At 46.3% G+C, this 261,663-nt stretch overlaps 7 protein-coding genes across 17 annotated transcripts in view; 5 read left to right on the forward strand and 2 right to left on the reverse strand.

Annotated features, from left to right (window-relative positions):
* Positions 1-4,559: 4,559 nt before the first annotated feature.
* LOC116990707 (CCN family member 1-like) lies at positions 4,560-11,679 on the forward strand. Its single transcript, XM_033048634.1, has 5 exons — positions 4,560-4,985; positions 7,383-7,596; positions 7,791-8,156; positions 9,735-9,928; positions 10,403-11,679. Exons 1-5 carry the CDS (start codon positions 4,938-4,940, stop codon positions 10,703-10,705), a joined length of 1,125 nt encoding a protein of 374 aa, XP_032904525.1. The 5' UTR covers positions 4,560-4,937; the 3' UTR covers positions 10,706-11,679.
* Positions 11,680-46,397: 34,718 nt separating this feature from the next.
* On the reverse strand, positions 46,398-64,862 carry LOC116991063. Its single transcript, XM_033049399.1, has 7 exons — positions 64,795-64,862; positions 55,811-56,258; positions 55,069-55,118; positions 53,943-54,028; positions 49,291-49,390; positions 47,666-47,782; positions 46,398-46,578 (listed from the first exon to the last, which is right to left on the reverse strand). Exons 2-7 carry the CDS (start codon positions 56,239-56,241, stop codon positions 46,448-46,450), a joined length of 915 nt encoding a protein of 304 aa, XP_032905290.1. The 5' UTR covers positions 56,242-56,258; positions 64,795-64,862; the 3' UTR covers positions 46,398-46,447.
* On the forward strand, positions 60,928-82,056 carry zmynd19 (zinc finger MYND-type containing 19). 2 transcript variants are annotated; one of them, XM_033049456.1, is made up of 6 exons: positions 60,928-61,000; positions 70,358-70,417; positions 71,604-71,710; positions 75,735-75,875; positions 78,196-78,376; positions 78,833-82,056. In XM_033049456.1, the coding sequence occupies exons 1-6, from the start codon at positions 60,950-60,952 to the stop codon at positions 78,974-78,976; spliced, it is 684 nt and encodes a 227-aa protein (XP_032905347.1). In that variant the 5' UTR covers positions 60,928-60,949; the 3' UTR covers positions 78,977-82,056. The 2 variants fall into 2 exon arrangements, with proteins under 2 accessions (XP_032905347.1, XP_032905348.1); XM_033049457.1 differs by lacking the exon at positions 60,928-61,000 and adding an exon at positions 63,314-63,341.
* A 2,777-nt stretch (positions 82,057-84,833) lies between these two features.
* dph7 (diphthamide biosynthesis 7) lies at positions 84,834-100,806 on the forward strand. 5 transcript variants are annotated; one of them, XM_033049309.1, is made up of 10 exons: positions 84,834-84,889; positions 88,534-88,727; positions 89,170-89,309; positions 92,540-92,627; positions 94,060-94,154; positions 94,950-95,113; positions 95,720-95,792; positions 96,740-96,805; positions 97,201-97,373; positions 98,602-100,806. In XM_033049309.1, the coding sequence occupies exons 2-10, from the start codon at positions 88,587-88,589 to the stop codon at positions 99,072-99,074; spliced, it is 1,413 nt and encodes a 470-aa protein (XP_032905200.1). In that variant the 5' UTR covers positions 84,834-84,889; positions 88,534-88,586; the 3' UTR covers positions 99,075-100,806. The 5 variants fall into 5 exon arrangements, with proteins under 5 accessions (XP_032905200.1, XP_032905203.1, XP_032905204.1 ...); XM_033049312.1 differs by having other exon boundaries at positions 94,063-94,154; XM_033049313.1 differs by lacking the exon at positions 84,834-84,889 and adding an exon at positions 84,903-85,101 and having other exon boundaries at positions 94,063-94,154.
* A 4,538-nt stretch (positions 100,807-105,344) lies between these two features.
* mrpl41 (mitochondrial ribosomal protein L41) lies at positions 105,345-110,505 on the reverse strand. 4 transcript variants are annotated; one of them, XM_033049314.1, is made up of 2 exons: positions 110,401-110,505; positions 105,345-105,994 (listed from the first exon to the last, which is right to left on the reverse strand). In XM_033049314.1, the coding sequence occupies exon 2, from the start codon at positions 105,980-105,982 to the stop codon at positions 105,575-105,577; it is 408 nt and encodes a 135-aa protein (XP_032905205.1). In that variant the 5' UTR covers positions 105,983-105,994; positions 110,401-110,505; the 3' UTR covers positions 105,345-105,574. The 4 variants fall into 4 exon arrangements, with proteins under 4 accessions (XP_032905205.1, XP_032905207.1, XP_032905206.1 ...); XM_033049316.1 differs by having other exon boundaries at positions 105,345-105,984; positions 110,405-110,503; XM_033049315.1 differs by having other exon boundaries at positions 110,362-110,460.
* A 373-nt stretch (positions 110,506-110,878) lies between these two features.
* pnpla7 (patatin like phospholipase domain containing 7) lies at positions 110,879-233,706 on the forward strand. 2 transcript variants are annotated; one of them, XM_033049375.1, is made up of 36 exons: positions 110,879-111,075; positions 121,973-122,067; positions 124,321-124,395; positions 126,839-126,926; positions 132,287-132,369; positions 136,456-136,544; positions 139,870-140,010; positions 142,624-142,783; positions 144,069-144,149; positions 147,590-147,718; positions 147,799-147,879; positions 150,087-150,243; positions 153,121-153,227; positions 154,972-155,124; positions 160,235-160,312; positions 161,881-162,086; positions 163,446-163,577; positions 166,103-166,226; positions 174,904-175,017; positions 178,560-178,635; positions 181,454-181,606; positions 184,461-184,524; positions 188,559-188,727; positions 189,701-189,883; positions 192,710-192,828; positions 207,518-207,674; positions 215,658-215,774; positions 216,439-216,508; positions 220,850-220,966; positions 221,959-222,107; positions 225,260-225,412; positions 225,957-226,073; positions 229,005-229,086; positions 230,274-230,380; positions 232,943-233,223; positions 233,255-233,706. In XM_033049375.1, exons 1-35 carry the CDS (start codon positions 111,033-111,035, stop codon positions 233,003-233,005), a joined length of 4,032 nt encoding a protein of 1,343 aa, XP_032905266.1. In that variant the 5' UTR covers positions 110,879-111,032; the 3' UTR covers positions 233,006-233,223; positions 233,255-233,706. The 2 variants fall into 2 exon arrangements, with proteins under 2 accessions (XP_032905266.1, XP_032905267.1); XM_033049376.1 differs by having other exon boundaries at positions 121,973-122,010.
* A 21,427-nt stretch (positions 233,707-255,133) lies between these two features.
* nsmf (NMDA receptor synaptonuclear signaling and neuronal migration factor) overlaps positions 255,134-261,663 on the forward strand; it is a 41,449-nt gene continuing 34,919 nt past the window's right edge. Inside the window, exons 1-2 of one of the 2 annotated variants that reach the window (XM_033048615.1) lie at positions 255,134-255,330; positions 258,294-258,361. In XM_033048615.1, coding sequence (XP_032904506.1) covers positions 255,260-255,330; positions 258,294-258,361 — 139 coding nt within the window. In that variant the 5' untranslated portion in view covers positions 255,134-255,259. The remainder of the gene's footprint in view (positions 255,331-258,293; positions 258,362-261,663) is intronic. The other variant, XM_033048616.1, reaches the window with a different exon arrangement.

The raw sequence follows: 261,663 nt of genomic DNA on the forward strand, positions 1-261,663 counted from the left end.
AAGATGTGTTCTGACCCGAAACGTCACCTATTCCTTTTCTCCAGAGATGCTGCCTGACCTGCTGAGTTACTCCAGCTTTTAGTTTCCTTTTGTGTATTGACCAGCACCTGCAGTGCGGTAACTGCAGTTGTAAACACAAATTGGAGGAACAGCATCTCATATTGTGCTTGGCCAGCTTAAAGCCCAGTGGTATGAATATCGATTTCTCTAACTTCAAATAACCCAGGCATTCCCTCTCTCTACATCCCTCCCCCACCCAAGTCACACCGGCTTCTCGTTTTCACCCAACAGCTAACTGTGGCCTGTTTCCTTTATCATCGTTACTTTTTCGCATGTCTTTCATTCATTGTTCTATATTTCTCTCCATCATTGTCTATATTTCTTGTTTCCCTCATCCCTAACCAGACTGAAGAAGGGTCTCGACACGAAACGTCACCCATTCCTTCCTTCCAGAGATGCTGCCAGACCCGCTGAGTTACTCCAGCACTCTGTGAAACGTCACCTATCCATGTTCTCCACAGATGCTGACTGACCCGCTGAGTTATGGTGCAGCAGCATCTATGGAGCTAAGGAAATAGGCAACGTTTTGGGCCGAAACCCTTCTGGAAATAGGCAACGTTTCGGGTCGAAACCCGTTAGGGTTTCGGCCCGAAACGTTGCCTATTTCCTTAGCTCCATAGATGCTGCTGTACCTGCTGAGTTACTCCAGCACTCTGTGAAACGTCACCTATCCATGTTCTCCACAGATGCTGCCTGACCCGCTGAGTTACTCCAGCACTCTGTGAAACGTCACCTATCCATGTTCTCCACAGATGCTGCCTGACCCGCTGAGTTACTCCAGCACTCTGTGAAACGTCACCTATCCATGTTCTCCACAGATGCTGCCTGACCCGCTGAGTTACTCCAGCACTCTGTGTCCTGAATCAAACAAATCGTGTAAGTCCCTCAAAAATTAATGAAACAGAATGATTAAATATATCTCAGTGAACCATGGCAGCACGGTGGTGCAGCGGTAGAGTTGCTGCCTCACAGCACCAGAGACCCGGGTTCCATCCTGACTACGGGTGCTGTCTGTACGGAGTTTGCACGTTCTCCCCGTGACCTGCGTGGATTTTCTCTGAGATCTTCGGTTTCTTCCCACATTCCAAAGACGTGCAGGTTTATAGGTTAATTGGCTTGGTAGGAATGTAAATTGTCCCTAATGTGTGTAGGATAGTGTTAGTGTGTACTGTTAACTTGTGCTGGATGGCACAGACTCGGTGGGCCGAAGGGCCTGTTTCTGCGCTGTATCTCTAAACTAAACCGGACTAAAAACCTAAACCAAGTCTCTCACAAGTCATAAGGCAGTGATCCACTGATTGATTTCCGTTTAGTTTAGAGATACAGCGCGGAAACAGGCCATTCGGCCCACGGAGCCTGCGACAACCAGCGATCCCCGCACACTAACACTACCCTACACACACTAGGGATAATTTACACCAAGCCAATTAGCCTACAAACCTGTACGTCTTTGGAGTGCGGGAGGAAACCGAAGATCTCGGGGAAAACCCACGCAAGTCACGTGGAGAACGTGCAAACTCCGTACAGACAGCATCCGTAGTCAGGATCGAACCCGGGTCTCCGGCGCCGTGAGGCAGCAACTCTACCGCTGTGCCACCATGCCGACCTTTCTATTCTATAACTGAACAAGATGGGGTGGAAGATTGCAACCTTCACGTGGTCCGCCCTGTTTCGACTAATGCAATCAACTCGACGTGCACAAACGGAAGATCAAATAGGACAAGTTGTCCAACAACTTTAGGCTGTGCACGCCACATGAAAGAAGAAGAAGACTGAACAAGATTGTGAGTTTAATTGTAATCTAAGTGAGTCAGACAGAATGTGTATGTGTGATGTAACCATCTAATAACGTAAGTGGGTGGGTTGATCCAGGAATACAGTGGGACTGGGATTACTACTGCCCTGCACTGTGGCAGAGATTGTGTTGTAACCTCTATACATGACGGAGGCAGTCAGCTTCTTCTTGACATGCTTGACCTGCAGTGAACCGCTTCAGCCGGTAGATCAGTTGGGATGATGTCAGTGTTGGGTCTGTTGAGGGCAGCTTTTCGTTGCTTGACAGTGTACACATGGTGTGATCACTAGACTGTGACTGGATAACCAGCGAGGAATGTTCATGAGGTGTTGAACACTTTCCCCCGCAGCTTGTGGGGTGAGCAGCACAGAAGGTGCCGGAACCTGGACACCACTGGACGAACTCAGCAGCTCATAGAAACATAGAAAATAGGTGCAGGTGTAGGCCATTTGGCCCTTTGAGCCAGCACCGCTACACAATATGATCATGGCTGATCATCCAAAATCAGTACCTCGTTCCTGCTTTCTCCCCATATCCCTTGATTTTGTTAGCCCTAAGAGCTAAATCTACTCCAGGACTTTGTGTCAATTTCCATTATTTCCTTGATGTACTCTCTTAAATACATCAAGGCCGCCCAGCATCTGTGGAGGGAAATGGATGGGAGAGGTTTCAGTTCGGACCCTTCCTCAGAGTGTGTAGGGTAGCAACTCTACCGCTGCGCCACTGTGCTGCCGACTTTCTCCAGAGATGCTGCCTGACCGCTGAGTTACTCCAGCATTAAGTCTGTTTTTTCTGTAAACCAGCATCTACAGGTAAACATAGAAACACAGAAACATTGAAAATAGGTGCAGCAGTAGGCCATTCGGCCCTTTGACCCAGCACCGCCATTCAATTTGATTGTGGCTGATCACAGGACCCTGTTCCTGCTTTCTCCCCATATCTCTTGATTCCATCAGCCCTAATGGCTATATCTAACTCTCTTGAATACCAATTGCAAAAACAAGATGGGAGAATGTTTGCACTATTTAACCCAGACTATGGTAAGAAGGACCAGAGGACACAAGGTTTAAGGTGAAGGGGGAAAGGTTTAATAGGAATCTGAGGGGTAACCTTTTTACACAGTGAGTGTATGGAACGAGCTGCCAGAGGAGGTGGTTGAGGCAGGGACTATCACAACGTTTAAGAAACATTTGGACAGTTACATGGATAGCACAGGTTTAGAGGGATATGGGCCAAACTCAGGCAGGTGGGACAAGTATAGATGGTGTATGTGAGTCGGCGTGGGCAAGTTGGGCCGAAGGTTACTCCAGCTTTTTGTTTACCTTCGATTTTTCCAGCATTTGAAGTTATTTCTTAAGAATAAGGGCTAGGCCATTTAGGACTGAAATGAGGAAAAACGTTTTCACCCAGAGTTGTGGAGTTCTCTGCCACAGAAGGCAGTGGAGGCCAATTCACTGGATGTGTTCAAGAGAGAGTTATAGCTCTTAAACTAACAGAATCAAGGGATATGGGGAAAAAGCAGGAAGGGGGTACTGATTTTAGATGATCAGCCATGATCATATTGAATGGCGGTGCTGGCTCGAAGGGCCGAATGGCCTACGCCTAATTTTGCTATGCTTCTATGCAAAGGGACAGATCAAAGCAAGGTAGACAAAAAAGGTAGCATCTCTGGAGAAGGGTCTCGACCCGAAACGTCGCCTATTCCTAAGGAATAGTTTCGGGTCGAGACCCTTCTTCAGACTGAGCAAAGCAAAGGGTTGCGTTGTGGCGACGGAGATCCATCCCTCGCCTGCCCTGCTCAACTGGGTTGGACCTGGGTCTGGAGAGGTGTGCGGACAGCGGCGCCCGGCGCCGAGAGGTATAACAGCAACATACATGCCTGCCTCCCACTTTGCTCGTTGCTGCGCCGCCGGCCACTCCACTCCAGCTGGAATGCCAGGAATTCGTGTTATCTGCAAAACACTCTCAGTTGCTTCGGAGACCAGCAATTAGAGCAGTGTAAATAACTAGCGGCAGCTTCTGGATTTTATTCTAAATACATTTGCTGTTTTATAATTAATTTATCTCCGATTCTAAATGTTCCGCCACCAGCTTTTTAAGTACAAATTGTATCAACTTTAGCCATTCCTCCCCCTGGCATCTGATGCCCGCTGAAATAAAAGCAAGTCCTTCTTTACTTTGCGAAACAAAACATCCACCTGGTTTTTAAAGATGTTTATTTATCCCTCGGAAATATTAGTGTGTAATAATTTCACCAAAAATATCACCTTTACAAAAGAAAGACCAAATTCACAAAAGACCTCAATGAGATTGTTAAAGAGAGGCTGGAGTAGCTCGGTGGGACAGGCAGCATCTGTGGAGAGAAGGAATGGGTGGCGTTTCGGGTCGAGACCCTTCTGCAGACTTGTTTTTGTGTGCGGGGAATGAAGGTTCACCAACATTTAATTTAAAAATACATTTTAATGAGCAGGTTTTACAAGATTTGGTTGTGTAACTTAAATAAACGCGAGGGCAGCTTCGTTAAAGCTTCTGTTTTCTCGCTCCTGGATGAGGGGGGGGGGGTTATTTTTTTCCCCCTTCTCTCTAATGCCCTTTTCTTGGCTGCGTTTGCAGTGCGGAAGGTGTTTGGGTCTGGCGCCGGGGATCTGTGATCGGGGTGCGGGCCAGGCGGTGACGCGGGGAGGGGAGGGGACACTGCTTATAAAACCAGCCTGGACCACAGCGGCGTTATGAATCGCAGACGCGCGGTGTTACAAGCCTGACACTGCCTAGACACACACACACCAGGACCTCGGCTACAGCGGCTCTCTGGAGCGGGACACGCCGGCAACATCTCGACTGGTGCCGACTTTAGTCACCTACAACCAACCAACTGAGTGAGCTGCTTTGCTGCCCGGAACATTTCTCGCACCAAAGTGGAACAACTCCTCGCTATTGAAAATAACTCGACAATCTTGTGACACCTTTCTACCTATCGTTTGCACAAGAATACTTTAAAGAATTTAATTTAAGTTAAAAAAAAAAAGTAATTAGCAGTTAGGGAAGGACTTTTTTGTTGTTATTGTGTTTTTCGCAGTAGGACATGGAAGCGTTGGTGTACTTGGTCTCTGCGCTGTGGGTAGCGGCTGGGGTAAGTGTGTTATTTACCGTGACTTCAACAGCTGTGTGTGTGTGTGAGAGAGAGAGAGAGAGATCCATATCCAGCTCCAGCTCCAGCTCCAGCCAACGTCTCGTGTAGCAAGGAACTGCATTTGCCAGTTTACACCGAATATAGACACAAGAAGCTGGAGTAAGGGTCTGAAGAAGGGTCTCGACCCGAAACATCACCCATCCCTTCTCTCCACAGATGCTGCCTGTCCCGCTGAGTTACTCCAGCATTTTGAGTCTGTCTTCGGTTTAAACCAGCATCTGCAGTCCCTTCCCACACAATCTGTGTGTGAGTGTGTAGCTGGGATCGCGGGGTGAGAGATCTTTCATCTCATCCGCTGCCTGTCAGTAAACATTTCCGAGTTAGTCGACTCCTGTATCAGTCTTCAGTCGTGTTGGTTGCAACGTGTTGTAGGAAGGAACGGCAGATGCTGGTTTACACCGAAGATAGACACGAAAAGCTGGAGTAACTCAGCGGGACAGGCAGCATCTCTGGAGAGAAGGTAATGGGTGGATACAACCTTCTCTCCACAGATGCTGCCTGACCCGCTGAGTTACTCCAGCACTCTGTGTCCATTTCCCCCATTGTAACCACCAAGTTGACTGCTTTCCAATTGAATTGAAATCGCTTAGGAAGTTAAAGATTGACAACTATTGCTGAAAGCCTGCTTAGCTGAAAATTAAATCGTGTTTTTCTTTCTTGATGGGCAGATAGGCGCTCATTTGGGTTCCAACACAATAATATCCATCTAGAACTTTTCCCTCCAGCCTTTAAGTAACTTGATTTACTGCCAAAGTTAAACGCGGATGTTTTTTCTCTTACGGCCAATGTTCTCACCAGTCAACAGACAAGAGTGTTTTATTGTCATATGTACCGAAACACAACAGTGGAATTCAGTGTGAAGCAGGGTCTGGACGCCGCCAGGCCCAGCTTGTGTCTGTGTGCAATGTGCACCACACATCTCTTGCCCAGAGTAGGGGAGTTGAAGACCAGACGACATAGGTTTAAGGTGAAGGGAAAAAGATTTAATAGGAATCTGAGGGGTAACATTTTCACACAGAGGGTGGTGGGTGTATGGAACAAGCTGCCAGAGGAGGTAGTTGAGGCCGGGACTATCACAATGTTTAAGAAACAGTTAGACAGGTACAGGGATAGGACAGGTTTGGAGGGATATGGACCAAACGCGGGCAGGTGGGACTAGTGTAGCTGGGACATGGTGGGCAAGTTGGGCCGAAGGGCCTGTTTCCATGCTGTATCACTCTATGACTCGCGGGGGTGGGTGTCTGTCATTCAGCCGCCAACAACCATGTACCTGAGCGTCTTCAGCATCTGTCCAAACCTCTGGAGAGGCCAACCTCGCTCCCTGGAGGGCGGCCGCTTCACACACTGGATCTGAAGAACAGTGGCGCAGCGGTAGAGTTGCTGCCTCACAGCGCCAGAGACCCGGGTTCGATCCTGACTACGGGTGCTGTCTGTACGGAGTCTGCACGTTCTCCCCGTGACCTGCGTGGGTTTTCCCCGGGATCTCCGGTTTCCTCCCACACTCCATAGCCACACAGGTTGGCAGGTTAATTGGCTTGGTGTAAATGTAAATTGTCCCTAGTGTGTGTAGGATAGTGTTAGTGTGCGGGGATCGCTGGTCGGCGCGGACTCAGTGGGCCGAAGGGCCTGTTTCCTCGCTGTATCTCTAAACTAAACTAAACTAAACTTCTGGTGACGAGGAGGCTGCAGCTGGAATGGATATGTTTATTTTCACACGTTTAATTCCTCTGTCTGTATAATTGGTTCATTCACAAATGGCATCCCAAAGAATTTCAAATATGTCACTGAGTTTCACTAACTGAGCCTTCAATATACAAACAGCGACTCTTTGCAAGGCTGGGTTGGTATTTAAATACATCTTTGCACATGTCTGCACACTCACACACACACACACATATACTTGGCTGCACCTAGTATAGTGGTAAATCGACAAGTTTAATCCCGACTGCGGGTGCTGTCTGTGCGGAGTTTGCACGTTCTCCCCGTGACTCCGAGATCTTCGGTTTCCTCCCTCACTCCAAACACTGCAGGTTTGTAGGTTGACAAAAACGCTGGAGAAACTCGGCGGGTGGAGGCAGCATTTATGGAGAGAAGGAATAAGTCTCAACCCGAAACGTCACCTATTCCTTCGCTCCATAGATGCTGCCTCACCCGCTGAGTTTCTCCAGCATTTTTATCTACCTTCGATTTTTCCAGCATCTGCAGTTCCTTAAACAACGTTAAGCAACATGAGCCTTGGGACACCTGCTTGGGTCTGGGTTAGACTGAGCTACTGAGAGGTCTGGGCAGGATAGCATTGCTACAGTGACTGACTGATGTTGATCCTGTTCACCCCAGGTGCAAGGCAAGTGTGGGCCGGAGTGCCACTGCCCCGACGCTGCTGTGAGCTGTCCCCCGGGTATCAGCCTGATGTTGGACGATTGCAACTGCTGCAAGGTGTGTGCCCGGCAGTTCAACCAGGACTGCAGCACCATGGAACCCTGCGACCACGTCAAGGGCCTGGAATGTAGCTATGGACCGAGCGACGGTGCTGCCAGGGGCATTTGCCGAGGTAAGCCAGCCTTGCAACCCTGCATGCCAATCTTGCAACTATGCAAGCCTTTTGCCTTTTGAAAGTAGTCCTGCCTGTTTGCTCAGTTAATGCGCAATTGGAAGAAATAATCTTGTAACGTTTGCAAAAGTTGGTGCTGAAGATTTTTAAGCCTTGTTTTGTTTGTGAAAGATTGCATTTTTTTAAATTCACAGCAAAATCGGAAGGAAGGCCGTGTGAGTTTGCGGGGAATATCTACCAGAACGGGGAGAACTTTAAACCCAACTGCAAGCACCAGTGTACTTGCATTGATGGCGTGGTGGGCTGTATGCCATTGTGTCCTCAAGAATTCTCCCTGCCAACCTTGGACTGTCCCAAGCCTCGACTGGTGAAGGTGCCAGGCCAGTGCTGTGAGGAGTGGGCCTGTGATACCAACCACATCGGCGAAGACTCTGCAGACAGCACGGAAGAAAACAAAGACTCCATGAGCTACGAGGAGATCGGAGACCAGCCTGACGCAGAGCCACTCTCGAGCAAGGAACTGACCGAGCTCGTTAGAGCTGGCTTGCAGATCGAACCAGGTAAGACGGCTCGCATCTTCTCCCTTTGGTCGCTTACTTGCAAGAAGTTTGTAGAAGTGTTGTCAAACACTCGTCATATGTCGACCCACTGATGCCTAGGGTCATTCACATGTGTAACTGGCAGAACTGCCCACTGTGTGTTGTAGATGTCCGACACATCTTCTGTAAAGTTTACAATCGCTCATCTGTAGACCTTCTTGCATGTGGCGTGCACAGCCTAAACTTGGACGTCAACTTCAAGAGTTCAAGAGTTTTATTGTCATGTGTCCCTGATAGGACAATGAAATTCTTGCTTTGCTTTAGCACACCAGAACATAGTAGACATGAATACTGAACAGATCAGTGTGTCCATATACCACTGTATAAATATATACACACATGAATTTGTTCTATTTGATCTGTTTGTTTGTGCATGTGGGGGTGGTTGCATTAATCGAAACAGGGCGGACCATGTGAAGGTTGCAATCTCCCACCCCATAATAGACAATAGATGCAGGAGTAGGCCATTCGGCCCTTTGAGCTGTAATCTGCAGTAAGAAGTCTGCTTGTGTTGTTGGGGAGTTTGGGCATTAAATACCAAGGAAGCCCTCGATTCAGGCATTGTGTCTGTGCTGACAAGGCTCTGTGTTGATCCTGCCATCATCCTCACCGATCACGTTCATATTCTCGGAGCAGAATTAGACCATTCGGCCCATCAAGTCTACTCTGCCATTCAATCATGGCTGATCTATCTTTCCCTCTCAACCCCATTCTCCTGCCCTCTCCCCATAACCCCTGACGCCCGTACTAATCAACAATCTGTCAATCGCCGTCTTAAAAATATCCATTGACTTGGCCTCCACAGCCATCTGTGGCAATGAATTCCACAGATTCACCAACCTCCTCTCCTTCTTAAAGGAGCCCCGATTTAATTCTGAGGCTGTGACCTCTGGTCATAGAGTGATGGTGAATCAGGGTGGTGAATCTCTGGAGAGCATGGATAGATATTGTTTCAGGTCACCTACCCATGTTCTCCAGAGATGCTGCCTGACATGAAGAGTTACTCCAGCACTCTGTGTCGTTTTGCTGGGTATTAGTATCTTGTTATGGCCGTCTCATGTTAACCAGAGGCCAAAGGAGGGTGTGTTTTTGACAAGTTTACAGGACATTTTGACAGGTACATGGATAGGAAATGTTTGGAGGGATATGGGCCAAACGTGGGTAAATGAGACGGCCATTGGGCCACCTTGGTCAGTTTAGATGGGCTGAATGGCCAATTTCCATGCTGTGTGACCATGTGACTCTATCTGTGGTGGTTATGAGTAGTGTGTAGGAAAGATCTACAGACGTTGGTTTAAATCAAAGGTCGACACAAAATGCTGGAGTAACTCAGCAGGACAGACTTCTTCAGTCTGAAGAAGGGTCTCGACCCGAAACATCACCCATTCCTTCTCTCCAGAGCTGCTGGCTGTCCCGCTGAGTTACTCCAGCATTTTGTGTCTGCCTTTGTGGTAAAGGGTAGCCCGTGGCACCTTGTTATTGTCCGTCTCATGGCCAAAGGTGAGTGTGTTTTTGACGTGGGCTTGTCTATCTCTGCAGCGTGGAGAGTCGGGAGCCGTGATGTGAAGTCCAAGTGCCTGGTCCAGACCACCGAGTGGTCGCAGTGCTCCAAGACTTGCAACATTGGCATCTCCACCAGAGTGACCAGTGACAACCCCCAGTGCAGGCTGATGAAGGAGACCCGCCTGTGCCAACTGCGCCCATGCAACTTGCCACTCAACACCAACCTCAAGGTAAGGGCACCAAGCTGGCCGCTCCTCCAATCCTCTTTGCTCCCGACAACTCACCTCTTTGGCTGAGATTTTGGTATCTGCCTTAACATCACCCTGTTTGGTTCACACCAGATAAAAGAGCAGGACAAATGTGAGTCGTTTTAGTTTAGTTTTGAGATCCAGCACGGAAACAGACCCTTCGGCCCACCGAGTCCATGCCAGCCAGCGATCCCAGCGCACTAACACCAACCTACACACACTAGGGACTATTTATAATTTTACCAAAGGCAATTAACCTATAAAATTATAAATAGTCCCTAGTGTGTGTAGGTTGGTGTTATTGTACGGGGATCGCTGGTCGGCGTGGACATGGTGGATCTAAGGAACCGTTTCCGCGCTGTATCTCTAAATTAAAACTAAAGTCCCTGTGTTGTGAAGCGGGCGGTAACGAGGGAGAGAGTTTGTATTGAACCTTTCCCCGTTGGTGTTTTACAGAAGGGCAAGAGATGCTTCAGGATGAAGAAGGCCCGGGAGGCTCTGCGTTTCACCTACGCCGGCTGCACCAGTGTGCGTCGGTACAAACCGCGCTGGTGTGGATCGTGCACGGACGGGCGCTGCTGCACGCCCTCGCTGACCCGCACCGTCCACGTGCGCTTCCGCTGCGACGACGGAGAGATCTTCTCCAAGAGCATGATGTGGACAGACAAGTGCCAGTGCCACTACAACTGCGCCTACCAGAACGAGATCTCCTACCCCTACTATATGCTGCACAACGACATCCACAAGTTCTCAGAGTAAGCTCCTGGTCAACACTGGCACCAACATGCAGTGCCCCCTCACCCACTTTGCTGCCGAGCCACTGGAAATCCCACCAGTGCCAAACATTTACCGATATAAGCAAACCCCAGACACTAGACTGATGGCAATCTACAACATTGCTGCCCTGGCACCTTCAACCATCAATGACTATTTCACCTGTCTGTCGACCTTCAGCTCCAGTGGTCTACGTCCACCACACCTGTAGCTCTTCAATCCTCATCCACACCTGGCCTTTTGCTGCATTACAGACTTGCAAACCAGCTGGCCATTTAAAAACTGGACAATTGTATTAACCAGAAAGGATGTGGGGGGGACAAACACAAGGTCGTCCAATTGATACAAAGAACAGACTGGGTGTTAAGGTTTGCACCTCCTGAAAATTATTTTTGTTGAGAAGAATAACGAAAAACCCAGACAGACTGGGTGTAGCCAGGAAGCAAACATCTTCAAGCTGCCATTGAATAGGTTAGTTGGTGACGTGAGTCTCTTCTAAGCCGGTTTTCAGGCTTGGTTTAGAAAAGATCAAATTAACTGTAACAAAAAATAATTTTGTATTGAGATTCTCTCCCTGCCTAATTTAACCAGAGTTAACGTTGATGTAAATAAAGTTACAGATGGATTTAAAAAAAAGTATTATTTAAGGTCATTGGACATATTTTCTCTTTGAAGTTGAGAAGAAGTATTGACGCATGTATCCAGTGGGTATCTGCGTGTGATGCAGATGATGCTAGTGAGTTGTTGCTGGTTTCTGTGCTTCCAGCAGTACAGTGTAGGAATGTTCCAGAACACACTGAGGGGCTGGTCATCTCCAATCTCCAGCACATGCATCTGTTCTATCAACTATGGCACGGTGGTGCAGCGGTAGAGTTACTGCCTCACAGCGCCAGAGACCCGGGTTTGATCCTGACTACTGGTGCTGTCTGTACGGAGTTTGTTCCTGGATTTTCTCCGGGATCTCCGCTTTCCTCCCACACTCCAAAGATTTGTCGGTTAATTGGCTTGGTCTAATTGTAAATTGTCCCTAGTGCATGTAGGATAGTGTGAATGTGGGGGGGCTCGCTGGTCGGTGCCGACTCAGTGGGCCGCAGGGCCTGTTTCTGCTCTGTATCTGAACTAAAACTAACCCCCACCACCATCCCCTCATCAGTCTGAAGAAGGGTCTCGAACAGAAACGTCACCCATTCCTTCGCTCCATAGATGCTGCCTGTCCCGCTGAGTTTCTCCAGCATTTCTGTCTACCTACAATAGTTGAATGTAGGTGTCGATGGGGAGGTTGGAGGTGGCTGCCCCTCAGGTTGACTGCAGGGCCTAAGTTAAGGCTTTGCTTTAGAGACGTCATTGAGACATCAACTTCTTCTGAAAATATGTCCAACAGCACCAACAATGTGGGGTTAGATTCCAGAACGTTCTGCCGTATTGACTTGTGAATGAGTTAATGCATGAAATGCATAGTGTGGACATGCCTGTTTTCCGCTAGAGTGGTACAGCACTGTAATCTGTGATTGGCATGAGTTAATGAAAGGGACTGCGGGTGAGCTATGGGGTGACAAAGCCCAGTGCTCCAATCTCCATGAGATCTTCCATTCCCTACTCTTGAGTTCTCTTATTTGCCCCACCATACCCACAATACAACAAACATTGGGCAGCAACCTACTGATGTCAACTTTCTAAATCCATCTCCCAATTTTAACTATCTTTGTCCGTGGGAAAAGAGTGGTGTCAGATGGAGTTGTCTATGTTAATGCCCATTGGAAGCCAATGGAGTTGAACATGGCCCACTCCACTGTGTTAGTGTGGTTGGAGATGGGGCATCTGGTTTATCCTCTCAGCTTCACTCTGCCAGTTCCAGGTCCCACCAGATGGTGCTTGATCACGAGTTCTACTAAATATTCAGTCCCCTGACTGACTCTTTGTGCCTTGACAGCCGCATTCTTGGGACGTCTCTGCCTCTGAGATACTTTGGGAGAGTTGTCCTGATCCATCCTGTAACAATGTGGCTGCCTGTAGATTGACAACTAGTCCGGGGTAGCAGTGTGGCACAGCGGTAGAGTTGCTGCCTCACAGCGCCAGACACCCACGTTCGATCCTGACCTCTGGTGCTGTCTGTGTGGAGTTTGTACGTTCTCCCTGTGAACTGCGTGGGTTTTCTCCGGGTGCTCCGGTTTCATCCCACACTCCAAAGACGTGCAGGTTTGTAGGTTAATTGGCTTCTATAAATTGTAAATTATCCCTAGTGTGTAAGATAGCGCTAGTGTACAGTGTGAGCGCTAGTTGGTGTGGACTCGATGGGCCGAAGGGCCCGTTCCCGCTCTGTATCTCTAAACTGTTCCTCCCTCTGGTTCTCCACAATTGGAAGTGCGTTACATGAAGACTATTACAAGTCTTCAATTGGTCAAATATTGAGAGGCTCTTTCAGTGGTTAAGAACAAGGGGAAGTTAGACAGAATGATGGCTGAGGTCCACAAGCAGTCACACCAGTATGAAAGCCTCTCTCCCAAAAGCCCATGGATGTTGGCCAATTAGACTGTCATAATGCTGTTTGACAAATAAGGGTGTTGAGTATTATGGATAAATGACTGGCAAATGTACAGATCATCCAACTGACCGATAGGACAGACTAGATGGGCGGAAGGGCCTCATCCTGATGCTCAGGCCATTGTGTTGTTTGACCAGATGGGAGAACTGGCAAATGTTTAGTTGCGATATTTAATATTATTGTGGGGTGGGGGGGGGGGGGGTAATGTTGCACAAGACTGTTACATTGCTAAACAGATGGAGAAAGGATTTGCCAAACGCTTGGACTATGAAGGTCATGCAAAAACAATAAAAACAATATATATTATTTATAGTGTTTGGGGGGGGGGGGGGGGGGGGGGCTGCCCATTTTTTCTTGATACCTAAAATGCTGCCTGATTGTGGGAGATGGAATTGGAAGCTTAACGAGAGGCGATATCATTGTGGAGAGGGTTTTTAAGTTGGGCCAATTAAATCCAGCACAGACGAACTAGACATCCCATGAGAAAGCTGAGCCCTGTCTTACATAGAGACTGCGTACAGACCAGTGGTTTGGAGTTATCGCCACCCACACGCTAGATCTGTTAAGGCACGGTGGCACAGCGGTAGAGTTGCTGCCTCACAGCGCCAGAGACCCGTGTTCGATCCTGGCTACGGGTGCTGCCTGTACGGAGTTTGCACGTTCTCCCCCTGGCCCATGTGGGCTTTCTCCGGGTGCTCCGGTTTCCTCCCAAACTCCCAAAGACGTACAGGTTTATAGGTTAATTGGCTTCGGTAAAGATTGTAAAATTGTCCCTCGTGTGTGTGTGTGTGTGTAGGATAGTGTTAGTGTGCGGGGATCGCTGGTCGGCACGGACTCGGTGGGCCGAAGGGCCTGTTTCTGCGCTGTATCTCTAAAACTAAACTAATTAGGGATAAAACTGTTGAATGTGCACTGTGCAACATGATGTGAATATTTGAGTTTCGGGCAGCTATTGCGTGTGCACTGAGGAGAACCTTGCTACAGAAAACTCTATTTAATTTGTATTCCTGTTATTTCCCTCAAACAAACTTCACTGTTGTGGAGTGATCCGATCGAACATGCTTCATTGTTGAAGTGCGATGAGAAAACTGTAGAGGGTCATGTGTAGTAAATATTCTGTGTGCGTGTGTATATTTAAAGACTTTTTTTTTGTTCTGTAAGTGTTTTAATATATTTCTCGGTGTCTGCCAGTATTACTGTGATGTGGAGATGTGGCTGTAACGTTAACCAACCTATGTTAGAATAGATGTGTGTACGAACCAGCACTCGTGTGTGTGTGTGTGTGTGTGTGGTTACTAAGTTCTTAAGTGAAATGAGCAGAATTAGGCTATTTGGCCCATCAAGTCCACTCTGCCATTCAATGATAGCTGATCTATCTCTCCCTCCTAACACCATTCTCCTGCCTTCTCCCCATAACCCCCGACACCCGTACTAATCAAGAATCTATCTATCTCTACTGTAAAAATATCCACTGACTTGGCCTCCACAGCCTTCCGTGGCAATGAATTCCACAGATTCACCACCCTCTGACTAAAGAAATTCCTTCTCATCTTCCTAAAGGGATGTCCTTTAATTCTGAGGCTGTGACCTCTAGTCCTAGACTCTCTCACTAGTCTCTGTAAACGTGGAGGAGGACAACGGTAACGGCTAGAACGTGACCTTGGTGTGTTGTGTTGGTCTGTGGGCCACAATTGTCCAACCTATCCCAAACATTGGCCAGATTGGGAGCAGTCCCTGTGTGTGGCACACCTGCCTTCACTTCATGTCCAAGGCTAATCATGGTTTGAAGGTTTCTGGTTAGACATGGGAGGGTGGAAACGTTGGATGTACTTTTCCCAAACATACTGTACCTCTGGTGGTTCTGTGCAAAGTGCCTGAGACAAGTGGTTCTCTTTGTAGCCATTCTACTAGAAATGACAGCACAGCACACACGCGAGTGTCTAAATTCCTATCCTAGCTTTATAATTACTAGTTACTAAGGTTAGCACGGGCATGTCGGGCCGAAGGGCCTGAATGACTCTATATTGTTAAATGCAGCCACATTTTGTCTCCCTGGGTCAGGCCTGCAATCTTTTACAGCTCTCTTGTTAAATATCTTATATCATTGTGTTTGCAGATGAATAATGTATATACTGATGTTTTGCACATATTGTAATTAGAATAATGCCTTTATGGAAACTTAAATACTTAATTTCTTAATAAATATTTTAAACGTTTTCTAATAAACGATGGATCTTGTGTGTTTTTAAACCTTTCCCCGCTAGGGTTTGTTATTCTGCAGAGTTTGCATAGCCCCGACCCACGGCAAACATGCTCGCTGCACAAACGCCACCATCTGTGTTTCTGTGCCGATATTTCACATTGTAGACAGCGACCTCAGACTTTTCCTGTTGCGTTTACTGCGCCGACAGTCAAAGTTTAGACGGAGGTTGCTGGTCGACCTGCTCTTGTCAGATTGAAACCTTCAACTCGGAACTCGGATCCCATTCTCAGTGCAAGGCCCACCGAGGCACACATACATACGGGGAGGCTGGGGGTAGAAATGGGGGAATGGGCACAGAGTTTGCGTTCCGAATGGCGGCGCCGAGGTAGAGTTGCTGCCTTACAACATCCACGGCCTGTATGGAATTTGTGCCTTCTCCCCGTGACCTGCGTGGGTTTTCTCCGGGTGCTCCGGTTTCCTCCCACACTACTAAGACGTGCAGGTTTGTAGGTTAATTGGCTTCTGTAAATTGACCCTACATTGACCCTGCATCGGATCGAACTAGTCTATGGGTTTCATGACCTGTTTCCACCCTGTTTGGAGATACAGCACAGAAACAGGCCCTTTGGCCCATCGAGTCACTGCCGACCAGCGAATGCTAACATTGTCCTATACATGAGGGACAATTTGCAATATTTACCAAAGCCAATTAGCCTACAAAGCTGTACCACTTTGGAGTGTGGGAGGAAACCGGAGCACCTGAAGAATCCCATGCAGGTCACGGGGAGAACGTGCAAACTCTGTACGGACAGCACCCGTAGTCAGAATTGAACCCGGGTGTTGGATGCTGTAAGGCAGCAACTCTACTGCTGCCATCGTCTAAACTAAACTACAAGAAGGATGAGTCAAGAGTGTTTCCTTCGCTCCATAGATGCTGCTGCACCCGCTGAGTTTCCCCAGCAATTTTGTGTACCTTCGATATTCCAGCATCTGCAGTTCCCTTTTGAACACAAGAGTGTTTATTTGTTCTGTTCACCGTGACAGGAACAATTAAGTCCTTACTCGCTGCAGCTTTGCATCCACGTTAAATACTATCCCCATTGGTCATGTATCTGTGGACAGCCCGCTGACTGGTTAGCACGCAACAAAAAGCTTTTCACTGTACTGTGGTACCCGTGACAATAAACTCAACTAATGAAGCCCAACAACACAAGATAAATACATATAAATACAGGCTGGGACTCCCTCATTCAGCTCCAGTTACTACACCAGTCACAAATAAGTCCCGAGACATGTGTTTACGTACTACATTCTGGAGGGTGCATGTAGTCATGAGAACATGGTGTCAGGTAACGAGGAGGTGACCAGATTCTGATCTTGACTTCGATCTCTGTGGAAAGATTGCCGCATTATTCTTAGCCATGACCATGTAGCCAATGCTCCAGTCTTCTTTATGTCAACAAGCAACAAACAAACAGTTAGCATAGAAACTTCCACAGCCTAGACTTGGAAACATAGACAAGTGCAGGAGTAGGCCACTCGGCCCTTCGAGCCAGCACCACCATTCAATATGAGCTTGGCTGGTCATCCAAAATCAGTTCACTGTTCCTGCTTTCTCCCGATCTCCCTTGATGCCATTAGCCCTGAGCTAAATCTAACTTTCTCTTGAAAACATCCAGTGAATTGGCCTCCACTGCCTTCTGTGGCAGAGAATTCCACAGATTCACAACTCTCTGGGTGAAAAAGTTTTTCCTCATCTCAGTCCTAAATGGCTTACCCCTTATTCTTAAACTGTGTGACCCCTGGTTCAGGATTCCCCCAACATCGGGAACATTTATTCGTGCATCCGGCCTGTCCAATCCCTTAAGAATTTTATCATTTATTAGCATCATTGCCCGCTGCACAGCAGTTGCTAGGATGGAACTGCAGATGCTGGTTTACCCTGAAGATAGACACCAAATGCTGGAGCAACTCAGTGGGACAATTCTGCATCTCTGGAGAGAAGGAATGGGAGATGTTTTGAGTCGAGACCCTTCGTCAGACTGAAAGTCAGTAAAATTAATCAGGAGGCCAGTGAAACTAGTTGAAGAACTAGGGTGGGGATGGATGGAGAGAGAGGGAAAGAAGGGTTACTTGAAGTTAGAGATATCAATATTCATACCACTGGGTTGTAAGTTGACCAAACAAAAAGGGTGGTGAATCTGTGGAATTCATTGCTACAGACGGCTGTGGAGGCCAAGTCAGTGGATATTTCTAAGGCAGAGATAGACAGATTCTTGATTAGTGCGGGTGTCAGATGATATGGGGAGAAGGCATGGGGTTGGGAGGGAGAGATAGATCAGCCATTATTGAATGGTGGAGTAGACTTGATGGGCCGAATGGCCTAATTCTACTCCTATGCCTTATGACCTTAGGACGTTAGAAACTAAACCAGCATTGAAGATATTTAACACAAGATGCAAGTTTGCTCGCAATCACGCTGAACAAACACAATTCAAACAAAACTTTTTCTTCAGAAAGTTGATTCGGCACAGATTCGGCAGGAATAAGGATAACCAGGGATAAGGATTTCCCTGCAAGTGAACCTTGTCCTGGTTGTAGTGTAGAACTCAGTTCAGTTTAGTTTATTGTCACGTGTACCGAGGTAGATATATTCTTGATTAGTACGGGTGTCAGGGGTTATGGGGAGAAGGCAGGAGAATAGGGTTAGGAGGGGAAAATAGATCAGCCACGATTGAATGGCGGAGTAGACATTATGGGCCGAATGGCCTAAATCTACTAACCCTTATAAAATATGAAGTAATATTTTGCTTGGGCAGCTTACAACCCAGCGGTATAAATATCGACTAGTTTCACTGTCCTCCACCCCCTCAAGCAAGAATGAACCAATCCTTCAACATCGTCTGCTTTGATCCGTCATGTTCACACCTTGCCCGTCCATTTCTCTAGACTCCCTCTCCCCTGAGTCTCAGTCTGAAGAAGAATCTCGACCCGAAACGTCACCCATTCCTTCTCTCCAGAGATGCTGCCTGTCCCGCTGAGTTACTCCAGATTTTTGCGTCTGTCTTCGATGCAAAGTAGTTGGGGCTGGAATTGGAGAGGTGCAAAAGTGAATGTGGCCAAACTAATGAAAGATAATCCGAGCGTCTCCGATGAGGTAGACCGTTGTCGTGAACTAGCGTCGACCTTATTGGACGCCCTTGCACTATCTTATACTAAACGCTATTCACATTATTCCCTTTAAAATGTGTATTTACTTTAGTTTCTTGTCACGTGTAGAATGAAAAGCTTGTGTTGCGTGCTAACCAGTCAGTGGAAAGACAATACATGATTACAATCGAGCCATTCACAGTGTACAGATACACGATAAGGGAATACTGTTTTGGGTCCTCAATTCCCCCGCTCTGGGCAAGAGACTCTGTGCATCTACTCGATCTATTCCTCTCATGATTTTATACACCTCTGGAACATTACCCTTCATCCTCCTGCGCTCCAAGGAATAGTGTCCCCGCCTACTCAACCTCTCCCTAAAGCTCACACCCTCTAGTCCTGGCAACATCCTCGTAAATCCTCTCTGCGCCTTTCCAGCTTGACAACATCTTTCGTGTAACACGGTGCCCAGAATGAACACACTTACTCTAAATGCGGCCTCACCAGCATCTAATACAATTCCAAAATGTTCCCGATGTTGGGGGAGTCCAGAACCAGGGGTCACAGTTCAAGAATAAGGGGTAGGCCATTTAGGATTGAGATGAGGAAAAACATTTTCACCCAGAGAGTTGTGAATCTGTGGAATTCCCTGCCACAGAAGGCAGTGGAGGCCAATTCACTGGATGTTTTCAAGAGAGAGTTAGATTTAGCTCTTGGGGCTAACGGAATCAAGGGATATGGGGAGAAAGCAGGAACGGGGTACTGAGTTTAGATGATCGGCCATGATCGTATTGAATGGCGGTGCAGGCTCGAAGGGCTGAATGGCCTACTCCTGTACCTATTTTCTATGTTTCTAACATGACCTCCTAACTTCTGCACTCAATACTGTGGCTGATGAAGGCTAGTGTTGCAAAGATGCCCTTGTCATTGAGAAGGTGGTGCGTTTGTGGGATGAGCTGCACCAAGTGGATGAGGGACATTTGGACAGGTTCATGGAGATGAAAGGTTTGAAGGGACGTGGGTCAAACGCAGGTGAATGGGACGCGAGGGATCTGTTTCCACACTGTATCACTCCATGACCCTGAAGTATGGGATTGAGGATAAAGACTAACTGTTGGTAATAAATGTATTGCCTTTCACAGGAGGGTCAGCCTTGGTCAGTTTCAGGCGGGGGGGTCAAGGAACCAGCGCTGTTTCCACCACCACGCACAAGATGCGACAAGACATTCACGTTGTACGCAGATGCCGAGCTCTGGTGAACAACTTCTAATCTTGTATGTGGACTCGATAAGAAGGTTTCAGGTGGACATCTAGGATTTTGCCGGCACCGTTCACAAAAGCTGACGTTCTAGGGGATATCCCAATGTCATGTACGACAGCTCTATCTTGACTATGCTTCTATTTATAACAAGGGCAGTTCCGTTCAGAAGATACCCCAGAAACATTCTGTCCCTTCACCCACCCCCTGGGCTTCAGCCACAGGATGACGCAGCATGAAGATGATCCAATCACAAGCCTGTTGACTCTCCCAGAGACTCCACACATCGTCCAACATTGAACAATATGATCCACCCACAAGTGGCCTCACATTCTGACCCTGGAACACTTGCTCAATGCCCAATGTTCATTGCTTCAAGAGGCACCGCAGTAGAATGAGGCCGTTCTGACTGTAACGGGTGCAACAATCTGGCAACTTGTATCCGGGAATAGTTCATATGTTCATTAGTGATAGGACCAGAATTAGACCATTCGGCCCATCAAGTCCACTCCACCATTCAATCATGGCTGATCTATCTCTCCCTCCTAACCCCATTCTCCTGCCTTCTCCCCATAACCCCTGACACCCGCACTAAATAAGACTCTGTCAATCTCCACCATAAAAAATAACCATTGACTTGGCCTCCACAACCTTCTGTGGCAAAGAATTCCACAGATTCACCACCCTCTGGATAAAGAAATTCCTCCTCGTCTCCTTTCTAAGGGTACGTCCTTTTATTCTGAAGCTATAACCTCTGGCCCGAGACTCTCCCACTAGTGGAAACATCCTCTCCACATCCTCTCTAGTTAAAGTTTTAAATTTGGGCAAGAGAATCTGGTTTTAGACCTCACCAAAACCTTGTACAACTTGTAAAATTCCATCTTCTTCACTCAGTTCCCTGCTGATGAAGGCCAGCATGGCAAAAGTCTTCTTCACACCCTATCTCACTGCAACGGCACATTCAAGGAACTCCACATGTACTCCTAGATCCCTCTGTTCCACAACACTCCCCACATTGGGCCCAATCATTCACAGTTCACCCTGTTCCAAAGTGCAACACCTCCTACTTCTCAATGTCTATTGAGGGAGCCCAGCGTAGGTTCACCAGGTTATTTCCCGAGATGGCGGGACTGTCATATGTTGATAGAATGGAGCGGCTGGACTTGTGTACTCTGGAATTTAGAAGATTGAGAGGGGATCTCATTGAAACATATAAGATTATTAACGATTTGGACACGCTGGAGGCAGGAAACATGTTCCTGATATTGGGGGAGTCCAGAACCAGGGGCCACTGTTTAAGAATAAGGGGTAAGCTATTTAGAACGGAGACGAGGAAATACATTCCCACATGGTCCACTAGTTGCAAGCTTCCAGTCTGATAAACAATCTTCCACGGCTATTCTCCACTCCTACATCTGTGTTAATTTGATGCCTCTCATTCGATCTAACCTTCAGGAGCAGTGCACCATGCAGAATCTTGTCAAGTGAATTGCAGAAGTCCATTATAGACATTGTGTATAGGAAGGAACTGCAGATGCTGCTTTACACTGAAGATAGACATAAAATGCGGGTCCAGGCAGCATCTGTGAAGAGTTGGAATAGGTGACGCTTCGGGTCGCGACCCTTCTTCATGACATCCAGGGTCCTGCCCTCGCCAAACATCTTGGTTCCTCCTTCAGAAAACACAATCAAATTGGTGAGACATGACCGGTCACACGCAAAACCAAGCTGACAATCCCTAATCAACCTCTGACTTTATAAATACATGTACATCATTTATTTATTAGTTATTTATTTCGGACATCCCTCAGAATCCTCTCCAGTAACTTTCCCACCATGGATGTTAGACTCATTGGTCAACAGTTCCCAGTCTGAAGAAGGGTCTTGACCCGAAACGTCACCAATTCCTTCTCTCCAGAGATGCTGCCTGGCCCACTGAGTTACTCCAGCAATTTGTGTCTGTCGCCAGCATTCTCTTTGTGGCTCTTCTTAACATTAGTTCAAGTTCAAGTTCAAGTGAGTTTATTGTCATGTGTCCCTGATAGGACAATGAAATTCTTGCTTTGCTTAAGCACACAGAACAGGGTGTCCATGTACTGTAATATAAATATATACACACATGAATAAATAAACTGATCAAGTGCAAATAACAGATAATGGGTTATTAATAATCAGAGTTTTGTCCGAGCCAGGTTTAATAGCCTGATGGCTGTGGGGAAGTAGCTATTCCTGAACCTGGTTGTTGCAGTCTTCAGGCTCCTGTACCTTCTGTGGTGTATCTGGACTTCCAGAAGGCTTTCGACAAGGTCCCACATAAGAGATTAGTTTACAAACTTAAAGCACATGGCATTGGGGGTTCAGTATTGATGTGGATAGAGAACTGGCTGGCAAACAGGAAGCAAAGAGTAGGAGTAAACGGGTCCTTTTCACAATGGCAGGCAGTGACTAGTGGGGTACCGCAAGGCTCAGTGCTGGGACCCCAGCTATTTACAATATATATTAATGATCTGGATGAGGGAATTGAAGGCAATATCTCCAGGTTTGCGGATGACACTAAGCTGGGAGGCAGTGTTAGCTGTGAGGAGGATGCTAGGAGACTGCAAGGTGACTTGGATAGGCTGGGTGAGTGGGCAAATGTTTGGCAGATGCAGTATAATGTGGATAAATGTGAGGTTATCCATTTTGGTGGCAAAAACAGGAAAGCAGACTATTATCTAAATGGTGGCCGACTAGGAAAAGGGGAGATGCAGCGAGACCTGGGTGTCATGGTACACCAGTCATTGAAAGTGGGCATGCAGGTGCAGCAGGCAGTGAAGAAAGCGAATGGTATGTTAGCTTTCATAGCAAAAGGATTTGAGTATAGGAGCAGGGAGGTTCTACTGCAGTTGTACAGGGTCTTGGTGAGACCACACCTGGAGTATTGCGTACAGTTTTGGTCTCCAAATCTGAGGAAGGACATTATTGCCATAGAGGGAGTGCAGAGAAGGTTCACCAGACTGATTCCTGGGATGTCAGGACTGTCTTATGAAGAAAGACTGGATAGACTTGGTTTATACTCTCTAGAATTTAGGAGATTGAGAGGGGATCTTATAGAAACTTACAAAATTCTTAAGGGGTCGGACAGGCTAGATGCAGGAAGATTGCTCCCGATGTTGGGGAAGTCCAGGACAAGGGGTCACAGCTTAAGGATAAGGGGGAAATCCTTTAAAACCGAGATGAGAAGAACTTTTTTCACACAGAGAGTGGTGAATCTGTGGAATTCTCTGCCACAGAGGGTAGTCGAGGCCAGTTCATTGGCTATATTTAAGAGGGAGTTAGATGTGGCCCTTGTGGCTAAGGGGATCAGAGGGTATGGAGAGAAGGCAGGTACGGGATACTGAGTTGGATGATCAGCCATGATCATATTGAATGGCGGTGCAGGCTCGAAGGGCCGAATGGCCTACTCCTGCACCTAATTTCTATGTTTCTATGTTTTCTACCTGAAGGTACATTAGTCACTCTCCAGACTTCCAGTACCTCTCTGGTGTCTGAATAATATATCTCGTACAGGACTCCTGTAATTTATTCTCTAGCTTCCCACAATGTACATGGATATATCACATCAGTCCCTATCGTCATTTATCTATCTTCATACATCTTAGGCCATCCAGCATCTGCTTGTTGCAATATGGATTATGCTCAAGACATTGCCATTAACATTCCCAACTTGCCTAGTCACCATATCTTTCTCAGCGGTAAGAACAAAGGAGAAATATTTTTAGTTTTTAGTTTAGTTTAGAGATACAGTGCGGAAACAGGCCCTTCGGCCCAGCGAGTCCGTGCCGACCAGCGATCTCCGCGCACTAACACTATCCTACACACTCAGGATAATTCTACATTTATACACTTACACCAAGCCAATTAACCTACAAAACCTGTATGTCTTTGGAGTGTGGGGGGAGGGGAAACCGAAAATCTCGACGTTAAAGTATTTTGGCATATAGAGTTTTCTTATTGTGTATTAAATGAGCCTAGTAACAGCCATAATGTTATTGGCTATTATGAGCTGGGAACATCACTAGAGGAATCTCCTTGGCCACTGTTGTGGACAGCGTTTAACAACACCAGCCTGTCCAAGAATGCACACAGGGTTCAGGTTGCAGATATTCATAGTTTAAAATTCTTATGTCTACACAGCACGACCTTTAATACCATTGCTAAATCAGTCCAGGCAAGTTTACTTTAGGAAGGAACTGCAGATGCTGGTTTAAACCGAAGATAGACACAAAATGCTGGAGTAACTCAACGGGTCAGGCAGCATCTCTGGAGAGAAGGAACGGGTGACGTCAGAATAAGGGTCGCTACCCGAAACGTTACCCATTCCTTCTCTTCAGAGATGCTGCCTGTCCTGCTGAGTTACTCCAGAATTTTGTGTATATCTTAATTTTAGTTTAGTTCAGTTTAGTTTAGAGATACAGCGTGGAAACAGGCCCTTTGGCCCACCGAGTACAAACTCCGTACAGACAGCACCAGTAGTCAGGATGGAACCCGGGTCTCTGGCGCTGTGAGGCAGTAGCACTATGCTGCACCACACTAGTTATTCTTGGTATCAACAGGGATGAATCAAATTGCCAAATGATTAACTTCTGTGACGGTGGAATCTATGAATCTACAACAGTAGTAGTTATGTTAATGTCGGCAACAGGACAGGTTGTATTTACCTGCCTGGTTACCCTGCATCTTAATCTACAAAGCTGTGTACACAGTTTTACGCCCTGTATCTCATCACTAAACTAAAATAACAAGGGTTTTACTCGCCCACGAGGCTCAACATCCAAAAGAGACCAAAGCCAGAGACAGGTGTGAGCGCTGACATAGAGAGCTCCACGGGGTAACACAAGTTATAAAGACACAGGTGCAAGGTACACAAAAATGCTGGAGAAACTCAGCGGGTGAGGCAGCATCTATGGAGCGAAGGAAATAGGCAACGTTTTGGGCCGAAGGGTCACCTATTTCCCTCACTCCATAGATGCTGCTGCAACCACTGAGTTTCTCCAGCATTTTTGCCTACCTTTGATTTTCCAGCATCTGCAGTTCCTTCTTAAACAAGACACAGGTGGACATGCTTAGATATAATTGAACACAGGAGGACACAGTCTCTGCCACCCCCGGTGGTCAGCAGTGGATCAGCAGGCACCGTGACAGACTGGGGTTCCACAAGTTCACGAGTTACAGGAGCAGAATTAGGCCATTCGGCCCATCGAGTCCACTCCGCCATGCAATCATGGCAGTTCCCTGCCTCCTAATCACATTTTCCTGCCTTCTCCCCATAACTCTTGACATCCGTTCTAATCACAAATCTGTCTATCTCTGTCTTCAAAACATCCACTGACTTGTGGCCTCCACAGCCCTCTGTGGCAATGAGTTCCACAGATTAACTACCCTCTGACTAAAGAAGTTCCTTTTCACCACCTTTCTAAAAGAGCGCCCTTTGATTGTGAGGATGTGACCTGTGGTCCTGGACTCTACCACTGTGTGCTTGTCCCAGCCCGTGTGGTCTCCTCACAGACACACTTTCACTCAGAGCTCAGTTCAGATCAGTTTAGTTTATTGTCACGTGTACCGAGGTACAGTGAACAACTTTTGTTGTGTGCTAACCAGTCAGCGAGCCATCCGCAGTGTACAGATACATGGTAAAGGGAATAACGTTTAGTGCAAGGTAAAGCCAGTACTGTCCGATCGAGGATAGTCCGAAGGTCACCAAAGAGGTGGATAGTAGCTCAGGACCGCTCTCTAGCTGTGCCTCATTGGAACTGGGGCAGATTGAGCAAGACCAGCTGATCCTAAATTAGAGAGTTTGCAAGGGCAGGCATCCACTGACACAAACATGCAGATACAGGGATACAGATTTAGCTGTGCCTGGGAATATAATGCCGGTTAAATTCAGAAACTCCCAATCCGGTGATGCTTTTTTCAAAGCATCGGATTCCTGTGTCGGTGTTGAATGGAAAGTTTTCCAACTGCCCTGAGTGATAGACTCCTCATTAAACCTCGATTGAAATACATTGTCTGAGCCCCCGCGATTAACTGTTCAACATAGAGGCGTGACGCTTTGTCAGTTTAGCTCAGTGTAGGACATCACCACTAACCTACAGTTTATGGAGCAAACTCTGAATGGTGGCACCAACAACATACGTGTAACAAGATCTGTCACCCTGATCCCCTCTCCCTACGCACCTGCTCACAATGGATATAGACTGAAGCCTGAGCACAGCCAGGGATGTTGGTTTCCATGGATGGTCAGCTCAGCTTTCACACTTGTTTAATTTAGTTTAGTTTAGTTTAAAGATTAATTTAAGGTTAGTTTCAGTTTAATTTAGTTTAGTTTATTGTCACAAGTAACTCCTGCATCCCCTCTCTCCCCACCCCCCCCCCACCCTGGTCATCCTGCTAGTTCTACTGTTCACATCCATTGTTCACCTTCATTATCACCTCTTCCACAGCCAACAATGGACCATTGTGGGCTCCACATTTCCTTGGTCGTCGGTGCCGGCTCTGATTTGCTCTCAACCTATTCATACCTCTAGTTTTCCTCTCCCCCGACTCTCAGTCTGAAGAAGGGGCTCGACCCGTAACGTCACCCATTCCTTCTCTCCAGAGATGCTGCCTGTCCTGCTGAGTTACTCCAGCACTTTGTGTCTATCTTCGGTGTAAACCAGCACCTGCAGTTCCTTCCCACAATAACGTGCTCCATATCCAGGGGGGGGATATAGACACCGCATCCAGCCTGTAAAACATTTGAAAGTTTCATCGACATCTTCGCTCATCCTTCTGGAGATTGTGATTATAGACCAACATTCACACGGCAGGAAGAATGGTCTCCCGCAACTCAAGAATCTTCATGCAGGCTCTTGCCACAGTGGTCCTCAATGCAACACGTGAAGACTCATCTAACCTATTAGAGTCATAGAGTCACACAGTGTGGAGACAGGCTCTTCAGCCCAACTTGCCCACACCGGCCAACATGTCCAATCTACACTAGTCATAGAGTGATACAGTATGGAAACAGGCCCTTCAGCCCAACTTGCCCACACCGGCCAACATGTCCCATCTACACTAGTCCCACCTGCCTGCGTTTGGTCCAGATCCCTCCAAACCTGTCCTATCCATGTACCTGTCTAACTGTTTCTTAAACGTTGCGATAATCCCTTCCACAACGACCTCCTCTGGCAGTTTGTTCCATACACCCACTATTCCTTTCATATAGAGATGCACACCTTCCCCTTCAACCCCCTCTCCCCCTCTCCCCTCCCACCCTTTCCCCCTCTCCCATTCTCCCCATCCCCACCCACTCTCCCCCTCTCCCACTCTCCCCCTCTCTCACCCTCTCTCACCCTCCCCCTTTCCCCCATTCATTCAGTCCTGTTCCGGATGGCTTTACACCCGGTCTTTGAATACTTTTTTACTTATTCTTTCATGTTTGACCCTGCTAGAAGTGGTGGCAGTGAATGTACATTTGTGTCCCAACCCCACTGTAGGCAGTGAGTCACAGCCATCGTTACTGGCGGCTGGAATATCTCGTGCTTGTCAGCGAGGTGTTCAGATGTGGGAGTGAGATGGTTTATTTATGCAGCTCCCTCACCTTGATAGAAAACGTGCTCAGGCCCAAGAAAAACAGAGGTCACCAAGATCTCACAAACTTGGCCAAGACACAGTCGGAGTTGACTTCCTTAAGCTATTTAGCTGCAAATACTTCTGGAAAACATTAGCCTCTCTTTCATTTCAATCGGAGGTAGACAATGGTAAAAAAGACCAAAGGCTCAGTTGGTAGCCAATCAGAAAATGGGGTGATAGAGTAGGCTCGATGGGCTGAATGGCCTAATTCTGCCCCGATGACTTATGAAATGGACATTTCCTGCCATCGGGCAAAAGGTACAGGAACCTGAAAACTGGAACCTCCAGGTTCAGGAACGGCTTTTCCACACGACTGCCGTGTGGAGAGGATGTTTCCACTAGTGGGAGAGTCTAGGACCAGAGGTCACAGCCTCAGAATTAAAGGACGTTCCTTTAGGAAGGAGATGAGGAGGAATTTCTTGAGTCAGAGGGTGGTGAATCTGTGGGAGTGCGGATGGGGACAGGGGTGTGGGTGGGGGTGGGGGGGGGGTGGGAAGGGAGAGTGGGGGTGGGAGTGGGGACAGGGGTGGGGGGGGAGTGGGGGTGGGGGGAGGGGTTGGGAGTGGGGAGTGGGGGTGGGGACAGGGGTGGGAGTGGGGACAGGGGTGTGGGTGGGGGTGGGGGGGGGTGGGAGGGGAGAGTGGGGGTGGGAGTGGGGACAGGGGTGGGGGGGGAGTGGGGGGTGGGAGGGGTTGGGGGGGAGTGGGAGTGTGGATGGGGAGTGGGGGTGGGTTGGTGGTGGAGGGGGAGGGGGAGGAGTGGGGGTAGGAGTGGGGGGGAGGGGGGGGGGGGGGGTGGCAAGAACCAAGTGGACCACAAATGCAACACATTGTAACTCTGTCGCTGGCCTTTCCGTGGCAACTCTTTGCATACCTGTGTACGGTTTACAAAACAATGAATGTCACTGTGTTAATAAAGCGTCATTCATTCATGTGGGCTAGCCAACTTTGATGCCATACACCTCCTCACCCCCCCCCCCCCCCCCCTCTCTCCCCCCATTTTCTCAGATTGGAGTCGGTTAGCGAGGAAATTCCTAATATCTGGCCACTTACCCACAATCTCCAATGAATGGGCATGGTGGTGAAGGGGTAGATCCTGACCTCGGGTGCTGTCTGTGTGGAGTTTGCACGTTCTCCCTGTGACTGCGTGGGTTTTCTCAGGTTTAGCTCCCACATCCCAGAGACGTGTGGGTTTGAGGTTTACTTGGTCTGTGTAAGTTGCCTCCAGCGTGTAAGGAGTGGACGAGAAAATGGGATAACATAGAACTAGTGTGATCGCTGGTCGGCGCGGACTCGGTGGGCCGAAGGGCCTGTTTCCACGCTGTATCTCTAAACTAAACCAGTGTGAAGGGGTGATAATTAAACTAAGCTATACTATACTATACTAAACTGTCTTTGGCCTTTAGTCGCATGGTCTGACATCCGATGGGATGTTTAATTTCCCCGGGACATAAATGGAATGTGCAGAATACGAGCAAGTGAAGGAGACCTTGTAAAAAGCCTGTGTGCAAAGGGCACAATTACTGAGCCGTGCAGGATTGCTCAGCCGATCTTTGCAACAACACGCCCTTAAATAAATGTCAGCCTGAAAGTGGAAAACAGTGGAAAGAATGTGATGAATTCACTGCGTTGAGCGTTGCATGTTCTCCATCTGACGTCCCTGTGTTGTAGGTATGTGAGCACATCACCACGTATTTATAGAAACACAGAAAATAGGTGCAGGAGGAGGCCATTCGGCCCTTCGAGCCAGCACCGCCATTCAATGTGATCGTGGCTGATCATCTAAAATCAGTACCCCGTTCCTGCCTTCTCCCCATATCCCTTGATTCCATTAGGCCTAAGAGCTAAATCTAACTCTCTCTGGAAAATATCTTGAATAGAAATAAAGAACTGCAGATGCTGATCAAGAGAACACAAAGTGCTGGAGTAACCAAAGGCGGCATCTCTGGGGAACATGGGTAGGTGATGTTTCGGGTGGGGACCCTGCGCTCCACATGGGCTGTGATGCACTGCTGCCAACAGACCCACCTCTCTCTCGCTCCCACTGTTCCAGGCCACACTCACCACACCTGCATGCACCCCAACCTCACTTCATTCCACTCCAAACCTAGACCTTTAATAATCACTTCCACACCCTGGCTGTGAGTGACCGGCGTAGAGAGAAAACCCACTCAGTCACAGGAGGAGAACGTGCAAACTCCACACCGGCAGCACCCGAGGTTGCAATCGAACCCGGGGTCTCTGGCGCTGTGAGGCAACGGCTCTACCCGCTGCGCCACCATGAGAGACCCAGAGCATGGGTGGGGCAGGGAGGGGTACAGGTGAAGTGGGAGGAAAGGGGAGGGAAGGTGAGGGGAGGGGAGGGGAGGGGAGGGGAGGGGCGGGGAGGGGAGGGAGGAGAGGGAAGGTGAGGTGAGCGGAGGGGCGGGGAGGGGAGGGGAGGGAGGGGAGGGGCGGGGAGGGGAGGGGAGGGGAGGGGAGGTGGGGTGAGGTGAGGTGAGGTGAGGTGAGGTGAGGTGAGGTGAGGTGAGGTGAGGTGAGGTGAGGTGAGGTGAGGTGAGGTGAGGTGAGGGGAGGGGAGGTGAGGGGAGGGGAGGGAGGGGAGGAAAGGGAAGGGAAGGGGAGGGGATGGGAGAACAGGGAAGGTGTGGGGGATGTGAGGGGAGGGGAGGGGAGGGGATGGGAGGACAGGGAAGGTGAGGGGAGGTGAGGGGAGGGGAGGGGAGGGGATGGGAGGACAGGGGAGGGGAGGACAGGGAAGGGGAGGGGATGGGAGGGGAGGGGGCCACCAGTTAGACCACATCCTCAGCTGGCAGTGGCAGGAGTATTGGGCAGCTGGTGGAGAAGCCGGTAATAATGTGTTTTCCCAATATTTCAGCCAAGAATGAGTTCCGGAGGAGAGGATTGGGCGCTGCAGCAGCCAACTTGCTCCAGGAACATCAAACAAGTGTTAATCCCCCCTGCAACCACAAACTTATCGTAATACAAGTCCTAACCCCAGCTGAGGATGTTGTTTTTAAGAGTACCTTGGAGCCAGTCCATTCTTTCTAACTGGGTTTCAGTAATTTAGTTAAAGTGCAGAAGAAATAGTCATTGGGTTTTCTGGGCTCCAGGTCCCCCTGTGAATCGATGCCCAGAGGAGGCAGTGCATGTAAAATTTCCAAAGACTAAACAGAGCATTGAACTATATACAAGCTGCTAACAATGTATTAGTGAATGGGCTGAGCAAGGCAAATGGATTCCAATGCTGGGCTAAACAAGAATCCAGCAGTCTAGAGACACAGAGTGTCGCAGCGGTAGAGTTGCTGCCTCACAGCGCCAGAGACCCGGGTTCGATCCCAACTACGTGTGCTGTCTGTACGGAGTTTGCACGTTCTACCCGTGACCTGCGTGGGTTCATCTTTGGTTTCCCCCTACACTCCAAAGACGTGCAGGTTTGTAGGTTCATTGGCTTGGTACAAATGTATGATTGTCCCTAGTGGGTGTAGGATAGTGTTAGTGTGCGGGGATCGTTGGTCGGCATGGACCCGGTGGGCTGAAGGGCCTGTTTCCGCGCTGCATCTCTAAACTAAACAAAGCATGGACCAGGCACAAAAGCAAGGTTGCTGAATGTGGGATAACTGGGAACATTTCCAAACTAATCTTGGAATCCCAATACAAATCGAGAACGCCAACACCAATAAGTGCCCAGATCTCCTCTTTCACAGTGTTGGGGGATTTCTGACCAAAATGGAACAGGCTTCTGTCCCACCGTGATAAACGTCGAAACCTTTTGCACGATGAACAAGTTTCATCACTTCCACTCATCTTTCAAGAGAATAATCCTGGTGTCAGATCCATTCATCCACTCACCAGTGGAGTTGGCAAACCTAAATGTGTAGGGAGGAACTGCAGAGGCCAAGTCAGTGGGTGTTTTATGGCAGAGATAGACAAATTCTTGATTAGAACGGGTGTCAGAGGTTATGGGGAGAAGGCAGGAAAATGGGATTAGGAGGCAGAGATCGGCCATAATTGAATGACAGAGTGGACCCGATGGGCCGAATGGCTGAATTCTACTCCTAAAACTTGTGAACTTTTGCTGGGGGAGCTGACCCCTTCACTCCAAGGTAAAGCTTTGTGACACATCCAGAGCTCTTGTGCAATCCAACTCTTAAAATAGGTATTTCTATCCCTAAGCATCCAAGAACCAACACATACTGTATGTACATCTAACAATATCTGACCTTTATCAGATCCTAAAACCATCCAGTGTGAATGGAAAACGGGACGTCACGAGCTGTTTGCTTCCAATGAGGAAAACCTGCTTATTAAAGACTGGAGAACATCACTGCTGTTTCCATGGAGTGGCTCCAAACACGAGGGGTGTGGTGTTATGTTGAGAGAGACGAGCATTTGTAAAGGACACAACCCGGGCAAGATGCGAACCAACTCTACCCCCCCCCCTACCTCTCCCACCCTCTCTTATAAATGATAGGAGAAGAATTAGGCCATTCGGCCCATCATGGGCGGGCGGCACGGTGGCGCAGAGGTAGAGTTGCCTCCATACAGCGTCAGGGACCCGGGTTCGATCCTAACTACGGGTGCTGTCTGTACGGAGTTTGCACGTTCTCCCCGTGACCTGCGTGGGTTTGCTCCGGTTTCCTCCCACACTCCAAAGACGTACAGGTTTGTACGTCAATTAGTTTCAGTAAAATTGTAAATTGTCCCTAGTGTGTAGGAAAGAGTTAATGTTTGGGGATCGCTGGTTGGGGCGGACTCGATGGGCCGAAGGGCCTGTTTCTACACTGTATGTCTACTCTGCCATTCAATCATGGCTGACCTATCTCCCTCCTAACCCCATTTCCCAGCCTTCTTCCCATAACCCGACTCCTGGACTAATCAAGAATCTATCAATCTCTGTCTTAAAAATATCCATTGACAAACCAACCTCCCTTCCATTGACTCCATCTACACCTCACGCTGCCTCGGCAAGGCCAGCAGCATCATCAAGGACCAGTCGCACCCTGGCCACTCCCTCTTCTCCCCTCTCCCATCGGGCAAAGGGTACAGAAGTGTGAAAACGCACACCTCCAGATTCAGGGACAGTTTCTTCCCGGCTGTTATCAGGCAACTGAACCATCCTACCACAACTAAGGAGCAGTGCTGAACTACTATCTACTTCATTGGTGACCCTCGGACTATCTTTGATCGGACTTTGCTGGCTTTACCTTGCACTAAACGTTATTCCCTTATCTTGTATCTGTACACTGTAAATGGCTCGATTGTAATCATGTATTGTCTTTTCCATGACTGGTCAGCACGCAACAAATGCTTTTCACTGTACCTCAGTACACGTGACAATAGACTAAACTGAAAAGACCCTATTGTCCACTATTGAATGTTGATATTACATTGAATCCTTTGTACTCAGTGCAGCAGAGTTTCCAATTAAAACAGGCACAGTTACGATGTGATTGATATAACCTTGCGCATTCAATTACTCTTTGTTTATCAAAGGGAACTGTAGTATTAAAATGTCAAACGGTATTTGTCCTAGAGTTCGATCACATGAAAGCGCAGATCAGTCCTGCCCGCATTACAGTAAGGATTAGTCCGAGCCCTGTAACAAAGACATCCATTCAAGCTTCAATCTGCCTTTGGGGATGGTTGGGAAATTGTCCCAGCTAAATATTATTTCCCTCAAGCCCAAATGACGAATGCAATTATCTGGCATAAATCGCTCAAAATAACTGATGTAATCACAAAGCGGTCCGTCCGTATATGTCAAGACCAGCCGCTAAAGTGAAATCATTTTCTTCAAAGGTCAGTCGAGCAGATGAAGGGGCAGTTAGCCATGGACAGTGTTCTGGGCAAGTGGCTAATTATACCCAAGATCAACATCAAGCCAGCAGGACTCCAGTAGCGAGAATCTCAATGGAACAAGAGTGCCTCATGGTAACTTAACCATATAACCATATAACAATTACAGCACAGAAACAGGCCATCTCGGCCCTTCGAGTCCGTGCCAAACACTTATTCTCCCCTAGTCCCATCTACCTGCACTCAGACCATAACCCTCCATTCCTTTCCCATCCATATACCTATCCAATTTATTTTTAAATGATAAAATCGAACCTGCCTCCACCACTTCCACTGGAAGTTCATTCCACACAGCTACCACTCTCTGAGTAAAGAAGTTCCCCCTCATGTTACCCCTAAACTTCTGTCCCTTAATTCTCAAATCATGTCCTCTTGATTGAATCTTCCCTACTCTCAATGGGAAAAGCTTATCCACGTCAACTCTGTCTATCCCTCTCATCATTTAAAATCCAATCCCAGCATGTTCCCTGTGGTAAAGATTCCTGAATTGAGGCATGGTAACTCCTAAGATAGACCCAAAATGCTGGAGTAACTCCGTGGGTCAGGCAGCAGCTCTGGGGAGAAGGGATGGGTGATGTCTCGGGTTGAGACCCTGCTTCTAGTTCTCAGGTACGTGAGGCTGATGCTTCTCTGAAGTAGGGTCTGAAGAAGGGTCACGTTACCCATTCCTTGTCTCCAGAGATGCTGCCTGTCCGGCTGAGTTACTCCAGCACGCTGGGTCTATCTTCAGTGTAAACCAGCATCTGCAGTTCCTTCCTAAACACGGGTAATTCCTTCTGATCCTTTTACACCACCGCTCGTCAGCATCAGGTTTACTGTCCCATGGGGAGAAGGGCAAGGTTGCTTTATTCCCCTGGGCTTCACAATCAGATGTGTGAGAGAGAAGAGAAACATGGAATATGTTGCTGCATATGGTCAGTGCCGGAACTGGGATGTAACTCAGTTTAGTTTATTGTCACGTGTACCGAGGTACAGTGAAAAGCTTCTGTTGCGTGCTAACCAGTCAGCGGAAAGACAATATATGATTACAGTGGATAGATACATGATAAAGGGAATAACGTTTAGTGCAAGATAAAGCTAGCTGAGTCTCATCAAGGATCCAGCAAAGTCTGATGAAGGTTCCACAGGAAGCTCCACATTCTAACACCAGGATTTGGTGAACTTGCACCACTCAACCACTGAGTCTAGTTTAGTTTATCGAGATACAGCGTGGAAACAGGCCCTTCGGCCCACTGAGTCTGCACCGACCAGCGATCCCCGCACACTAGCACTGTCCCACACACACAAGGGACAAGTTTACACTTGACACCAAGCTAATGAACCTAATGAAGCAAGATGCCCCATGTATACCACCAACCTACCTGCTTTTCCCCCATATCCCTCTCAACCTTTCGTATCCTTACACCTGTCCAAATGTCTTTAGCTGTTTCTTTACTTTAGACTTTAGAGATACAGTGTGGAAACAGGACCTTCAGCCCACCGAGTCTGCGCTGACCACCGATTATCCGTACACGAGCACTATCCTACACACACTGGGGACAATTTACAATGTTTTAAAAACCATAACCAATTAACCTACAAACGTACACGTCTTTGCAGGAAACCAGAGCACCCGGAGAATACCATTGCGGTCACAGGGAGAACGTACAAACTCCACACAGACAGCACCAGTGGTCAGAATCGAACCAGGGTCTCTGGGTCAGAGCCAGTCAGGGCGCTGCAAGGCAGCAACTCTACTGCTGCGCCACTGTGCCACCGTCTCTCAGATGTTGTATGGAGTTTGTACATCTCTGCCTCAACTACCTCCTCTGGTAGCTCGTTCCCTACACCTTCCGCCCTCTGTGTGAGTAAGATTTTAATGAGCGGCCAATCTTGAAGCTTTTGTTTCCCCATCCGCGTCACTGACACCAAAGCTGAACGTGGCATCGTTGGGTTAACTTGCCTCCACAGGGGTACAATGCCCCTTGCTACCCAAGTGTAAACCTCAAACAGAATCATTTTAATAGTTGTAGTTTGTCACCTGTGTGTAGCGAGTGTGGCAGAACCTGGAGGGAGTAGATGCGAAGTGGAAAGAATAAAAATTGTGGGCTCCATAAATGCATAGGTTATAGGAGCAGAGTTAGGCCATTCGGCCCATCAACGCCACTAAGTTTCCCTGCTGCCCTGCTCTGGGTTCTGTGGCACGGTGTGAATGTTGGCATGAGGAGACAATCAGGCAATGAATGCAATGATCATGTAGGTGACGCCACTGGGATTAACGTTGAGGGGAGCGATTACTGATTAACAAGTGTACGCCATAAACCAGAACCATGCAGAGAGAGAGAGAGAGAGAGAGACAGCAGTTTCATGGTTCATGGCACCCAGAGTAATAATCAATAAAATACTGCACAGGTAATCATTGGGTGAAAATAAATCCATTTTACGATGGCAATGAAGTTCCAAGCAAGGACCTTGAACATTCACCTCTGCAATTAGGGCACAAGATAGTTCACTTTATCTCTCCTAGACAAAAATGCTGGAGAAACTCAGCGGGTGAGGCAGCATCTATGGAGCGAAGGAATAGGTGACGTTTCGGGTCGAGACCCTTCTTCAGATTCAGTCTACCTTCGATTTCTCCAGCATCTTTCATTAACTTTATCTTTCATTCATTGTTCTTTATCTCTCCACCCCACCGTCTATATTTCTCGTTTCCCTTATCCCTAACCAGTCTGAAGAAGGGTCTCGACCTGAAACGTCACCCATTCCTTCTCTCCGGAGACGCTGCCTGTCCTGTCACGCTGAGTTACTCCAGCATTTTGCGTCTGTCTTCACTTTATTATTTGGCTTCTTTAACAATCCAGTTAAATAGTAGCCGTCCGTTCTCTCCTCCACAAGCGAGTGTTTCAATCCGTCAAACAGAGTTTGCCAGCTGCCCACACTGGTGAATAAAGTGAGGTGGGTGCGCAGAGCAAATGCCAGCCCTGTTGTTTCATTCCTCAGTTCTTTGTTGCTCTCGTATTGATGTGGAAATCTTTCTCGTCCCTTGGCAACTCATCGCCACCGTTTACACTGGAGTTTGCGGTAGACCAGGGCTGGATATACTTTGAGTTATAGACCCAATACTGAGATATTGAGCACCGGCGAGCTCGCTGTCGCTATGGTGACAAGTGTTTGCCGTACATACGTGTCAGCCACGGAAACATAACCAGAATTTACACCCATCCTCAAGTTCATAACCGCTCAACAATCAAGAGGCAGATATTTCAGTCTGCTTGAACCACATTGGAACTCTACTGTTTATCTTCAAAGAACTTCAAATTGTTTATATCTCGTAGTTCCAAACTCCCACTGCAGTCTCACTGTGAGCAACATGGCCCACAGGGTTCAGGGGAACAAGATGTCAAAGCATTCTGTCGGCATGAGGCCTTGCGGTACCACCTTGCGCATCCTTGAGGTTGGCTCCACACACACATGCACACGCACACACACACATGCACGCACACACACACACATGCACGCACACACACACATGCACACACGCACACGCACATGCACGCACACACACACATATGCACACACCCACATATGCACACACACACACGCACACACACACACATATGCACACACACACATATACACACACACACACACACACACACGCACACAGACACACACATGCACAAACACACACACACACACATGCACACACACGCACACACACATATGCACACACACACATGCACACACACACATGCACACACACACACACACGCACACACGTGCATGCACACACACGCACACACATGCATGCGCACACACACAGGCACACTAATGCACACATATGCACACACACACATGCACACACACACATGCACACACATACACACACACACACGCACACACGTGCATGCACACACACGCACACACATGCATGCGCACACACACAGGCACACTAATGCACACACATGCACACGCACAAACACACATGCACACACACACACACGCACACACACAGACACACACACATTCACACACATGCACACACACAGGCACACAAAAATGCACACACACGTGCACACGCACAAACACACATGCACACACGCACACACACACACACAAACATATACTGTGTGTAGGGTTTAGTTTAGTTCAGAGATACAGCATGGAAACAGGCCCTTTGGCCCACCGAGCGTACGTCGCCCAACGAGCCCCGTACACTAACATTATCCTACACACACTAGGGACAATTTATAATCTTTACCGAAGCCAATTAACCTACCAAACTGCACGTCTTTGGAGTGTGGGGGGAAACCGGAGCTCCCGGAGAAAACCCACGCAGGTCACGGGGAGAACGTGCAAACTCCGTACAGACAGCGCCCGTAGTCAGGATTGAACCTGGGTCTCAGCAACTCTACCGCTGCGCCACCGTGCCACCCTACTCTTGGAGGGCTGGAGGTTGAAGAGGGAAGGAGGGACTAGTGCTTCCTCAGACCCTTCTGAAGGATCCCCGCCCAAATCATCACCTGTTCCTTCTCTCCAGAGACGCTGCCTGACCCACTGAGTTACTCCAGCATTTTGTGTGTAACTGCGGTATAAAGCAGCATCTACAGTTCAAGTTCAAGTTCAAGTGAGTTTATGGTCATGTGTCCCTGTATAGGACAATGAAATTCTTGCTTTGCTTAAGCACACAGAAAATAGTAGGCATTTACTACAAAACAGATAAATGTGTCCATATACCATGATATAAATATATACACACATGAATAAATAAACTGGTAGTGCAAATAACAGAAAGTGGTTGCTAATAATCAGAGTTTTGTCCGAGCCAGGTTTAATAGCCTGACGGCTGAGGGGAAGTAGCTATTCCTGAACCTGGTTATTGCAGTCTTCAGGCTCCTGTACCTTCTACCTGAAGGTAGCAGGGAGATGAGTGTGTGGCCAGGATGGTGTGGGTCTTTGATGATACTGCCAGCCTTTTTGAGGCAGCGACTGCGATAAATCCCCTCGATGGAAGGAAGGTCAGAGCCGATGATGGACTGGGCAGTGTTTACTACTTTTTGTAGTCTTTTCCTCTCCAGGGCGCTCAAATTTCCGAACCAAGCCACGATGCAACCGGTCAGCATGCTCTCTACTGTGCACCTGTAGAAGTTAGAGAGAGTCTTCCTTGACAATCCGACTCTCCGTAATCTGCCGACATCCCGTGTAAAGGTTGCGTGGATTTTCAGCATCGGAATGTTATCCGTCGTTGTTCACGGCAACGTGTGCGGCTCTAATTTACATCAGCCTGCCGGGAACTCAGAGACAGTGTTTATCTGTGACAAACTCCAGCTCTGTTCAGCCGAGGGGCCTTGCATTATGAATCCACTGCTAGAGGCTCGATGTTAGGATGTTGAGCTTCTCATGACCATCCTGACTTACACCATGACTTACACGTTGGCGCAGCGGTAGAGTTGCTGCCTCACAGCGCCAGAGGCCCGGGTTCCATCCTGACTACGGGTGCTGTCTGTACGGAGTTTGTACGTTCTCCCCGTGACCTGCGTGGGTTTTCACCGGGTGCTCTGGTTCCTCCCACATTCCAAAGGTGTGCAGGTTTGTAGGTTAATTGGCATTGGTGTATATGTACAATTGTCCACAGTATACTCATACACAAGGCATTCACTGATCTGAGATGTAGAAACAAGGAACTGATGGTTAATACACAAATTGATACAACCAGAAGTAACTCAGCGGGTCAGGCAGCATCTGTGGAGACCATGGATAGGTGACGTTTCACAGAGTGCTGGAGTAACTCAGTGGGTCAGGCAGCATCTGTGGAGAACATGGATAGGTGACGTTTCACACAGAGTGCTGGAGTAACTCAGCGGGTCAGGCATCATCTGTGGAGAACATGGATAGGTGACGTTTCTCAGAGTGCTGGAGTAAATCAGCGGGTCAGGCAGCATCTATGGAGCTAAGGAAATAGGCAACGTTTCGGGTCGAAACCCTTCCGGGTTTCGGCCCGAAACGTTGCCTATTTCCAGAAGGGTTTCAGCTCGAAACGTTGCCTATTTCCTTCACTCCATAGATGCTGCTGCACCATAACTCAGCGGGTCAGGCAGCATCTGTGGAGAACATGGATAGGTGACGTTTTGGGATTCTTCTGATTGGAACTTTGACCTCTCCCTCACCCCCCTATACATTTTTTCAGTTTTGTTCAGTTTTCTTTTTCTTTTCTTTCTCTCTCTCTCAATGGTCTACCTGAACCAATCCCGTTTGCCTGCATTTGGCCCATATCCCTGTAAAGGGATGACAGATGTCGACCTGAAACGTCTCCTATCCTATGTGGGGGGGGTATTCTCCTTGATCGCCATCACTCGGTCAAGCATTGAGATTGCCCAGACCTTCATTGTCCAAACCATTGGTCCACCTCTGTCCCGAGGGCAACTAGGAATGGCCAATGAACACCAGGTTCACCAACTGTCCACACTACAAGAAGATAAATGAAAGGAAGCAGTCATGTCTTAGAAACTTAGTGTAAAAACCAAATCTTCTGAAATCTTTCATAGATTCTTCCCAGCTGTTATCATGCACCAACGAGAACGCAGTCCTTAACTACTATCCACCTCATTGGTGGCCCTCGGCTATCTTTGATCAGAGTTTACTGGTTTTATCTTGCACTAAACGTTATTCCTTTATTACATATCTGTACACTGTGGACGGCTCGATTGTAATCATGTATTGTCTTAATGCTGACTGGTTAGCCTGCAACAAAAGCTTTTCACTGTACCTCGGTACACGTGACAATAAACTAAACTGAACGATGTGGTCTCTTGAAGACCAAGCGTTTGGTTCCGATCGGCATTTGGCGCAGAAGTCAGACAGGCATTCCTGAGTCTGGGCTGCCGTGGCTGAGCTCAGCGTTCTGTCAATATGAAGGAGCTTGCAGATGAGTGCAGGGGAAGCCAGAAGTCCAAGATCCACGAGGGATACAAAGAGCTTGGTTACTGATCCAAGGTAAGTATCTGAATCACGTCAGACACGGGGAGGGGTGAAGCAGACCTGGCCAAGACCCTGCCCAGTGACACTCACGCTCAACACTCTTCATTCATAAGTTCCACAACAAGGCTGCAAGAGTTAGCGCTGTGCTGACGTTAACACAGGCGATGGAAGGGTTCCCGAAATGCATCATCGAACGTCATTCTGCCCGCTGTAGTCGGCTGTCTGAGTGAGGATAATGTCAGTCTCAGGCATTACTTGTGGCATCCTTACACTACAACATCCCGTTGTTAGATCGGGAACAGTCTGCCCTTAACTAATCTTTGCATTTCCCATTTCTCTCTCATTTATCACCAAGATGTTTTATGTTGACAGGTTGAGTTTTGCCACCACCACATAGTTCCAACAAGTCTGATCCTTGCGCCTTTCCCTGTGCGTTAACTATTAAAGGTACTGCATCAGGTTTCAAATATTCTGGATCATCTTGAAAGTAACAATGGCGCAGCGGTAGAGTTGCTGCCTCACAGCGCCGGAGACCCAGGTTCAATCCCAACTACAGGCGCTGTCTGTACGGAGTTGTACGCTCTCCCCGTGACATGCGTGGGTTTTCTCCAGGTGCTCCGGTTTCCTCCCACACTCCAAAGACGTACAAGTTTGTAGGTTAATTAGAAACATAGAAAATAGGTGCAGGAGGAGGCCATTCGGCCCTTCGAGCCAGCACCGCCATTCATTGTGATCATGGCTGATCGTCCCCTATCAATAACCCGTGCCTGCCTTCTCCTCATATCCATTGATTTGTAGGTTAATTGTCCCTCGTGAGTAGGATAGAACCAGTGTACGGGTGATTGAGGGTCGGCACAGACTCGTTGGGCTGAAGGGCCTGTTTCAGCGCTGAATCTCTAAACTACACTGATAGGAGGTTAAGGATCATTGAAAGTTTGTTGCAATCCACAGGAAATCTCCAAGAATCGAGGGTAGACAAATCTGTGTTACAGGAAATACACTTGGCAGGAAATGGTTCTTTACAGGAACATTATTGCTCATTCAACTGGCTGGAAAAAGGCCTGGACATGCCTCAATATTGGGGCTGCCTTGTCGCTTTGAATAGCCTTGAGCAGAGCGTCAATACCCTGACCCTGCTGAGCTTCCATTGGCAGCCGACCATTAGACTTGTTGACATTTCTTGCAGACACATCACCACATTGCAATGTGTCGGAAGGAACTGCAGATGCTAGTTTAAATCAAAGATAGACACAATATGTTGGAGTAACTCAGCGGGACAGGCAGCATCTCTGGAGGGAAGGAATGGGCGACGTTTCGGGTCGAGACCCTTCTTCAGACTGAGAGTCAGGGGAGTGAGAGACTTGGCATTACTCCAGCATTTTGTGTCTATCTTCAGTGTAAACCAGCATCTGCAGTTCCTCCCTGAACATTCCGAGTGTTCCTCCCAGCTCTTCACATTCATGTGGCAGAGCAAACATGGAAGAAATCCATGCCGTTCCCGGGATGACTAAGTATTTGCTGGGACATCCTAGCAGTGTGTGAAAAATGTCAGGCTTACCTCTGGCAGGGCTGTGTGTCAGAACAGCTCCCTGCCACTCTCTAACAAGTGGGGCTTTTTCTTAAGGACAAACTCCAGTCCACTGGTTAAAGAAAAGCACCATCCTTCCCCACCCCAGTCTGTAATGTCCACAGATAGTCTTTTCTGTTGCCGTTCACAGATGTGGAGGACGGGAGAGAGGAGATGAAAAAACGTTGGTTTCATAGAGTCATACAGTGTGGACACAGGCCCTTCGGCCCAATTTGCCCACACTGGCCCACATGTCCCAGCTACACTAGTCCCACCTGCCCGCGTTTGGTCCATATCCCTCCAAACCTGTCCTATCCATGTACCTGTCTAACTGCTTCTGTTACTTTGCAAAGTTGCTCAAATATCTTTAGTACCTAATTCAGGATGGGAGGGAAGACAGCAGCAGGAATGAAGGATCCGTTTAAATAGGTGATTTTCCTAAAAATAGGTGATATGGTTGATGGGGAATTGTTGGGACTAAGGGCCTATTTCCCCGTGGCATCTCCCTACAATTCTATCACAAAATAACACAGTAGTGGCACTGTGGTGCAGCGGTAGAGTTGCTGCCTTACAGCGCCAGAGACCTGGGTTTGATCCCGACTACGGGTGCTGTCTATACAGAGTTTGTATGTTCTCCCTGTAACCACTTGAGTTTTCTCCGAGCGCTCCGGTTTCCTCCCACACTCCAGACGTGCATGTTTGTAGGGTCATTGGCTTCTGTAAATTGCCCCAAGAGTGTAGGGAGTGGATGCAAAACTGGGAAAGCATCAGACCTAGTGTGAACGGGTGATCACTGGTTGGTGTGGACTCAAACTAAACTAAACTAAACTAAACTAAACATGTTTGTGTTTTGGGTGCAAATTCAATGGGGATCAGTAAAGTGAAATATACTGGAACTGAAAGAAAATTATTTATAATCACAATTAAAGTGCATTAAAAAAAAAAGGAAATACAGCTGGCATGGAATGTTCATTTCTTTGAAACAATTCACAGAGGAGAAATAAACGTCTGTTTTGGTGTGTGTGTTGTAGAGACTTCCACTAGCAACAAGCGAGCTGGGGACTGTGATCCGGGTGTGGACATACACACAAAGTAGCTGCAGATGGGGATAGGTAGCAGGCAAAAGAGAAGGAGGCCTTTCAGCCCACCTGGTCAATGTCAGCTCCCGACAGAACATAAGTCCCGAAGATAGACACAGAATGCTGGAGTAACTCAGCGGGTCATGCAGCATCTGTGGAGAGAAGGAATGGGTGACGTTTCGGGTTGAGACCAGCATCTGCAGTTCCTTCCTACACATAATATACATAAGTCCCTGCTTCTCATTCGCTTCCACAAGCCCATTAACGACACTTTAATTCTTTTGCCGCATATATATACAGTTTTTATCATCAAGCCATCAGGCTTCTGAACTCATATACTCATCATATATGTTGATTATTTTATTTATTATTGTCTTTTACCTACCAATGTCACATTTATCTTATCTTTTATTAGCTTAATTTTATCCTTGTAATATCATTGCTGAGGTGACCCGTTGTCTTGTTAAACACATTTCATTGTACCGTTGGCCCTGTGTTAACCTACATTTCTGCAGCATCTCTGGAGAAAAGGAACAGGTGACGTTTCGGGTCGAGACCCTTCTTCACACTGAGAGTCAGGGGAGAGGGAAATGAGAGAAATAGTTAAATAGAACAAATGAATTAAAACTATTCAAAAAGACACAATGACAAAGGAGAGGTGGAGCTGTGGAAAGGCGATAACGAGTGATAGACAGTGAAACTAGTACAACAATTAGGTTGGGGGAAGGGGCAGGGAGAGTAAATGCAAGGGTTACTTGAAGTTAGAGAAGTCAATGTCAAAGTCATCGAGAAGCTGCCCAAGTGAAATATGAGGTGCTGCTCCTCCAATTTACACTGGGCCTCACTCTGACATTGGAGGAGGCCCAGGACAGAAAGATCAGTGTGGGAATGGGAGGGGGAGTTGAAGTGGTCAGCCACCGGGAGATCAGGTAGGTCAAGGCGGACTGAGCGGAGGTGTTCAGCGAAACGATCGGTTGGTCTGTGCTTTAACGAAAGGATCGAAAGACAGTTCGGACAGCCTGAGAATTGCAGCCAGCTCGTTCTGTCAAGTAACTTACTTACAAAATTCTTAAGGGGTTGGACAGGCTAGATGCGGGAAGATTGTTCCCGATGTTGGGGAAGTCCAGAACGAGGGGTCACAGTTTAAGGATAAGGGGGAAATCTTTTAGGACCGAGATGAGGAAAACCTTTTTCACACAGAGAGTGGTGAATCTCTGGAATTCTTTCCCGCAGAAGGTAGTTGAGGCCAGTTCATTGGCTATATTTAAGAGGGAGTTAGATGTGGCCCTTGTGGCTAAAGGGATCAGGGGGTATGGAGAGAAGGCAGGTACAGGACACTGAGTTGGATGATCAGCCATGATCATATTGAATGGCGGTGCAGGCTCGAAGGGCTGAATGGCCTACTCCTGCACCTATTTTCTATGTTTCTATGTTTCTATGAGATGCTGCCTGTCCCGCTGAGTTACTCCAGATTATCGAACTATTGGATTCACAGGGAACCAGACCATGTCTGAGTTCACACTGACCCTCAGTGGCCTGTCCAGGTATTGCCATCAGCATTGCAAAGACAATTGCAGGAGTTCTAGGAGTAGAATTAAGCCATTCGGCCCATCGAGTCTACCCAGCCATTCAATCATGGCTGATCTATCTCTCCCTCTCAACCCTATTCTCCTGCCTTCTCCCCATAACCCCTGACACCTGTGAGGGCAGCAGTAGAGTGGCTGCCTCACAGCGCCAGAGACCTGGGTTTGATCATGACTACGGCTGCTGTTTTCCCCGTGACCTGCGTGGGTTTTCTCCAAAAAAACTCCAGTTTCCTCCCACACTCCAAAGACGTACAGGGTTGTAGTTTGATACACGATGCTGGAGTAACTCAGCGGGACAGGCAGCATCTCTGGAGTGAAGGATGGGTGACGTTTCGGGTCGAGACCCTTCTCTAAGAGTCTGAAGAAGGGTCTCGACCCAAAACGTCACCCGTTCCTTCTCTCCAGAGTTGCTGCCTGTCCCGCTGAGTTACTCCAGCATTTTGTGTCTATCTTCGATTTAAACCAGCATCTGCAGTTCTTTCATACACAGGTTTGTAGGTTAATTGGACAGGTGTATGTGTGTAAATTCTTCTCCGTGGATTGTCACCTTGTCGTGGTGGAGAAGCTTGTGTGGTCCTGAGATCCTGAGAGCGATGCCGTCTGGAGCTATGCTCCTGGTAGGGCCACCCATGGCAGTAAGGTCGAGGGGGAGGTCTCTGACAAAGAGCAATCCAACCAAGACCTCAACGGTGGAACAGGCGGAGGACGATGGCTGACCTTAGTGGAGCGTCACAACGGCTGGGAAGGCGGATGAAGGCTGCAGCAGAAAAGGGTCTCCGGTCGTCTTGGACTCCATGCCACTGGATCCTGACCTAGATCTGTCAAGGACCGTGTGGTGCCTGTCTGTGCACCAGTCTCCCCACGTTAAACAAAGTCACGCACAGGCGTCCTCCATGAGAGGACAGTCATACTGGTTTTGAGTGACCGCCGATGACGATGTCTACATTGTCCCTAGCGTGTGTAGGATAGTGTTATTGTGTGGGGATCGCTGGTCGGCACAGACCCGGTGGGCGGAAGGGCCTGTTTCCACATTGTATCTCTAAACTGCTCCTCAGGGCCTCCGCACTGTGACAATGCCGTCTTCTCAAGACCTGCGATGTGTTTGTGATCTCACACAGTTTCAGTTTTGTTTATTGTCACGTGTACCGAGGTGCAGTGAAAAGCTTTTGTTGCGTGCTAACCAGTCAGCGGAAAGACAATACGTGGTTACAATCGGGCCGTCCACAGTGTACAGATACATGATAAAGAGAACAATGTGAATAACGTTTAGTGCAAGATAAAATCTAGTAACGTCCGAGGGTCACCAATGAGGTAGATAGTAGCTCAGGACTGTCTCTGGTTGCGGTAGGATGGTTCAGTTGCCTGATAACAGCTGGGAAGAAACTGTCCCTGAATCTGGAGGTGTGCGTTTTCACACTTCTGTACCGTTTGCCCGATGAGAGAGGGGAGAAGAGGGAGTGACCAGGGTGGTCTGTTAGGACTATCTGGGCACAGTTGATGACTGAGATGTGTTGCGTGATAGTAATGATATAGCTTGATATGAATATGATAAGTTCACAGAAACATATAGCATGGAAAGAGACCCTTCGGCCCATTGTGTCAGTACTGACCATTAAGTACCCTTTTAAACTAATATACCAAAAATGGTTGATTGGAACTAGTCCATTGATCATTAACTGTAAAAAACATTTACCTTACTATTAAAAAATAATCAAATTTACCAAACAATGAACCTTATTTGGCAAATGATAATAACACACAAGGCACTGTATACTGTCATAATAAAACTTAATTTATGCATGAGCAATGTTAGTGATACTTATTGTTCCTGGATTAAGGTCCTCAGGCATGTCAGTCAGTCAGTGTGCTGGGATTTACAAGAAGGTTGTGGATGTTTCCATGTCTGGTCGATCCTCACTGCTTGGCCCCGTGTTCATGTAGCCAGGACAGCTCATGATGGATGGGGGCCTGTCCATGGGGTAGGCACATGGTCTCAGTGGTGCTCCTGAAACAACAACATGACAAGTCACAGTGGTTCCAGAGCAACACACACTCCAGGCGTCTGCTGTGGTCAACGCTTGCAGTTTCCCCAGCACCTTCCCTGCGTCACTGGCGCAAGTACAGCACGACACAAGTGTAACGTACGCAGACTGGGCGATCGTTTCACTGAATATATATCGGCAAGTCAAGTGCAGACTGGGGCATAACACCTACGCTCGGTCCGCCTTGGCCAACTCCATGTCCCCGTTATACCAAACACTTTAACTTGAATGTCCTTGTACACAGAGATTATGTATGTGATAATAATAATAATAATAATAATAATAATAATAATAATAATAATAATAATAATAATAATAATAATAATAATAATAATAATATCCCCCAACCAACAAACCCACAGATTCAAAACGAACGCAGACAGAAAATACATAGAATACAATGTGGACACTACCTGAGAGCAATAAATACTTAAAAAGACCAATAATTAACAATTAAAAATTAAAAATTGCAAAATGCATCCCCCTACAGCCTAGCGGTCCGAATTATAAAATCTAATGGCTGCAGGGGTGAAGGATCTCCTGAACCGCTCCGTTCTACAGGGCAGGGAGAGGAGCCGGTTGTTGTTCCGAGTGCTCTTTTGACTCTCCAGAATTACATGGAGGTGATGCCCGGGGTTTTTCGGGATGACCTGCACCTTGTACCTCATACGCCTCTCAAGCACATCCATCCCAGAGTCTACTCTCCCCTCCAGCACTGAGCTAGCTCGTTTAACCAGTTTGACCAGCTTCTTGTTGTTTTTTGCACTAATGCTGTTGCCCCAGCAGACAACAGCGTAGAAAATAACACTTGCAACCACAGTGTTGTAAAACATGTGCAGCATATCATTACACACATTGATGTCCATGTATGCAGAGTTCTTATATGCAGAATCCATACATGTAATGTGCATGTACCGAGATCATGTATGTAATGGGCATGTACAGATCATGTATGTAATGGGCATGTACAGAGACCATGTATGTAATGTGCATGTACACGGAGTCTCTGATCGCTGAGACCCACATGACGCGTGATGCTGGCGTGTTTACCTGCTCTGTTCCAGATCCGTGGCAAGCGCTGCCCCATGGTGTGAGGGACAGGAGGCTGCATCGGCAGCTGCTCGATTGGGACCAGGTTGTACATCAGTGGCGCACGAGGATAGTAGGCTGATTTGGAAAACAAACAAAGACCTTGTTGACCCAGAGTGCAGTTTGTGACAGGGGGAACATAAGAGTCACTGTTATAGAGAAGCAGCACGGAATCATTAGGTTTAGGGTTAGTGTATGCTGGCAACCCAGCCATGTGAATATTTGGTTTTCTCCCACACTCCAAAGACGTACAGGTATGTAGGTTAATTGTTCAAGAAGGAACTGCAGATGCTGGAAGATCGAAGGTACACAAAAATGCTGGAGAAACTCAGCGGGTGCAGCAGCATCTATGGAGCGAAGGAAATAGGCGACGTTTCGGGCCGAAACCCGGAAGGGTTTCGGCCCGAAACGTTGCCTATTTCCTTCGCTCCATAGATGCTGCTGCACCCGCTGAGCTTATCCAGCATTTTTGTGTAGGTTAATTGGGTTGGTATCAATATGAAAATTGCCCTATTGTGTGTGTGTGTGTGTGTGGGATAGTGTTAATAGTTGGCAGTCCCAGGTCAGCACGGACCTGGTGGGCCGAAGGGCCTGTTTCCGCGCTGTATCTCTAAACCAAGAAAACAAAAGAGCTCATTGTCGACTTCAGGAGGCACAGCACCGACTTAGCCCCCCTATACATCGACGGCGAGTGTGTGGAGAGGGTCTACACCTTCCGGTTTCTCGGCGTCCTCATCTCCGCTGACATCTCCTGGACAGACAACACGACAGCGGTCATCAAGAAGGCTCAGCAGCGGCTGCACTTCCTGAGGGTCCTCAGGAAGCACAACCTGGACTCCAACCTGCTGCTGACCTTCTACCGCTCGTCCATCGAGAGCCTGCTGACATACTGCATTACAGCATGGTACGGCAGCTGCACCATGGCAGACAGGGAGAGGCTTCAGAGGGTAGTTAGGGCAGCACAGAAGATCATTGGCTGCCCTCTCCCCTCCCTGATGGACATTTACACCTCCCGCTGCCTCAGCAGGGCGAAGAACATCATCAAGGACAGCCCCATCCCTGTTCGACCTGCTGCCCTCAGGGAGGCGCTATAGGTGCATCAGAACAAGGACAAACAGACTCAAGAACAGTTGCTTTCCAAAACCCATAACCTCCCTGAACTCACACATGTACTGACTTCACAGCCTAACCCCCGGACTTCCATCTATCCACCTACTGTAATTTGTACTGTAACTGGAATCTTTTTTTAAATATGTGCAATAACCCATACTGTATATAGGAATCCTATTTATTCACTCTATTCATCCATTGTCTTTTTATAGATATGTATATAGCGCTGCAGAACTGTGCACCTTATCCCCCACCCCCTTTGTTTTGTGTTTTGTTTTTTGCACTAATTACATGTCTGCACTGAGTAGGAGCTGCTTGTAATCTCATTGTACATGTGTATAGTGACAATAAAATGGCATTCTATTCTTTTCTATTCTAAACTAAAGTAGGTCAGTGGAGGAACGTGATGATGTTGTCGTTTGCAGATGCAGTAATATCTCGGGGGCAACATTGTTTTCCCGAGGGTTTCGCCTTACCGTGAATCTGTTGCCCCATGGCGTAGCGTGGGTACAGTGGGCTGGCCAGCTGCTGCGGGATGAGCAGTGGTTGCCGGGGGTAACACGATGCGCTCACCCACTACAGGAGGGAGAAACAAAGCTGCCTTTAGTTACCACAGTACCCCGCAAACACCAATGGCGTGCTCATGGTCAGAAGTTCTATGAGCAGAGGCAGGACAATCAGCCCATCAAGTCTACTCCACCATTCAATCATGACTGATCTATCTCTCCCTCCCACCCCATTCTCCTGCCTTCCCCCCCTAATCCCCAACACCTGCACTAATCAAGAATCTATTTATCTCTGCCTTATAAATATCCATTGACTTGGCCTCCACAGCCGTCTCTGGCAACGAATTCCACAGATTCACCACCGTCTGACTGAAGAAATTCCTCCTCAACTCCTTCCTAAAGGTACAACCTTTTATTCTGAGGCTGTGACCTCTGGTCCTGGACTCACTTACACGATTCAAGATTCAAGAGAGTTTATTGTCATGTGTCCCAGATAGGACAATGAAATTTACTGGTGGAAACATCCTCTCCACATCCACTCTATCCAGGCCTTTCACTATTCGAGTGCTCAGACATAATTTCAAAACCCACCTTGACCATCACACAAACCAATCTCCCTTCCATTGACTCCATCAACACCTCACAATACCTTGGGCAGGCCAGCAGCATAATCAAGGACCAGTCTCACCCTCTTCTCCCATCAGGCAAGAGTCGAGAGTGTTTTATTAATAGACAATAGACAATAGGTGCAGGAGTAGGCCATTCGGCCCTTCGAGCCAGCACCGCCATTCAATGTAATCATGGATGATCATCCCCAATCAGTACCCCGTTCCTGCCTTCTCCCCATATCCCCTGACTCCGCTATTTTTAAGAGCCCTATTTAGCTCTCTCTTGAAAGAGAGAGAATCATATTCCCTGATAAGATAATGAAATTCTTACTTGCTGCAGCACAACAGAATATGTAAACATGGTACATAATGGTGAAAAAGGGTTTGGTGTGTATATATACACATGCACGCATACTCAATAAATAAACAAATAAACAAACAAATAACCAGGTAGAGAAGTATGAAAATGCTTATGTCCAGATTCAGGGACAGTTTCTTCCCAGCTGTTATCAGGCAACTGAACCATCCTCTCACAAACTAGAGAGTGGTCCTGAATTGCTATCTACCTCATTGGAGACCTTTTCAACTATTATTAATCAGACTTTACCTTGTACTGAATGTTGTTCCCTATATCCTTATTCTGTACACTGTGGACGGCTCGATTGTAATCATGTATAGTCTTTCTGCTGACTGGACAGCACGCAACAAAAAAGCTTTTCGCTGGACCTCGGTACACGTGACAATAATAACAAACTAATCTTAACTAAATTAAAATTTCCCAGCAGACAATATTTATCCCAATCAGTATTGTACTGTCAGTATTGGCCAGCAGCATAATCAAGGACCAGTCGCACCCCGGCCACTCCCTCTTCTCCCCTCTCCTATTGGGCAAAAGCTACAGAAGTGTGAAAACGCACACCTCTAGATTCAGGGACAGTTTCTCCCCAGCTGTTATCAGGCAACTGAACCATCCTCCCACAACCAGAGAGCGGTCCTGAACTACTATCTACCTCATTGGAGACCCTTGGACTATCTTTGATTGGACTTTACAGGCTTTACCTTGCACTAAACTTTATTCCCTTATCATGTATCTGTACACTGTGAATGGCTCGATTGTAATCATGTGTTGTCTTTCCGCTGACTGGTTAGCGCGCAACAAAAGCTTTTCACTGTACCTCGGTACACGTGAGAATAAACTAAACTCAACTAAACTGTGGGAATTAGAACCAAAATGAAGCTGCCTCTTCACTGTTATCAGTGCCCGTATAAGTATAACAGGGTGTGCAGGAAAAAACTGCTGATGCTGGTTTAAATCGAAGGTAGACACAAATTGCTGGAGTAACTCAACGGGACAGGCAGAAGAAGGGTCTTGACCCGAAACGTCACCCATTCCTTGTCTCCAGAGATGCTGCCTGTCCTGCTGAGTTACTCCAGTATTTTGTGTCTTCCTAAGTATAACAGGGGTTGGATACAAAGTTAAGTTCACTCCATGCTGCTTCATCAAACAGGCATGTTGCAGGTATAAAGTGTAATTTAGTTTAGATTAGAGATACAGCACAGAACAGACCCTTCGGCCCACCGAGTTCGCGGCGACCAGCGATCCCCGCACACTAACACTATCCTACACACACTAGGGACAATTTACACATACACCAAGCCAATTAACCTACAAACCTGCACGTCTTTGGAGTGTGGGAGGAAACTGAAGATCTCGGAGAAAACTGACGCTGTCACGGGGAGAACGTACAAACTCTGCACAGACAAGACAGCACCTGTAGTCGGGTTGGAACCCGGGTCTCTGGCACTGAAAGTGCTGAAGGGCAGCAACTCTACCGCTGCGCTCATGAGTTAGATTCACAGAGTATAGTTCTCTCAATATTGCCCTCTCCACACTCCCCCTTCAATAGCTCCTTGGCACTTCACAGGTAAATGCCTGTGTAAAGTTCCCTCTAAACCGTCCCATTACAATCTCCCAGGGTTGATAAAGTACAGATCAGATTAGATACAAACCAGACCAAAAGGCCATATGACATAGCATCAGAATTAGGCACAAGAGGTCAGCATTGAACTCAGGTTGGTGGCATTGTGGGGCAGCAGCTCTACCAGTTATGCCACCCTATTATTCAGCTGCCAATGCTCATTTCATAATCTATAGTAAATATCCGTATTACTCAATCACCAAACATGTGGGACCTGGTGTCAGCACTCATTCCTGCTACTGGATCCTCGACTTACTGACCAAACAGACCACAACCAGTGAGGAGAGGGGACTGCAGATGCTGGAAAATCGAACGTAGACAAAAAGTGCTGGAGAAACTCAGCAGGTGCAGCAGCATCTATGGAGCGAAGGAAATAGGCAACGTTTCGGGCCAAAACCCTTCTTCAGACTGAACATCCTCTGTGGCACCACCCGGTGGTTGGACCACTTGCTACACGAACTCTTGGCAGTCGGGGATAGGGTGACGTGACTGGGTAATGGCGGGAAGGAATTGTCACGGGGTATGTAGGTGTGCCTTAGTATTTAACGAACCCCGGGTCAACCTTCCCCCTCTCACTTCCTCTTCTTCTTTCTTCGTGTGAGTGTCAGGAGCTCAGCTTGAGCCCACGAGGCAACATCCTCGCAGCAGCAACGATTACCTTTGTGTTAGAGGAATAAACGTGCATGTATATCTAACCTATAATGCCGGAATAAAGAAAGCGTTTATTCACAATGTTTGGTGTCTCTACACCTCCACGATAATCCTCCACGCGGGAACTCCGCAACGTTGCCTTCTCTGTCCCCTTCTTTACTCATTGTACACCCACCACTCTGCAGCCATGTACTAACCTAATCCAATTTACAAATCCACGCACGACACCACAATTGTGGGCAAGTAAAGCAAATGATGATGGGACGGAGTACAGGAAGGAAATCATGTATCTGTACACTGCCAATGGCTCGATTATAGTCATGTATTGTCTTTCCGCTGACTGGATAGCACACAAACCTTTCCTCAGACACTAGTAACTAATGTATTCAAGAGAGAGTTGCATATAGATCTTAGGGCTAAGGGAATCAAGGGATATGGGGAGAAAGCAGGAACAGGGTACTGATTCTGGATGATCAGCCATGATCATATTGAATGGTTGTAATGGCTCGAAGGGCTGAATGGCCTCCTCCTGCACCTATTTTTCTAGGTTTCTACAACAAAACCTTTTCACTGTACCTCGGTGCTCGTGACAATAAACTAAACTAAACTAAATATGTTGAAGATAGACACAAAAAGCCGGAGTAACTTAGTGGGACAGGCAGCATCTCTGGAGAGAAGGAATGGGTGACATTTCGGGTCGAGGCCCTATTACTTCAGAATGCCTCTCTCCAGAGATGCTGCCAGTCCCGCTGAGTTGCTCCAGCTTTTTGTGTCTATCTTCGGATTAAACCAGCATCTGCAGTTCCTTCCTGAACTAAACATGTTTGTGTTTTGGGTGCAAACTCAATGGGGATCAGTAAAGTGAAATATACTGGAACTGAAAGAAAATTATTTATAATCACAATTAAAGTGCATTAAAAAAAGAAAATACAGCTGGCATGGGATGTTCATTTCATTGAAACAATTCACAGAGGAGGAATAAACGTTTGTTTTGGTGTGTGTGTTGTAGAGACTTCCACTAGCAACAAGGGAGCTGGGGTCTGTAATCCGGGTGTGGACATACACACAAAGTAGCTGCAGATGAAGATAGGTAGCAGATGAAAGAATATAGGCACCAAAAGCTGGAGTAACTCAGCGGGTCAGACAGCATCTCAGGAGAGAGGGAATGGGTGACGATTCAGATCTGGTCAGAAGAAGGGTCTCGACCCGAAATGTCACCCATTCCTTCTCTCCGGAGATGCTGCCTGTCCTGCTGAGTTACTGCAGCTTTTTGTGTCCATCTTTAGTTTAAAGCAACAACTGCAGTTCCTTCTTACACAGGCTAAAGACTATACCGGGTAAAGGTTGTTTTTATTGCAAATGTGATGGGATTTTGGGCACCCACCTTCACAGTGACATTGGGTATCTTCCTCATAAAAGGGTCGCGGGGTTGATGCAGGTCCCACTGCCACGATGCTTGACTCCCAACCCCTGGAATAAATACATTCACATTGTCAGGCCGTCTGCTTCATCTACGTGGAGAATGATGGAAGTTCATCAGTTCTAGGAGCAGAATTAGGCCAATCGGCACCATCGAGTCTACTCCGCCATTCAATCATGGCTGACCTATCTCTCCCTCTCAACCCATTCTCCTGCCTTCTCCCGTAACCCCTGACACCCGTACCAATCAAAAACCTATCTATCTCCACCGTCAAAATTTGACAAAGAGATACCCAGCATGGGAGTGAGGGAGGACGGGGAAAGAAAGATCTGTGGTTGGTGCAGGAAAATGGATTTCAGGTGGGGGGCGGTGGAGGTGGGGGTGAAAGGGGGGGGTGGGGGTGAAAGGGGGGGGGTGGGGTGGTAGTGGGTGTGGGGGGAGGGGGTGAAAGAGGTGGTGGGGGTGGGAGTGTATGTGGGTGAGGGTGAGGGTGAGATGAGCGACTATCGGGACTATATGGAAGAGCGACCATCGGGACGATATTGAATACTGTTTGTAACTTTGTCAGTGCCCTTTATGAAGCAATTATTTGTATACTGTATGCAAAGCAAATAATTTCACTTTACCAAGTACACGTGACAACAATGTAATAAAATAATAAGGTAAAGTAATTGTAATCAATGAATTAATACGGAAAAAGGTGACATTCACATTGGTAAAAAGGTGAAGCTAAATGGTGAAAGATTGGTGGCCGTTCACGTTAAGTTCTATGTTATCCCACATTCTCATCCACTCCACATACAGTAAGGGGCAATTTACAGAGAGCCAGTTAACCTGCAAACCCGCACGTCTTTGGGACGTGGGAGGAAACCGGAAGACCCGGAGGAAACCTACGTGGGGACAGAGAGAGTGTGCAAACTCCACACGGACAGCACCCGAGGTCAGGATTGGACCCGGATCTCTGGCGCCTTGAGGCAGCGGCTCTACCTGCTACACTACTGTGTCGCCACAATAAATACAATTGGACTTTGCAGCCTTCACCGACCCAAGACCACCCACCCATCCCCTGGTCTGCTTCTGGTATACTCACTGACTGGTTTAGACAGGGGGACAGGATTGAGGTTCCCATTCGCTTCTCGCCTAAGACCAAAGAAAAAAAATCAAGTCACTGCTTTAGAATTAGAGAGATTTGTTTTCACAACTTGCATTTAAAAATAGTTCAGTTTTGTTTCTAATATGATTCGCTAAAAGCAGAATGGTGAATAGAAAGACCAAGTTGTGAACTTAAAAATATCTTATGAACTAAGATGTGCATTAATGTCGGCACCTACAATGTCAATAATGTTTTTGGAAACTGGTATGCCCTTTATTTAAACTTTAGGCTATAGAGATACTGGGTGGAATACAGGCCACTAGACCCATCAAGTCCGCACCAACCAATGATCTAACCTACTCACAACTAAGGACAAATTTTTTACAACATTCTGAGATCAATTATCCTACAAATCTGCACGTCTTTGGAATGTGGGAGGTAACCGGAGCACCCGGAGAAAACTCACGTGCTCACAGGGAGAACGTACAAACTACGTGCCGACAGCGCCTGTGGTCAGAATGGAACCCGGGTCTCTGGCGCTGTGAGGCAGCAACTATTCTGCTGCTCCACCGTGCCGCCCCTTTACAGTGGACGGCTTGATTGTGATCATATATAGTCTTTTCGCTGACCGGATAGCACGTGACAGTGAGGTTTTCCACTGCACCTCGGTACACGTGACACTAATAAACTAAACCAAGTCACTCCGACACACTTTGAAGGTCACTCATTGTCATTGTACCTTGATCCCAACTGGAGGCGCTGGACATTGAGAAGTTGGTTCGGATCCGTCGGCTTGTCACAGCCGGCAATGTTTGGCGGTACGTTACGGAGTGGTCCATCCGGGAGATGCCGAGTCTGTGGCTTTGCCAGTTGCTGCACCTTATTGGCTTTGTTCACCTGCTCACAACCAGGGACGATGGTCCTAGGAGGCTCATCTCCTTTCATGGGGTCTACGTCCATGAAAGATACCTTCCGCCGCGGTTTCTTCAGGGTGGGTGGAGCTGCGTCGCCTTTGGCGCCATCTTCATCCAAAGCATGTTCCTCTTTATTTAAGGCCATGTGCAAATACGAGCCCCTACCGCCAACGTGCGGCTTGATGTCCCTGGATCTTCCCTGGGTGAAGTCTTCAAATGAAGACTCAGTTCTGGGAAGATTAATCACCACCTTCATCCTTGAGTTGGCTGTCACTGGAGAGGCAAACAAGCAATGCGAACATTAGCCATTCACAGCACGTGCAATAACATACACCTTCCTTTGCACAGTGTTGTCTATGTATCTATGTCAAGACCTTTCTTCAGACTGAGTCAGATCAAAGCAGACCATGATCAAGAGTATGGAGAATGGTTCCTTGTTAGTTATGGGGGAGGTGACAACGAGGCATACAATCAGTAAAATTAATGAGGAGGACAATGAAACTAGTTGGAGAACTAGGATGGGGGAGGGACGGAGAGAGATGGAAAGCAAGGGTTACCTGAAGTTAGATAAATCAATATTCATACTGTTGGGGTGTAAGCTGTTCAAGAAAAATATGAGGTGCTGTTCCTCCAGTTTGCTCTGGACCTCACTCTGACAGTGAAGGAGGCCCAGGACAGAATGGGAAGGGGAGTTAAAGTGTTGAGCAACTGGGAGATCGCATAGGCTTAGGCGGACTGAGTGGAGGTGTTCAGCAAACCTGCGCTTGGTCTCGCCGCTAGGAGCCCACACCTGGAACAGCGGAGACAGTAGATGAGGTTGGAGGAGGTGCAAATGCAAAGTGGAGAAAAAAAACAGGTTTGATGAAAGTTCACTGAAATGAAACATGAACATTGTTTGGGGCTGGAGTGGCATTAATCTGGCCGGTGCCTTGAAATCATTCACTCACTGTGTAGGTAAACGATCTCCCTGTGATCGCGTGGGCTTTCTCTGGATTTGTTTAGAGATACACTGGCTTACCTGCACTCTCGGCTCTGTCCATAAGTCTCAATCTCTCTCCTGAACAGACGCATTACGGGGAGATAGTGAAAGTACAAACAATTTAAAAATTATTTTGAAAAAGATTAGTCGAAAGAAACATTTTTTTTAAAGCACATTTAACTTTTTTGATTAATTAGAAATAATTATTAAAGTCAATAGTGCTCTTTATTGTCACGTATGTTCATTGTTAACACAGTAAATGGGTTGCTAAACACTTTGACTCCCCCACCCGTTCCCACACTGACCTTTCTGTCCTGGGCCTCCTCCATTGTCAGAATGAGGCCCAGCGCAAATTGGAAGAACAGCATCTCATATTTAGCTCGGGTAGTTTACACCCCAGCAGTATGAACATAGACATCTCTTACTTCAAGTAACCCTTGCTTTCACTCTTTCTCCATCCCTCCCCCATTCAAGTTTTCCAACTAGATTTTCTGTCCTCCTTATTAAATTTTACTGATTGCATGCCTCGTTGTCACCTTTTCTTCAGCTAACAGTGATCTATTCTACTTGATCTACGTCCCCTTTGGTGTATCGTTCTCACACCTTACACTTCCTTATCTCTATGTTTCCTTCTCTCGGGTCTCGATCAGAAACGTCACCCATTCCTTCTCTCCAGAGATGCTGCCTGTCTCACTGAATTACTCCAGCATTTTGTGTCTACCTTCGGTGTAAACTAGCATCTGGAGTTCCTTCCCACACAGTGAAATTATTTTCCTTACAAACAGTCCAGAAGAGTATTACTACACATCAGCAAATGTACAGGAATACTCTACAGAGCCGCATGCAGGAGGTGCCATGTTTTGGCGCCATGTTCAAATTCCTCACTCTCTACCTGTTCCAGGCAATTGCCAGGCGGTTGCCGTCAAACCGTCTAGAGGCTCTTGCCTTGTCCTTCCTTGGACGTCATTGACAATTTAACATTGACCCAAAATGTGAAATGTTTCTTTTTCTATGGGTGCCGTCTGACCTGTTGAGTGTTTCCAGCAAAACACAGCACTGGAGAAGGGTCTCGACCCGAATCGTCACCCAGTCCTTCACATTCCATCCACAGATGCTGCCTGTCCTGCTGAGTTACTCCAGCATTTTGTGTCTATCTTTGCTGGACTAACTCAGCGGGTCGGACAGTGTCTGTGAAGGAAACGGATAAGTGAAGTTTCTGGTCAGGCTGATTGATTGTAGTAGGGAAGAGAAAGCTGGGATGGGACAAAGCCTGGCATATGAGCAGTGCCGCATGTAATGGTGGTGCAGCGACTAGAGTCCCAGGTTCGATCCTGACTACGAGTTCTGTCTGTGTGCAGGTTGCACATTCTCCCTGTGATCGCGTGGGTTTTCTCTGGATTTGTTTAGAGATACAGCATGGAAGCAGGCTCTTCAGCCCACTGATTCTGTGCCGACCATCGATCCCTGTACACTAGCGCTATCCTACACACTAGAAACAATTTACAATCTTTACTGAAGCCAATTAACCTACAAACTTGTACGTCTTCGGAGTGTGGGAGGAAACCGGAGCAAGTCCCAAGCTGCTGAGGGCCTCCAGCCATCTCCTTCCTTGGATGCCACATCCCTCTCCTCATCCATCCATTATTCCCCAGGGGGAACAAGTCAACCAAAGCATCAGTGTCTGCAGTGGTTCCAGATGGCAACTTACCACCACCTTCTCAGGGATAATTAAGAATGGGCAACAAATGCTGGCTCACATTCAATACATACATGTTTAAATAACAAAACTTGTGAAAAGTTTATGTGAACTCAAGTTAAATGCAACCACTATCGATGGCCTAACTCTCAGGTACACAGAACAGTACAGAAGATAGATACAAAAAAGTTGGAGTAATTCAGCGGGTCAGGCAGCATCGACAGAGAAAAGGAATAGGTGACACTTCGAGTCAAGACCCTTCTTCAGTCTGACCCGCAGAGCTACTCCAGCTTTTTGTGTCTATCTTTGGTTTATCTGCAGTTCCTTCCTGCACATAGAACAGTACAGCACAGGAACGGGCCCTTCAGCCCACAATGTTTGTGCCGAACATGATGCCAAGTTAAACTGATCTAAATCTGCCTGTATGGACGTGGTGGGCCGAAGGGCCTGTTTCTGTGCCGTATCTCTCTATAATTCGACAACAAACATGCACATTCATCAATTCTACACACAAACATGTGGAGACTTACGTCATTTGTTGCAGGAAGACAGTTTTAGCAATACACAAAAGTTCAAGTGAAGCTGCGTTGAACCTGTTCACAGATGACAAGCTTGATCAAGGTCATCAGTGAGACAGACCCATGTCACAAAAGGCAGGGGGAGGGGTTTAGTTTAGTTTAATTTAGAAATACAGCATGGAAACAGGCCCTTCGGCCCACCCAGTTCACACTGACCATCGATCGTCCGTTCACATTAGTTCGATGTTATCCCACTTTCGCATCCTCTTCCTGTGCACGAGGAGCAATTTACAGAAGCCAATTAACCTGCACATCTGTGGAATGTGGGAGTAAACCGGAGCAGCATGGTGGCGCAGCTGTAGAGTTGCTGCGTGGGTTTCCTCAGGGAGCTCCGGTTTCCTCCCACACTCCAAAGACGTACAGGTTTGTAGGTTAAATTGGCTTCAGTAAAGATCGTAAATTGTCCCTAGTGTGTAGGATAGTCCTAGTGTACAGGGATCGGTGGTCGGCGTGGAATTAGTGGGCTGAAGGGCCTGTTTCCGTGCTATATCTCTAAACAAATCCAGAGAAAACCCACGCGATCCCTGGGAGAATGGCCAAACTGCACACTGACAGAACTCATAGTCAAGATCGAACCTGGAACACTAGCGCTGTGAGGCAGCAGCTCTACCGTTGCACCACTGTTACATGTGGCCTCCATCACTGAATGTAATGGAGTGAAAGATCTTCATTAAAGTCAAAGATCTTCAATAACCATATCAGCCCTGGAAGGCAGGGAGACAAGGTTTCTTGCAAGCAATTTTCTTCGAAATCTTATTCAATGTTAGAACAGGAATAGATAGACGCAAAGTGCTAGAGTAACTCAACGGGTCAGGCAGCATCGCTAAAGAGAAGGGATTGTTGATGTTTCATGTCGGGACCCTTCTTCAGACTCTTCAAGTGTGTGTATATAAATGTATATATCTATAGAAACATAGAAATTAGGTGCAGGAGTAGGCCATTCGGCCCTTCGAGCCTGCACCGCCATTCAATATGATCATGGCTGATCATCCAACTCAGTATCCCGTACCTGCCTTCTCTCCATACCCTCTGATCCCCTTAGCCACAAGGGCCACATCTAACTCCCTCTTAAATATAGCCAATGAACTGGCCTCGACTACCCTCTGTGGCAGAGAGTTCCAGAGATTCACCACTCTCTGTGTGAAAACATACATACATTTTATTTTTATATCTATTTATATATATATATATATATCACCCGGCGGGGTCGCAACATCGGAGGCTTGGATTGCCTCAGCGCAGAGGGAGAGCAAGGAGGGAAGAGACAATGACTTTGGGACTTTAAACTGTGTTGAGTGTTTGTTATTTATTCTATGTTATGACTGCAGGCTAAACCATTTCGTTGCTCTGAAAAGTGCAATGACAATAAATTGAATCCAATCCAATATATATATAGGACAGTGTGGTGTGGTCTGATGCAGGTGATTCGAAGGCGGACGCCGGCGGGACAACCCGCACCCACCTGGGAAGCTTCCCGCGAAACTGACGTCACCTTGGCAACGGTTGCCCCGCGTGACGGGGCACGATTGGCTTCGGCGGGGCGTGACCTCGCGGGCGCTCCGGAAGGGGTTTGCGGGGCCGGGTGTGGGCGGGGGCGCGCGCGCGCGGGCGGGAGGAGTCCGTGTGTGTGCTCGCTCTCGCGCGCGCGTGTGTCCGTGTGCTCGCTCTCGCGCGCGCGCGTGGGGCTGGGGGGGCGGGGCGGGGAAGCGCCATGTCGGACTTCAAGCTGGGCATCGTGCGGCTCGGCCGGGCGGCCGGCAAGGTGAGCACCGGGGGGGTGGGAGAGGGAGAGAGAGGGGACAACGGCAGCGGCAGCGGCGGCCGGTCTAGGGCTGAGGCGGGGCGGCAGGGTGAGCGGCTGAGGGACGCCGGCCAAGGGGGACTGAAGAGGGAGGGAGGGAGAGGGGCCGGCCGGGCGCTGAGGTAAGAAGGGCGGGAGAGCGGCGCCCTCCGTCCCTCACCCACTCACTGGGCGGCACCTCGGCCCTCGCCATGTGGCCTCCCTCCCCGGTGCCGGCGTCTCTCTCTCTCTCCCTCCCCGGTGGCCATGTTCGTGCTCCCTCCGCCATGTGGCTTCTCCCCACGGGAACAGGCTGGCGGCCGAGCGCTGTGTCTGTCTGTCTTTCCCCTTCCCCAGCCGCCAGGCTGACGCTAACGCTGCCCGGCCACATGCTGCCTCTGCCCGGTGTGAAGGGGCGGCTGCCCGCCATTTCAGGTGGCCGGGTCGAGGTGTGGGTCTGGGAGCACATGTCTTGCCTCTGCCCCGCCCTCCTCCAGCCGCCCGCTGCCCCGGCTTCCACACAACGTGTTCAAAAGGGAACTGCAGATGCTGGAATATCGAAGGTACACAAAATTGCTGGGGGAACTCAGCGGGTGCAGCAGCATCTATGGAGCGAAGGAAATCTGAAGAAGGGTTTCGGCCCGAAACGTCGCCTATTTCCTTCGCTCCATAGATGCTGCTGCACCCGCTGAGTTCCCCCAGCAATTTTGTGTACCTTCCACACAACGTGCTTGTTTGCGTGTGAGCTCTGGCCGCTGCCTGCCCGCTCAAGGGACTGCAGCTTCTGCTCTACTAGACCCAGGGTAGACACAAAAAGCTGGAGTAACTCAGCGGGGCGGCCAACATCTCTGGGGAGAAAGAATGGGTGACGTTTCGGGTCGAGACCCTTCTTCACCCGTCTCACCATTTTGTGTCTATCTTGCCGGTTCTAACTTCATCCACTCTGGAGCTTAGATCGAGGTAATAACAAGGAACTGCAAAGGTACACAAAATTGCTGGGGAAACTCAGCGGGTGCAGCAGCATCTATGGAGCGAAGGAAATAGGCGACGTTTCGGGCCGAAACCCTTCTTCAGACTGATGGGGGGTGGGGAAAGAAAGAAGGAAAAGGGGAGGAGGAGGAGGAGCCCGAGGGCGGGCGGATGGGAGGGTGGGAGGAGACAGCTAGAGGGTTAAGGAAGGGGAGGAGACAGCACGGGCTAGCCAAATTGGGAGAATTCAATGTTAATGCCATAAGGACGCAAGGTCCCCAGACGGAATATGAGGTGCTGTTCCTCCAATTTCCGCTGTTGCTCACTCTGGCAATGGAGGAGACCCAGGACAGAGAGGTCGGATTGGGAATGGGAGGGGGAGTTGAAGTGCTGAGCCACCGGGAGGTCAGGTAGGTTATTGCGGACTGAGCGGAGGTGTTCGGCGAAACGATCGCCCAACCTACGCTTGGTCTCACCGATGTAAATCAGCTGACATCTAGAGCAGCGGATGCAGTAGATGAGGTTGGAGGAGATACAGGTGAACCTTTGTCGCACCTGGAACGACTGCTTGGGACCTTGAATGGAGTCGAGGGGGGTGGTGAAGGGACAGGTGTTGCATTTCTTGCGGTTGCGACGGAAAGTGCCCGGGGAGGGGGTGGTGCGGGTGGGAAGAATTGACGAGGGAGTTGCGGAGGGAGCGGTCTTTGCGGAAGGCAGACATGGGGGGAGATGGGAAGATGTGGCGAGTGGTGGGGTCACGTTGGAGGTGGCGGAAATGGCGGAGGATTATGTGTTGTATTTGCCGGCTGGTGGGGTGAAAGGTGAGGACCAGAGGGACGTCCCTTCACCTCCCCCCTCGACTCCATTCAAGGTCCCAAGCAGTCAAAGGTTCACCTGTATCTCCTCCAACCTCATCTACTGCATCCGCTGCTCTAGATGTCAGCTGATTTACATCGGTGAGACCAAGCGTAGGTTGGGCGATCGTTTCGCCGAACACATTGAATTCTCCCAATTTGGCTAGCCCGTGCTGTCTCCTCCCCTTCCTTAACCCTCTAGCTGTCTCCTCCCACCCTCCCATCCGCCCGCCCTCGGGCTCCTCCTCCTCCTCCCCTTTTCCTTCTTTCTTTCCCCACCCCCCATCAGTCTGAAGAAGGGTTTCGGCCCGAAATGTCGCCTATTTCCTTCGCTCCATAGATGCTGCTGCACCCGCTGAGTTTCCCCAGCAATTTTGTGTACCTTCGATATTGCAGCATCTGCAGTTCCCTTTTGAACACAAGGAACTGCAAATGCTGGTTTACACCAGATAGGCACACAATGCTGTCGTGACTCGGGGTCAGGCAGCATCTCATGAAAAGTAAGTATACAAAAGGAGTTTCAACTCTGGTTTTGCTGCCTCTGCTGTGGTTTCAAGAGAGTTAGATTTAGCTCCTAGGGTTAAGGGGATCGAGGGATATGGGGGAAAAGCAGGAACGGGGTACTGATTTTGGATGATCAGCCATGATATTGAATGGCGGTGCTGGCTCGAGGGGCCGAATGGCCTACTCCTGCATCTGTTTTCTATGTTTGCCGAATGTCTCTAGAACTGCTTGGCACCTGGTCCTGTATTCTGGCTCTGGATGACCATTGCCTTGGTACAGGTCTGAGCATCTTGCATGGGATGAGATTGCCTCTGTAAGCCTAACCAGTTTCTAAATGTTTTATTCTGTTCTTATGATGTTCTTGGTGGTGGTCTTAAAACAGTTTTTATATGTTTAGTGTTCTCCATTCAGTGATTCAGTTAAACTTAGAAATTAGTCAGTCTCGACCCGAAATGTCACTCAATCCTTCTCTCCAGGGATGCGGCATTCCTTCTCTCCAGGGATGCTGCCTGTCCCGCTGAGTTACTCTAGCTTTTTGTGTCTATCTACAGTCACAGGGAGAACGTAGAAACTGTACCTGCAGCACCTGTAGAGTCGAACCGGGGTCTCTGGCACTGTAGAGTAGCAACTCTACCGCTGCACCAATGAGTTGCCCACAGTGCAAACACGGTGCTGTGCAAAATTGCTGCAGATCTTTAATGTGACATCTGATTTCCACAATGAGAACAAAAAGTAAATATTTAAAGCAGTCACCAGGCAGTATCTGTCAGAATTGACACCTTAACATTGACTCGAAATGTGAATAGATTCTCTTTCTGCAGATGCTGTCGGACCTGTTGTGTGTTTCCAGCAAAACACAGCGCTGGACCAACTCAGCAGGTCAGACAGCATCTGTGAAGGAAATGGATAAGTGAAGTTTCAGGTCAGGCTAATTGATTGTAGTAGGGAAGAGAAAGCTGAGGTGGTACAAAGCCTGGCATATGCAACTGTGCCATTTTGAGAACACGTTGTACTTTGAGTGGTCCTTTAGGCAGAAAAATGTTGTAAATAATACGGACAAATGGAAGGATAAGCTGACTTTACAAATGAAGGTTAATCTGCACTTTCTGATGCCTTGAGTAAGCACTTTCTCTTGCACTAGGCATCCATAGTTTAGTTTAGAGATACAGCCTGGAAACAGTCCAAATCGATCACCCATACACTAGTTCTATGTTATCCTACTTTCTCATCGTATACATTAGGGGCAATTAACCTACAAACCTGCATGTCTTTGGAATGTTGGAGGAAATTTGAGCTCCCCGAGAAAATCTACATGCCCCAGGGGGAATACAATTTCAGCATGGGCAGTGGCCGTTGTCAGGATTCCGTATTCAGGAAGCCCAAACTCAGCTCTCGCACTAAGGCAGTAGTCTACCAGTGTGTCCTATCATGCTATACATTGTACAGTACCTCACTGTCCGTGGCCACATCATGTCCTTGGGATCCATCTTGCCAGTGTTGCAGGTGCTATTGGCATGGCAACCTGGAAAAAGATGATTTTGCCCATCAGATTCCCAACACAGCATTCCTATTAATCATATTCTCCCCTTATTTTCCGTTAATACTGTAATTTATTCTCTGTCACGTGGCTGTCAATATCTTTTGATTTTTTTTGACATTTAACAAGATAAGGGGTAATTTACAGTGGCCATTTAATCGCACAGCACAAGAAATCCAGATGCTGGAAAAATCGAAGGTAGACAAAAAAATGCTGGAGAAACTTGAGAGAAGGAATAGGCGACGTTTCGGATCGAAACCCTTCTTCAGACTGGTGGGGGGGTGGGCGTAAAAAAAAAAAAAAGAAGCGGAGACAGTAGGACTAGTAGGAGAGCTGGGGGGGGGGGGGGGGGGAAGAAGACGAGCTATCTAAAATTAGAGAAATCAATGTTGATACCGCTGGGTGTAGACTACCCAAGCGAAATACCCAAGCTTGTCTCCTCACTACATTTACTGCTGGCTCCAGTCGCAAATCCGAGTTTTCCAGTGATCTGTGCAAGGCATTCATTGATGCTGGAATTAGACTGTGGAAATTGGAAAACAAATCTCTCAGAGGTTTTTTAGAGAATTGGGCAGAGGAACATATACCAAGCGAATCATCATTACGGAAAAATTGTGTTGACAGCAACCTCAACATTGCTGTGCAGAAAGTTAGAGATGAAGCTGCAACAAAATATGGATATCAATAGGCGAGACAACTGATGCTGTGGGGAGATATGTGCCAATGTGGTCATCGGTACACTGGAGGCAGGTCAACCATCAAAGGAGTATTTGTTGACAGAAGTATTGGAGAAGTCCATCAGCTCAACTATTGCTCAGTTGTTTACATCTTCACTTGCTGTACTTTGGCGAGAAGGTATAAAACACGAGAATACTCTTCTGTTGGTGACTTAAAGTTTTATTCCCCAAAATGTTGCATTAGCTTACCTCAAGGACTTCATAGAATGGCCAAGCACATACGTACCTTGTTTCCAAATGTCGATCGCCTAGTTTCCAATGTCAAGAATATCCTCAGAGTACCGTCACGTGTGCAGTTGTTCAAGGAAATGGCACCCGAGATTCCGCTACCTCCTCAGACTGTTTTGACTAGGTGGGGTACATGGCTCTCTGTTGTACTCTACTATGCTGCAAATTTTGAAAAGATAAAATAAATCGTCAACTGTTGTGAAGAAGAATCTGCTGCAGTCAGGATCATCAGTGAAATCGTGCAGAAAAAGTCCCTCCACCGCGATCTTGTGTTTATTGCTTCCAATTTTGAAAACTTCCCACAAGCTATCACTTCCCTTGAGAAATGTGGCAAAACTTGCAGGTTTTCACCAAAATGACTGACGATATTCATAAAGTTCCTGGTGATGTAGGTAAAGACATACACGGAAAATGTGAGAGAGTGATTTTAGCTTACAAAGATCTTGAATAAATACAAAACATAGCTAAAGTTCCCAAAGGTAGTTGTAATACACAAGATATCAACATGAATATAAAGTCGGTAGCTTGTTTCGAGCATGCACCAGTGACCTCAGCTGGGGTTAGAAAGAGGTTTTTCACAACTGAAGCATATTCTGTCTGACGGACGGCATAATTTAACACCAAATAATTTGAAAAAAATGCTAGTAATTATGTGCAATCAGGCAACTTGGGTCATTTAATGAAGTATACCTTTATATTATTATTTTTGACCGTATTTAGGTGGTGGAAATAAATGCCTTTTTTGTCATAAATGCCTTTTTCGTGCCTTTTTTGTAATTTTATTATGCCTTTTTGCCTGCCTATTTCAGAGTTTTTTAGTGCCTAAACATCCTGGCTCTACTAATGAGTAGAACAGACACCTTGAGTGCTTAAGTCCTTGGGAGTATTGAAGTCTGAAGACCCTTGAAGGTGGCAGCGTAGGTAGATATTGTGGTTAAGAAGGCAAATGGTATTCTGGCTTTCATTAATTGGGGCAGTGAGTGCAAGAATGGGGAGGTTATGCTTGAAACATGGAAAATAGGTGCAGGAAGAGGCCATTCGGCCCTTCGAGCCAGCACCGCCATTCATTGCGATCATGGCTGATCATCCCCAATCAATAACCCGTGCCTGCCTTCTCCCCATATCCCTTGATTCCACGAGCCCCTAGAGCTCTATCTAACTCTCTCTTAAATCCATCCAGTGATTTTGGCCTCCAATACAATACAATACAATACAATTCAATTTATTGTCATTTGGACCCCTTGAGGTCCAAACGAAATGCCGTTTCTGCAGCCATACATTACAAACAAATAGACCCAAGACACAACATAATTTACATAAACATCCATCACATTGCTGTGATGGAAGGCCAAAAAAACTTATCTCTCCACTGCACTCCCCCCCCATGTCAGAGTCAAAGTCAAAGCCCCCGGCGGGCGATGGCGATTGTCCCGTGGCCATTAAAGCCACGCCGGGTGATGCAAGGTCGCGCACCGGGTCTTGGTGTTAGAGCCCCCGGCGGGCGCTCGCAGTCCCGCGACCATTCCAAGCCGCGCGGGGCGATGGTGTAAGGCCCCGCTCCAGGAGCTCTTCAACCCCGCAACTCGGGCGGGAGAAGTCGCCGTTGCGGAAGCCCCGAAAAGCGGTCTCCCCCCAGGGACCCGCGGGCTCCCGGTGTCACTGTCCGCCAAACCCGCAGTTGCAGCCACCGAGTCTCCGGAGGTCGGGCCGCAGCAGCGTCCACCACAGCTCCACCCGCTCTGGACTCGGCCAGCTCCGCGACGGTGAGGTGAGTAGTCGGCACCACAGCCCCCGGTCTTCCTGTTGGAGGCCGCTCCTCGTTGCAGCCCCAACGACAACGGAGACCCGACAAAGAAAAGGTCGGGTCTCCCGTGCAGGGAGAGATTTAAAAGTTACCCCCTCCCCCCCCCACACCACCCCCACCCCCCCACACACATACCCCAACAAAAAATAACAAAAACTACATAAAAACATAGACATAAAATAATAAAAACGCAGACGGACTGCAGAGGCCGCTACTGACGAAAGTCGCGCCGTCCACTGCCCAGTACTGATTTTGAATGATCAGCCATGATCATATTGAATGGCGGTGCTGGCTCGAATGGCCTACTCTTGCATCTTGTTTCTATGTATTGTTTTTCTGCTGACTGGTTAGCACGCGACAAAAGCTTTTCACTGTACCTCGGTACATGTGACAATAAACTAAACTGACAAGGCCAAAAACTAGTGTATATCTAAGTGACTTAAGAATAGGACAAGACTCAGAAGAGAGTCTAAGAAGAACAAACATAAAATATTAGAACTGCTTTTTGAATTAAAAGGGGTGATAATTATCTTAAAAATAATTAGCAGTAATGATGTAAATGGAATTAGGGAATTGGTGAACACACGGGATACTTAGTTCAGTATTTATATCAAACAAAGTTTACCAATGCTCAGGATGAAATAAATATTTTTACAAGAAAATTGCTGGAATTGAGGCACATGTTTGCCAAATTTAATAAACAGAAGAATAACGATGGTGTTAATGGCACTAAAGAGTGGCATATCCCAGGACCAGATGGTTTAAATCTCTGGATTTTAATGGAAGTAAATGAGAACTTTGGACCCAGAGCATCTACAAAGTTCTCTCAATGTGTGAATCATTCCATTAATAAGGATCACTCTGCTATCTCAGAAAGGTGAAAGGGAAACCAGGGAAATATCAGATCCATTAGTCCAACATCTGTTGCTTGGAAAATTACTACAGATTATATTTAATAATAGGGAGTGAACATCTTGAAATGTTTCAGTTGATCAGCGATACATTTAAAATTGATCAACTGATGAATCTTGTGCTTTTTGAAGAGAGGGAAATGGGCAGTTACTCAACTATGTACCATGTGGGATCCCTCATTCATTGCTTTAATCCGTTTTTTAGCACGGATAATGGAATAGTAAACTGCATCTCAAATTGGAAAATAAAACAAAGATGGATGCCTTTATAAGCCGTGTTGAAGAAAGTATTAAATTAGAGATACTAAGGAATTGGAATAACTGATGCATTTATAGCAAATGTAATGTTATCTATCTTGAACCTGAAAGGGATAGACAAAAGTTTTTAAGATAATGAGTTGAAGAAAGTCCAAAGGTCATGCGAGTCCTCTATAGTTTGGAAAGTAATCCAAATGGCTTTTGGAATGTTGTCGTTTGTTCCTAAACACAGAACGGGAGTGGGAGAAGGGCTCCTGTCCCTCCAAATCTGGGTTTGTTACAGAATATATTACTTTTTCACACAGAGAGTTGTAAATTTGTGGAATTCTCTGCCACAGAACACAGTGGAGGCCGATTCACTTGATGCATTCAAAAGAAAGTTAGATAGAGTTCTTAGGGATATGGTGAGAAGGCAGGAACGGGGCACTGATTGTGGATAATCAGCCATGATCACATTGAATGGCGGTGCTGGCTCGAAGGGCCGAATGGCCTACTCCTGCACCTATTGTCTGAAAGAGGTGGCTTTAGAGATTGTGAAGGCATTAGTAGAGATCTTTCAATAATCATTAGAATCAGGAGTGGTTCCAGAAGACTGGAACATTTGAAATGTTACACTGCTGTTCAAGAAGGGAGAGAGGCAAGAAGAACATAAAGTAACTTGAACACATATTTGATTCAATCTCCAGCTTTTTGTGTCTATCTTCGGTTTATATAAGCATCTGCAATTCCTTCCTACACATCTATTGTAGCTCTACTGCCTAAATTTGGATTGAATTAAATATGTGTTCAAGTTATGAAATCTGAGGTCAGCAAAAATAAATAAAGTTGAGTGGTCCATGGTTTAGGAATGTACAAGTGTGATTTGCTATCTTTTTGCATAGACTGGCTTGGTGAGCCTATCATTCAAAAATGATAGGATAGGGCACATATAAATCAGGAAGGGGTGGTGTTGACAACCCATGGGACTCGAGCTTTAGAGTGGCTTGATTAAACCAAGTATCACGATCAAGCTTGGTCCTGCAATAGGGCACCGAGGACTTCACTGTCAACTTGTGCTGTGGGTGGCAGATACTATTAATCGAATTTAAAATCTGGGAAGATAAAATGAGAATGTGGCGTTTAAAAATCTTCACGTCACTGAAGAGAGACACAAAATACTGGAATAATTCAGTGGGACACCCAGCATCTCTGGAGAGAAGGAAATTATGACGTTTCAGATTGAGAACTTTCTTCAGAAACGTCGCCCATCTTCGTTGTATAACCAGCATCTGCAGTTCCTTTACGTCATCTTCATTATTCCCCAGATAAATTGTGCATGTCTCAGTGTTGGGTTGACTCACGGCATCTCATACCCAGCCCAATTTTCTGTTGGGCAAGGCTTCACTCAGAAATACATGCAAACACTGCTTATCTTCCCCAAAAGTGCTGTTCTATTATGAGATGGTGTGCAGATTTTCTCTATGTGCAACAAACTAATATTTCTAATAGCCGTTCTTAACAAAAAAATTTACCTAACAGTATTGTTTTTCATTTTCAGACTAAATACACACTGATAGATGAGCAAGACATCCCAATGGTGGAGAATTATACCTTTGAGGTAAGCAGGCATGTGAAAACACTGAGAAATGTAACTTGCATTTAAATTACTTTCACTGTTAATACAATAGATAACTATTAATAGAGCAGTGTCAGAATTGCCCTAAAGATCAGCTGCTCCTAAATGTGAATTCCATTCCACTGCTTGGCTCCTTTATTTTGCGATTGCTATTATTTCAACTAGGAAGGGGGCAAAATCTAAACCCACTTTGTAGTTGCACCTGTTTGCAGATCATATGGCCAAACAAATGATTTGATCGAGAAATATAACTTTCCATCAACTGGATGATTCACTGCCCCTTACAAAGCTGACCAATGGGTTTCTGTCTCATTTCACTGGAATCCATGTCTGGTTGTTGGCTATCTTGCTTCGAGTGGGATACCCTGAAAGATGTGCCAACATTTTAGATTGAATTTCTGCTAAGGCTTTCTTTCAGCAGGCAGTTGCCATCGCAGATACTCACCCATTAGCTCATGTTATGGCAGTGAATGTTTCCTCAAAGATAGACACAAAATGCTGGAGTAACTCTGGGTCAGGCAGCATCTCTGGAGAAAGGGAATATGTGATGTTTCGGGTCAAGACCCTTCTTCAAGGTGTTTCGCCAACTTGGGCAAGATCTTTTGTGTTTTTTGAAGTATTAAATGTGGTTACATAATTATTTGTGTTTGGTATTAGATTTTATTATTTCAGAGACACAGCTTGAATTATCTTGCAAGGTTATAAAGTGAACAATGTGTGATGAATTTATCCGTATACACCTGATATTGTCTTCAAATATGCGCAATTGGCTTGAGAGAATTTCTGTGTGAGTCGGGGTTCGTAACTGGTTCACTTCGGCCAAGTAAGCTGGCATTGGAATACCAGAATTTGCATTTGGATGGAAAAAATAACTCCTGGTTTTGTCTTTTGAGAACATGCGTGTTGTCGATGTGACTGAATTCAGTAGTCACTCGTTTTGTAGTCGAACAAGAAATTGTTTGCAGGATGTCACGATTTCTGGTTCGACTAAAATTTTGCCTACATTTAAGGAAGCCATGAACATTTCTGATTGGTCCTAGATCGCCTGGAAAAACCTAGCGATTGAATTATTTGGAACCTATTTGAATAGTGGATGGGTTTCTAGGCAGAAGGTTTTCTCCTGGTTCTATAAAATTATTTGTAAACTTTTATATGCTTTTCCTAACAGGCTCGGATGGAAATTGATGCTGATGGAAATGGTGCAAAAATATTTGCGTATGCGTTTGACATCAGCAAACGAAGAGGCTCTGGGCGACCTTTGCATGAGCTGCTCTGGTGAGTACCACAGTAATTTTATTTAGCGAATGCAAAGTCCTTTAGCCAAGAAGTTGCCTCTTGATCTGCTGTATGAAGGGTGACAAGTCCTCCTTTGAGTCTTTGTTGAGGGCATGCTTCAATGATGCCACAGTAATGATAGTGTTGCTTGATGCTTATCCATATCTTTCCGAAGCCTCTACATCTTCCAATGCACACACAATCCCTCCTTGATTAGTATTGGCCACCAGCTTGGAAATGTGGACACAAGATTGTAGATGCTGGAATCTTGCTTAAATTTGTACATGTGGCTGTTCTCTTGTTTAAGAGTGCTGCACACCAATTTTGCTGGTCCTTCCTAAAATACTAACTATACTTCAATCTTTAGTCCGCATCTTCGGTCATTATTTCATTGCGTCAAAGATACTTCATGTCGTTAGCATTAACCCAAAGGTGATTTGTTTAGTAAGAGGTCAGGATTTGCTGTGAAACTAGAACTAGCACCTCATTACTGGGATGGTATGTGGAGTGTTTAAAACTCTTCTGACAGATCCTAAGCCAGAAAATTGATCCCCTTTCTGTCTGCATATACATAAAACCTACCACAGTCCTGAGAGAGCAAGCATAGAATACCTCCACTCAGTCTGCCTGAACCTACCTGATCCCCCGGTTGCTCAACACTTTAACTGCCCCTCCCATTCCCACACTGACCTTTCCGTCCTGAACCTCCTCCATTGTCAGAGTGAGGCCCAGCGCAAATTGAAGGAACAGCACCTCGTATTTCACTTGGGTAGCTTACACCCCAACGGTATGAACATTGACTTCTTGAACTTCAAGTAGCCCTTGCTTTCTCTCTCTCTCCACTCCCTCCCCCATTCCAGTTCTCCGACCCGTCTAACTGTGTCCGACTACATTTTATCTCTATACAGCCCACTCCCCTGACATCAGTCTGAAGAAGGGTCTCGACCCGAAACGTCACCCACTCCTTCTCTCCAGAGATGCTGCCTGTCCCGCTGAGTTACTCCAGATTTTGTGTCTATCATAGTTGTTGACTGATGGTTTGGAAGTAATTCTGCCAAACTAAATCCCATATGAAGATGCACTTGTCAGCAGAACTAGTGAATAAAGCCTCTTTTATATTTAGTGAATAAAAGCTAGTGCTGTTTATTGGGTAAAGGCCTGTAAAAGTGATTTGCTTATTTTAAAGATAGCAGTAAATAAGATTGCTGTGTATGTTTAGTGCCATTTCTATTAAACTGGGCTGTTAAATGTCCATTATCCTTTAGTGCAATGCGCCTGCTCACCCCACATGAGCCTCCTTTCTATCCCTCATTTTCTGCCTCCCCATCCAATACTTTGATTCACTTTCAAAAACAAGCAATTCCACTTGAAATGTGTTGGGGAAACTCGTTCTGACTTTGTTTTTAGTGTTTCTTCTCATCCCAGTAATTTTCTACATCATTGTAGGAAATTGCAAGAATTTGCTGAATATTGTCTACTTCTGACAGTTCCCTTTCTGGACATCAACCGGCTCTGGCATGTATTTTCTTTACACCTCTCCCACCTGGCTTCCAATTCTGTCTGCATTTTATTTCTGCTTTGATGGCGAGATTCTCCACATCAATGACTTTAAGGTCAAGGATGGTTTATTGTCATAATTTCTAAATCGGAACAATGAAAATCAGCTGCTTGCCTTGACCATTGATTTCCACTATCCAGAGATGACAGGGCTCTCGAGGCGTCGTTCAAATATCCCCTACATTCAGATTCTGTCACTTTCAATAGGATTCCACTGACAGATACAGTTTGCATCTCCCCTTTAAGAATTCTGAAGGCACTTTTCCTTCCATGACTCATTTTTAATGTTAAATTAATGAAGGTCAGTTAACTCGGATTGGAATGGAGGAGATGCAACTTTTTGTGACATGTATCTTCTGCACAATTATTGAAATTTGAAACTATTCACTCTTTGGCGAGCCTGAAGATTGAAATTTCCTCTAATTTCTCTTGCTATTTAATGGGTACTAGTGATTTTAATTGATTGTGCTAGACTAATATCAAAGTGGAGGAATCTGATGACACCGGGATATTTGGTTGCCCATAGTTTTAATGTCATATATAAGTGGTAAGGAGCAGAAATAGGCCTTTCGGCCCATCAAGTCAACTCCGCCATTCAATCATCGCTGATCTATCCCTCCCTCCGAACCCCATTCTCCTGCCTTCTCCCCATAACCCCTGACACATGTACTAATCAAGAATCTATCTGCCTTCAAATTATCCATTGACGTGTTTCACAGTCTTCTGTGGCAAAGAATTCCACAGATTCACCACCCTCTGACCAAAAAAATTCCTCCTCATTTCCTTCCTAAACAACGTCCTTTAATTCTGAGGCTGTGACCTCTAGTTCTAGACTCTCCCACAAGTGAAAACATCCTCTCCACATATATTCTATCCAGACCTTTCACTATTCTGGAAACTATTCAATGAGGTCCCCCCTCATTCTTCTAAACTTCGAGTACAGGCCCAGTGCCGTCAAACGCTCATCATATGTTGTGTGTCCACTGTGTGACCTTTCCTCTTGCCCTGCGTCCCAGGGCGAGTACGCCTTCCCGACTTTGCAACTCTTTGGGGTAAGGGAAATTCGTCCGTACAAAATTCAGAAAAAGTACCTGAACACAATTTTTGTAAACGCATTTTTTTAACATGCGCCGATGACTGGACTTGACATTAAGGGAAATTGCAATATGGGCAGTTTTCCAGAAACTCGACCACACTCACTCATGCCTGGTACACAGGTTGATTGTATAACTTCCCACACCAGCTCAATGGTAACTGTATTCAAAGACATGACCAGTTCAGAGGCATTCCCAATTAAATAACACATGTTGATTGATAGTGTTCCATTATCTGCTCTGTTCTGGTTATCTCTGAAACGTGCAACTGTCTGCCGTTAGCCTGCAGTGCGTTCAAATTATTCACATGCTTAGGCCATAAACCCAACTCTTTCCATTTCTTACTACTGCAACTCTGTTTAAAACAAAAAGAGCATGTTTTACTCCATGAATTAAAAAAAATATCTAGTTCCTCCACACTGTTAATAGGAGTTTGTGGTTCATGTGTTGGATGAAAGGTGACCGGACTTCAAATCTTCAAAATTCTTTAGAATATTCCACGAGTCATACAGAACAGAACCAGGCCCTTTCAGTCCAACTTGCCCTTGCTGATCAAGATGCCCCATCTGGAAAACTGACCACCTGCCGTGTGGCCCGTGTGCTTTTAAACCTTTCGTATCCATGTACCTGTCCAAATGTTTTTTCAATGTTGTTATAGTACCTGCCTTAAACAATATACTCCAATCAACTTGGGCAAGTTCCTGTCTAATACCTTCGAAGTTGGCCTTGCTCCAATTCAGTGTTTAACTTGTGGGCCTGCCCTGGCTTTATCCATAACTATTTTAAAGCTATAGAATTGTGGTTGCTGGTCCCAAAAGGCTCGCCCATGGACACTTAAGTCATGTGCTCTTCCCGATTTCCAAAGAGTGGATCATGCTTTGCCCCTGTAAATATTGCTTGAAGAAAGTTTCCTTAACACGTTTGACAAATTCCACTCTGTCTCAATCCTTGGCACTATGCTATATTGGGGAAGCTTAAATCCTCTATTATGTCAACCTTATTTATCTTGCAGTTGTCTGCAATCTACTGGCATATTTGTTATTCTAATTATTATTGACTGTTTGGAAGCCTGTGGTACACTCCCGTCAAGGCAATCCCCTTTATATTCATCAACTCCACCCATAGAGCCTCAGTTATTAATAACCATCAGTTATTTTCTTCAAAGATAGCCACAATGCTGGAGTAACTCAGTGGGACAGGCAGCATCTCTGGATAGAAGGAATGGGTGACATTTTGGGTCGAGACCCTTTCCTTCTGATTTTCCTGTGTTGATGAAATGGGGAATTTCATGTGTGGCTTTTCCATCTGTTTGTACTTTATGTTCAGATTCTTAGAGGCTTTTAAATAACCATTCTCCATTCCTACTTGTCCAGGGAACGGCACAGGGGAGGGATAGCGCCACGTTTCCAGGTAGTTCACATCAATGCCGTGACAGTGGACAACCGACTGGATAACCTCAAGCTTGTCCCTATAGGCTGGAGGCCAAAGGCAGAAGAGATCTCCAGTAAACAGAGGCAAGTCAGAACTGCATTTGAAGGTGTTGAGTGTTTTCTGTATATTTTGGGTTAGAGGTATAGCAATGTTACAAAATTTTGAGATTTTAAAAATCAAGTCTGTAATTTATCCCATCAGATAAAGCATAAAAATAAGTTTAATTTGACACCTAATTCACTTTCATATCTCAAGTATTTAAAAAGTTATGGCCATTTTCATACTCGAAAATGAGCATCTTGTTCCCTATTGATTTTCTATGGACATAACAAAAAAGTTGTGATCGTGAACAGTCAAAAGCCCATAACTTTCTTAAAAATTAAGAGAACTGAATGAAATTTTCAGTTATCATAGATTGAAGCATTCTGAAACAAATATAAAATAATCTTACTTGGATGACCTGAAATTAAAGCATATAATTAGTTAGTTACCTAATTGTAGCTAATTTCAGACTTCAATTACTAGATCTAAACATCTATCCATTTCTTAATAAATGATTAACATTTTTAAATAGCCTAAATGTCCAAATAATATTCACAAATAATTCACAATAAAACATGATTTTTAAATCTCATTTACATTAATTTATAGGCCAAATGGAAGGAATTCAGTGTTCAATTGCTGTAAATAAATGCCCATTTAAATCAGCTTTCCAGTGGGTCTCTGTGGAACGCGCTGGTTTAGAACGTTCACATTGCGGTAGATTTGTGCCCCCAAATGCCGAGAAAAATACTGCGCGATATAATGGGCCCAAAATGAGCTACTCGCAATATTAAACTTTGTATAAAGGGATCTTTAGAAGCCCTTTTTAATGTAAAAATATACAACCTACCTTCAGCTGTCTGCTTTATGAGACCCTGCGGTTGCTGGCGGTCGCGGGTTTAGAGATTGATTTTTAAACTACTATAACTATTATTCAAGGCCTTTAAACCTAATAATAGCTTTTGCGACGGGGTCTTCCAGCGATTTTTCGTTAATAATTAACTAGGCTGAACATCTTCGATTTGAACAGCCTAGAGAAAATCGCGTTTTAAACCCGCCCCCTCTAAACGGCGCCAAAATCGCGCACACCCGCAGCGGCAGATTTTCAAAGACGCTTCAGGTAGGCTTTGCAACATACCTAAGAGGTATCCACAGATTTACTCACTAATGTAGAAGATGCATGCTTGCCTAGAGAAGTTGAATTGAATTAAAGGTGATGTGTTACAGGTTGTTCAAATAAACTGTGCCTTGGTTTGAGAACTTTTAACGATTGAGTTACTGGTAGCCATCAAGGGCTATCTGCTCTGGTAGCAGCAAATGCTACCTGGAGGTAATCTGAAATGGTGGGTGGTCTGCAACGCTACCCACTCATTACTAGTGCTTTTCACTGTTTCTAGCAGATTTCAGGCAAACAGTCATACAACATGGAAATAAACCCCTATGCTCAACTTGCCCACCATTTATACTAGTTCCACCTGCCCACATTTGACCTGTAACCCTCTAAAGAACTGCACCCGTTCCACTGGGTGGCGCAGCGATGGCAGCCTCGCCAACAGTTATTCTGTCTTTTTTTTGTTATATTTGGTGTGTTTTAAAAGTATGTGTTGATGTTCTCTGGTTTGTTTTATGTGGGGAGGCGGGCGGGGGAAACTTTTTTTCAATCTCTTACCTTGCCGGAGATGCGATTGTTGTCCGGATCCTATCTCCGGTCACTCTGCAGCCAAACATGGAGCTGGCGACCTTACTCGGGACTGACTTTGAGCCCCATCGTGGGATGTGAACTTAGCATCTGAGCCGATCCCTTGCCTGGGATCGACGCTCCAACCGCAGCCTGCAGATTTCACCATCGAGGAGCTCGCAGTCTTGGGTAGAGACCGATGTTGGGAGCTCCAAATGATGCAGAAGGTTTCGACCAGCCCCGACCCAGGGTCAGATTGCTCGGCACGGGGGAGCTGAGATCCCCCCCCCCCCCCCCCCCCCCCTGATGTTGGGGGGGATCTCAGCCAAGGTCGCCTCGTCAAAGGAAGGCTCGAGGCCCCCGACCACGGGGGAACAAAGAAGGGAAGAGATTGAACATTTTTTCGCCTTCCATCATAGTGATGAATGCGGAGGAGTCACTGGTGGATGTTGATGTTAAAATGTATCTTGGTGTGTTTTGTTTTTTTATTGGTATCACTATGGCAAATCAAATTCATCGTATGTTGCAAAACATACTTGGCTAATAAAGTATGATTATGATTAATCCATTGTTATCTATGTACCGATTCAAATGTCTTTTCAATGGTGTAACTTAGTTTGAGTTGCTCTGTTTTACTGTGCGCTTGATAGTGCTGTGCTAACAGTTTTTTCTCTTCCATGCAGAGAACAGAGTCTATATTGGTTGGCTATCCAACAGGTGCCTGCAGATCCCATTGAGGAGCAATTCCCCGAGTTGAATCTCACGCGTTACTACAATGCCAATGGTGACATTGTGGAGGATGAAGAGGATTCTTGCACGTATTATGAGTGCCATTATCCACCATGCACTATGATGGAGAAACAGGTGAGTGTGTATACTATCAAAGGAGCAACAGTTGCTTTGTTTTCTGTCTTAACTGAAGGAGCTTGATTTTATACAGCACTTTAATCTAGTTGTAAAGACATCCAAGGGTGTTTCATGGAAGTCTCATACAGAGTGAGATAGTAGCTGACCTAATAGGAATGCTTTATTGTCACATGTGACTAGGCACAGGAAATTCTTTACTTACATACACGATCTAAACATTACCCCCTGACATCAGTCTGAAGAAGGGTCTCGACCCGAAACGTCGCCCATTCTCTCCAGAGATGCTGCCTGTCCCGCTGAGTTACTCCTGCATTTTGTGTCTACCTTTGATTTAAACCAGCATCTGCAGTTCTTTCCTACACGTATACATTACATTGATCAATAACAATCTTACCGTTGAATTGATCAAATTGCTGTTTTTTCACTGTCTCTCTCCCAATTGATGATTTTCAGCTTCGTGAATTCAACATCTGTGGCCGTTGCCAGGTGGCCCGATACTGTGGCTCCCAGTGTCAGCAGAAAGATTGGCCGGCCCATAAGAAGCATTGTCACGAGAAGAGGCGTCCACTGCAGCAGGAACTCGAGCCGGAGCGATGACCCCTCCTCTGCCCTGCCCCTCCTCACCCTCGCCCCGCATGCTTTCGCCATGGTTCAACAGTGGCGTCAGTTTTGTTTTGCACAATTCAGACTGGACACAAAGTTCCAAAGGCACTGAGGAAGAGAAAAAAATAACCAGAAAGGACTTGAGGAGGTCTCTGTGAGAAGAGGGGGGCTGGGGCTTTTCCTATGATTGATCGTTAAAGAAGACTATGGAAGTTCCCAGTCGGGAGCTTCTGACTATATTTATATGTTGATATGTATTTGAACAAAATCTTATGTACAGTTTTTTATGTTGTAAAATCTGATCTGTTTGAAGTTCGGTGATAACGTGTAGCTGAACAGAGTTACCTAAAAAAACGCAATTTGCTCCGGTAGCATTATGTGACTCTGGGACAGCTTGCTGCTAATGTGATTGTAGAGAAGAAAACAAAGACCCAGCTTACTGTGTGTTCCAGAGATAACACTAACGCCAGGTCTCTGGAACTTGTTTACTTGGCGAGGGGGGGGGGGGGGGATAAACATAACCGGTTGAAAGCATTATTAGTGACAGCTGCTGGAGTGAATGAATTATAAGCATCTTTGTGATATCATTCTCGTACTCCACTTGCAACACACAATGCAGTCTGCCACTTGTCTCTGTGCTGGAGGTTATGTTCAATGTAGCACTGATCAAACTCCAGGTGTGGTGCTGCTCTCAATCAGTATTTTTTCAAGTCGTATCAGACTATTGGGAAACATAATAATTAGAAGTTATTTCTCATTCTTAATTCAAGACCTACTAAAGGCACATCGTTTTTAAGGACACAGCGGGTATGGAATAATGGTACAGGAATCCACTTGGTGGCGTGAATTGCTTTTTAAATGTATCTGGTCCTGCTGAGAAGCCATCTAATTAGTATAGGGCCAAATTGTTCCTTGTCTGGCATTATAGGGAGAAGGCTCATGACTCGTTCATATTTCCTGAATGGGAGGTGGGTTTGAAATTGAAATCCAACTCCGAGATGGAATTTGGTTCAGGTGCACAGTGTGATACCATGTGTTTACAGACGGTGCTTCACTGATTCCTCCCGATGTCCTGTGCCTCAGTGCTGCCATGGCCAAGTTCCTAAGTATTAGGCATATGGAGTCGAAACTTTGGATTTTTACCCCCCCCCCCCCCCTTCCCTAAAAGAATTTACCCCCCCCCCCAAAAAAAAAGAATGTATGGCTTCAGTTCACCTTTGCTGGGACGTGGCGTCTGTGAATGTGATGGGTCCCGTTGGGAATGGACCAAGAAAGGTAGATTACATGGGAGATTACACAGTGCAGTTTGTACTCGTTCTCCTCGTCACTGGGTATTCACTTCTGTTTGCTCCTCTCTTGACTACATGTATCTGAAACCGGCTAGTTTGGAGGTGTCATTTTAATGCAGCACAAATTCCTATTTATCTTTGGACATTTTTACAAGTGTTAAGTATATTTTTTTAAATTAGTAAGTTATTTTCATTGGAGTCAGCAGACAGCTGGTATCCAGTTTAAAAGCTGCTGGTTATCCACTGTGCTTGAGAGCATGATGGTTTTGTGCATGTCTCAGCTGGGTGGGTTTCACATAATAGACGGTGGATGGGTACACCTTGGAGGTCTTGCTCCCCTATAGCCATAATTGTACACTCTGTAAGGACTTTAAAAATAAGATTTGTTCAGTTAGTCCCAAAATGGTTTCCCTCCTGTTAAGGGGCAAAACTTTAATGTGGTCTGGAACTTGAAAACTGGCACAAATCTCCTTGCCATTTTGCAATGATTTTTATTTCTGGGTAGAAGGGAGACTGGTTGAAGTATATCAGGCAAGCAGAGACCCATGAACTAATATGAAAGCTGCTGTATCTGTGTGCATGTTTTAAATGGGTTGCTGTTACTGTATTGTGCTGTTGCTGTGCCAAGCTTTGCTTTTTTCCCCAATTGAAGCAAAGGCTCTTTCAAGATTCAGATACCTGTTTTAAGTACAATGGAATACTGCGGATCTAAGCCAGTGCAACCTCTTGCCACTTAACCCGCCTACTGGAATATTTTGATGGTCCAGTTTCAGATGTTTCAGGTGTGCATTTAATGCAGATAAAGCCAGTGTAATATTCTCCCATTTGATTCACTGCAGCTTCCTTCGCTTTAATAAGTGGGTTTAGCATGGTACTTTCTCCACAAAACATTGATTTGCCACCTTTTATGTATAAGTGCCCCGAGGATGCACTAGTTTATATTTGATGTTGGGTTTGATAACTTTATAATTTGATATAAGGAAAGTGGCAGATAAGACTTGCATTGTATTTCCAATCTCTTCCTCTATGTCAATTCTAGCAATAATTTTCTTACTTTCCCTTATAAACCAAATTGCATTATCAACATACCCAACTAGTTTGTATCTGGATCCCAAGAATAATCTAAACAGTATGGCAGTGTAACCCAGGATGTGTCACTGCAACTATTGGGGCTTGCTATCTGCTTTCTGGTCACTGAGCAGATTTGCCAACTTCCATACAGCTGCATGTGAATAGATGTGCAAAATATACTTTTTTTACACACTTCCTGCAAACTAATGAAACCAATAAGCTCCTGCTTGGGATATTTCACACTAAATGTAACTGCTGTGGTTTATTAAGTTCTGACATTCACAAAGAAATACAATTACGGTAATGTCTCTTGGATTTAACTTCTCAAAATTCTGAAATTAAATTTGGAGTGGTATTGTTCGATAAAACAGCTTCATTTAATTATTCCAAGTCCACTTATTCCATTGAAGCACACTGCTGCACAGATTATTGTGGATCACTGATTTAGTGATACAACTGGCTCCATCAAATGCGAGTTATGCCCAGTACAGTCGGATGAGATGTTCAAATGCAGCCAGACCAATAAAAACTCAGAAATGCGTTGATGCTGTTCCAATTCTAATTACAATGTTGTGTGGTCAGCTGCAACAAATGCAGATCACTAGCCACTTCAGTGTTGATGTGCCCTCAGTTTGTTTCATGCACTGAATACAGTTCCTTGCCTGTATTTAAAATTGTTAAATAAAGCTGAATCAAATGTTTTGACTCTGCAAACCAATCTTAATCATTTTATTTCTGCTTGTGGTCTTTCAACCCTGGCATTTGCATTTAAATCATATCCACAGAAATAGCTGAAAGATTACTGTTCATTTTTCAAATATTGATTGATAGTACCAAGAACCCACAACCTGTATTCAAGGAAAACAACTTTAACTTCTTTAATAGGAGTTATGGAAGAGCAAATGGATTTGGGGGAGGTATGTTTGTGAATCACTAAAGGGTTGGAATTCAAAGAAGGAAGTGATGCTTGTACAAAATCAAGACCAAAGGGATGAAACACTTTTGAGAGCCAAACTTCAAAGACATATGGGCCTTGGGGAGATTATAGTGCAGATTTGTTTGATAAATCTAAGGTTAGAAGTTAAATTGACAAGTTACATGAAAAATTAATGTTCCTGTGTTTTAGAATGTTGAATGATTTTTTTTAATCTGAGGGTTAGTTGGACAAGATACAGAAACGAATTTCCTTGGAATCGGGAATAACACTGGATATGGAGCGGATCCATATAGGAGGTAAATATGCATCTTATATAACGAATTTATTAAAAAAATTGCTCTGCTAAAGATGATAGCTGATGTTCCTTGGTGTTAATGTTACCAATAATCTATTACCAACAAACCTCATTCGTGTGACAGCCAAGAAGGCACACCAACGCCTCCACTTCAGGAAATTCAGCAGGTCCCCAATGACTTACACACTTCTACAGATGAACCACAAAAGTATTCTGCGTACGAAACAACTGCGGATGCTTGTTTAAATCGAAGATACGACACAAAATGCTGGAGTAACTCAGTGGGATGGGCAGCATCTCTGGAGAGAAGGAACGGGTGACGTTTCAGGTCGAGGCTGAACAAGGGTCTCGACCCAAAACATCACCCATTCCTTCTCTCCAGAGATGCTGCCCATCCCACTGAGTTACTCCAGAATTTTGTGTCTACCTCCCCATGTCAATGTTCATTCAAGTCCAGTTTGTCACACGCTCTTTGTCGACTCCAGCACTTCCATTTTCTAGGCTCCCATTCCATCATCTTCACCATGGATGTCCAGTCACTCTACACCTCTATCCCCCACCAGGAGGGTCTCAAAGGTCTCTGTTTCTCCCTCGACCAGAGAAGCAACCAATCCCCGCCTACTGATTGTAGGAAATTGGAGGAACCGCACCTCATATTCCGCTTGGGGAGTCTGCATCCTGGGGGCATGAACATTGAATTCTCCCAATTTTGTTAGTCCTTGTTGCCTCCTCCCCTTCCTCAGCCCTCCTGCTGTCTCCTCCCATCCCCCAGCCTTCGGGCTCCTCCTTTTTCCTTTCTTCTCCCCGCCCCCCCCACGCCTGATCAGTCTGAAGAAGGGTTTCGGCCCGAAACGTTGCCTTTTTCCTTCGCTCCATAGATGCTGCTGCACCCGCTGAGTTTCTGCAGCTTTTTTGTGTACCTTCGCCTACTGATACTCTCCTCCGCCTAGTGGAGCTGGTCCTTACCCTTAAATTTTCGTTTGACTCCTCCCATTTCCTCCAAATACAAGGCTTAGCTATGGCCACGCCCATGGGCCCCAGCCAAAGATCCTCCAGAATCTTTGGCCCCAGCTATGCCTGCCTCTTTGTAGGGTATGTCGAACAATCCTTGTTCGAGACATACCGTGGCCCCATCCCCGAACTCTACCTCCGCTACATCGAAGGGTCCAGGTCAAACTCCATGTCCATCTCCACTTGTACCCAAAGATATAAAGATATTTTGCTTGTACCCTCCATTTTCTCTTGTTCGCCGCCCTGCCACAGACGTGTTCCTTTTTGTCCTCTCTTCTTTAGCACATATTGCCTGTTGATCACTTTGATCCAGACATTCCCTCCATATGCTGCTCGATCTGCGTAACCGAAACCCCAGTACATTCGTTGCAACCGCAAGAAATGCAACACCTGTCCCTTCACCTCCCCCCTCGACTCCATTCAAGGACCCAAGCAGTCGTTCCAGGTGCGACAAAGGTTCACCTGTATCTCCTCCAACCTCATCTACTGCATCCGCTGCTCTAGATGTCAGCTGATTTACATCGGGGAGACTAAGCGGAGGTTGGGCGATCATTTCGTCGAACACCTCCGCTCAGTCCGCAATAACCTACCTGAACTCCCGGTGGCTCAGCACTTCAACTCCCCCTCCCATTCCCAATCCGACCTCTCTGTCCTGGGTCTCCTCCATTGCCAGAGTGAGCAACACTGGAAATTGGAGGAACAGCACCTCATATTCCGCCTGGGGACCTTGCGTCCGGTTGGCATGAACATTGAATTCTCCCAGTTTTGCTAGCCCTTGCTGTCTCCTCCCCTTCCTCAACCCTCGAGCTGTCTCCTCCCATCCCCTTCGCTCCATAGATGCTGCTGCACCCGCTGAGTTTCTCCAGCATTTTTGTGTACCTTCGATCTTCCAGCATCTGCAGTTCCTTCTTGAACACCTCAGTACATTTAGTTGGTATTGGAGAGCACCAGCATGTGTTTTTCTAGCCTGAGCTTTAAACTCCCGCGGCCGCTTCACGCCGACAACCGCTCGACGCACATCGGCCGCGAGGTCACGTGTGTGTGTGTGGGGAGGGGAAGGAAAGCCGAGCGCCACCACGTGACCGCAAAAAAGGCCCGCCTACTCTGTGACGACGCGGCGTGCTCGCTGCTGTGATTGGTGGCCGCCGCCGTCGATCACGCCGCGCCGAGCGGAGGGCGACGGTGGGAATGGTCGTCGCGGCTGCCAATCGCGGCAAGGCCCGCCTCCGATGGGCGGGGGGGGGGGGCGGGGCGAGTCGCGAGCATGCGCGGAGTGAGGGGACTAGCAGGCTGGCGGGAATGGGGTGAGTGACCGTTGGGCGCGCGGGGGAGGGGCAACGGCCGCCCTCGGGGACGCGCGCGGGGTGGGATAGGTGGGGCGCGCTCCCGCCCGCGGGGCCGAACGGCGGGAGAGGGACCGGGCACGGGCAACCATAGATCCGAAACGACGGAGGGCTGAGTGTGTGAGAAGGAATTGCAGATGTTGGTTTAGACCGAAGATAGACACAAAAAGCTGGTGAGTCTGAAGAAGGGTCTCGACCCGTTCCTTGTCTCCATAGATGCTGCCCGTCCCGCTGAGTTACTCCAGCTTATTGTGTCTGTCTGACGGAGGCAGGAAACCTTTAGTGATAGACGTTGTACCAGTCAACAGCCAAACGTCTGTCGCCTCCTTTAGCTCTCAAGTCAAGTCCATTGGGTGTTAGTCTCTGGAATAACTACCATGATGAGCTGAACAAATGTAAGACTCTATTCAAACTAAAAACACTCTTCAGAAACAAAAGATTGAATGGTTATGAGCTGGACCAGTGATTTTCTTTTCTGTTTGGTTATTTCTTGTTTGTGGACTGTTCCAACAGATTTTGGGTCCATTTGTTCCCATTATTTTGTTTTTCCATGAAAATGTATAGAAAATAAGAGGGGGTAGGACCAGAAAGGTTTTCGAACTTCTTCTTACCCCTTTTGAACATGAACGATATTATTTGTATTATTTGAGTTACTTATTTGTTTGTTTTCCTTTGTGTTTTATTTTCTTTTTTTATTGCTTACAAGTTTATTTAATAATAATAATAATGGATGGGATTTATATAGCGCCTTTCTAATACTCAAGGCGCTTTACATCGCATTATTCATTCACTCCTCAGCCACACTCGGTGGTGGTAAGCTACTTCTGTAGCCACAGCTGCCCTGGGGCAGACTGACGGAAGCGTGGCTGCCAATCTGCGCCTACGGCCCCTCCGACCACCACCAATCACTCACACACATTCACACACATATATTTGTGTTTGTATTTTTTAACAATGTTCAATAAAGTATAAAGTATAGTAAGTCAAGTCACATTTATTTATATAGCACATTAAAAAAAACAGCTCTCGTTGGCCAGGGTGTTTTACATTTGTTATAAGAATAGTATAAACAAACAAACTACATACATATATACATATACAGCCCTCGCTCAGTGGACGTCAGGAAAGGCTTGGGAGTATAGATTATAAACTCTGGCATTGTATGTTATTCTTCACATGTTTAAATTTCTTCACATGTTTTATTTTTAATTGTGTGCTGTGTTGTGTATATCGTGTCGTTATCCCTGCGAGCAAAGCACCAGGGCAAATTCCTTGTATGTGTAATGTATTGGCTAATAAAATTCAATTGGAAGGATGAGGGGGATTTTATAGAAACATATAAAATTATAAAAGGACTAGACAAGCTCGATGCAGGAAAAATGTTCCCAATGTTGGGCGAGTCCAGAACCAGGGGCCACAGTCTTAGAATAAAGGGGAGGTCATTTAAGACTGAGGTGAGAAAAAACTTTTTCACCCAGAGAGTTGTGAAATTATGGAATTCCCTGCCATAGAGGGCAGTGGAGGCCAAGTCACTGGATGGATTTAAGAGAGAGTTAGATAGAGCTCTAGGGGCTAGTGGAGTCAAGGGATATGGGGAGAAGGCAGGCACGGGTTATTGATTGGGGACGATCAGCCATGATCACAATGAATGGCGGTGCTGGCTCGAAGGGCCGAATGGCCTCCTCCTGCACCTATTTTCTATGTAATTCAATTCTCGTTTTTCTCTCCAGTGATGCTGCCTGTCCCGCTGAGTTACTCCAGCATATTGTGTGTCTGTCTCCTAGTTTCACTGTCGTCCTGTTTAGTTTCACAGTCTGTATCCACTCGTCATCACCTTCCCCGCAGCCAACAATGGACTATTGTGGGCTCCACCTTTCCTTGATCGCCGTCACTTTTTTGCATATCTTTCATTCATTTCTTCTATTAATCTCTCTATTACACCGTCTACGTTTCTCATTTCCCTCTCCCCTGGCTCTCTGAAGAAGGGTCTCGAGCCGAAACATCACCTATTCCTTTTCTCCAGAGATGCTGTCTGACCCGCTGAGTTATACCAGATTTTTGTGTCTATGCCCCGGCTATAGAGTCGTAGTTACACATCACAGAAATGGGCCCTTCGCCCCAATTTATTTGTGCTGACACGATGCCGGTCCCATTTGCCTGCATTGACCCACATCCCTTTACTGTGTTATGCTGCTGCAAGTAAGGATTTCATGTTTTCTTTCAGTTCATACTCTTAGTTCAGTTTATTATTGTCACGTGTAGCAAGGTACTGTGAAAAGCTTTGGTTTGTGTCCTATCCGGTCAAAGAAACGACCATACATGATCACAATCAAGTGTATATAGGCTCTAACATTTACTGCAAGATAAGGTCTGATTAAATAGAGTTCAAAGGTTTCCAATGATATAGCTGGGAGGTGAGGGCCGCTCTTGAGTTGGTGAGAGGACGGTTCAGTAACATTATGGGTGTAATCGTATAAACTGTAAATTGGTGCTTCATTACTCTGGAGGCTAGAATGTGTGGAAACGCTATTGAATAATCTGTAGTGATTCATTTGATTTGGGGATGCAACGAGACGTGAATGGAACCTTCCAGTGGGATTTGTATTTAAACTAATGTGAAAGGCGGGGAATTAATTGTACGGTATTTGTTCCTTTTCATTTTGTACTGGTTTAGCTAATATCAGGAGAATTATACTGAAAATCAATTTAGTTTACTTGGAACTATGGCCCTAAATGTTCCAGTGACTCACAAAAGATTTCTAGTGCAAAATGCAGGTTTGGAGATCAAATAACAATATTAGGTGGAATATGACTTGCTGTATGAAGGGAGGGGGAGAAGCACATTGTCAGAACAGAATAGTCAGGAGCTCATGTTTTGGTTCAATAGTGCTTTGGTTAACTGACTGCGGTGTTGAAAAGCAAATGTTTCTTTTTCTCTTAACTTTAAATAGAAAAGTGTCTGAAGATAAATTTATATTTACTGAGTGTAGATTCAGTTTCTAGGTTAGTACAACAGGGAAAAAGAAATTCTTTAAATGTGTGTTTGTACCTATGCCAAGAGATTTTAAACTTTTTGCCTTGTGCTACTTGGGTGCACAATGAGAAATTTTGGGGCCATCAGGAAGATTGAAACTTTCTGCATTTACATCAGCTTGTACACAATTCTATCTTTCTTCTGGGATTAGCATTTATTCACCAATAATACTAGAGTATATGAGGCTGCCATTTTCAGGTTGGACAGCCTGCAGTCTATGTGGCGAAGTTTGGACCACTTTGCTTTAACATTCAACTATCTTGTTTAACCCATGTATGAATGTTTGACACGAAGGTAGGAGAAGAAAATAGGTTAGTATTATAGTTTGCATAAAGGATGAGGCTTGTGTGGAGCATGGATCCGGCGAGCTGAACAGCCTTGTTTTATGCTGTAAATACTGCAATATGTCACAACCCAAAGTGTGTGTTTTATCCAGGTTTTTGATGGACATACATAGCCTTTTGTCGTACTTGTTATTCACAAATGGGAGTACTAATAATTATGTATAACTTTTCTATTTTTGTTGTGGACAGTTTTGATAGAAAAATAACTGCAAGTTTTTTCTTTTCAGATGCAGCATTTATTTTTAGACAATTAAATCAGGCCCTGCGATGAGTTATTGACATGGAAGCTCGACGTACAGCTCGAACCCTCCAGGTAGTGGATACAGAGTACAGTGCAGATGCTGTGGAGTGGTGCCCGATTGACAAGTGGCATCATGTACTAACCTGTGGTACTTATCAATTAAAGAATCCTGAAGAGAAGGTACAACGCTGTTTACAGGAAGGGAAATTGTTTTTTGCAATTAAATCTCACTTTAGTTATTATTAAGAATATTTCCTAATTTGAAGACTGTAATTAAGTTTTCTAATGAATCAAACAGGAGTAACATTGATAATAATATTTTTGGAATGTTAGTGATTCAATTGAAGCCTGTGCTAATATTGGCTGGGCAGGAGTGGGGTCACTGCAATTACCCTCGGTATTGGCCTGTGAATACAGTAGAAAAGCATGGTTTCATTGTTGCCCATTGATCTTTGACACAATGAATCTATAGAAATGGAGAGCATGGCCAGATATAACTGATTCATTTCATGGTTCAAAGAATTCCCTCAAAACAGCCTTTCAAAGAGAGATCTCTTAAATTTAGATGTCTAGTAATGACAATATAATTTTTAACTGACTATTTATAACTTTGATTTTCCAGGGGTCAGGAGACTCGGAAATTAATAAGCCTCAACTCCGGCAGGGGCGGCTTTACCTATACTGCTTTCAACAGAAACAGCTTTATTCTCCTTTAACAGAGGTACAGAGGATTGAAATGCCTGCAATATTAGATCTCAAATGGTAAGCGTTAATGAGGTTGGATATAAAGTATCACATAGGGCTTTTATGAACACACAAAATAGGAGCAGGACGTGATTATACCTAAAGGCTAGTCCACCATTGAGTAAGATCATGGCTGATCTGATATTGGCCTTGATTCCACTCTCCCCATCTGTTGCCCATAAACCGTGACTCCCCAGTAGTTCGATAATCAGCTTTGGATATATACAGTCATTCAACTTTCAAAGTAGAGAATTGCAAAGATTCATAACTCTGGGAGAAGAATTCCATCTATTTACTCTAAACTTCAATGTGTATAGGCCCAACCTGGTCAATCTTTCCCTTTACTCCAGGAATCAAGTGAAGCATATGTGAACTACTTCAAATGTAAGTTAATTCCTTAATAGGAGACCAAATGGTACACATATTATTTCACCAATTCCTTCTAGACTTGTAAGATGATTTCACTGCTTATAGATATAAAGGTCATCCATTTTTGCCTTGGTAATTAATTGTACTTTAGTTTCAAGCATTTTAATGTACAAGAAAACATAACTCCTTCCACGTTCAGTCATGAAAATCTACCCTTGTAGAAAAGACTGACATGTTCTATGTATTGTTTTAATGTACTGGCAACTAATTTGCATGTCCAATCCCTAATATTCAGAGCTTGACAAAGTTGACTATTTGACTAACCTGATGAGGTACTTTTTCTGGGAGGGATGTGATGCGGGGGAGGGGGGAGAGGGGGGCTGGCAGCACAGCTAGTTTATGTCATGGAGTCATACAGCATGGAATCAGGGTCTTTAGACAAACTTGTCAATGCCTACCAAGATGCCCCATCACTGTAAGTCCCACATGCTTTTGTTTGGCCCATATCCCTCTAAATCTGTCCTATCCGTGTACCTGTCCAAATGGATTTTAACATTTTTATAATACCTGCCTCAATTACTACCTTTGGCAGCTCATTCCATACACCCACCACCATCTGTGGCAAAAGTTGCCCCTTAGGTTCCTATTAAATCTTTCCTCTCTCACCTTCAACCTAGGTCCTCTGGTTGTTTTTTTTTAATCCTTTATTTGTCATTCAGACCTTTCGGTCTGAACGAAATGCTGTTGCCTGCAGCCATACATGTAATAATAACAACACACAATAAACACAAATTAACATCCACCACAGTGAGTTCACTAAACGCCTCCTCACTGTGATGGAGGCAAAAGTCTTAGAGTTACTGTCTCTTCCCTCCTCTTCTCCCTCTGCGCCGAGGCGATACCCCACCGGGCGATGGTAAGTCAGTCCCGCGGTTCAAGCTCCGCGGCCCGGGGGTGGTCGAAGCTGCCGCACTCCAGTCCAGCGCCCTCCTGTTGTAACGGGTGCTCCGGAAAACAGGCATCAACCTGTGACCCGCGAGCTCCCGACATTGTCATCCACTGGCCCGCGGCCGAGCCCCGGATTCAGGTTGCCGCCACCAGAACGCCGTCTCCGCCCCGCACCGGGCCGCCCACTCTAGGTAAAAGACTCTGCATTAATTCTATCTATTCTCATCATGATTTTATACACCTCAATATGATCATCCCTTAGCTTCCTGCACTCCAAGGAATAAAGTCCTAGCCTGTCCAACCTTTTCCTATAGCTCAGCATACCTGGCAATATTCTCGTATATCTTCTCTGCAATAATTCCAGCTTTCCAACACCCTTCCTATAGCAGGCTGATCAAAACTGAACAATATACTCCAAATGTGGCCTTACTAATGTCATGTACAACGGTAACATCTCATCCCATTGTCTGTAATCAATACCTTGAATAATGAAGGCCAATCTACTGAAAGCTGCCTTAACCACCCGATCTCTCTGCGAAACCACTTTCAGGGTATTGTGTACCTGCATTCCTAGGTCCCTTTGCCCTATAATAGTCCCCAGCACACTGCCATTCACTGTAAAGGTCCTGCCTTGGTTTTACTTCTCAAAATGCACACCTCACAACAATTACGGTAGTCTTTTGATCAATGTTTACACCGAGGCTGTAGTGGGCCTGAAGGTGTATGGTATGGTGAAACCTAGACTGGTAATCAGTGAGCAGAGTTTTGGTGAGTAAGTGCTGCTTGACATCTTGTATCACTTTGCTGATGACAGAATGTTAATTGTGAAGTTTGTAGTTTCCCTGCTTCTCGTGAACACAACACCCCTGGGCAATTTTCCACATAGTTGGGCAGATGCCAGTGTTTTGATTGATCTGGAGCAGCTTGGCTGGAAGCATAGACGGCTCTGGTGTGTGTTGAGATATTGTATGGCCCAATAGCCTTTGCTACCTTTGTGTTCTGAGTCTTTTGCTTCATGTGTTATCAAGAACCAACTTGTCTGGAAGTGACTTCTGTGATGGTGGTTATTTTGGGAGGACTCAAACTTGGATAAATCATTTGGCATTTGGGTGAAAGTGACCACAAGTGTTTCAGCCTTGTCCATAACGGGGCCTTGCTCATTGATTCATGGTTTGATTTCACCGTAACCATGTACCTTCAAGTCTCATTTTACAGGATACTTATGTTCTTAGAACCACCTCCTCCTGTTACCTGCTTAATTGTCCACCGTCATATGACAGAACTGCATGGCTTTTTTATGTATTACACTCAATGTGGCAGAACTACAGAGCTTTGTTCTTTGCAGAGCTGGTATGGGTTGATTGTTTCCCTGTTGGATGCTGCTTCATTTTTACTTGCATATTATTGCAAGTTGAAAGCTTTTTTTGTCATTCTAATTTAATGAAAAATGTGGAACTTGTTTTAGGAACAAGAGCATTCAACTTGAGAAATAATGAGAATTCAACTCATTTAACATGACGCGTTATTTAACCTGTTATTGAATGACTTCTATACAATAATAACAATCTGCCTACAGGGGAGACTGGTGACATTAAACATGATGGATTATCTTGTGTAGATCTGAAATTTGTAAGTTAGTAGCTGTCAGAACAGGAACAGTGAACAAACTAATTAGAACATCTGACACATTAATGGAAACTGTGGTTGCATTTCTACTTTCATCCTAAATGATAGTAATTCACTGCAGACTGGAGATCTAACCTGAAATGACCATAATCGACACATTAGACATGGGAAGTATTCTCATGATTTGATACAGCTTGATTCTTGTCTGTATTTTTGGTTAACTGAAATTTTGCATGACTTCACTATGTAATGAGTTGTTTTCTTCTGAAAATTGGAATAATAATCTAAAGCTATCTTGATTGCAGGTGTCATGTGCCCATGGCTGGGTATCCTGTACTTGGTGTAGCGAATGCTGAAGGAAGCCTGGAACTGTATAATCTAACACAAAATAAGGCATGTGTACTATTTTTAGTGGAGAAAATGCTGAAATCTTTGAAGGAAATGGGAATCAGGAACATGGAAAATAATAGTTAAAAGAGATTTACAAAAGGAAGTAGTGTTTGCCAAATTTCTTGCAAATTTTAATAGAAGCTGTAACTAACTGGTTACGGGTGAACTAGTTAACGTGGTAGTTTGGGATTTTCAAAAGATTTCCGATAAGTTGACACACGAGGTTGTTAAACAAGGTTAGTATACCTATCTTTAAGGTTATTATGCTGGTGTGCTTTGATGATTAGTTAACAGATAGAAAATTTAAAAAAAGGCAATTTTGGGGTTGGAAAGCTGTAATACTTGGAATGTTGTCAGAGTCCAGATATTCATAATCTATGTAACGGAATGGATTAGGGGATAGAGTCAAAGGTAGACACAAAATGCTGGAGTCATCCAGTCATAGAGCTATATAGCACGGAACAGTCCTTTAGGCCTTGTCTATGCTGACCAAGTTGACATACTGTACCAGTCCCATTTGCCTGCATTTGGCCAATTTCCCTCTAAACCTCCCCTATCCACTTACATATCCAAATATATTTTAAAAACTGTAATTATATCTATTCATATGTCTGAGCTGCTGGCCCAATCTCTGCTACTTTGTGAGATGGATATTTATTTGTGGAAATAATGTGGAGAGAATTCTTGACTGGGTTAGAATAGGAACTGGTTCTGATGGCTAACCACAAATAATGTAGTTTGCATTAATTATGTTTTATTAAGCATGAAGGTATGCTTTTGGTTTACGATTCATCATGGAGATGTCTTTGTCTTTCAATGTAATTATTTGTATGGATATTTAGAAATAATTTTCCTATATTTTGAATGTGTGAGTTTGAAGAATGTTTTTTGGGTTAATTAAAATAAAGCACTACAAACTACACAGATCAGTATTGGCTTTGTGTGGCTAGTCTTTCAAAGGAGCCGTTGGTAATTTTATTACTTGCTTTAGGCTAACGTTAAAACTATCTTGGTTTTGTAAAATGAAATCTAAAATATCAAATGTTGTCTTTCATGGGCTGCAGGAATAAAATCAATGCTACTTAAAGATGTTGCTTCATCTTTTATTGGAAATTGCTTCCCTACACCCACTCCTTCCAAAGACTCTGCATCTAAATGTCATTTACCCTCGCTACCATGGATTAGGGTGGGGTAATTGGTCCAGTATTTGTTTTTACTCTCTTTTTAATGCACCTATTAGATGGATGGAGGAAACAAGAATGGACCTGTCAATAAAGCTCCTTGCAAACATAAATCAGTTTCAAGCCTCCTTAAAATTAATATGCGTGAAACTCTGTATACATGTGGAAAGGTAAAAAATGGTGATAAAGACAAATTGAAATGTGGACATTAAAATGGAGAGTTTTCTGTGGCTCAATGAAATCTTTTCTTTCAGCAGAAAAACAGCTGCTCATTGGAGCCCATGTGCAGTGTTAAGTTAGGGCCCGAAAGCCTGGCTCTATCCCTGGACTGGTCAACAGGAAAATGGCAGTAAGTTTTTATTTCTGCTCATTCTCTTTTTTTTTTTTTTTTCAAAGGGAATTTCAAACTATGTTTTCTTGAGTAATTTATTGATTATTTCCTTCATTTTTAAATGTGTAAGCTCTCTGAGTAACTTAATCAATGTTAGTAAAATGTCCTCTTTGTAAAGTTTATGTTCTACTTTTAAAGTCAAATTTATCCTGAAATGTAGAATGTTGTGTGGTTAATCTTACGCAAGTTTGGTGCGTGTACAGATGTGGTGAAGATGTCGCTGTTTAGAGCATATTGCACACCACTCTATACTGCGCACCTGTGGTCGAACTATGGAAAGACAAGCTAAGACTAAAGGTGTCATATAATGATGGCATGCGAACACTGCTAAGGAAACCTAGATGGTGTAGTGCTAGTAACATGTTTGTGGCTGCAGGAGTCAGTGCTTTAGAAGCTATCCTAAGAAACCATTTGTATAAATTCATTTGCAGGATAAATGACTCTAAAAATGTAATTATTGTGGCCTTGTCAAACATAAGGTTTAGCACTACACGCCACCAATCCCAGTTGTGGAGACACTGGTATTGCTGTCCCGTTATAGAACACTGATCATTTTTATTCTGGATTTTAAATAATGTATTTTTTTAATATATAATTTATGATGCTTTTATAAGTGATATACTAAGATTTTATATGTGTTTTATGGTGCTTTTATATGCAATATATTTTAATGTAATGTCCCTTGTCTGGACCTTGAGTCCGAAATAAAGTTTATTATTATTATTATGACCTTTTCCATTTTTGTGTTCACAGTGAACCTGTCAAGATCATTAGCAGTGACTCAAAGGGATGTTTGAACCTGGTATCTTTGGACAGCAGTAGATCAACAATGGCCGTGGTCTCCCAGTGGAAGGCACATGACTTTGAAGCTTGGATTGCAGCTTTCAATTACTGGAATACAGATGTTATTTATTCAGGTAGCTTGGTCATGTTCGGAGCAGTTGAGTGAAAGTCAGCCCCAAACATGCTCATTTTTATCTATGCCTGAACTATTCCTTTACCAACACTAGTAAACTTTATCATTTAAACTAGACTAAGTGGTGGTCGAATTGTAGAATTGATCCTAGGAAGTGCAGTTAATTTTTTCAAATGTTTTTTCCCCGACCATCCATTCCCAAATTCCCCCCACCGCTACCATTTATCTCTTTTCTACAAGGATTGATTCTTGCAGAAATATATTAACTGACTAACAGAGGCTTCATGTGTAATCCACGATAGAAATATTAGCAGTTTATGCACTTTATGAAAAGCATCATAACAGAACACAGTCCTGACCTCACCAGATGTGTACCTGCATGTTCACAACAGTGTAGCAGTCAAATTTTACCTTTTCCCTAGCTTAACACTTGGTTTCTTGGCCCAAAGATGGAGAGGCAAGTATATTTTGAGGGTAATGAGATAAGGAACTCCAGATACTGGTCCACAAAAAGCCCACAAAGAGTTTATATTTCAATGAGAATGTATTTGTGAGCTGCTTAGAAGTGTGCTAGTTTAATTTTATTTCTCTTTCTGTCCTTCTCCAGGAGGTGATGACAGTAAGTTGAAAGGTTGGGACATGCGGACAGGGACTAATAAGCCAGTCTTCATCAGCACCGGGTATGTGCACAATGTTTGAAAGTGCAACTCCTCTAATACAACTCTGTATATAAGGAGCTGAATGGGTGCTTGATTTTAAATTTGTATATCCTTCACTTTGTATATCCTGGTGAAGCTTTAAGCTTTTAGGTGAGTTGTATTTTACCTGGAGAATTGAACACATGTAATTTGTTTTAAATAATTCCAGGTTTCAGGCACAGCTTGAATTTCAGGTTCCTGAGAAAGATCCTCATCCATTAGTCTGACCGTGTCCACAGCTCTTTGCACTAAAACACTTCACCCAAAGACAGGGACAGACAATCTCAAACTCGATTTGCATAACAGCTTAATTACAAAAGCTTTACCCCATCAGTGAGGCAGGATGCCAATAAAGGACCCACAGGTGAAAGGACAATATCAACAGGTACTGTGTCACCTGCTTCTGATTGATAGATTGGAAGTTAGAGCAGTAGGGCTGCCAATCCTCTTGCTTTTCCTGGTCAATCCAGAGCAATTTTAGCAAGTCATTTTTCTACATTTTGTAAATTCTCATTTTTGCTTTTGTCCTGAGAAAGGACGAAAGTCCGTGTTGAAACATTTTGCAGAATAATGTGTAGAGGCTTGAGGGAAAAAGCAATAACTTTTTTTGGTTGCATCACAGCAGTGTTCTGATTTAATTCAGCATTATACATAATCTTGGTGTGTGATCTGTCGCTGTGTGGAGCCTGATATCTGTAATCTACATAGAGACTTTGAACAGAGATTGATGGATACTTTATCTGTTTAGTCCTAGTCTTTTCACTTCAATAATACCACTTCTACCATAATGTTGGATGACATAACTAATGTGTTATGAATCAGCTACTGAACCTGGCAGATTTTGTTGCTCTTCACAGTACTGAAGTTTTAAAGGGAAATTAAAATCTCAGGTTGCCCTTTAATTCTCAAACAAATATTTTTTTTTTCAGGCACTCGATGGGTGTGTGCAGTATCCAAAGCAATCCACATAAACAACACATACTGGCTACTGGAAGGTGCGATTTGTACTTACTAAAACAAGAGGAACTTTGCTTTTTGTTCTTCGGGGAATTTTGTTGATCTGCACATTAATTAACTAAAATTAATGTTTTACTCAAATCTATCCTAATTGGCCTTGACAGTTCTCCATCTTTACTAAAGTTATGCTTCCTGGTGATTTTTTGAGAAAGCTAGTTCAAGTTTCCAGATTCAATTTAATTGTCACATGTACCAATTAAGGTACAGTGAAATTTGAGTTCAATGGCTAAAGGGGAAATTGAGATGAAAAATTGCATTTAATTTTTTTTTTAAGTATTGTGTACTTTACCCATGAATGTAACTAATTCAATATGTGAACGGACTTGTTTCTGTTTATAACGATCAATTTTATTGATTCTATTTTTCTTTTCAGTTATGACGAACATGTTCTTATCTGGGATTCCCGGCAGATGAAGCGGCCGTTGGCAGATACCCACGTCCAGGGAGGTGTATGGAGGGTGAAGTGGCATCCAAGTCAGGAAGGTCTGCTGCTTGCAGCATGCATGCACAATGGATACCACATCCTGGACTGTGAGGGTGCACTCGGTGAGTCTTTAACAGTTGTCAACCTGAAAAGATGCATTATAAATGCTAACGTCTATTTGCTAAAATAGAAATGGTTGTGTTCCATGTTCTTTGGTGCATCGTCAGCCTAGACAGCTTATTTGTAATAAATTAATTGTTTGGTGCTGTGATTAATTGCTTACAGATCAGAAATATCATGAGTTTAATTCTTGGTGAACTATCTGATCTCAGCAGAGACAGAAATTGAAGTGATAAATTTAGCTTCAATGCCCCTGGACAAGATAGAGGAAAATGTCAGCGTTTGGTAAAAATACTGTTATAAAATGCTGATTTCCTTGACATCAGATGTGTGCAGGATCAATTTAGGGGTATGATTTTGGATTATGGTTTACTGGGCATTTAAAGAATTATTAATTTAATACAATAACAGAAAATGTTTTAATTAATTTTGTCAGTCAGGTCTTCTTATTGATCAGAAGTCTAAGTCTACTTGGAAATGATTTGTGAGACTCTCGATTATGTTCTGTTGCCTGCATGCAAACTTCATTAGCAGGGCAGTTTTCTGGAGGGCAGATCCTGAAATGGATGACACCAAAAGAGTTGGAAAATATTTTCTTGTAATTTGGAGAATTTTAACCTCTTTGTTTCTGTAGTTTGAATTTGTGAGGAAGTACTACTTTAAATTTAAAGAGAAGATAGACACAAGAAGCTGGAGTAACTCTGCGGGACAGGCAGCATCTCTGGAGAAGGAATGGATGATGTTTTGGGTCGAGTCCCTTCTTCAGTCTGAAGAAGGGTCTCGACCCGCCACGTCACCTATTCCTTCTCTCTGGCTCGCTGAGCATTTTGTGTCTGTTTTGTCTGAATCACTCGTTGGTCACATAACTAAGTCATTAGTAAGTTGTAAGATTCTTAATAGATAAGGTATTACAGCTGGTGAATATTGTGGCTGAGATTGAATTTAAGAGTAATTGGTATCTGTTTACACAAAATGACAGCTTTTTTACCACGGAACTCAAAATAATAGAATGAAAGGCAGCGTCGTATAAAATTAATATTAAGAGGCCTGGATATGATTGGGTTTAACCGTAAACTGCAAATAATTCGGTAACCATGCGTTTGTTTGTCAAGACCCTTTGAACGGGATTGTATAGCCAATAGCATAGTTGTGTATTAACTGTTTTTCAATGATATGTATTATTTCATAGTACGTGTTTATTTTAATTCAAATAGTTTCTGTTTTCTTCAGCTGCAGGTCAAGAAGGATGCCGGATTCTTTATTCATACATATTACACAATTCACTGGCATATGGGGCAGACTGGTCAAGGTTATCAATCGATGCTCAACCCACCTCAGGGCCTTGGTCTGTACCTTCGTTATTAGCAGAAACTCAGAGGAAAAAGGATCCTGAACAAGGAACAAAGGAAGCAGCAGTCAAGTTCCAGCATCTAAAGATCCAGTATGAATCTCCCACAGGTTTATTTGATATGGTGGTAGAAGATGAGGCAGATGATTATGGCTCTAGGTCTTCAAGCAGTTTGCAGGCCAGTGGTGCCTCTCAATGTCCAAGTACGGACCTTGCCATGAAAGACCAGCAGAACTTCAAGGCCGGGATTGATTGGACTAAAAAGAAAGGTGATTTGTTGGCAACGTGTTCCTTCTATGACCATGTCTTGCATGTTTGGAAGTGGGAAAGAAACAACACTGTATCTTCCACTTAATTTTTCCAAACAGTGTATACTATTATAAAGTACTGGTGAGGCCAGATTGAATGAGGGAAGAGTATAGTTTGATCATTTTAATTTTCAGTATCCTGTAGAAAAGTTGGGCATGAAATTTATAACAGTTCATTATTCTTAAAATAGCGCCAAGATTTTGGTGTTCTCGGCTGCATAAATGCTTCAGGTGAAGGGGAAAGTGGGAGAGAAGTTGGTAGCTTTGTGATGTAATTGATCACACTGTTAAATAATAGTAAAATACTAAAATATGGTTGGAAATAAAGATACAATGAGAAATATAGTATTAATGGTACACGTCCTCCCTGGGTTACAAACATGCGACTGGATGCCCCATACACACAGACAAGTGTGTGGAGACTAGTGGGATGTGCAAGGAAGAATTTGTTGGCTGCAGTATCATGCCAGGTGGGAATAGGGTCATTCCGTTGTTGTCTTTCACTAGCTGCAATAATGGATGCTAGATTGAGGCTAGCGTTGGAGACTTGTTTATTCAGTGAGTCAGCTGTCGCTCTTCCGGATCTCCCGTCACAGATGTTTCTGTATTATCTCTGACTTACAAACAGTTCACATAACAAACAGTTCTCAGGAACAGAATCCTTTTGTACACTGGAGATTTCCTGTAATGCGTGGCTCATTTAGTCTGAAACACCTCTTCTTTAATCCCAATACTAGACCTACAGAAGAATTGAGGGATTTGTACAAGTCATTTAAATCAGATTATGCCACCCAGGATTTAAAAATAATTCCAGGGGCCTGGTGTCAAAGGTTAATTTAGATCTTCTGCCAATGATCTTTATAAACCGATGCTTTCTGCTTTTCGCTGACCATGTTCTGTGATTGGTAAATTATTACAATTCACATTTCTGGTGACATGAGAAACTGTACAATTGAAGCTCCTCACAGCAAAGTGTTTTGGTCCTGTGGACCTCTAATTAACTGGTGCTTTGGATCTCAGGAGTTTTTGCTAAGAGCTGCTTTTGGATTTCAAGGAAATCCATAGTAGTTGAGCAAGACTAAATTTATTTTTTACCGATGGATTTAATGTATGGATTTAAACAATTAAACATTTTTTATCAATCTTTTTTGCAACTGTCTTCCACTGATGTGTAAGTCAAATTTTAAATATATACAGACATGTCTTATAGACATTCCAGAATGTAATTAAAGAGTTATTTGTTTGATCAATTCAGTATTTTGTTTGTTCTTGAATATTCTTGCAAAAATCTTACACTGGGTATTTCATGGGGTACAGAAAGCTGTTTGTAATAATGCTGTTCTACATGTTTTAATGTTTCTATCTTTCACTTTCCTCCTTGTACTGACATCTGAGATGAATGTTTCAGTAACATTCAATAGGGAGAAAAGAGGTTAAACACATCTATCGCTTTCTCCAATGAAAATGTATGCGCTTATAATGGGGGAGGGTGGGGGAAATTAAGATAAACATTTTAATTTCTCTGATTAAATATTCCATTTATATTATGCTCTTAGTTTAATGGTGGAATTTAATGTTTGTTTAAATTATATTCTTTGAAGTCATCTTAAAAAAACCCTTCAGCTAATGGAAGTGATCTCAATATTTTGGTTGAATTCAAACAGGGTAATAGCAAATGTCATTTTGGCAACACAATATATATCTTTATTTAAAGTGACATAAAGCAGCAAAAGACACATTTTCCTCCTTTTGTATTTGAATTAAAAAATTACTGTCACTGCTAATGGTAAATCAAGACTCGTTTTTGACCTGACCATAAGTATAAAATATAATTTACACTTGTGTTCATAATCAAAACCTGAGTGGCTACAACATTTTTCTAACCATGTGAAGAAACCTCTAGGTTAAGACCCCATCCCCACTGCCTCCTCCATATCCTCCCCACCTCTGTACTGAACACACCCTCCCACAGGACACCCAGTCACACTGAACCACCGATAAATAGACAATAGACCATAGGTGCAGGAGTGGGCCATTCAGCCCTACAAGCCAGCAATGTGATCATGGCTGATCCACAATCAGTACCCCGTTCCTGCCTCCTGTTCAGGAGTTTCCTTAAACAGTATGTGGATGCCCCCACACGTGAGAGGGCAACACTGGATCTAGTATTGGGAAATTGGGAAGGCAAGTTAATGAAGTGTGTGTGGAGGAGCCTTTTGGGTCCAATGACCACAGTTCGATTAGGTTTAAGATAGTTATGGATAAGGACGGAGAGGGTCCACGTGTTAAAATGCACAACTGGGGTAAGGCCAACTTTGAGGGTATGAGAGAAGGTCTCGCTCAAGTTGACTGGAGCAGGTTATTAGAGGGGAAAGGAACATGGGCCAAGTGGGATGTTTTTAAGTGTGCTGACGAAAGCTCAGGATATGTACGTCCCCGTTAGAGTGAAGGCCAAACCAGGCAAACATAAGGAAGCTTGGCTGATGAGGGAAATTGAGGCGTTGGTCAAAAAGAAGAAGGATGCATGGGACAGGTATAGGCAACTGGGATCAAGTGTATCCCTGGAGGAGTTTCGCGAACTAAGGAGTAAACTGAAAAAGGTGATCAGAAGGGCAAAAAGGGGCCAGGAGATAGCTCTAGTGGGTAGCAACAATCCCCAAAATGTTATAAATACATAAAGGGGTAAAGGGTAACCAGAGAAAGAGTGGGACCTTTCAGGAATCAAAGCAGTCACTCACATCTGTGTGGAGCTACAGGAAATGGGCAAGGTCCTCAATGAATATTTCTCCACTATTTACCAAGGAGAAAGACAGTTGGACGGAAGGTAGACAAAAATGCTGGAGAAACTCAGCGGGTGAGGCAGCATCTATGGAGCGAAGGAATAGGTGACGTTTCTGGTCAAGACCCTTCTTCAGACTGATGTTGGGATGGGGCTGGGGGGCGGGGGCGGGAAGAAGGAAGGAAAAGGTGGGGACAGTGGGCTGTGGGAGAGCTGGGAAGGGGAGGGGAAGGAACGAGAAACCAAGGACTACCTGAAATTGGAGAAGTCAGTGTTCATACCGCTGGGGTGTAAACTACCCAAGCAAAGAATTAGGCGCTGTTCCTCCAATTTGCGGTGGGACTCACTCTGGCCATGGATGAGGCCCAGGACAGAAAGGTCGGATTCGGAATGGGAGACGGAGTAGAAGTGCTGAGCCACCGGGAGATCAGGTTGGTTAATGCAAAGTGTGCGGAGGTGTTGGGCGAAGCGATCGCCAAGCCTGCGCTTGGTCTCACCGATGTAGAGCAGTTGACACCTAGAGCAGCGGATGCAATAGATCAGGTTGGAGGAGGTGCAGGTGAACCTCTGCCTCACCTGGAAAGACTGCTTAGGTCCTTGGATGGAGTCAAGGGGGGAGGTAAAGTCACAAGTGTAGCATTTACTGCAGTCGCAAGGGAAAGTACCAGGGGAGGGGAGGTTTGGGTGGGAAGGGACGAATTAACCAGGGAGTTACGGAGGGAGCAGTCTCTGCGGAAAGCCGAACGGGGAGGAGATGGGAGGATGTGGCCAGTGGTGGGATCCCGTTGGAGGTGTCAAAAATGTCGGAGGGTTATCTGTTGGACCTAGGTATGGTTAGTATAGTAAGACCTGAGTGATCTCCTGGACAAGTGTCGATCGCCTGGATTGGGGTCAGAGAGGAATTTCCCGGATTTTTTTCCCGAATTGGACCTGGGTTTTTATCCGGTTTTTTGCCTCCCCCAGGAGATCACGCGGTTCTTGGGGTGGAGAGAGGTGATAGCGGTATAAAGGGGAGGGTAGTGTCTTGTGTTCTGTGTCTTGTGTCTACTGTTTGTGGGTAAGTGTGTCTGTTTAGTGTTCAGCCATGAGCGAATGGCGGTGCGGGCTCGACGGACCTGGTGGTCTACTCTCGCACCTACTTTCTATGTTTCTATGTTTCTAAGACAACTTTTTGGCGTGTTCAGATAAAGCAACAGTTAAAACTACATAGACCTGATACAGCTTTGAGGATTTAACCACCAGCTGCTTTCCAAGTATTATGAACGAAACAAATAAATTCAAATTATCCTGGGTTAAAGAATGACATTTTGTTAAATACTGTATGTTAATGTATGGTAGTCTACCAATAGGATGTACTGAGCATATAGATGTGTTGGAAATTCTTGGGAATAGATGTTAAAAATTCGAGCAAATTGCTGCATTTTGAGGCAGTAGTTACTTCAAAGAATACTTTAGAAAATACTGAACATTTCCGGTGTGTAACAATATAGCAGCAGCTGTGGAGAGTTAACTCTGAAGAAGGGTCCCAACGTCAAACATTGTCCCTTTCCCTCCACAGATGATCCTATTATGACAGTTTGTAAGAATGCTGAGGGAAACTTAGCATAATGTATATTTTGTATAGAAGGTAGACACAAAATGCTGGAGCAACTCAGCGGGTCAGGTAATGTCCCTTGAGAAAAGGAATAGGAGATCCTTCATAAGACTTCTGGGTGAGTGACGCCCGGAGCTGCAGGAGAGTCAGAGCGTGGGCCTGCTGGTGCCAGCAAAGATAGGGTGCCAGTGCATGGTGCCCAGTGGAACGCAGGGTGCGGAAGGAGAACTGTTGCGAAAAGCGGTGGATTAACTGTCGGTACCTGTGATCCGGGTTGGGTCTGCACTGGGAGGTCTGGAACAGGAGTTGGAATCCCCGAGACACAAGATGGAGGCGCAGGCCCCATTACTGAATGAAATGATCAGTGCTGAAGGACATGACCTACATGTTTATCCTTTTCAAAGATGTTGCCTTACTGATAGTTGATAGCAATAATAATCCTTTATGCCATTCTTTCATACTGAGAACATTATTACTACACTTAGTAGTTTGCTAGAGGTTTGGAGAATGGCCAATATATTATTAATTCTTTTAAAATAGGGAGACCGAGTTATTTGGATAATTATAGTCTTGCTACTTTATTACATTTTGGGAAAACTAATATTTTAATAAAGGAAATAATTATCAGGTATCAAAAAGAGAGAATAGAAGGTTGTATCAATTTCAGTGAAGGCCAGTTTTGTTGAGCTAATTTCAAATCACTATACAGACCGGGGTGGGAGTTTGCAACCTTCACGTGGTGCACCCTGTTTTGACTAATGCAATCAACCTGACGTGCACAAACAAATAGATCAAATAGAACACGTTGACCTACAATTTTAGGCTGTGCACACCATACTCAAGAAGATAATACAGACCTTGGAAGGATTGTTGCTGATATGAGATAGGAGGCGGGAGGATTTGCTTTTAGGGTTACTGTTGAAACCGATAATACATCAACAATCAAAAAAATAGATACGGTAGTGGACAACAGAAACAAAGAACAGAAAGAAGCAAGTAAGAATTTCATTGTTCTATCTGGGACATGCCAATAAAACACTCTTGACTCATGAATTGGGAATGTGACACGGAGGTGCGATTAGATTTGTTCAGTTTAGTGTCACATGTACTGAGGTACAGTGAAAAGCTTTTTGCTCTCAGCTAGCAAACATGGTTTAGGGTAACTTATTTCCAAATTGTAATTCATGTATTATTGAAATCCAATATATAAGTTATATGCAGCAAGTGACAGATTCTTTAAGCTGCTACACATGACATAACTTCCAGATTTAAGGCAATGAACGTGATCCTGAAGAAATGCACATAAGCTGGAGAATCATCATCATCAGCGTTGAAAACACCAACGGGCACGGTGCCTTACGATGCTATGTACGACTGATCGCAAGTTCTACTGAGGAGAAAAAAAACATTAAAACTGAGCTCTGATTTAAATTATCCTAATGATTTTTGTTGAGTTTCATTTAAAATGAATCACAAGATCTGGGATAGAGCATTAGTAATTAATTTATATTTTAATGTCTGGATTTGAATATGGAACCAGAAGACATAGAACATAGGCATTGGTCCAACTAACAAGCACCATATTTAAGCCCGTCTCTCAGGCCAATACAATGTCTCTGGACCCAAGAGTCATACAGCATGGAAACAGGCCCTTCGGTGTGTCAGGCAGCATGTCAGCAGGACATGGGTGGGTAATGTTTCAGGTCAGGACCCTTCTTCAGATTCAGTATAAATTTGTTTGCAAAATAATGAATTAACCATTTTTTAATAATATGCAAGACATTTTGTTCAACAAATTTAGTTTATCAATTGCTCCAAATATCCTTATGCCACAAAACAAGCTTGTAAGAATAAAATGTGGCTGTTCTTCTACAGTTTAGGTAAATAATGGGTTTTACGTTTTATGTCCTGAAATATTAATAATAAGCACAAGAGATAAAAATATATGGTTTAACATGGTTTAATCCTCAGGGTTAATAAAAACCCATACATAAATGTATTGGTATGATTGAGTGCCGGACATTTGTTCAGACATTTTAGCACAACAAAACTATGTTTATTCCTCATCCCGTGGCACGTACAAAACTGTACAGATTATACCCATGATAGCAGCAGCGTCTCATTTCTCAAGCCAGTCAGGGAAAAAGGGCTAATCTGAGATAATACAGTTCCTATTACCGCACATAATTTTTTGGAAACAGCCGGAAGACCTTGTCCTCTTGTGATGGTTCAAAGCCATATTTTTCCAGGCGATTTGAGTCAAAGATACCTTCCCGAAAATCTTTCTCGATTTGCACAGCAGCAGTTTCCATGAAGAGCTTCTTGGCCGTTAGCGGCTGCTCTGTTCCACTCGGTGCTTTGTACGACACGTACGCTTTCAGGGAGAAACCTTTTAAATTAGGAACCACCAGCTCAGGCACCATTTTTTTGATCTTTACGAACTTGCCACTGGAAGTTATATATCCCGTTGGCTTGGCTCCCCTGGATCGGTAGAAACTCTTGGGACCACGTTTACTTGTGATTTCTGCGGTTCGATCAGCTCCTCGCACCAAACCTCGGGCCAGATTCGATAGTAATCCCATGGCTAATTACACCTAACAGAGATGGATAATTTTGTTAAGGATGCTCAACAGTCAAAGGTATAATTCTTCACTAACTTTCCAGTAGTTTGTTTAATTGCCAGTTTAGCCAGAGAAAAGCTTGTAATATTCCAAAAGAATTGTGCATGTTATAGGTGCAAGATCACTTAGAGGAAATGATGATAGTTAGAACTGTACAGGAACAGGCCTTTCAGCCCACAATGTCCATGCCAAACATTATGCCGTTAAACTAATCTCTGCCTGTCAACCCTTTCTATGCCTCTCATGATTTTATATCAGGTCTCTCCTCAACCTCTGACGTTCTGGAGAAAACAATCCAAGTTTGGCCAACCTCTCCAAATAGATACCACCTAATCCAGACAGCATTCTGGTCATCATCTTCCGTTCCTCTCAAAAGCCTCCACAAACTCCGGTAACAGGGCAACCAGAACTGTACGTAATACTCCAAATGTGGCCTAATCAAAGTCCTTTAAAGATGCAACATAACTGGCTGACTCTCATACTGAATGCCCGACCGAAGATGACAAACATACCATACACCTTTATCTATGTGTGATGTGGATTTGGACCCCAAGGTACCACTGAACATCAATGCTTGCCATGAACTATACACATTTTCGTTACAGATAACCTCCCAAAGTGCAACATCTCAGGATTAAAGATCTCAACAACTTGCTTGGATTAAACAACCCATTCCTGTAGCTGATCTGTGCTCCATGGTATACATTGACAACAACAGAGGTCCCAGCACTTCACACAGCCACTAACATCTTTTTCTGCTTACCATACTTTTGTATTGCAGGCAAGGAGACCAATCACCTTCCTTAAGATTTGTAATCAATCCACTGAAAAATATAGAATATCTGCTCGATCTATAGTACTAGATCTTAAGATAGACACAAAGTTCAAGTGTAACTGTCTGGAGAAAAAGGATGGATGATGTTTCAGGTCCCGACTCGAAATGTCACCTATCCTTTTTTTTTTCCAGCGATGCTGCCTGGTCCATTGAGTTACTCCAGCATTTTGTGTAAAAAAAGAACTGCAGATGCTGCAAAAATCGACGGTAGACAAAAATGCTGGAGAAACTCAGCGGGTGAGGCAGCATCTATGGAGCGAAGGAATAGGTGACGTTTCGGGTCGAGACCCAAAGGGTTTTTGACCAGCATTTTGTGTCTATCTTTGGTATAAACCAGCATCTGCAGTTCTTTGTCTCTACAGTTTAGCACGGCCTCTTACTGACTTGGCAGAGCAACATCGCCACCTGCAGTTCTCATTGAGATTTTACCACAGTTTCCAACAGTCAACGGTATATGCAACATCCAAAATACTTTAGTGGGGCGGGAGCAGGTTAAGAATGTGAATTGAGCAATTAGTGACAGTCACCACATTATGCAAACGATGTGATTATATTGGAGAGGATAGGGGGAAGATTTACAGAGTTGTTGCCAGAAATGGAAAATTTAAGATAGAGGAAAGAATGGATAGACGGGTTACTTTCATTGGTTCAGTGGTGCCCCAGCTGAGATTTCACTGAAATATAGAAAAAGTAAATAGGAAAGACTCATGAGCACTCGATGAGAGTTTCAAAGATTAAAAGCAATTGCTTGAACATGAAGAGACACAAAATGCTGGAGTAACTTAGCAGGTCAGGTAGTATCTCAGCGGGTCAGGCAGCATCAAAGGAATAGGTACACAAAATTGCTGGGGAAACTCAGCGGGTGCAGCAGCATCTATGGAGCGAAGGAAATAGGCGACGTTTCGGGCCGAAACCCTTCTTCAGACCCTGAAGAAGGGTTTCGGCCCGAAACGTCGCCTATTTCCTTCGCTCCATAGATGCTGCTGCACCCGCTGAGTTTCCCCAGCAATTTTGTGTACCTTCGATCTTCCAGCATCTGCAGTTCCTTTTTGTACTCAAAGGAATAGGTGTTGGGTCAAGACCCTTCTTCAACTGAGCTGAACGTTTTCCATGCTATTTGTGAAAGGAAGGAAAGAGCAAGAAAACAACACAGTCAGACTGTCAATCTGACAACAGATGAAGGGAAATGAGAGTGAAAGAATCGAATGAGGAAATGGGTGGAGTCATAGAGTGATACAGTGTGGAAACTTTCAGCCCAACTTGCCCACACCAGCCAACATGTCCCAGCTACACTAGTCCCACCTGCCTACATTTGGCGCATATCCCTCCAAACCTGTCTGATCCATGTACCTGTCTAACTGTTTCTCAAATGTTGGGATCGTCCCTGCCTCAACTACCTCCTCTGGTAGCTTGTGCCATAAAACTACCAACTTGGTGCGAAAACTTTACCCCTCAGATTCCGATGAAATCTTTTCCCCCTTCACCTTCAACCTATTTCTTCTGGTTCTCGATAGAGTCTTCAGAGATTTATGAAAGCATGTTGACGAATGTAACTGTGATGATGTGACTAGAAAAATAGATAAGGTGGAAACCCAGTGAATGCAGTATATTTAAATTTACAAAATGCATTTGATTAGATCCCACACGTTGAACAAGACTAAAGGACATGCAATTGGGAATAATATGCATTGAGAATTGGTTAACAAACAGAAAGCTTTTGGGTCTCCTTAATTAAACAGAAAAGGGATTGCTTGACATGGAAAGATTCAACAGACTGGATGGTGGGTTTGCCTTGTCAGGAAAGATTAAATAAACCACGTTTGCATCCTTGATAGACAATAGGTGCTGGAGTAGGCCATTCGGCCAGCACTGCCATTCAATGTGATCATAGCTTGATACTGCAGAGGTTCAGTCATTGGGTTAATTAAAACTGAGGACAAAAGATTTCTGTATGATAAAGAAATCAAGCAATGGAATAGTTCAAGAAAAGATACAGATTTTTAGTTTAGTTTAGTTTAGAGATACAGTGTGGAAACAGGCTCTTCGGCCCACCGTGTCCACGCTGACCAGCGATCCCGCACACTGCAATATCCTACACTAGGGACAATTTACAATTTTTACCAATCCAATTAACCTACAAACCTGTATGTTTTTGGAATATTGGACGTAACCGGAGCACCCGGGGAAAACCCATGCAGTCACAGTACAAACTCCGTACTGATAGCACCCGTGGTCAGGATCGAACCCAGATATCTGGCGCCGCAAGGCAGCAACACTACCACTGCGCCACAATGCCGACCTTTTTTTTACCGATGCGGAAGATCAACATGATTTTAATGAATGGCAGAAAAAGCTTGAAGGGACAGATGGTCTACTCTTACTCTAATCATAATTGAGAGGATTAAGGAAAACTATTTTCTCCAATAGGTGATAGGAGCCTGGACTCACTGCCTTTGGGGTAGAAATACGAATCACATTTAAAGAGTATTCAGATGCACACTTCAAGAGCAATGGCTACAAATTATGTGTGGAATATGGATTAGGCTGGGAAGCTATCTATGACAGTGGCAGTGAACTAGCCTTGCCCATTGCCTTAATTATTTTGTGATTCCATCAGATGGATGATAAACTCACACTGCTGTCCCGGTTCGACGTTCACCCAGTGGTCATCTTCCACAGACATCACTTCCCTCCCCTGTTCTTTGGCCCATCTACACAGGGCAACCCTAGCTCTTTGCCCGTCTTGTTTCAGCCCCTCACCCAGCGACTGTAGCGCACCGACCCTTTGCCCCCTCACCCAGTGGCCCTTCAGGCCCTCACCCTGCGGATCTTCAGTCCCTCACCCTCCCACCCTAGTCCCGGCCCTCACGATCAGACATCAGCCCAGAACGTAGCCTGAATGCGTTCACCCTCCTATCGCTGCCCCAGTCCTCTGCCCCTCACTCAGCGACCCTTCTGCCCCTCACCTCTGTCCAGCCCCGGTCGTTTGGCTCCTCACCCTGCTGCCCCTCACGTAGCGACCTTCACCCGGCGACCCTTCAGCCCCTCACCCAGCGACCCTCCCCCTGTACCCCTGGCCGGGGTACCACACCCTACCCCTCTCAACCCCTCATCCAGCAACCAGGCCGTAACACCAGGCCCTCACCCTGCGGCTCCTCAAACAGCCACCTTCACCCAGCGACCGTTCAGCCCCTCACCCAGCGACCCGAGTCCTTGGACCGTTCGGCCCTTCTCTCAGTGACCTTCACCCTCCCCCCCCCCCTCCCGTTCCTCACCGCCCCAACCATAGCCCCGGTCCTTCGGCCCCTCACCCTCCCTCCCCAACCTCCTGCGACCCTTCGGCCCCTCATCCTGTCACAGCAGTCCGAGCCCTTCATCCCCTTCTCTGTCCCCAGGGCCGCTCGGCCCCTCACCCTGCGATCCTTCAGTCCCGACTGTAGCCACAACCCTTGCACCCCCCCCTCACCGCACCTCCGGCCGCTCGGCCCCTCACTCAGCCACTCACCCGCGGTGCGGCCGCTCGGCCCCTCACTCACACACTCACCCGCCCGCCGTCTCGAACGCGGCGCCGCCACCGAACAAAGCGCGCGCACATTGGTTGTCTCGCGGGCGGCCAATGGGGGCGGCGGTTGGTGACGCGGGGGGTGGGGGCGGGGCTGGAGCGGGAGCGGGAGCGCGCGGCGCGGGGGCGGGGCTGGAGCTGGAGCGCGGGGGCGGGGCTGGAGCTGGAGCGCGGGGGCGGAGCTGGAGCGGGAGCGCGCGGCGCGGGGGCGGGGGCGGGGCTGGAGCTGGAGCGCGGGGGCGGGGCTGGAGCTGGAGCGCGGGGGCGGGGCTGGAGCTGGAGCTGGAGCGGGAGCGCGCGGCGCGGGGGCGGGGCTGGAGCTGGAGCGCGGGGGCGGGGCTGGAGCTGGAGCTGGAGTGGGAGCGCGCGGCGCGGGGGCGGGGGGCGGGGCGGGAGAGGCGGGAGCGCGCGGCGCGGGGGCGCGCGGGCCTATCAGGGCGCGGCGGGGGCGCGCGGCACAAGCCGCCCAGTGTTGGGTCAGCGGCGGCGGGCGGGAGGGAGGGACAGGCCGAGGCCCAGGCCTTGCGACCACCACCGCAGACAGACAGGCAGGAGGGCAGGCCCGGGGGCAAGGGGCGAGCCAGGGACCGACCGACACCCGGCCAGCAGCGGCCATGGACACCGTGCCGCCCGACCCCGACATGATGCTCGACCCCGGTGAGACTGACGAGGATGTGGCCACGACTAGAGGGTGACTGTGAGCAACAGGGAGAGGTTGAGTAGGGCTGGGACTCTAGTCCATGGAGGCAGGAGGGTGAGGGGGGATCTTATAGAGGTGTATAAAATCATCAGAGGAATAGATCAGGTAGACGCACAGAGTCTCTTGCCCAGAGTAAGGGGAATCGAGGATCAGAGGGTTTAAGGTGAAGGGGGAACGATTTAAAAGGAATCTGAGGGGTAACATTTTCACACAGTGGGTGTATGGAACGAGCTGCCAGAGGAGGTAGTTGAGGCTGGGACTATCCCAACATTTAAGAAACAGTTAGACAGGTACATGGATAGGACAGGTTTGGAGGTATATGGACCAAATGCAGGCAGGTGGGACTGGTGTAGATGGGACATGTTGGCCGGTGTGGGCATGTTGGGCCGAAGGGCCTGTTTTCATGTTGTATCACTCTGTGACTCTAAACTCTGGGTGAAGGTCCTGTGTTCGGACCCACGACCTACCCAGGCTCCGGCTAAACTGTAACTGTGCCCTCCTGGGCTCCTGAAGATGGATCTCGACCCGAAACATCACCTCTCTCCAGAGATTCTGTGTGTGTCCCGCTGAGTTACTCCAGCATTTTGTGTCTAGCTCCAGCTCTCTGCTTGGCTCCAGCCTGAGAATTAAAGGATGTTCTTTCAGGAAGGAGATGAGGAGAAATGTCTTTAGCCAGAGGGTGATGAACCTGTTGAATTCATTGCCACAGGCAGCTGTGAAGTCAATAGATATTGTTAAGGCACAGATAGATTCTTGATCAGTAAGGGTTATGGGGAGAAGACAGGAGGAAGGGGTTGAGAGGGAAGGTAGATCAGTAATAATTTAATGGTGGAGTAGACTTGATGGGCCGAATGGCCTAATTCTGCTCCTTGTACTTCAAGGTTCCAGCCCTGCTAACCGGCTCTCTCTCGGATAACTCTGGCAGGAATGGACACAAAGTGCTGGCGTAACTCAGCGGATCAGGATGCGTTTCTGGAGAATATGGATAGGTGACATTTTGGTTTGGGACCCTACTTCAGACTCCTATGCATGTTGATCAGTCATAAGATGGCCCAAAAAGTCAACTATCCATGTTCTCCAGAGATGCTGCCAGAGTTACTGTGCCTTCATGTGTATTAACCAGCATCTGCAGTTCTTTGTTTCCAAGAGTGGCAGGAAAACTGATCTTTAAAAAATAAACACATTCTCTAACTCGTGACAGTTTGCAGAACTCTGAAATATAAATGGATGTTGGTTTCCAAGTTTGAAAAATCAGAACGTAGCTACAGACCACATATGTAGGAAGGAACTGCAGATGCTGGTTTATACGAAGATAGACACAAAGTGCTGGAGTACTCAGTGGGTCAGACAGCATCTCTGGAGAAAAAGGGTGGGTGATGTTTTGACTCAGTATTCTTCTTCAGACTGAATTTAGAGGTGCTCTAGAAAGTAGAGTACCTCAGTAGGTCAGGCAGCATCTCTGGAGAGCATGGATGGGGCCAGTATCTCTGGACATCCATGTTCTCCAGGGATGCCACCTGATCTGCTGAGTTAGTCCAGGCACCTTGTGTCCAAAGTCTTTGAATAATTGATTCCCTTCTTGATAAGCAAGGGAATAAAAGGTTATTGTGGGTAACTGGGAAAGTGGAGCTTCAGGTACATTGTAATGTTTTGTGAGGTTATCAAATAGGAGAGTAGGCTTGAGGGACAAAGTCACCCACTGCTGCTCGTGTTTAACTCATTGTTATTTACATGTAGTGCATCCATCCGCAAGGGTGCCCTCGGGTATAAGTTCAAGTTCAATTTCAAGTGAGTTTATTGTCATGTGTCCCTGTATAGGACAATGAAATTCTTGCTTTGCTTAAGCACACAGAAAATAGTAGGCATTTACTACAAAACAGATACATGTGTCCATATACCATGATATAAATATATACACACATGATTAAATAAACTTGTAGTGCAAATAACAGAAAGTGGTTGCTAATAATCAGAGTTTTGTCCGAGCCAGGTTTAATAGCCTGATGGCTGAGGGGAAGTAGCTATTCCTGAACCTGGTTGTTGCAGTCTTCAGGCTCCTGTACCTTCTACCTGAAGGTAGCAGGGAGATCAGTGTGTGGCCAGGATGGTGTGGGTCTTTGAAGATACTGCCAGCTTTTTTGAGGCAGCGACTGCGATAAATCCCCTCAATGGAAGGAAGGTCAGAGCCGATGATGGACTGGGCAGTGTTTACTACTTTTTGTAGTCTTTTCCTCTCCAGGGCGCTCAAATTTCCGAACCAAGCCACGATGCAACCGGTCAGCATGCTCTCGACTGTGCACCTGTAGAAGTTAGAGAGAGTCTTCCTTGACAATCCGACTCTCCGTAATCTTCTCAGGAAGTAGAGGCGCTGATGAGCTTTTTTGATAATTGCGTTCGTGTTCTCGGACCAGGAAAGATCTTCAGAGATGTGCACCCCCAGGAATTTGAAGTTCTTGACCCTTTCAACCATCGACCCGTTGATATAAATGGGGCTGTGGGTCCCCCTCCTACTCCTTCCAAAGTCCACAATCAGTTCCTTGGTTTTGCTGGTGTTCAGGGCCAGGTTATTGCGCTGGCACCATATGAACAGTTGCTCAATCTCTCTTCTGTACTCTGACTCATCCCCATCAGTGATACGCCCCACAATAGTGGTGTCGTCAGCGAACTTGATGATGGAGTTCGCACTGTGGTTCGCTACGCAGTCATGGGTATAGAGTGAGTACAGCAGGGGGCTGAGCACGCAGCCTTGAGGTGCTCCCGTGCTGATTGTTATTGAGGCTGACACATTTCCACCAATACGAACAGACTGTGGTCTGTGGACTAGGAAGTCGAGGATCCAGTTGCAGAGGGATGCGCAGAGACCCAGTTCTGCGATTTTGGTAACCAGTTTGGAGGGGATGATTGTGTTAAATGCCGAGCTGTAATCAATGAATAACAGCCTGACATATGAGTTTTTGTTGTCCAAGTGGTCCAGTGCGGAGTGGAGGGCCAGAGGATGTGCTTGGTTATAGAGTAAACCCTCGTCATTACGGACCTCTTTGTAATGGATTTCGGTTATAGTGGACTGTCTCTCAGTCTTTCCACTGACTGGAAAACACAAAAAAAAATGTTTTTAACCGTACCTCACTACACGTGGGAATGTTTGAAAAACTGCACCAAACTTCGCTTGGGTAGTTTACACCCCAGCGGTATGAACATTGACTTCTCCAATTTCAAGTTGTCCTTGCTTTCTCCCTCTTTCCCCTCCCCTTCCCACCTCTCCCACAGCCCACTGTCTCCACCTCTTCATTTCTTCCCCCCCCCCCATCAGTCTGAGGAAGTGTCTCGACTCGAAACGTCACCTATTCCTTCGCTGCATAGATGCTGCCTCACCTGCTGAGTTTCTCCAGCATTTTTGTCTACCTTACGCCAAACTAAGGTTACCCTGGGAAGGCCGTTGGACTGACAAGCCGTTGGGATTGACAAATAATTGAGACTGACAAGCCGTTGCTTAGATCGACACTTATCTCTATTAAACAATGTAACAAACAGTCTTTAGTATTTTTAGCCTGCAGTGAGAAAAATACATTTTGTACGCTCAGCAGATTAGGCAGCGTCTATGGAAGGAGGAATGGAGAATGGAGTTAACGTTTAAAGTCAGTATCCCTTAACCCTGAACTCTGGGCTGGCTGCTGGTCGTGGGAATCTGACAGAGCGAGACAAGGTTTCCTCACCATGCCACACAGCCACGCCAACGTCAAAGATCTCCCATTTTGCTCTCATTCATTGGCTGCAGGAATCAGGAGCAGTGGTTATTGTTGTTTCCTAGCTGCACTGGACAAGGTGGTGCCAGGCGGGTTTCTTGTGCCGCTGCGCACCGTGTGGTGAGGCAGGTCCCACTGGGTTCTCAGTGACTGGACTCCGGGATCCTGACCGGGCTGTGGTATCAAACCATTACTCGGTTATAGTGGAAATCAGCAATAATGGGCATCATTCTCTCCCCCCACCCCCCCCCATATGGTCTGTTATAACCAGGGTTTACTGTATGTATTTTTGTTCATAAGTGAAATTGCCCCGAGGCAAATAAGAATTGGATGTAAACTGGGTGCTGCAAATGGGAATGGGTGCCCAGGTGCTAAAACTCAAATTGCCATCTAAACACGCAGCTGCTTTTGAGTCGTGTATGTTTTTGACTCTCGAGTTGACAGTCTGATTAGCAGCATACAACTAATGAATAGGCGTCGAATTAGGCCATTTAGCCCGTCAACTCTACTCTGCCATTCAATCATGGCTGATCTATCTCTCCCCCCTAACCCCATTCTCCTGCCTTCTCCCCATAACCTCTGACACCCGTACTAATCAAGAATCTATCTATCTCTGCCTTAAAAATATTCTCTGAGGGCCTCTACAGCCTTCTGTGGCAAAGAATTCCACAGATTCACCACCCTCTGACTAAAGACATTTCTCCTCATCTTCCTAAAAGAACATCCTTTAACTCTGAGGTTATGACCTCTGGTCCTAGACTCTCCCACTAGTGGAAACATCCTCTCCACATCCACTCTATCCAAGCCTTTCACTATTCTGTATGTTTCAACGAGGTCGCCCCTCATTCTTCACAACTGACAAACGTTCACCTTTGGATAACTTACTCATTCCTGGGATCATTCTTGTATAACATCTATGGTGCAGAAATTATGATAGGAGTATTAATGTCATGGCGAATTCATCATGCTGAATAACATTGCCACAGGCTGACCTCTGCTACATTTACTCCCATCTCAGTTGGTAGAAGAGTGTTTTATCAAAGTTATGTCTTTGAACATGTTCGCTGATAAGATAGTGGGAGTGTTCGGATATAAAGTTCAAAGCCAATAAATTCACCTCGTTTTAGAGATCACATGTTTTTTTTGCTATTTAAACAAAAACAAGATGTCACATTATAGATATTTTGTTTAGTTTTGAGTGATATTCATGAAATCAATGGAAGAGTTGACCGGGGTTATTGTGTTGTTGCCGTGTTTTATAATGTCTGCTGTGTATGCTTGGCTATGAGGTCGTTTTTCAACCGACATTTTACTCAGTATGGTGAAGGAAGTCTTATAAAAAGTGGGCAGTTTGTTGAAACCCAGGGCCCGCACCTTAGTAAAGCTTGGATGCTTCAACACACCCAGCACTTTGGAACTGGACTGGCAGATTTTCTGAATAATTGATTATAACTCTTACTAATTGAATATTGCTGCTATTAATACACCAACACAATTTAACCTTCGTTTAGATATTAATATAAATTTTCAAATGAATTAAAGGGAGCAAAATGCAGTGGGTTTAAAAGGAATTCTTAAAAGAGCGAGTTTATAGGGAAGGTAGACACAAAATGCTGGAGTAACTAAGCGGGTGAGGCAGCATCTCTGGAGAGAAGGAATGGGCTAAGTTTCGGGTTGCGATTTTGTCTGAAGAAGGGTCTTGACCGAAACGTCGCCCATTCCTTCTCTCCAGAGATGCTGCCTCACCCGCTGAGTTACTCCAGCATTTTGTGTCTACCTTTGATTTAAACCAGCATCTGCAGATCTTTCTTACACAGAGTTTATAGGGAACACAGAACTGGGGTTGTAAGAAAGCGTGAGAAACAGGAGCTCCCAAAAGTATTTTAAGGGAGTGTGGGAATGTTGTCCCTGGAGGGGTTAAAGAGGGCGCGCGGAATGAGGCTGTATTTGAATAATATTGTATACCAGCTTCTCGTATAGTCTACGTAACATGCCTTTTACGGCACAGAAATTATGATAGAGGAGTATTGTTGCTTTATGTGTCACCTGCTAAAATCTGTTGTGCATTTTGTATTCCAAATCTATGGAAAGTTGAACTGCTAATTATTACTAATGAACTACTATGTCTTGATGAGTACGGGTGTCAGAGATTACGGGGTAATGAGGTTAGGAGGGAGAGATAGATCGGCCATGATTGAATAGCGGAGTGGACTTGATGGGCCGAATGGCCTAATTCTGCTCTTATCACATGATCTAATGATTATCATGACATTGATTCATTAAAACCAGTGGTGATATGGCACAATCACAATGGGCCATTGCTGTAGGGCACAGGAAAACTCAGCTTTAATAAATTATTCAAATGGCTTGTGGGTATCTGGGATATAAAACTTTATAAAATCTCCACTTCCACCTACATTCCTTCTCTAGCTTCACAATTCACAACACTTCAAACTTATTGACATTTACCTTCTATCTTTCCACCTCTGCCCTTTGTCCCACCATCTGTCTATCAAATAACTCCACACCTTCGTCCGCCCGTTACCTGCCAGGGTTTGTCCTGCCCTTCCTCTCTGGAAGCTTTCTTCCCCCCCCCCCCCCACCTCCACAATCAGTCTGAAGAAGGGTCCCGACCCAAAATATCACCTATCCATGGATAGACACAAAGTGCTGGAGTAACTCAGCGGGTCAGGCGGCATCTTTGGAGAACATGGATTGGTGATGTTTTGGGTCCGGACCTTTCTTCAGACTCGAGGTGCTGCCTGACCCGCTGAATTACTCCCGCACTTTGTGTCAATTTTAAACTATCATCTGCAGTTCTTTGTTCTACCTGTGATGTCACCTGTCCATGTTCTCCAGAACTGCTGTGTGATCCGCTGAGTTACTTCCACACTTTGCATCTCCTGCTGTAAACCAGCATCTGCTGTTTCCTTGTTTTCTACATAAACATGTTTTTGCCAGTTTCAAGGCTCTCATTAAAGCTTCTGGGAATTCAGGGTTGGTCAGGCAACGTCCCTGGAGAGAGAAGTCCAGTCATGGTTTCATCAGATCTGGAAATGTCAGAGTTGTACAGGGTTCGTGTAATAGAGGAATACAAGCATGAACCTAGGGAACGGTCTGTACTTCAGCAACAGGCAGCTGAGGTTAGATAATGAAAGAACAGCTGTTGCAAGGACGGAGGCTAGGAATGGGACAAGAACCAAAGTTGGTGAAAATAGGAACAACAGGATCAATACCAATAGATCAGAGAATTTGGAACAGGAGTGAGTGAGATACGTTCACAGTAACATTGACTATCGGGTTAAAGTTCTACAAAATAGTCACCCAGTTATTGTTCCCTTTGCTCTACCCTCTATACACCCTCTACAGGCAAAGCATACCTCCAATGTTATCTATACATTTGCCGCTGAATATTAGGTGTTAAAGAGGAGTGTTACCTGCACATGTTGATCTGGGGGGCAGTTGTACTCTCTGCACAATAGCCAGGGACAGAGACTTGGTCTATGAATGTATACGGAGAAATGATTATACAGGAGCAAGTAACCTGACCAGGTCACTGTACAACAGTAAGTGGTGAGAGAGCAGTAATAAGACAAAATCATGTAATAGCTGGAAACGCTGTGTACTATCACACCCTATGCCCTCTTCTTGCTGCTACCACAGGCAGGCAGTACTGAAGCCCAAACACCCACACCACCAGCGACATGAACAGCTTCTTTCCTACAGCGAGCAGGTTCTTAAACCATCCTGTACAACCCTAATCCTAGCTTAGCAACAGAACCCTACAGACATCTTGTTTTACAATTGTGGTTTGCATAGTCAGTAGTTCTGCTATAAGGCTTGTTTCCAGACTGGGAATTAGATATAAAGTGATTAATGAATCAGGGAGCACTATTCCAGAAGGGTCGCAACCTGAAATATCACCTAACCATGTTCTCCACAGATGCTGTCTGACTCACTGAGTTACTCCAGCACTCTGTGAAACGTCACCAATCCATGTTCGCCACAGATGCTGCCTGACCCGCTGAGTTACTCCAGCACTATGTGAAACGTCACCTATCCATGTTCTCCACAGATGCTGCCTGACTCGCTGAGTTACTCCAGCACTCTGTGAAACGTCACCTATCCATATTCTCCACAGATGCTCCCTGACCCGCTGAGTTACTCCAGCACTCTGTGAAACGTCACCTATCCATGTTCGCCACAGATGCTGCCTGACCCGCTGAGTTACTCCAGCACTCTGTGAAACGTCACCTATCCATGTTCTCCACAGATGCTGCCTGACCCGCTGAGTTACTCCAGCACTCTGTGAAACGTCACCTATCCATGTTCGCCACAGATGCTGCCTGACCCGCTGAGTTACTCCAGCACTCTGTGAAACGTCACCTATCCATGTTCTCCACAGATGCTGCCTGACCCGCTGAGTTACTCCAGCATTTTGTGCTCTTTATGTAAACCAGCAACTGCAGTTGCTTGTTTTTACTATTGGGCATTACCCGGGCCGAATTGGCTGTAACAGTTTGGTGCATGGATAGAACGGGTTTGGAGGAATATGGACCAAGCGCAGGCAGGTGGGACTAGTGTAGCTGGGACATTGTTGGCCGCTGTGGGCAAGTTGGGCCGAAGGGCCTGTTTCCACACTGTATGACTCTATGCTTCTCTATAACACAATTTAGATTGGGAACTAGAGAACAACATAAAAGTTACTTTGGAAATTGACAAGCAGGAAAAACAGTCTAAGGCACAAAGACTGCCACGTAATCTCACATTAGTCCCTTAAGAACACAGACTATCAGCTTCACGACATCCAGCCATTAACATTGATAAGCAATGTCTTCTGTTGACACTTGTTCAATGATACTCTTATTAAACAATGTAACATATGGACTTTAGTCATTTTAGTGTGCTGCAATAAAGATAAACTTTAAGCTATTAAAATGTCCTTTTAAAAAAAAAATTCTACAGGGGAAAATTTTTTTTTGCGAGTCTGAAAGTCTCTGAAATAACCCCCTTTTTGAAATGAACACAATTATTAATATTTCTTCGGAAGGCAATTACATTATAGTAGAGTATAGCCACTGTCAGTCTGAAGAAGGGTCTCGACCTGAAACGTTACCTATTCCTTTTTCTCCAGAGATGCTATCTGACCTGCTGAGTTACTCCAGCACTTTCTGTCTATCTTCAGTGTAAACCAGCATCTGCAGTTCCTTCCTACACATTATAGTAGAACTACCTGCAATGTCTTCTTTTAGGCACAGTCTTTTTGTTTTCATTGTTGCAAAATTGGTGTGTAATTAATGTATTTGTGTGTTGTCCATGTCTGTGTCTTTGTGATGCTCCTGGAAGGAAGATTTTCATTGCACCTGTAATCACGGCATTTGTGCATATCATAAGCTTGACTTAAGTTGTGACTGGAATCCATAAGGCTATGTGCCTGTCAAATGTCTGAGTGAGAGACAGAGTTGTGACTGGAGAAGGAGTAGAGAGATGAAAGATGAAAATGTTAAACATCATATGGATACTAGGTTCTGCTGGAAGAGTTGGAGGAGCCAGAGTCAATGCATAATGTTGAGGGTAATACTTCTGGGCATATTGGGTGAGCTTCATGGAAACTGGCATGGGGCTGAACCTGTTGCTGAAGGGCTCTTTTGAATTATTGATGGTATACTTAGTCACCGTGTGGAGCAATTATATTACAACTGAAACCAGGCTGGGACCAACACCCTTGTGAATCAGTAGGTTGGGTTGGGGACAGGACATTGAACTTAAAATAAAAGGAGTTGTAAGCAGGTTAGTTGAAGACGTTGTTTTTTGTTCTCTTTGAATATAACTAAGTTTAAATAAAATAATTCTTGGAATCTAGATTGGCCTTTATTGTCCATCTTCTTGGGAAGTAGTTGTAAATAGCCTTCTTAACTCTGTGATCCTACTTGTGAAGGTATTCACACTGTGCAATTGGGAGGATATCCCAAGATATATTTTAGATGGAGATTTGATGTATTTCTAAGTCACTGTGGTCTGTAAGTAGGGGGAACCTTCAAGTGGTGGTGTTCTCATGCCAGTGAATCAATTTAAAAGCAAAATATGCAGATGCTGGAAATCTGATGTAAGACAGAAACCGTGGGGAAATACTCAGCAGGTCCGGCAGCATCAATGGCGAGAGAAATGGGGTTAACTTCTCATGGATCCTGTGCTTTCTATATCAGTGATCAGGGTGTTTGCTCAGTAACTTGCTGTAAGCTACTGTGAATGAAGATGCATAAACCGCTGGCGTAATTGCTATCGAGGTGACAGAATAGTGAAATACTTGGAGAGGATGTTTCCACTAGTGGGAGAGTCTAGGTGATAGCCTCAGAATTAAAGGACGTTATTTTAAGAAGGAGATGAGGAGGAATTTCTTTAGTCAGAGGGTGGTGAATCTGTGGAATTCTTTGCCACAGAAGGCTGTGGAGGCCAAGTCAGTGGATACATTTGAGGCAGAGATAGATATATTTTTGATTAGTACGCCACACTTTTCAGTTTTTAATTTGTAAAAAAATTTGAAACCCATGTATAATTTTCCTTCCACTTCACAATTATGCGCCACTTTGTGTTGGTCTATCACATAAAATCCCAATAAAATACATTTACGTTTGTGGTTGTAACGTGACAAGATGTGGAAAAATTCAAGGGGTATGAATACTTTTGCAAGCCACTGTAGATCAGCCATGATTGAATGGCAGAGTAGACTTGGTGGGCCGAATGGCCTAATTCTTCTATCACATATGATCTTATGATAGGGTGTCGTAGAGTTGTACAGCGTGGAAACAGGTCCCTTGCCCGTGCCGTCTAATGTATTTTGTTCTGAGTGAAAGACAGACACAAAATGCTGGAGTAATTCAGCTGGTCAGGAATAGGTGACGTTTCGGGTCGAGACTCTTCTTCAGGCTCTGATGGAGGGTCTCGACCCGAAACGTCACCTATTTCTTTTTCTCCAGAAATGCCGTCTGACCCACACAGTTACTCCAGCTTTTTGTGTTGTTCTTTGGTGTAGACCAGCATCTGCAGTTCCTTCCTGCACATTTAGTCCTGAGCCATGTTTCTAACTCTCTGCTTTGTTTCTTTGTTCCAGACGCATTGAAGGAACCGGACGGCTGCGTGGGCTCTGAGGTACTTTGCCCGTTTCTCTATACATCAGCCATGGACGTCAGCACTGCCAAGTCCAGGGTATTGGTCAAGCTCTTGGTGCATACATGGTGATGGGATTGGTGTGAGATGTAAAATGGTATCAGATTGTGCAAGGTGCAGTAGGAGGCGAATATAAAATAGAACATGGTCTATTCTGACTCTCACAATTTTATTAGTTCAATCAGATTTCATGAAGTGCAATTTTTGTTGGCTGTTGTATGGGCCTTTCTCATATGGTAAACCCAACTTAACTGTCAGGTCAAGACGTAGCCATGCAACTGGTACCATGCAGTCCTGTTCAACATGTGGGACATGCTCATCCTCATGGAGAGTCTGCTTTGGCGGACCAGGTGGAAGAGATCTTTATCAACCAACGGCTGGAAATGCGACGCAGCAACACACTGTGGAATGCCAAGGGCTAATCAGAGCACTAATGGGCCTGTCCCACTTATGCGACTTCTCCGGCGACAGCCAGCACCGGAAATGCTCAACTTGTAGAACATTCAGCGGCGACCAGAAAGACACTACGACTCTTTGGGCGACTGAGGAGACTACTCACGATCATACAGGCGACACCCTGGCGACATGTCGTGAGTAGTCGCCCAAAGAGTCGTACCTTGTTCTGGTTGCCGCTGGATTTTCAACATGTTGGAAATTTTCGGAGACCTGCCGCGACTATGACGGGTGCTGGCAAGTCGCCGAAAAAATCGTGTAAGTGGGACAGGCCCTTAAAGATGACATGGCCATCCACTGCAGCCAAGGAGTCTCCCGACGTGATGATTTTTCATACCACTGGACTCTGACTTCTGCAGGCAAAAGAGTGGGGTTGTTACAGTGCACCAGCTTCTCCACATTAAACTCATTCACGAGTGGGTTTTTGTGCAGCCCTCTTCTCTGGACTCGTGAGCCATGTCAGAACTCACCAGAATTGAGACTGCACAACCGCCATCGACGGCACCGACAGGCAACCACCAAACCCACCTTGATAGTGTGAAACATTCATCTGATTTCAGTCTCTCTGGATGTTGCCTCACCTCTTGAATACTTCCATTATTCTCCCTTTTACTTTGATTTCCAACGTTACAGTTTTTGCTGGGTAGGCAAGTGTTTTTAAGAGAACAGGAGACTTAATAAAGATAATTTTATAGAGGAAGGTCATTTCCTTTAGTGAAAAACGAAGGACCTTGGGTATAAAGTAATTGGTAGAAAGACTAGAGAGAGAGATGAAGGTAGAAATGTCATTCAGTTGACAGGTTGTGTGGTTCTTGCTGCTTGAAAGGGTGGAGAATGCAAAAAGCTATGCATTTGGACACTGGCATGGGTTATTTGGAGGGGTGGCACGGTGGCGCAGCGGTAGAGTGGCTGCCTTACAGCACCAAGGATCCATGTTCAATCCCGACTTTGGGTGCGTGTTTGTACGGAGTTTGTACGTTCTCCCCATAACCTGTGTGGGATTTTTTCGGGTGCTCCATTTCCTCCCACACTACACAGACGTACAGGTTTGTAGGTTAATTGGCTCAGAATAAATGTAAATTGTTCCTAGTGTGTGTAGGATAATGTTAGTGTACGGGGATCACTGGTCGGCGTGGACTCGGTGGGCCGAAGGGCCTGTTTCCACATTGTATCTCTAAACTAAACTAAACCTGTGTACTACAGGGCTATGGGTCCAACGCTGGAACGGGGGATTAGATAGCTTAGCTGTTTTCCAGCTACACAGGCAGCCAATGATTTTGTTACTCTTAATTATCTGAATTTGCTTTTCTTCACGTTTGGAATTGTCACAGATGCTTCAGAAGTTAATGTCCGTGTTGCCATGGTGTAGAGTTTGGGGTAGGGGAAATTGTAGTCCTGAGTTTTGAGAAAAGTTTTCAGTTTCTGCAATGGGTCATTGAGTGCTCCCCTGTTTTCATTCAGTGGTTTGATAGTTCATCACTTGGGCTATATAAAGGTTTTATGGTATTACTCAATGTAAATGCATGCTTTTGATGCTGGTCCCAATGCACCCCCAACTTAATGATAACAGGACCAATGTAAAGAATCTGCAAACAAAAAAAATAAATAATAATTTAGAGCGTTTAGTGGGATATGGAGCAAATGCAGGTAAATGGAACTGGATTAGTTGAGGCATTTTGATCAGCATGGACAATTTGGGCTGAAGGGCCTAGTTTTGGATGACTACTACTGCCGAACTGTATGGAACAGAATTTATAGATGCTCTCCTAAATTATTGTTAGACTTTGGAGTTAATAAAACACTTTTTTAAAGTAAGTATTTTCACATTAATTGCCACAGGTTGGGATACCAATTAGTGGGGATCTTCCTGCATTAGTCCAGCAGTTTGTGGAAGACAAACTCCAAACCACCATGGTACGTATGTATAGTCACCTGATCGATGGGGAGGGTGATGAACTTTACTGTTTTTGCATTTGTTGGGGTCTTGCTGCACAAAAGAGTGCTACACATAGAGTGATACAGCACGGAAACAGGCCCTTCAGCCCAACTTGCCCATGCCGACCAACATGCCCCATCTACACTAGTCTCACCTGCTTGTGTTTGGCTCATATCCCTCTAAACCTCTCGTATCCATGTACCTGTCACCTAAATGTTTTTAAACATAAAGGTAGTACCTGTCTCAACTTCCTCCTCTGGCAACTCGTTCCATACACCCACCACCCTTTGTGTAAAGACAAAAGTTGTCCTTCAGCTTCCTATTAAATCTCCCCTCGCCTTAAACCTGTTTCCTCTGGTTCTAGATTCCCTTATAATGGGTAAAGGATTCTGTGTGTTTACCCGATCTATTTCTCTCATGTTTATACAATAGAATGTTCATTCATAAGGCTGTTCCATAATATTCACGTGACTGGGTAGAATGCCAACCCATGATTTAATTCCGACGTGTAGATTTTCAACGGTACTAGGTACAGTGAAATACTTTGTTTTGCACACAACCCAGTAACCCTCAACTAGGCCATACACAAGACAAAGATACAAAAGCTCACCTAACAGTCCTATCTATAGGTAGACACAAAGTGCTGGAGTAACTCAGCAGGACAGGCAGCATCTCTGGAGAGAAGGAATGGGTGATCCTTCTTCAGCCTTCAGTCCTATCTATAGCCCTTGCCTTCATGTCCAGGCACTGTTGCCATCTACACTAATGCCATCTACCTGAATTACTTCCGTAATGAGTGCCAATTGTCACTTGTCAATTGAGTGGAGTTCTAGACACTCGAACTGTACCCATTGACCCACAGGCATGCTTTACAGTAGTGTGTACCTAGACAAAGTTCGAAGTTGGCATGGATCAGACAAAAATCGCAATGATAGCAATACCAAATTTTGAATTCATCCTCTGACATTAAGAAAATAATTGCAAAGTGACGTGGGCAGCTTACAACCCAACGGTATGAATATTGATCTCTCTAACTTCAAGTAACCCCTTGCATTCCATCTCTCTCCATCCCTCCCCCACCTTAGTCCTCCTAGTTTCACTGTAATCCTGTTGAGTTTCACTGTTCATTGTATCCACTCTGTATCACCTTCTCTGCAGCCACCATTGTGGGCTCTGCCTTCCCTTGATCATCGTGGCTGGCTTTGATTTGTTCTTTTCATACCTTTCATTTGTTCTATGCACCTCTTCATATCTCTAGTTTCCCTCTCCCCTGATTCTCAGCCTGAAGAAGGTTCTCGCCCCAAAACGTCACCTATTCTTTTCCTCCAGAGATTCTGCCTGACCCGCTGAGCTACTCCAGCATTTTGTGTCTAGCTTTAAGTGCAAAGTATTACTTCTGGTGTCGAAGTGATTGGCCTTCAAATTCTGCTTTGAGGGAATGGGGAGGAATTGGTCAGGGAGGAGGGAGAAAATGTTTGAAGAACAAAGTGAAGTTACAGTACAGTAAATAAATAGACAATAGGTGCACGAGTAGTCCATTCAGCCCTTTGAGCCAGCACCGCCATTCACCGTGATCATGGCCGATCATCCACACACAGTACCCTGTTCCTGCCTTCTCCCCATATCCCTTGACTCCGCTATCTTTAAGAGCTCCATCCAACTCTCTTGAAAGCATCCAGAGAATTGGCCTCCACTGCCTTCTGAGGCAGAGAATTCCACAGATTCACAACCTTCTGTGTGAAAAAGTATTTCCTCACCTCCGTTCTAAATGGCTTACCCCTTACTCTTAAACTGTGGCCTCTGGTTCTGGACTCCCCCAACATCAGGAACATGTTTCCTGCCTCTAGCGTGTCCAAACCCTTAATCATCTTATATGTTTCAATAAGATCCCCTCCCATCCTTCTAAATTCCAGAGTATACAAGCCCAGCTGCTCCATTCTATCAACATATGACAGTCCCACCATCCCGTGAACTAACCTCGTAAACCTACGCTACACTCCCTCAATAGCAAGAATGCCCTTCCTCAAATTTGGAGATCAAAACTGCACACAATACTCCAGGTGTGGTCTCACCATGTACAACTGCAGAAGGACCTCTTTGATCCTATACTCGACTCCTCTTGTTATGAAGGCCAACATGCCATTCGCTTTCTTCACTGCCTGCCATACCTGCATGCTTACTTTCAGTGACTGATGAACAAGGACCCCCAGATCTCGTTGTACTTCCCCTTTTCCTTACTTGACACCATTCAGATAATAATCTGCCTTCCTGTTTTTGCCACCAAAGTGGGTAACCTCACATTTATCCTCATTAAACTGCATCCGCCATGCATCTGCCCACTGAGCCAACCTATCCAAGTCACCCTGCAGATAGTTCTACAGTCCACGTATATTAATATTATTCTTTGAATATTTCTTTCAGCTGACAGGAATGATGATTGGAGCACTTGTTGCCATTCTCATCGTTGTAATCATCGTATTTTTCATCTTTAGAAGAATGAAGCAGTCCAGTAAGTACACCAGAATGGTGAGCTAATTGACTCACGATGTATTAACTCATATCACTCGCCTCATCCCAGCTTCCTTCAAACTTCTAATCGTGTTTTCAAGAGTTTTCAATCGTGTTTTACAAGGATGTTGCCAGCTAGAGGGTCTGAGCTATAGGGAGAGGTTGAGTAGGCTGGGACACTATTCCTTGCAGCGCAGGAGGGTGAGGGGTGATCTTATAGAGGTGTATAAAATCATGAGAGGAATAGATCTGGTAGACGCACAGAGTCTCTTGCCCAGAGTAGGTGAATCGAGGTGAGGGCGATAGATTTAATAGGAACCTGAGGGGTAACCTTTTCACACAAAGTGTGGCGGGTGTATAGAACAAGCTGCTGGAGGAGGTAGTTGAGGCAGCGTTTGAGAAGCAATTAGACAGGACCATGGATAGGACAGGTTTAGAGGGAATGTGTAGGAAGGAACTGCCAGTCTGAAGAAGGGTCTCGACCTGAATCATCACCCATTCCTTCTATCCAGAGTTGCTGCCTATCCCGCTGAGTTACTTCAGCATTTTGTGACTAACTTCAGGTTTCGAGGGCTATGGTGCAAGATGGGACATGTTGGTCGGTGTGGGCAGGTTGGGCCAAAGGGCCTGTTTCCACGCTGTACGGCTCTGAGTAAAATTCCCTGAAATCAAACAACAGATTTCCGTTGAGCCAGTAAACTTTTATAAATTTCCTTCCTTGCAGGTGACCGTTGCGATTCAGTTCACTGTGTTTGCAGGCAGACCTACCACGTACCATCATGTGATAGAGCTTCAGTAGTTAGACGATACGCATGCCTCGCCCCAACATGCTAGGGACTAGGAGTGTGCTCTGAGCCACGAACACCAAGACCAATAAAGACCAGTGAGAAAGCCCTCCTCCAATGTCTAGGTGTTGTTTCTTTATCGCAGTGTACAATAAAAGCCCAGGTTTGCTTGGAAATCACTACTCTTTAAAGCTAGTGGAGGAAAGAACTGCAGGTGCTGGTTTATGCCAGAGATACTGACAAAATGGCGGTGTAACTCAGCAGGTCAGCCATCATCTCTGGAGAAAATAGGGTGGCATGGTAGCACAGCGGCACAGAACCGGGTTTGATCCTGAATACGGGTGCTGTCTGTACGGAGTTTGCATGTTCTCCCCGTGACCGCGTGGGGTTTCTCTGTGTTCCGGTTTCCTCCCACACTCCAAAGACGTGCTGGTTTGTAGGTTAATTGGCTTTGATAAAACTAAATTCTATGTATGTAGGATAACGTTAGTATGCAGGGATCGCTGATTGGCGCGGTATCTCTAAACTAAACTAAACTTTAACAAAATAATCGGTGCCGTTTCGGGTCGGAATCCTTCTTCAGCCTGGAAGTAGAGTTTGTCCAGAGATGCTACCTGACCCGCTGAGTTACCCCAGCTTTTTGTGTCTCTCTTTAAAGGTAGTCTGGTGAAAGAAAGGAGCCCCTGTTTGTGAAGAGCCAGTTCTTTTCATTTTAACCCTTGATCTCACTGCCTTTATGTTGTTGCATCTAGTTTTGAATCTTGGATAGAGCATTGTAGACTAAGAATATCCATAATTATTGGGACCATAGATCAGAGCGAGAAGGTAACTGAAAAATAATCACCCACCTCCTGGAACATCATTGTTCATAATTGATAGGAACAGAATTTGGCCATTCGGCCCATCAAGTCTCCTCTATCATTCAATCATGGCTGATTTTTCTTTCCCTCTCAACCCCATTCTCCTGCCTTCTCCCCATAACCCCTGACATCTGTTCTAATCAAGAATCTATCTCTGCCTTTAAAATATCCATTGACTTGGCCTCCACAGCCGTCTGTGCAATGTATTCCACAGATTCACCCCCCTCTGAGTAAAAATAAATTCCTCCTCATCTCCTTCATAAAGTTAGGGCAGTCTAGAGCTGCTAATAATCATTGCCTTCTAGTCATTTTATACTTTACGCTTCCACCATATGCTGACATAGCACCTGCAAGCACTCTCTGATCCTCCACATTTACAATATCTTACCAGCCTTCTCCAATGGTATAAAGCAAAGTGAAATATTCAACACTTTTGCTATGCCCATATTTTTTCATACACAACTTGGTGTCAAATGTCCCCAATAAAGCTGGAGGCCAGAGGCTAACAGGACACAAGGGGATACAAGGTCGCTACCTAGCAGCAGCAGCAGCAGCAACTCTTCTTGTAGAAGAGTACAACTTACTGCATGAATCTGCACACTAAACATCATAGAATTGATTGATTAGCTGTGATTGATTGATTGAAAGATGTAGCATGGAAACAGGTAATGGGCAGTTAATAATATTTTGATAAAGCAAAATTGCCCACACCGGCCTGGAAACAAAGTAATGGGCAAAATTAAAATGGAGGATGGTGGGACCAACATGTAATTACAATGTGATTACAGATTCGCATTGATACAATCGTGAAGGTCTTTATGTGGCATTGGGTGGCACAGCTGATATAGTTGCTGTCTCACAGCGTCAGACACCGGGGTTCCATCCTGACCTCGGTTGCTGTTTCTGTGGAGTTTGCATGTTCTCCCTGTGACCGCATGAGATTCCTCCCCCCATCCCAAAGGCATGCGGGGGATGTAGGTTAATTGACCTCTATAGTACGTGGATAGGATAGGTTTGGAGGATATGGATCAAACACAGGCAGGTGGAACTAGTGTAGCTGGGACATGTTGGCCGGTGTGGGCAAGTTGGGCCGACGCGCCTGTTTCCACACTGTATCACTCTATGACTCTAGAGGGATAACATAGAACAAGTGTGAACGGGTGATCGATGGTGAACGTGGACTCAGTGGGCCAAAGGACCTGTTTCCATGCTGCTTCTTTCAATCAATCAATTCCTTCAATCAATCAATTCTATGATGTTTAGTGTGCAGATTCATGCAGTAAGTTGTACTCATCTACAAGAAGAGTTGCTGCTGCTGCTGCTGCTGCTAGGTAGCGACCTTGTATCCCCTTGTGTCCTGTTAGTCTCTGGCCTCCAGCTTTATAGGCATTTGACACCAAGTTGTGTATGAAAAAATATGGGCATAGCAAAATTGTTGAATATTTCACTTTGCTTTATACCATTGGAGAAGGCTGGTAAGATATTGTAAATGTGGAGGATCAGAGAGCGCTTGCAGGTGCTGTCAGCATATGGTGGAAGCGTAAAGTATAAAATGACTAGTGTTGCGACGTTTCTGATCTGGAGAGATTCTGGTCAAACAACAGGTCAGCACACTGGGGAATTATTGGTTGCCTTGTAAGGTCATTGAATTTGGTGCTGTGATTATCTTACGGGAGGTCACGTTAAAACCTCAGCCGCCATCAAGGGGAAAGGGAGAAACCAAGACGAAGGAGTTTAAATCACAATTTAGTTCTAATTAGAGTTTTGTTTAGTGATACAGCGTGGAATTACGCCCTTTGGCCCAGTGAGTCTGTGCTGACCAGCGATCACCTGTACACCAGTTCTACCCCACGCACTAGGGACAATTTACTGAAGCCAATTAACCTGCATGTTTTTGGGAAGTGGGTTTTTGGGGTTTTTGTACAGGGATAGCCTTGCGGATCTGTGTGCAGAAAATGTATTTCACCGTATCTGGTACACCTGACAATAAAGAAACCATTGATCACCATTGCCCATTGGTGGCATGGAAATGGTTCCATTGGCCCACAAGTCTCTACCAGCCGTCCAGCACCTATTGACACCAGTCCCTTTTTATTCCCAAGCCTCTGCCAGCCCAGATTCCACCACTCACCGACACACAAAGGACAGTTTATAGCTGCCAATGAACCTGCCAGCCCACACATCTCTGGGGTGTGGGAGGAAACTCCCAACCTTGTGTGCTTCATAGAGTTTGTACACAGGGAAAGTGTGGAAACTCCAGCCAGCATCAGGGGCCAGGATTGAACCTGGAGCTGCAAGGGAGCAGCTTTACTGGCAGCTGCACCATGATGCCACCATGCATCGGTGCATTCTAGGGGTGCACCCTGGGGATGTACTGCAGCCCGAGTCCTCATCACCATTCACAGGCTGCTTGGCTTTGAAGGAAGTTGCTTGGCACAAAGGGTCAGCCCAGCTTGTCCACTACATCGGCTTAGGGCAGGCGATGAGTTTGGGCAGTGGACTGGCTCGGTGCGGTCAGCTGGCTTTTATTGGAGCAAGCACATGCACAAGTGGGTGAAGGAAAGTGGATAAATATTGCAACCGCCCAGGCCTTTAAAGATCTTGACCCAAATTTGACCTTCCAACTTGGCCTGCTGGAACAAGGGCGGCACGGTGACGCAGCGGTAGTACCGCTACCTCACAGCGCCGGAGACCCGGGTTCAATCCCGGCTACGGGTGCTGTCTGTACGGAGTTTGTACGTTCTCCCTGTGACCACGTGGGTTTTCTCCGGGTGCTCCGGTTTCCTGCCACACATCTGATTAGCTGATGTATTTGCACATTCCTGAGGGAATAGGACCTTCTCTTCAACAGAGATGCTATCTGCTCCTCTGATGCATGTGAGACACTAATGATCTAAGAAGTTTGACCAGCCAGGCTGGACAGACCAGGAGGTAAAAGACCAAAGTGGGGTAGATGGGGATAAATGAGGTCCAAGGCTATTGCAGTGGCTCTTTCTTGGTTTTCCAAAGAGCAGTCTCCGTAGGGCCGGCGAGATGTGTGATTATTAAAGCAATGTTATCAAGAACTTCTTGGTGTCAGTGTGGAGGACTATCCCGGTATGGTCAAGAACAGGTCTCGTGAGAGTTTCATTCTCTCTCTCTCGGGAGGGCTAATGCAGTTTCACTGCAGGGACAGTTTAATGGTTGAGAAAGTTGTCCTTTAGATTTTTAGTTTAGAGATACAGCACGGAAACATCCACTTTGGCCCACCGGGTCGGTGCCAACCAGCACATTAACGGGGGACCCGGCTTGCGGGGTTTGCTGAGAACAAAGGGGGGCCATTGGGGGCTAAACGGAATATTTGTGGCTTTGTGGGCGCCCAATAACTGGCGACCTTGGGTATGGGACACAAAGAATCTTACTGTCACATGTCACGTGATAACAAAGGAACATTCATTCACACTAACACTATCCCACACACACTAGGGAAAATTTATATTTATACCAAACTATTTAACCTGCAAACCTGTACATCCTTGGAGTGTGGGAGGAAACTGAAGCACCCGGAGAAAACCCACGCAGGTCACGGGGAGAACGTACAAACTCCGTACAGACAGCACCGTAGTCAGGATTGAACCTGGGTCTCTGACGCTGTGAGGGAGCAACTCTACCGCTGCGCCACCGCGCACCCATTTACAGTAGCTTGCTCACCTTCATGGTTTTGATTTCTCTTGCAGGACAACAGCAGCAGGATGTTCCCCGATACAGGTTCCGAAAACGAGACAAAGTCATGTTCTACGGACGCAAGATCATGAGAAAGGTAATGTGGTGTACACTTCAAACAACGTGCACACTCATCTACCTGTGCATACTCATCTACCTGCCTGTGCACACTCATCTACCTGTGCACACTCATCTACCTGTGCACACTCATCTACCTGTGCATACTCATCTACCTGGGCACACTCATCTACCTGCGTACTTATTTGATTTCCCATCACTTTGGGCAACGCAGCAGTAGATAAGTCTGAAGAAGGGTCTCGACCCGAAACTCCAGCATTTTGTGTCCACCAGTGGTAGATTTGCTGCCTTACAGCGCCAGAGACTCTGGTTCGATCCTGACTGCGGGTGCTGTCTGCATGGAGTTTGCACGATCTCCCTGTGATGCGTGGGTTTTCCCCGGGTGCTCTGGTTTTCTCCCACACTCCAAGACTTGCGGGTTTGTAGGTTAATTGGCTTTACTAAAATTGTAAATTGTCCCCAGGGTGTGTAGGATAGTGTTAATGTGCGGGGATTACTGGTCGGCGAGGACCAGGTAGGCTGAAGGGCCTGTTTCCGTGCTGAGTCTCCAAACTAAAACCAAACGTGAATGTTAATATTTCTCTTTATCGTGCCTCTACAAGGTCTATTCCTTCACTGCTCCCACTCCTATTGTGATGTTGCTGTGCACAGGGTTGGGACAGATATGTCCTGTTTATGTGCAGGAAGGAACTGCAGATGCTGGTTTACACTGAAGGCAGACGCAAAATGCCGGAGTAACTCAGTGGGACAGGCAGCATCTCTGGAGAGAAGGAATGCGTGCTGTTTCGGGTCTGAAGAAGAGTCTTAACCCGAAACGTCGTCCATTCCTTCTCTCCGGAGATGCTGCATGTCCCGCAGAGTTACTACAGCATGTTCTGTTTATGTATTGTGTGTGTAGTGTTTCAGTTTCTGTTTAGTTTATTCAGTTTAGTTTGTTGTCACGTGTAGGTAGAATGAAGAGCTTTTGTTGCGTGGCAACCAGTCAGCGGAAAGACAATAGGGGATTACAATCGAGCCGTTTATAGTGTATAGATACAAGTTCAAGTTCACATTTGTTGTCACGTGCACCAATTAAGGTACTGTGATATTTGAGTTACCATGCAGCCATACAAATACAGCACACAATAGAATTTACCATAAACATCCACCCCAGTGGAATCAGCATTCTTCACTGTGATGGAAGGCAATAAAGTTCAGTCATCTTAAGGGAATAACGTTTAGTGCAAGGTTATGCCAGCAACGTCTGATCAAGGATTGTCCGAGGGCCACCAACGAGGTAGATCGTAGTTCAGGACTGCTTCAGAGGTGTTCAGGGTGGCGCGTGTACATATACACATACATGGGCTGGATGCCCATTTAATGCCCGAGGGAATGCTTTTCATAAGGTGACTTGGATAGGCTGGGTGAGTGGGCAAATGTTTGACAGATGCAGTATAATGTGGATAAATGTGAGGTTATCCATTTTGGTGGCAAAAACAGGAAAGCAGACTATTATCTAAATGGTGGCCGACTAGGAAAAGGGGAGATGCAGCGAGACCTGGGTGTCATGGTACACCAGTCATTGAAAGTAGGCATGCAGGTGCAGCAGGCAGTGAAGAAAGCGAATGGTATGTTAGCTTTCATAGCAAAAGGATTTGAGTATAGGAGCAGGGAGGTTCTACTGCAGTTGTACAGGGTCTTGGTGAGACCACACCTGGAGTATTGCGTACAGTTTTGGTCTCCAAATCTGAGGAAGGACATTATTGCCATAGAGGGAGTGCAGAGAAGGTTCACCAGACTGATTCCTGGGATGTCAGGACTGTCTTATGAAGAAAGACTGGATAGACTTGGTTTATACTCTCTAGAATTTAGGAGATTGAGAGGGGATCTTATAGAAACTTATAAAATTCTTAAGGGGTTGGACAGGCTAGATGCAGGAAGATTGCTCCCGATGTTGGGGAAGTCCAGGACAAGGGGTCACAGCTTAAGGATAAGGGGGAAATCCTTTAAAACCGAGATGAGAAGAACTTTTTTCACACAGAGAGTGGTGAATCTCTGGAACTCTCTGCCACAGAGGGTAGTCGAGGCCAGTTCATTGGCTATATTTAAGAGGGAGTTAGATGTGGCCCTTGTGGCTAAAGGGATCAGAGGGTATGGGGAGAAGGCAGGTACGGGATACTGAGTTGGATGATCAGCCATGATCATATTGAATGGCGGTGCAGGCTCGAAGGGCCGAATGGCCTACTCCTGCACCTAATTTCTATGTTTCTATGTTTCTATAAGTAAAAGCTGCAAAATGGGGCCATTTGGCCCATCAAGTCTACCACTACTAGTGAGGAATACAGAGATTTGCTCCACTGTCAGTGGGAAGTCCCTTAAAGCTTAAAGTGGGTGTGTAAAATGAATAATATTCACACAAAATGCTGGAGTAACTCAGCGGGGCAGGCAGTATCTCTGGAGAGAAGGAATGGGTGACGTTTCGGGACAAGACCCAAAACGTCACCCATTCCTTCTCTCCACAGATGCTGCCTGTCCCGCTGAGTTACTCCAGCATTTTGTGTCTATCGTCGGTTTAACCCAGCATCTGCAGTTCCTTCCTACACCATATTATTCACGGCATCTGCGCACCAGTTCAATAATACCAGGAGGTGGCGCTGGATCCTCACAAATGAGCGCTAAAGTTCAGTGTAATGTGATGGAACAGAAACTGTGGACAGATGACAGACACACAGTGAATCAATGATACAATGATATAAGGTGCTGGGGCAGGCCGCATTTGGAGTATTGTGAGCGGTTTTGAGGAAGGATGTGGGGGCGTTGGAGAGGGTCCAGAGGAGGTTTATGAGAATGATCCCAAGAATGAGTGGGTTAGCATACGATGAGCATTTGACAGCACTGGGCCTGTACTCACTGGTGTTTAGAAAGATGAAGGGGTCCTCATTGAAACTTAGCGAATATCCCACTGGGTCCCACTGGCCCACCCCTTGATTCAATCATGGCTGATCTATCTTTGCAACTCAACCCCATTCTCCTGCCTTCTCAGCATAACCCCTGACACCCGTACTAATCAAGAATCTATCAGTCTCCGCCTTAAAAATATCCACTGACGGCCCCCACAGCGTATTGTGGCAATGAATTCCACAGATTCACCACCCTGTGTCTCAAGATATTCCTCATCTCCTTTCTAAAGGGACGTCCTTTTATTCTGAGGCTGTCCCCTCTGGTCCGTGACTCTCTCTGACTAGTGGATGCATCTTTCCACATCCACTCTATCCGGGCCAAAGACCTAATCAAGGATCAGACTCTGCCCGGTCACTCCTACTTCTCCCCTCTCCCAGTAGGCAATAGGGACAGAAGTGTGAAAACACACACCTCCACATTCAGGGCCAGTTTCTTCCTATTCTTCCTATGGAGAGAAGGCAGGAGAATGGGGTTGAAAGATAGATCAGCCATGATTGAATGGTGGAGTAGATTTGATGGGCTGAATAGCCTAATTCTGCTCTTGAATGTATGACCTTATGAACAGTTATCAGCCCAGATCCTCCAAACAGACCATCCTGGCCACTCCCTCTTCTCCCCTCTCCCATCAGGCAAGAGGTACCGAAGTGTGAAAACGCACACCTCCAGATTCTGGGACAGTTTCTTCCCAGCTGCTATCAGACAACTGAACCATCCTACCACAACCAGAGAGCAGTCCTGAGGTCCTGAGCTACTATCTACCTCATTGGTGGCCCTTGGACAATCTTTAATCAGCCTTTATCTTGCACTAATAGTTCTTTTCTTTGTCCTGTATCTGTACACTGTGGACGGCTCGACTGTAATCATGTATAATCTGGTTAGCAGGCAACACTGTACCTCGCTACACGTGACACTAAACTAAACTACAAGTTCCTGATGAAGCCGCCTCACCTGGCCTAGGCGCCACATTTTCGGGGGGGACTTCCATTGAGGGGGGCTTCGAGTGCGCTCTGGTAACTTTGTCTGGAGTAAAGGTGGCGTCGGACCACCGGTTGCTGGATAGTGGGTGGTTGACCCGTATGAGGGTTGGATGTTTTGAGCTGTAGTGTTGCACTTAGTGCAGTGCGCTCTAGCCGTGGTCAACATCGTGCATCCCTTTATGTTGCAGGTGAAGCTGTCCACTTCGTCCCTGGTTGGGAACAACGTGCCTAGGCAGAGGTTCAGGAAGAGGCAGAAGGTACTGAACCTGGCTAGAAGGTACACAGTGTCAATTGTTTCAGTATTAATAGATGTCATGGGTATGTGTAGGAAGGAACTGCAGATGCTGGTTTAAACCGAAGATAGACACAAAATGCTGGAGTAACTCAGCGGGCCAGGCAGCATCTCTGGAGAGAAGGAATGGGTGACGTTTCATGTCGAGACTTCCATTACTTTGTCCTAAACACCATCTACATCGCTTGTTCCCCTCTCCCCTGACTCGCAGTCTGAAGAAGGGTCTCGACCCAAAATGTCACCAATTCTCTCTCTCCAGAGATGCTGCCTGTCCCGCTGAGTTACTCCAGCATTTTGTGTCTATCTTTGATGTCATGGGAATAATGGATGTCAGGGGTTATGGGGAGAAGGCAGGAGAATGGGATTAGGAGGGAGAGGTAGATCAGCCATGATTGAATGGCGGAGCAGACGTGATGGGCTGAAAGGCCTTATTCTACTCCGAGAACGTATGACCTTAAGAACAGTTATCAGGTAACTGAACCATTCTATTACCAGATATTACACCCCAGCGGTATGAACATTATCCAATTTCAGGTAGTCCTTGCTTTCTCCCTCCTTCCCCTCCCCAGCTCTCCCACAGCCCACTGTCTCCGCCTATTCCTTTCTTTTTCCCGCCCCCACCCCACATCAGTCTGAAGAAGAGTCTAGATCCGAAACGTCACCTATTCCTTCGCTCCATAGATGCTGCCTCACCCACTGAGTTTCTCAAACTTTTTTGTCTACCGTTGATTTTTCCAGCATCTGCAGTTCTTTCTTAAATATTACCAGCTAGAAGCAGTCCAGAAGTACTATCTACCTCATTGGAGACCCTCGGACTATCTTTAATCGGGAATTACTAGACTAATCTGTTCCTATAACTTATGAACATCTGTCTCCGTTTAGAAGGGAGGACAGAAATAGTTGATTCCTGCAGTGTATTTGTCCCGATGATGTCTTGTCTTCCAGTTGGTCACCAGCACCACTTCTGCAGCTGATTAATAAATAAATTGGCTCATTCTCGATTTAAAACGCCTGTCCTCACACTGTCACCCATTCCTTCTCTCCAGGGATGCCACTCCCTGAGTTACTCCAGCATTTTATGTATATCTTTTAAAAATTGACTAATTTCCCAGAGTAGGGGAATCCAGAGGATATAGGTTTAAGTTGAGGGGGAAAATAGGAATCTGAGGGGTAACCTTTTCACACAAAAGGGTGGTGGGTGTATGGAACGAGCTGCCAGAGGAGGTAGTTGAGGCTGAGACTAAGAACCGTTTAAGAAACAGTTAGACAGGTGCATGGATAGGACAGATTTAGAGGGAGATGGGCCTTTTGCAGGCAGGTGGGACTAGTGTAGATGGGGCATGTTGGCCGGTGTGGGCAAGTTGGGCCAAACGGACTGTTTCCACGCTGCATCACTCTGTGGCCCTAATTGGAAATGAAAACTGGAAATACTGGCACTACTCAGTAGGTCAGACCAGCTGTGGGGAGAGAAATGATTCTGATGAAAGGTCCTTGACTTGAAACATTGCCTTTACTTTGCTCTCTGCTGATGCTACCTGGTTTAAGTATTTGCAGTAATTTCCCTCCCTGAGTTCACCCTCGGTCACATTTGGTTTCTGGACCAGAGGAAGCTGTTCCAATCCCTTGATGTACTGGAGTTTAGAAGGATGAGGGGAGATCTTATAGAAACATATAAAATTATAAAAGGACTGGACAAGCTAGATGCAGGAAAAATGTTCCCAATGTTGGGCGAGTCCAGAACCAGGGGGCACACACAGTCTTAGAATAAAGGGGAGGCCATTTAAGACTGAGGTGAGAAAAAACCTTTTCACCCAGAGAGTTGTGAATTTGTGGAATTCCCTGCCACAGAGGGCAGTGGAGGCCAAGTCACTGGATGGATTTAAGATAGAGTTAGATAGAGGTCTAGGGGCTAGTGGAATCAAGGGATATGGGGAGAAGGCAGGCACGGGTTTTGATTGGGGACGATCAGCCATGATCACAATGAATGGCGGTGCTGGCTCGAAGTGCCGAATGGCCTCCTCCTGCACCTATTTTCTATGTTTCTATGTTTGTGCTGCTATCCTAGTGTAGATGGGACATGTGGGCATGATGGGCCGAAGGGCCTGTTTCCACGTTGTAAGACTCTGACTGACAGCCAATTTGGCAGCTGGAGTCAAATGAGCACCCGGGTGAGTGTCCCAGCTATGAACAATCTCAAATAACAATTTGACTGAGGGATCCAATGTCATGTTTCCACATTTTATTTGTTGTTCCAAAATGAGTTGTGATTCAGAATACTGCGGAGGATGTAAAGGGGCTTCAAGAGGATGTAGACACGTGAGTGAGTGGGCGGGCATGTGAAGGCTAGAATACGGAGTGGACAAGAGTGAGGCCACTAACGTTTCACAGGTTGAGGATCAAAGCCACTTGCAATTCCCTGCATATAATGAGTGCTTGAATGCACTGGGCCTGTACTCGCTGCAGTTTAGAAGGTTGAGGGGGGACCTCATTGAAACGTACAGAATAATGAAAGGCATGGATAGAGTGGACGTGGAGAGGATGTTTCCACTGGTGGGAGAGTCTAGGACCAGAGGTGTGTCCCTCCAGCAGTTTGTTTATTGTGTAGGAAGGATTTACACTGAAGATACTCATAAAATGCTGGAGTAACACAGCGGGTCAGACAGCATCTCTGGAGAGAAGGAATGGGTGACAAAGAAGGGTCTCAACCCGAAACGTCACCCATTCCTTCTCTCCAGAGATGCTGTCTGACCCGCTGAGTTACTCCAGCATTTTGTGTCTATCTTCACAGTTTGTTTATTGATCCCGATCCCAGTATTTCTGTTCTTGTTTCTATTGTTGAGATTATATTATTTTATTCCTCTGGTCCTCAAATGGCCGTTACCTCAAAATTAGCCAGTGACCCTTTTTAATAAAATAGCCTCAAATGCACTCATTTAGGTCAGAATTGTGAACAGTGTGTTAGAACAGAGCGCACTGGTTGTGAACGTGTGTAAATCCAAGGGGCCTTAATGTGCCAAGAGTTTCTGTACTGAATGTAGGAACACATTAAAAGTTAATGATGTTAACTGTTGTATTGATTAAGTCTGAAGAAGGGTCTTGACCCGAAACGTCACCTATTCCTTCGCTCCATAGATGTTGCCTCACCCGCTGAGTTTCTCCAGCATCTTGTCTACCAAGTGTTGTATTGATGTTCCGTTTACTCAACCCATAATCATGGTGCAGAAACAGTACCCCATCAAACCTAAAGCAAAATAAGTAAGGACATGTGTGTTTAACTGGAGTGTTCACAAGGTTTACTTGTTCTCTGCAGGATACTGCGGCTGAAGAAGGAGCCTCCAATACTGCAGCCAAAGGAGCCGCCCTCTTCACTTCTCGAGGCTGATCTGACTGAGTTTGATGTGAAAAATTGCCACTTGCCCTCTGAGGTTCTTTACATGCTCAAGAACGTGAGGTAATGGACAGGGAACTCGAGAACCTCAAGTCCACGAGGTCTTGGGATTAATATTTGTTTCATTATCAGCTGGTTGACGTACCGTTACAATTTGTGACTGATTCTCACAATGCAGCACCTTGTCTCCTTCGTCACTAACATTGGTGATAACAAGGGCGGCACGGTGGTATAGCGGTAGAGTTGCTGCCTTACAGTGCTTGCAGCGCCAGAGATCCGGGTTCAATCCCGACCACAGCGTTGTTGGTACAGAGTTTGTACGTTCTCCTCGTGACCGCGTGGGTTTTCTCCGAGATCTCCGTTTGCCTCCCACACTCCAAAGGCGTACAGATTTGTAGGTGAATTGGCTTGGTACAAATGCTTAGTGTGTGTAGGATAGTGTTAACGTGCAGGGATCGCTGGTCGGCGCGGACTCGTGGCGAAGGGCCTGTTTCCGCGCTGTATCTCTAAACTAAACTAAACTAGTGTCATCAGATGGGAGCAAAGCACAAAGTGAAATGAACGTTGGACTGCTTTACTGTCAGCCAAGACCTCTTCCTTCCAAATACAGTCTATCCTCATTATTGCAGATGTCTTTATTACAGATTTTCGTTATAACGGACAGACGGTGTATTCAGTAATCAGATACCACTGTCTCTTTAAGAACACAGGTCGCTAATCACATTGCGGGAAGCCATTGAAATTGACAAGCAATTGCTTCGATCGACACTGGTGCCACGATACACTTTAGTTTAGTTTAGAGATACAGCGCAAAACGGGCCCTTCGGCCCGCTGAGTCCTTGCCAACCCGCGATCACCCCGTACACTAGCAATATCCTACACACTAAGGACAATTTACAATTATTTTTTACCAAAGCCAATTAACCTGCAAACCTGTACGACTTTGGATGTGGGAGGAAACCGGAGCACCCGGAGAAAACCTACGCGGTCACGGGGAGAACGTACAAACTCCGTACAGACAGCACCCGTAATCTGGATCGAACCCGGGTCTCTGGCGCTGTGAGGCAGCAACTCTACCGCTGTGCCATCGTGCCACCCTGTGTGATCTGACTCTTGGAATATTTAACTGTGCTCATGTTATAAAGCTTATTTATGATTTATGGAGCCATAACTGTGGAATTGCTTAACTCTGATGGATATTTGATATTAACCAAGGCAATGGAGACAATGGAGAGAATCATTAGAGACACACTACATCCAGCTCACTCCCTGCTCAAACACAAAAACTGCACATACAACCTCAGGCACAGACGAGCAGACAGTATCGCCACAAATAGAACACGCTTTTTTAAGAGCTTCTTCCCTGCAACAGTGAGACTCTTGGCCAAAACAAAACAAAATGAACTGATGTCCTGATATAGGGTTTGTGCAAGTTACAATGCTCTATGTGTCTTCTGTGTGTCTTTTTAAATTTTTTAAAATTTTTTAATTTTTAATTTTAATTTTTAACTTGACTTGACTCTCTGAATAGCCGCACAAGAGTTCCTATGTGTGTAAGCACAAATGGCAAATAAAGTTTTTGACCTTTGACCTTGACCTTTGAGACCCCCTGGAGATAGAAATAATCTAGCTATACTTTATCCAAGGCAGCTTTTTACAGAATGACAATTCACAGAAGCCAAGTTTAGAATACTAACATTTGGCACAGCAATATCAACAAGATATTATGCTGTCGGTAATGGTTCTAGCTCGTGCTACTCAGCCGATTGTCGGCACAAGAGCTGGTCAGAGGACTAACCAGCCCATGAGACTAGTGCCCCTTCTCAATGCATCCACCACTGGGATCTCCTGCCTATACTGTGCCATCCACAAAACCCAGGCTCTAGGTTACCCCACTTTCACATCCTACACACTAGGGGCCGTTTACAGAAGCTAATTAACCTGCACCCTGAGGGGCCAGTTTCTGTGCTGTATCTCTACAACTAAACTTAAATGTCAATCTGCCTTTCTTGACAGGGTCTGAAGAAAGGTTTCGACCCGAAATGTCACCTATTCCTTCGCTCCATAGATGCTGCCTGACCCGCTGAGTTTCTCCAGCATTTTTGTCTACCTTCGATTTTCCAGCATCTGCAGTTCCTTCTTAAACATCTGCCTTTCTATATTATTTTGCACAGATATCAACGGAGCTGATATTCATTAATAGTATAGAGACAGTGCTGGAGTAACTCAGCGGTTTAGACAGCATCTCAAGAGAAAGAGGAAGGGTCCCGACCTGAAACATCAACCATCCTTTTTTCTCCAGAAATGCTGCCTGACCCGCTGAGTTATTCCAGCACTTTGTGTCTATCTGTGGTATAAACTAGCATTCTGCAGTTCTTTGAAGACAGACACAAAATGCTGGAATAACAGCAGTACAGACAGCATCTCTGAAGAGAAGGAATGGGTGACATTCTGGGTCGAGACCCTTCATCTGAAGCAATGTCTCGATCCAAAATGTCACCCGTTCCTTCTCTCCAGACATGCTGCCTGACCCGCTGAGTTACTCCAGCATCTTGTGTCTATATTCGATGTAAACAGCATCTGCAGTCCCTTCCTACACATTTCATTTGCAGTTCTTTGGTTCTGCATTGATAGTATCTGGTGCGGTGCTAAATGTGTTGTCATTTGTGCTTTCAGGGTCTTGGGACACTTTGAGAAGCCACTGTTCCTGGAGCTGTGTAAACACATGTTCTTCGTACAGGTTCACGAAGGGGAGTACATCTTCCGCCCGGGCGAACTGGATGACAGCATCTACGTGGTCCAGGAAGGGAGGCTGGAACTCTGCATCAGTGAGAATGTAAGGGCAGATGCCTCTCCCTCACACACTACTGCCCCCACCATTCACAAGATACCATTTGATGGCACTGGGCCTGTACTTGCTGGAGTTTAGAAGGATGAGGGGGAACCTCATTGAAACTTACGGAATAGTGAAAGGCCTGGATAGAGTGGATGTGGAGAGGAGGTTTCCACTAGTGGGAGAGTCTAGGACCGAAGGTCACAGCCTCAGAATTAAATGTTCCTTTAGGAAGCAAATTAGGATGAATTTCTTTACCCAAAGGGTGTTGAATCTGTGGAATTCATTGCCACAGAAGGCTGTGGAGGCCAAGTCAGTGGATATTTTTAAGGTGGAGATGGATAGGTTCTTGATTGAACCAGGAGAATGGGATAGAGAGGGAAAGATAGATCAGCCATGATTGAACGGCGAAGAAAAAGGTTGGGAGACATTTCGGGTGGGGAACTTCTTCAGACTGTTCAACAGACATGAAACGTCACCCATCCCTTTTGTCCAGAGATGCTGCCTGAGTTGAGTTACTCCAGCACTCTGTGTGTATTAGCGGAATGGTAATATGAGGCAATGAACTAAACATGATTTTTAAAATCTTCTGCCTTTTAAATGGACAAACGACATCCCTCCTAACATTGCACAGATCACCTTGTATTGAGGAGGGGGGGGGGGGGGGGGGGCAAGCACTCAGCCAGTAGCGTGGATCAGATCACAGAGATTTGACGATGCCTTAAATCTTTACCAAGTCAGTGGATATTTTTAAGACAGAGATAGACATTTTTTAAATTAGAATGGGTGTCAAGGGTTATGGGGAGAAGGCAGAAAAATGGGATTAGGGGGCAGAGATCAGCCATGATTGAATGGTGGAGGAGAGGGGGGTGGAGAGGAGGAGGGGGGGTGGAGAGTAGGAGGGGGGGGTGAGGGAGGGGAGTGGGGTGAGGGAGAGGGGGGGTGGTAGAGAGGAGGTGGGTGGGGGAGGAGAGGGGGGGTGCGGGAGGGGAGGGGGGTGCAGGAGGGGAGTGGGGTGAGGGAGAGGGGGTGGGGGAGGAGAGGGGGGTGCGGGAGGGAGGGGAGGGGAGGGGAGGGGTGAGGGAGAGGGGGGGGTGGGTGGGGAGGAGAGGGGGGTGCGGGAGGGGAGTGGGGGTGAGGGAGAGGGGGGGTGGTAGAGAGGAGGTGGGTGGGGGAGGAGAGGGGGGTGCGGGAGGGGAGGGGGGTGCGGGAGGGAGAGAACAAAAGTGCAGGTGAGAATAGTTGTGTAAAGCGTTGATGTTGAATGTCGCCATTGTGTGTTGATCAGGATGGCACTGAAGTGGTGGTGAAGGAGGTGTTACCAGGGGACAGTGTCCACAGTCTCCTCAGTATCCTCGACGTCATTACGGTGAGTGAATCCAGCACGACAGCAAAGGCCATGTTATTTAGGACTGAACTAAAGCCCTGTAGGGCAGTTTTGATTTGTATTGTGTACCGGCAGTGGTGCTCCAGCTAGCATTAATTGTTGTACAATATTTAATACAACTCTAGGTTTCTATGAAAAAAGTGACTCAATGCTGATTTATTTTGCATAATGAACCATAATTTTCCTCCTACGATCCAGGGATTAATTAGTGCCATGTACAGGAAGGAACTGCAGATGCTGGTTTACACCGAAGACAGACACACAATGCTGGAGTAACTCAGCGGGTCAGGCAGCATCTCTGGAGAACGTGGATAGGTGTCTGAAGAAGGTGTCTCAACCCCAATACATCACCTATCCGCATTCTCCACAGATGATGTTGCGACCTGCTGAGTTGCTCAAGCACTTTGTATCCTTTAGTGCATTAACTGACATCTGCAGTTCCTCGATTCTACAGAAGACAGACACACACAATGCTGGAGTAACTCAGCAGGACAGGCAGCATCTCTGGAGAGAAGGAATGGGTGACGCTTCGGGTCGAGACCCTTCTTTAGACACTTCTCAACCCGAGACGTCACCCATTCCTTCTCTGGAGTAATTACTACCATGTTTGGTCATGTTTGTGAGCTGATTCTCCATTTTGGTGCACAGTTAACAATGTTTTGCTCTCATCCACCACACATACTGACATCTTCACCATTAGCCTTTTAAGTCCCAGAATGAGCCAGTCTAAAGAATGGTCTCAACCCAAAACCTCACCCATTCCTTCTCTCCAGCGATGCTGAGTTACTGCAGCACTTTGTGTGTCTCTCTCCAATATGAAACTTGTTGTAGTGGGTTAAGTTCTACACCATTGCAGAATAAAGCACCATTGAACCATGAACCATTGAGTCTGAAGAAGGGTCTCGACCCGAAACATCACCCATACCTTTTCCCCAGAGATGCTGCCTGACCCGCTGAGTTCCTCTAGGTTTTTGTGTCTATCATTGAACCATTGGTTCTGCTGCATTCTAATCAATTCCTCTTTATTGCAGTGAATATATCTTGTCTTCAGACGATGATTATTTTTCTATTCCTGATGTTTGGGCGTAGGGTTACTAGAGTACCAATAACTCTTTGTTTTTTCATTCATAATGATCCTAGGCAACATGTGTTGATGCGGTTTGGGTTTTGAGACAAGCCAGAAACAGCCTGTGCTCAGTACACACTCGAGTATCTTTAAGTTGGGGTAGCTGGGTAGTGAATAGTTGCAGGAACTCTGACACAATCCCACCTCCAACACACAGACCTAAGACACTGCGACCCAGACTCATTCCATCCTGGGGAGAACATTTCAAAGCTTTGCCCTGGCTTTTCTTGCTGCATGGTTTAAATCTGATTGAAGATAGACACAAAATGCTGGAGTAACTCAGCGGTTCAGGCAGCATCTCTGGAGAGAAGGAATAGGTGACGTTTCGTGCCTTCAGATATTAAATTTGATTGACCTGGCTTTGCTGTTTAGGTCGAGCAACGTATGTCTCCTTGTGTCCAGTCAGATAGCGAACCCTAAACGTCAGCCCTGCAACTATATTTCTGTTCGTATGTCCCAATTAGTTTATGATCATCAATAGTTTAGACTTTAGGGATACAGCACAGATACAGGCCCTTCGGCCCATCGAGTCCGTGCTGAACAGCAATCACCCCAAACACTAGCACCTTCCTACACAATTTACAATTATACCGAAGCCAGTTAACCTAAAAACCTGTACGTCTTTGGAGTGTGGTGGGAAACCGTAGCACCTGGAGGAAACCCACGCGGTCACAGGAGAACGTACAGACTCCGTACAGACAGCACCCGTAGTCAGGCAGCTGTAACGTAGTCTGGCGCTGTAAGGCAGCAACTCTGCCACTGCGCCACCGTGCTGCCCAATACTTAATCAATGTTTGAAATGTTTTATGTTCCTGTGCTACATTGCTGGAATATCTCCTGTACTTCTATACACAGCTTTTCTGTCTCTCTTTTGTAAAGTTTGTGGCTTAATATAAAATAAGAAAATAAGTCAATATGACACAGTTGAAATTAGAATGCTGGAACTTCCACAGAGGTCTTAGTGTGCTGGTTTTAACCAAGTTCAAAATATCAATTTCCTCTAAATGTGAAGTGAAATGTCAGTAACAATGTTATACTTTAAAGGTGTCTGAAGTAGAGTTATAAGTTTGCAAGTAATAAAAATTTAAAGTTGGTTTAGTTTCACTCCTTATGATGATTGTTTAATTGTATCCCCATCTTTAATACTGTGTGTGCTGCTTTAAGTAGCCCCAGGGAATTTAGTTCCCATTTTGGTTGTATTTGTCAATGGTAGTAGAAATGCTACTGAACATGAACTAGTTGCTAAAAACATAGTTGTGAAGTTTGATTTTTAATGAGATGTCTCTGCTCTGGTTCTCTTGAAGTGGCCGAACAATTGCACTTGAGTTTTCTCATCAGCATTGATCACGCTGACAAGAAGCGATGATGCCAGTATTTATAACATGCCACCATGTTTCATACTTAGTTTATGTGTAGGAAGGAGCTACAGATGCTGGTTTAAATGGGATAGACACAAAATGCTGGAATAACTCAGTGGGACAGGCAGCATCTCTGGAGAGAAGGAATGGGTGACGTTTCGGGTCGAAGAAGGGTCTTGATCCGAAATGTCAACCATTCTTACTTAGTTTAGTTTAGAGATACAGGGCAGAAACAGGCCCTTCGGCCCACCGAATCGGTACCGACCAGCGATCCCCGCACACTAACACTATCCTACACACACCAGGGACAATTTACATTTATACCAAGCCAACGGCGGTGCAGTGGTAGAGTTGCTGACTTACAGCATTAGAGACCTGGGTTCAATCCTGACTCCGTGCTGTCTGTATGGAGTTTGGCAAGCTCTGGTTTCCTCCCACACTCCAAAGATGTACAGGTTTGTAGGCTACTTGGTTTGTTAAAAATGTAAAAAAGGCATAGTCTGACAGCAGCTTCTAAATCACAACTTGTCACCTGCTTTGATGTTTGTAATCAGATGAAATCAAGCACTCTTTTACCCAGAGTAGGGCAATCAAAAACCAGAGGACATAAGTTTAAGGTGAGGGGGGAAAAATTTGATATGACCTCAGGGACAATGTTTCACATAAACGGTGGTGGGTGTCTGGAACGAGCTGCTGGAGGAGGTAGTTGAGGTAGGTACTATCACAACATTTAAAAAACACTTGGACCGGTACATGGGTGGGACAGATTTAGAGGAATATGGGCCAAATGCAGGCAAGTGGGACTAGTATATACATGTTGGTCGGTGTGGGCAAATTGGGCCGAAGGACCTGTTTTCACGCTGTATGACTCGGACTGTGACACAGTGAGCAGTATAGGTACATATGTGTGTTCAACTTATGTTTTCTTGCATTTCTAGGGTTATCCTTCTCCCTATAAAACCGTTTCTGCCAGGGCCATGCAAACATCCACCGTTCTGCGTTTGCCAGCCAGCGCCTTTCTGTCAGTCTTCCAAAAGTACCCGGAAACCCTGGTGCGAGTGATTCAGGTAAGGATCTATTAGTTTCACGGGGAACTCGGCTGTTACTGATGTTTGACGAAGGATAACGGCAGGTTTTGTTTCCACAGATAATCATGGTGCGTTTACAGAGAGTGACCTTCCTGGCGTTGCATAACTACCTGGGCCTGACCAAAGAACTCTTCAATTCGGTACGTTGTTTACACTGGGCACCGTAAAACCCTCATCCTTCTAAACTGCAGCGAGCTGTCAAACACTCATCATATGTTAATACAGTTCAAGAAGGTGGAATGAGTCAAGGAATAAATGTGTTAAATGAGATGGAAGACATTAGGCACATTTAAAGGTTCATAGAAATCTGGGGGTAAAGGACTTTAAGCAATTAATTCAGATGAACCAGAATCAAAACATCATTAAATCTTAAACTGCTTGATATGTTGATTTCTCTATTTAATTGTTTCTACCTAAATATGAACAATCTCATTAATAGTGCTCATGCAGCATTAGCAGCTGCAGCCCCTCGCAATCTAACGCTTCTGAAACCTTCTCTCAGCAAGGAGAAAGATTGTAGGCACATACATGCCTGCCCCACATGTATCTGCAAATATTTTAACACCAACTGTGCCACACATTCTCACCGAGGGCAGTGATGGCTTGGTGTGAAAACCCTTTGGGATTAGTGTGGACTGAAGGGCCTGTTTCCATGCTGTATCTCCAAAAAAACTTGGATTCTAATAATACCCCTAGCTGGAAATTAAAAAATGCAGATTTGTTGGCGATGTTGTGTCATCTTAAGGAGCTTTGATGGTGTCTGAATGGGCGCACAGTGCGTTAAGTGTAAACAGATAGATACAAAAGGTCAGGCAGCATCTCTGGAGAAAATGGATGGGTGACGTTTTGGGTCGGGACTTCCTCAGACGGCCTTCTACCCTCTCTAGACCTTTTTATTTCCAGTTTATTTCCCCGCCCCCACTTCTACTTTCAGTCTGAAGATGGGTCCCGACCCAAAACGTCAAGCATCCTTTTCCTCCAGAGGTGCTGTCTGACCTGCTGAGTTACTCCAGCACCTTGTATCTGACCTGCTGAGTTACTCCAGCACCTTGTGTCTGACCTGCTGAGTTACTCCAGCACCATCATGTCTGACCCGCTGAGTTACTCCAGCACCTTGTGTCTGACCTGCTGAGTTACTCCAGCACCTTGTGTCTGACCCACTGAGTTACTCCAGCACCATCATGTCTGACCCGCTGAGTTACTCCAGCACCTTGTGTCTGACCCGCTGAGTTACTCCAGCACCTTGTGTCTGACCCGCTGAGTTACTCCAGCACCTTGTGTCTGACCCGCTGAGTTACTCCAGCACCTTGTGTCTGACCCGCTGAGTTACTCCAGCACCATCATGTCTGACCCGCTGAGTTACTCCAGCACCATCATGTCTGACCCGCTGAGTTACTCCAGCACCATCATGTCTGACCCGCTGAGTTACTCCAGCACCTTGTGTCTGACCCGCTGAGTTACTCCAGCACCTTGTGTCTGACCCGCTGAGTTACTCCAGCACCTTGTATCTGACCCGCTGAGTTACTCCAGCACCTTGTGTCTGACCCGCTGAGTTACTCCAGCACCTTGTGTCTGACCCGCTGAGTTACTCCAGCACCTTGTGTCTGACCCGCTGAGTTACTCCAGCACCATCATGTCTGACCCGCTGAGTTACTCCAGCACCTTGTGTCTGACCCGCTGAGTTACTCCAGCACCATCATGTCTGACCCGCTGAGTTACTCCAGCACCTTGTGTCTGACCCGCTGAGTTACTCCAGCACTTTGTGTCTGACCTGCTGAGTTACTCCAGCACCTTGTGTCGATCTATGACCGGGGTTTCCCAACCTATTTTGGCCCGTTTACCCCCGGCAACTTTAATAGCACATAACAATGTTATGTCACTTATTGATGAACAGATGATGAACAGATAGTGGTATACCAGAACCAAGCACAGTCGGCCAATGAGAAAAAATATGTACAAATTCAGAATCAACAAATTGACCCCCTGGGTAGTTGAAATTTACCCCCGGTTGGGAACCCTTGGTCTATAGTTTCAGTTTAGTTTATTGTCACGTGTACCGAGGTACAGTGAAAAGATGGATAAACCAGCATCTGCACTGCTTTGGTAGGCACAAAAAGCTGGAGTAACTCAGCGGGTGAGGCAGCATCTATGGAGCGAAGGAATAGGTGACGTCTCCATCCCCCACATAAAAAGACTAAAAGGCCTCCAAAACAAAACTTTTTGACAAAATTGAATATATTTTAAAAAAAGGTGACGGACGACCAGCTGCAGACGAGGCTGCCACACTTGATGGCGCCTCCACTCTGTTAATTCTCCATTCATTGTAAAGATGATTAATTTGCTGCAGGAAAGCCAAGCCATCCCCTTGCTGTCCTTGTCCAACATCTCGGTGCCCAGTCCCAGCAAGGCGACCAAGCGACAACTCAGCGCCCCAGTGCTGGAGGACGACAGCTGGGAGAAAGCAAACCGCGGTGGCGATGGCCCAGGGCACGGTGTGGACGCAGGTATGAAGCTGCCGTCTTACTCTAACTCACGGGCAGACAATGATTCCTGCTGCTGCCTGATCTCCCGGTTGCCAAACACTTTAACTCCCCTGGTAGACACAAGATGCTGGAGTAACTCAGCGAGTGAGGCATCATCTGTGGAGACGACCCGAAACGTCACCCATCCCTTCTCTCCAGAGATGCTGCCTCACCCGCTGAGTTACTCCAGCATTTTGTGTCTACCTTCAATTTTATCCAGCATCTGCAGTTCTTTCTCACACACTTTAACTCCCCTTCCCATTCCCACACTGTCCTTTCTGTCCTGGGCCTCTTCCACTGTCAGCGTGAGGCCCAGCACAAATTATATGAACAGCATCTCATATTTTGCTTGGGTGGCTTACAACCCAGTGGTATGAATATTGCAGATAGACACACTAAGCTGGAGTAACTCAGGGGGACAGGCAGCATCTCTGGAGAGAAAAAAAGGGTGATGTTTTGGGTCAAGATCCTTCTTCAGTCTGAAGAAGGCTCAAGACCCGAAATGTCACCTATTCCTTCTCTCTCCAGAGATGCTGCCTGTCCCACTGAGTTACTGCAGCTTTTTGTGTCTATCTTCAATATTCGGTTTAAACCAGCATCTGCAGTTCCTTCCTACACATTGCAGCCGTTTTGCATTCATGATGTCAAATGTTGCCTTTATGGGCGGCATTCCAAGCTTAAGTTACTGTTTGGTGTATTGCTTTATTCATTTAGTTTCCTGTTGTCAAGTGCATTGAGAAAACATTACAATGGTTTGAAGTAGCAGTAATATGTACTTGAAAACACTTTGTGGATTTAGTGGTGCTTGTCAGGGGATATGGGGAGAAGGCAGGGACGGGGTACTGATTGGGGATGATCAGCCATGATCACATTGAATGGCGGTGCTGGCTCGAAGGGCCGAACGGCCTACTCCTGCACCTATTGTCTATTGTTAAGACAGCAATAACAAAGACGATACCATTGAGAAATTTCCATCAGACATTACAAGTGGCATTGTTGTTTTGTGGAAGGCAGATTTATGATCACTGAAAAAGTAATGATTCTTTTTTCTTGAAGTATAACACACATAGTGACAAAGGAAATGTCCCATAGTTTGCGTCAGCAATCTTTAATGTTTCTTTTGACATATTTATTCAATATCCTTGGAAACACACGATTTATCCTTGACCCTAAAGGGATGTTCAGTGGAGAGGAACAGAAACAAAGGAGTGAATGTTGGCCAAATGTAGGCGTGTGGGTCATTTACAGAGGGTGCTCAAGGACAAAAACTAATAGTGGCGCGGCGTTAGAGCGAGTGCCTCACAAGGCCAGAGACCCGGGCGCTGTCTGTGTGGAGTTTGTAGGTTCTCCCCGTGACCTGCGTGGGTTTTCTCCAAGATTTTTGATTTCCTCCCACACTCCAAAGAGGTACAGGTTTGCCGGTAAATTGGCTTGGTATGAATGCACAATTGACCCTAGTGTGTGTTGGGTAGTGTTAGTGGGCAGGGATCGCTGGTCGGTGATGACTCAGTGGGCCGATAGGGCCTGTCTCCCGCTGTATCTCTAAACTAAAACTAAAATCTAATCGTGGCTTGCGCACCAGAATGAGTTGTTAGATAGAATCTAATCATGGAGCTCAGACGGTTCATTAATAGACCAAAGACCGGAAGAGTGTGTTGATAATGAATCAAAAGGATTGCAATAGTTTATTCAGCTGCAAGTCCTTCAATGGTGATTTACTTATGAGTGTCACGAGTTACGAGTTTAGTCTAGAGATAGTTGGACAGGCTAGAGGCAGGAAAAATGTTCCCAATTTTGGGGGAGTCCAGAGCCAGAGGTCACAGTTTAACAATAAGGGGTAGGTGGACAAAAAAGCTGGAGAAACTCAGCGGGTGAGGCAGCATCTATGTAGCGAAAGAATAGGTGATGTCGCCGATTCCTTTGCTCCAGAGATGCTGCCTCACCCACTGAGTTTCTCCAGCTTTTTTGTCTACCTTCGATTTTTCCAGCATGTGCAGTTCTTTCTTAAACAAGAATAAGGGGTCGGCCATTTAGAACTGAGATGAGGAAAACATCTTTCACCCAGAGAGTTGTGAATCTGTGGAATTCTCTGCCACAGAAGGCAGTGGAGGCCAATTCACTGGATGTATTCAAGAGAGAGTTAGATTTAGCTCTTAGGGCTAACGGAATCAAGGGATATGGGGAGAAAGCAGGAATGGGGTGCTGATTGTGGATGATCAGCCATTATCATATTGAATGGCGGTGCTGGCTCGAAGAGCCGAATGGACTAGTCCTGCACCTATTTTTCCATGTTTTTATGTAGACAAGGTGACTTGCCCAGCAATGGTCATTGAACTATGGGTGAAAATGAGGGGGAAGGAACTACACGTGCTAAAATATTGAGATATTGTTTTGATATGTCATTTTGTTTAATATCCGGTTCTGAAAATATCACAGGAGATTGTTCCAACCAGACATGTCTCTTTCTCTCTCATTTCTCTTTAGACATGAAACTTTAGAGATACAGTGCGGGAACAGGCCTTTTGGCCCACTGAGTCCGCACCGATTGGCGATCACCCCGTACACTAGCGCTATCCTACACACACTGGGGACAATTTACAATTTTTTTCCAAGCCAATTAATCTACAAACCTGCACGTCTTTGGAAAGTGGGAGGGAACTGGAAGGGCCTGTTTCTGCACAGTATGACTCTATGACTCTCTATCCCCACCTCCCTCCAAATCCAGCGGATTCATTGCAAATTAAAACTAACCTTTCATGCTCAATGTGGTGTTGCAGGTCATTGGGAATTTGTATCGTGTGTTATTGGATTAATGAACAGTTCTTTTTGCTGGGAAGTAATTGCCTTTTCTCATTGCAGGAGGATTGGCGGGTGGTAAATCTGACATGAACACAGCATGTGAGAGAGCGAGGGTCAGTCTGGTGGCAGAAGAGCACTGCTCCAGTCCTGCATTGTCTGGTATTAAGGTAAATATCACTTTGTACAACAGTTAATGAAACTGAGTTATGGGCGACTGAAGATAGACACAAATTGCTGGTGTAACTTAGTGGGACAGGCAGCATCTCTGGAGTGAAGCAATGGGTGAAGTTTCAGGTCAAGACCCTTCTTCAGATCGTTAGTGAAGCCTGCAGCAGAGGCAGACCAAGTTGGGCATCATTAACAAAGGGAAAAAATAGCATCTTGTTCTAAATCATCAAGGATCCTGTCGTTATCTTGGATTTGCCATTCTGGTAGTTAGCACCCATAATAAATAGTTTGATTGCTTCAGCATGATAGAGAATCGTAATGTTAATATAATAAAAGTTGGAGCTGCTATGAAATAAAAAAAACTAAAATACTGGGCATGCACAGCTGGTTTGCCAGAGACGCTGCCTGACCTGCTGATAATCTCTGAACTCTAGAGACTCGGGGCATTGGCTTTGTCTTTCTGCACTATTATTGTTGTGCTGCCGCAAGTAAGAATTTCACTGTTCTGGCTGGGACATGTGACAATAAAACACTCTTGACTCTTGAGTTACTCCAGCACTTTGGGTCAGCCAGAACAGTGAAATTCTTACTTGCGGCAGCACAACAATAATAGTGCTGAAATATATTGTGTGTATATATATACTGGTGTGTATATATATATATTGAATTTTGCTGGAGTAACTCAGGCAGCATCTCTGGAGAGAAGGAATGGGTGACGTTACATACATACAATTGAACCATCCTATCACCAACTAGAGAGCAGACATGACCAACGATCTATATCATTGGATACCCTTAACGTTTAATCAGACTTTACTGGAGTTTATCTAGCACTAACCGCTACTCCCTTTATCCTGTATCTGTACACTGTGGACGGCTTGATTGTAATCATGTATAGTCTTTCCATTGATTGGATACCATGCAAGAAAAATGCTTTGCACTGAATCTCGGTACACATGACAATAAACTAAACATTTCTATAAAATATTCAAAGGTAGACAAAAATGCTGGAGAAATCGAAGTTAGACAAAAATGCTGGAGAAACTCAGCGGGTGAGGCAGCATCTATGGAGCGAAGGAAATAGGCGACGAAACGTCGCAGCGCTGGGATACCAGCGGGGAGGGGAGCGAGCAATGCCTTACCGGGTCGCCGTGCGGTAAGCCCCGGAGCGCTGTGGCCGCCGACTCCCAACATCGCGGAGCTGGGGCTGCCGGCGTCCGGCCGCGGGCCGCGCTGGATTTAGAGCGCCGCGCAGCCAGGGGTAGAGTTGCCGGGGTCGGAGCTACAACAGGCGCCGCCCGCGGCCGGACGCCCGCGCCCCAGCTCCGCGATGTTGGGAGTCGGCCACAGCGGTCCAGGAGCTTACTGCACGGCGACCCGGTAAGGCATTGCCCGTTCCCCGCCTCTCCGACCAGGTAGGGGACTAAGAATTAAAGTCCCCCCCCTTCACATAAAAGCCCTCCAAACTAACTGACTAACATTTAAGCAATGATTTACAGATGTTTAAGTGTCTCCCCGGTCTCCGGGGAGGAGGCAGCCGCTACAGTATTACAGACCTGGGTTGACCGTGGGTCGTTTCGGGTCAAGTTTGGCACCAAACGCGGGCTTTGATGTGCAGACGACATCCTGGAAAAAATGTCCGGTTTTCGGAGCTTTTCGGTTTCGGAACTCCGGATAAAAGGTTGTGCACCTGTATATATATATATATATATGTTGCTGACTTTAATTCTTCTGTTTCAATAGTCCACAGTGAAGAAGAGCGTGACTATGTTGGAGCAGCCCAGCGTTTACCATTACACTGAGGGTGAGGACCACACTGGCATACAGGTCACCAACCATAAGCAACAGATCCTAGAGGCTGCCAAGAAGGATCTCCTAACTTTGATGAAACTAGATGTAAGTTCTAAAAATACTTGCCTCAGCCGACCTTTTTATCAAAACAAACGTGGTACAGGTCCACCGCTGATTTTCCAGCAACTGCTGGTCTGGAATCTCCTTAAATCCGGACAAAATTACCAGAGTGCACTTGAAATTCCCCCTGGATGTCCCCCCCCCCCCAAAAATGTGTTGCCTAGGCTGGGCGAGGAGGCCGATCTCGACCTCATTGGGACTTCCGCGGCCGATCGGCGGGTGGAATAGGCTCGCTAGTGTCCGGAACTCTATCCCGGTCGGAGCTGGCAGAGCCGTTCCCATTGCCAACTTCCGAGGCTGACTTTGTGTGCCGGCATCTCGGCCCCCTGGCGGCCTAGGCGGAAGGTTCCGGTACTGTTGCACTCCTCTCGGAGGTGGTGACCTCTGGTGGTCCAGCAACACGGATAACCAGAAAGGATAACCCTGGAAACAAGGGTGCCGGATCGATGGTGGACCTGTTCTTTATAGCAAGTGACCTTTGACAAATCCCAGGATTCCTTGCGTTTTTCGGAATACCGAACTCGCTTATTGGACTCAGTTTCCTAGCAAATGTTTGCAGATGAGCTGTTTAAGTCTTTCACTCCCTGTGTTGCTCCTTTCAAAAGGATTGCTGAGGCTTTTAATCTTACAGATTCCGATCCAAACCCCGTTCAAGGAATGATTGATGACACACTTGGCTCTGAGAACCTTTTTACACTAATCAGTTTGGATGAAAATAAATGTAATTCATGAACATTTAATTTGATTACTCTTAAGCTGCTGTATGATTGATTTTCCATCGCATCAAATGAGAAACTGGACGTCAAGTGTACATTATTGAATGTACATCATATCTTGGTGAAACTCTGTGATATTGTAGCGTAATATGTAAGAGTTGATCTTTGCCAGCCAGTTGGTAAAGTGAAAGGAAATACAATGGATGCTGAGCATAAACTGCGCTGATGACCAGATTCTGAAGTTATAGATTGAGATTATTTTCAGAAGAACTCCTGTAGTTATGTGCGGCACAGTGGAGCAGGGACAAAGTTGCTGCCTCACAGAGATCTGAGTTCGACCCTGACTACGGGTGCTGTCTATACGGAGTCTGTACGTTCTCCCTGTGACCGCGTGGGTTTTTCCGGTTTTCTCCCATAGACGTGCAGGCTTGTAGGTTAATTGGCTTCTGTAAAAAAAATTGTAACTTGACCCTAGTGAGTAGGATAGTGCTAGTTCACAGGTCGGCACAGACTCGGTGGGCCGAAGGGCCTGTTTCCACGCCGTATGTCTGAAGTCTAAAGTAAAGATTAAAATGATTAACAATATAGTGCTAGCCTGCATGTTTGACCAATAATGTTCAGCATATACAAAGCATGATCCCATTCGGCCCTTCAAGGCTTCATCTCCATTCTTCTTTCCTTGTGATATGTATTAACTCAGGGAATGTTGAATAGATAAACTCCTCCTGATGGAGCTATCTATTTGACTAATTTTTTATTCCAGGCAACCCCATCCTATGCATATCTGAGCGTCCAAATTTATTTGGAGTTAGCAGCAACCACCTACATTTATGTAACATTGCAGGTTCTAGCAGGATTCTAATGGGCCTGTCCCACTTACGCAACTTTTTCGGCAACTGCCAGCATAGGTTGTTGCAGGTCGCCGAAATTTTTCAAAATGTTGAAAATCCCAGCGTCGACCAGAACAAGGTACGACTCTTTGGGCGAGTACTCACAATCAGACTGGCTTCACCCTGCGACATGTCACCAGGGTGTTGCCTGTATGGTCGTGAGTCGTCTCCTCACTCACCCAAAGAGACGTAGCATCTTTCTGGTCACCGCTGGATTTTCAACATGGTGAAAATGGAGATAGATCAGCCATGATTGAATGGCGGTGTAGACTTGATGGGCCGAATGGCCTAAAGGTTGAGGCATGTGCTTTCCCAACGTTTAAGAAACATTTGGACAGGTGCATGGATAGGACAGATTTAGAGGGAGATGGGCCTTTTGCAGGCAGGTGGGACTAGTGTAGATGGGGCATGTTGGCCGGTGTGGGCAAGTTGGGCCAAACGGACTGTTTCCACGCTGCATCACTCTGTGGCCCTAATTGGAAATGAAAACTGGAAATACTGGCACTACTCAGTAGGTCAGACCAGCTGTGGGGAGAGAAATGATTCTGATGAAAGGTCCTTGACTTGAAACATTGCCTTTACTTTGCTCTCTGCTGATGCTACTTGGTTTAAATATTTGCAGTAATTTCCCTTCCTGAGTTCACCCTCGGTCACATTTGGTTTCTGGACCAGAGGAAGCTATTTCAAGGCTTTGATGTACCTCAAGTATGTGCTGCTATTCAAGCCATTAATTATTCACAACGACCTAATCTAATTAATGCACAGCTTGGCAGTGATTCTCAAAGAACAAATTTACTAATAGTTCACTAACACCAAGAGTCTTCCACACAAAGCACTTTGCTTTCATTTTTCATTCAAATCTAGCTGAATCTTCCCTCGGAGCATGTCATTCATTCTCCTGCGGGTTTTTCATTTGAGAATCTAGCTTTGCTGAAGCAGTGCGGAGGATAATTTTTGGAATGTTTGAATGAAAGATGAGAATGAATTGCTTTGTGTAAAGACTGTCGTGTGTTGAGTGAAATATCATTCCTTTAGCTAATTTGCTCTGCAAATTGCTGCCAAGCTATGCACTAAATGGTTTATGTGGCCTTGTCAGTTATATAGCTGAATAATGGCACACTTAAACCCGTTGTGTTGCAATCTAAAGAGCAAGCATTGAGGCCTTGAGTCAGCTTGCTAATGCTGCCATCTCCGTTACTATTTGTTCAGTCTTAGACTTTAGTGATATTGCGCGGAAAAAGGCTCTTCGGCCCATTGAGTCCGCGCCGACCAGCGATCACCCGCACACTAGCACTATCCTACGTACTTGGGGCAATTTACAATTTTACTGAAGCCCATTAACCTACAAACCTACATGTCTTGGGAGTGTGGGAGGAAACTAGAGCTCCTGCGGAAAACCCACACAGTCACAGGGAGAACGTGCAAACTCCACACAGACAGCACCACACTTAGGATCGAACTCGGGTCTCTGGCTGTAAGGCTGCCCCACTGTGCCGAATTATTATTAACACATTGTTAACTTACAGTATGGTCCGTTACAGATTTTGATTTGTAAAATCATATCCTGTAGAAGGAACTTTGTTTTGTATCAGATCTTTACAAGACATTAACGATTGAGTTTGTTGAGGAGGTGACAAAGGCAATGGACGAGGGTGTGGAGGTTGAGGGGAATATGTGGAGTGGTGGGTGAATGGGAGCCAGCAGGGATTAGATGGGCAGAATGGTGTCCTACGTAGCATGGAGATGTGGTGAATCCAATCAGAGCCACTAACCACAAAAATCTCCCCTCATGGTGTTAGTTTTGTTTCCTTTGCTTTTCAATATTTGTCCTGGGTTGTATCAGGTCTCTCTTGCCAGCCCTGGGATTAAATTAACGGAAGTTGGGATTTCACGCTTGGGTTCAGTTTATTGTCACATGTATCGAGATAGTGAACAGCTTTTGTTGCCTGCTAACCAGTCAGTAGAAAGACAATACATGATTATGATCGAACCGTCCACAATGTACAGATACATGATAAAAGAATAAATGAATAATGTTTAGTGCAAGGTAAAGCCAGTAAAGTCCAATCAAAGATAGTCCAATGGTCACCAATGAGGTAGATAGTAATAATAATAATAATAAATTTTATTTAATGGGCGCCTTTCAGACATCTCAAGGACACCTTACATAGTAATTGGAATAAAAACATATAATCGGAATATAACAAGTAATAAAGACATCACAGAGACACAAATTAAAAACCGAATTCAATCCAAAAACAGAAAATCAAAAACACAGTGTGAAGAGAGAGCAGCGGCAGCCAAAGCGCGCCAGCGTCCACTCTCTCTTCACGGCAGCCATCTTGGACACAGACCTACAGGACTACAATTAGACAACAAAATCATCCCCCCACAGTGGATAGCACCGTGGAGGAAGGCACAATGTCCAGTCCCCACCCCATGTTCACCCCAAAGTCAGGCCTATTGAGGCCACCGCAATTGCCTCTACGGAGGCCCGATGTCCCTGGCCGTTCTCACCGGGTGGTCTTGCCCCGGCGTCGGGAGAGTCCTCTCGGCGGCTGGGCCACCTGGAACGGCCGCTTCCTGGTTGGAGCCCGCAGCTGCCGAAGCCGACAAGGCTGCGCCGGTTTGGAGCTCCCAGGCTCCCGATGAAAAAGTCGGCACCGCCTCTCCGCACTGCCGCCTCTCCGCACTGCCACCTCTCCACACGCCGCCTCTCCGCTCCACAGACCCGCAGCCCGGAGATGTTGCTCTCGGCGGTCCAGCTCGCCAGAGCTCCAGCGCGTCGCTCCAGCGTGGCGACCCAGGCAAGGCATCGCACGCTCCACTCCGCTCCGCTCCAGCGCTCCAACACTGTGCCGCCGCCGAGGCCGAAGTGCTGGGCGGTCCCCGCCAGGAAACGGCGCTCCAAGGCCGCTGGTAGGCCACGAGGACGGGTCGACGGGCAGCCCGGAGAAAAGGCTGCCACACCGACCAGGTAGGGACCGAAAAATATAGTTACACCTACCCCCCACATTAAAAAGACCATATCCCCTACAAACAAAAAAACAGGACTCACTAAAAACTATAAAAAAACGATAGTAGTTCAGGACTGCTCTCTAGTTGTTGGTAGGATGGTTCAGTTGCCTGATAACAGCTGGGAAGAAACTGTCCCTGAATCTGGAGGTTTGCATTTTCACACTTCTGTACCTTTGGCCCGAGGGGAGAAGAGGGAGTGGCCGGGGTGCGACTGGTCCTTGATTATGCTGCTGGCCTTGTCGAGGCAGCGTGAGGTGTAGGATTCGGGACATATGTCACACATTTGGAAGTTGCCTTTCGAGCTACATTCTGATGCTGAGACCAAGGCAAGGAGCTGTAGTCTGAGCAGCCTGTAATCAGATGTCCTTCTGACAGCATGACGGAGGAGATCTTGAAATTGGAGCAGTACAGAAGATAAGGTTAGAGCAGAAATTGATTATTCTTATCACTGCTTTTCCTCCTCCTTCCTAGGATCCGTCACTGCTGGATGGGAGGGTGAGCCTTCAGCAAGTGAAAGCAGGAATGGTGGTAGCACGGCAAGGTGACCAGGTAAGAACACGGCAATCTTTAATTGTAAGCCTTTCATTAATATTAGTTTAGTTTATTGCAAGTGTACTGAGGTACCGTGAAAAGCTTTTGTTGGTGCAAACCAATCGGCAGAAAGACTATACATATTTACACTCAGGCTGTCCATAGTGTACTGATACAGGATAACGGGAATAGCGTTTAGTACAAGATAAAGTCCAGTAAAGAGTCCCTGCTTCCTCAACACTACCTGCCCCTCCGCCTCTCTTTGGTTACAGGCCCAACTAACTTTGCTTCCAGGCCCAACTAACTTTGCTTCCAGGCCCAACTAACTTTGGTTACAGGCCCATCTAACTTTGGTTACAAGGCCCAACTAACTTTGGTTACAAGGCCCAACTAACTTTGGTTACAGGCCCAACTAACTTTGGTTACAAGGCCCAACTAACTTTGGTTACAGGCCCAACTAACTTTGGTTACAGGCCCAACTAACTTTGGTTACAGGCCCAACTAACTTTGGTTACAGGCCCATCTAACTTTGGTTACAAGGCCCAACTAACTTTGGTTACAAGGCCCAACTAACTTTGGTTACAGGCCCAACTAACTTTGGTTACAGGCCCAACTAACTTTGGTTACAAGGCCCAACTAACTTTGGTTACAAGGCCCAACTAACTTTGGTTACAGGCCCAACTAACTTTGGTTACAGGCCCAACTAACTTTGGTTACAGGCCCAACTAACTTTGGTTACAGGCCCAACTAACTTTGGTTACAAGGCCCAACTAACTTTGGTTACAAGGCCCAACTAACTTTGGTTACAAGGCCCAACTAACTTTGGTTACAAGGCCCAACTAACTTTGGTTACAAGGCCCAACTAACTTTGGTTACAAGGCCCAACTAACTTTGATTACAAGCCCAACTAACTTTGATTACAAGACCCAACTGGATAAAGCAAAAGCAATAAGATTGCACAGGTTTATTAATTCTTCTAGACTAGTCATTCAAAATCTAATGATCTGCACAAACTCTAGAATTCAAAAATAGTTCTGCATTATCTGCGCAAGTGTGGCTTGTGTTAAAGTTTGAGTTTAACTTGTGAGGTTCACGCCGCTGTTCCTGTCCCCTGCTTGTTCCACCATGTACGGTATTATGAAATATACTTGCCGATGTTGGTAATTTAGCAGCGATGATCTACAAGTACCTGTACAACAATTCTAGCTAAGACGGTCTCCTTCTATGTGGTAATAAGAATAAGTCAATCTCGTCTAACTACTTTTTGGTTGAAGTAAGGTGCTGAATTTCCTTGTAAAGGAAGGAACTGCAGATGCTGGTTTACGCCGAAGATAGATACAAATGCTGGTGCAACTCAGTGGGTCAGGCAGCATCTCTGTCGAAAAGGAATAGGTGACGTTTCGTGTCAAAACCCTTCCTTTTCTCCAGAGATACTACCTGACCAGCTGAGTTCAGGTGTCTATCTTTGCTGAATGTCCATATGTTTCGCTATGGTGACCTAGAAGGAGAATTGCTGCTGTATTGACAACAGAGGAGCATTTCAGTCTGGCGAATGTGTTTACTGACCCAGTGTGCTGCTTCCACAGGATGCCAGCATTCATTTTGTGGTGTCGGGGCTGCTACATGTTTACCAGCGAATGATCGACAGGGAGGAGGAGACTTGCCTGTTTGTGGCCCACCCGGGTGAGATAGTGGGGCAACTGGCGGTGCTGACTGGGGAGCCCCTCATCTTCAGCATCAAGACCCAGCGGGACTGCACCTTCCTGTGTATCTCCAAGTGCCACTTCTACGAGTAAGTCCTCCAGCCTCTCATAGAGTCACACAGTGTGGAGACAGGCCCTTCGGCCCAACATCCCCACACCGGCCAACATGTCCCATCTACACTAGTCCCACCTGCCCGCATTTGGCCCATATCCCTCCAAACCTGTCCTATCCATGTACCTGTCTAACTGTTTCTTAAACGTTGGGATAGTCCCAGCCTCAACCACCTCATCTGGCGGCTTGTTCCATACACCCACTGGAAAATCTTTCAACTTCATTCTTGCCGTCTTGCTTTAAAAAACGACTCAAAATCTTTATTGAGTAGTTTTTATGTAGTGAGAGAATTTCAAAGTTTCACAAAGCATGAGGGTGTCTCGGTGGGGCAGCGGTAGAGTTGCTGCCTCACAGCGCCAGAGACCCGGGTTCCATCCTGACTACGGGTGCTGTCTGTACCTTCTCCCCGTGACCGCATGGGTTTTCTCCGGGTGCTCCAAGGTTCCTCGCACATTGCAAAGACGTACAGGTTTGTAGGTTAATTGGCTTTGGTAAAATTATAAATTGTCCCTGGTGCATGCAGGATAGTGTTAGTGTGCAGGGTGATCGCTGGTCAGTGTGGACTCAGTGGGCCGAAGGGCCTGTTTCTGCGATGTACCTCTAAACTACGATACAATACTGTACGATAGAACTTTATTTATCCCTGGAGGGAAATTGATCTTCCAGCTGTCATAGAAACACAGAATACATGAAGCATGAAATTAAAGTGAAGAGTGGAAAGGCTTGGGGGATGGGCAACAAGTGGGGGTGGGGTGGGGGGGGGGGGGAGTCAGTCTACCCCATGACAGAAGGGGGAGGAGTTGTCCAGTTTGATAGCCACAGGGAAGAAGGATCTCCTGTGGCGTTCTGTGCTGCATCTTGGTGGAACCAGTCTGTTGCTGTAGGTGCTCCTCAGGTTGACCAGTGTGTCATGGAGGCAGGGGGTGAGCTGTATTGTCCAGGATGCTCCGCAGTTTGTGGAGCATCCTCCCCTCCAAGACCACCTCCCATGAATCCAACTCTGCCCCCAGGATGGAGCCAGCCTCCCTGATGAGTTTGTTAATCCCACTAAACTAAATAATATTGGTCTTTGGTAATGCAAACAGACGGGATTTGATTGAGGTTGTGAAAACTGAACGTGCACTCATTTGTAGATAGACAAAAATGCTGGAGAAACTCAGCGGGTGAGGCAGCATCTATGGAGCGAAGGAATAGGTGACGTTTCAGGTCGAGACCCTTCTTCAGACTGCCTCACCCGCTGAGTTTCTCCAGCATATTTGATTACCTCCGATTTTTCAAGCAACTACAGTTCTTTCTTAAACATGCACTAATGAATGTTTTATTTTCCATTTAAAAGGATCATGAGAGAGAAGCCTAACGTGGTGTTACCCGTGGCTCACACGGTGGTGAGGAGGATGTCTCCGTTTGTCAGACAGATCGACTTTGCCTTGGACTGGATGGCAGTGGAAGCGGGCCGAGCAGTGTACAGGTACGAGGTCCATGATGTACACAGGAAGCTCATAGTCCCACAGGAGGCTTCGCAACAAGAATGGTCCCACAAAACTGATCCTCCCCTCTGTAAACGGCTCGATTGTAATCGCGTATTGTCTTTCCGCCGACTGGTTAGCAGGCAACAAAAGCTGTTCACTGTACCTCGGTACAAGTGACAATAAACTCAACTGAAACTCAAACTCCATGTCAATTTACATTGTCTCTTTGAAGACAATGTGGGGAAGTCAAGTTATCCTCTGACACAGTTGGTCACGGGTAGAGCAGCTCGAGCATCTACCCGGCTGAAGATGTCACTCTCTACTAGCCCGAGTAGGCCCATGAAACAATCCCATGTACTGGTGGCAGAGTCCAGGGCCAGAGGTCACAGCCTCACAATCAAATGACACTCTTTTACAAAGGAGGTGAGGAGGAACTTCTTTAGTCAGAGGGTAGTGAATCTGTGGAACGTATTGCCACAGAGGGCTGTGGAGGCCAAGTCAGTGGATATTTTTAAGGCAGAGATTGACAAATTCTTGATTAGAAAGGGTGTCAAGGGTTATGGGGAGAAGGCGGGAAAATGGGATTGGGAGGCAGAGATCAGCCATGATCGAATGGCGGGGTGGACTCGATGGGTCGAATGGCCTAATCCTACTCCTATAACTTGTGAATGGTATCATGTGTTTCCTCTACCTTCCCAACTCACATTGATGCCTGTCTGAGCTCCACTGATGCATGTACCAGAGGGTGGGCTGGCTGGAGAAGGGCATTAGCTGTATCTAGAGAATCACTGCATCTTGTATTATGACTGCAAAATATTCAATTTCTCCATGTGAAACTCAGATCAGAACAACTGACTAAATCCAGTCATTTTATTGGACAAATGATACAATTCATCACTAAAGACAGGGCACAAAGAGTGCTGGAGTAACTCAGCGGGACTGGCAGCATCTGTGGAGAACATGGATAGGTGACGTTTCACAGAGTGCTGGAGTAACTCAGCGGGACAGGCAGCATCTGTGGAGAACATGGATAGGTGACGTTTCACAGAGTGCTGGAGTAACTCAGCGGGACAGGCAGCATCTGTGGAGAACATGGATAGGTGACGTTTCACAGAGTGCTGGAGTAACTCAACGGGTCAGGCAGCATCTCTGGAGAACATGGATAGGTGACTTTTCGAGTCACGACCCTTCGTAAGACTTTTGACTAAAACGTCACCTATCCATGTTCTCCAGAGATGCTGCCTGACCCGCTGAGTTACTCCAGCACATTGCGTCCATTTCTGTTTACCAGCATCTTCTGAAGTCCAGATCCCAGGCATTCAGGTCTGGAGATACAGAGGTCGACAAGAAGTCCAGATACGACTTTGGTAAGGCCATCAAAAATGCCAAAAGGGACTTCTGCTCCAAGCTGGAGGATGAGACGGATGTTCAGCAACTGTGGCAGGACTTGAAAGAAATCACCTCCTACAAGGCGAAATCAGGAGGCAGCTCAAATGTCAACGAAGCATCACTCCCTGACGAGCTCAATGCGTTTTACGCACGCTTTGATAGGGAGAACACTGATGTGCCTTCCCAAGCCCCCATTCGCCGTGATGGTATTTCGGTTACAGTCACAGAGGCCGACGTCAGAAGATCCTTCAGGGGGGTGAACCCTCGGAAAGCGCGTGGACCTGATGCTATACCCGGTCGTGTTTTAAAAACCTCTGCGGACCAACTGGCTGGAGTTTTTACGGACATTTTCAACCTCTCACTTCTGAGGTCTGAGGTCCCCACCTGCTTCAAAAGGGCATCAATAATATCGGTGCCCAAGAAGAGCAAGTTGACGTGCCTCAATGACTATCGACCAGTGGCACTAACGCCGGTGGTGATGAAGTGCTTTGAGAGGTTGATCATGGCGCAAATCAACTCGTACCTCGACAAAAACCTGGACCCACTGCAGTTCGCGTACCGCCACAACAGGTCAAAGGTGGATGCGATCTCGCTGGCTCTCCACTCCGCTCTGGACCACTTGGATAACAAAAACTCATATCTCAGGCTGTTATTCATTGACCACAGCTCGGCATTTAATACATTCATCCCCTCCAAGCTGGTTACCAAACTCTTAGATCTGGGCCTCTGCGCATCCCTCTGCAATTGGATCCTCGACTTCCTCATCCACAGACCACAGTCTGTCCGTATTGGTGGAAATGTGTCATCCTCGATAACAATCAGCACGGGAGCACCTCAAGACTGCGTGCTCAGCCCCCTGCTGTACTCACTCTATACTCATGACTGCGTAGCCGGACATAGTGTGAACTCCATCATCAAGTTCGCCAACGACACCACTGTTGTGGGACGTATCACTGATGGGGACGAGTCAGAGTATAGAAGTGAGATCGACCGATTGGCCAAATGGTGCCAGCACACTAACCTGGCTCTCAACACCAGCAAAACCAAGGAACTGATTGTGAACTGGTTGCAGGCACAATGAGTAGCAGCTTCTCCAGGGTACAGCAGTAATGACTTTGTTATGGTTCCTTCGCAGGCAAGGGGACAGATCGGATTGCACGTTTATCGTGTTGAATGGGCGGCTGCGGTCAGTGATCATGAGGGACGACAAGAAGAAAGAGCTGGCAGGAGAATATGGGCGCGGTGACCTCATTGGAGTGGTGCGTAATCAATTGTTGCACAGTCTTGCTATATACGTTGAAATCTTTCCCACCCTGTTGGGCATTTAGCTCACGTGAGCTCAGAAAGTGGCGCCAGAAATGGGGCTTGTCATTCTGCAATTGATAAATTATGAAGCTAAAATTTGCATTCTGTACATTAACTATATATATATTTATATATGTATGTGTATAAAAGTTTGTGTGTGTGTATACGCACACGCGCACACACACACACACGCACACTATGTATGTGTGTGTGTATATATATATATAGACACATGCACTGTCAATACCATTTTTTGGACAGTGCAAAATGTCACTTCATAATTTATATATATATATATATATATATATATATATATATATATATGTATATGTATATATATATGTGTGTGTGTGTGTGTGTGTGTAAAAGAATTCAGAGAAAAACACATGGAAACACAGAAAAAAAAATGTTTTGACTCTTAGGGCCTAGTTTTGTTTTCTTGCCATTTTTTATTCCCCTCTTGGCTCTTGGGAGTTTAGTGCAATATCAGGAGATACGCAGCTTCTTAAGTTAATCTCACTTCAAACCTCTCCATTGAGGATGAACAGACGAGGAGGATGTACGAGGATGTTTAGTTTAGAGACCAGTCATCACCGCACACTAACACTATCCGACACACACACTAGGGTCAATTTACATTAATACCAAACCAATTAACCTACAAACCTGTACGTCTTTGGAATGTGGGAGGAAACCGGAGCACCCGGAGAAAACCCACAGGGTCACAGGGAGAACGTGCAAACTCCGTACAGACAAACGCCGTACAAACTCTTACCACTGCGCCATGGTGCCACCCTAGTTACTCCAGCACTTTGTGTCTTCATTTGTAAGCCAGCATCTACAGTTATTTTTTTCTAAGTAATACAATGCATTGGGAGATGCGCAGCGGTAGAGTTGCTGCCACACGCCGCCAGAGACCAGGGTTCGTTCCTGACTACCGGTCCTCTCTGTACGGAGTTTGTACCTCCTCCCTATGAATGTGGGTTTTCTCCAGGTGCTCCAGTTTCCTCCTACAATCCAAAGATGTGCAGATTTGCAGGTTAATTGGCTTTGGTAAAATAGTAAATTGTCCCTAGCGTGTGTAGGGTATTGTTAGTGTGCGGGGTGATCACTGCGTGGAACGGACTCGGTGGGCCGAAGGGCCTGTTTCCTCGCTGTATCACTAAAGTCTAAACGTAAAGTAAATGTGGTTGGTTTTAAACCATCGTGAACTACTAGCTGAGAGTTGACTTTTTTTAATACTAAAATAACTCGAGCTTTTCGTTGGGTAATTTTGGTCGTTTTTCCTCTTCGCCCTTGGATATGATGCAGTCGGCCCTCGCAGTTCGTGACCCAGTGGTGCCTTCCTGCCAGGATCCATCCCATTTTATCACTCCCTAACCAATATCAAGAGAAACTGAGAATCATTGACTTACAGCGATTAACATTAGGATAACCAGCAATTATATGTGTCAATGAGTATATCTTTAGGAGTGATTGATGCTTGCTGCCTTTTTCTCTTTTTCCTTTATCACTTTCGCTGGCAGACTGAGGTCCGTTACTCACTATCTGTCCAAAAGGCTGATAATTTCTGCAGTTTCCTCACAGATTTATCACTTGCATTTCATTAATTGAGTGCTGGTGCTGATAAAGTCACCTTGTGTTAAAGAACAAATGGATGAACTGAAGCACTGCAGATTAATGTGCTGCCACTTAGATAGAAGATAGAAGATAGAATTTATTACCACACAACCAGGGTCGGTGGAATTTCGGTTGTCAGCAGCGATACAATAATAAAGAACACACAACCACAATATAAATGTAACACAAACATCCACCACAGCATTCATCACTGTGGTGGAAGGCACAAAATTTGGCCAGTCCTCCTCCATTTCCCCCCCGCGGACAGGACCAGAGTCCAGAGTCAGTCCAGGATCGGCTCTTCCTCACCGGAGACCGCGGCTTTAAGTTGTTGTAGGCCGCAGGCCGGCAGTCGAGATTTAAAGTCCCCGCCGCAGCCAGAAGCACCGTAGACTGCAGGGCCGGCGGTCGAATCTCCCCTCCAGGGGTGATGGTAAATCCATGCCAGTCCCGCGGTAGGAGTTGGCCGCGGGCCGGCAGTGATGGCTTCTTCTTCCCCCGGGTCCCCCACGAGGGATCCCGGGCTGTAGACGCCGCACCAGCTGGAGCTGTGCAGACCGCGGCTTCAGGCTGCGACTTCAGGCTTCCGGCTGCCGCGGGCCAGCGAAACGGAGCGCTCCCCTCCAGCGAGCCCCAGCGAGGGCTCACCCGCTCCACGCCGAGAGTCCACGCTGCGCCCACCGCTGAAGCCCCGAGCACGCCCCCGGGAAAGGCCGCGCCGATCCTTGATGTTAGGCCACGGGGGAGGCGACCTGGAAAAAGTCGCCCCTCTATGGAGGAGGCGACCGAAGCGGTTTCCCCCTCACCCCCCCACACCACCCCCCACATAAAACACACAAAGGGTCATTAAGCACATACTTTAAAACATACAAAAAAATTTAAAAAAGTTGAAAAAAACAGATGCGCTGCTGACATGGCTGCTGCCAGAGCAGCGCCCCCTTCCAACAGCTCTGGGCTGTTTCTGTAAAGGTGATTCACGAGCAAGTGGAGTCGTTACATAAAGTGCCGACTTGTGTTCCTTTACCACTCCGCGCTGCGTGGATTAGATGGTCCCAGATCGGCACAGCTTCTTCACCACCCTTCTTCCGAGTCAAACCGACTTCCGCCCACCAGCAAACGTCATAAAAGAGAAACAGCTTCTATACTAGAATGTAGAAACAAGGAACTGCAGACGCTGGTTTATACCAAAGATAGACACATCTTTTTCATCTTTACATCCAATTCTGGAGTAACTCAGTGGGTCAGGCAGCATCTGTGGAGAACATGGATAGGTGACGTTTTACAGAGTGCTGGAGTAACTCAGTGAGTCAGGAGCGTGGTGAAAAAGGATGGGTGACGTTTTGGGTCACGACCTGTCTTCAGACTCGGTTTCAGACCCATCCATGTTTTCCAGAAATTATATGATGCGCATTTGACGGCACTGGGCCTGTAATCGCTGGAGTTTAGAAGGATGAGGGGGTACCTCATTGAAACGTACAGAACAGTGAAAGGCCTGGGTAGAGTGGATGTTTCTACTAGTGGGAGAATCTAGGACATTCCTTTAGGAAGGAGATGAGGGGGCATTTCTTTAGTCAGAGGGTGGTGAGTCTGTGGAATTCATTGCTACAGACGGCTGTGAAGGCCAGTAATGGATATTTTTTAGCTGGAGATTGACAGGTTTTTGATTAGTATGGGTGTCAGGGGTTATGGAGAGAGGACAGGAGAATAGGGTTGAAAGGGAAAGATAGATCAGCCATGATTGAATGGCGGAGTAAACTCGATGGGCCGAATGGCCTAATTCTGCTCCTAGAACTTATGAACTTATTATGCTGCCTGACCCACTTTGTGTCTGGCGTCTATACTGACCCAGGGTCAGGAACAGCAAAGAGAGCACATTTTAATCTTGGAAGAATCATCCTGTTGTGCCATGGCACTGCTGGGTTTATTATACCCACTCAGCATGGCTCGCATGGCTTGCAATTTACCAAATGAAGCAGTAAGAGACCCCTGCAACTTTCAAGGGACAGGAGCTATCCTCAGTCTCAATCAGACTCCAGGCTCCAGAAATATACTAAATTATTTATTAATAAATTTTACTTTCCTCCAGATATTTTCAACCCAAATTGGTCTATCCTTCTACAGCAAGCACAGTTAAAACAATTTACTAAATAAAAACATGACATGTCGGAAACCAATCTGCAATGCTAAGATAGACACAAAAAGCTGGAGTAACTCAGCGGGACAGGCAGCATCTCTGGTGAGAAGGAATGGGTGACGTTTCAGGTCTTCAGTCACAAAAGGAGACATTGCAGAAAAACACTTTTTGTGTCATCTATTGAGAGAGAGAGAGAGAGAGGCTGTTAATAGCTCAAAAGGCCTTTACGATACGATAGAACTTTATTTATGCCAGGAAATTGATCTGCCAACAGCCATAAAACACAAGATACGTGATCCGAACTCTGAAATTGTGAAAAATAGGTCAACCGTGATTGAATGGTGCAGCCAACTTGATGGGCACAATGGCCTAATTCTGCTCCTATGTCTTATGATCTTATGATAATTGTGGATAATTGTGATTTAAAGATGCTCTTTTTAGGCTAGTCCCATTTGCCAGATCAAATGCAAGGCTGACCTTGGAACCTTGACTCTGGGACCTTTATGGCAAAGTTATGACCCTACAGTATTTACAACTGGACGAATCACCAAGATAGAAACATAGACATAGAAACATAGAAAATAGGTGCAGGAGTAGGCCATTCGGCCCTTCGAGCCTGCACCGCCATTCGATATGATCATGGCTGATCATCCAACTCAGTATCCCATCCCTGCCTTCTCTCCATACCCCCTGATCCCTTTAGCCACAAGGGCCACATCTAACTCCCTCTTAAATATAGCCAATGAACTTGCCTCAACTACCTTCTGTGGCAGAGAATTCCACAGATTCACCACTCTCTGTGTGAAAATGTTGATGGCGACTTGTGCATCGCTTCAGTGCACCCATCTTCCCGTCTGATGAAGGGTCTCGACCCGAAACATCACCTATTCCTTTTCTCCAGAGATGCTGCCTGACCCGGAGTTACTCCAGTATTTCGTGTCTTATCTTCAGTGTTAAAATAGCATCTGGAGTTCCTTCCTACACCTGCAAAAAAGGAATTCCACTGTACCTAGGATCATGTGACAATAAACAAACGTTGAACGTTGAGAGTTTTCACACAGAGAGGTGGCTTCACTTGCTGTCTTCAGTGGTTTCAGAGCTTTGTGCTTGCTGTGAGCCAGAATGACATGCACGGTGATGCAGCGGTGGAGTTGCTGCCTCACAGCGCCAGGAACCCGGGTTCGATCCTGGCTACGGGTGCTGTCTGTATGGAGTTTGTACGTTCTCCCTGTGACCTGCGTGGGTTTTCTCCGGGAACTCCGGTTTCCTCCCACATCCCAAAGACGTGCGGGTTTGTAGGTCATTTGGCCCGCTGTAAATTGCCCCCAGGTTTGTAGGTTAATTAGGTTGGTAAAATTGTAAATTGTCCCTCGTGTGTGTAGGATGGTTACGTGTGTGGGGATCGCTGGTTGGCATGGACTCGATGGGCCGAAGGTCCTAATTCCGCGCTGTATCTCTAAACTAAACTAAACTCTGTAGCTAGGTACATGTGACAATAAAGTACCTTTGAACCATTTATAAAGAAGAGAGCGTTCACACAGAAGGGTGGGCTTCACTTGTCTTTTGTATTGAGCTTTGTTGTGGCTGTGAGCCAGAATGACGTGCAAGTTTGCATAAGTCTACGCCACATCAGGATGCGGGGAAAATGTCACGGATGAAGTCGGTTCAGGTTGCACAACAACCTGTGGCATTTGAACCACTGAACAATACGTCATTTGCTCCCTGGATCGGCCCTGGGCTAGTGGGTATTTTTAGACCAAATCCTCATCAGCTGCCAATGGAGGAACTGCTGAGGGATCATTGATGCTGTAATCACCTAGCAACCCCCATGTGGATGTTTGCAGCTCCGATCACTCAAACATCATCATTTGTTTACTCTGCATTTGTTTTTTTAGTAATAAAAATGTGATTGATTTTAAAATATAGCTTATTGCATGGCTGTGTGCATTGAAAATGTACTTTTATCCAACTGAACATTGAAAACCAGATGGTTCAATTGTAATCATGTATTGTCTTTCCACTGACTGGTTGGCAAGCAACAAAAGCTTTTCACTGTACCTTGCTACACGTGACAATAAACTAGACTGAACCAGCCCTATCCATGTACCTCTCCATACATTTCTTAAACGTTGCGATAGTCTCTGCCTCAACTACCTCCTCCGGCAGCTCGTTCCACACACCCACCACCCTCTCCCTTGGGTTCCTATTAAATCATGACGAGAACCTAATCTCAACTAAAATGGGCACTTTTACTAACTATTCACTGTAAATGATGAGGGACCACTAACTGACTGCAAGGTCTAGTCTTTACCAAGGTGTAGAAACAAGGAGCTGAAACAAGGGGATTTCAACAAAACTGCACAGAGTGCTGGAGTAACCCAGCGGGTCAGGCAGCATCTGTGGAGAACATGGATAGTTGACGTTTCACAGAGTGCTGGAGTAACTCAGCGGGTCAGGCAGCATCTCTGGAGAACATGGATAGGTGACGTTTCACAGAGTGCTGGAGTAACTCAGCGGGTCAGGCAGCATCTGTGGAGAACATGGATAGGTGACGTTTCACAGAGTGCTGGAGTAACTCAGCGGGTCAGGCAGCATCTCTGGAGAACATGGATAGGTGACGTTTCACAGAGTGCTGGAGTAACTCAGCGGGTCAGGCAGCATCTGTGGAGAACATGGATAGGTGACGTTTCGGTTCGGGACCTTCATACTGATTCCTTCCTCCTTGGTGCGGGAGGAAGGAAAGCTGGGAAAGAGGAAAGAGTTGACCAAGTTCCATGCAGGTCTATTTGAGTTGGCTGCTCCAATCCCACTTGGATGTAGGGAATACAATGCCGGATTTAGCATCCTTGGATTAAGGAAGGGCTAACGAGAATGAGAATCTTGTATTTCCGGATTTAAGAAGGTGCAGGAGCAGCTGTTGCTGGGATATCAGTGGTGGACCTGTACGTCATATCTGAGAGAAGAGGTGCTGGCGTTGGAGAGGGTCCATGGAGGTTTACGGGAATGATCCTGGGGATGATTTAATTAACGTATAAGGAGGGTTTGATGGCTCTGGACCTGTACCCGCTGGAATTTAAAAGGGTGAGGGGGGACCTCATTGAAACCTATTGGTGTAACTCAGCAGGTAATTTGGAGTAACTCAGCGGTTCAGGCAGTATCTCTGGAGAAAAAGGATGGGTAACGTTTTGAATCGAGACCCTTCTTCAGACAAACTTGCTCATGTAGGCAGACAGCATCTTTGTGGTAACTCTGGTGCGGTGAGGCAGCAACTCTACCGCTGCACCACTGTGCTGCGTCATGTTGGTAGTTGCTACGTGATGTGTCACGTTAGAGGTCCGTAGGACTGGTTGAGAAATTGCTCTTCATTATTAAAACAAGGGGCAATACGGTGGCGTAGCGGTAGAGTTGCTGCCTTGCAGCGCCAGAGACCCAGGTTCCATCCTAACCACATGTGCAGTTTGTACGGAGTTTGTACGTTCTCCCCGTGACCTGCGTGGGTTTCCCCGGGATCTCCGGATTCTTCCCACATTCGAACGACGTACAGGTTTGTAGGTTCATTGGCTTTGGTAAAGATTGTAAATTGCCCTGTGTGTGTGTGTGTGTGTGTATATCACTGGTCGGTGTGGACTCGGGCCGAAGGGCCTGTTTCCACGCTATATCTCTAAGCTAATTATCTGCTAGTAGCTATGACGGGTTTGGTGCGACATTTACTACATGACTACAGTCACGGTGCTTTCTTGCTTGAGCTGCTGTGAAGGGGTGTAAATTGCTGCACGAGACATTTCATTTTTCATTTTCCACTTCTCAAATCAAGGTGAGAGCTCAAAGTAAAAGCCCCCAGGATGTAGGATGCTAGCAATCATGTAGACACGAGTGTAGGAAAGCTGCAGATGCTGGTTTATCCACGAGTGTTTGGCCCAGAACTGTCATTGGCTTCTTATCTAGAGCGTAGGTTTACCAGGTTAATTCCCAGGATGGCGGGACTGTCATATATTGATAGAATGGAGCGGCTGGGCTTGTATATTCTGGAATTTAGAAGGATGAGAGGAGATCATATTGAAACATATAAGATTTTTAGGGTTTGGACACACGAGAGGCAGGAAACAAGTTCCCGATGTTGGGGGAGTCCACAACCAGGGGCCACAGTTTAAGAATAAGGGTTCGGCTAGTTGGAAGGAGATGAGGAAAAACGTTTTCACCCAGAGAGTTGTGAATGAGAAGGCAGTGGAGGCCGGTTCTCTGGATGCTTTCAAGAGAGAGTTAGATAGAGCTCTTAAAGATAGCGGACTCGGGGGATATGGGGAGAAGGCAGGAACGGGGTACTGAATGTGGATGTTCAGCCATCATCACAGTGAATGGCGGTGCTGGCTCGAAGGGCCGAATGGCCTACTCCTGCACCTATTGTCTATTGTCTAGAGCTTTTACAAAGAAAGTGATCGGAGAAAAAGACTATTAAAACTTTTGCATCTGGAAAACCATCAGGGGGGGGGGTCAGGCAGCATCTGTGTATGATAAAATACATAGGTGACGTTTTTCAGACTTCTTCAGACTTAAACTTCTTGAGTCTGAAGAAGGGTCTCGACCCGAAACGTCACCTATCTGTTTTCTCCACAGATGCTGCCTGACCCACTGAGTTACTCCAGCATTTTGTGTCTACCCTTGAGATAAACCAGTATCTTTAGTTCATTTGTATTACATGATGTGGTTTTTCAAAGTGATTAAATAATAAATGTTTTGACCCTGGGCTATCAATGCGACCATTAATATTATCTATTCTCTAATATTACTGCTAAATGTGAATGTGGCAAGTTAGATGCTAAAATGTATTTCCTTGCCAATAGTTCATGTTTTCATTCTGTCTCCCATCCCCACCACAGGTGGAAGCCCTCACACGCCAGCCCTCCGCCACCACTGTACATGCAGTGAGAGACTCTGAACTAGCCAAGCTTCCCGAGGGGGCCTTGAACTCTATCAAGCGAAGATACCCACAGGTAAGAACATCTCTCCAACAGAAGTGAGGCAGGTCGACACTCAGATCATGTGATAGGAGCAGAAGTAGGCCATTAGGCCCATCACGGCTACTCTGCCATTCCATCATGCCTGATCTATCTCTCCCTCCTAACCCCATTCTCCTCTCTTCTCCCCATCACCCCTGACACCCGTACTAATCAAGAATCTACCTATCTCTGCCGTAAACATATCCATTGACTTGGCGTCCACAGCCTTCTGTGGCAAAGAATTCCAACCTCTGACTAAAGACATTTCTCCCCGTCTCCTTCCAAAAAGGACGTCTTTTAATTCTATGGCGTCTAGTCCTCGACTCTCCCACTAGTGGAAATCTGAAACCCAGGTGGAAAATGCTGAAAGAGAAACAGAGTTAATGACCCAGGTTGAAGACCCTTCATCAGTGTTGCCGTCTGTGACAAAGGTATTATCTTAATGCAGGGTTTAGTTTAGCTTAGTTCAGAGATACAGCGCCGAAGTCCGTGCCAACCAACAATCACCCCATCAACTAACACTATCTCACACACACACACACACACACACACACACACACACACACACACACACACACAGACACACACACACACACACACACACACACACACACACACACACACACACACACACACACACACACACACACACACACACACACAGAGACACACACACACACACACACACACAGACACACACACACAGACACAGACACAGACACACACACACACACACGACAATTTCACCTGAGCCAATCGCCAGGTCTGATTTGTCATGCCATGATGTTTAAGTATCAGGTAAAGCTCACTGGGATCACTGATTAAGTAATTCTTCATTTTAATGATCACTTTTAATCAGATCTCCGAATTCCTTTCATAGGTGCATCTGTATATACAACTTCAGAATAGTTAGCGGCACAGTTATTACCATAATGATTGGAGTTTATATGCAGGTGCTGGTTGAAAGGTGAAACGTTTGATTTGAATGATGCATGTGACATTTCTGCAAGTATTTTATTCCCAGCGCTCGGCAAGAGGCATTGTTTCCACGGTAACAGTGGCCTGAGTCATTTTGTTTTACTGCTGAAGCACTAGTCTTTGGTTGTTTTGCTGAATAAAGTGTTTCAGAAATTGGTAGGCGTGTGGTCTGCACAAACCTCCATCTGTGAAGCTGAGATTGCTGCCAGTTTGTCTTGTCGATCACTATAAATGAACCAGTTTGCAGATTACTGGAAGGGTGGGATGTTGCACGGCACATTTGGATGACCTTGGTCAGGAGTTGGCGATTCACGAGAATCTTCAATCTGTCTTTATCTCTGGCAACGGTCCCCAAGTGCCTGAAAACAGCCACCATAGTGCCGGTGCCGAAAAAGTCTAAAGTCACCAACCTGAACGACTACCGCCCGGTTGCCCTAACTCCAGTACCAATGAAGTGCTTCGAAAGGCTGGTCCTCTCCCACATCAAATCCAGCATCCCTGCCTCACTGGACTCTCATCAATTTGCATACAGGGCAAATAGATCAACAGAGGATGCCATCTCTCTGGCTCTTCACACTGTCCTGACTCACCTGGATGGACAGGGCACGTACGTGAGGATGCTCTTCATTGACTATAGCTCTGCATTCAATACGGTCATCCCCACCAAGCTCACCACAAAACTCCACCAGCTAGGCCTCAGCTCACCGATATGCGATTGGATCCTGAACTTTCTGATGGAGCGACCGCAGGCAGTGAGACTGGGCCCGCACCTGTCCTCCACTATCACCCTGAGCACCGGCACACCACAGGGCTGTGTACTAAGCCCCATGCTCTACTCCCACTTCACTCACGACTGTGTTCCTGCATTCGACACCAACACCATCGTGAAGTTTGCAGACGACACAACAGTGATTGGGCTGATCACCAACGGTGATTAAACAAAATACAGAGCGGAGGTGCAGAACCTGGCGGACTGGTGCACACGTAACAACTTGTCACTAAACACCTCCAAGACCAAGGAGCTGATTATTGATTTCAGGAGGTCCCATAATGGAGAATACGCCCCAAACTCCATCTACGGGGAAAGTGTGGAGAGAGTGTCCAGCTTTAAGTTTCTGGGCACTCACATTTCAGAGGACCTCACATGGTCCACCAACACCGCTGCGCTGGTCAGGAAGGCACAGCAACGACTGTTCTTCTTGAGGACATTAAAAAAGACTGGTCTGCCCCAACAGCTGCTGACAACCTTCTACCGCTGCACCACAGAGAGCATACTAACGTATGGCATCTCTGTGTGGTATCTCAGCTGCACGGAGGCGGAGAGGAGAGCTCTTCAGCGCGTCGTCCACAGAGCGCAGAGGATCATTGGGACACAGCTACCAGCCTTGGAGGGCATCTACCATACACGGTGCCTCAGGAAGGCCGTCAGCATCCATAAAGACTCCTCGCACCCTTGTAACGGACTGTTCGAACTACTTCCCTCCGGCAGACGTTACAAGGCCTTCTACGCCCGAACCTCCAGACTCAGAAACAGCTTTATTCCCAGAGCTATAGCGGCTCTGAACCGGCCCTGCTGAGTGCCCCCCACCCCCCCTGGACTGTCTCCCTCGGATGGTCACGTCGTACAGCTTATTTATTTTATTTTACTTTTCTTTTACATCGGTTGGAAGCTGCATACTAAATCTCGTTGAACTGACGTGCAATGACAATAAAAGATATTATTATTATTATTATTATTATTACAGGAGTGGATAGTTGATTGTGATACTGACAGAGGAAGCGTCATGCAAAGTCAGCAGTCCTTAGACCTTAGAGACACAGCGTGGAAACAGGCACCCTTTCCAGCTTCTGTACCATTGCCTTATGGGAGCAGGGAGAAGAAGGAATGACCGGGGTGGGACAAGTCTTTGATTATGTTGTCTGATTTTCTGAGGCAGCGTGAAGTGTAGATGGAGTCAATGGTGGGAAGTCTGGGCTGTGTGATAGACCGGTCTACAGTTACTATTCTCTGCAATTTCTTGCTGTTCACAAGCCAAGCTGTGATGCAACCGGACAGAATGCTGTCTGTGGTGCATCTGTAGAAGTCTGTACCAGTTATTGGAGACATGCCGAATGTCCTCCGTCTACTAAGGAAGTAGAGGTGTAATGTGCATTCAAACCGTTCAATGTTTTATATTATTTATGTGTTTGATCCGCCCCGACGTCGGAGCTTCCATCATCCGGACAAGAGGGCTTGTACATCGGGCCGTCCATAGCGGCGACTGCAGAGGGTCAAGGTCCCAAACACGGGTGAACAAATGGAGGAAGACTGACTGAAGTTTATTGCCTTCCAGCACTGTGATCACTGTGGATGTTCTATTGTGTGTTGTGTTCTGTTACTTGTATGGTGCATGGTAACTCAAATATCACTGGACATTAACTGGTGCATGTGACAATAAATGGGAACTTCAACTTGAACTATTATTCAATTTGCTTTACAGGTGGCAATGTTGATGAAGCAGGAATTGCAGTGAACATCACAGACTGCCACGTTTAATCTGCCCATGTTTGTTTTACAGGTGGTGACACGACTTATTCATCTGTTGGGTCAGAAGATCTTGGGCAACTTGCAGCAAGTCAGTTGTCCATTAGCAGGTAAAGACCAGCAATAATCTGACCCTCCCCCCCCCCCCCTCTCTGAATTACAATTGTTCACTCAGAGAGTCATAGAGACAGAGGTTGGAAACAGGCCCTTCCACAGGCCCAATTTTCCCACATGGGCCAACATGGGCCAGCTACACTAGTCCCACCTGGCCACGTTTGGTCCATATCCCTTCAAATTTGTCCTATCCATGAATCGATTACAATTGTTGTTAAATGACAATAGTTGAAATTGTTGGAACAAACCAACCTCCCTGCCATCGACTCCATCTACACCTCACGCTGCCTCGGCAAGGCCAGCAGCATCATCAGTTGCACTCTGGGCACTCCCTCTTCTCCCCTCTCCCATCGGGCAAAAGGTATAGAAGTGTGAAAACACACCACCAGATTCAGTTGTTTAAGAAGGAACTGCAGATGCTGGAAAAATCGAAGGTAGATAAAAATGCTGGAGAAACTCAGCGGGTGAGGCAGCATCTATTGAGCGAAGGAAAAGGTGATGATTCGGGTCGAGACCCCCTCTCATCTTTCTAGATTCCAGTGAATCCAAGCCCAGTCGAGCCATTCTTTCTAAAACTCCCGTTCTGAGGAATTGCGTTCCTAGGCCTATAAAGGCAAATGAGATGGGTGTGGGGTTTTGAGCCTTTGCTGACTCTCTCTGCAATCCCGTCAGTCACTTTCCCAGCTCCTTGTCCCGTCGCAGGGGGTTCCAAATCATGAGCAAGATGCTGTATGAACAAGATTGCCCTTGTGTAACATGTCATTCTTTAAAGCTCCACCCGCTGAGAGCTGTTTCTTGTTATTAATTTCATTCACACACTTTATCATTTTAAACCATCCATCAAATCACCTCCCAACCTCAATCCTTTTAGGAGTAGGAGGCTAACTTTTCCAGTCGATCCACTTCACTGAAGTTCCTCATTTCCCAGAATTATTCTAACAGTGGGCGGCAAACTCATCAATTCTCCCCATTCAGGGCGGCACGGTGGCGCAGTGGTAGAGTTGCTGCCTCACAGCGCCAGAGACCCGGGATCAATCCTGACTACGGGTCCTGTCCGTGCGGAGTTTGTACGTTCTCCCTTTAACCATGTGGGTTTTCTCCAGGTGCTCTGGTTTCTTCCCACACTCCAAAAACGTGTGGGTTTGTAGGTTAATTGGCTTCTGTAAATCACCCTTAAAATGTGGGCTAGTGCTAGTGTATGGGGTGATCGCTGGTCGGCATGGACTCGGTGGGCCGAAGGGCCTATCTCTGCGCTGTATCTCTAAGGTCTAATAGAGCTCCTGCATTTTTCTGATGGTGCGGAGTGACATACCTGATGCCCCAAAGCTGAAGTATGTTTGCAAATACATTTTTTGAAAGGTTAGATGATTTATTTTTAGTAGGATGAGCAGATTTGATCAAATCTACACTTTGTTATGCTGATTGTCAAGAAGCTTTGCTGCTCATAAAAACAGTCTGGAAACTGGCTTAAAATGTGGTTCTGATAACTCTATAAAGTCTGTTGACGGCATCTATGAATCTTTAGTTTTTCATATATTCAATTTTCTGTGATGTGGTTCCCTGACTAGAATTAAAATGGGCAATCATTTTGTTTTCAAGCACACAGTTAAAATCTACTGTGCAAAATTTATGTAGGTGAAAAATGTGACCTGTTTTGATAACTGCCTTAATAATCATCTCAGTGACTTGCTAATCAGCCTCGAAACCAAGTAATCAGGAAGGAACTGCAGATGCTGGCTTATAACGAAGATAGACACAGTAACTCAGCTGGTCAGGCAGCATCTCTGGAGAAAAGGAACAGGTGACATATCGGGTCATAAAGTGACAGGAGCAGAATTAGGCCATTCAATTATGGCTCATCTTTCAATCCCTCTCAACCCCGTTCTCCTGAATTCTCCCCAAAACCCCTGACACCCGCACTAATCAAGAATCCGTCTATCTCTGCTTTAAAAATATCCATTGCCGGCCTCCATAGCCGTCAGTGACCCAGTTCCAGCCGCTCTCACAAGCAGAGTATTACAGGTACTCTCTGCTGTCTGGGTGATGGTGGTGCCCCATACCGTATATCTATAAATATAAAATATTCCGTTCTATTAAATCTTCCCCCTGACCTTAAATCTGTCCTTCTGTTGAATCTACTATTGAAGAGGAGACTTTCCTGCCGAATACCTCTCATTGTTTCATTTCTCTGAACAACCTCCACCCCAGGGAGCACAGATGTAGCTTCTCTGGTCTGTCCTCTTTAGTGAACTCCTCCATCCCAGGCAACAACCGAGTAGATTGCCTCTGCACTCTTGCAGGCGCTGTGACATCCAATGTGGATTGGTGACCTTTCGAGTTGAGACCTTACATTTGGTTGAACGGGTCTGCCTGACCCACTGAGTTCCCCCTGCACTTTGTGCAGCAGGTGGTGCTTCTGTTTCGAGTTACCGCAGGAATCCCAACCCTTGTGTGTTGCTCAGGGTGGCACGGTGGCGCAGCGGTAGAGTTGCTGCCTCACAGCACCAGAGGTTGATCCTGACTACGGGTGCTGTCTGTACGGAGTTTGTACGTTCTCCCCATGACCTGTGTGGGTTTTCTCCGGGAGCTCCGGTTTCCTCCTACACCACAAAGGAGCCAGGTTTGTAGGTAATTAGTTTCGATGAAGAGAGTAAATTGCTCCACGTGTGTGTAGGATAGTGTTAGTGGGCGGGGAGATCGCTGGTCGGCACGAACTCGGTGTGATGAAGGGCCTGTTTCTGCGCTGTATCTCTAAACTAAAGAAGCTGTCGCTATTGCATAACTTGGGTCGACTCTATCATTTCTTGTTGTTAGGACGTGGCTTGGGCATCCACATGGTGAGCAACAAGTGGGAACTGGTGGGGAGTTCTGCCAGTAATCTCTCCACCGTCGCCATCCTGCCCGTGTCTGAGGAGGTGCCCATCACCGCCTTCACCCTGGAGCTCCGACACGCCCTCAGCGCCATAGGTAAGATGCACGTAAATAACCCACTCTACCAATCGCCAGGGCAGCCCGCTGGCACAGCGGTAGAGTTGCTGCCTTACAGAGCCAGAGAACTCTGTCGAACCCTGACTACGGCCGCTGTCTGTACGGAGTTTGCACGTTCTCCCCGTGACCTGCGTGGGATTTCTCTGAGATCTTTGGTTTCCTCCCACTCTCCAACGATGTGCAGGATAGCGTTAGCGTGCGGTGTATTAGGATCGCTGCTAGGTGCGGACTCGGTGGGCCGAATGGCCTGTTTCCTTGCTGTATCGCTAAACTACACTAGAACTAAACCAGTGAGTGTAGGCAGCAGGGGAGTGAGATCTTCCTGCCAGTAATTGTGGATGCTGCTGTCTGTCGAAGCCTTTGCTGCATGAGTGACATCTCTCTATGGTCAGTGAGTCTACCCAGAAGTAAATAAGAGGCTGTGTAAAAGCATTGACATGCAGCTCGAGTGTCGTGGAGTGGTCGTCAGTCCATAATCACTATTGCTACTTGTTTGTCCTCCTTCCCCTGAGGTCTGGACAGGAGGAAAACAGCTTTGGATTCAGACTTTGCTCCTGCATCACAAGCAGCTACTGATGGGTCACTATTTCACCCTGAATGAAGGCTGCTCGGTCAGTCAGTGGGCACTCCCAATGTTGTAGATGCAGAGAGGAAACACTATGACGGCTTGGTAGAATCTTGCAATGCATTTGGAATAATAGGAATACTTTATTGTCCCATATGAGCAGGCACAGTGAGATTCTGTGCTGCGTACACAATGTATACAAATAGTGGCCACCTACGGCTCTGACAATGTTACAAAGCACGCCGGCTCCTTCTTTTGTCTTCCCCCCCCCCCCACCACACAGTGGTCCCCCCACGCCGGATCCTCCATTGTTTCCCCCCCCCCCTCACCCCACACACACAGTAATTATAAAGTTTGGTTTAGTTTAGAGATACAGCGCGGAAACAGACCCTCCAGGTCACCGACCAGCGGCAACCATCTCTTCCAACTTGAGGCAGTGCAGCAGTGTTGTACTGACCTAATGTCTGCCTTGCTTATGTACGAATAGTGTTTGTGTTGTTGGCTGTGGATATGAGAACTAGAATTTAGATCTGACGCAAGGTTTGGTGTGATTTAAGAATTTTAAAAATCACATTATTTTTACTTTTTAATGGCTCCCATCTCACATAAAATCTCCCATCTGACCTTTCTAGACTAACTCTGCTGAAAACTAGCATCCCATTGTAACGTATCACACTTGCTAACCTGTTTACTAATGCACATAATTTTTTTTAAATGATTGTGCGTATTGCTATCATTCAAAGGCAGAGCAGTATGCAGTGGGTTTTTATTTGGTTAAGTGGTACTAATAATTGAAATTCCATTACAGTTTGTGATATTTTTCTTCCTTGCTTCCTCTGTGAATATCAATTGTGACAAAAGTCTGTGGCTTCTAATGTTACCTTGTGCATTCACCCCTCATCTACAGTTAAGTGAAGCATCATCTAATTATGTGTCTGTGTATGGGGGCTCCATCTATATGATGCGTGTTCCCAGTCAGCGGGCAAAGAGCTCAGTTTCCCAGCTAAGCTCAAGGGCAAGGACCAGATTCACATCGTTATTGCTTCATTCATTCATTACCCACATCTTCCTCACAATATTCCCAGCCTTGAAACTTTTAGCAAAGTACCTTAGTCGTCTATTTTAAATTCAAAATTCTTACCCTTCAAAAATCAAGCCCTGTGCCTTCTGATTGATCAGCTTATCTCTGGTTAACATGCCGACCACCCGGCATCTGTGACCACCAACTCTCGACACCTTGCCCATTGGAAATAGCAGCAGAAATGTGTAGGAAGGAACTGCAGGTGCTGGTTTAAATCGAAGGTAGACACAAAATGCTGCAGTAACTCAGCTGGGACAGGCAGCATCTCTGGAGACAAGCAATGGGTGACGTTTCGGGTCTGAGGAAGGGTCTCGACCCAAATCGTCACCCATTCCTTCTCTCCAGAGATGCCGCCTGTTGCGCTGAGTTACTCCAGCTTTTTGTGTCTGTCTCAGATACAGCAGTGGGCCGGTTCGCTCCCGGCAAGCAGGCCCGACGGAGCATTCCATTCACTGCTGAGCATTTCATACCCCTTTAGTTTAAAGGAACTGTCGGCACTGAGGGGTCACAGAGTCAAACTATATGCAAACAGGACCTTCGGCCCAACTTGCCCATGCTGACCAAAATCCCCCATCAAAGCTAGACCCATTTGCCTGCTTTTGGACCATATCCACACAATCAACTCCAATAAGTTGCTCAGACAATATTTCCCTTTCAAAGACAATACATGATTACAACCCAGCTGTCCACAGTGTACAGATACCTGATAAAGGGAATAACTAGTGCAAGATAAGGTCCAGTAAATGCGATGAAAGATAGTCCTGTGAGACAGATGAAGGCTCTCTCGTTATTGAGAGCTTGGTGCACACCAGACTGTAGTTTCCTGCTTTGTTTCCCATTTTGAAGAAGGGTGTGATACTTGCTATTTTATTTGATGAATTACTGAGAATTTCCCCTCATTCTCTGGAATTTTGGAAAATTAAAACCATCAGCCATCTCAGTGACTACCTGAGATCCCGTCTCGATTTCTTGATTAAGTACGGGTGTCGGGGGTTACGGGGAGAAGGCAGGACAATGGGGTTGAGAGGGAGAGATAGATCAGCCATGATTGGCGTAGTAGACTCGATGGGCAGAACGGCTTAATTCTACTCCTTTCCCTTATGACCTGTCAAGTTGCCAAAAAGTCCTCAGAAAGTTGTATAATTTCCTGAATAAAACATAGCGTGAATTTTTTTTTTCCGTTTTAGGTCCCGCTTTGCTCCTGAACAGCGATGTCATCAAACAGCGCCTTGGATCGACAGCTTTCGACAGGTAAAGGCACTTACCAGTTGCTTGTCCAACCCACCGCTGACTGAGGTTGCTCCAACCAGTAGTGTTTTATCGGTGGTTTGTCACCTGATCTTCCAATGGATCATTTTTGAGGGGGTGGAAGCAGTTGTGTCTTGTTGGAACAGTGAGGCTGCAGACATATTGGTTAGAGTGGAAGGGAGGTCATTTGTAATAGGCCGAATGGCCAAATTCTACTATCAAGTCTACTCTGCCATTCAATCATGGCTGATCTATCTCTCCCTCCTCACCCCATTCTCCTGCCTTCTCCTCATAACCTCGAACACCCGTACTAATCAAAAATCTATCTATCTCTGCCTTAAAAATATCCACTGACTTGGCCTCCACAGCCTTCTGTGGCAATGAATTCCACAGATTCACCACCCTCTGACTAAATACATTTCTCCTCATCTCCTTCCTAAAAGAACGTCCTTTAATTCTGAGGCTGTGACCTCTAGTCCTAGACTCTCCCACTAGTGGAAACATCCTCTCCACCTATACTCTATCCAAGCCTTTCACTATTCTGTCCGTTTCAATGAGGTCCCCCCTCATTCTTCTAAACTCCAGCGAGGTTTGAAGAGAAGGACGACTGGAATCTAAGTCCACAACCTCCGAATATTTAATTTAATTGTCAAAGACGTTTGCACGGGGATTGAACATCTACCTTTACCCGCATGGGTTTATTCCAGTTGCTCCTGTTTCCTTCCACATCTGCAGCTTGGTAGGTTGCAGGTTGCCTCTTGTATGTAGGTTAGTTGATGGCAAAATGTGGGCAGAATTTAATGGGTTTGGGTAGGATGATTGTCACAGTCGGTCCTTGATGGTCATCGCAGACTGAAAGGCCTGTTTCTATAGGTACACAAAAATGCTGGAGAAACTCAGCAGGTGCAGCAGCATCTATGGAGCGAAGGAAAGTGGCAACGTTCGGGCCGAAACCCTATGCTGCATCTATATGAAACTTGTATACATTTAGCGTCACAGTGGTAACATAGCTTGGTAACTGGCCCGACTTGCCCAAACCGATCAACATGTCCCATCTAAACTAGTCCCACCTGCCTGCGTTTGGCCCATATCCTCCTCAACCAATGTGTAGGATGGAACCTCAGATGCTGGTTTACACTGAAGATAGGCACAAAATGCAGGAGTAACTCAGCGGGTCAGGCAGCATCTCTGGAGAGAAGCAATATTCCTTCCTCTAGCATTTTGTGTCTATCTTTCCTCTAAACCAATGTTATCCATGTACCTGTCTAAATGCTTCTTAAATATTGTGATAGTACTTGCCTAAACTATCTCTTCCAGCAGCAGGTTCCATATTCCCGCCTCCTTTTGTGTAAAAAAAATTTGCCCCTCAAGTTCCTATTAAATCTACCCCCCCCCCCCCCCCCCCCCCCTCACCTTAAACCTAATTTAAATCTCATAAGAAAATAACTCAGCCTTTTCTCTCGTGGAAATGAATGGAGTTGCTAAAACTGCGTCAGGTCTAATGTGGAACAGGTTAAAGGACAGCTTCCACACTACAAGTGCTGGGGTATGTCAGGAAAAAGGGTGCAGCGGTAGAGTTGCTGCCTCACAGCGCCAGAGACCCGGGTTCCATCCTGACTACAGGTGCTGTCTGTACGGAGTTTGTACGTTCTCCCCGTGACCTGTGTGGGTTTTCTCCCGGATCTTCGGTTTCCTCCCACACTCCAAAGGCGTACAGGTTTGTAGGTTGATTGGCTTGGTATCAATGTACATTGTCCCTAGTGTGTAGGATAGTGTAAATGTATGGAGATCGCTGGTCGGTGCAGATTCGGTAGGCTCAAGAGACTGTTTCCACGCTGTATCTCAAAACTAAAATAAAACTAATTCTGCGCTTGGGATTCCACGAGGAGTTGAATGTCGACCCCTGTCGGATCACTGTAGAAGACCTTTACTGATCTTCTGGAGTCCCACAACCCTGTGTGTTTGCACAGGAGTCCCAAGCTGCTTGATACCTATGGAGACAATCCAGGCCAATGGGTCTCCTCCCCCTACCTTGAGGCCGTGTTTCAGATGTGAACAATTCTCCACATTGATGCGATTTGCTTCTATTCCCTCTGGATATCTTTGTCTTCTGATTACCGACCGTCCTGCTGTTAATTTATGTAGGTTAGTCTTGTTCACGATTAGCAGTAGTGCAGTTACTCTTTCTCCAAAAAAGACAAAATCTGCATATTCTATATCTGAAACAAGAACAGAGAATCATCTATCAACACAGCACAAAGAGTCACGTTGATAATTTGGTTACATTTTATTTTCAGAATCAAAAATACGTCAGCAAATAAAATCATAGTGATACAGTGTGGAAACAGGTCCTTCCGCTCAACTCCCCCACACCGACCAACATGTCCCAGCTACACTAGTCCCACCTGCCGGCCTTTGGCCTATACCCCTCCAAACCTGTCCTATCCATGTACCTGTTTCTTGTATGTTGTGATAGTCCCAGTCCCAACCACCTCCGGCAGCTTGTTCCATACACCCACCATCCTTTGTGTGGAAAAAGTTCCCCCCTCAGATTCCTATTAAATCTTTCCCTCTTCACCTTAAACCTATGTCCTCCCGTTCTCAATTCCCCTACTGTGAGCAAGAGACTCTGTGCGTCTACCTCTCATCCTCTCATCCTATTCCTCTCATCATTTTGTACATCTCTATAAGATCACCCCCTCATCATCCTGCGCTCCAAGGAATAGAGTCGTAGCCTGCTCAACATAGCTCTGGCCCTCAAGTCGAAAAACAAATATGTTAATTAAAAACTGGGAAATGAGCAGATATTGCAGAGTGAAAAGAAAATCTAGTGATATCTGTGAGAGGCTGGTGTGGAATATTTGGGTACATTACTGGACCTTTAGTGGGTGTGTAGAATGTTGGGGTGGGCTGGGCAAGGTGAGGGTGGAGGAGGAGATGAGAATGAATGAACTGCAGAAGCCCTGACAGCTTTTGATGCCAACTAGTTGGGACCTTTATGCAGGAAGGAACTGCAGATGCCGGTTTAAACCAAAGATAGACACAAAATGCCGGAGTAACTCAGCGAGTCAGGCAGCATCTCTGGAGAGAAGGAATAGGTGACTTTTCGGGTACAGACCCTTCTTCCCCTGCTCTGCAATCATTCTTTATCTATTCCCCTCATGATCTTATGCATCTCTGTAAGATCACCTTTTGTCTGCATGCCAAGGAATAAAGTCCCAGCCTGCATTCCCTGACTGACGAAGGGTCTCGACCCGAAACATCACCCATTCCTTCTCTCCACAGATGCTGCCTGACTCGCTGAGTTACTCCAGCTTTTTGTGTCTATCGTTAGTTGTGACCTTTCACACTTTGTAACCTCATCCTTTGTTGAACTATATCACACCCTCTAGTCCTGTCTTTCTAGTCTCAAGTCATCTATTCTCATGAAATGAATATATAATTTTTTGCTTCTCTGCTAAAGGTTTCTTGGTATATGATATTGAGCCTTGTAATCCATTCCAGCCAGGGCTTAACCCTGCAATGATCATTTGTCCCAGACAACAATGGACCATTGTGGGCTCCACCTTTTCTGAGCCATCGATGCAGACTGCTTTGTTCTGTACCTTCTCTTACCTCTAGTTTCCCCCTCCCTGACTCTGTCTGACAATGTGTCGCAAATTGAAACATCACCTTTTCCTTTTCTCCAGAGATGCTGCCTTAACCTGCTGAGTTACTCCAGCACTTTGTGTCTATCTTGAGTTTTTACACTGTGGTTCCAGATTCAGCAGTAGGATTCTCTTTTATTTTCACTTAATTGTATCTAGATTTTCTTGTGGCCACGGGTGGATATATTGCATTGTCTCTTTCCTTCCACTGGTTTTTTTTCCACCCTCTTAACATTTTTATTGCATTCATATTTTGTGTTCTTTTGTGTTGAAGATGTTTTTTCCCCCTCAAGCTGTTTGTTTGTTCTTGTCAAAGACTGTGCGTGGAGCTGTGTGGGTTTTTAGTGGTGCTTGGCCTCCCGGCTTGACTATAGCTTTGTGACCCTGCAGCATCCATGAGTATCGGCTGTCGAGCTGGCTGGCGCAGCAGGAGGACATCCACCGCATCGTGCTGTACCAGTCTGACAGTAGCATGACTCCCTGGACCCAGCGCTGCATCAGACAAGCCGACTGTATCCTCATTGTTGGGCTGGGAGAGCAGGAGCCCACTGTGGGAGAGGTGGGTCCAAGCCTGACGTGCCCGTCATCTGCCTGCCCCTCCCTCTTCATTGTTTACATCTGAATATCAATAGATTTTTGTCTTTTGGACAGAAAAAAAACATTTGATAAGATATGTAGAAAAGAACTGCAGATGCTGGTTTCAATCGAAGGTAAACTCAAAAGGTACTGATTGAATTGAATTGAATTTCCTTTATTGTCATTCAGACCTTTCAGTCTGAACGATTGTGGATGATCAGCCATGATCACATTGAATGGCGGTGCTGGCTCGAAGGGCCGAGTGGCCTACTCCTGCACCTATTGTCTATTGTCTATAAAATGCTGGAGTAACTCAGTGGGACAGGCAGCATCTCTGGAGAGAAGGAATGGGTGACGTTTAGGGTCGAGACCCTTCTTCAGACTTGATAAGATATATGGGTAATATAAGAGATAAGATGTATGGATAAGATATCATTTGATAATATGGGCGGCACGGTGGCGCAGCGGTAGAGTTGCTGCTTTACAGCGCTTGCAGCGCTGGAAACCTGCGTTCAGTCCCGACTACGGGTGCTGTCTACAGAGTTTGTACGTTCTCCCCGTGACCGTGTGGGTTTTCTCCGAGATCTTCAGTTTCCTCCCACACTGAAAATGATCATTTGTGTGAGTAGGGTAGTTAATGAGTTACTCCAGCATTTTGCGTCTATCTTCAGTGTAAACCAGCATCTGTAGTTCCTTCCTGCACATAAACAGAACGTATCTGTCCCGACCCAGTGCAGGGCAGCATCACAATAGGAGTGGGAGCAGTGAAGGAATAGACCTTGTAGAGGCACAATGAAGAGAAATAGCAATGTTCACGTTTGGTTTTAGTTTGGAGATACAGCGCGGAAGGTCGGCACCGACCGCAGTGCCACCATGCCGCCTTGGGAGAATGAATGGGTGCGAACAGACCCACTGTGTGTGTTGCTAATGGGACTTGCACGTTGCTATGTTTACAGCTGGAGCGAATGTTGGAGAACACGGCAGTGCGAGCTCTCAAGCAGCTCATCCTTCTCCACAAGGAGGATGGGCCAAAGCCGGCACGCACCGTGGAGTGGCTGAACATGAGGAGCTGGTGCTCGGGACACCTCCACCTCTGCTGTCCCCGCAGAGTCTTCTCTCACAAGAGGCTGCCCAAACTGGTGAGTAGTTCCCCTCTCCTCTCTGGGTCCATTGAGTTAATTGTAGAGTTTAATACAACATCTTGATATTACAATATAGATTTAGCATAATACTTGAAGTTTTTTAATGGGAATATTCTCAAGAACACTTTGATTGCCAGTCTCTAATGTAGTTACATTTAGAGTAAACAGGCCCTTCGGCCCACTGAGTCGGCGCCAACCAGCGATCCCCGCACACTAACACTATCCTACACACACTGGGGACAATTTACAATCATACCAAGCCAATTAACCTACAAACTTGTACGTCTTTGGAATGTGGAAGGAAACCAGAGATCTCAGAGAAATCCCACATGGTCACTGGGGGGGGACGTACAAATGACGGCACCCGTAGTCGGGATCGAACCCGGATCTCCTGCTCTGTAAGGCAGCAACTCTACCGCTGCGCCACCGTGCTGTCCAAATCTCTCATTAGATTAAGGCAATTGATTTAAAGTTTGGATGATGTCCCATGTATTGAAGGGATTGTTTTGAGATGAAATAGATGTGGAATTCCAGCATTTTAGGCTGTGGCACTTAGAAGCAAAGGCCCAATGGTGGAGATTAAAATTATACTTTATTAATTTGAGAGTGTGTGCTGAAATAATTGTAAAACTCCAGTGTAGGGGTTCCCAAAGATATGTGAACAGGTGTTCAAGAAGGAACTGCAGATGCGGGAAAATCGTAGATAGACAAAAGTGCTGGAGAAACTCGGTGGGTGCGGCAGCATCTATGGAGCGAAGGAAATGGGCAACGTTTCGGCCCGAAACGTTGCCTATTTCCTTCGCTCCATATTTGAACAGGTTGTGTGCTGAACGGTTCTGATCAATGGGTTGTATGGACACAACTGCTATATTCTCAAGCCAGTTTTGACAATTAGTTTGAGTTTCAGATTAGTTTAATGTCACGTGTACCAAGGTGCAGTGGAAAGCTTTTGTTGCGTGCTAACCAGCCAGCAGGAAAGGCAATACATGATTACAATCAGGTCATCCGCAGTGCACAGATACAGGATAAAGGGAATAACATATAGTGCAAAATAAAGTCCAGTAAATTCAGATTCAAGATAGTTTGAGGGTCTCTGATGAGGTAGATAATAGCTCAGAACCGCTCTCTGGTTGTTGACGGAATGGTTCAGTTGCCTGAGAACAGCCTGGAAGAAACTGTCCCTGAATCTGGAGGTTTGTGTTTTCACACTTCGGTACCTTTTGCCCGATGGGAGAGGGGGGAAGAGGGAGTGGCCGGGATGCGACTGGTCCTTGATGATGCTGCTGGCCTTGCCGAGGCAGCGTGAGGTGTAGATGGAGTCAATGGAAGGGAGGTGGGTTTGTGTGATGTCCACAATTCTCTGCAATTTCGAGCGGTCTTGGATGGAGCCGTTCCCAAACCAATTAGTTTAGTTTAGAGATTGGGATTACTGTAAAATTACGTTGTAATTTTTGAACTGGAAACCACGAAGACCATATTGGCATGAAATTTAATTTGACATTATGTCTAATTCATGTGAAAATTAAATTCTTCCCAACAGCAGTGACCCAAGCAGAAATAATCGATTGAGCTCGCCAGCTTTAAATAGCTGGAGTCCAAATGACTCCGTTGTATAATTGATCGTCAAGGGCAGATTGTAGGAACCTGAGGGGTAACTTTTTCACACAAAGGGTGGTGGGTGGATGGGACAAGCTGCCAGAGGAGGTAGTTGGGGTTGGGACTATCCCAATGATTAAGAAACAGTTAGACAGGTACATGGATAAGACAGGTCTGGAGGGATATGGACCAAACGCAGGGAGATGGGACTAGTGTAGCTGGGACATTGTAGGCCTGTGTGAGCAAGTTGGGTTGAAGGGCCTGTTTCCACACTGTATCACTCCATGAGTCGACTATTGGAGTTAATGTCAATCACAGATACCAATGACCTGACCACACAGGGCAATGAATGAACAAGTGAATCTCGTCCCATAACCTTGAAAACTGTTTGCGGACGGCAATTAGGCTGTACCGAGTAAATATTCCACCGGCTTCAAATTAAAATCAGTATCAGGTTACTTTAGGCTTCCTACGTTGCAAAAGCATCAGCTGTGGCAAGATGAAAAAAATTAATTTAAGCATTACTAATCCTCGGAGCAGTGGTTAGTGCTGAACAATTAATGTATAATTGATCATCAAGGGCAGATCATGCAGGTGAAGGAATTAGTGAGAATAATTGACCTTGTGTGGGTGGTGAATCTGGAACTCATTGCCATAGACGGCTGTGGAGGCCAGGTTCATGGATATGATTAAGGCGGCGATGGATAGATTCTTGATTAGTAACTTGTGAACTTATGAAGTAGGGTCTCAAAGCAAATAGTAAGACGTTTACAAAACTCGGCAAGTAAATCACAGATATTGAGTCATACACTATTTTGTGATTTTGAATATAGTCACGTACAGTGAACACTGGCCGTGTTGTTAGTTCGTCTGAAGTTTGCTTTAATAAGTTCTCGGAGCAGAATTAGGCCATTTGGCCCATCAAGTCTACTCCGCCATTGAATCATGGCTGATCTACCTCTCCCTCCTAACCCCATTCTCCTGCCTTCTCCCCATAACCCCCGACACCCGTACTAATCAAGAATCTATCCATCTCTTTCTTAAAAATATCCGTTGATTTGGCCTCCATGGCCGTCTGTGGCAATGAATTCCACAGATTCACCACCCATACAAGGTCAGTTATTGTCATTCTCACTAATTCCTTCACCTGCATGATTATACCTTTGCAAGGTGCAGCATATTTGTTGACCTGAATTCATCGGTGTGTTTTGATCTTGTGTCTTCCAGCTGGAGATGTACGAAAGGATCTGTCAGAAGAAACCTGACTGTCACTCTGATTTCTCTCGTTTGGCCAGGATTCTGACAGGGAACTCCATTGCGCTGGTGCTGGGCGGTGGAGGGGCAAGGTGAGTCCCAGCAGTGACAGGGAGCTACCGTTACACTTCAGCATTCAAGTTAATCTTTCAGGAAACCCATGGAAACCAGAAAGAAATATGGAGTCATAGAGTCATACAGAACGGAAACAGGTCCTTCCGCCCAACTTGCCCAGGCCCACCTAGTTTCCCCATCTACGTTAGTCCCACCTGCCTGTGACCAGTGGAGTTACGCTGGGATCTGTACTGGAACTTCTGTCGTTTGTGATAGATATAAATGACATGGACATAAATAGATAGATTTGCAGTTGGCGGTGTTGCAGACAGTGAGGAAGGCTGTCATACGATGCAGTGGGATATAGATCAAGAAAGGTCCCTACCTCAGGGCTCGAAATTAACGGTTGCCGGGGTGCCATTGACCACTCAAAGCGCCACCGGGCAACTAAACACCGAGTCATTTTGCCCGGCTTGGCAACCAGATACTGGTTTGTACCGAAGATAGACACAAACAACTGGAGTAACTCCGCGGGTCAGGCAGCATCTCTGGACAAAAGTAACACAACGTTTTGTGTCGGCGGTGACGGCTGTATTGCGTGGGAAATATATTAGGTCTAGGTGCGGGGTGAGGAAGGGTCGCAGCGAATGATGGGCGCTGAACAGCGAGCGACAGCAGCTCCATCTCCTCCTCCTCCCGCACCCCGCCCGCCCTGATAAGGGCCGCTGCTTGCAAACCCGCTAACCAAAGATCTTATAGCTATAGGATCTTTGCCGCTAACGGCGCACTTTCAAAACAAACCCTCCCGCACGCCGATTGAGGCAGGTGAATCCTATTCACCTGCCTCAATCCATCCATTCTGCACCGACTGCCTTCTAACCCCCCTCCCTCCCCGCCATCTATCCACCCCGCACTGATTCACACACACCCCCCTCCCTGACCCTATTGTCCTGGAAATGTCTTCAGAGCGAACATTGACTATGTTTGATAACGGAATGCAATCAAATATGTTTTAATTCCCAATGTTATTATTTGTTTTAATCCATACAGATGCATTAATGATATTGTGAACACGTGAAACATTAAAACCGCAGTGTTCGATTGTCACTGCTACCATTGACACGTTATTACAGAATTCATTTTAACGCCAAATCAATGCTCTTAATATGGAGTATCAGTACTGTAGTTATTTAATGAGCAACATTCACAACTATACGTACGCATATATGTTACCATGGTCCAGGATGTATTGACACAGGTTGATCATACGCTGAATAATTCAACCACATTTTTGTTTGGAAGTGGAAAGAACTAATAGAAATTGCATTAATTGCAATGTGTAAAAAGAGTTGTGATACTGCCTTATAATATTGCTGCATGTCATTGTGGGATATATCATGTCTTGATTGGTGAATATGTTTAGTTTGTTACTTTATTTGAAGCAGAAATAATATGTGAATGCTTCATAATTCCGACTGATAACTACGCACTTCGTCCGAGCACATTATCGCACGCGTCATGCAAGCCATCTTAAATGACCACCTAAACTGTCATTTGGCAACCTAAAAAGCTGCCAAGGTTGCCCGGCTGGCAACAGGGAAAAAAAGTTAAGCGAGAGCCCTGGACCTGAAACGTCCTCTCCAGAGATGCTGCCTGTCCCACTGAGTTACTCCAGCATTTAGTGTCTATCTTTGGTATAAACCAGCATCTGCAGTTCCTTCCTACACATGACTATATTGTTGTTGTGAGTGAAATTTTGCAGCTATTTGGCTGCTGCATTTCCCACATCGTAATAGAGACTAAATATTTAAAACCCATCTCGCTGTTTACAAAGTGCTCTGGGATGCCCCGAGCTTCTCAAAAGTGCTACTGAAATCCTATTCCTTTCTTCCTTCCGCCGCTGTGGAAGCACACCATAATCTGTGTTCATTTAAAGTCATTTCATCGCATTTACATCTGAATACTGTCTGAAGTTCTTTCAATGTGAGCTGCACAAAAAGCATTCACGGCTTCAGCCGTTAATTATGCCGTCTGAATTTCACAAGTTGCGAATGTCACCAAGGACCTTTCTTTTCCCTCGGCCGTGAGTTGGATTTGGTGACTAGTCTCGGGCTGATGGTCCCGAATTGAGCTCATTCTTCAAATATCATAGAGGCATTTTGTACGGTTTGACAGGCTTCACATCATGCATCGTAAATCGAGCATGCAATTGGTCGGGAGTGAATCCTTCACTGCCTTTTACAAATAAAGTTGTGAAGTGACATCTAATTACCTAAAAAAGACACATTATTTAAAGGGCATTTCTTGAATTAATCACCTACAAAATACGTCTCCTGGGCTGCTTGAACTGATGAATGTGGCACGCTATAGTTAAGATTAGTTGGTGCTCTGAACTGTTACAATGAAGATTCATTCTTCACTGGGGCATATTGAGGCTTTTGTAATAAATATGAGTCCTGTTCTTGAGTTTTAATTTGAATTGTGCAATGGCACTTCCTTGAATCACACGTGAAGCAGACTGCCTTGAGGGGCAAGACTGGTTCTTAGTACGTATTACAGAGAAAAACAAGTGCATTCCATTTAAATAAGGTGTTCAGACATCAGTCTGAAGCAAAGATGTTAGAGCATTCTATGATCTTGGGTCTGAAGAAGGGTCTCGACCTGAAACATCATCCGTTCCTACTCTCCTGCCTGTTCCGCTGAGTTACTACAACATTTTGTGTCTAACTAAGGTGCAAATTAGTTTCATCCCATTGATCATTTCATTGGGAGCAGCAAGAGATGATTAGTGATGTTCGCCAGTGCGGGATGAAATTAATCTTGGTGCACAAATGATCTCCTTGCATCACCGAGACGGAGAACAAACTGGGTGAGTGGACCACCAGGCTGTGCACGAAGAGACAGTTTGTTCACATGCCGGTGGGTTTTATGGTGCTTCTGAATTCCAATGTCACTTTGGACAAACGTTGGATCGCCAACATACTCACCCCAGATGAAAGGAATTCTGCCCATGTAACTATGAATCAGTCTGAAGAAGGGTTCCCACCCGAAACATCACCCATTCCTTGTCTCCAGAGATGTTCCCTGACCTACTGAGTTAGTCCAGGTAGAGTTGCTGCCCCACAGCGCCAGTGACCCAAGTTCGATCCTGATTACGGGTGCTGTCTGTACGGAGTATGTATGTATGTTCTCCCCGTGACCTGCGTGGGTTTTCTCCAGGATCTCCGGTTTCCTCCCACACACCAAAGACATGCAAGTTTGCAGGTTAATCAGCTTTGTTATAGATTATAAATTGTCCCTAGTGAGTAGGATAGCGCTAGTGTACGGGGATCGCGGGTTGGTGCAGACTCTGTAGGCCGAAGGGCCTGTTTCCGCGCTATATCTCCAAACGGAACTCTAACGGACAATTGGCCTACAAACCTATACGTCTGAGAGGAAACCCAGGCGGTCACGGGGAGAACGTGCAAACTCCACACAGTCAGCACTGGAGGTGAGGATTGAACGGGTCTCTGGCGCTGTAAGGCAGCAGCTCTACCAGCTGCAGCACCGTGCCGTCCGAGTATTTCTAGAATTAACCGTTTTATTTTAGGTTTCCAACATCCATTAAATTTTCAAACTAATAAATGTGGTGTGAGTCTCAAGGTGAAAGTTACCCGTCCTCTGCACAGGCTGTCAATACCAGAAGATGGCCTTGGCTGTTTCCCTGTGCCTAATCTCCAGCTAATCATTCCCAAAGGAGCACTCGTGCTGCAGATTATCACCAGTGCATCGAGCATGTCGGGCAGGCAGGCAGGATTGCCTTTTACACATGCTCATTTAATGTTCACAGATGAATTACATCCAGAGTCACAGATGGTGTCAGGTGAGCCACAGTAATAGATGGCAGGGGTTTCATTATAGGGACAATCACAACCCAAATCTATCACTCACCACAATCAGAAGCAGATATGATGGTGTTAACTGCCTGAAGCAGATGTATTGTATGGGGGTATTTAAGATGTAAACTTGGTGCATCTGAGTTGAGCTGTCCCACAGCGAGCTTTTGACAGATGGCACGACTTAACAAGCGCAAGTTAGAATAAAGTTTCACAGCTAGGATTTATTTCAAGAAGGCTAGAATACAAAAAACACAGATGTAATGCTGAGCTTCTATAAGGGGCTGGTCAGGCTGCATTTGGAATATCGTGAGCAATTTTAGGCTCCATATCTGAGGAAGGATGTGCTGGCTCTGGCGAGAGTCCAGAGGAGGTTTACGTGAGTGATCCCAGGAATGAGTAGGTTCACATATGATGAGTGTTTGACGGCACTGGGCCTGTACTCACTGGAGTTTAGAAGGATGAGAGGGTACCTCATTGAAACTTACCAAATCGTGAAAGGCTTGGATGGAGTGGATGTGGAGAGGATGTTTCCATTATTGGGAGAGTCTAGGACTAGAGGTCACAGCCTCAGAATGAACAGACGTTCCTTTAGGAGGAATTTCTTTAGTCAGGGGGTGGTGAATCTGTGGAATTCATTGCCACGGAAGGCTGTGGAGGCCAAGTCAGTGGATATTTTTAAGGCAGAGAGAGATAGATTCTTGAAGAGTACGGTTGTCAAGAGGTTATGGGGAGAAGGCAGGAGAATGGGGTTAGGAGGGAGAGGTAGATCAGCCATTATTGAATGGCGGAGTAGACTTGATGGGCCGAATGCCCTAATTCTGCTCCTATCACATGACCTTATGATCTCGTCATGATATCCTCCAATGTAGTCCCCCGCTATCTCCTACTCCATTCTGCCCTCAACATCCTTCTCCCCTCCCCCTCCATTACAATGCATCCACTCCCTTCATCTGCAAATGGGTGGCTTCTTGCTGGGACAATGAAATGAAAAGCGGGTAAAGTTTGTTTTAAGCAACTTCTCCCCGTAGCTGCAACCCTCTAATCCAGGCAGCGTTCTGGTAAACCTCCTCTGCACCCTCTCCAAAGCCTCCACATCCTTCCTGTAATGGGGCGACCAGAACTGCACAAAATACTCCAAATGTAGCCTAACCAAAGTCCAATAGAGGTTGAGGAGTGTTTAAGAAGGAACTGCAGATTCTTAATGCTGGAAAATCGAAGGTACACAAAAATGCTGGAGAAACTCAGTGGGTGCAGCAGCATCTATGGAGCGAAGGAAATAGGCAACGTTTCGGGCCGAAACCCAAGGGTTTCGGCCCGAAACGTTGCCTATTTCCTTCAATACAATACGGTTTTATTCGTCGACATTCGTCACAAGTGAAATGAATTTGCCAGCAGCGGCACAATGAGAAAGAACACACAATACACAATAAAAATTTAACACAAACATCCACCACAGCATTCATCACTGTGGTGGAAGGCACAAAAATCGGCCAGTCCTCCTCCATTTTCCCCCGTGGTCGGGACCTCAACCTTCGCTCCATAGATGCTGCTGCACCCGCTGAGTTTCTCCAGAGGTTGAGGAGTGTTTTGTTTTCTCTTGCCTTTCATACTTATTCTGGTGGATTCACTTGCTAATAATTTTCTTTCCATGAGCATTCACGCCTTGCACAAAGGATTGACCTTATCAAAGATGCGCTGTGCAGAAAGGTTATGTCATGCCCTTTGTTAGCCCTCTGGCCTTGCAGGCCGTTAGACATCTGAGATGTCAGGTGCTGCCTTACACGATGACGGCTGGAGTTACTGCCAGACCTTGCAGTGTCAGCCGGCATCGGGAAGCAGAGGATTGTTTATACAGCTTCAATTATAGCCGCGTTTTATAGCTTTGATCTCCAGTGGATCTGACGGGGAGAGGGCTGATTCAGCTGTGCAGATACAGGAGAGTTGAACACAAATGTCATAGACTGATTCAGTGTGGAAACAGGCCCTTCGGCCCAACTCGCCCACACCGGCCCAACATGTCCCAGCTACACTTGTCCCACCTGCCTGCGCTTGGTCCATATCCCTCCAAACCTGTCCTATCCATGTACCTGTCCAACTGTTTCTTAAAAGATGGGATAGTCCCAGCCTCAACTACCTCCTCTGGCAGCTTGTTCCATACACCCACCACCCTCTGTGTGAAAAAGTTATCCCTCAGATTCCTATTAAATCTTTTCCCCTTCACCTTGAACCTATGTCCTCGATTCCCCTACTCTGGATAAAAGACTCTGCATCTACCCGATCTATTCTTCCCATAAATGTATACATCTCTATAGATCACCCCTCATCTTCCTGTGCTCCATGAATAGAGATCCAGCCTACTCAACCTCTGCCTATAGCTCAGACCCACCAGTCCTGGCAATATCCTCACAAATCTTCTCTGTATTCTTTCCAGTTTGACAACATCTTTCCTATAACATGGTGCCCTGAACTGAACACAATACTCACCAATGTCTTGTACAACTGCAACATGACCTCCCAATGCCTATACTCAATACTCTGACTAATGAAGACCAAAATACCAAAAGCCTTTTTGACCACCTTATCTACCTGCGACTCCACCTTCAAGGAACCACGCACCTGCACTCCTAGACCCCTCTGCTCTACAACACTCCCCAGAGCCCTACCATTCACTGTGTAGGTCCTGCCCATGCTAGACTTCCCAAAATGCAACACCTCACATTTCTCTGTGTTAAATTCCATCAACCATTCCTCATCCCACCTGGCCAATCGATCCAGATCCTGCTGCAATCGTTCACAACCATCTTCACTATCTGCAAAACCACCCACTTTTGTATCATCAGCAAACATGAAACTGCAAACTGTGAACTGACTGCACGTGACTGGTGGGGAAAGTTTGGCCTGTCAGGAAAAGATTTATTTCCCTTTGAATCCTCCTTTATGAGTTGCCCTTTAAGTCTTCCCTCAAACTTGCTTTATCTATGCTTTAAATTCCTGTCAGGGGGTGGGGTGAGCATATGTTGTAGGAGCTGAATTAGGCCATTCGGCCCATCAAGTCTATTCTGCCATTCAATCATGGCTGATCTATCTTTACATTCTCCTGCCTTTCCCCATAACCCCTGACACCCATACTAATCAAAGGTTTCATTTAAGATGGTTATGTAAAATACCAACACCTATCCTTCCTGTGGAGATGAAGGTAATGTCTCCAGAGACTGTTACAAACTTCTACAGATGTACCATGGGAAGCATACTGTTAGGTCGTATTGCACCTCGGTTTGGGAACAGCTCTGCCCAAGTCCGCAAGAAAATGCAGATAGTTGTAGATGTAGCCTAGTCCATCAAACAGACCTGGGACCGAAGAAAACCCATGCAGGTCACAGGGAGAACGTACAAACTCCGTACAGACAGCACCCGTAGTCAGGATCGAACCTGGGTCTCTGGCGCTGTGAGGCAGCAACTCTACCGCTGCGCCACCGTGCCATGGGTTTTGATAGGTGGTGCTGTATTACAACGCAACACAACCAAAACTGAAGTACAAGGATGATGACTAAACTTCATTGATTAACATTGAACTAACAGCACAGAAATAGGACAACCAAACTGCTTACGTTCCCAAAAAAAACCTCTTCCGATCCTGCATCATCCACAAGTTCTATCTTTAGCTTTGAATGGAATATGCTGCTGTTCCTGTCTCATTTTTAGCTTCCAACTGCTCGATGTGACGGCAGGTTTCAGCATTCTACGCATTGCCTGGTGAACTAGTTTCTCTGTACTTTGTATTATGTTGTATTAGTATTTATCTTGCACTTATGCCCTGCAGTTTTTGACTGCCAAGCATTTAGATTGCCAAACACTTTAACTGACCTTTCTGTCCTGGGCCTCCTCCACTGTCATTGTGAGGCCAAGTGCAAATTAGAGGAACCATACCTCATATTTAGCTTGTGCAGCTCACAACCCAGCAGTATAAATATTGATTTCTCTAACTTCAAGTAACCTTTGCGTTCCCTCTCACTCTGTCGCTCAAGTCAGCTCGGTGGGGGGGGCTCCTGAAAGCAATCTTTGATTCATCTTCACAACCAAGGGCAGCACGGTGGTGCAGCGGGTAGAGCTGCTGCCTCACCATGCCAGAGACCCGGATTCGATCTTGTCTACGGGTGCTGTCTGTACGGAGTTTGTACGTTCTCCCCGTGACCTGCGTAGGTTTTCACCGGGTGCTCCGGTTGTTTCCCCCGCCCCCGCACTCCAAAGATTTACAGGTTTGTAGGCTAGTTAGCTTAGGTAAAAACTAAACTGTCCCTAGTGTATAGGATAATGCTTGTGTACGGCGTGGACTCCGTGTGCCTGTTTCTGTGCTGGGTTTCGAAAATAAACAAATACATGAGCCATGATTGAATGGCGGAGTAGACTTGATGGGCCGAATGGCCTAATTCTGCTAGAACTTATAAGCGTGTGTGTAGGATAAAGTTAGTGTGTGGGACTCACTTGTCGGTGCGGACTCGGTGGGCAGAAGGGCCCGTTTTGGCGTTGTATCTCTAAACTAAACTAAACTTATAAACTAAACTAAAACTGTCCAGAAATGGTAGACTCGTGCATTGATGATTAAACTTCCATCGTGTTGGGTCTTTTAAAGAGTTGAGCGTTTCCCCCAAGAGCCAGTGCATGATATAACAACCATATAACAATTACAGCACGGAAACAGGCCATCTCGGCTCTACAAGTCCGTGCCGAACAACTTTTTCCCTTAGTCCCACCTGCCTGCACTCATACCATAACCCTCCATTCCCTTCTCATCCATATGCCTATCCAATTTATTTTTAAATGATACCAACGAACCTGCCGCCACCACTTCCACTGGAAGCTCATTCCACACCACTACCACTCTCTGAGTAAAGAAGTTCCCCCTCATGTTACCCCTAAACTTCTGTCCCTTAATTCTGAAGTCATGTCCTCTTGTTTGAATCTTCCCTATTCTCAAAGGGAAAAGCTTGATCACGTCAACTCTGTCTATCCCTCTCATCATTTTAAAGACCTCTATCAAGTCCCCCCTTAACCTTCTGCGCTCCAGAGAATAAAGACCTAACTTATTCAACCTATCTGTAACTTAGTTGTTGAAACCCAGGCAACATTCTAGTAAATCTCCTCTGTACTCTCTCTATTTTGTTGATCTATATGATGTTGCAGCTGGTGATGTAGCATCTCACTGCCTTGCAACGTGTTACATCTATTCTGTTCAGTAAATCTGCATAAGGGCTGATTTTTGAACTGCTTTGCCAGCAGAGTTCTATCTTTAGCTTTGGATGGAATGGTCCACATAGTGCTGACCTACATTACTGTGCCCAAATCTTGCTTAGAAAAGGAATAAACCTGAGGTTTACTCTGAATTTTAAAGTTATTGTTTAGTTTAGAGAGACAGAGCTGAAACAGGCCGTACGGCCCAGCGATCCCCGCACACTAACACTATCCTCCACACACTAGGGACAAGTTTTAATTACACCAAGCCAATTAACCTACAAACCTGCACGTCTTTGGAGTGTGGGAGGAAACCGGAGATCCCAGAGAAAACCCACGCAGGTGATGGGGAGAACGTACAAACTCCGTACAGACAGCACCCGTAGCGGGAATCGAACCCAGGGTTCTGATATTGCTATATTTTAACAGGTGAATTCACCATGTCGTAGAGTGATACAGTGTGGAAACAGGCCCTTCGGCCCAATGCCCACACCGGCTAACATGCCCCATCTACACCAGTCCCACCTGCCTGCTTTTGGCCCATATCCCTCTAAATCTGTCCTATCCATGTACCTGTCTAATCGTTTCTGAAAAGTCATACTCAATATCAGAATGTTATTTTGTGTGGCATTGCCTTGCTCCAACCAAGTGTGAATGTACGTCAGGACAGGCTGGACTCTGGAAACAAGAAGTGACAGTGGGCCGGGTGATTCAGTCTTCCCTCCAGCTCTGGCAATCTCCATCAAACATCCTTTAATTTTCTCTGACATGCCTTACTGTCTCTGTTTTATTAACAGCTTATGTCCTTTACTGCTTTCACATTGTTTCACCCTTCCAGTTATCCCACTCTTGTGCCTGAAGGCAAAGACTATTTCATGCTTTCACATTCCCTTCATTAGCACAAGACACATTCTTCACCTCTGTCTCAATCACCCACAGCAGCCAGAATAGTATGGCATCTGGACCTTCATATCAATGAACTACATTAAATCAGAAACATATCTGCTTCCATGTACCTGCCACTGATTTTCCAGCACCCTTGGTTCCAGAGCCTTGCCGTATTGTCCATGTTGCCGGGCCAACAGAGCTCACTGGGGGGGGGGGGGGGGGAGATATCGGCCGTAAAGTCGGCCGTGGAAGTCGCCGATGGGAACGTATTTGCCAGCTCCGGCCAGGCCGGAGTTCCAGAACCCCGGCTGCAGGGAGCAGATGTGATTGGGCGCGGAAGTCCCGATGAGATCGCGATCGTTGCCTCACCCGGCCTAGTCGCCACATTTTCGGGGGGATTTCAAGCGCGTTCTGGTCATTTTGTCCGGATTAATGGAGTTGCTGCAAAACCACTGGTGGACCTGTACTTTATGGTAAGAACAGTGTTGTGAGTGTCAGCTCTCTGGGCTGCCTCTTCCCTTTCATGGCTTCTATCTCCTTCATATCTGCATTCTCTTCATCTCCTGGTACTATCTCATGCATTGGTTAGTATTTACACAGCATCTTCAAGTGGCAACACTCAGGGATTAGATTGAAGTGTATGATGATGGAGGCCAAGTGGCACCATCTAGCCTCTGAGATGTTCTGTTCTGATTGATGTTTGTTGATTAATTTTGCTGTGCTGTTGACTATTTCCTGATATGATTTGTGTGTAAAAACTCAAAGACGGCGCTAACACATTACAGGTGTTGAAATTATTTCTGACTTAGACAGACTTGCTTTTAAATGTTGTGATATATTGCCTGAGGGCATAGCCAACAGTGTAGAAGTATGCCTGCTCACAGTGTAGAGACGTGGGCGGGTGGTTGTTCCTGGTACATCTTATCAACGGGTGACAGCAGAGTTTAACTTGAAAACATTTTAAGCGTGTTTCTGTAAAGATAATATTACCTTGGATCCCATGGTTATTGTAGAAAGAAAGAACTGCAGATGCTGGAAAGATCGAAGTTAGACCAAAATGCTGGAGAAACTCAGCGGGTGAGGCAGCATCTATGGAGCGAAGGAATAGGTGATGTTTCAGGTCGAGACCCGAAACGTCACCTATTCCTTCGCTCCATAGATGCTTCTGGGTCTCGACCTGAAACATCACCTATTCCTTCGCTCCATAGATGCTGCCTCACCCGCTGAGTTTCTCCAGCATTTTGGTCTACCATCAACCCCACTTGTATCACTGGGTTGAAAACAGGTGCTGAACCTTCCCCACATTCATAGAAACATAGAAAATAGGTGCAGGAGTAGGCCATTCGGCCCTTCGAGCCAACACCGCCATTCAATATGATCATGGCTGATCATCCAAAATCAGTACCCCGTTCCTGCCTTCTCCCCATATCCCTTGATTCTGTCAGCCCTATGAACTAAATCTAACTCTCTCTTGAAAACATCCAGTGAATTGGCGTCCACTGCCTTCGGTGCCAGAGAATTCCACACATTCACACCTCTCTGGATGAAAAAAGGTTTTTCCTCATCTCAGTCCTAAATGGCCTACCCCTTATTCTTAAACTGTGACCCCTGGTTCTGGACTCCCCCAACATCGGGAACATGTTTCCTGCATCTAGCCTGTCCAATTCCTTAAGAATTTTATATGTTTCTATAAGATACCTCTCATCCTTCTAAATTCCAGTGAATATAAGCTCAGTCAATCCATTTTTTCATCATTCAGTTTGATTGTCTTTGCCTCAGTACCCCGTTCTAAATTCATAAATTCTGTGAGTAGAATGAGGCCATTTGGCCCATCAAGTCGACTCTTCCATTCAATCATGGCTGATCTCTTTCCCTCTCAACCCCATTCTCCTGCCACACAATATTCCATTCCTGTCTTCACCACCATACTGCCTCTGAGATGCCATCTCAAGGACCTACACATGTACACTCCAAGATTCCTTCCTCTCAAATCCATTTTAAATCCATGTTGCAATTCTGTCTTATATTCTCATGTATTCATGTTCATGTGAAAGAAGCAGAATTAGGCCATTCGGCCCATCAAACCTAATCCGCCATTCAATCATGGCTGATCTATCTTTCCCTCTCAACCCCATTCTCCTGCCTTCTCCCCACGACACGAGTACTAATCAAGAACCTGTCAATCTCTGCCTTAAAAATATTCACTGACTTGGCCTCCACAGCCTTCTGTGGCAAAGAATTCCACAGATTCACCACCCTCTGGCTAAATAAATTCCTCCATCTCCTTCCTAAAGGAACATCCTTTTATTCAGAGGCTGTGTCCTCTGGTCCTAGACTCTCCCGCTTGTGGAAACATACTCTCCACATCCACTCTATCCAAGCCTTTCACTATTTGGCACGTTTCAATGAGGCACCCTCTCATCCTTCTAAACTCCAGCGAGTACAGGCCCAGTGCATTCATACGCTCATCATATGTTAACCCAATCATTCCTGGGATTATTCTCTGAAACCTCATCTAGACCCTCTCCAACGCCAGCACATCCTTCCTCAGATTTGGGGCCTGAAACTGCTCACAATGGGAATGTGAGTGTGAGAAGGAACTGGAGCACCTGGAGAAAACCCACGCGGTCACAGGGAAAGAACCTGGGTCTCTGGTGCTGTAAGGCAGTGTCTCGCTGCTCCACCGTTGGTTGTTAGCACCATTGTTAATCCAATGTGCTGGGTTAAATAAGGGCTACTTGGTATTGGGTTATGGTTACCATCCACTGCATGTGCCAATATCCATCATCACACGAATGATAGGATATCACTGGCAGGTTATGTGATCCTAGGAGCTCACAAGCCTTGTCAATGTCCTCTTGACTCCACTTATCTTGCAAAAAAAACATGCTGAAATGAATTATTGAAATAAAATTGGCTTAGTCACAAATGTGGGTCGTGTCGCAGTTACTGGAAATGTTACTCATTGAACCAAACCCATTCTCTGCTGAATTAGTGAATATGTGAGCACATCTCACAAGCCTGGGCAGCACAGTGGTGCAGCGGTAGAGTTGCTGCCTCACAGCGCCAGAGACCCAGGTTTCATCCTGACTATAGGTGCTGTCTGTGTGGAGTTTGTACGTTCTCCCAGTGACCTGCGTGGGTTTTCTCTGAGATCTCCGGTTTTCTCCCACACTCCAAAGACGTGCAGGTTTGCAGGTTAATTGGCTTGGTATAAAATGTAACTTATCCCTAGTGTGTGATGGGTAGTGTTAGTGTGCGGAGATCGCTGGTTGGTGCAGACTCGGTGGTTCCGTGCCGTATCTCTAAACTAAACTAATTTCAATATGCCTCTCTCCCAGTTAGTGAGCGTTTATTTAACAGATCTTTGCTGCAATAAAATGTCTATTTATTTAATTTATCAATTAAAACATTTGTTTCCTACACTGAAGCCTAGGATCACATTTGGCTTCTTTCAAACACAGCTTCATAAAATTCAGAGCCTTTTTGATTGGATTAGTTTGTTTTAAAAGGAAAATGGAGAAAAACACTTGTGCGAGACTCCTCTTTCATCTGACAGTGTAGGCTGCTTGATGAATAGCATGTCAATGCAGGTGTGGTTTGCTTTTGATTTTCTGCATCTCTGTAGTGAGGAGATTGTTGAAACAAAGAACTGTAGATACTAGTTAATACACAAAAGAACACAAGATGTTATGGAGTCATAGAATCATACAGCCCTCACCGGCCAACATGTCCCATCTACTCTAGTCCCACTTGCCTGCATTTGGCCCGTATCCCTCTATGTCCTGTCAATGTACCTGCTTTTGGCCCAGTGAGTCCGCTCTGGCCAGCGATACCTGTTACACTAACACACACAAAGGACAATTTACAATTTTTTTTACTGAAGCCAATTAACCTACAGACCTTGTCTTTGGAGTGTGGGAGGAAACTGGCGCTCACGTAGGTCACAGGGAGAACGTACAATCTCCATACATTCAGCACCCGTAGTCAGGATCGAACCCGGGCCTTGTTTGTGTGCTGTATATCTAAAGTAAACCAATTAACCTACAAACCTGTACATCTATGTAACGGGTGAAAACCGGAGCACCCGGAGAACACTTGTTTGTGTGCTGTGTATTTAAACTAAACCAAAGTCAACTGAAAGAAAAGAAAATGCCCTCTGTGACAGTGCTGGCAAATGTTTCAAGATACAAAGAATTAATTAGCCAAGTATGTAAGAACATACAAGCAATTTGATTTGCCCTTCAGTCATATCAAAAAAGCAGCAAGACACACCTAAAAATTACCATAAACATCCACCACAGCGCAGCGTGACGGGACGGGGCGGGGCAGTCTAACCGTCCGCAGTTGGGGCGATCGAAGCTCCCGCAGCCGGCTATCTGACCTCCCGTGTTGGGGCGATCGAAGCTCCTGCGGCTTGGAGCACCCGAGGTCGGTCCCTAATCAAGGGACCGCGAGCTCCTCGATGTTAGGCCACAGTGCGGACGGAGATACGATACGGAAAAGGGAACTTTTTTTAATGGCTTTTCTCCGTCGAGGAAAGACATAAAAAAAGTTCCCCCCCCCCCCCCACCCCCCAGAATACAAAACTGAAAACACACTAACACATACGTTTAACAACCAGCCGTAGAACGAGACAGACTGTGAGCGAGGCTGCCATGGTGCGGCGCCTCCTGTTGGTCAATGTTGGCCTTGCCTGGTGTGAGCTGACGAGCTATGTTTGTGTCTGCAGGGGCTGTTCCCAAGTGGGCATTATCCGTGCCATGCACGAGGCAGGCATCCCCATCGATATGGTGGGTGGGACATCCATCGGTTCCTTCATGGGAGCGCTGTACGCTGAGGAGAGGAACGTCAACCGCATGAGGAACAGAGCGATAGAATGGGCCAAGGTAGGAGCAGCGGCTGGAGACCCGTGGCACCAAATCCCCGACACTCTTGTGTGTCGACTCGGTGGGGCTGATTCTAATAGTTTCATTTAGTTTCAAGATGCAGCGTGGAAACAGGCCCTTCCGCACCGACCATCAATCCCCGCACACTAACACTATCCTACACATGCACTGGGGACAATTTTACAATTAACCCAACCCATATGTCTTTGGAGTGTGGGAGGAAGCCAAAGTACTTGGAGGTCACAGGGAGAACATACAAACTCCGTACAGACAGCACACGTGGTCAGGATCGATCCCGGGTCTCTGGCGCTGTGAGGTAGTAATTCTACTGCTGTGCCCCCGTGCCCCCATACTCTGTACTTAATCTGGGATTGTACCTGTGTATGGCTATATGTTACTGCTCTGTACGCACAAAATGATTCACTGTACCTTGGTACATGTGATAATGAAGAACCATTGAACAATTTGGGACGGCACGGTGGTGCAGCGGTAGAGTTGCTGCCGTTCAACGCCAGAAGCCCTGATTCCATCCTGACTACAGATGCTGTCTGTACGCTGTTTGCACGTTCTCCCCGTGACCCCGTGGGTTTTCTCCGGGTTCTCCGGTTTCTGCCCACACTCCAAAGACGTGCAGGCTTGTAGGTTAATTGGCTTCGGTAATTCGGTAAGTGTAAAATTTGTCCCTCGTGTGGAGGATAGGCCAGCGTACAGGGCGATCGCTGCTCAGCGTGGACTCGTTGGTTTGAAGAGCCTGTTTCCACGCTGTATCTCTAAACTAAACTAAACTAAAAAACTAAACATTGAACCATTAACCCTAATTGCAGAGAATTGTGGACGCAGCCCAGACCATAACACATACCAGCCTCCCTTCCATTGACTCCATCTACACCTCACGCTGCCTCAGCAAGGCCAGCAGCATCATCAAGGACCAGTCACACCCTGGACACTCCCTCTTCTCCCCTCTCCCATCGGACAGAAGGTGTGGAAGTGTGAAAACGCACACCTCCAGATTCAGGGACAGTTTCTTCCCAGTTATCAGGCAACTGAACCATCCTACCAACAATTAAGAGAGTGGTCCTGAACTACTATCTACCTCACTGGAGACCCTCGGACTATCTTTAATCGGACATTACTGGCTTTATCTTGCACTAAATGTTATTCACGTTATTCCCTTTATCATGTATCTGTACACTGTGGACGGCTCGGTTGTAATGTATTGTCTTTCCGCTGACTGGTTAGCACGCAACACAAGCTGTTCATTGTACCGTGGTACACGTGACAATAAACTAAACTCAACTCATTGAGACTGAGACCAGGTCCAGGGCGGGCATGGACGTAAGGAGCAGGGGAGGGGGAGGTGAGACCACCGTGATCTTCTGCCTTGTTCCTGGCGACGGGATGTATGTGTGGCAGGAGGTTGCGTTTATTCCCCTCCAGTGTGTGCTTCACAAATGGTTGACTAATGCTGTTATTGCGTCATCATCTCACATCCATGTGCAGAATATCACCCAGTTGATGCTGTTATACCAGAATTGCTGTCAGCATCTTGGGTAACAGATTTCCTAAATTGCAGCTTTGTGGATGAATTTTGTAGCGCTACAATTTGTTTAAATAAGTATTTCTCGTCGTATAGATGCCTTCAGGCCGAATGGAACAAGACTGAGTCCCTTGCTTATCATGATAATGATGTATACCTTTTAATTGGTGAAAAGGCTTTGGTTTAGTTTAACAGTTGAGTTGAGGAAGGAACTGCAGATGCCGGTTTACACCGAAGATAGACACAAAATGCTGCCATGTGTTGTCTAGATTTAGCTAGGTACAAGTGTGGGTGCTTCATTTGCTAGGGAGTTATGGATAATAATAATAATAATACATTTTATTTAATGGGCGCCTTTCAGACATCTCAAGGACACCTTACATAGTAATCGGAATAAAAACATATAATCGGAATAGAACAGGTAAAAAAAGACATCACAGAGACACAAATTAAAAACAGAATTCAATCCAAAAACAGAAAATCAAAAACACAGTGTGAAGAGAGAGCAACGGCAGCCAAAGCGCGCCAGCGTCCACTCTCTCTTCACGGCAGCCATCTTGGACACAGACCTACAGGACTACAATTAGACAAAAAAATCATCCCCCCACAGTGGGTAGCACTGTGGAGGAAGGCACAATGTCCAGTCCCCACCCCATGTTCACCCCAAAGTCAGGCCTATTGAGGCCACCGCAATTGCCTCTACGGAGGCCCGATGTCCCTGGCCGTTCTCACCGGGTGGTCTTGCCCCGGCGTCGGGAGAGTCCTTTCGGCGGCTGGGCCACCTGGAACGGCCGCTTCCTGGTTGGAGCCCGCGGCTGCCAAAGCCGACAAGGCCGCGCCGGTTTGGAGCTCCCAGGCTCCCGATGACAAAGTCGGCGCCGCCTCTCCGCACTGCCGCCTCTCCACACTGCCGCCTCTCCGCACTGCCGCCTCTCCGCACTGCCGCCTCTCCAATGGATGGAGTTGAACATTGCATTGATCAGCAGGCATCCCCATCTTGATCCTATGGTGGAAGCATCCTCATTGTTGGAGCAGCAGGTGATACTTTGTGATCTCCTGCACATTTCATCTCCTCCTTTGGAAATTGTGCCCCGTGCAACCGAGTCCCGGCTTTGGTCCTGACTACGTGTGCTGTCTGTACGGAGTTTGTACGTTCTCCCTGTGATCACGTGGGTTTTCTACAGGTGCTCTGGTTTCCTCCCATACAAACTCCGTACAGACAGCACCCGTGGTCAGGATCAAACCCGGGTCTCTGGTGCTGTGCGACTGCAACTCTACCGCTCCGCCCCTGACATTGCTATTGTGCTTTCTGTAGCTTAGCAGTTTTTGTTCCATGGTCTATAGCTTTTTATTTCATGGGTTCTAATCTTGATCACATGCCATTTAGACGTGCACACATGCCTCATCAATGGCATTCCCCACAGCAACCACCTTAGTTGTTTCATCAATAAATCCAAGTTAGCAAGACATGATTTACCTTCAAAAATCTATGCTGGCCTTCTCCAGTCGATCCCTACTTGTCCATGTGGTTTCTCATTCTGTCCCGAACATCCCTGGCACTGAGCTGATGCTGACAAGTCGACCTTATTGGATTTGCCCTTTCCTTCTCTTTGAATGAGAGCGTTGCATTTGCAAGTTTCTCATCCTTGGGAACCAACTTAGATGTTTGGATGATTATGGCCATGCAATTTCTCCCATACTCCCTTGTTCCCTAGGGAGTAACATTATTCACGTTATTCCCTTATCATGTATTTGTACACGGTGGACGGCTCGATTGTAATCATGTATTGTCTTTCCACTGACTGGTTAGCACACTACAAAAGCTTTTCACTGTACCTCGGTACACGTGACAATAAACTAAACTCAAAGCCAAACTCAACCAGATAGAATGTGTCTCACTTGGGCCACATGTTTTATCAGCAGTAAGTCCAGCTAGACCTCTCCGTTTTTTAGCTTCCAGAATCTCAACTGCACCTTATTTATAAAAACATCTCCTTTGGTGAAAACGACCATGAAATGATTTGGTACATCAGCCATGCCTGTCCCTCCATCAGTAAATATTCCTCTTGGACAGACACAAAAAGCTGGAGTAACTCAGCGGGACAGGCGGCATCTCTGGATGGATGGAATGGGTGACGTTTTGGGCCGAGGCCCTTCTTCAGATGTTCCCCTAGGCCTGTGCTCTGTCCCGTCTCTCCTCTTACAACTTCTTCCCGTCCACATGCCAAGATGATATTTTTGAACTACCGGTTGCATTTGCTGCCAGCGTTTCTCAGGCACTCTCTCTGTCTTTCTTATTTCCTTCTGTTATCAGCCTGGCTCTCACTTCTGTTAACAATCTGTCAGCTTTCATGTGCTTTTTTTTCTCTGCTCTATTTTGCCCTTTCTAGTTTTAATCATCCTGGAAGCTCAGGCTCTATCTTTCCTTCTTCTCATGACAATGTGTCCACACTGTAGCTGAATCATCTCCACCTTAGAGTCCTGCATTGTTGTCTTGTAGTTTTGGCATGCCCAGCTTTGATTCCAACATACCTGATTCACATCTGTTCGAATCCCATTGAAATTGGCCCTTCATCAATTGATTGCGTTTATTTCAATGCTATTTATGTGCGCAAGACGGAAATTGATAGGCAGTTGGTAGAAAATAATTCACAGGCTGTTGAAGTGAGAGTGGGGAGATGGGATTGATTTTACGAGTGCTGAGCAGACCGCAATGGGCAACTTCTGTCACTGATTTAATTCATTCTGTGTCCGAGAAAGAAATTCAAAGTCACTAAAGTTGTCTGGAATGCCAAATCAAAAAGCATTTCCCTGTTTCTATAGTCTTTTAGTTTAGTGTTGTGATACAGTGTGGAAACAGTCCCTTCTGCCCACCAAGACCATGCCGACCATCGATGGCCCCGTACACTAGCACTGTACAACACACACTAGAGACAGCTTTCAATTTTACCAAAGCCAATTAGCCTACAAACCTGTACGTCTTTGGAATGCGGGCGGAAACCAGAGCTCCTGCAGAAAACCCACGTGGTCACAGGGAGAACATACAAACTCCGTACAGACAGCACCCCTGAGTCTCTGGTCCTGTAAGGCAGCAACTCTACCACCACTGCGCTGTATTTGTTTTTTCTAATTGCATTTAACCAGAGGACATTGGTTTTAAGCTGAAGTGGGGGAAAGATTTAATAGGAACCCGAGGGTTTTTTTTATACAAAGTGTGATGGGTGTATGGAACAAACTGCCGGAGGAGGTAGTTGAGGCAGGGACTATCACAACGTTTAAGATGCATTCAGACAGGTACATGCATAGGGCAGGTTTAGAGCGATATGGGCCAAAAGCAGGCAGGTGAGACTAGTGTAGATGGACATGTTGGTCAGCATGGGCAGGTTGGGCCGAAGGGCCTGTTTCCACGCTGTAACACTCTGTGTGATCAGCCATGATCACATTGAATGACGGTGCTGGCTTGAAGGGCCGAATGGCCTACTCCTGCACCTATTGTCTATATTTCTTCTTCACAGAAATAAAACAATCCAATCCACCGGAGTTTAATAGTCTGGCTGGATTATATCACAGTAGATTTATTCAGCTCTTTTTGTTTGCAAATTGGCTTTATTATTCAACCTTATAAGATTGGCCTTTATTTCAACTACCCCCTGCAGCCAAGCATTGACAGAGCAAGCTGCAATCCACTGTGTAATGACATCCCTCCTAACCTTCCTGTGTGCTCTTTCATGCTTTATAAAATCAATGGCTCCTTGACATTAACTCCTTTTTCTTTATTCACACTAAAATGGATTAAATCTCCTTCTGGAAACAATGCCGGTCTCGAGCAAATCTCTTCTAATAACTGCAGCGTTCCACTGCTGGTGTCATCCTGCACACTCTATATTACATGCACCCTGTAGAGACTTCAATATTCTCAAAGTAATGCCGAAACAATGACGCACTTATTCCTTCATTACATCTTTGTAACTTGCAGTCCCAATTTCATTTAATAATACCTAAAAGTGCTCCGAGCTGTATGTGAATGAATTGACAGAGGATTAAATACATAATCCATTGGCATGCTCCCCGGACATGTGACGCCAACGAGCAAATGTGATCAATGACAACGATCAGGTTAACCTTGCAGACGGATTTTATTGATGAAATGGTTTCTCGCTATGATAAAGCAAAATAGGAATAACATGGTTACATTTCTTGTCAAAATATTGTTAGAAAAGGAGGAAATGGGAGTTAATTTGTGGCGAGCACAACATAATGATGTTAAATGGTGAGCAGTGAAGTGGCAAAGAGGTTTAGAAGAACAGAAGGAATAAAGGCGTGGACTTCTGTCTGGATGGGGAGAGGATTCAGAAATCAAAGCTTCAAAGAGACTTGGGAATGCTGGTGCAGATTTGCCAAAAGGTTAATTTGCAGATTGTGTCGGCAGTAAGGGAGGCAAATGCAATGCCAGCATTAATTTTGAGAGGATGAGAATATAAAAGCAGGGATGTAATGCTGAGGTTTTGTAAGGGGCTGGTCAGGCCACATTTGGAGTATTGTGAGCAGTTTTGTGCCCAGTATCTGAGGAAGATTGTGCTGGTGCTGGAGAGGGTCCAGGACAGAGTGATCTCGGGGATGTTTGGGTTATAAGGAGAGTTTGAAGTCTCTTGGTCTGTACTCGCTGACTGATCTCATTGAAACTTACTGGATAATGAAAGGACTGCAGAGAGTGGACATTAAGAGGATGTTTCCAGTGAAGGGAGGCTCTAGGAGCAGACGGCATAGCCTCAGGTAGGAGATGAGGAGGAATTTCTTTAGTCAGAGGCTGGTGAATCTGTGGAATTCAGACAGTGGTAGAGTTGCTGCCTCACAGCGCCAGAGACCCGGGTTCGATCCCGGCTACGGGTGCTGTCTATATGGAGTTTGCACGTTATCCCCGTAATCGCGTGGGTTTTCTCCGGTTGCTATGGTTTCCTCCCACACTCCAAAGACATTCAGGTTTGCAGGTTAATTGGCTTTGGAAAAATTGTCCCTAGTATGTGTAGGGCAGTGCTAGTGTACGGGGTGATTGCCGCGTGCTAACTCCACACAGACAGCACCCGTAGTCAGGATCACACCCAGGTCTCTGGCACTGTAAGGCAGCAACTCTACCGCTGCGCCACTGTGCTGCCCTATAAAAATTCTCTCTTTAATGAAAACTCAGCCCACTGAGTCTGCACCAACCAGCGATCCACGCACACTCACACTATCCTACACACACTAGGCACAATTTACAATTTTTATCGGAGCCAATTAACCTACAAACCTGCACGCATTTGGAGTGTGGGAGGAAACCGGAGCACCCGGAGAAAACCCACACGGTCACAGAGAGAACGTGCAAACTCAGTATAGACAGGATAGTTAGGATGGAACCCAGGTCTGTGGCGCTGTGAGGTAACAATTCTACCGCTACACCACTGTGCCACCCAAAGCTGAGGTGCTACTCTGCTGCTGGAGTGGGTGCTGCATCTCTACAACAAAGCTTTTCCACATTTGATGTTGTGTTAATTTCAACAACGCCGCTGTTCTGGGAGCTTTGGCTGACTAGTTCCGCAAGTGCTCCTGAGAGTCGATAACTGAAATGTATCTTCCAGACACAAAGTAGAGAGTAGAGCCAGCTATTGTCTGCTGCTTCAATAATTCCTATTGAAGGATTGGTCATTTGTGAAATCCACCTGATGTCCGTATTGATTGGTCTGTGGAATTTTCCCCAGTGTGTTTTCCCTGGAACTTGTGGTGTAGTTCCAAGATCAGAAGATTCTGTGCCTTGCAGGCTCCCTCATTTTATATGTCTGACTCGGGACTACCTCGTAAGTTCATAAATCATAGAAGCAGAATTATCCGGCCCATCGAGTCTACACCTCCATTCAATCACGGCTGATCTATCTGCCCCTCTCAACCCCATTCTCCTCATAACCTTTGACACCCGTATCAAGCAAGCACCTGTCAATCGCCATTTTAAAAATACCCAAAGACTTGCCCTCCACAGCCGTCTGTGGCAATGAATTCCACAGATTCACCACCCTCTGACTAAAGAAATTCCTCCTCATCTCCTTTCTAAAGGTACGTCCTTTTACTCTGAGGCTGTGCCCTTTGGTCCTCGACTCTCCCACTAGTGGAAACATCCTTTCCACCTCCACAGAGTGCTGGGGTAACTCAGCGAGCCATTCAGCATCCAGAGCACCCGGAGAAAACCCATGCAGGTCACGGGGAGAACGTACAAACTCTGTACGGATTGCACCCGTAGTCAGGATCAAACCCGGGTCTCTGGCACTGTGAGGCAGCAGCTCTACTGTGCCGCTGCAACTGAGTTGCGTAAAAAGATGGTTTCTGGAACAAAAAAGATCTTCGAACTGTCGTTCGTCTTCTTTGTTTGACTGAAATGATTCCTTTTGCAAAGTTACAACGTTTTTTCTTGTTAACAGGAAATGACAAATGTTTTCAGCAAAGTGCTGGATCTGACGTATCCCATCACCTCCATGTTCTCAGGATCAGCTTTCAACAGAAGTATCAGCAACATCTTTGAGGACAAGCAGATAGAGGTACGCGGTGGTGCTGGCGAATCGGTTTGGAATCGGCTGAAAGGATCCGATCCTCTCCTCCACCCTTGTTCTTCAGTAGCCGGCAAACCGAACTGCCACCGCATCTGCAACGGCACACAGTTTAATTACACCAAAGCTTGGGAATGATGATAGGTTTCTGCCACTATCTCCCCCTCCCTAGAAATGAACTTAACATAGCGCCATACAGCAGAGAAGTAGGCCCATCTGCCCAACTTATCCATGGCCGCTAAGATGCATATCTAAAGCATATCCACGTTTAAGAAGGAACTGCAGATGCTGGAAACATCGAAGGTAGACAAAAATGCTGGAGAAACTCAGTGGGTGAGGCAGCATCTATGGAGCGAAGGAATAGGTGACGTCATCTATTCCTTCGCTCCATAGATGCTGCCTCACCCACTGGGTTTCCGGAAGGGTCTCGACCTGAAACGTCACCTATTCCTTCGCTCCATAGATGCTGCCTCACCCGCTGAGTTTCAGGAAGGGTCTCGTCCCGAAACGTCACCTATTCCTTCGCTCCATAGACACTGCCTCACCCGCTTAGTTTCTCCAGCATTTTTGTCTACCGTTAAAGCAGATCCATTGTTTCTTTGTGTGAAAGGGTTGCCCCTCAGGTAACTGAACAGAGGTTGTTTTTTAATTGCAGGACCTGTGGATTCCGTACTTCAACATCACGACGGACATAACGGCATCCTCCATGCGGGTTCATACTGACGGTGAGTGTGGCTTGGACACTTGACCTTCCCCGCCTCAACGGGGTGGCTGGGATTCAGTGACCAGTGCCCATTTGACCAGAAGAAGGGTCTCGACCCACAACGTCACCCCTTCCTTCTCTCCAGAGGTGCTGCCTGTCCCACTGAGTTAAGGGCCTGTTCCACTTACGCAATTATTTTGGCGACCGCCAGCACCCGTAAGTGGGACAGGCCCTTTACTCGAGCATTTTGTGCCTGTCCCCATTTGGCCAGACGTGGGCAGGGAGGGACTCATGAATCAAACAAATAAGGTTTCATACCCAACGCTGCAGCGAGAAAAGTCCAATTTTGGAAAAACCACCTCCAATGAATTGGGAACCAATAATGTTTGGCTGGTCGCTTCTGAAATAGCCGAGGAACTTTTCATGTTTACTAATTACCTTTGGTTTCTTAAGATGGGTCAAAAGGTAATGTAACTTTATTTCATGAAGCTGTTATGTAATAACACGTTGCTGAGGTCTCCCCTCTGCCACATCCTCATATACGTACTCATCTATTAATTGACACAGCAACAAAGAACTGCAGATGTTGGTTCATATACAAAAGGACACAACATGTTTAGTTAAGTTTTGAGATACAGTGCGGAATCATGCCCTTCAGCCTACCGAGTCCGCGCCGACCAGCGATCCCCGCACACTAACGCTATCCTACACACACTAGGGACAATTTGCATTTATACCACGCCAATTAGCCTACAAGCCTGTTCGTCTTTGGACTGTGGGTGGAAACCGGAGCTCTCTACGGGTGCTGCCTGTACGGAGTTTGCACGTTCTCCCCGTGACCTGCGTGGGTTTCCTCCGAGATCTTTGGTTTCCTCCTACACTCCAAATATGTACAGGTTTGTAGGTTAATTGACTTGGTAAAAATTGTAAATTGTCCCTAATGTGTGTAGGATAGTGTTGGTGTACGGGGGGTCGCTGGATACTCGGTGGAGACTCGGTGGGCTGAAGGGTCTGATTCCACGCTGTATCTCTAAACTAAACTGAATAAAGAAGTGTTTACATTCACTTCTGATTAACTTACCCAACAAACCTTGTCCGTTTGGGAAAATAATCTGAATTGCCGATGGTTTATGTTCGCAAGCACTTTGAAAGTAAGAGGAAAAATGTAATTTAAAAAAGAATCATATTTGATTGATTGAATCATCTAGAATACAACAAATTCTACCAATGCCTCATTTAAAAAACATGGAATTTTGAAGGGATCCTTGATAATTCAGTGCTCTTTAATACAGTCATAAAGGAGATAAAACTCGATTCAGAGTTGAACCAGAAGATAAAAGTCTGACTATAAGCACCATACTGAGGGTGGTATACCGTATAGCGCCAGGTTCAATCCTGACTACGGGTGCTGTCTGTACGGAGTTTGCACGTTCTCCCCGTGACCTGCGTGGGTTTTCTCCGGGTGCTCCGGTTTCCCCCCCACACTCCAAAGACGTGCAGGTTTGCAGGCTAATTGGCTTGGTATAATTGTAAATTGTCCCTATTGTGTGTAGGGTAGTGTTAGTGTATGGGGATCGCTGGTCGGCACGGACTCGGTGGGCCGAAGGGCCTGTTTCCGCGCTGCATCTCTAAACTAAACTAAAAGTGACTGGATCTTGTAAACAGCCACAATGGTCTTATTTGATGTTTACTCGAGCCCTCCTGTGATTTTTTAAAAATGTATTTGATAGATTGTCCAGTTTTATTTTCAGCCATCCTCAGAGCTGGGCAATTGATTGCTGCCTTATCATTCCACATTAAGCAGAAGACACAATTTATTCCCAGCACCTGTGCCCGCCCCCACAATGAGCTTAACCATGGAGGAGAATTTGCCTCTTTAATTTGTATTATCTTTAACATATCATTTAGGACTGAGATGAGGAAAAACTTTTTCACCCAGAGAGTAGTGATTCTGTGGTATTCTCTGCCACAGAAGCCAGTGGAAGCCAATTCACTGGATGTTTTCAAGAGAGTTAGATTTAGTTCTTAGGGCTAACGGCTAATGGAAATATTCTCCTCATCAGGGAGATGATATTCCTGGAGATGCAGCTACGCTGTTAAAGAGAAATTGTCTTTACCCTTTGACTTGTACATATAGTGGTCTCGTTCAGCTGAGAGTTTCCAGATTCTTCATTCTCTTCAGAAACTGACAGGCCCTTTAGTCGTCAAGATCAAGTACTCAGGTTCAAGCGACTCTCAAAGTGCTTGAAGAAGAAGAATACAGGTCCTCAATGATCATTTCTTCAGGCAAGGTTATTCTTTCTTTGTATCAGAGTGATTGTTTTTTTTTGCAAGTGACTGAGCAGTAAATCAGAAGGAGACTGACTGAATAAAATCTAAAACTTTAATCACTTTGAACTTTACTTTAAGGATTCAGCGCGGAAACAGGCCCTTTGTCCCACCGAGTCTGTGCCGACCAGTGATCACCTTGTACACTAGCAGTATCCTACACACTAGGGACAATTTACAATTTTGTTAAAGCCAATTAAGCTACGGACCTGCACGTCTTTGGAGTGTGGGAGGAAACCGGAGCACCCGGAGAAAACCCACGCAGGTCACAAGGAGAACGTACAAACTCCGTACAAATATAAAAGTTGAAGTATAAGACCTCCTTGTTGTCCTGATCCGAAACATCACCTGTATGACTTTATCACGCATATTTGCCGTGTATGTGGCCGAGATATCTTTGTGCTTCACTTTATGTCTTATCTTCCCGTAAATGAGTGCCTTTCTCAATCCCCCTACTAAAATAACTCAAGCTACACGATTTTTACTGCTGATTCTCATTTGCCATTTAAACTTGCACATTTCCATTCTGATTATATGAAATACCAAATTAATTTTCATCAGAATGCAGGCTGTAATTACATTTTGCAAACTAATCAGTGGTGCCTGAAGTCATTTGGTTGCAGTTGTAACAAAGTGGTTGTTAAGAAAAGCAAACATCTCGGGAATTGCTTGGTGGAGGCTCGGTTCCTGCAATCGTTTTTGTGCCATGTTTTGTAAATATTCTAATAATCTCCATGGGACAATGAATACGCATCCACCGGCTTTGAGCGCACTGGAGATAGACACAAAGCTGGAGTAACTCAGCGGGTCAGGCAGCATCTCTGGAGAAAAGGAATATGTGATGTTTCGGGTCGAGACCCTTCTTCAGATTGAGAGTCAGGGGAGAGGGTAACGAGAGATATAGACGGTGATGTAGAGAGATACTGAACAAATGAATGAAAGATATGCAAAAAACGTAACGATGATAAATGAAGCGGGCTATTGTTAGCTGTGGGCTCGGTAACAACCAGTTACAGATAATGAGACTCAACAAGACGACTTTGAAACTGGTATTGACTTGGGTGGGGCAGGGATGTAGAGAGAGGGGATGCCAGGGTTACTTGAAGTTAGAAAAATCAATATTTATACTACTGGGTTATTAGCTGCCCAAGCGAAATATGAGGTGGTGTTCCTCCAGTTTGCGTTTGGCCTCACTCTGTGACCAGCTTCTTCAGAGCACACCGTCTGCCCGCAACTTCTGTTTTATTTCCACTCTCACACACACAAAACCTGAGATTATTTGACTCCCTTCTTTAAACTTGTGCTTCCGTGCTTCACCTACCCAGGATGACATTGGAATATTTTACCCAGAGAAGGGGAATCAAGTACCAGAGGGCAAACCCGGAGAAAACTCACCCAGTCACAGGGTTGAACCTACAAACTCCGTGCAGACAGCACCCGTAGTCAGGATCGAACCCGGGCCTCTGGCGCTGTGAAAAGTACAAACTCCGTGCAGACAGCACCCGTAGTCAGGATCGAACCCGGGCCTCTGGCGCTGTGAGGCAGCAGCTCTAAAGATTTTTAAACATTTTCCATAAATGACAATGGAAATTCCAATCTCCCCCGTGAGGTAAATGAAGTACAGTTCTGAAGAATAGGTCTACCGGCATGGATCTTGCATTTGTCGAGGTTATGCTAACAAATTTGCGTGTCACACTATACATTAGTGCACGGTGGCGCAGCGGTAGAGTTGCTGCCTCACAGCGCCAGAGACCCGGGTTCGATCCTGACTACGGGTGCTGTCTGTACGGAGTTTGTACGTTCTCCCCGTGACCTGCGTGGGTTTCATCCGGGTGCTCCGGCTTCCTCCCACATTCCAAAGACGTACAGGTTTGTAGGTTAATTGGCTTCGGAGAATTAGTCCCTAGTGTGTGTGTGTGTGTAGGATAGTGTTGGTGTGAGGGGACTCGGTGGGCCAAAGGGCCTGATCCGTGCTGTATCTCTAAAGTAGACTAGTGATGCTGATGATTGGGAGTGTCTTTATGTTTCATTGCAGGGTCCCTGTGGCGCTACTGTCGAGCTAGCATGTCCCTCTCCAGTTACCTACCTCCTCTCTGTGACCCAAAGGATGGACACCTGCTGATGGATGGCGGCTACATCAACAATCTGCCAGGTACGTACGTCCAGGGTGAAGTTTATGCACAAAGTTGAGGGAAAGATATAGTTACAACAATAGAAATAAAAAATTAAGGAACAGTCCTGTCAGTTGAGTTTATTGTCACGTGTACCGAGGTACAGTGAAAAGCTTTTGTTGCGTGCTAACCAGTCAGCGGTAAGACAATATTAACTTGCTTGTGCTTGTTGAACCTTGTCCTATGGCCCACTTATATAAAGGTCATAAGTGCTAGGAGTGGAATTAGACCACTCGGCCCATCGTGTCTACTACGCCATTCAATCATGGCTGATCTATCTCTCCCTCCTAACCCCATTCTCCTGCCTTCTCCCCATAACCCCTGACACCTGCACTAACCCCCCCCCCCCCCCCCCCCCCCCCCCCCCCCTGCTCACCACATTTAATAAACAATAGATTCATGCCATCTCGTCTCTGGATCATTTTTGTAGTTCTGCGGGTCACCAGCCTTCGTTTCAAAGGAATATGTGTAGAAAGGAACTGCAGATGGTAGTTTACACCCAAGATGGACACAACAAGCTGGAGTAACTCAGCAAGACAGGCAGCATCTCTAGAGAGAAGGAATGGGTGACGTTTCGGGTCGATACCCTTCTTCAGAATAAAAAAGGGTCTCGACCCGAAACAACACCCATTCCTTCTCTCTACAGATGCTGCCTGTCCCGCTGAGTTACTCCAGCTTGTTGTGTCTATCTTCGATGCTCCATTGATTAAATGATACTTTATCATCACATGTAACATGTCATGGCGAGATTCTTTGTTTTGCACACCGTACACAAGGTTTGCAAAGAGTCGCAACGTAAAGGGCGCAGACAGAGTCACAAAGTGCTCAATGTGGTCCCCACTGCTCCATCTTTGTTCTCGGCGGACCCCCAACTCTCGTATTGTAAAACATTGCTGCTGTTCTGTCTGAGACTTCGTGCCTGCTTTTCCCTGTTCCCCGGGGTCAAGAGTCTCAGCTTTCTTGTATGTTACAGCCGATGTCGCCAGGTCCATGGGCGCAAAGGTTGTGATCGCGATAGACGTTGGCAGCCAGGACGAGACGGATCTGACAAATTACGGGGACTCGCTGTCTGGCTGGTGGTTGCTGTGGAAACGATTTAATCCTTGGGCGACCAAAGTGAAGGTAAACTTAAAAACAAGTGCTGGTCCATTGGCGACATTGTCAGTGTAGGGATGGAGGTGGCAGGGTTGTGGAAATAAGTCTAGCATGAAATCAGCAGTGTTTGAAGTTAAATAAGCAGTAGCAGCTGCTAACGTATTTCTACTGAATCACCGTGCTTATTGACTGCCCTGGACAGCCTTTCATTTTATTATGTTAGTTTAGTTTAGAGATACAGCACGGAAACAGGCCCTTCCACCCACCGGGTCTGCACCAACCAGCGATCCCTGCACATTAACACTACCCTACACACACTAGGGACAATTTACACACACACCAAGCCAATTAACCTACAAACCTGCATGTCTTTGGAGTGTGGGAGGAAACCGAAGATCTCGGAGAAAACCCACGCAGGTCACGGGGAGAACGTACAAACTCCGTACAGACAGCACCCGTAGTCAGGATCGGACCCGGGTCTCCGGCGCTGTGATGCAGCAACTCTACCTGCTGCGCCACCGTTCAAGGAGCTCATGGAGATGGGCCCTTTGGCCCAACATGCCCAGGTAGACCAAGATGCCCCATCTACATTAGTCCCACCAACCAGTGATTGGCACGCATCCCTCTAGACTTTTCCTATCCATGTACCTGTCCAAAAGACTTTTAAATGTTGTTATAGCACCTGCCTCAACGACCTCTTCTGGCAGCTCTGTGTGGAAAAAGTTACCCCTCAGATTCCTATTAAGTCTTTCCCCTCTCACCTGAAACCAATGTCCTCTGGTTCTTGATTCCCCTACTCTGGATAAAAGGCCATGTGCATTCACCCTATCTATTCCCCTCACGATCTTGTACACCTCAATAAGATCACCCCCTCAGTCTCCAGAGCTCCAAGCAGTAACGTCCTAGCCAGGTCAACCTCTCCCTATTGCTCCGGCCCACAAGTCTTGGTAACATCCTTGTAAATATTCTCCGCAGTCTTTGCAGAATAACACCATCTTTCCTAAGACCGAGTACCCAAAACTGAACACAATCCACCAAATGTGGTCTCACCAACACCCTGTACACTGTAACATAACCTTCCAACTTAATTTGGTTTTGAGGGGAATGTTCCCTGCCATTGAAATTGAATATGTTGCAAAGTAGGATAGAAATTGTGTGGGAAAGAACTGCAGAAGCTGGTTTAAATTGAAGATAGACACAAAATGCTGGAGTAATTCGGCGGGACAGGCAGCATCTCTGGAGAGAAGGAATGGCTGACATTTCGGCTCGAGACCCTTCTTCAGACTGTGTAACTCGGCAGAAAACAAATATTTCCAGTTGAACTGATGACATCTAAATATTTTCTCATATTTGTTCTGAATATTTTCGCTCTAACGCATTATAAACTATAACTTGGTGCACATAGAAACAAGCCAGACTAACTTAATCAGACCATGTTAGTGTTGATCTTACAATGGAACAAACAGTTCTAATCGCATTAGCTCTCATTAATGCAATATTCCTTCAACCATGAGTCTAATTTAGACATCAAATTGATGCTTCAGGCCCTAATACTGCAAGTCAAGCAACAGTCGCACAAAATCCAAATCAAGAGTTTGGTCGAACTCTTCGTGATCTTTAGTTTAGTTTAGAGATACAGCGTGGAAACAGGCCCTTCGGCCCACAAGTCCGTGCCGACCAGCGATCCCCGCATACCAACACGATCCTACACACACTAGGGACAATTTACATTTATACCAAGCCAATTAACCTGTGACAACTTTAAACTAAACTGAACTCAATTCAGAAGTCTCGTAGATGCCACTATAGACATGAATGTTGTAGGCTGGGGTATATACCAGAGCCTAGGCTAATGAATATCTCCATAATAGAGAAGTCAAGGAAATTAAGATGTGTGAGTGTCCAGATTTGGAGAAGTGCAGAGATTTGAGAAGGTTCTAGGTGTGACTAAAACCATGGAGAGAATCCCAGCAGAATAATCAGATGGTTTAATTGTGGTGTAATCCAGCCAACATTTAATGTAGGGATGAGGCAAGCACTGTGTTGCTAGGTGACAAGAACAGAGTTTTAGCTACGATAATGGCAGCACAAGTTAAAACGCAAGAGCAAATGTAAATAGGAGCAGGAGTGGGCCACTCGGCCCCTTAATCCTGTCCCACTGTTCCTGTGATCCTGTGCTGGCCTCAGCTCCTTTCCTGGGCCAGAGGAAGGTGGAAGTGTTGGAAGGCACGTTCTCCAAATTCTCAGGAATGAAGATCACCAGTAACTTCCCCTGGACCAGCGACATTGAAGCAACGACCAAGAAAGCACATCAACGCCCAGGGCCGGCCTTAAGCCGATTGGACCAATTGCTCCTAAAGGTCCCGCGCTAGAGTACTCCAAAGATCCTAGAGCACCGCTCTAGTGGGACGGGGGAGAGGGGGGTGGAGAGAGTAGAGGGGTGGAGGGGGAAGAAAGGGGTAGACGGGGAGGGGGGTGTGAGGGGGGAATGGAGAAGGGGCAGAGGGGGAGATGGGTCGTTCCCTCATGCTCCCGCCCCTCCAGTCGCCGTGCTTCACGCACACAGCCCCGGCTCCACCCCTCTCTCTCCCCAGGGAGACGTGGTGAACAATACAGGGAGGGCCGGGCCGGGGATTGGAGCAACGTTTACAAATCTCGGCCTCAGCTCATGCCCGGACCCCGGGATCCGCTCCCACCGCCGGCCCTCTCCCTCCCTTCCTTCCCTTCTTCCCTCCCTCCCTTCTCTCCTTCCCTCCTTCCTTCCTCTCTCTCTTTTCCCTTCTCTCCTTCTCTCCATCCCTCCCTCTCTTCTCTCCTTCCCTCCCACACACACAACGCACTGACAACTAACACACACAGATCACGCACAGACAGCTAACATACACACAACTAAGACACATGCACACGCATGCATGCACGCACACACGCACGCACGCACGCACACACACACACACACACGCACACACGCACACACACACACACACACACACACTGACTCTATCTACACATCATGCTGCCTCGGCAAGGCCAGCAGCATAATAAGGACCAGTCTCAGCCCGGCCACTCCCTCTTCTCCTCTCAAATCTGGCAAGAGGTACAGAAGTGGAACTAGCTGGGACATGTTGGCCGGTGTGGGCAAGTTTCCACACTGTATCACTCTGTGACTCTATGACCTGCAGGTTCTGGGCATGGCTGAGATCCAGACGCGGCTGGCTTACGTCTGCTGCGTGCGGCAGCTGGAGGTGGTGAAGAATAGTGACTACTGTGAGTACATCAGGCCCCCCATCGATCGCTACGGAACGCTGGAGTTCGGCAAATTCAATGAAATTGCTGTAAGTAGATTCCTGTGGCTCCCTGATTGGTATCTGTACCTTTAGTCACGTGTTTGATTGTCATAGACTCTGGAACAGAACAATGATGTTCACACTTGCAGCAGCACAACTGATACGTGAACATCATCATAAACTGCTGAAACACTTCAGTGTATATATAACTATATATATGTACACACTTGCACACTCACACTCTCACACGCTCTTTCTCTCGCACACTTTCACATGCTCTCTCTCACACACACACACATAAACATGCATACACATGTACATATGTGTATACATAAGAACTTTAAATCAAAGGTAGACAAAATGGTGGAGTAACTCAGCGTGTGAGGCAGCATCTTTGGAGAGAAGGAACGGGCAATGTTTTGGGTCACGACAGGAGAATAGGAATTAAGGGGGAGAGATAGATCAGCCATGATTGAGTGGCGGAGTAGACTTGATGGGCTGAATGGCCTAAATCTGCTCCTATATCCTATTGGTTTTATGCTCTTAACAGCGTTGCTCTTCAAATGATCCTTCACCCTTTCTTCCCACACAGGAGGTCGGGTACCAGCATGGGAAGACACTCTTTGAGTTGTGGAATAGGAACGGAGTCATTGACAAGATCCTGAAAGACAGGCCCATTGACCAGGTTGCCAAGACACGGCCCTCTGATGTAAGTTTGGCTTTCAGTTTCAAATCACTTGGGGAGGCACGGTGGTGCAGTGGTAGAGTTGCTGCCTTACTGCCCCAGAGATCCGGGATCCATCCTGACTACGGGTGCTGTCTGTATGGAGTTTGTACGTTCTCCCCGTGACCTGTGCGTGCCTTTTCTCCGGTATACGTATGTGTGTGTGTACGCACGCGCGCGCTCATACAGTGTTTGGTAGGACTCTTCTTGATCTTTAGTTTAGAGATACAGCGTGGACACACACCCTTCGGCCCACCGAGTCCGCGCCGACCGACAATTCCCGCACGTTACCACTATCCTACACACTAGGGACAATTTTAGAATTTTACAATTTGCAATATTACGGAAGCCAATTAGCCGACAAACCGTACGTCTTTGAAGTGTGGGTGGAAACCGGAGCACCCGGAGAAAACCCACGTGATCACCGGGAGAACGTACAAACTCTGTACTGACAGCACCCGTGGGCAGGATTGAACCGGGGTCTCTGGCGCTGTGAGGCAGCAACTCTACCGCTGAGCCACCGTGCTAATCTGGTTGCAGTCATAATTGGTTGTGTTTGAGTGAGTACCTGAATGCTGAAGTGCTTTACTACAGCCAGCACTTCTCCTCACTGGTGAACTCTAATGACTCACAATGTGTATCAGCTACACTTCAAATACACATACAAATGAAGACTGATCTTCTGTATTCAGTTTGAGTCTTTTTTTATGACCTTTCTTCTGTTCAAAGCATCAGCTGAAGGAAACCCATCATCGTGCAAGCTGCTCACTGGCCCACAGCTCACAATTGCTTTCTGCTAGTCAGCTATATTTGATTTGTGCCTTTAAACATAAAACAGAATCTTTCCTTTCATCGCCTTTTCACTGTGCATGTTATTCCATGTACATTTATTTGTAAAATTCTGGATGCCACTGTATTTGAATTGCTTTACTAAACATTTATAATGCAAATGTGTAGGTGATTATCCTGTATCCATGACGACAGACTAGCTACAATGCCGTGCGCTAACCTTGATTGTGAAGTCTCCCTGTCTCACAGCGCCAGAGACCCGGGTTCCATCCTCACCTCGGGTGCTGTCTGTGCAGAGTTTGCACGTTCTCCCTGTGACTGCGTGGGTTTCCTCCGGGTGCTCCGGTTTCCCCCCACGTCCCAAGGGACTCGTGGGTTTGTAGATTAATTGGTCCCTGTAAAATGCACCTGGTGTGTCGGGAGTGGATGATAAAGTGGAATCTGCAAAACCACCCACTTTTGGGCAAGACATTGGAGAGGCCACATTCAGAGTATTGTGTTCAGTTTTGGTCACCCTATTCTACGAAAGATGTTGAGTGGTTGAAAGGGTGCAAAGATTTACGAGGATGTTGCCAGGACTCCAGGCCCTGAGCTACAGGGAGATGTTAAGCACACTAGGACTTTATTCCTTGTAGCGCAGGTGGAAGAGGGGTGATCTTATAGAGGAATGTAAAACATGAGAGGAAAATATAAGATAAATGCAGTGTCTTTAACCCAGTGTAGGGGAATCGAGAACCAGAGGACATTGGTTTAAGGTGAGGAGGGAAAGATTTAATAGGAATCTGAGTGGTAACATTTTCACACAAAGGGTGGTGGGTGTATGGAACGAGCTGCCAGAAGAGGTAGTTGAGGCAGGGACTATCACAACAATGATTCGCTGTTCCCAGTAGCAGTGGTCTCCAAATCTGAGGAAGGACATTATTGCCATAGAGGGAGTGCAGAGAAGGTTCACCAGACTGATTCCTGGGATGTCAGGACTGTCTTATGAAGAAAGACTGGATAGACTTGGTTTATACTCTCTAGAATTTAGGAGATTGAGAGGGGATCTTATAGAAACTTACAAAATTCTTAAGGGGTTGGACAGGCTAGATGCAGGAAGATTGCTCCCGATGTTGGGGAAGTCCAGGACAAGGGGTCACAGCTTAAGGATAAGGGGGAAATCCTTTAAAACCGAGATGAGAAGAACTTTTTTCACACAGAGAGTGGTGAATCTCTGGAACTCCCTGCCACAGAGGGTAGTCGAGGCCAATTCATTGGCTATATTTAAGAGGGAGTTAGATGTGGCCCTTGTGGCTAAGGGGATCAGAGGGTATGGAGAGAAGGCAGGTACGGGATACTGAGTTGGATGATCAACCATGATCATATTGAATGGCGGTGCAGGCTCGAAGGGCCGAATGGCCTACTCTTGCACCTAATTTCTATGTTTCTAAGATAGCAGAGTCAGGGGATATGGGGAGAAGGCAGGAACGGGGTACTGATTGGGGATGATCAGCCATGATCACATTGAATGGTGGTGCTGGCTCGAAGGGCCGAATGGCCTACTCCTGCACCTATTGTCTATTGCCGCCCAGTAATAATGACTCTAATCTCCCAGCAGCCGTCTAACAAAGAACAATTCCACCAGAGCCACTCTTCCTTTCAAATTGCAAATTAATAACTTACTTTGGTGTTGATGTAGGATTAGTCTGGTTTACAAGAGACCCAAGCTGTTTGCAGTTCACAGAAGTGGAAGAGTTCTTGTCTCATGACTGCGATTCTCATTTGATGGTGCTGCCTGCAGAATCATTAGAGCTGAGGTTCCTGTGTTTGAAGCAGCTGCTGCCCAGACACACGGATCCTGCTTTCCAGCCACGCGGCTGAAGAGCAATGCTGGACAGGTGAAAGTGAAAAACATAGCAGACGCTGGAGGTAGTGGAATAAAAGCAAATGATTCAAGAGGCTCGGCAGCATCCTATTGACATTTCCCCCCCCAGCCCTTCTCTCATAATCTCTCCCCCACCCCCCCTCTCTCTCAGTATCGTTGTATTTCTGTTGCAGCTAAACTGGGAACACAATATAATAATAGATGATATAATGAAAAGTATTTCTCTCCTGCTCTGTATAACATCAATACTCTCCTTCCAACAGGTCACTTGTCCGAACACCACCTTCACTGATCTGGCTGAAATAGTCTCCAGAATCGAGCCTGCAAAGATCCTAGCTGTGGACGGTGAGTATTGAACTTTAAACACTGCACATAGACGTTGTACAACAATCCCCACGCACGAGCACTATCCTACACACACTGGTGTCATAGAGTGATACAGCATGGAAACATTCAGCCCAACTTGCCCACACCGGCCAACATGTCCCAGCTACACTAGTCCCACCTGCCTGCGTTTGGTCCATATCCCTCCAAACCTGTCCTATCCATGTACCTGTCTAACTGTTTCTTAAATGTTGGGATAGTCCCGGCCTCAACTACCTCCTCTGGCAGCTTGTTCCATACACCCACCACCCTTTGAGTGAAAAAGTTACCACTCAGATTCCTATTAAATCTTTCCCCCTTCACCTTGAACCTATGTCCTCTGGCCCTCGATTCCCCCACTCTGGGCAAGAGACTCTGTGCATCTACCATTAGGGACAATTTACAATTTTTACCAAGCCAATTAAACTACAATCCTGCTCGTCTTTGAAGTGTGGGAGGTAACCGGAGCACCCGGAGAAAACCCACTCTGGTCACGGGGAGAACGTACACGCTCAGTACAGACAGCACCCGTAGTTCAGGATGGAACCTGGGTCTCTGGCGCTGTGAGGCAGCAACTCTACCGCTGCACCACAGTTGACAGACGTGGGGTCTGGCGAGTGCTGTTGTGTGTGTGGTTTATACCACAGTGTGAGTCACCAGTCAATGCGCGAGTCGTGAATGGCATTCTTCCACAGTTGGCCTTGAGCCTTCAGCTGCTGTGAAAGGGCCGTTCACTCCACAGCCACAACTAAAGCCACACTAACTCTGCTCCAACCCAACATAGCGTTTGCTGCCTTCGAATAAACTCATGTCATAGGAGCAGGTTTAGACCATTCAGCCCATCAAGTCTACTCCACCATTCAATCATGGCTGATCTATTTCTCCCTCCTAACCCCATTCACCTGCCTTCTCCCCATAACCCGTATTAATCAAGAATCTGTCAATCACTGCCTTAAAAATATCCACTGACTTGGCCTCCACAGCCTTTTGTGGCGATGAATTCCACAGATTTACCACCCTCTGACTAAAGAAATTCCTTCTCATCTCCTTCCTGAAGGAACGTCCTTTAATTCTGAGGCTGTGACCTCTGGTCCTAGACTCTCCCACTAGTGGGAACATCGTCCCCGCATCCACTCTATCCAGGCCTTTCACTATGTCTTTCTCTGCAGATGAGTCTGACTACCAGACCGACTATGAAGAGGATGCATTCGACACAGAGCGGGAAGACTTTGATGGTTTCCCTAGTGAGCAGAATGAAGATGAGGCCTCCAACAGTGTAAGATGGATATATATTATTGTTGAGTGATTTGAGTAAAGTTTGATTTGAGTTTAGTTTATTGTTACGTGTACCGAGGTACAGTGAAAAGCTTTTGTCGTGTGCTAGTCAGTCGATACATGAGAAAGACAATAAATGATTACAATCAAGCCGTCCACAGTGTACAGAAACATGATAATGTCAATAACGTTAGTGCAAGATAAAGTCCAGTAAAGTCAGATCAAAGATAGTCCGCGGTCCAGCGATAGTGTGTGGGAATGATCTGCAGATGCTGGTGTAAACCGAAGATAGACACACAAAACTGGAGTAACTCAGTGGGTCAGGCAGCATCTCTGGAGAGAAGGAATAGGTGACGTTTCAGGTCCAGTCTGAGGAACGGTCTCGACCTGAAATATTACCCATTCCTTTTCGAGTCATAGTGTGGAAACAGGCCCTTCGGCCCAACTTGTCCACACCAGCCAACACATCCCAGCTACACTAGTCCCACCTGCCTGGGTTTGGTCCATATCCCTCCAAACGTGTCCTATGCATGGGTACACAAAATTGCTGGGGAAACTCAGCGGGTGCAGCAGCATCTATGGAGCGAAGGAAATAGGCGACGTTTCGGGCCGAAACCCTTCTTCAGACTGATGGGGGGTGGGGAAAATGTCCTATGCATGTATCTGTTTTCTCTAGAAATGACCCGCTGAGTTACTCCAGTACTTTGCGTCCTTTCGTATAGGGCAACATCTGCAGTTCTTTGTACAACTTTAGTTTTGTCGTCCTTAATCTGCCCCTCCACTCGGACAAAGCATTTGCCGTTAATCACCCCGTCATTTACATGTTTAAAGCCTCACGTTTATGAAACCTGGTAAAAAATCTCTGCCACGTAATTGAATGGAGCCACTTTAAGAAGAAAATGTTATTTAAGAGCAGATTGCCTGAGCTAAAAATGTCTCTTGACAAATGAAAGGAATAAAACGGAGCATGACAGATAATTAACCATCAAAGATTTCAAAGCCTGTTCAGTTTGACAAAGACTTAATAGACTTAAAGTATCTCTAGTGCTCAAATAAGTCAGCCAGCCTCTTACTATCCTTGCTTTTACATATATCTGCCTGGATTAGTTGATAAATCTCCATCGCCTTGAGCCAGTGTGTTACAAAATGAAACCCAGCTCCATACATTGTCTGTGGAATGTGTCCTGACGTTTCAATGCAGTGTAGTTCATAATTGATAGGAGCAGAATTAGGCCATTCGGCCCATTGAGTCTACTCCGCCGTTCAATCATGGCTGATTTATCCCTCCCTCTCAACCCCATTCGCCTGCCTTCTCCCAATAACCCCTGACACCCGCACTAATCAAGAATCTATCTATCTCTGTGTGAAGAAAATATCCATTGATGGCCTCCACAGCCTTCATCCACAGATTCACCACCCTCTGACTAAAGAAATCCCTTCTCGTCTCCTTCCTAAAGGTAGCTCTACTCCATGCTGAGTTGTTATAAATCCCACTGACATTTTAATGAAAACATAATGACGTAAATGCTTTTGTTTCTCTCGGATCCCAGTCTATCTGCCTCTGGGCTTTGCACTGATCATTTCAACGTGACCTTCCAGTCAGTGAGACACCTTATGACCCGATTTCTAGAGTCTTAGAGCGTCATAGAGTGATACAACATGGAAACAGGCCCTTTGGCCCAACTTGCCCACACAGACCAACATGTCCCAGCTACACTAGTCCCACCTGCCTGCATTTGGTCCATATCCCTCCAAACCTATCCTATCCATGGACCTGTCTAACTGTTTCTTAAAGGTTGTGATTGTCCCTGCCTCAACTACCTCCTCCGGCAGCTCGTTCCATACACCCACCACCCTTTGCGTGAAAAGGTTACCCCTCAGATTCCTATTAACATTTTCCCCCTTCACCCTTAAACCAATGTCCTCGATTCCCTTACTCTGGGCAAGAGACCCTGTGGGTCTACCCGACCTATTCCTCTCATGATTTTATACACCTCTATAAGATCAGCCCTCATCCTCCTGCGCTCCAGGGAGTGGAGTCCCAGCCTGCTCAACCTCTCCCTGTTGCTCACACCCTCTAGTCCTGGCAACATCCTCAGTCACGCATTCTGTCCACTCGATGGCCTGAATGAGCCCGTGCTCCAGCAGACCTCCTTTTCCTCCGTCTCCTTAATCGTGACTTTATTTGGGGAATTAAAAAAAAGACCTTTAAATTGTAGCCATGGCAACTAGCTGAGAGCAAATGTAGGACCTAGAGTTGAAAGGCAAACTTAAAATATGTGTAGGAAAGAACTTCAGATGGTGGTTTAAATCGAAGGTAGACGCAAAAAGCTGGAGTAACTCAGCGGGACAGGCAGCATCTCTGGAGAGTAGGAATGGGTGACGTTTCGGGTCGAGACCCTTCTTCAGTCTGCAGAAACGTCACCCATTCCTTCTCTCCAGAGATGCTGCCTGTCCCGCTGAGTTACTCCAGCATTTTGTGTCGACCTTGGAGGCAAATGTAAAAGTTCAGCAGAGAGATTTCTCGGTGTAACGTGTCTGTCTGTTTGTTTGTGCCTTGCAGGATGAAGAGAGCGGATGCAGGCAGAGGAAACCCATTTGTGGAGCTCCCAGTGCGCTGGCCTGATGGACTGAGCTGCCTCCCACACAGCCCAGGGTTCACTTGTTCCTCAGCCCACTGCCTTCCTTGGTGGTTGTCACCGCACTTGGACATTGCCCCATATTGTGGAAGTAACGCAGGCCAGAGTGTTTGGAGTGAGAGGTGGTCGTGTAAGCATTGCCCTCATGCTCGCAAACAATTAACATACGCCGTGTGGAATTGACGCCTTGGGGCGGGAGCGGTGTGTGGGGGGGAGGAGGGGGTAGGGGAGGGGAGGGGGGGTAGGTTCATAAATGAAATGTAGATAGTTTTGTTTTCCTGAACATTTCAAGGCCTTAAAAAAAATTACCTCACTTTTCAGCCCCTTCAATAGAGAGTTGTGACATGCCAGAAGGGTCATAATGACTCATTCAGCACTTTAATTCACCACAGCCCTCGCCCTAGTGTGGTAATGTGGCGTTTAGGCTCACCCGACAAGGCTGCTGTGTTTCAAACGTGAGATCCGACGGGATTTACATTTGCCTTACGATGCACTTCTGCAGCCGAACGGGACATTAGTGGAGAGATGGGGCGGGTCAGCCTGCCTCAGGTCAACCTGCCTGGAGCCACTGACCCATTCCCCCCTATCCCCAGTGTACGCTCACCTCCCTCTTGCCCCCATGGACCGACCGCAGGCAAACAGAAGATGAGTCACGGCCTGACTTGCCTCATCCCTTGCAGCCCTTCAGCAAAACCCTGGCCCTGTTTGTGGTCCTTCCTCACTTTGTGGTGACTGGACCAGGCCAGTGACCAGCCCTCTCCCCACACCACACTGACAATCCAGAAACACATCCTTCTCCCTGGCTTCAATGCTTCTGGCCATGTGCTGGAGTAACTCAGCGGGACAGGCAGCATCTCCGTAGAGAAGGGATGGGTGACTTTTCAGGTTGGGATCCTTCTTCAGACTGAAAGAAGAGTCTCATCTTGACGTCCACCTCTACTTTAAGTCTGAAGAAGGGTCCCGACTCGAAACGTCACCTATTCTTTTTCTCCAGAGATGCTGCCAGACCCACTGAGTTGCTCCAGCATTTTGTGTCTATATTCGGTGTAGACCAGCATCTGCAGTTGCTTCCTGCAGCTCATCCTGTAATGCATGAAACCGGTCCAATCCCAGACGGGTTGAATGGGAACCATCTCCCTCCCCGACAGAGCCAGGCTGCCTGCAGTTTGCCTTGTGTAGGAAGGAACTGCACATGCTGGTTTACACCGGAGATAGACACAAAGGTCTGGAGTAACTCAGCGGGGCAGGCAGCATCTGTGGAGGAAAGGAATAGGTGACTCTTCTTCAAACTGGGAGTTGGTGGAGAAGGATAGAGGTGCAAAGGAATGCGAGGGTTAATTGCCATCAGAGTGATTGCAAGTAACCCTTGCATTCCCTCTCTCTCCATCCCTCCCCCCCACCCTGGTCACCCTGCTAGTTTCACTGTTTGTATCCCTACATTATCACCTCTTCCACATGAGATGCTGCCTGAGCTGCTGGGTCACTCCAGCATTTCGTGTCTGTCTCTCTCACCTTGAAGCAATGAGCAGCCCATTGCAGCTTTCCCCGGGAGCCCAGTTCGGTTCCTTAAGAGCTGCCTCTCAGCCTGAGGAACCGTTACCCCTGGGACCGAGTGAAAGAAGTCATAAGATCGTAGGAAATAGGAATAAAATTAGGCCCATCATTTGACCCATCAAGTCTACTCCACTATTCAATGTTGACTGATCTATCTCTCCCTCCTAACCCCCGCCTCCCCCCAACATTCTCCTGCCTTCTCCCCATAACCTTCCTCCAGCACTGCAGATATACAGTGCGCGGGGTTTGAGCAAGTCAATGCAGATATCTCATTGAGACCACTGCTCACCTTCGATCACAGAAGCCCCTTGAAGCCCTGCGCCTTTTCACTCGTGTTTATACCGGTAGATTTTCTAAAGAAAGATGTTGAAAGGCAGCACTGAGACTCCCCCGAGCCTTTCACCGTGTCTTGTAGAAAGGCCGCACTCCACTGTGTGGGGGGTGGGGGGGGGTACGCCACGCACGATCAGAGCCCCAAAACAAGTCAAAACCTTCACGGGAGCGGCAACAACACAAGGAACAAGAAGCCAAACAAGAAGCTTTGTGAAGCGCGCTCGCTGGGGAACTTGTGCCCGCCCAGCTCCGGCTGGGTGAGGGAGTTCATTATTATTATTTTTTTCCTTGCAATAATCAATGCAATATTTATGGTTATGGAATGTTAGCCGGAGCAGAGACTGGTGTCTAGTGCCTTGCTGACCTCAACCATTCAAGGCTGCTCACTACATGCAAAACTCCCAACCAGTGCACACGCTGCCAACTTTGGGTTATAAACCATTTAGACCACATATCATAATAATATTGTGATTTTTATGTTGGATATATATATTTTGCTTTTCTTTCTACAAACCAAATGTGGTGGACTTGCCTTGATTCTATAGCCATCACTTGTAACATTAACCTGCCAAAGTGTGTGAGTGAGTGGTGCCGGCGGTGAGCGGTGCTGGAGAAAGATGGTTCGCAGGCCACCGAGCGGGCTGTGGTGATACACAAGCTCCGGGCTGGTCTGCCTATCTCGGTTCACCATCTGACACCGAGCATTCTAGACTCTCGCTGTTTTCCAGTGGCAGAGGATTCAGCTGCAGTTAAACTGGCCAGGATATAGAGAGGTTGTTTAAGAAGGAACTGCAGATGCTGGAAAAATCAATGGTAGATACAAATACTGGAGAAACTCAGCGGGTGCGGCAGCATCTATGGAGTGAAGGAATAGTTGACGTTTTGGGTCGAGACCCTTCTCGACCCGAAACGTCACCTATTCCTTCGTTCCATAGATGCTTCCGTGTCTTGACCTGAAACGTCACCTATTCCTTCGCTCCATAGATGCTGCCTCACCCGCTGAGTTTCTCCAGTATTTCTATCTACCATTGAAATACCTAGGATGTAGAGGGGAGCTGGTTGGAGCTACAAAGATAATGATAAGGAATCAAACACACCAGTTAATATCCAGCATACATACATCCATACCCCTTGGCTCTTTTTCAATTTAACACTCTATATTCTCTCTGCAAACTCCAGAGAATAACATTGTCTCAGCTTGTAATGACCACTGGAGGTGGAATGGGAAGAGATGAATGTATTTGTTAGCGCTATACCGATGGATTGTTAGCTCCTTCAACAGTGAGAATATTTATTGTTTTAATAAATGCCTTATATTTTCTTGTGTTCTGCATTGTTGGTGGACCAGTTAGCAAGTTGTGGCCTCCTGGTTCCTCTTGTTCAAGTCCATTTTCAGATGTGCCACTCTAAACCTCAGCTGCAGCCGGGTCTGACCAAAGATCCTATAGTGGAGCAAGATAGACCACTCCTGCTAAATGCAATGGGCTGGCGTGTAGTACGCAATGGAGCGGAACGTGGGCCTTTTTTTCATCCATTTCAGTAACCCGACCCGACCCGACTCGACTCGCAGTGTAATCAACGTTGCGGGGGAACAGTTTGTGTTAATAAATTATAATTCTGAAAATGACAAGATTTTTACCAAATAACTTTTATTTTTACGAGGATGTTTCCGTAACCGGCTTCCGTCTCCGCACTAGTATCTTTGCTCTGCTACGGGATCTTTGGTGCAGAGACGGAAGCCGGTTACGGAAATGGGGCCGATAATTACCCGTGAATCTGCCCATGACCGTACTATGTCTTTTTCATAGAGTGGACTATCTTGCTCGCTGTAGGATCTTTGGTTGTGGCCAGTGTGTGGGCGAGTTGGAAGATCTCTGCAGTACACTAGTAGATTAACCTCTGGCAACGTATGATTTAGTGTTGGACATGCTCTCCCCCCCCCCCCCCCCCCCCCCCCCTCCCCTGTGGTGAACCCTGGCCTTCTCCAGAGGGAATCACGGAAGACAGTGAACCTGCGCAGCTCATGATGGTTTCAGAGTGAAATCTGCTCTGGCTGATGTCAGCTGGTGTGGACACGAGACTTGAGCAACATACCAAAGTCTGGCTGGGGGATAAGAAGGGCCGTTCCCAGATTGTGGCCAGTGCCTTCAGCTGCAGTGTGGATCATTGGTAGAATTCTCCTCTGTGTCATCATGAATCACAAGCCCACCCTTCATCCAACAGGCAAAGCAGCATGACTGAAGATGGCGGTCTCAGTTTTGGACATAGGGACCTGGTGGGCCGTATTTGAAAGAGTGGGCCCAGGGTCTGGTCAACATGTCCTCCTCAGCCAACCTCCCCCAAGCAGGTTGGCTCACTATCCACCTCCTTCCTCAATACCACATCCTCCTGCGCACAGATTGGCTCAAGTTCTCAAGTCACCTGTGAGTTCAAGGAGGGGAAGATAGCAACAGGAAAGAAAGACTAGCATTAGCCATGCAGGAGGATTACAAACATCTAATGTTCACGCTGAATGGTTTTACAGTGTCGGTTGAACAAAACTCCAGTCAGACATCTGAAGGACAAGAGTATGGCCTCGGGCTCATTGTAGTCATCCTCAGTATCATAGTTTGCAGAGCTATTTCATGTATGGACTCTATATGTAACTAACATGTGAACTTTCAGTGCCTACTCTGAGCACACGTGCCTTTATTAAAGATGAGATCTTCATTCTTCATTGTCTTAAAGTCGCTTTTTAAAAGAGAAACTGAAATCGCAGTCTAATTCAGGCGGCACGGTGGCGCAGCGGTAGAGTTGCTGCCTCATGGCGGCAGAGCCCCGGGTTCAATCCTGACTACGGGTGCTGTCTGCACGGAGTTTGCACGTTCTCCCCGTGACCTGCGTGGGTTTGTTCCAGCTGCTCCGGATTCCCTCACACCAAAGATGTACAGATTTGTAGTTATTGGCTGCAAGAAATGTCTTTAGCCAGAGGGTGGTGAATCTGTGGAATTCAGTGCCACAGACGGCTGTGGAGGCCAAGTCAATGGATATTTTTAAGGTGGTGATACGTAGATAGATTCTTAATTAGTACGGGTGTCAGGGGTTATGGTGAGAAGGCAGGAGAATGGGGTTAGGAGGGAGAGATAGATCAGCTATGATTGAATGGTGGAGTGGACTTGATGGGCCGAATGGCTCCTATCACATGGCTTTATGACCTTATGAGTGGGATCAGGCGGAGTGTGAATTAGCTTCTGCACCATGTCGGGGTGGGTGAGGTAAAGGGTATGTGTTTCAGAGATCATTATGTCTCCACATTCCTTGAATAACTGGCTCCAGATGTCATTTTTACCTCAGCTTTAACTCCCATGTTAGGCATGGATTGCAGACTTCCTGCCTGCCTTGATTCTCACATGACAGTGGGCCGACTGGTAAGTCCCATTTATAGACGCCTTCTTATTCCTAGTTGATCTTAATTAGGAACACTGCTTCCCAGTGAAGAGCGGAAACACACGCGGACATGTTAAACCTTTATCTGCTCCTGTTGCCAGCCTCAATTTCCAATCTCATTTTGTGATGTTTTTTTTTGATTATGTAACTAGAAACATTCTCTTCACTATCAGCATTCAACTAATTACCAGAGAGTGGAGTTAACGCTGGCATGAGGGTGTGAAACATATCGTTTTGCAAAGTTGTGTGCTGGAGTTTTTCCAACGTCTCGAGTTATAGATTTGTATGACAAAAAAAAAATAGGCCCTTCGGCCCACTGCATCTATACTAACCATCATGCCTATCTATATTAATCCTGCAAGAATATTAGTACGGGTGTCAGGGGTTATGGGGAGAAGGCAGGAGAATGGGGTTAGGAGGGAGAGATAGATCAGCCATGATTGAATGGCGGAGTAGACTTGATGGGCCGAATGGCCTAATTCTGCTCCTATCACTTATGGATTTATGAAGAAGACCCAAAGTGCTGGAGTAACTCAACAGGTCAGGCAGCATCTGTGGAGAACATGGATAGGTGACGTTTCACAGAGTGCTGGAGTAACTCAGCGGGTCAGGCAGCATCTGTGGAGAACATGGATAGGTGACGTTTGAGATTGGGATCTTTCTTCAGAGTCTGAATGAAGGGTCTGACCCATAAAGTCACCTGTGCATGTTCTCCGGAGATGCTGCCTGACCCGCTGAGTTACTCCAGTACTTTTGATCTTCTTTTGTAAACCAGCACCTGCAGTTTCTGGTTTCGATGTTGCTCCCACTATGAATCAATTAATTCTACATTTAGTTTTGTTAGTTTATCTTATTATTGTCATGTGTAGTGAGGTACAATGAAAAGCTGTTTTGTTGCGTGCTAACCAGTCAAATAGAAGTTTATAGATGATTACAATCAAGCTGTGTACAGGCTATAGGTGATTGATGAAGAGTACAACATTTAGTGCAAGATAAAGTCTGATTAAAGATAAATCTAAGGTCTCCAATGAGGTAGATGGGACGTCAGGACAGCTCTCTAGTTGGTGAGTGGATGGCTCAGTTGCCTGATAACAGCTGGGATGGAACTCGGGTGTCTGTAGCTGTGAGGCAGCAACTCTACCGCTGCGCCACCGTGACAACCTGCATTCTTCCACTAATCTGTGCAGCTCATAGGAGAAGAATGTAGATGAATCTTTATCCCCGCTACATAACCTCAGCTATACATGGTCTGAGTTGCTCAAGGCTGTCCCACATGTTAAGAACATTCCACCCAAAGGTAGACATCCCGAGGCAACGGGGAAAGACAGCAGTAAAACAGCAGCAGGATCTGAACATAATAGAATTCCAGGCATGAGATGCTGTCTTGCAGAATTAATTTTAGGTTATAAATTCATTTTGATGTGTGACCCAATGTTAATTTTAGTAATGAACAGATGAGACTTATGTCACATGATTAAATATAACCAGACACATGGCTTTGTGACTGTGACACACAGGGTAGTTACATCCTTGTTGTAGCTTCCATTCGTTGAGTCAAGGAGGAGCTCTCTCTCTCTCCCTTTCCCCCTCCCTCCTCCTCCCCCTCTCCCCTCCCACTCCCCCCTCCCACTCCCCCTCTCCTCTCTCCCCTCCCCTCTCCCCTCTCCCTCCTCCTCCTCTCCCCTCTCCCCTCCCACTCCCCCTCTCCTCTCTCCCTCTCTCCCCCCCTCTCCCTCTACCTCTACCGCCCCTCTGTCCCTCCCTCCCTCCATATTATACCAAGCCAATTAACCTATTTGGAGTGTGGGAGGAAACCGGAGCACCCGGCAAAAATCCACGCAGGTCGCGAGGAGCACGTACAAACTCCGTACAGACAGCACCCGTAGTCAGGATCGAACCTGTGTATCTGGCACTGTGAGGCAGCAACTCTACCGCTGCACCACCATGCCGCCCCTCATGCTGATGGGGTCCATTGTGGCCATGGTCAGTGTCTGACCCAGGTGTCAGGGGTTATGGGGAGAAGGCAGGAGAATGGGGTTGAGAGGGAAAGATAGATCAGCCAATGTTGAATGGCGGAGTGGACTGGATGGGCCGAATGGCCTAATGCTGCACCTATTACTTATGAACATAAGCAGCAGAAGCAGCAATGTAGAATGAACAGCAGCAGCAGCAGCAGCATTGTGTTTCACATTGTCCAAGCAGCCCGGCTGTTAGATGTTGCACTATTCTGCTCAAGCAGCCAAGAGACAGGAAACTATTTCTCACAGGAAATGTTATTAGTTGCCAGAATAACTTGCCAACTATGTCAACTGTCAAGATATTTCACACTTATGTGAATAACATTATTTGAAAATCATCCCTCATTGTCTGAATAAGGGTCCTGTCAAATACCATCACGAATACGGGCGGCATGGTGGTGCAGTGGTAGAGTTGTTGCCTCACAGCGCCAGAGACAATACAACACAATACACAATACTATTTATTTGTCACTTGAACCTCATAGAGGCTCAAATGAAATGTTGTTTCTGCAGTCATACACACATGAAAACAAAGAACCAAGACACAACACAGTTTACACAGACATCCATCACAGCGCATCTCCTCCTCGCTGTGATGGAAGGCAAAAAAACTTATCTCTCCCCTGCACTCCCCATTCCCCTCCCGATGTCAGAGTCAAAGCCCCTGGCGGGCGATGGCAATTGTCCCGCGGCCATTAACGCCGCGCCGGGCGATGCAAGGCCACGCTCCGGGTCTTGTTGTTGGAGCCCCCGGCGGGCTCTAGCAAAGTCCTGCAGCCGTTGAAGCTGCGCCGGGCGGTGATGTAAGGCCCCGCTCCAGGTCATCCTCGACCCCACGACTCGGGAGGGTGAAGTCGCCGTTGCAGAAGTCTCGAAAAGCGGTCTCCCAGCAGGGACCCGTGGGCTCCCGGTGTCACTGTCTGCCAGACCTGCGGTTGGAGCCTCCGAAACTCCAGGGGTCGGGTCACAGCAGCGCGCCACCACAGCTCCACCCGCTCTGGACTCGGCCAGCTCCATGATGGTGAGTAGCATGCACGCACGCACGCACGCACGCACACACGCACACACACACACACACACACACACACACACACCCGCTGCGACGTGAGTCGCGCCGCCCACCGGGTTGGATCCCGGCTACGGGTGCTGTCTATACGGTGTTTGCACATTATCCCCGTGATCGCGTGGGTTTTCTCCAGGTGCTCTGGTTTCCTCCCACACTCCAAAGACGTACAGGTTTGTAAGTCAATTGGACTTGGTATAAGTGTAAATTGTCCCTAGTGTGTGTAGGATAGTGTTAGTGTGTGGGGATCAGCACGGACTCGGTGGGCCGAAGGGCCTGTTTCCACGCTGGGACTGGAATGGTTTCAATAGATAAACAGATGGTTATAATAGTAAATAATAAATGGTATCGATAAAAAAACAGCTCTGATGTTGTGCTGCTATCCACAGCCAAGTCACCCCCAGAGGTCTGGTTCTGGGCACTGGGGAGAAACATATTGTTGTAGCCATTGCCTGGGTTACATTGGCAATGGGAACCAACAAGAGAGAAGGTCGTGTTGGTGGGGAGCAACTGAATCGCTTCCCAAAGTCCCGGCACCTAAGGGTGTTCTGGTAACAACCGTGAGGTTGGTGGAAAACTAGTGTGCAAGAGTGCTGGTGCCCCTTTCACACACAGAGGCACGTAACACACTCAACACGCAACACTGGTCGCGAAGATAGACACAAAGTGCTGGAGTAACTCAGCGGGTCAGGCAGCATCACTGGAGCAAAGAGAATAGGTGACGTTCTTTTAGGAAGGAGACAATAGACAATAGGTACAGCAGTAGGCCATTCGGCCCTTCGAGCCAGCACCGCCATGCACTGTGATCATGGCTGATCATCCACATTCGCTACCCCGTAGACGAGGAGAAATTTCTTTAGTCAGCGGGTGGTGAATCTGTGGAATTCTTTGCCACCTTATGACCTTATCTCTGTGGAGTGGATGCAATGTTTAATGCACCCTACATGCACAGCTCAGGTAAACAGCGAGTGCTGCAACGTTCCCAACAACGCGCCCTGCACCTGAGTGTCCAGGAGTAAATATTTTGCGGGTTTTCCCGAGGGTGAGACATCTCGAGGGACAGCCGAGCATCGACGTGGCTGCTTCAGTCATTCTGCTGCCTGACCCGCTGAGTTACTCCAGCACTCTGTGAAACGTCACCTATCCATGTTCTCCACAGATGCTGCCTGACCCGCTGAGTTACTCCAGCACTCTGTGAAACGACACCTATCCATGTTCTCCACAGATGCTGCCTGACCCGCTGAGTTACTCCAGCACTTTGTGAAACGTCACCTATCCATGTTCTCCACAGATGCTGCCTGACCCGCTGAGTTACTCCAGCACTCTGTGAAACGTCACCTATCCATGTTCTCCACCGATGCTGCCTGACCTGCTGAGTTACTCCAGCACTCTGTGTCTTTTTCCATCTTAATGTCACCTGTTCTCATTGCAACTTTTGATGATGAGGTCTTTGGCCAGCTACGGATAATATCACTGAAATATTATTGATAAAATAGCCCTCTTACCAGGAAACATGTCTTGAGTTTTGAATTGCGATAAATGTCATCTTTTAATAGTCATTTGCCATTTGCAAAGACAGCTCTGTTGTCACAATATGGAGAGGAAATCTTAATTACCTTCTATATTTATAGAATTAAAAAATGCAGTGTGCGGGAAGTGTCAATTATCCCAAAATAACAGTGCTGGAGCCAGGCTGATTGGATGTGTCGTGGGCTTGCAGTAATATGCAGTAGCTCACTATGTACAGCAGCCACCAGAGATACTAACTGTTAGTTAATGTCAATTCATTTGCAATTATAAACTGTAGTTTGATGAATTTTGTGCAAATGTCCCCGTTTCACTTTAGTTTAGTTTAGATTAGAGATACAGTGTAGAAACATAGAAACATAGAAAATTGGTGCAGAAGTAGGCCATTCGGCCCTTCGAGCCTGCACCGCCATTCAATATGATCATGGCTGATCATCCAACTCGGTATCCCGTACCTGCCTTCTCTCCATACCCCCTGATCCCTTTAGCTACAAGGGCCACATCTAACTCCCTCTTAAATATAGCCAATGAACTGGCCTCAACTACCTTCTGTGGCAGAGAGTTCCAGAGATTCACCACTCTGTGTGTGAAAATAGAAATAGACCCTTCGGCCCATCGAGTCAAAAGTCTAGAGTCAAATGTTTTATTGTCCTATGTCCATGCTGGAACAATGAAATTCTTACATGCAGCAGCACAGCTGAACCCTCGCCAACCAGTGATCACCCCGTACACGAGCACTATCCTACACACACTAAGGACAATGACATTTGTTTTTTACTGAAGCCAATTAACCTACATACCTGCACGTCTTTGGAGTGCGGAGGTAAACAGAAGCACCCAGATAAAACACACGCAGGTCACGGGGAGAACGTGCAAACTCCACACAGACAGCACCCGTAGTCAGGATCGAACCCGGGTCTGTGGCGCTGTGAGGCAGCAACTCTACCGCTGTGCCACCGTGCCGCCCCATCTATTTTATGCTCTCATTCTATTCTGGGTGACATTTTGGGTCGAGACCCTGCTTCAGACTGAATTTAGATAGGAACATATAAACACTATTGTATATGCAATGGATGGAGGGATATGGATCATATCCAGGCAGAGATTAGTTTAACTTGGTGTCGTATTCAGCACAGACATTGTGGGCTGAAGGGCCTGATCCTGCACTGACTGTTGTATGTAGAGAGAAGGAACTGCAGATGCCGGTTTACAAATAAAGACACAAAGTGCTGGAGTAACTCAGCAGGCCGGGCAGCATCTAATGGGAACATGGATAGGTGACATCTCGGGTTAAAGGAAGACTAAAATCCACTATTAGAATATCAGATCTTCTTAAGTGTTCATGTTCTCCACAGATGGTAAATGGCTCGATTGTAATCATGTATTGTCTTGCAGCTGACTGGATAGCATGCTACAAAAGTTGTTCACTGTACCTCGGTACACGTGACAATAATCTTTCCCCAGGAGTTCCTCTTCGACCTGAGCTGCAATCTTTCTGGTGGTGATATTTGCCGACAGTGTTACAGCTGTTCCGTCTCGTATGAGGTAATGTGGAGAGTAGGTAGAGCCTGTATGGGTTTGAAATCCTCAGCTGTTTGTCTCCCTTACATCAGGAAGGAACGCAGATAGTTTGTGACAGGGAGATATGGTGCTTGTGTCCATCATGGGATACTTGGAGTTGCAACCAGATGCCAATGAATGCCCAGCCCGTCACAGTGAATGGAGGAAGGATGTGCTTGCATTTGTGTTCCCTGCTGTTCAGGCTCCATCCCCCCCCCACCCCCCTCTACCCCATGTATCGGTTACGACTGAATTCCTCCAGCATGAGACACAGATGCTGATGTAATCCTGGGATTACACAGTCCCCGCTCTAAAGATAGAAACATAGAAATTAGGTGCAGGAGTAGGCCATTCGGCCCTTCGAGCCTGCACCGCCATTCAATATGATCATGGCTGATCATCCAACTCAGTATCCCGTACCTGCCTTCTCTCCATACCCTCTGATCCCTTTAGCCACAAGGGCCACATCTAACTCCCTCTTAAATATAGCCAATGAACTGGCCTCGAGTACCCTCTGTGGCAGGGAGTTCCAGAGATTCACCACTCTCTGTGTGAAAAAAGTTCTTCTCATCTCGGTTTTAAAGGATTTCCCCCTTATCCTTAAGCTGTGACCCCTTGTCCTGGACTTCCCCAACATCGGGAGCAATCTTCCTGCATCTAGCCTGTCCAACCCCTTAAGAATTTTATAAGTTTCTATAAGATCCCCTCTCAATCTCCTAAATTCTAGAGAGTATAAACCAAGTCTATCCAGTCTTTCTTCATAAGACAGTCCTGACATCCCAGGAATCAGTCTGGTGAACCTTCTCTGCACTCCCTCTATGGCAATAATGTCCTTCCTCAGATTTGGAGACCAAAACTGTACGCAATACTCCAGGTGTGGTCTCACCAAGACCCTGTACAACTGCAGTAGAACCTCCCTGCTCCTATACTCAAATCCTTTTGCTATGAAAGCTAACATACCATTCGCTTTCTTCACTGCCTGCTGCACCTGCATGCCTACTTTCAATGACTGGTGTACCATGACACCCAGGTCTCGCTGCATCTCCCCTTTTCCTAGTCGGCCACCATTTAGATAATAGTCTGCTTTAGATAGATAGTGCACAAACCATGTCAGTGAGCAGAGTGTGATCAATGCAGAGTGTTGTGTGTGTCCCTCTCATTAATGATGGCCTTTCAGCTCCATCCCACCCACAGAGGGAGGTTTTAGATATCAGCTTAAATACCATCGCCAGCCAGCTGGTATATTCTCCAAACAAACGTGATCCATTTGTCACTGCGATCTCTGGGGATGCCCCACTCCACCGAGACACCAACACCCTCGACCAGAAACGTTGCCTATTTCCTTCGCTCCATAGATGCTGCCTCACCCGCTGAGTTTCTCCAGCAATTTTGTCAACCTTTGATTTTCCAGCATCTGAAACATTTTGTCTGCTCCACTGCGATATCTCCTCAAGGTATGCCTACTTTGAAGATGTTCGCCTCCTCTCTCTGAAGACAGTTTAACAGCCTCCTCTCCCACAGCCCCACTGTCTCCGCCTCTTCTCCCCCCCACCCCCACATCAGTCTGAAGAAGGGTCTCGACCCAAAACGTCACCCATTCCTTCTCTCCAGAGATGTTGCCTGTCCCGCTGAATTACTCCAGCACTCTGTGCTTATCTTCGGTGTAAACCAGCATCTGCAGTTTCTTTGTTCACAAATAGTTAAACATAGTATTGTGAATAATTAACCTCAATTAGTTCAGCCACAAAAATGCAAACGTGTTTAAAATACAAAAGACAGGAATCTTTCACTGAGAAGATGAATTTCAAGGTTTTTTTCACCCTGTGAATCATGTCTGAATTAAAACGACCCTAGATCAGACGTTCTGAGGTATTCCTCCTCCTGGATTAGATTTAGCTTCAGAGATTCAGCATGAAACAGGCCCTTTGGAGTTACTGGGCAGGATCAGAATGAAGCATTTATGATTTACGTTTGACTTAAGAGGACTGATCTTAATGGGAGCCCCTTTGGTTATGGAACATGGTATCTGAATGGAGATGTTAGATCAATACACTGTGCTAAAAACATTTCTGTTTTATTACTGAATTTCTGAATGGTTTCATAGTACATTGCCTTTAAATGTGATATGTTCTGTTTGGTTCCATTATGTGCAGAGTGATTTTCCATGGTCAATGGTGAATTGTCAATGGTTCTTTCAATCTGAGAGAATGGAACGGCTGGGCTTGTACACTCTGGAGTTTAGAAGGATGAGAGGATATCTTATTGAAACGTATAAGATTGTTAAGGGTTTGGACACACTAGAGGCAGGAAACATGTTCCCGATGTTGGGGGAGTCCAGAACCAGGGGCCACAGTTTAAGAATAAGGGGTAAGCCATTTAGAACGGAGACGAGGAAACACTTTTCCACACAGAGAGTTGTGAGTCTGTGGAATTCTCTGCCTCAGAGGGTGGTGGAGGCCGGTTCTCTGGATACTTTCAAGAGAGAGCTAGATGGGGCTCTTAAAGATAGATAGTCAGGGGATATGGGGAGAAGGCAGGAACGGGGTACTGATTGTGGATGATCAGCCATGATCACATTGAATGGCGGTGCTGGCCCGAAGGGCTGAATGGCCTACTCCTGCACCTATTGTCTATTGTCTATTGTCTATTGTCTATAATGCAAATGCACAGCTCATTCTCTGCAGACCCATTCCAGCTCTCGATCCTCCTTAATGTTGTTCTTTAAACCCACATGGCCAAGCCTTCCATCACGATGCCTTAAGCTTCATGTGTGGCTCAGTACTAAATGTTATCATCTGATGCCCTTATGCAGTGTCATAGAGTCATACAGTGTGGAAACAGGCCCTTTGGCCCAACTTGCCCACACCGGCCAACAATGTCCCATCTACACTAGTCCCACCTGCCTGCCTTTGGCCCATATCCCTCTAAACCTGTCCTATCCATGTACCAGTCTAAATGTTTCTTAAACGTTGGGATAGTCCCAGCCTCAACTACCTCCTCCGGCAGCTCGTTCCGTACACCCACCATGCTTTGCGTGAAACGTAAGTGCCTTAAGACCCATTGACCCACGTTGAGTAAGGCAAGTTGTTGTAACAATGCTGAGAAAGATGATTGGTCCCATAGACTTGAAGCTCACACTCAGTCTTCAAAGTCAAGTGTAAATGACCCGTCAATGCCAGCATTTATTGAGCATGAAGAATGGCTCTACTGAGACAGTTCACTCAGTAAGCTGGTGTACCTTGCCATTTACTGACGCTAGCTTGACCGCCAGTCCCTGTCGCCAGTTCCACGCACGATGCTTCTCTGCGGTTTCTGTCCTTCACATTCACTCATGTTCCTCCCCCTTTCACACACAGGCACTTTACTCAATCATACACCGACATTTCCATTTAAGGCAGAGAATAAACACTTCACCGTGTCAGGGCCAGGCCGTCCCAATGTGCTTCATAGCTAATGCCCACATTGGAAGGCCAGCCATTATACTGTATATCATTGAAAAGGCAACGGCATATTTATTACACAGTGAGGTTCCATCAATAACAATGTCCAGAAACTAAGCATCGATAATAGACAACAGGTGCAGGAGTAGGCCATTCGGCCCTTTGAGCCAGCACCGCCATTCAATGTGATCATGGCTGATCATCCCCAATCAGTACCCTGTTCCTGCCTTCTCCCCATATCCCCTGCCTCCGTTATTTTTAAGACTTCAGGGCAAACTCTTTGCACTTCCTTAAAACATTCTTCTTGGAGAATAAATGAAATTTAAGGTCTCACCTGCGAGACGGGATGTGGTGACAATGTGACTATCCCATCGAACTGAAGATGGACACAAAGTGCTGGAGTAACTGGGTGGCACGGTGGCGCAGCGGTAGAGTTGCTGCCTCACAGCGCCAGAGACCCGGGTTCCATCCTGACTACGGGTGCTGTCTGTATGGAGTTTGTACGTTCTCCCCGCGGCCTGCGTGGGTTTTCCCCGGGTGCTCCGGTTTCCTCCCAAATTCCAAAGACTCCAACGAATAGGTTAATTGGCTTGGTATAATATGTAAATTGTTCCTAGTGTGTGTTGGACTGTGTTACTGTGCGGGGATTGTTGGTCGGCACGGACTCGATGGACCGAAGGGCCTGTTTCCACGCTGTATCTCTAAACTAAACTAAACTGGGAGTTTGAGCCCAAGCACAACTCTAGCAAGGAAGTATTAACATAGAAACATAGAAAATAGGTGCAGGAGTAGGCCATTTGGCCCTTCGAGCCTGCACCGCCATTCAATGTGATCATGGCTGATCATCCAACTCATTATCCTGTACCTGCCTTCTCTCCATACCCCCTGATCCCTTTAGCCACAAGGGCCACATCTAACTCCCTCTTAAATATAGCCAATGAACTGTGGCCTCAACTACCTTCTGTGGCAGAGAATTCCAGAGATTCACCACTCTCTGTGTGAAAATTAACATTTAAGTTCATAAATATACGACTAATATGAGCAATAAATCAGATCGAAAGCAACAAAATTAAATGACATTAAGTAGAGAACATTCAGAAAAACTGTGATGCAAATGACATGAAATAAAATCTGTCAAATAGGAATAACAAGAATAAATAAAATGTAGATCATCGAGTCAGGAAATACAAATCAACAAATCACAGATCGTTATTCTATCAGTCACTTTTGTTGAGATGAAGAGAGAACTAAATATAAAGATGAAGAGCAATAAATGAAACAGTGGCATATCACAGGTGACTAAAAAGATCAGGAAAATACAAGAAAAACCAACAGATAGCAAATGTAAACACCAAGTTAAACTAGCAATGAATATAAAAAGGAGCAGGGAGGTGATATTGTAAAGTGCAGGAACAATCATCATTTACTCACTGGCTCATTGGTCACACTTGGAACAATGAAGATAGACACAAAGTGCCAGAATAACTCAGCGGGCCAGGCAGCATCTCTGGAGAGAAGGAATAGGTGACGTTTTTCAGGTCGAGACCCTTCTTCAGACCCATGGAACAATGACGTTGTCTCTAGATTTACCAACAAGACTGGATGGGCATAACTTGGACTAGGATATGGATTTCAAATGGTTTGGATCCACGACTTTAAACGTTAGAGATACAGCGCGGAAACAGGCCCTTCGGCCCACCGAGTCCGTGCCGACCACCCATCCCCGCACGCTAACACTATCCTACATCGGGACAAATTACAATTTTACCGAAGCCAATTAATCTACAAACCTGTACATCTTTGGAGTGTGGGAGGAAACCGGAGCACCCGGAGCAAACCCACGCAGTAGCCGGGAGAACGTGCAAACTCCATACAGACAGCACCGGCAGTCAGGATCGAACCCGGGTTTCTGGCACTGTGCTATCAAGCCACCACAGCTCATATCGATCTAGATGTATTACCGTCAAGGCCAGCAGAGAGCGATTCTGCCCATGAATTAAAGTTAATTAAAGGAATTAAATGAAAGTAAATGAAAGTAATGGGATTAGGAGGCAGAGATCAGCCATGATTGAATGGCAGAGTGGACTCGACTGACTGAATGGCCTAATTCTGCTATAACTTGTGAACCTTGTAAAGACAAGGAGACTATATGCATAAATACACATGCATTAACAGAGGGAAATGTGCCAGAAATTCAGTGGATAGTAAATGTGATTCCAATATACAAAAACAGAAAGTGTCTGAGTAAATATATTCCAATTAGCTTAATACGGGCGATCTCAAAGATAAAGAGACTTTTACTTAAAAATACAATAAAATAAATGTGGAAAGTCAAAGAATAATAATGAGTTGTCACCACTTATTCCAAGGAGACGTCAAACTTGGCAAAACCTGGCGACGTTTATTGAAGAACTAGCAGAGATGTATCTGGGTGATACGTGGGTTACTGTATACGGGTAACGTTAAAGGTACAATATGTTTGTACAATTTCCAAAACGACTTTGAGCAGGTATTACTCAATGTACTTGTACTGAATGCCAAGCATGTGGAGAATGAGGACAAGTAATGGCCCATCACAAATTGCCTCCAAAACTGTAAATAGGGAATAGTCATTCAGCCTTTATATACCTTGTGGCGGATAGTGGGAGGTGATGTTCCGTTGGAATCAGTGGCTTTATATTAGATACACTGCATGGAGATGGGAACATGGAAGCATAGAATCAGTCTGAAGAAGGGTCTCGACCCGAAACGTCGCCCATTCCTTCTCTCCAGAGACGCTGGCTCACCCGCTGAGTTACTCCAGCATTTTGTGCCTACCTTTGATTTAAACCAGCACCTGCAGTTCCATCCTACAGATGGAAACAGGCCCTTCGGCCCACTGCGTCTGTGCCAACCACTGATCAACCGCTGAATTAGTCAGGGTGTCAGGGGTAATGGGGAGAAGGCAGGAGAATGGCCTAATTCTACTCCAAGAACGTATGAACCCTATATACTAGCACTATCCTACAAACTAGGGACAATTTACTATTTTTTTAACCGAAATCAATTAATCCACAAACACGCACGCCATTGGAGTGTGAGAGGAAACCGGTGCACCTGGAGAAAACCCACGCAGGTCACGGGGAGAACGTGCAAGCTCCGTACAAACAGTGCCCATAGTCAGGGTTGGACCCGGGTCCTTGGCGCTGTGAGGCAGCAGCTCTACCCGCTGCGCCACCGTGACGCCCTTCAGTTTTAAAGGATCCTTGATGCCATGATTGGGTAACTGGGGCCTTGGTGCCAAGGGCAGTTACTCTTCCTACACGGATTGAATTCAGTACTTTGGTGTTTGAGTACACCATGCACCAATGTGGGCGGGGGTGGCACGGTGGCGCAGCGGTAGAGTTGCTGCCTTACAGCGCTTGCAGCGCCAGAAATCCCGGTTCGATCCCGACTACGAGTGCTGTCCGTACGGAGTTTGTACGTTCTCCCCGTGACCTGCGTGGGGTTTCTCTGAAATCTTCAGTTTTCGGGAGAACCCTCCAAAGGCTTACAGGTTTGTAGGTTAATTGGCTTGGTGTCAATGAAAATAAATTGTCGTGTGTGTGTGTGTGTGCGTGTGTGTGCGTGTGTGTGTGCGTGTGTAGGGTCGTGTTAGTGTGCGGGGAATCGCAGGTTGGTGCAGACTCGGTGGGCCGAAGGGCCTGTTTCTGCGCTGTACCCCAGACTGAAGAAGGGTTTCGGCCCGAAACGTTGCCTATTTCCTTCACTCCATAGATGCTGCTGCTGCTGCACCCGCTGAGTTTCTCCAGCACTTTTGTCTACAAGGCGATAATGTTGTCTGGAGTTGAGTGGTCCAGGCAAAACCCAGACTGGTGGATAGGGAGTGAGTTTCTGGTGACTGAGGGCCACACATTAGCCCTGTCAATGAGAGCTTCCATCACGTTGCTAATGACTTAGATTAGATTGATTCATTATGATTAATTAGTTGGGTTGAATCTGCCCTACATTTTATGAGCAGTTTCTGCCTGAGCAGTTTCCCACATTATCTGTTGATCGCGTTGTAAATTTAATTCAATGTTTAATCGAAAGTGTTGCTAGCTTTGGGCCACAGGGTGATTCCATGTCCTTTATATAACCCAGTACTCTCAGCCCTTCCTCCACATCATGTGGTGTGGATCAAATTGTCTGGATACTGGATACTGTCTTCAGATTGATGAAGGGTCTCGACTCGAAACGTCACCTCTTCCTTTTCTCCAGAAATGCTGCCTGTCCCGCTGAGTTACTCCAACAGTTGGTGTCTATCTTCAATACTCTGGGCACAGTTTTACTGGAGCAAGAGTCATACAGCCATACAGCGTGGAAACAGGCCCTTCGGCCCAACTTGCCCATGCCGGCCAACATGTCCCATCGACTCTCATCCCACCTGCCTGCGTTTGACCCATATCCCTCTAAACTTGTCCTAAACTAAGCTGCACCTCCCTGGCATTGAAGGACAACTAACCGCCTGACATTTCTGCATCTGTAAGTTTCTGATACATATTTGAGCAGGAAATTCAGCTCACACATTGATGCATACTTGACCAACGAAATCTCTGACCTTGGCCTGATGTATTGGCACAGATATTGGCAATGCTACACAGTCAAGATGTTTCATAAAATGGAGTTTTTTCAACCGTTGCCAGAAGTTCCCAACCTGTCAGCTTATGTCATCACCTATTACTGTGAGGTGCTACACCTTGGCAGGACAAATCAAAATAGGACGTACATGGTAAATGGTAGGGAATTGAAGAATACAGGTCGCAATACAATTTGGTCGCCCAGTTATAGGAAGGATGTCAACAAATAGAGAGAGTACAGAGGAGATTTACTAGAATGTTGCCTGGGTTTCAACAACTAAGTTACAGAGAAAGATTGAATAAGTTAGGTCTTTATTCTCTGGAGCGCAGAAGGTTAAGGGGGAACTTGATAGAGGTCTTTAAAATGATGAGAGGGATAGACAGAGTTGACGTGGACAAGCTTTTCCCTTTGAGAGTAGGGAAGATTCAAACAAGAGGACATGACTTCAGAATAAAGGGACAGAAGTTTAGGGGTAACATGAGGGGGAACTTCTTACTCAGAGAGTGGTGGAGGCAGGTTCGTTGGTATCATTTAAAAATAAATTGGATGGGCATATGGATGAGAAGGGAATGGAGGGTTATGGTATGAGTGCAGGCAGGTGGGACTAAGGGAAAAAAGTTGTTCGGCACGGACTTGTAGGGCCGAGATGGCCTGTTTCCGTGCTGTAAATGTTATATGGTTATTAGTCAAACCTTGTTGCTGTTGCAATCCTGAACCATATTGCTACTGAATCTTCTCAGCAATGTCCCATGTCGGGGTGGCATGGTAGAGTTGCTGCCTCACAGCGCCAGGGACCCAGGTTTAATCCTGACTACGGGTGCTGCCTTTGTACGTTCTCCCCGTGACCTGCGTGGGTTTTCTCCGGGTGCTCCGGATTCCTCCCACACTCCAAAGACGTGCAGGTTTGTAGGGAACCGGAACACCCGGGGAAAAACCCACGCAGGTCACGGGGAGAACGTGCAAACTCCGTACAGACAGCACCCATTGTCGGGATCGAACCCGGGTCTCTGGCCCTGTGAGGCAGTAACTCTACCGCTGCGCCACAGTGCCGCCCTGAGTTGATGGGAATGTGAGGCGATTGGTGGGTAGGATTAGTGTATGAGGTGTGCAACTAAACCCAGACCCATTTTATTAATTTAATACAATATCTGCCAATCTTCTCGTTCTTCAACTGCATCGGCAAATCCCTCTGTGTAAATTTGTGTGTACAAAGTCATGAGAGGAATAGATCAGGTAGACGCACAGAGTCTCTTGTCCAGAGAAGGGGAATCGAGAACCAGAGGACATACTGTACATAGACACAACATGCTGGAGTAACTCAGCAGATGCTGCCTGTCCCGCTGTTACTCCAGCATTATGTGTTTATCTTCAACTTAAACCAGCATCTGCAGTTCCTTCCTACACCAGAGGACATAGGTTCAAGGTGAAGGAGAAAGATTTAATAGGAACCTGAGGGGTAACTTTTTCACACAAAGGGTGGTGGGTGTATGGAACGAACTGCCAGAGAAGGTCGTTGAGGCTGGGACTATCACGACATTTAAGAAACCATTAGACAGGTACAGGGATAGGACAGGTTTGAAGGGATATGGACCAAACGCAGGCAGGTGAGACTAGTATAGATGGGACATGTTGGTCGGTGTGGGCAAGTTGGGCCGAAGGGCCTGTTTCCACATGGTGTGACTATAACTCGTGATTGATCTCTCATATGGATAAGAATGAATTCCCAATCTTCCAAGCTACCTCATTGTGGCCATAGCACTTTTTTTAACTGCACTTTACTGCTTGGCTGTTTGGCTGACATACTATATTCTGCACTCTGTTTTCCTTTTTGCGCTACCTGATGTACTCACACCTGTATATAACTCGGTATACCCGACAATAATACTCTAAACCCCATCCCTTCCAACCTGTCACCCCCTCGATCCCTCTCTGACCCCCTCACCCCTCCCTCTCGGGTGTCAGGGGTTATGGGGAGAAGGCAGGAGAATGGGGTTAGAAGGGAGAGATAGACCAGCCGCGTTTAAGAAGGAACTGCAGATGCTGGAAAATCGAAGAAGGGTCTCGACCCGAAACGCCACCTATTCCTTTGCTCCATAGAAGCTGCCTCACCTGCTGAGTTTCTCCAGCATTTGTGTCTACCTACCATAGATCAGCCATGATTGAATGGCGGGGTAGACTTGATGGGCCGAATGGCCTAATTCCGCTCCTATCACTAGTGATCTTATGATCTCTCTGACCTTCTAACCCTGACAATGTCTCACCCACCCCTCCATTGCCAAACATCTCCCCCCCCCCCACCTACCTCCCCGAGACCTCCTCCCCATGATCTGGGACCCTTCCCCAAACTCCCTCTGACGCCACCCCCTCCCCTATCTCCTCTCTCTTTCCGACCCCCCCGCCCGACCCCCCCATCTCTCTCCCTCTCCGGCTCCTCCCTCCCTCCCTCCCTCCTGTTGGTTCCCGCATCATTCCCGTTCCCTCCCCGATGCCCATATTCGGGGGCCGCCCCCACCCCGCCCCTCTCCTCCTCTCTCCGGCGCAAGGAGCGGCGCGGTGTGTGTGTGAGAGAGAGAGCAGTGTGCGGGTCTGGTGTGTGTGTGTGTGGGTCTGTAGTTGTGTGGGTCAGTGTGTGTGCGGGACATGGGAGCGGGGTCCCGGGGGCTGCGGGCAGGGTGGGCGCGGCTGGGGCGATGATTGCCGGCGGGCCGGTCAGTATCGAGGATGGGGAGCGCCGTGTCCAAGCGCAGACCCCCGCGGAGCGGCGCCGTCTCCCCGCCTGAACCCTCGCTCCGGTAAGTTGCTGCGGGAACCCCGGCCCCCGGGCCCCCGCTCACTCACTCAGCGCCTCCACCTGGTTCCCTACCCCAAAGTTTCCCCGCTCCCGTCAAAGTTAAACCTCACCCGTGTCTGAACTCACGGGGTGTCGCAGCCTGGAGCATCAGCCCCCCCCCCCCGCACCACCCCACCCCATCTCTCCCGGTCCCCCTCCCCATCTCACCATGACCTCGCCATCTCGCCTCCCGTCTCCCTTTGATCACCCGCTCCCCAGGGCTGAGTTGTAGCAGGAGACGGGCGGGTCACTTTATTGTCCATTTCCCCGCCACCGTCTTACACTGAGCTACTTGTCCGTGAACAAACCCCACTGGTTCCCTGCTCTTTCACCCTCTGTCTCCTCCTCTCCCTCCTCTCCCTCCTTCCTTCTCTCCCTCCTTCTCTCCCTCCTTCTCTCTCCCTCCTTCTCTCTCCCTCCTTCTCTCTCCCTCCTTCTCTCCCTCCTTCTCTCCCCCTCCTTCTCTCCCCTGACCCACCAGAGCTGCTCCTCCACCTCGCCGTGTGTCTATACCCCCCTCGTGTTTCTCTGCCCTTGTCCGCCCGCTCCGTGAACCGTGTATCAGCGCTACATCTTTCCCCTGCAGACCGTGAATGTGTTTCATTCTGCCCGCTCCCGTTCTCTCTCACCTGCTTCCCTCCGCCACCCGTCCCCGGTTCACTCCGAGCCCTCTAGTCTTTACCAAAAGAAAAATAATCACTTTATAATGATTAGGGGGGGGAAATCCGTGTGAAATATGCGCAGAGAGTTAACGCGAGCAGAGGCGGCGTTTCACACACGCCCTCGGCTTGCTCCGTTTAAACCCCGCACTGAATTACTGGCAGCACTGTTGAGGACCCATCTAAAACAAGGCGGCTCAAAGAGCAAACGCCCTTTGCTTCAAATAGCAAAAGAAACTGACCCCGAAAACTCTGGAGATCTTATAGAGGTGTATAAGATCATGAGAGGAATAGATCGGGCAGATGCACAGAGTCTCTTGCCCAGAGTAGGGGAATCGAGGACCAGAGGACATAGGTTCAAGGTGAAGGGGAAAATATTTAATAGGGGTAACTTTTTCCACACGGAGGGTGGTGGGTGTATGGAACAAGCTGCCAGAGGAGGTAGGTGAGGCCGGGACTATACCAACGTTTAAGGACAAGTTAGACAGGTGCATGGATAGGACAGGTTTGGAGGGATATGGACCAAACACAGGCTGGTGGGACTAGTGTAACTGGGACATGTTGGCCGGTGTGGGCAAGTTGGGCTGAAGGGCCTGTTTCCACACTGTATCACTATGACTGTAAAACGCTGGAGACACTCAGCAAGTCGGGCAGCTTCTTGCAACATGCCGACATCATCAGCTCAGCTCCCAATCATTCTTCCCATTCTTCCATCTACCTTTCCGGTTTCTTGCTGTCCTTTGTGTGGGAAGGAACTGCAGATGCAGGTTTAAACTGTAGGAAGACACAAAATGCTGGAGTAACTCAGCGGGACAGGCAGCATCTCTGGAGAGAAGAAATGGGTGATGTTTTGGGTCGAGACTTTTCCTTGCCGGACATCCCTCTGACCTTCCACTCTAAGTTGAGGTTCCCTCGTTTAGATTCACCGTGGAGCTGAACACTTGTGTTTCTCCCCCACTTCATGCTTTGTCTTCATCTGAAACGTTTAAAGGAGCATGTCCTTGCATCTGTGTAAATATTAAAAGTGCTTTATTGCCCAATCAGTAATGGGCTATCTATTCCAATGAATCTTAGTTCCAGTGTCATCTGCAGCTTAGTGGATGGTTCTTTCACAAGCCTTCATTAGAGTCACACAGCATGGACACTGGCCCTTCACCCCGCTGAGTTACTCCAGTACTTTGTGTCTGGTTTTTGGTGTAAAAAACAGCATCTGCAGTTCCTTCCTGCAACAACCTGCCCACACCGGCCAACATGTTTCATCTACACTGGTCCCACCTGCCTGTGTTTGGCCAATATCCCTCTTCACCTGTCCTATCCACACACCTGTCCAAATGTCACTGTGATAGTATCCATCTCAACTACCTCCTCCAGCAGCTTGTTCCATTTACCCACCATCCTTTGTGTAAAAAAAAAAGTTGCCCCTCGGGTTCCTATTAAATCTATCCCCCCCCCTCACCATGTCTGAAGAAGGGTCTCAACCCGAAACATCACCCATTCCTTCTTTCCAGTGATGCTGCCTGTCCCGCTGAGTTACTCTAGCATTTTGTGTCTGCCTTCACCTTAAACCTATGTCCTCTGGTTCTTGATTCCCCTACTCTGGGTAAAATACTCTGTGCATCACCCTATTACCTCTCACAGATCCAGGCTGTGATTTACTGTAGATTTATCACTCAAGCCTCAGTGTGTAAGTGCTGGTGTGAATTGGTGATTTAGAAACATAGAACATAGGTGCAGGAGTAGGCCATTCATCCCTTCAAGCCAGCACCACCATTCAATATGATCATGGCGATCATCCAAATCAGTACCCCGTACCTGCTTTCTCCATATATCCCTTGATTCCGTTATCCCTAAGAGCTAAATCTAACTCTCCTTGAAAACATCCAGTGAATTGGCCTCCACTGCCTTCTGTGGCAGGAAGAGAATTCCACAGATTCACAACTCTCTGGGTGAAAACGTTTTTCCTCATCTCAGCCCTAAATGGCCGAGCCCTTATTCTTAAACTGTGTGACCCCTGGTTCTGGACTCCCCCAACATCGGGAACATTTTTCCTGCATCTAGCCTGTACAATCCCGTAAGAATGTTGTATGTTTCTATAAGATCTCCTCTCATCCTTGTAAGTTCCAGTGAATACTAGCCCTGTCGAGCCATTCTTCCATTGGCGGGAGGGAGGGTCCTGCGTGGCTTTGTGGGGTGTGTGCGCCACTCACACTCATATCCTTGCCTCCTTGCTCCGTCCCACTGCCTTGCTGTGGATTTGAACGTGAAGAGCAGCCCAGGTGTTTGGCGAGTACCTGTCGCAGAGTGAAGCCGCTTCCAGCAGCGCCAAAGTGCCAGGTAAGACCACATCTATCTTCCCAGTGTCCAGGGACAGTTTCTTCCCAGCTGTTATCAGGCAACTGAATCATCCAACCACAACCAGAGAGCAGTCCCTGAACTACCATCTCCCTTTTTGGAGACCCTCGGACTATCCTTGAACGGACTTTGCTGGCTTTACCTTGCACCAAACGTTATTCCCTTATCATGTATCTGTACACTGTAAACGGCTCGATTGTAATCATATATTGTCTTTCCGCTGACTGGTTAGCACGCAACAAAAGCTTTTCATTATACCTTGGTACATGTAACAATGAACTAAACTGAACCTTTTTGAACTGAAAAGATGCTCATTTACATCGCACACCTTTTGTCTTCTGCATCCTTTGTGAATATTTTTAACACCATTATTTCTCTAAATCAGACGGTCGTCTTGAATTCAAGAGCAGAGCACATGAGCCTCGGTACACCTGACAATAAAACTAAAACTGTAACTGATGTTTTTAATTGTGTTAGTTTAGATTATTATTGTCACGTGTACCGTGGTGCAGTGAAAAATGTTTGATTGATTGATACTTTATGATCACATGTGGCATGTCACAGCGAGATTGTTTGATTTGTAAACAGTACTCTAGGTATGTAAAGGGTCGCTATGTAAAGGGCACCGACAGAGTTCAATGTGGTTCCCAATGGTCCCAGTTCTTCTCGGCTGCACGTGCTGTCCAGTCAGAGAGAAGACTACATGATTACAATTAAGCTGCCCACGGCGTACTGATAAAGGGGGCAACATTCAGTGCAAAGATATTACATTAACGTCCGATTAAAGGTGGTTCAAAAGTCTCCATTAAGGTAGATCGGAGGTCAGGACCATAATCTAGCTGGTGAGAGGACGGTTCAGTTGCCCGAGAAGAGCTGTGAAGAAACTGTCCCTGAATGTGGAAGGTGTGCGTTTTCACACTTCTATACTTGTTGCTTGAAGGGATGGCAGCAACTCTACCACTGTGCCGGTTGGTGTAGTGATGTTGAAGTGGGCTGCTCTGTTGTGCATGTGGTGAGAGGTTGGTGTCAAACGGGCAACTTGAGGGACCATCCATCAATGAAACATGGACAATAGATGCAGGAGTAGGCTCATTCGGCACTTCAGGTCAGCACCCGCCATTCAATATGATCATGGCTGATCATCCACAATCAGTAGCCCGTTCCTGCCTTCCTCCCCATATCCATTGATTCCGTTTCACACACCTGACCTGTGACATGGAGATGATGAAAATGTTAATTGAAAGGAAGTGTGTCGCGCATCAGGAACACCAAACCTCATAAGTGATAGGATCAGAATTAGGCCATTCGGCCCATCAAGTCCTACTCCACCGTTCATAGTCGTGGCTGATCTATCTCTCCCTCCTAACCCCATTCTCCTGCCTTCTCCCCATAGCTCCTGACACCCGTACTAATCAGAATCTATCTATCTCTGCCTTAAAAATATCCATAGACTTGGTCTCCACAGCCTTCCGTGGCAATGAACTCCACAGATTCACCACCCTCTGACTAAAGAAATTCCTCCTCGTCTCCTTCCTAAGGAACAATCCTTTTATTCTGAGGCTGTGGCCTCTGGTCCCTGGACTCTCCCACTAGTGGAACATCCTCTCTACATCCACTTCTATTCAGGCCTTTCACTATTTGTTAAGTTTCAATGAGTTACCCCCCTCATCCTTCTAAACTCCGGCGAATGCATGCCCAGTGCCGACAAACTCCCCAAAGTTGTAGCCACAGGAGTTCACTTGTTGGCCCACTGGCCTCTACGCAATAGCAAGCCCCAGGTTGTTATAGGTGGAGGTATTGGTGAGAACAATGCCATTGAATGTCAGTGGTGGATGGTTAGACTCTCCTGTGGTGGAAGGAACTGCAGATGCTGGTTTACACTGAAGGTAGACACAAAGTGCTGGAGTTACTCAGCAGGTCAGGCAACATCTCTGGAGAGAAGGAATTTGGTCGAGACCTTTCTTGGAAACATCACCCATCCCTTCTCTCCAGAGATGCTGCCTGTCCTTCCGACACATTAATGAGCCAAGTTACTGATGATACGGGCCACTTGATAATGTCGTTGTCAGAACCTTCCAGCACACTGCCTGAAGATCGGGTGTAAATTGATTAGTTGGTAATTAGCTGAATTAGATTTGCTCTGCTCTTTAATTCAAGACGACCGTCCTGATTTGGAGAAAATAATGTTGTTAAAAATATATACTGCAGAAGACAAAGTGTGAGATTAAAATGAGCATCTTTTCAGTTCAAAAAGGTTCATTGTCACATGTACCAAGGTATAATTGAAAAGTTTTGTTGCGTGCTATCCAGTCAGCGGAAAGACAATACATGATTACAATCGAGCCGATTACAGTGTACAGATACATGATAAGGGAATAACGTTTAGTGCAAGGTAAAGCCAGCAAAGTCCGATCAAGGATAGTCCGAGGGTCTCCAATGAGGTAGATTCACTGCTCTCTGGTTTTGGTGGGATGGTTCAGTTGCCTGATAACAGCTGGGAAGAAACTGTGTTCAAAAGGGAACTGCAGATGCTGGAATATCGAAAGGTACACAAAATGGCTGGAGGAACTCAGCGGGTGCAGCAGCATCTATGGAGCGAAGGAAATAGGCGACGTTTCGGGCCGAAACCCTTCTTCAGGAAGAAACTGTCCCTGATTCTGGAGGTAGACAAAAATGCTGGAGAAACTCAGCGGGTGAGGCACTACTCTCAACTTGGCCAGCTTCACGGCCTGAAGTGCAGGGTGGCAGGGAGAGGTCGTGAGCTTATTAACACCCTAGTGATTGTGTCAAGGCTGAGAGGGAAGGACTAATTGAAAGGTTCTCTTGTCAAAGCACGACACTCAGTCAGCCAGCGATTACACATAATTCTAGCCGGCTAACTAATTGCTGCCATTAACCTGTCCCACACTCTGGTCTCTGCAGTTATTCCTGCTGCCTGTTCTCTCTCAATCTAAGTCGGCGCGGTGGCGCAGTGGTAGAGTTGCTGCATCACAGCGCCAGAGACCCAGGTTCAATCCTGACCACGGGTGCTGTCTGTACAGAGTTTGCACGTTCTCCCCGTGACCCGCGTGGGTTTTCTCCGGGCGCTCCGGTTTCCTCCCACACTCCAAAGACGTACAGGTTTGTAGGTTAATTGGCTTCGGTGTAAGTGCAAATTGTCCCTAGTAGTTTGTTGGTTCACATGCTTGATCAATGGTGTTTTATCATTAATGTTTTATTATTATTAATATTTAGTGTTTTCGGAGTCATTCGTAGCTGTCACTGTATGTCATGTTGTTACTTGC

The sequence above is a fragment of the Amblyraja radiata genome, chromosome 32 (genome assembly GCF_010909765.2).
Source record: "Amblyraja radiata isolate CabotCenter1 chromosome 32, sAmbRad1.1.pri, whole genome shotgun sequence".
Taxonomy (NCBI): Eukaryota; Metazoa; Chordata; class Chondrichthyes; order Rajiformes; family Rajidae; genus Amblyraja; species Amblyraja radiata.

Coding starts and splice junctions, on each gene's coding strand:
- LOC116991063 (XM_033049399.1), bottom strand. CDS start 56,241: ATGAAGGTGGTGATTAATCTTCCCAGAACTGAGTCTTCATTTGAAGAC. Junction 54,029..55,068: donor CCCCCTGTCTAAACCAGTCA/GTGAGTATACCA, acceptor TATTTATTCCAG/GGGTTGGGAGTCAAGCATCG. Junction 46,579..47,665: donor ACGGATCTGGAACAGAGCAG/GTAAACACGCCA, acceptor TTGTTGTTTCAG/GAGCACCACTGAGACCATGT.
- zmynd19 (XM_033049456.1), top strand. CDS start 60,950: ATGTCGGACTTCAAGCTGGGCATCGTGCGGCTCGGCCGGGCGGCCGGC. Junction 70,418..71,603: donor TGGAGAATTATACCTTTGAG/GTAAGCAGGCAT, acceptor TTTTCCTAACAG/GCTCGGATGGAAATTGATGC. Junction 71,711..75,734: donor CCTTTGCATGAGCTGCTCTG/GTGAGTACCACA, acceptor CTACTTGTCCAG/GGAACGGCACAGGGGAGGGA.
- LOC116990707 (XM_033048634.1), top strand. CDS start 4,938: ATGGAAGCGTTGGTGTACTTGGTCTCTGCGCTGTGGGTAGCGGCTGGG. Junction 7,597..7,790: donor TGCCAGGGGCATTTGCCGAG/GTAAGCCAGCCT, acceptor TTAAATTCACAG/CAAAATCGGAAGGAAGGCCG. Junction 9,929..10,402: donor CACTCAACACCAACCTCAAG/GTAAGGGCACCA, acceptor GGTGTTTTACAG/AAGGGCAAGAGATGCTTCAG.
- dph7 (XM_033049309.1), top strand. CDS start 88,587: ATGGAAGCTCGACGTACAGCTCGAACCCTCCAGGTAGTGGATACAGAG. Junction 95,793..96,739: donor CCAGTCTTCATCAGCACCGG/GTATGTGCACAA, acceptor TTTTTTTTTCAG/GCACTCGATGGGTGTGTGCA. Junction 97,374..98,601: donor GGACTGTGAGGGTGCACTCG/GTGAGTCTTTAA, acceptor TGTTTTCTTCAG/CTGCAGGTCAAGAAGGATGC.
- pnpla7 (XM_033049375.1), top strand. CDS start 111,033: ATGGACACCGTGCCGCCCGACCCCGACATGATGCTCGACCCCG. Junction 192,829..207,517: donor CTGGGCGGTGGAGGGGCAAG/GTGAGTCCCAGC, acceptor TTGTGTCTGCAG/GGGCTGTTCCCAAGTGGGCA. Junction 222,108..225,259: donor CTTGGGCGACCAAAGTGAAG/GTAAACTTAAAA, acceptor TATGACCTGCAG/GTTCTGGGCATGGCTGAGAT.
- mrpl41 (XM_033049314.1), bottom strand. CDS start 105,982: ATGGGATTACTATCGAATCTGGCCCGAGGTTTGGTGCGAGGAGCTGAT.